This window comes from Corvus cornix, chromosome 18 (assembly GCF_000738735.6).
Source record: "Corvus cornix cornix isolate S_Up_H32 chromosome 18, ASM73873v5, whole genome shotgun sequence".
NCBI classification, from domain to species: domain Eukaryota; kingdom Metazoa; phylum Chordata; class Aves; order Passeriformes; family Corvidae; genus Corvus; species Corvus cornix.
This window is the reverse complement of record NC_046347.1, coordinates 7,412,079-7,669,285: the sequence shown is the minus strand read 5'-3', so window position 1 is coordinate 7,669,285 and position 257,207 is coordinate 7,412,079. Positions and strand designations below refer to the sequence as shown.

The 257,207-nt window shown below is 40.7% G+C and overlaps 4 protein-coding genes and 1 long non-coding RNA gene across 9 annotated transcripts; 1 reads left to right on the top strand and 4 right to left on the bottom strand.

The window, feature by feature from the left end:
• Positions 1–15,177: 15,177 nt before the first annotated feature.
• On the bottom strand, positions 15,178–45,583 carry LOC109145702. 2 transcript variants are annotated; one of them, XR_005603367.1, is made up of 3 exons: positions 45,441–45,583; positions 16,940–17,078; positions 15,178–15,774 (listed from the first exon to the last, which is right to left on the bottom strand). It is a non-coding gene; the product is annotated as an uncharacterized LOC109145702 (long non-coding RNA). The 2 variants fall into 2 exon arrangements; XR_002047347.1 differs by lacking the exon at positions 45,441–45,583 and adding an exon at positions 21,036–21,223.
• NOG (noggin) lies at positions 28,162–30,021 on the bottom strand. Its single transcript, XM_010407431.3, has one exon. It carries the CDS (start codon positions 29,455–29,457, stop codon positions 28,786–28,788), a length of 672 nt encoding a protein of 223 aa, XP_010405733.1. The 5' UTR covers positions 29,458–30,021; the 3' UTR covers positions 28,162–28,785.
• Positions 45,584–48,460: 2,877 nt separating the features above from the next.
• Positions 48,461–178,423, bottom strand: ANKFN1 (ankyrin repeat and fibronectin type III domain containing 1). 2 transcript variants are annotated; one of them, XM_039562486.1, is made up of 19 exons: positions 178,157–178,423; positions 119,296–119,430; positions 114,433–114,634; positions 107,156–107,366; positions 102,542–102,736; positions 100,927–101,040; positions 87,003–87,100; positions 86,277–86,367; positions 82,888–82,995; positions 76,978–77,077; positions 75,698–75,830; positions 74,946–75,062; positions 71,488–71,703; positions 69,252–69,418; positions 67,676–67,826; positions 65,717–65,885; positions 62,156–62,322; positions 58,718–58,937; positions 48,461–56,554 (listed from the first exon to the last, which is right to left on the bottom strand). In XM_039562486.1, exons 3-19 carry the CDS (start codon positions 114,616–114,618, stop codon positions 55,758–55,760), a joined length of 3,240 nt encoding a protein of 1,079 aa, XP_039418420.1. In that variant the 5' UTR covers positions 114,619–114,634; positions 119,296–119,430; positions 178,157–178,423; the 3' UTR covers positions 48,461–55,757. The 2 variants fall into 2 exon arrangements, with proteins under 2 accessions (XP_039418420.1, XP_039418419.1); XM_039562485.1 differs by lacking the exons at positions 119,296–119,430; positions 178,157–178,423 and adding an exon at positions 115,653–115,814.
• A 33,826-nt stretch (positions 178,424–212,249) lies between these two features.
• On the bottom strand, positions 212,250–223,781 carry LOC104694268 (phosphatidylcholine transfer protein). Of its 2 annotated transcripts, none has more exons than XM_039562403.1 (6): positions 223,542–223,781; positions 220,251–220,368; positions 216,580–216,659; positions 216,074–216,245; positions 215,360–215,427; positions 212,250–214,831 (listed from the first exon to the last, which is right to left on the bottom strand). In XM_039562403.1, the coding sequence occupies exons 1-6, from the start codon at positions 223,758–223,760 to the stop codon at positions 214,766–214,768; spliced, it is 723 nt and encodes a 240-aa protein (XP_039418337.1). In that variant the 5' UTR covers positions 223,761–223,781; the 3' UTR covers positions 212,250–214,765. The 2 variants fall into 2 exon arrangements, with proteins under 2 accessions (XP_039418337.1, XP_039418338.1); XM_039562404.1 differs by having other exon boundaries at positions 220,251–220,365; positions 223,542–223,770.
• Positions 223,782–232,031: 8,250 nt separating this feature from the next.
• TMEM100 (transmembrane protein 100) lies at positions 232,032–243,642 on the top strand. Of its 2 annotated transcripts, XM_039562429.1 has the most exons (3): positions 232,034–232,223; positions 234,890–235,060; positions 238,242–243,642. In XM_039562429.1, exon 3 carries the CDS (start codon positions 238,304–238,306, stop codon positions 238,706–238,708), a length of 405 nt encoding a protein of 134 aa, XP_039418363.1. In that variant the 5' UTR covers positions 232,034–232,223; positions 234,890–235,060; positions 238,242–238,303; the 3' UTR covers positions 238,709–243,642. The 2 variants fall into 2 exon arrangements, with proteins under 2 accessions (XP_039418364.1, XP_039418363.1); XM_039562430.1 differs by lacking the exon at positions 234,890–235,060 and having other exon boundaries at positions 232,032–232,223.
• The last annotated feature ends 13,565 nt before the right edge of the window (positions 243,643–257,207 follow it).

Sequence of the window (257,207 nt, the reverse complement as noted above, 5' to 3'; positions counted from 1 at the left end):
CCTTTCTCTAGACTGAGAGCTGTTGTCTCCCATTTGCCATAGATAGAGCCTTGAGAGATGCAGTCAGGCCTGAAAAATACTACAGTGTCAACATTAGGCTGATACATGGGAATAAACCTCTGCTGATAAATGGATAGCACTAAACATAGTTCTTCATTCACTCATTGCGGGTTTCTGCTATAACTGGCACTCAGCTGTACCTAAATTAACCTAACCAAGCTCCTTAGCCTGGGTTTGAAGCATGTCTGACAAGGGCTTTAGAAAAAAAATAAATTAAGCATCTTACACCGAAAGTTTCAGGAATCCTTATTCCTCAAAAGTGCCTCTGCTAAAGGCTGTCTTGTACTACTCACGTTCACCATCCAGACTCTGGGATCAGCATTCACGTTACTCAATCCAGCACCAATCCCAGCTCAGATCCATGCTCATCATGTAGGGAATATTGTACCTTTAGGCACAGCCTCCAACAGGGGGTTGAGTGTTAATCACACTGTCTTGAAGATAAAACCCAGGGTGTTCACCCCAGGCACACAGACACACCTCTGAGTCACTACAGTCATTACTTTCTCTCAGGGGTAGAAAGTTACTGCTGATTTACACCAGCAGCAAATTACAACATCTTCCTGCTATGCTGACCTTGCTGTTTTGGCTACTGACTCTTAAAATAGAACCAACATTCCTTCCTCGCTCTACCTACTGGAATAAGGAAGTCACTTGATGAGTGAATCCTCTTCATCCCATCACACCCAGATCTGAAGCTGAAGGGTAAATTTTCTGAGTAGCCCAATTCATGGCAATGGAATTATCTGTTGAGTGATGCAATACCCAGTCAGAGGCAGGATGGCAAAACGCAGTTTATAGCTTCAGATCATGGAATGAGATGACAGGAAAAGCACTTTAGTGTTGCCAGATAGAATGAAGGCCTATCATAGAAATAGACCTAGAAAAAGTTGGGTAAAAAAACCCCATTAAATCCTTTGGTTTGCAGCTCACATTGGCTATAGGAAGAACTATCAATCATTACATCAATTGAAAGTAAGTTTCTGGCTGTCATTCTCTCCTGAAACAGCTGAAATCCAGAGTAGCTCAAAATGACAGGAATCCTCACTAGATCTGAGATCAGACCTCCATCAGGTACCAGTCTCTTAGTACCCAGAGTTTAGTCTTATTTAGCCAGGACTGAGAGCAAAAAGACATCTTCTATGTCACAGAATATCACCACTTTAGCAGATGCCACTGAATCTATTTCCTTCAAAGTAATGAAGTAAGATTGTTTATGTGAATGTTTTCAAAGAGCTGAACCTGCAAGGTCCTGCTCACAGTTCAGGAAATGGCAGAATATAAATCTGTCCAAATTAGCCAAGCTCCTACAAAATTCAATACTGCAATGCAGCGACAGCAGCAACATCTTGTTCTTTTAGTGTAATGACTGTTGATGCTGGGACTTAGGAGGATTATGTCGATCTAGGAAAAAGTGGGGAATATTAATATACAAAATTGTTAAATGTCAAATCAAATCCTTTAATAACCTGTGTGTCTGGCTGAGGATGGGAGTGCTTTCAAAACTAGCTACAAATATTCAAGAAATCCATTTGGCAAGTTCAAACAAATAGCCTGAATCAATTACACACGCAGTATTCTTTAGGGGGCACATTTTCAGCATAGTCTGTAGAGAATTAAGCTCTCTGCTCCCATTATTGTTAATGGGATTGGCACACCCAATTCCTCATACACATGGTTGTGAGTTTAAAGCCAACAGATAAAATAAGACTTTGAAAGAATAAGAACATTTATATATTGTCTAGTCTTTCCTGTATAGTGTAACATCTGTGTTTGCTAAGAAATCTCAGTTCATACAAGTAGGGCTCCTTGGCCTTACACATACTCAAAGCTGAAACTGGGATGGAAGAGTGCAGAAACCCTTCTTGACAGCTATGTGAGAGCTTCAGACAGAAGTCCAGGTTAGGAAATAAGAACTGTACTTTGTAGGAATTGCTAAATAATAGCAGTTACTCTCAAGCCTTTCCTGAAACACAAAAATAACTCCATCTGAATTCTCATGCCCAAAAATCAGAGAAGAAGCTGAAGAGGTAACAATTCCAGACTAATAATTAGTGTTCAGCTGCTGTATAAGCTTTAAATCTCTGAATCAGAGGGACTAGAAGCCAGTCAAGTCATGTTCCAAGTAACTGTCCCAGTTACCACCTTCCTCTCTATTTTGAAAAGGGTGGATGTAACAGTTCCTTTCACTCTTTGTTTTTCTCTGATTTTGATCCAAATTTCTTCCTAAATATCAGAATGTTGAATTAAAATTAAAAATCTGCTTTGATAAACTGGTGTTTTTCCATGGAAAAATAATAGGACAGTTGCAGTTAGTGCTTGTCACTGCCTATTTTCCAAAGCACCAGTGTCACACACTGCATCAGGAACCCCTGAAATCTTTCCACTGACTGTAGCTCACTCTGTTGTGTGCCCCTTTCTATGGGCTAAAAACACCTTAAGTGTAGCTAGATATCCTTATCACAGCAATGCTTGGGCAAAATTAAGACTTGAACTTTCGAAATTTAGTTTTAAAATGAGCAGATTTGGAATGCTCTCATCTGCCCCACTGCAATTACTGGTAAGAAGATGGATTAAATTCTCCCGACCAGAATCTGGTGAAGTTCAGCAACATAGTCACCAACAAAGTTACCACAACTCTCTAATACTTCCAGTTGCTGTGTGCTGGACAGCTGCAGTTCTTTGCACTAATAGCCATGTATTTGTCTAGAGTTTTTCTCTGTAGGTGCACAATTGCTCAAGGGATAAAGAGGAATTGTCTGTATCTAGAGGCTGGAGCCAGTTAACTTCAAAGTTAAGTGCTCTACATGCAAAGGACTCCAGAAGTGCTCTGTGAACTTGGTGAAAGAGCCCTTCAAATTCCAACAACAAAGTTTTGCTCCTGATATTCTGGCTAGCTCTCCTATGCTGAGTTTCCATAATTCAGCCTCTGAATTACATCCGTGTAGTCCAGTGGACAGGGCACTAAGAGAATGCAGGAAAACGTAAGTGCTGTTTCTGGCTTTAGAGTTTACTTGCTCTGTGCTGCTGTATTCCTTACTCCCTCCTCTTTCTTCCTTAGGTGTGGTCTTCAGCAAAAATTCTCATTTTTTTGTAGCCAGGTGGGTGACATTGCTCCTGATTTTCCCTGGCGTTAACTAGCAGCAGGCTGGGCCTTGACAAAAAATGCTGTATGTAGACAGGGGTTACTGAAACAGCAATGACTCCCTTCTGATGCATGAATTATCATATTGAACACATCTTCTGGAGCTCATAATGATGGAAGGGAAGGGTAAAACAAGGATATCTTGGATATGGATCCAGAAGCACATCCAGAAATTACTTAAATTGCATGAACCCTTGTACTTTGGTTCTGACTCAGAATGTTTAAGAATAGGGTGTAAAACTAAGGACTGGTTCCACAGCTGGCGTAAATTGGCATAAATCCATTTACTTTAATCTGAAATGTGCTTCTTAAAGGTCACAATACCTGGGGAGTGTAAATAATTAGGTCTGCGGGTCAACAAAACCTGCCGGCTTGAATTAGGTGTTGGGCCACTTGAGTTTAAGCCAAACATTGACTATTCATTGGAAAATGCTCTTCACAGTTACTGAGACATCAATGCAGGTAAATATTTTCTCTGCAAAGTCCAATCTGATGGTCACTCCTTACACTTTCCCAAGGAGCAAGTGTTAAATTCTTTTGTGAAGATCCTTCTTTGTTTACCAGGTTTTAGATTGGAGTGAAAGCCAGGAGGAGGAGGAGCGATGGAAAGTTCTTTATGGAGCGCTGCAGCAAGTGTACCTACAATTCAGTGCAGACAGCATGATTTTAACCAGGAAAAAACCCATTATATGATCAATAAAGCTTTTTTTTTTTTACTTAATCATACTTTTACATAATATATTCAACTGGCATTTAATTTGCCTACTGGAACATTCTTCATAAGCAATTTCCATAATGACAGCCTTGCAGAACATGGTGTGAATAAATTAAAGACAATGTGTAATAAAGTTTCATCATCATGAGATAGATTATTTCAAGCACTATATGAAAGTCATTTATATAAGATCCTAGAAATAAAAATCCTGTTTGGTATCCTGGGTTTATAAGGCTAAATTTTTGAAAAGGGAAAGAAAATGTGGGTGCAATGTACACACATTTATTTATTTATAAAATATGCACTTATGGTAGCCACTTTGCTACTTACTGTAGATACCTACTTGGCCTAACATTAACTGTTTGTGGTCAGGAAGACATTGCTGTATTTTCCACATCTAAGTAGCCACTTCCCTATGATATAGCCTAAAATCTGTGCTGAAAATAATGCAGGAAGCACATCCCAGAGTGTACCAGGGGTCCAATGGAGTCTTTCAATCCAAGAGCCTCTGTTCAGTTTTAGGAGTGTAGGTGCAGTCCATACTTCAAATTCCATCATCACCCTGCAGAAGCTGATTCCATGAGCAACCTCCAGCTGTACCAGCATTGATTCTGGTGTCCAGGGAATACCTATCAATTATTCCAATGTTATTGGATCAACTGCTGTTTTCTAAAAACTTCTCAGCAACCATTCCTGGTCTCACCACACCGAATTAACCAGCATTACTTTAAATCTCTGCTGACTCTCATTAGTCTTACATTAGACTTTTCATTAGACTCTTCTGGACTGCCAGAACTCTCTCTGGGAGAAAAATTCAAACCACAAATAGCATTATCAGATGAGTTGTGTGAGGCTTGGCTAATTCTGGTCAAGCAGCACAGGCATTATTTACACACTGCAGTTAATTACTCTTCATATAACTGTATCATCATTTCATTCTGTCCAGAGCCCTTCTTGCCTCCTGATGGTAATTCATATCTATTACAACATTAAAAAGTGTTTGAAGAAATTATTTAGCAGACGCAGAATTATAATGGATTTTTCAGAAAACAAATCAACTCTTATGACAGTTTGTAAATATTTATTGGCCTCTATTTGCCTTCTTGTCCTAAGAAAAGCGTCCAAACTGCATAACCACAGTAGTGAGAGATATCTATTTTAAGTATAAAACTTGACAATTATTATTCTAATGTCTTCATGCAAATCCCAAAGCCAAGTCTTTATAAATGCTAAGTATTAAGTGGGCTGGGAACACTGTTAATAGAAAGTACGCAGTGAAGACAGGGCCTATTCTATAAAAATGTAACAGGCATGTAAAGAGAATATGATAAAGACTGTCAGAGTTAAAGTGTATTTGAAAGAAATGTTTAAAGCATTGGACTAAACTCTTGCTACTGGAAACGTACATTTAACTAACAGTGCTACTTGAGATTGTATCAGCTGAGGGATGATGTCTAAAAATAGGAAAAGAAAGACTGGAACAGCTGTCACAGGGAATTCTGCTTTCTAGAAGTGCTCTTTTGTGACAATCATTGTAAAGGTGAGATTCCTTTCCAGAGGAATAAAAGGGCTTCTGTGAGACAGCAAGTATCAAAGAAGAAGTGATGCTCAAGACTATGTTCTCAAAAATCCTGCTGAGTAAAGCTCAGACCTGTACCTTTCAGAGCTGGTATAACTTCACATTTTCAGTATCAACAAGATTTGTGAAGAGTTGTGAAAGAATTGTATTATAGCCATGAAAATCTATGTGCATTTCAGGACTGGGAAGGATTTTCTGGTAAACCCACTGGGCATTACAAGCTTTTGGAAATGGAGCTATTCCTACAGTTACTTCAGGTCATGTTGCCATAGATGCCTAGTACTTGCTTGAGTTCCTCGGAATGCACAAAAAATATGGGATTTGCAAGGAATAGTGGGTAAGGATTAAGAAGGGAATCTTGTTTATTAACTGCCTAAATCATGCCTTAATATAGACAGATTAATGATATGCTGATTTCTAGTTTGTTAGGCCTTTATCTCAAGCCTTTGTCATTCTTACCTCCCCTGTCTTACTGTTTCGGCTGGTTTTAGACCTTCACAGGAAAGAAATTACTTCAGCATGTGCTTGACTTCAAGAAGATGACTCTCCTCTTAAAGACAGTAAGTATTTACATCCTTGAAATTATTCAGGTCCTGAAGTTTTAGCCCCTCTCCAAGGCACAGGAATGTTGGTCTCCTCTGTGCTTCCATGGGAGTCAAGCACAAAGCTCCTAGCTGGGTTCTCCTGTTGTTACCCGTGTCTGCACCACGGATGTCAGCGGCAGAAACTACAGGACCATGCCAGCCACTGATACTCCAGAGGAAAATTCTTCCTTGGTGGCATGTGATGAAAAAGCCATGCCATGTGCCCCAACTATCACACAACTGGCCAGCCCCACTCTCCACGGTATAAGTGGTCCAGACCAAGATGCTCTGGCAGAGCCATGAAGGGAAGTTTGCACAATGCCTACCCCACTAAGTCTGACCTGAGCCACTATTATTAATCATTCGCTTTCATGAGCAGTAAATTCATCTGACACAGATCTGTGCCGTAAATCAAATCTCTCCTGATGGGAGAGAGTTTTTAAAGTCCTTGCCAGGAGTTAGTTCAAGAGACAAACGGAGACTTTCAGCCTTCACTGCTGCTGCTAGATAGCTGTTTATTAAGTCTTATCAGAGAAACAGAGTCACTAGCGTGACCCAGGCATAACACAGAGCAGAGAATGCAGGAGAAAAGTCTAATTATCAAGATTCACACAGCCTTTTAAAGATAATTTAACCAATGGTTACTAAAAATGTGTATTATTTTCACTTTCCTACCAATTATTCAGTAACATGGCCAGGAACTGCAGAATTTTTTGTCCAATCATCCCAAATTACTTTTACTGCAGAATATGGAGTAGTAGTAGTAGAAGAAGGTTTGGAGAACAACAACAATCCTCCATTTTGATGTTTTTTGCTCTTACCTATTTACTACAAAGAGAAGCCTAAAACCTCTAAATTTTTCACCCTGTGACAATCTTACATAGTAGTCTATCACCTAATTCACACCATTTTATTTTCTAGTTCTTTTCTGATCGTTGGCAATTTTTTCCAAGGTTGGAGGTCAAAACAGTGTTGTTCAAAGGGGTAAAACCCCTTCGAAACAGGCAGAGAAATATTCTCGGCACTCTGGGTTCCTACATTCATCCATAAAATTTAATTAGAAAGAAATCTGTAAATGCATTTTAAAAATACGGCATAAAATAGAAATGCCCATTAAAGGAGTGACATAAACACCCACTCGGTGCTTTACTGGGGAGCCACAGAGGAGGGTTTCTTTCTTGTTGTTGTTGTTCTGTAGTAAATTTTAAAATACAATAAAAAAATAAGCATCAGGAAGCATTGTCTTGAAGGGGTGCATTATACACCTTCCGAATGAGATCTCTGTCAGCTCAGTACCCAAAATTGCACATGCTGTTAGCAGATAAAACAGTAGCACAACATAACTTTGTATCACTGGAGACCTCCCATATATTTGCCTAGAAGGGAATACTCTGCGTTGACCAAGGCTTTTTCCTTCTGTGCTAAATGATAAGTACATTTCTAGAAGAATTCAGCCCCAAATATTAAGCATTCCTGCCAGTCTTTCCAAAAGCAGAGGGAGCAGTTGTTTATCTATAAATACTGCTGCACTCAGCAGAGGTGAGCTCTGCAAGAGTCACTCTGCATTGGTGACAACCCTCTGCAGATCACTGCTGGCAGGAAGGGAATAATTTGGGATTGTGTCAGAGTGCTGTAACGGAGTGCTGCTGTGACAAGGATGAAGCATGTCAAGAGACCTTTTTGGCCAACTTGCTGCCCACCCCCAAATCACTGAACTTTGTATTGCTTGTTTGTACTGCTCAAGGCGTTTGCAAAATAAACTTTTTCATAGATGATTTATATGCAGAGATGCTAAAAACAAACTGACCTTTCTCACCCATCAAATAGACCAAGCTTGTTCTTGTATCTGATTGCCTACTTAAACCATTTGAGATTGCTCTTTGTAACACATAGGTCTGCTTTTGTGTGTGTCCCCTTGTAGGAGTCCTGGCAAGGAAAAGAGTGAGGGGATGTTAGTCCGTTTACCAGATGGAACTGCTGAGAAAAATCACTACTTATTTTTTCTGAAAAACAATGTTACATAAGCACTTCTGTAACTTTTTCTGTTTCATAAGTAACCTGGCAAGCTGAGTAATTCACATTCTGGGTATCATTCTAAAGAAATATTTCTAATAATCCTCTCTGTGTACAAAGCAGTATTGCCTCATCCTGCTTTGGCATTTCATCTACAAGTTACTATTTTCAGAAAGGCTATTTCCCAATTCAAATAAAAACAACAATCTCACACTTATATAGTGCCTTTCATCCCAGAAGATTCCAAAGAGCTCTGCAGAATTACAACAAAACACACATGTTGGACACAGGGTGGCTTCATTCATCACGGAAATGCAGCCAGTCCTGAGGTGAAGCGTGTTCAGCAGCGGCAGCAGTAGCCCGGAGCTACACTGTAGAGCAACTTCCAATAGGGAGCATGCAGAGCCTCATTCTCTTCTTCCCTATCCTATTGCAGTTACTGGGAATTCTGTGCTGTTATTTGTGATTTACGCATGACGTTAAGCATTCTAGGCTGTAGCTCAATAGGGAACAGAAGGAAAACTCAGCCACCTGCTCCCTTTGCCATCTCAAGAGCCAGGGATGTGACTGTGTTAAAAGACTGTAAGAGGTGGAAAAGGGGGAGAACAGCAGTGACTCAGCAGGCTCCCCAAAAAAAGGATGGAATGTAGGTATCAGTGCCATGAAAGTCCCATACAAAATAAAATTTCACCCAGCCTGCATCCTCTTTTCCAAACAAAAAGGCCAGAACTGGGAAAGGTCTACTGAGCCCAGAGCCAATACAACAACTGTACAGCTGCATCTTCAGCTGGATCAGAAATCTCTGGGATAGTCCTTGAAAGCTCCTTGTTATGGGAGCAGCGTGGGAGTGTTTGTGAGGCAGCCACCCTTGATGGTCACCACAGGTTTAGTGCAGCCTGCTGAGATTTCCCCTCAGCACCTGCAGAGCCAGCTGGAGCACCAGGAATACCTGCTCTGGAACAGCCTTTTGTAACGTGGAGGTGAAGGTCCATTTTCTCTCCTGCCCTGCACGCACGCATACACACACACACACACACACACACACACACATTTACCAACTTGATATGAAATATTTTGTGAAGTTTTTTTTCCCAGGCTGTTTTTCTGCTGCCTCCAAGTGTCACAGCATAATTCAGTCAGGCTGTACCAGGATCCAGAGCTGGCCATATTATAATCTCATTTAAAGATACGAAGCGATAATTAGTGAACTCTGAATAACCATTCTGTATTATGATGTCTAATACTTGTCTTGGCTAATGCAAATACAGGGGAAAGGGTATAATCTTATTTATATGTATCAATGTACTGAATATATGTCTTTACAAAACCCCTGCAGTACTTTTGCCTAAACAATTTAATCTGTGGCACCGAAGTTGCACATTAACTCCTTACACTAACTTGTGCCTTGATTTAAAAAAAACCCGAAGGGAAGGGAAGCAAAGCACCAACCTTGTTAACCCTCTTACAAGGCTAATACTTCATTGAAAATCCCCTTGGTTGTAATGGATTTTTCTTTTTATACATACTTTATACAGCACTGTATTAAAGTGGCTTTTTATAAACACAACACATGAGGTTAATAGCTGTAGCCTGGGTTAGGGGTTTTTTGTACCCTAAATCTCTACCAAGACTGTTATATAAATGCTACTATTCTAAAAATAACCCCCCAAATAATCAGGGAAATGTTACATTATTACTCCCCATATCAGGCTACTAATGATGGCAAATCAGGGCAGGCTATTCATGGGTGAAATAAAACTGTTACAAAAAGAATCCATCCTCACCTGCTCAGAACTACCTACCTGAGTACAGGAAATCTTTGAAGGGCATCCTAAAATACAGGCTGGTTGCATCGACAGGTCTTAAAGGTTATACATTTACAAAAATGGACTGACTAAATGGAATATCTGCTATTTTACAATAATGCCTGCACTATACTGTCTCCAAGAAAGGAAGCAAAGAGAGATTGGTATGTTTCTTGCAGATTTTTAGGCCAGAAGATTTTTAAAAATCTCATCTACTTTAAACCACAGTCCAAATGACTGAAAAGGCACTAGCAGTTTTTGCAGAAGCGTCAAGGATATTTTACTGTTTCTGATGTAGAACTCCTGGTGTACCCTTCAAAAGAAGCTGCTTACCCTCCCCCACCCCATTTTATGGACATTTGCTTGGGCACTGTTTCGTCAGGTACTTAGAGTAATTGTGATGGGAAAAAAGGTGTAATTTAGAGCTATAAAATCAAACATCATAAACTAGTGCACCTTGATCTGCATTTCATCACTTAAAATGAGTGTGTTTGCCCCAGGCTTTGACCTTCAGGAAGTGCAAAGGAGCAGCCAGAGGCTCCTTTTCTCTCCTGTGTGATCGCCGTTGATCCAGAGGATCCTTCCCATGGTGGAACAGCTGCTCTGGGCCAGGATGCTTTGCTGTCCTCTGACCTGGCACTGCTTTGCAATGCAGGGACTGACAGCAGGGTCTGTGCAACTCCTGTTTTTACTGTGAAAATATTGCACTGCATTGCATCCTACAGGGCAAAGCCAAAGGGTTTCTATGCTCTTGGTACAGCTTTTCTGAGGTGTGTACCCAGACCAGGATTTACCCAGAAAATTTACAGCTCACTGTGCTGGTTTTGTTTGGGTCACACATTAGATTTTACTGGCTTTCAGCAAAGTTTTGCATGAATACATAGGAACACATATTGTAACATGTACCCCAAACTGTTGGGTATAAATTGTGTCCTAGTTGCTTTTTAATAAATGAAGGATATGATTTCAATCCTTACATATGATGTAGTCTTCAGCACTTCTGGACTGGCACCTCACTCAGAGTACTTGTGAATAAAGACTATTGCAGTACACAAATTCGTCTGAGTTTTGGAGACTCTGAAGAGTTCTGGTTTGTCTTGTTGATATCTGTCACAAGCAGCTTCATAATCTCTCTTCAGCATGGTGAAGTGGATATTTTCACTTCAGAGTGCGATGTGGTTCAATGGGAAGAGCATCTATTCTGGCCTTTCCTTGCTCTGTAACCTCTGACTGACAACAGGCTTTGGTATCTTAGTGAACCCTCTGCAAATGTCTAGGATTATGTCTGCTTTATAATAGTAACATGATCAGGAATTTCAAAACCTCCATTCAACTTCCGCCCAAGATTTTCAGAGCTTTTCCCTACTACTTGATTTTGCAACTTTACCACTCAACACGCTACGACTATTTAGAACACTGCATTCCACGGAAATAATTTAATTGTATCAGTTAGTGATCAATAGGCTCTGTGTTCAGTCCCACCAAAGACTCAAATTCCCATTTGACTGGGCACTTTATGAAAACACAGTACGAGGCCTGACCATTTCAGACGAAAGGAGAGTTGCCCAAGGAAGCTTGTGGCAGAGATGAAAATTTAACTGAGCTCTCCCCAAAGCCCAGGATCCTATTTCTGATGGAAAACCATGTCCCTTCCCATCAGTGCCACGTCTGATAGCACAGGCCCATCTGCAGTGGGATCTGAGTGTCAGCTCCTAACTGCTCTGGGAACTGATAGACCACAGCTGGTGATTTCCTCATTTTATGAGAAATAAGAAATATTTTCAGTGCTTGTGGATCTTTCCACAGGCTGAGATATTCTATCTAGACAGCTTTTATTCTAGTAGAAAATACTCTAGGCATTTTCTTAATAATTTTAGCATTGCTCACTCATTTTTCTTTTTTCTCTCTTCAATTCCTCTCTGTCATGAGAATAAAAAAGAAAAATTCCATTTGAAATGGAACATTTTCCTTAATCCTATAAAGAAAGAGTATAATTGATTCAACTATAAAATTTATAGGCATGGAATCAATGCTTATTATAGTCAAAACATGCCAGGTCACTTCTTTGTGGCTGGTTTAAAGCTGTTCCGTTAAGTATAATGTTAAATGAAAGTGCTTTAGTCTAAACATGAAAAGGTTAGATTGTGTTACATCTGCACAGCTCTGTGTGCCTGTTAGGATCTGATTTCAGGGTTTCACGCAGAAGACCTTCCATTGTTTCCTTTGTACCTTCTCTCTGGGGTAAAACTAATTTTTGACAGTCACAGTAGTAGCTGCTATAACGTAGATATTAATTTAATCTGGAGCTGCATCAGTCTTTAAATAGTTAAGACTTTGCCTCTATGTTTTTGGGGTCTGGAAAACACTGAGAAATTGAATATGAATGGGGCTTAATCACAGCATTGATGGTGAATCTTTTCAGTCTCTTAATTTTTCTGTTCTCAGACATCTACCTTCAGGGCTAATTGAAAAGAAGCAAGTGCTATGCAGGCACAGTCACTCCGACAGCTCTACTCTTCTGGCTATTAAACATTTCTACACACTTTGCAATTAAGCTACTAAACTTTTCAGCAGATGTTTTTTTCTAAGCAGCAAAGTGTTTCTAACTTTTCTGTTGGCGCAGAACAATGCCATCACAGAGATCTAATGCTGGAACGTTTAGGGAGTGTATTTATTAGGGCTGGATCCAGTCAAACTGACTGGAGAACCTCAGATTGAGCAGATTTCCCATTTTTTTACTACTTTGTGATTTCATCTTCTTGGTGTGCCTGGTGTTGATGCAGTATTTCTGAGACAAGACAGTGCTGAGGCTGTGATTGCTCGGGGTGGCTGTCCCCCAATGCAGCAGCATCTTTCAGTTGCAATTCCTGGGCCAAAGTTTGCCTTTGGCTGAACAGGTGTAATTCCTGTTGAACCAAGCAGGAATTCCAGTTTTAAATAAAAACAGCTCTTGGCCCATTATCCACTTACACGCACTGTGCCCAGGGGCCAAGATACACAGCATTGACAAGTGATTGGGGGCTCCTCAAGAGCTTGAAGCTTTACTACACAGGGCTTAAACAAAGCAGTGTTTCAGACAGCAGGGAGCACATGCCAGTTTCATTTGTCTGAATTTCGTCACTCAGAATAAAGGCCTTTAAAATCACCAGTCACTTTCCAAAAATCCAACCCCCCCCCCCCAGTGATAAATTCTGACAGTGTAAAAGACTAAATAAATACATACAGCAGCTGCCAGGATCCTGGATGTCAGTTTTCAAGGCATATATTGCCCCAGACTAGCCTGTAAATAATTTTTATTTTTATTCATGACTTTAAAACCACATCACTAGTGGGCTGGACTTGTGGTTCTTCATTTGCATAGTATATGTTTTGACCTAAACTGAGTTAAATGCAGAGGGAGAAGAAATGAGTGTCAAATTTCATCAACAAAATAAAGCAGCTCATGTGAAATCAACATCTAGTGATGGAAAAATATGCAACTGAACTGAGCCCTTCACTAGCTATTTAACCAAAACAAGGTCTCTGTAATGACAAACACTCCCATCTTCAACTGCATCACAGACACTAACAGAAAAACTTGGCATCTCTCATTGTATGGGAATATGAGGCAGAACTGGTGAGGACTTTTTCCTGCCATCCCCTGGCCAACTGTACATTCCATCTGACTGAGGATTACTGATAATTTTTGGCACCTTTGTGGCTACAGAGAACTCTTCTGTACAGTATTTATTTATCCAGGACTTCAGGAATTTATTTTTAACAGAACTTTTAAAAATGCTGTAAACACAAAATACGGTAATTGTATTAACAAAAGGATTCCTACACCACAAGTTTACTTTTCTCCCCCTAAGCACACTTTGGAGCCAAGCTCCTCAGCTGGTGTAAGTTGGTAGAGCTGCTGTCACTTTGGTGGACACCTTCCAAATTTAAAATAGCTGAAGATCTTTCCCAGTAAAGCAAAATGCTTATAAAAATCTGAATAAAAGGGAGTATTTAGGTATATATTGTTTCCTTAGCAGTACTACCAGGAGCCTTCAGCAGCCATGTCTCTGCAGCTACAAACGGGACTTCATTTGCCAAGAGACACAGACCCCGTCAGAGAGCACCAACACACTAAGGAGAGAAAAGAGGTCAAGGATATTATTCCCATTTTACAGAAGAAAAAGTGAGACAGAAAAGCATTAAGTGACTATTTTCTACCAAACTAGACATAACTGACTCCAGCAGAGCCCTGGGTCACCTCTATCAGGGCATGTGGACATACCCAAAGAGACTGTCAGAAATCTCTGACAAAGCTGAGAACTGGCCTTCTCTGTCCCCATCCAGAGCACAGCTTGCTATTCCCAAAATGTCCTGGAAAACCTCAGAACTAGATTAGAAACTATTACTTTCACCACAAAAAATTCAATGACAACTTTTTGGTTTTCAGTGACAGAAAGCTGAAATGTTTTAGTTTTGAACAAAGTTCTTCCCCTCTGCTTTTGGGCACTGAAAGCCAAAGAATTTTTACAAGCAAACCTGACTTTTTCCTGGTTTTAAAAATAATTTTCTACCCAATCAAAGCCTCGCATTTTTTTCAGAACCTGAACTTGAACATTTTGAGATGCATTAGCCAAAGGAAAAAATAACCCAATTTTTTGACAAGACCGACTTTCCATTAAAAATCACAGTACAAGGGGGAATTTTCTACATTTTCTTCCTCTTCTTCTTCCTTATCTTTCACAGACTCCTGAGCTGCTTTTGCTGTTATTATAATGCCTGTGTGAAAATTCTGACCGTGCTTTAGAGCAAATAAGGCACTAAATAGGCTGAGAACTGTGCTCTGCCTCTCTGAATGCTCCACTGGAACCCAGGACACAAACTGCTAACTTAGTAATCTAACTCATGTACCTGGCACAACTAAAGCTGGGCAGTAGCTGGCTTTGGATTAAACCTTCTGTGCTTGGTTTTCTGGCTAAGTCAGCATTACCTTGCCTTGAATTAAGAGTACCTGCACAGGCCCTGGCCAAAGCCAGGCACAGTATCTCACTGAGCTCCAGCTCATGCCTCAGGGCTGAGCAGCACTGAGGATAGCTCACAAGAAGCTGGGGAGCTCTGAAGGAGGGACAGCATTATTTGACAAAAAAAAAGGGAAAGAGAAAATTTCTGCTTTAAAAGATTTAATTATTTTTAAATGTAAAATAAAATATCCATAAAGTAATGCAAAGAAGTTAAACATTCCCTTCGAGGGAAATTTTCTCTTTTTAAAATTATCCCTTTTTCTAATAAACTAGTAATTTACGTAATCCATCTAAAACCACTAACACTCTTTCTTCTATTTTTAAGTAACACTGGAGAGCTTTCCCAAGGCTTATTTTATTTTTATGAGAAGGATTAGAAATCGTGATGGTCCAGATCCTTCCACACTTCTATCTGCTGACAAGCACCACACTCCTGCCATAACCCCAGTGAGAGCAGCTGGGGATGTGTCGTGTGGAATTTGCAGCACTCCACTGGCGTCAGTGGAGCAATGCCAGGCTGACAGATTCACTGCTCTGAATGCAACACCATCTGATTTGGAGCTTGTTGAACAAGTCATAAATCAAGTGACCTTTATGTTTCTAGACAAACATTTCAAGGAAAACAAGGATAAAGGGTCTCTATATGGAGCTACTTGTTCTATCTAGCCTCTTATCCAGCTTAGTATTTTTGTTGCTTCACAACGAGCATATTGTGACTTGCCTGGGCTGCACAGGAGGATGCTTTATCCTTTCAGAGTAACTCCAGGCTGTATCCCTGTTTTTCACCAAGAAGAGGACCACGGGAAGAAACTGCAGCTGAGCCACCATCCTTCCTTGGGCTCGCTCTGCTGGGGATGCTGCTCCAGCCCAGACCTAAAACATGCAGAAATAATATCTTACTCTTAAGTAAGTCATGGTGCTTTAGTTTTGGATCCAGTTTCATGCTAGGCATGGCACAGTACCTCAGATGGCACTGCAGACACAGCCTGAGGGGATACACATTCCCCTCACCACTCAAAGGAGCATGGGGTGAAGTCTACGCAAAGAAAATCCTGCCTGCTCTCTCATACCTCCCCTCTACCTGCTATTTCTCTCTCAAATAATTCAGATGCTTTAGCCCTTCCAGACAAAAACTGGAGCTTTAAATTAAAATGTCATCTGTTAGTAAAGAAACTAAGCTATGTTTTTCATTCCTGAGAAAGGACTCACTTATGCTTATAAGTTGCTAGTGATTAAGCAACTGGTATATTTTCACACTCATTAAAAGAAACATGGTGTGTTCGCCTTTCTAAGAAAAGGCATCTTGTTTGTAATACTGTAATGCATTGGGAACACCTTCTAATTGGCTTCTAGTGCCTCTTGCCAAAATTCAGACACAAGTTTGTTTATTTACACAAGGAAAAAAATAAAACATTGTATAATTAGTCGAGTAATGGACTCCTAAATTCAGAAACTCAGAGGTATGCAAAACTGACAAACTTTTTAAGATTCCATTTTGGTTTATGAAATATCTCAATAGGTAGCTCAGACTGCATCATGGCTATTGTAGCAATGTGCTGCTCAATGTGGTGTTTGTGTCGAGATGGAAAACTTTGACATGTTTGATTTTTATGCAAGTCAATTAACCTGTTTTTTAAAACTGTAACGGCATGCTTTGCAAATAAGATTACTTACTATAAATTATGAGAACATAGGGCTCCATTCAGACAAAAATGTTACACACCCCTTACACATGCATAAGTCTGCAGAATATAGTTCTGCACCCTGACAACTTATTCAGCTAGGGGTAGGAGCTTATTTTGGTCTATTCCATGGGGGCTTTCCTAAAAAGATATGAACAAAAGGGGATAGAGACTTAATTAGAATGTCTCTCTACACCCCACCTTCCTTTGCACCACCCAGGCAATTCCAACAGGCCAAAACCTCACCTTATGTGGTGAGGGAAGAATTCCTTTTTTCAGTTAAGTCAGCCCAGAGCAGAATTAGCAATGGTATGTCCCCCTAACCACAGTACAGACAGACATTTGGCCATTCCCACCTGCAAGTTCTGCTCTCAGCACTCACACTCAGGCACGCTCTACTGACTCCAGGCCTGTCCATCTGTTAACACAACGTTCATTGTGCTTGGCTGCAGCTCAGGTGGGACCCTCACTCCGGGACTTCAGGGTGAAGCTCTCCTGGAAAAAATGACACTGAACACGAGAAATGACACACCACCAGCACAAAGGAAGATGGCATTGCAGTCAGTACAAATCATTTTCCTTTCATGCAACAGACATTTGGTCAAGACTTCTTGCTTCTAAAAGGCAGATCCTTCGATGGGTGCATGAGAAATGCAGGATGTCTGTTTGGCACTCAAAATGCAACCTAAAGAACTGCAGAGATGTATGTGGGGCTTGGACAGTGCCAATAGACACACAAATCCAGAGACAAGTATGAGTCAGAGAAAGAAAAACTGTGGGATTTTGTCCAGGTCCTTTCTACTTTTACACATGCAGAGAAACTTTACCTAAGCAAACCATCCCATTGATTACATATGTGAGCAAGAATTGCTCGCATGAAGAAAGGTCACTGGATCTTGTCCCTGCTTTATGCACATTGTGATATAAAGACAATTCTTACTAAGTCCACGACTTGTTAGGTTAAGGCACAAGGGACCACAACAGAGCATTTTGTCTTCCTTGCCAGCTTCTGTCTATGTAATGAAGTCATTCTTATTTGACATTAGATTGTTGGTTCTGATCTGAAGTCTGCAGCAGAGATAGTCTGTATTGCAGATTACTCATTTCTTGACATGTATTTTACTTAGACAGAAAGGTTAAAACAGGGAGAGATGACTGAGAAGATTAAGGGACAAACTGCTTTCCTTGTCCCTTGGACAATCTCTTCCACAGACTATTTGCTACCCAGAACTAACTTTCAGCTTGGAGCAGCAAACTCATACTTGTGGAAATAGTTACAGACGTGCAGAGAAACGTGTACCCTGGCACATTCATATAAGGCATTTCAGGCACAAGACCCTCCAGAGTAAGATTTCACTGTGTTCAGAATAAGGGAAGATGTCAGTGTGACCAGAACTCAGCCACACCATTTACCAGAAATGACCTGCCACGTGTGGAAAGACACCTCCCATTCCTCAGGAGAACCAGTGTGGCTTCGTGTCCCCTAGCAGCCTCACAATGCCAGGTCAACTGTTGTTCCTGGCAAGACGCTGCTGTGGAGAGCCTGCAACAGAATCAGGGACTCATCACTACCAGTATGGGTTGCTATGGACACCACTGACGAAAAGCAAAATCATTTCAGAAGGAAATAAAAGACTCTTTTCCACCAATTGTGACAGACACTCCAATAGGTTAGTGATCCTGGTGGAATGCTAATCAACAGCACATAGAAAGACTTGGAAGTTATGCAACTTTTAATATTCCTAGTGAATAGGAGTGTGGAAGAGAATTCACGTAATACTGGCCCTGCACACAGAATGTACACCAACACTTAGTACTGAAACACTGGCATCACACATTAATGCTACAGATAAGTCAGACAATACTTCTGTCTTGCAAGTCTTTCCTCTCAAGATCTCAGCTCCAAGCCATAGGCATCTGAAGAGTCCATCTACACATTCCCACTGAGCCAAATATTTAAATGGAGATGGATTCCTTCCTGGCATAAAACCACCCAGCTAACCCGACATCAGCACAGCTATGCTGATTTACTGCAGCCATGGATCTGGCATCAGATTTGAGCTCTGAGACAATCTAATTTTTCCATTCCTCACAGCTCCGGTGAATAATTTAAATATATGCTCTGAGCTCACCAAAAATAATACATTTTCAAAATTTTTGGTGAGCTGAAAGTAAGAAATACTGGCTCAGAATCACACAAAATGCTCTGTTTAATCTTACAGAGTATAATTTTGATTGAAATGGGATTTCAGTTTATGCAGGCTAAAAAGGAATGGATTTTTGTGACAGAATTGAATGAGGACTTCTAAAATGAAAAAAACCACTATGTTAAAAAATCAACATGTATTACCCTGAAAAGATCAGAACAAAACATTTTATTTAAAAAAAAATAGTTTATTGTTTTCAATGCTCCAAGTGGCCACATTTTTCAGCTGATGGGAATCTATAAAATGTTACACTGCCACTGAGTCACCATTTTTGCCCCAGAAAAACTGCTAAAATATTTTCCTCAGCTGTACCAGTAGATAAATTTACTGACCTTAGTAAGACAATTTGCACAGGTAGGGCCAGGAGCATTTACTGTTTTAACAGAACCTAAACTATTCTGAGCAATTTACAGCAGAAACACTCATATGAATCCAAAATACTAAGAAGAGGGACAAGGGTTACAGAATAAACTATAGAATTGCTCAGTAAGGCTGGAAGGCATACTTTGAAATAAATAACGTATTTGACTCACACATTTCAAGTGGCATTGCAGAAATGATGCTCAAGAGCATCTGAGGAAGGAAGAGATTTGGGGATGATTTGTAATAGGGCTATTTAATACTCACAGTAGAGCTACTCATGATTCAGATCTATCATTCAGTGCTACAGCAATTTTTTTAATCATATTTTGTTTCCAGTTGAAATTAGGGGGGTTGGACCATGCTGTCTGTATGGTGGACTGTATTAATCTATATGCTCTCCCAGTTATGAATATTAAAGTCCATATTGCTACATTTTTACAGAAAGCAAAAGAAAGTCCACAAAGCTAAACTCGCAAGACAAAATGTGCATTTTCACAGAATACCTACCATTTAGTAAAAAAATATTTTAATTGCAATATTAGGACAACTTTCAGGGAAAATAGAACAGGCAAAGAGAAACTTCAGTGGCAAGTAATTGCTGTACCAAATACAGAAAGAATCTAGGCAATAAGAAATAGAAAAAGAGATCTCTGAAAATACTTCATATTTTTAAAAGCAGATGAAGATCTTTGATTAGCATGAAATAACGGTATTGAAGTCAATATGTTATCCATGACATATGCAGGGGCTATGTAGAGCTGAAATGAAGGAGGGAGGGGACTCAACCCCTCCTTCAGCATGTGACAACATCACCCATGCTGGTGGAAAGCAGGAGGAGGGAAAAAAGTGAAGAGAGGGTAATGCTGCCTTAGCTCTTCCTCCCCTATCCTCCCTTTGCCCCTACAAATCCACCCTGGCAGAAGGTATGGCTTAGAATCCAATTATTTTGCTTTAGGATTTCTCTTGTCTATGAGAAACTCTAAGTCCCCCTCTTTTTCTCATTACTTTAGAGTGAGAAGATTTGGAAATGGGGTTTTATGCAGCTCCTAGAAACATTATTTACCTAAATGCCCCATTTTTAGAAATGTGCATCTATTAGCTCTTTTGAAAAAAAAAAAACCCAAAAACAAAGCCCCCCAAAAATTCACCATATCAGATAGAATCTTGTATGTAGCAGTAAAGCTACATCTGCTATTTTCCACTGCTATTGTGGTGTATTATCGTGGTCTCCTACTGAGAGCAGTGAATTTCTGCATCCAAAAACTCAAACCATAGGTATTTCCCCCCATAGATGTCTTCTTACTGAACAAGATGCCTAATCTCAGGCACCCAGGATTGAAAATGTTAACCTTAAAGTCTGTTGGCATCTCTCAGAAGCTTAGGAGTAAGAGGAACCTAGTCTGGCTGTCTGAAAAATTTCATTCAGATTGCTTTAAATATTTTGCGGATGATTACAGTCTGAACATTTGACTACATGCCACTTCATTAGACTTTCTCATTTTTTTGTTCGTACCATAGATGGGAAATTAAAAGTGATCTCTGATATTTGATTTCCCATAAGATATGAGAGATTTTCAGGGCAGTGTCTGGAAAAAAATTAGGATAATAAGGTGTATAAATCTCTGCTTCATTTGAAACAACGCATAAAAGCCAACCCCACATTAATTTTTTTGCTGAAAGAACTTCAATAAGTTTTAAAGTAAGTGTTTCATTTACTGCCACATGCCACACATACATGGCAAACAGTTTATACAAACCACAACACTCAGCTGTTCCTGGTTAGGTAGAACAGCCCTCCCCTGCACACCCAAGCTCCTCCCGGTTCCCTCGGGACTCCGGTACAGGGTGCTGACGGTTGCAGCTGGTCCAAGAGAGAACTTACGGACACGTGGGGTGAGCAGTCAGTCCTTCTGAGGATGTGCTCATGAAGCCTTGGTTGAGTTGTGCTTAAGGTTTTGCGGGCTCAAAGCAGAATGCTCTGCACTTTTGAAGACAGCTTAAGTGGTGGTCCAGCCTTAATGCCTTCTTCATGTAGTGCTCAGGGAGCTTTATTAGACTTCCCAGCTCACTAGAAACTCCACTGTGCACACACACAACGGTGCTGGCTTTGCGTGGCCACGTTTGGGCGGGGGTGGGGCTACAGGGTTGCCTTCAGTGAGAAGAGCCCACGGAGCCAACTCCAGCCGGCTCCAAGGTGGACCAAGGCCGAGCCCATCAGCCGTGATAGGAGACCCTATGGTATTTACAAATGGAAACAAAAAATCCAGCTACTTCAGCCAGAGAGAGGAGTGAGAATATTGGAGGGAAACAACTCTGCAGACACCCAGGTCAGCGCAGAAGGAGAGGGAGGAGGTGCTCCAGGCACCTCCAGGAGCAGAGATTCCCCTGCAGCCCCTGGTGAAGACCATGGTGAGGAAGGCTGTCCCTATGGGAAGCTCGTGCTGGAGCTGGCAGGACCTTCGACCCCATGGAAAGAGGAGCCCACACTGGAGCAGGGAGGAGTGTGAGGAATTCTCTCCCTCAGGAGGAGGAACAGCAGAGATGACGTGTGATGAACTGACCCCAGCCCCCATTTCTGATCCCCTGTGCTGCTGGTGGGGAGGAAGCAGAGAAAATCAGGAGAGCATTTAAGCCTGGAAAGAAGGGAGGGGTGGAGGGGAGGTGTTTTAAGATTTGGTTTTACTTCTCAGTACCCTGATTTGATTGGTTATAAATAAATTTCCCCAAGCTCAGTCTGTTTTGCCTGTTATGGTAATTGGTGAGTGATTTCTCCCTGCCTTTATTTTGACCCAAGAACCTCTTGTTGTATTTCCTCCCCCCATCCAGCTGAGAAGTGATAGAACAGCTTTGGTGGGCAACTGGAGTCTGCCAGTATCAACCCACCAACCACAGACTCAGTAAAGTGCTGGGTGAAAAGGGGCTCTTAACACCCTCATGCAGCCAGGAGCAGATACAATGAGAGAGAGGAGAGATACCTGGGTATTTCTAAGGCCACCACTGAGACTTAATTTAGGCATTGATTCTAACTGAGGCTTATTACAAGAGCTTCAAGGTTAAGGTCAATGACCTCATTTATTGTGTAAGTATTGCCTACAAAACAAAATTTTATCCACTTATTCCAAAAGGACATTATGAATTTGGAAGTCCACTTCATTTTAAAAGATAATATTTCAGCTCGTCTCACTGGGTTCTAAAATCTCCATACTAATTTATGCATGTTTACAATAATATCTATGCAATATTACTCAACATTCTGTTGCTGTGTGAAAGCAATGAAATGCCCTTGGAGGAACAAATCCACACAAAAGGCAAAATAAACCTGGCTAGCTAGATATGCCAGGTCTAAATATCCAAAGCAAACTAGGAGAGGGAGTGAGGGAAAATTATTTTCTGTCCATTTTTCACTCCCAGACAATATTATGAAGTGCTTGGAATACCAGAAGGTTCATTTTAAAACAGAGGAGTGATGTTTACACTGGCCCTTATATAAATATGTATTAGTTTTATGTATGTATTTTTCCTAATACTTCAAGTTAAACTCAGCTTATTTATTGCTGAGAAAGGTGCTGGATTTTTTTATTGCACAGGTACAACACAGCAGCCTGGCAAGGATATTCTGAATTTGTTCAGAGAAATGTGTGCTCAGAGCTGTGTGATTGGGAATCCTATGGAAGGGGAACCTCTAACCTGAGCCCTGGAAACTTGCACTGCTGTAAATTAGGTATTTGCACTGGTAGGTGTAAGATGCACTTATTATGAAATTACTTGCACCACTCAGTGCAGGAGGCACTTCAATTAATGCAGCAGTGGCTGGCCCTTCTGTTTGCTGCATCTTCCTCTGGACCACGGTTTTGCAGCCAAGCCAGGTAGTAAGCTGCCAGGTGTAGGCCAAAAATAAAGATATTATTATGCCAGGAGGAAAATACTATTAGGGTTGTGTCAATACAAGGGGTTATACTGGTTATTTTCTCCTATATTAGTCCCTCCCCTACAAAACAAAAAATACCCAACAACAATATACTCTTCACAATCACAAACTGCTAAGCTACTAACCACAAACACAGATCAAACATCCTCATTCCTGTTTCATTCTGCACTTTGGATTGAGAAGCCCTGCAAGCATGACAGTTCTGGTGGTGGCTTTGTGATCTGGATCCTGCTTGGTAGGATCCATGCAGAGACCAACAACTCATTCTACAGAGCCCACTCTGCAGGCATCAGATGACTGTGGCTTTCAGTTACTACCTCTGGATCAGAGCCAGAAGCCTAATGGTGAAAAGCTCTTTATACCATTACCAATCCCTCGAGCCACCCAGTCCTCCTCCATTGCATACAGGTTTTTAGTGTTGTGCCTTAAGATCTGTTCTGGTTCTGAGTAACGTTCTTTGTGATGGGAGCCTTGCCGCTCCCCCCCTCATGAGGGAAAAAAAACAAGGAGGGAGTGTGAAACCTATTTTCAAACTCTGTTACGATTATCTGATGCAGTGACTACTCTGGGATTCTCCACAGGAGAGACCTGAGTGCTGGGCAGTGTCTATCTTAGGTGAAGAGCAGACTCCAGACTAGTCAGTGCCAGCATCTGTGTGCCTTCAGTTGGTGCTGCTGCCTTCAGCTGGGTGGTAGCTCTCAGGAGCACCCACAGAGCCAGAGGCCCCCAAAGGGATGGCTCCAAAGCTTTCCAGGACATCCACAGGCTGACAGGGACTCAGTGCACACACATGTTGGTCTGGCCTTGAGTGCTGACTCAGAACGATGCTCGATGGCAGCATGAATATACCCCTGGAGAGGGCAGAACTACAACCAGTGAGCTCCCAGAGCTGGTTTCCATCTAAGCCATCCACCAGAAGAATCAGACGCTAAATTGTGGCATTTCTGCACTCCTGTCCCACAGTTCAGCAGGGAAAAGTGACTCCCTGTGATGTTACATCCATGCAGGTTTCTCTGCAGTAGCTTTTCTCCCAGACTCTTCAAAAGCACATCACACAGAGCAGCTGCTTTCCCCACAAGCTGCAGGGGACTTAGCAGTTAATACACTGGTACCCAGGCTTCACGAAGAGGGCTGTAAGCTGCTGATCCTGCAATAACACCTCCAAGGATTTAGAGTCTTTAATGTTGATTGCTGAATATTTCTGTTCCCGTCTGAACCATTCCAACAGTTGTTTCAAGTGAATTCCCTTCCTTTTAATCACTGGAGCTTCTTGCTTGGTCTGGGAGCAGGGAAGAGGGAATGAAAGGGTCTCTTCAAATTTCCTGGAGCTGCTCTCTCAAAAGAGAGCATTGACACAGATTCTGCAGCTCCCACGTGCAGCAGGGCTCCCACAGGACCTGCAGGCACAGAGAGACTGCAGGATCCTTGTGGGCACTCCAGGAAGTGTGGCTGTTCTCCTTCCTGCTGGATGAGAGTATTGTATCTATTCCTAGCATGGATCTACCAGGTGGCAACTTCCCCCTGCCAGCATACCTTTGGTTTGGCTCACCTTGAAAGCTCTGATGTTGCATTATATGATGATGTCATTATATTTATTTCAACTTTCAATGAAGATTCCTGGCAAATCTCCGAGCTGGAATATCTTCTCTTTAATGTGTCCAAGATCCAGCCAATGTGGTGCAGATTACATTTATATAACACAGCACAGTGAGGTGAACTGCTGGGAATTTTTTTCAAGGTGTTGATGTTACTAACTTATTTCTCTATTAAAACTATGGAAGAGGAAAAACTTGTCCAGTATTTATCCAAATACTACCACTCTAATTTCTAGCTGTGGTTATTTTGGTAATGACTCCATCGTGCCCTCATGCAATCTCAAGAACTCATCTTTGTGGTGGTATTTTGAAAATGATAAAAGGAATCAAATACATTTTTCAATTAAGTACATATGCGACAACACAACATTTTAATGTGTAATGTTTCCTAGCTGGTTCATTTTCTTCACACTATCTGAACTAATTTTGAATGAATTTTGGCTTATTACAAACGTTTGGACAAGTTACTCTAGTTTACTTTTTTCTGCTTTTATTGACTGTGTTCCTCTTAGCACTTTCAAATTAGCCTCCATCATCACAACTTTGGTTAAAAGCCACGTATTTTTCCTGATAATCAGAAGTATAAAGCATTTGAGAATAATACATAGAATACTGCTCTGCACTGACAAAAACAATGGCTTGGATGCTAAATGCAATATCATTGAGGAACCTTCCTTTAACACTGGGCCTTAACTTCACTAGATTTTGAATAAACACGTGGTGTGAGAGAAAAAATTATTCTGATAAAGACTGACTACAGTGACAAAGAAGATGAAGTTCTGTGCTCCTCACTGCAGCACACAGGTTAGATGACTCAGCTGAGCCTATGGCAGACACAGAAATGAATTGAAATTCCCATATTATGATGCTTTAAGACACTAAAATTGCAAAAGAAGAAACTGCAGAGTAACTAAAAGCAAACTTTAAACTTTTCCCTTATTTTTTCCCCACAGTGGTCTTTGTGCAGTCTTATGATGGCACTACAAAGATCAGCAAAGAAAAACTGGCTGTGTTATGAATTGATTTCTATTTAAAAGAGCTATAATTCAATTTTGCTATAAAAACGTATTACAAAATCTAATATTAAATAGATTTGCATAGAAACATTCATCAGAAAGATATTTGTTTGGCTTGAAACACTTCCACTACAAGCCAAACATTTCAACACTAGGGCAGGAGGACCAGAAAGTGGACCTGACCAGAAACAACAGTGAAAACTACTAGTTTGTTTTTGCTCTACCAGCTGAAAACTTAGCTATTTGTTTAAAAAAAAATCATGGGCCTTATGGATGGTGAAATTTGATTTTTTAAAACCCAAAATATTCTTGTAAATTTATTAACAGGGTGTTATTGGTTGAGAAAACATGTATGTACACATGTCTCTCTGATGACAATAACCCTTTGATTAAAATTACGATGGATATGGTGATGGATATTTAGACTACATTAACAGCACACTTCTTTTATACTCACATAACCATCACCAATACACACTCAGCTCTGCACACATAAAAATTTTTAAACCTTGAAGCCAGCAGTCAGAGGTGGTTTCCAGATGAAGTCTCTGTTTGCCCCATTGCTGGGATCACAGACAGATAAATCACTGAGTGAGCCCCCCTCGCTAAGTAGTGGGAATATTACTTTAGTAAAGTTTGCTAATGGGGCAAAGGACCTTGTATTGTAATCCAGTGACATTTTCAACCTTCGGAGAACTTTTGTTGACATTCCCGAGTCCCTGGCTGCCATCCCAGCATGAAATAGTTTCTGTTCACATAATTCTCGTGTTTACCAGTCATGAAAAACTCTTGCTTTTTTTTTTAAATAAACTTTTTTTTTTTTTGCAAGTGAAACTCTGTCTAAAAAAATATTGGCCCCAGGCATACAAGGTTTTGCATAAATTCATATGTGATGAATAGCTGATTTTAATGTTATTTGGGTATTTGTCAGAACCTAACAAATATACATGGTAATGGTGGTTCATAAACTTAAACATCTCAATATACCCTTTCTTCTGGAAATAAATTACGTTTGTTTGCCCTGCCTGGAGTCCTAAGGTAGCCGACATTAGGAATATTTTAAATGTGATCATCCATCCAGCATGTCTTTCAGGCGCCACGAAGATTAAATGAAAGAATCATAAGATGAAGGTCTTTAACTTTTAATCCTTTTACAATGAACCCTTAGATAGACATGGGGGCAGGGTGCCTTCTATGTGAGTAATAATGCCTCTGTTCCTCTTCACTAGGTTAATGAATACCCTAAATGTCCCAAGATCTGATTTTCTCCCCCCCTCCCAAAACTATTGAAAGTAGAGCAAAGAGACGGGCGGTAAAACGCACTGAGACACTGAGCGAGGGAATGAATATGCATTCGGAGATACCAAACTAAGCGTTAGAGAAAGCAGGGCTGGCTTGTCTCAATGAAAGACCCACGGGTTTAAAATGATTAGCATAGATTCCCTCCGAGTTTTGGAGGAGACATTTAAAAAAAGTATTTTTTGACACCCGAGATAAATAAGGAGAAGGCTTCCTGCACTGTCAGGGACCCTTTGAAGAACACGTGGAGGGTTTGTTTTCGCAGTTGGTATCTATGAGATACGAACCGTCGGCTCTCCCGGCACGTAAAAGTCAAACACGTCGCTAATTGGGCCGGGTCCCGACGGAGCCGCGGGACAGTTGCGTAGCCCCGCGGGCCGGGCCGGGCCGGGCCGGGTCGGGTCGTTCCGCAGCACCGCGGGGAGCAGGGACAGGGGAGAAGAGAGCGGAGAGCGGGGGGCGGGCGGGGACGGCCCCGGGGGGCGGGCTAGGAGCGGGCGGCGGCGGGGCTCGGGCAGCTCGCGGCAGCACGGGCGGCACAGCCCGGTGCCCCCCCGGCTGCAGAGCTCGGCGTTCGCCGGCTGCAGGGCACGGTCCTCCCCGGGCTGCCTGGAGAGAGCAGGCTCGGGGGAGGGGGTTCAGTCTCCGAGCCCCGCAGCCCCGGGCAGCCCGTCAGGGAGGGCGGGCGGGAGCCCAAAGAGTTAACCGGGCCGGGCCCGGCGGTGTGCGGGGCTGCCACAGGATCAGGCTAATAACGTGTCTGCGCTGAAACCCCTCAAAGCCCAGGGGTCAAGTTTCAGCAGTGTCCCACCACAATGGTAGGTGTGAAAGACACGTGTCCCGTTGTAAATGAAATGTCAAGCGGTTAAAAGAAAAATCCCCAAGCAGCTGCCACCGAGCTCACCGGGGCTGCGCGGTCGCGGCTCCGCGAGGAACAGCGCAGCGCGGCGCGGAGGGAACCCCCGCCGGCCGCCCTCCATCCTGCGGGGCCGGAGCCCGCGGCACTCCGACGGTGTAGGTGCCGCAGAGCCCCTCTAACAGAGTCGTGAGCAGGTTTCCACCTCCCCCTGCCACCACGAAACGTCCTGCTGAGCGTGGAGAACGAGGAGGAGACAGAAGAAAGCCCCCCCGACGGCGGCCAAACCAAAAAGCAAACAGAATCCAAACGGCTCGTGTTTTAGTGGTTGACTTTTAATTCTGCACTGCACTTTTTACTACAAGGATATAAAGAATAAATAGCAGATACTCTTCATTTACATAGGATTAAGTCATTCAAACTGTTCTCTCTATTTACAATAACATTGTGCTCTAGGCGTTTATTCATTTTTATTTTAAATCTAAAGTCCGTAAGGAAAAAAAAACCCCTCACACACACGCTTTCCGAATAATGGAAAATAGCTTTAAACGTTTTCTTATCAAAAAGTTTGGTTTGTATTTTTTAAACCTTTTATTAAAAAAACCCCACCCAACAGAAAAACCTACTTCGCCAAAGCGAAGCAACTTCTCTCTGGAATATAAATACCAAAAAAAAAAAAAAAAAAAAAAAAAAAAAAAGATACATTAGCAACGATCAGGGTAATAGTCTTGAAAATACAGTAGACGCTGATTATTTCACGTATAATACTGACCTTTTAATAGTGTATTAAACCGGTGCCATATATACACACAATATACATTCTCCTACACGTTACAGTGCATTACAACGTTAACCAGAAAGCAAATGTCTTTTATTTCTGTTGCAGCAAAGGTCCACGTGAGTCCGCTGGAGAAGGGGCGCGAAGGGAAGTGCCAGCCCTAGCAGGAGCATTTACACTCCGAAATGATGGGGTACTGGATGGGTATCCATGTGCATCTCTGCCCGCCCCGGCGCTGGCACCTCCACCTCAGGATCGTTAAATGCACGGACTTGGCAGGTTTGCAAACCATGCCTTCGGGGACTGAACAAGACCTTTTACTGTAGCAGCTGCCCACTTTGACATACCGGGGCCAAAAGCGGCTGCCGAGATCGTTCCACGTGTATAGAACCGGGCAGAAGGTCTGGGACCAAAGCCACATCTGCAGCTTCCTGCGCAGCTTCTTGCTTAGCCTATGCTTCTTGCCCGGCTGCAGCCCGTCGTAGAACTCCAGCCCTTTGATTTCGCTGGGCATCGCTCCCGAGGGTCTCTGCCTGAGCAGCAAGTCCAGCTCAGCTAGATCGTCCACTCCGAGCCGGTCCTCGGGCAGGGAAACAGCCATGAAGTTGGCGTCGAAGTGTCCGCCCATGAGGTTCCTTAGCAAGGTCTCGTTAAGATCCTTCTCTTTGGGGTCAAAGATAGGGTCCGGGTGCTCGATTAGATCCACCAAGGGCAAGTTGTCGCTGGGAGCCGGTCGGATGTGCAGATAGTGCTGGCAGGCGCCCTGCTCTAGCCGGAGACCCAGCAGAACCACCAAGGCGTATATAGTCACAAGGCACTGGGAATGATCCATCCTTGGGAGACCGGTGGGGGGGGGGGGGGGAAGGGGGGCTGGATTCACCAAACAGCAGGGGAAGAAGGTGCAAGCAAATACATCAGAAAACTTGTACGGGGATATCCAAAATAGCTCGTCTTTGAGGGGGATCACCTCCACTCGCCGCACCACCAGCAAAGACAGCCCCCTGATAAGCCCGGAGAACAAGCCCCCTGCAAACACGCTGTCTTGCAGGCTTCTCTATAAAATTTCTCCTGGTGGAGCCGCTCCAAAATTCTGCTGCTGTTGCTTTTTCTCGCCCTTCCCGGGAACGGGAGATGCCTCTTTTTGTTGCGAGTTCTGCTTGCTGCTGCCGCTCCTCGTTGTCTGCCCGTGCGTGTGGAAGAAGTTGCTGCCGATTCTTCCTCCCCGCTTCTCTCCGCCGTTTGCAAAGCAGCCTCCTCAGCAGCAACAGCAGCCACGCACGTTGGCACCAGTTTGTCTGCTTTGCAAGGACCCAAAGCCTTTAAATTTCCTGCACTTTCAGCTTCATCTCCATGGAAACCACAGACTCTCTCCTAACCCACCCCACCCCCCTTAAAAAAACCCCACACACACAACACAACCCCCACTCCCACAAAAGTCCAGGAGAGCGCGGCTTCCCCCTTCCCACCGGCAGGCACCCTCTGCTGGGGAAGGCTGAGGCGGGAGCCGCCGCCTCCCCCCGCCCTCCGCACGCCGCCGCTCACGGGAGCCGCCGCGCCCCGGGAGATGCTGCCCTGCCCGGGGCAGCCGTCGGCAGCTTCGCCCGGTCGGGCGCCCGTTCCTCGGGCCGCCGCCGCCGGCTCCGGGCTCGGCCTCGCCCCGCCGCTCTCCCCGTGGGCGCGGAGCGCGGCCTCTCCCGCCCGCCCGGCGTAGGAGCGCGGCCCGGCCGCCTGCGGAGGGTGGCGGCTTTCCCGGCGCTCCGCGGGCTGCCCGCGCCGTCCCGCCCCGGCCTGCGCTGCGCGGCCGCCGGGGGCCGCCTGCCCAGGCGCGCACATGGGCGCGGCGCGCGTTGCCCGCCCGCGGGGCCGCTGCGGACTCTTTGCCTGCGGCCCCGGCGCCGCCGGGCGGCTTCCCGGGCGGAGCGAGCCCTCTGCTGGTGGCGCCGGGCCGGGGACTGCCCGCGGGCGGGCGGGGGGCACCGGGACAGCGCGGAGCGGCGGGATGCCCTCGGCGCCGGAGAAACTCGGGAAGAGCCTCCCGCACCGCGCGGGCGAGCGCGGGCAGCGGCAGCGGCGGGCAGAGCCCTGGGGTGCTACGGATGGAAGGAGGTGGCTCCCGCGGACTCCGCGCGCACCTCGGGGCCTACGGCCGGGTGGGACCCCGCGTACGGACCTGCGGTCCCCCGAGAGGAGCCCGGGAGCTCGGCTCTCATGGCGGGTGCTCCGGGAGACTGCCCGGCCCCGCTGCCCTCCGAAGCACTTGCTTGGTGATTTTCTATGGAGTTCGCTAAGACTTCTCAGTCAGAAACGCAATTTCCAGTTACACCCTCAATCCATACAGGAAAGATGGAAAGTGCCTCAATGGCAAATACATAAAACAATTTGATACTAAATGCCACTTCCATGGCAGAATTGCTGTCTCGCAAAGAGCACTTACATGGTGTGGCAGGCAGCACGGCTGTAAGGGTCTATTATGGTTTGAATAAAATTTCCTGATGTGCTTGATTCCCATTCCTGCAGGCTATTTAGGCACTTAGGAGCCTAAGTTTAATGGGACTGAAGCTAAGCCATTTCACCTAAATTATTTATGCATTTGTTTAAATCTTAACCTTCAAATTTAGGTTCATTATGAAAGTAAGACATAGATCATATTACCAAGATTGGGTGTTTTTTTATAAAAATTACATTTTTTCAACTATTTTCACTCCCAATTTTCAATTTAAAACAACTCTTAACTTTGCTTTATTCCAGAACATATAGGGCATTTTATAAATAACACATAACTGAAAAAAATTACATGAAAAAGATGGCAAAATGACCTAAGGTCAACACTGTGGAAGAGCCTCACAGTGACACTTGCTGCTACAATGTCAGTCAAAGATCTGCTGGAGTTTTATTACAATTTTTTTCCATCTGCAAGTTGAGGTGTCTACCTTCACCCAGAACGTGATAAACTTCCATTGCTGAAATTTGGTACAAAAGTTGTCCCTGGATGTGAGAAGCCACACCTCAGAAACAGAACAGAACCAAAAATTCAGAAGTTACATCTAATGGCTTGTACTTACTTTTTAATAATAAATTCAGTTTTACCCAGCTGGTATTTGAAACCAATTCTTTAACTACCCGTCTCTTAAATCTAAAAAGCAAAGCTGATAAGGCCTATGTTCCATCTATTCCATGCCAGATGTTCAAGATTCCACATTCAAAACTGTGACCCTAAGCAAGGACTGGAAGACAAAACCTTTTCCTTCTCAACTGAGTTACCTCTACGACTAAATGTTTCTGGAATGAGGCTCTTTAAGCCTCTCTGTCCCTCGTTAAGCCCCAGATCTGCTCTGAGCAGAGCAAGCTGGGGCTCAGTAATTCCTCAAGTGCGGGTGTCTGCCTCACCCCAGGTGCACTGGGCTCCTGGAGAGGCCATGAAAGCTCGAGGGATGTAGAAGTGACAGAAGTCACTTGTGGCTGAAGAATTTCTTGGTGGAATGGCTGACAGCAGGACTGGGGAAGAGCTGCCAGTAACTCTGCCAGAGGCCTCTAAGTCAGAAGGAAAAGAAATGGGTGTATTCCAAGGCTTGCTGAAAACAGCAGTAAATGAAACCTGGAGGTAAAGGGCATGATCTAAGGTCTGTGTATGATGCCAGCCCTTCCTGGGATAGGGAGAGAGGCCAGCAGCTCATAGAGGTCTTAGCTGGTCGTTCTGTTGGGAGTGGTGCATGAAGCAGAGTAGAACAACTCCCTTTGCCTCAGCTGTCTTGGTTCTGAAGTGCTGTCAGTAGTAAAAATGTGTTTTTTCAGTAGACAAAGCAAATACAACTTTCAAGGCACACAGGAAGCCAATGTGGGCAAGAGTAAGATGCCACTTCTTTGGGGTCACATTGCTGATGAGGAGAGAAGAGGAATGCAGCCTGCATGGCTCTGGAGGCACAGCTCTGAAAACACATTATGTGAGCAGCTGACTTCAGTCCACAGCAGCAAGGATGGACAGAAACAATTCAGAATAGATCAGTTTCCTGTTAAATCTACTAACAGAAAATAGCCTGACCTACTTCACCCAACCCAGGGCTCAGGGACATCCCTCTGAATTCAGCCCATGGTGTCAAATTAGCCTGGTCTGCAAGCAATGATCTCAGGCATGATGCATGCACCACTCTAAAACACGGAGGGAATCTCAAAGAAAGTAATAAAACACTACAGAACTGGGATGAGGAAGAACTAAGCCAGGTGTGCTTGGGAAAGCTGTGCCTTCCTTAGGAGTGGAGGCTTCCTTACAACTATTCTTGCTTCCCTTACGCTTAAAGATTATTTAAATCATGCTCTCATTGCCTTTTGCTTATAGTTTTAAAAAATTCAGTGGCATTAAATGACTGCTAAGGAAAGGAAGGGAAAACCAACAACATAACCAAATGAGTCCTCTGCTCAACTGTCATGCAAATTTCTCATATGGCTTTGGGCAGGACATTTCATAGCTCGGCCTTTCCTTATCTGTAGAGCAGGAATGCTAATCCTTTTCTCTTTCATGGAGGTGTTGGAGAGTTTGATTCGATGCTACCAGTATCAATGTAACAATGCAGAGGGAAGAGACTCCTGTTTTACTAAAATTGTAGAGGAAACCTGTGTTTGAAAGAGCAGACAACTGAATTAAAATCACTTCAATTTTAGTCTTAGGTCCTAGCAAGCTGCTAGACCAATGTCCTCCTCCTTTATACACCTGTATAAATTTTGTAAGGAACTCCTTTTCTATTCTTTTTTTAAAACTGTGAATCCCTAAAGAAATTCTAAAGGAGATGAACAGCTTGCAGCCATTTTACATAGTCCAAATATATCAGATGACAAATCTACATTATGAGCTATCAAGGGCCATGTATGACCTTCCCAGGAATCCATGTACCACTGGTAGAAAATCACCATTCTACTACTTTGAAACTACATTCTTTAGTATGGAAAGATTCAGGGAGATCTTTGAAATGTCTCTGTCTCAAGGTACCTCATCCATTTCCCTGCCCCTTTCCTGATACACAGAATAAAGACTGTCCTAAGGATGATGACGTTAGCAGGTGATCAGCTGCTCTGAAGGAAAATAGTTTTGAATCAAAAACTTTGGAAGGTAAAACATATTTTGAGAGAGCAAAGTTCTACCTTGAAATCCCAACAGAATGGAGACAGGGAAGGATACATTTGGCCAAGAACCTGTATCTGCAGTGATAAATAATATATAAATAATATATTTTGAAAACAAGCTCTGGGATGAATGTTTTATAGTGGAGTAAATCCTAAGATGGCTAATGCATTAAAGCGATGAAGATAAAAACAACAACAAAAAAGGAGACCCCACAAATAAAAAAAGTTATTTCTTAGTCTTTTAAGTACAGCTATACATAGATGTATCCATCGCCTTAAAACAAATGTCCCTAAAAAATTGCTGTTTTTTTCTCATTACATCCTTGTGTACTGTGCCTCCTTGATTCTCAACTCACTTGCTTCTGCATTTTTCCTGAGGTATAGACCTTTGTCTTTAGACCAGAGCTTGTGCATTCATCTGCTGATAAACTGTTTATCTTAGCTTTTATGAGGGCGCCTTGCTGCAAGCCAGCCAGAGACAGGATCCTGGGTGTTTGTCTTTTTTTTAAAAGAGGGTCCGGGAAGTGACGGGTATTTATACCTCCCTTGGCTCTATATATCATGGGAGGTGGAACTCCACTGTCTCTGTTTCTTGCTTTTTCTCTCAGCAGTGTCTTCTGCCGTAAATCTGAATCTCTCAGAACAGAGTTTTCTTGGCTACAACTCCACTCGGAGGAATTAAGTTTTATTTATTTATTTGTGCAAAAGGCTTGCAACAGAGGAAACCCAAAGTTCTTCTAAATCCTCCCCCTCCTCTACCTCACCTAAGGATCCTACTTTCTGTGCCAAATCCTAACATCTCAGCAGTCAAGAGAAGAGACCAGCGTCTCACAGTGTGCAGACCAATTCATTACTGAGAGGGAGGCCAGTGGGAGAATTGGAAATGATGAAACAGAAACCAAGGTAATTTTTATGTTAAAAAATGACACTTATATTTACAAGGAATGGCTCCTGATGGGAATCTGAATTTCCACACAGGTGACATTGTTTATCCAAACAAACTCCCTGTGGCAGCATATATTACATATATACACACAGGGCAAGTAGGAATGTATTTATTCTTTTTAGCCAGACTGGTCATTAAGATAAACATCTATTGAAATAAGCCAGGTTTTTACTAATTTTTTTTATAGAATACTAAAGACAACTGAGGGACAAAGATTCAATGAAGCGAAAAATACAGCAACCCCCCCCTCAATCAAGCCCTGTGTGCATGGGAGTGATTCATTGATGCCAGCTACTGAATAACCCTGATACATAACATTTCTCACCTCTGATATTTAAAAAGACCCCCTTGCCCTTTTAGCACCAATGGAGCCCTTCAAATGTTTTATTGCTAATTGTCTAATGCTACGTGATGAATGACTGCTTGACTGAAAATGACAACCCCTTTTCTCTCAACTACTTCATTTTCCTGGCTCCAGTGGGGGTGAAGAGGAAAAAATAAATCCGATTACATCATATTTAGCCTGTTGGTTATGAATGAAGGAAAACTGAAACTTGCTTTAAAAGTACTTCTATCAACTCAGTCCTGAGCTCCCGGGTCCCCTGCATTCAGTAAATGTCGCCTCAGATTCTGGTGTAAAATGTTCCAAGAGACTCATGGGTTTTGTGGAAGTACAAAGTCCAAGGGGCAGGGTCTAATCCTGATCAGAGAGCTGGGGGAACAGGATCCCAAATGAATCTGACTCAGAAATCCTGGACTAAATGTAGAATGGCTGCACTTTCTGCTCACAAAAAGTATCTTGGCTACAGTGTAATAAAAGAGCAGAATTTAGCCTGTTACATAAAACAACTCCTGACTAGGGCTTTCCCTTGAGAATTAGTGCAGCAGCAGAAGGTCCCACAAATTCAGAACCACTGCCTTATGAGAAATTCTTTAAATTTGCTCCGGCTAGAAAATGCACAAGGATGAAGGAGCTTTAGTAACTAGAAAAAGATTAAACTGCATGTCATTCCCGAGCATTTTGTATTATCACTCCTTTCCAGCTTCTTATGCTTTATCCCTTCAGGGAATCTGATCTCTTCAAAAAGAAGTAGATCACAATGATCAGCCAGAGTTGTGTGCATAGCATTATCTCTGCAGCCACTACAAAATGTCCCAAGATACAAACTCACAGTGGCTGGGCTGGCTGTGAAAAGCTCTATGTTCAATAGGATACTTTTCAAAGAAACTTGTACCTTTAGTGGCACACGGAATGATTTCCCCTTTCTCTCACAAATGACGAAACAGGCACACTCATGGGGGTATGGGATTAATTCAGTTACAGAAACAGACACAAAGGAGACTGATTCCAAACCTGCTCATGTTCAGTAGGAATCTCTGGGATGTGTTTGTTTGGCTTGGGAGTTTCAAGTCTTTGCGTCTGAAGGCAAAGGGACCCAGGCGAGTAAAATAATGAATCTAGGCTTCCCAGACACAGATCTGACATTTGCTCTCTCCCTCTGACTCAGGCTTTGACTGGGTTCAGGGATTAATTAGGCCATGCAAACGAGTTAGGTTCTCTCTTCTGGCAACCTGGTCACGTAGGGAACCCCCACCCCTCCCCTTCCCCACACTCTCCTTGCCCATAATGAAGCATGACTGTAGTAAAACAAGTCTTTTGATGGTGCCTCTTCTCATCACTTTCAAGACAAACAATGTCTCAGAAGCCCCCCAGCTGCTTTTATTTTTCTTATATCTACAGTTACATCTTGGATGTGTTTACTCATCCTCATTAAATATATTGTTCCCCCCACACCCCTTTTTTAAAAATATCCTTCCTTCATTGCAGTTTACACAAAACATCAATTACACAATAGAGTTAAAAGCTTTTGGGTATTGAGCAACATCCCACAACACCACAGTCTCTAAAAAAGAATTGACATGGGGTATAGGAGGATACAGCAGGAATATGACAAAAAGCCCCACAGCACACAGAGAAGTCACAAATTACTGCTTTGCTCACAGCACAGCTTTGCTTATGTACAATCAAGTTCCTCTGATAAGCGTGAATAAAGACTTTGTGTTTTTCTTTCAAATAGAAAATATTAACAAGTGACTGTTATCCTCCTCTTTTGAACACAGAAACTTGGAAAGACTAGGATGCTACAGGAAGAAAAAACAACCCATCACAGGACTAACAACCAGTTAGGCTTTCCCACATAGACATTGGTCAGGATGATTTTCTTTCAAGCAACACTGAAATAATAACACTTCAGCTGAGTATCTTTGCTGCCTAGCATGTGTCCTGAAGCCACATCACTCTCTGAAGTACTTGTTCTCATAATAAACACATCAGCAGTTCAATAACATGCCAGACACAATGGCATATATTTTGACTATTTGTTCTCTTTACGTGTGTGTCTATGCATGTGCAACTGCTCCCATGCAGGAACAGCCTTCCCATTTCTCCCATTCTTGACAGAGTAGTGTTCCAAAGACACATGATCCTGTTCTGATTGACAAAAAGATCAAAATCAAACAAAAAAGAGCATTGCATTGACCAGTCTGGAAGTGCCACAAGAGTTCTCTTTACTTTGAACATGAAGGCTAACTTTGGTCAGCAAAATGAGCATTTCAACTCAAATACGAGGTTTTGAAACAGGCTGAGATAAGGGATTCAAAGAAGAGAGATGCCTTTGTAGCAGAAAAAGAAGCAAAAGGAAGAATGCTGCATTTAAAGCGTCTCATGGCAGGGATGTCTTTTTATGCCGCTTTCACTTAAGATCTCCCCACTTTTCTGATCAAAAAAGAAGGTAGGAATAACCTTGCTCTGCAGACCATAACCTAAACTACTCTCCCTAGGGAGACAGATATTGGAGTTCGCCTGTCATCGTTCTTGTGTGAGATCCCTTGAATAAATAAATAAATAAATAAATAGCAGCCTTCCCTGATGAGCCGAAGAGGGCCCTGGTGTGCCTAGGCTTAGGTCCTGCCTGGTGCTTACTGCTGCAGGACCTGAAGGGAGCAGGGAGGGGGGCGAGGTGGGGGCAATCACCCTCCAACACCGGGAACTGTTTGTAAATTACCCTAAGCTTCCCTTAGTCATTATTCCATTAACTGCCTCTTGGTAGATCTGTCAGTAACTAAGCTGGGACTTATTTGTAGAGAATCAGAGGCTATTTGCTGTACTAAGTGAGCCATGAGAGCAAAAGGGTTTGGGATTTATTTGTAATTACAGTCGGGATTTTTTTCTTCTCCTTCTTGCCTGGACCCCACTGGTACTTTCATTCACATTCCCTAAGCTGAAGCTGGCGCCAGGATCACAGGCTGGCCCTGTGTTTATGTCATTGAGACTAGGACAATATTTCAGTGTGGAGCCAGACCGCAGGGATCCACTCTATAAAACCCTCACTAAAAATAGACAGCCGCCCTGCCCCCAGGCTCGCGGACCGCCGGCTCCCTGTGTGGAGCACAGCCCTAGGCCGGACCCGGCTCAGCCCTGCCGGCCCCCGGCTCTGTCAGCCCCCGGCCCACCCTGCCCTTCCCCTGGCCGTAGTCCCTCTGAGCAGCTCCTGGAGCCGGCGGAGCCGTTCGGGCTACAGCCGGCAGCATCCTGAGGGATCCTCTGCTCCCTGACTGCTCCTTGAGAGTGGATGTGGTACCTCAAGGCGCTCGGCCTCCCCCTGCCCCGAGCCCTGCTCTGCAGCAATCCCTGACCAGCCCTGCAACACCTCTGCTCAGGCTGCAGCACCGAGCCATGAGTTACCCTAAAATCCCACCGGCTGTAACTGGGAGAATAAGAGATACCTGAAAATATCAGTGCTTAGGACCCTCCCCTTCCCTCCACAGCTTGTACAGAGAGACCCCAGTAGGACAAAACTGGGTCAAAGACTTCACCTCTGTCTGATAAATCTTTCCTGCAGCAAATTAAAACACGGGCTGAACGTTTCCATCTCCTAGCTGTCAGTTTTATTCAGAAGCATGACAGGGAAAATAATTCAGCCTTTTCAATGCTAGTGGCGCATGATCTCTCAGCTTGGAAGGATAAATGTAAATAGTAAAATGTTTATTGATTAGTTCAACAGCTATACCAGATAAGATACAAGGCATTTAATGCAGAGATTTTAAAGGTAAGAGCCTGAACCTGCAGCTTAGATCCTGACATTGGAAGGGGTTTAATTCAAGAAGCCTGTGAAGTGACAGAAAAACCTCACATGCATTTTAATGGGCAACAGAGCCTTCCAAAAGACAGCAACAAAGAGCAATCTAGCCTCTTGATTCCCTGAGATCCCTGTTTGCTTAGCTGATGAAAAAGCAGCAGATGGGAGCGTGCATGATTGCACACACAGGTATCCTGAGCAGGGATGCTGCCAATAAATGTCCAAGAGGAGCAAACCCCTCAGAACAGGTTCCTGTCACTGAATCATTGTCCTGGCATAGGTCCGGTTTATCAAGTCAGTAGGACCCTGATGTGCTCAACCAGTGGCAAACCTACTGAGGTAGGTCTCTGAAGAGATAGATTTGGCTGGCTAGAGGACTCACCCTCTCTCCCAAGGCCCAGGACAGCCTGACTATTCTCCACCTGGGCTGCATGGCACATTTTTGACAGAGGTGCAGCCAGTCACCACCTGAACAGAGATGGTTGCACAAATCCATGATAGAACTGAAAACTGAGCTCTGAAATCCCAGTCAGTGCTTTAAAATCCTGCAGTGCCACATGCAACATGCTGCTCATAATGAAGGTTGACTTTGATTGGCTTAAATTAAATCATTCACTAGCCATTTTGTACAAGGAGATAAGACTATTATAATATGGACTGAGAATGTTGGAAAAGGCTGCTTTGAAAATTTTCAAAACATCGAGAACATGTTTACAGTAGTATACAAGGACAGCTGTAATGTTGCAAAGAGATTTATTATCAGAGCCATCAGTAAGATAATCCAACAGACTTCATACAAACCAGTCTGTTTTCTGTACCATGCTATGGGTACTCAGTGTTTGCTCAGTGATTATTCTGTTGAGTTCAGCTCCTTTCGGTCCTTCTGCCACTGTGCTCTTTCAATGAAATGTATCAGGTGAATGTCAGTGCAGTGTCACCAGGATCCCTCTGCAGTGGCTGTTGGGCATGTGTTTAACAGCAGGTCAGGGTGTGAATTTTTGATCATCTCTACAGATACCACAGACAAAACTTGAGAAGATAAAAGCAAGTAAAGTAGCAAATCAGCTTGCCCAAGGTCACAAACCAGCAAAACCAAGAAGAGGACCAGTTCCTGTCTTTTGTAGAGTATCATGTTGGTAGAGATAGACCACAGGACCTCATGGATTTTATAGCATGTTCTGATTTCATTACAGTGGAAGTAACTCTTCAATAACTGTTGCCTTTGTAATGCTTCTCACTGTTTTATCTCTGCTTTGCAAATACCCACCCTGGGGATAGAGGACCTTCAACTACCTTTAGTCAAAAGTGTGATATACAAAGCAATGAAGCTGAACTGTCTCAGTGTGGAGGAAACACATTTTTGATACTGGACCATGTTCTATCATGTGCCATTATTGTCTGAGAAGCAGCCCTGAATTGTTCTCACACTTCATGCTACAGCTTTTCATTATTTGAGCAAGTGCTATTTGTTCCCCACACTTCTTTCTCCAGTCAGTGTGTGGACTTCCTTTTTCACTTCCGCGCTGGTGCTGGCGCACCTGACAATGGATATACAGTGAAAGGAAACTGTAGCAGAAACAGGATTCTGTGATCTGTTACAGTAATTAGATTATCTGACCCAAGCAGAAGATTGCAGGAAGATAAAGGCAGCACTTGCAGGAAGTGAACATCATCACAGAAAAATGAATTCTCTCCCTGGGTTCTGCCATGAATCCCAGTGCAGTAGCATGAAAGCAACTGAAAACTCCACAGGTGGCCACTTAATGTCTATGTGTCATTTTCAACAACACTTAAGTTATGCAGCCTCACTTGGGCTCCATTCATAGCAGGTTGTGCATTCACAACAGCTGCAATGCAGACCAACTGGAACTGGGCTTTGAACACATGAAGTCCCAGTATGAAATACCAGCTCTTAGGTGGTTTAAAAAAGCACAGCCACAATTAGGGTATACTTGATAACTTTGACCAGAGACCATCTGTGTCTTGGTTCTCCAGCCGATAAAACGACATCACACCCATGATGATCACAGGAGTATAAAACAAAGATATAATTTGAAAGATTTATTATTTATTTTATCGTAGTACCTAAAAGCTTGGACGTGGACCAGCCATGTTTGGTGTTGTACAAATGTATAAGAAAAAGGCATCCTTGCTCCCTCAAAAATTTATAGCATAAGTTAAACCTTTGAGGTAACAGATGGCAGGACAGAAGACAGAGAATGAAACAGAACCATCTTCTGGTTTGCCTCAGCACACCTGTACCTCAGCACCCTATGCTCAATTTTTTTCTTTTTCCAGATAAAACAGAAAAAAAGTCTTTAAAAAGAAGGCTTAAAAGCATCACATTCTGTGATATGACCCAGGAGAAACTTCTGCACAGCCTCTGCACAAGGCTACACAGACTGTGCTCCCTACATTTTGATGAACACAGTCTCTTTCAGAAAGCTAATGCTGTGAACTGTCAGAGAATTAAAAAGTTTTAAATAATGCTGAGAGCTAGAGGAGTTGTCTCCATACAGAAATGGTACATAGTAAGAGGTAAAGAAAGCCTGTCTACACATTTTATAGAAAGACACAGTGATTTGAGTTTTCCACATAACCCCAAACAAAGTCTCTATTATAGTTATTTGTTTACTCTTTGTCTGCTGCCTGGCCACCCTAGTCAGATGTCAGAGCCCACTATCTCTCTGGCCCTAAGCACAGGGATTGCTCCCATTGCAGTCACTTTATTATGTGATGGCTTTCCCAGCTAATTTGAAAGGCAATCATTTATCTTTATCTTAAAAGAAAGGTTGTTCTGAATCTGCAGATCTCTGCAAAGGGTACAAGAAGACCAGGGAACTTAGAAATCATCTGGATTTTGTACATATTTTCAGTATTGCAGGTATCTGTTGTGGGAGCAATCTGTGGATTCCCTTGGAAAGTTTATGGGAATGTATTCTTTCAAATCATTACCCAGCCTTTCTCCCTGCCCTCTACTATTCCAGGACAGGAGTACATATACAGTTCTCTCTTTTCCTTGGCATCTGGACAACTCTTCTACTGTCAGTGCCCTGTAGTCCTCAGCTGGCATAAGAATTCCAAAATAAATTGGAGCGTGTTGTAATCAGGAGAAAAATACAGTGTCCTTGTGGTGTTGATGTTTTTGCAGCTCAGCTTCTCAATGGCTACCACAAGTTGAGCTGCATATTTCTTTACAAAAATATGCCTGCACTGATAATTTGGCAGGCCACTCTTTGAATAGACATTTAGCTACTTAACTGCTCACTGTTGCCAACAATGTTCAGTTGATGAACCAGGGAAGAAGGGGCACTTTGACAAGCAGCACATGATGGCAGCAGGAGGGGGGGCTTTATGGCCAGCAGACCTTTACTGCAGATCTGCTGGTCAAGAGGCTTTTAAGAGGTTCTGTAAAACCCAAAAACTAATATACGAGTAACATATTATAGCAGAACGTCTTTAAAGAGGCAAAGACACCGACTAAATATCTCCTAAGTTTAAGCATATTTCAAGAAACCACATAGACGAAATAAGCCTCAGCACATAATTTATAAATCTGCCCACAGGCAACTGAAGAAGAGCATGAGCCAATACTCAAACCCAGCACGGAAGTACTTAAAGGTGTGTTGCTGTGTACAGTCACACAGCCCGAGGAAACGCATTACCCAGAGAACTCAAAGGGCAAGGATGGGATTTTTAAAGAGCTCCCTGATGGCTCAGCTCTGCCAACTTTCACTCCTGCCAAGCTGCATCCAAAAAGGCAGGTCTAACCTTTGCTCATCTCCCAGAACCAACACTCTTACTGGAGCCACTTGACTTCCAGTGTCTGTCACATCTTCCAAATAGTGAAGTTCTGTCCCAATTTTCAATAGAACCAGATGCAAAAAGTCCCAATTTATTTATTCTGTAGCCTCAGTGTTCCTACATGTATTTTTGCCTGCCCCCATCAATTCACACCAAAACAACCTTCACAGTGTGTTAATTTGCACTTTCAATCTGTGCCTTCTTGCCAGCCTTGAGGGCACAGGGTAGAAGTAGAGCTATGTATTTGTCAGGCTGGAAGATTTAAGACAGTATCACACTTCCAATAGTTTTCCAATGACCTTTTCAGAAGTCTCAGTGGATTGACCAATCAAAAATGGGAAAAGTTAGCATGCAGAGCTGGAGGAGATGCTCCCTCACCTGGGTGGGCACTGCACAGACAGCAAGGTCACCATCTGGGCAACTGTCCCTGCTGAGCGATGACAACCTGACTGAGCAGAGAACCCCCTCGTGCCCCAAACTGGGGTAGGAGCAGAAAGGTATTGGTGCACTACTCCAGGATCTCTGCACCCTCCAGAGGGTTCTTGCAGATCGGGACAGGGACACAACACCACAGAGGAAGAGCTGCAGCCCGACTAAACCATTTTTTCCACAGCTGTCGATTTTTATTACAAAAGGGCAGTGACTGTGTGTTATGAAAGTCCACAGAATACCAAGCTAATAATGAATTGCAAAGCATCACATGGAAGCTAAAACTATGCCTCACTTTGGTGGTTGCTAACACGCAGGGTATTCAGACTGGGTGACAATGTAGACCAAAATGATTCCTGTATGGATTAAAGCACAGGAGATATTAACTGTCACACCAGCAGCACTGGCTAAATTGTGCTGAAAACATGTACCCAAATGTACAGCAGGATGGGGACACTTAGTTCTTTCCACATGAATTTCACATTGAAGAGTGCAAATGACAAATCAGTCTTCAGCAGGTTTCTCCAAAAGTTAACTGTACTCCCTATTTCACTCCAAAGTGCTCCAGTACCCTGACAGTGGGTTTCAGACAGGAATTTCTTGTCCGTGTTAGGACATCTCTATGATCCAAACCCTCCTTCTCATGAACTGAGCAAGATGTGAACTAATAGCTCTTAGTCACTTTTTGGTTAAGTGAACTAGAAAGAGTTACCTATCTTGCTCTAAGGTATAGTTTCCAACCCTTGAATCATTCTTATGAATCCCTACGGATCCTTTCCGAAGTCTAACTTCCAGAACAGGATGAACTTTACTACTTGCATTAATATGCATTAATAGGGATCTGTATGTGGTAAATCTAGTAATTTGGCAAAGAATTAAAGTTAAAGTAATTGGTTAAACCACAAATGGTGGAGACATCTAGCAAGAAAAATACCAGGAAAAGACATTAGTTTCACACTTCAAATGAGATTTTTAACATGAAAGCTGAAAACTAGATTATTGTCTACTTGGACTGTAATCAGGTGGCTGAGGCTCATGACAGCTGCACTCTCTCATGAAATGAATCTTCAGTTTGTTTTTAAAATTAATTGCCAAAACTAAAATATCTTTCCTGCAGCATTGGTTGAACTGGTTTTTCTGTAAACTGATTTAGCAAATATTGTAGAGCAGGTTGAAAGTGAAATAAAAAGCTGTCACAGAAACAATGGGTCTCCCATCAGCTTGCACATCCCAACAGCACGGATCTTATTTACTCCATACTTGCTCCAAAGTGAAAGCTATCATCACATGGTAAAGGATATTCTATCTATAAATGGTAAATATGGCACCTTAAATGTAATTTTATGAAATTTTTTTAACAATGCAATACTGGATGCTGGGTGCAGTCTCTGCAGGATGCAGAACACCGGTACATGAGATAATTTCCTTTTGAGTTTCCCCCTTTTTCTGATATTATGGGAGTTTACAGATTGATTTTAAGGATAAAAAGCCTAGCTGAGGGAATTTGCTTCCAAAAGCTTGTTGCAATAAGCCTTTTATTTTACCAACATTGTTACTCAAGTCCTCCCTTGACAGATGCAGATACAAGAACTGTGGCCTTTGAGTAAGTCCAGAACTGTATGTATTGATGCCAATATAAATTTGAACAAGCAGTACAGTTTCAGCAGTATCGTCCTTTGAAAACCTTGGGACCCAAAGCCAGCACAAAGCTCAATCAGAAATCGTTACCATCTGAGCTTACGCAGCTCCATCTCTTTTCAAGTACCATGGATTAATGTTGGGGGAAAGTCAATAGTGCTAAATTCACCCTTAATGTTAAACCCATGGATTGCCATGGCATTAAGGGCCAGGGATGAGCTTGGCCTGCTGTGGCTATGGCCATCTAATTCAACGAACATTTATGTTCTAAAAAAACCTGCCCCATTTGCAAGTCCTAAGTAATATGGTGAATATGGAACAACTTATCAGCAACAGCAGGGGAGATTTAAAATATGCATCTCGAGTATGGAGTCACTCAGGAACCTGTGGTGATGCAATCACTCAAACGGAGCAATCTTTGAGTTTAGCTTTACCAAGAATCCCTGTGCTAGCCATCTTCCCGAGTCCGGGTGACACATAGCTGCCAAAATGCCTCATCCACCAGGAACAACGCCTGCAATTTTTCTCACATCAGTTGTTTCGTAGTCACTTAGAGTGGTGTTTTCGGACTGCTTTTTATCGGAAAGCCTTTTTCAGCCCAAGGCAGCACACAGAGTCCTGTACCGTGAGTTGAAGGCTGGTGGTGATGGCTGCAAGTTCTGGGGGGTTCAGGCCTGTGTTTGACGCTGTGTGTGGAGCCCAAGGCTGCTGTCCCACCCCACCGGTGCCATGGCCATCACTCACCTCAGAGTCTCGAGCGCCAACACCTGCGACGTGGAGGCCGCCGATGGCGAACGAGAGGCCGCGATCCCCGCGGGATGAACCTCAGCACGGCTGGGGTAGGGACCTGCCGGGCCTCGGGCCGGGCTGCGGGAAGCACCGGTGGGGGTTTGGATCCCATTCGCGTTTGGGGTTTTTGGGGGATTCCCCCTTCACGCGCTCCCCTGAGGGCGGCACCTCTCCCGCGGGGACGCCACTGCCCAGCGCTGGCCAGGAGGGGGCGCGGCGGCGCCTGCGGGACGCCATGTTGGGCGGGCGTGAGGGGACGCGGCGGGGACGGGCCGGCGGCACCGGGGACAGTCGGGCCGTGACCCTCGAGCTGTCCCCACACCGGGCATGGCTCAGGCAGCGACCCCCGGGCTGTCCCCACACCAGTCACACAGCACACCGCGGTACCGGCCATGGCACAGGCAGTGACACCACGCCAATCACAGAGCACACCCCGTCCTGCTCCCACCCCCGCCACGGAGCACACCCCGGGCTGTCCCCACACCGGGCACGGCACAGGCAGTGACCCCCGCGTTGTCCCACGCCAGTCACAGAGCACGCCCCGCGCTGTGCCACACCGGACACAGGCGGGACATCGGCGCAGCGAAGGGCAGGCTCAGCCCGTGTCCGGTACCGAGCCCCACCGAGCCTCCTCAGGACAAAGCTTTGCCCCCTGCCGCAGGCTCGGTCACCGCAGCGGCATCAGAGGCTCCGGGCTGCTGAGGTGTAAATCTCGTGTAAAGCTGTGCAGCTCTAGAGCTGACCCGGCGGGCGTCAGTGAAGTTAATAAGGACACACTGACTTAGGCTGGTAAAATACATTTCTCTTTCAATGAAAAGTAAGTGTCGCATGGGGTGTCACGTTGGCACAGAGGGTGATGTGGTGATTTATGATAAGCCAGGATGGACTGGTGTCTTGCACTCCGGGCAAACCAGGAGTAAGTCAGGAGGACAGCGCTGCTGTACTTTGCTGCCCGTGTTGGAGGAGAGGTCTGCAGTGCTGAGCATCAGGGCTGGGCGTCACCCTGCCAGGGTCTTTGTAAAATTCCCTTCTGTGGGTATCTAGGAGAGGGTAAGACATGCTGGGCTTTGCAGTTACGTACGGGCTTTGGCCCACGGCACAGCCAGGTCTCTCGTCACTGCCTATGGGGCTGAGCTGTGGAGTCAATAGGACAGGACTGTGGATCTGAAGCCAAGCTGCAGAGCCAGCTGCAGGGCACAGACTCAGGCTAGGACCACAAACACACGTGAAGTGCTGGCTTGCATCCTCCCAAATTAAAGCTCAAAAAGCGTGCGGGGATGCATCCAGGTCTCTAAGACAGGACGAGCAGTCGGCGTCGCTCCTGTGGCTGCTTTACAACGTACCTGAAACAGCCCCTGCAGCTGAGTCTGGATTTACGCTCGGTGCATCTTACATCTGGAGACAAGAAGCGTGCTGCTCGTGTGCTGGAGCCGGGCCAGGGTTAAGCCCCAGTAGTCGGAGCTGGATCCCTGGTAGCACTCGTGATGGGAGGTCAGGCGCAATGAAAAGAGCCCTAGTAGTTTGAGAAGGAGCACACCAGCACCTCTCCTGATGGGAGGTCAGGCACAGTGAGCAGGAGGGCCCCCCTCGTGCTGGCAGCTCCGTTCCAGTGTTTGGCTGGGCTCCAGAAGATTAAAATAGAGCCTTAGACTGTCCCCTCGGCAGCACTGCCAGCCACAGCCCTGACAATCCTGGGGTTGTACTCAAACGTGAGTCCCTCGGGAGCGTGGGCTTTACCCTAACAGCTGAGGCACTGAGTAGGCTGGAGCAGGCAGGATTGTTGCTCTTGTGACTCAGACTCGAGGAAGAGAGGGATCAGGATGGAGCCAGGAGAGAGCAGGGGATCAGGACCAAAGTACAAGGCACAGAAGGGGGAAAGAAGCAAGTATGCCCCAGAAGAAAGCTTGAAAAAAAATCCTTGTTCTGCTGTGGCTGGGTTCAAAGCACGTGTAGCCATGCGAATCGGGCATTCCACTGTTCCAGCTCGATTTCTGAATTAGCTCCTTTCTGTGACCATTTCAGGAAAAGAGAAGATAAGTGAAAAAACAAAGCAAAACAACATTTTCCTTTCTCGAACATCTTAAAAAGCACTATGGGAAAAGACAAAGGCCATGCAGGTTCCTGTGAAGAACCTCCACATAGGTGGAAAAATCTTCTGTAGTCCAGAAATGATCACAGCTGAGGGGAACAGGAGCCATCATTCCTGTGTGATGAAGGGCTTCAATGAAATGCCCAATTTTCAGAAGTGTGGGGCACTCCCAAGTACCACTAAAATCAGCAGCAGTGGCAGATGTTGGTGTTTCTTACAGAGGGTGTTTCAACTCTTACTGAATTATTTATCACCACTTAAGGCATCCATACTTGAAATATTTTACTTCAGGATTTTCTGAAAGTGATAACAAACAGTGCCAGACAAAACATTTTGGCATTGCCTTTTTCCCCCCCGAGAAATAAAATTTGGTTGAAAATATCACATTGATTCAGTAAAAAAAAAGCAGACATTTCCAAATTCAGTGATTTTGATATTTCAAGAAAAAGCATGTATATTTACTGGTATAAAAGGCTGTTTGTCTTTAAATTTCTTTAATATTAGTTTATAAGGCTTAAAAGTTGCTGCTCCATTTATTATTTCTGTAACTGAGTGTGTGTGTGAGCAGAGAGTGGATGATTCTACCTGATTGTTTTTGGTATAATAAAGATGAACTGGACAGTCAGAATAAAAAGATGTTATTCTCACAGGCAAGAAAAAGAAGTCCTACTGATTAATTAGGACCAATTAATTAATATTTATTAATTTAAAACTTTAAGAAAATAGAAACATTTTAATAGCCTTTTCTAAAATATATATATTTGTTTGAAGAGAGAGATTGAAAAAAGCAGTCTGGGGAGGAGAAGAGCAGCCTGGGAAAGAGAAAAGTGAAGCTTATTAATAAAGATTTTTTTGTGTGTTTTCAAAACAAACAAAAAACCCCAAATCAATCCCAAAGCTTTTATTTAAAGACAGAATGAAAAAATAAGTTAATAGTTTGCTCAGAGAGATAAGATTTTATATAGCTCAATACACTGGAGTGGAACAGTGAAATGGGTATCTTTTGCTGTCAGAAGAGCGAGTCAGAAACATGCCTAGAAAAGTTTGTAACTTCTTCCCAGTTGGCTTAAAAGCATTTCAGTAAAACAGCAGAGAACACAGAGGCAAGTACAGAACAGCACTGTCCTTCATGGCAGACGTGTTGGAAGTGTCTGGGAGAATTGCACTGCTCACTCACTGATCTTCTGAGAGAAAGAAGAAATCTCAGCTCAGGGCAAGCAAAACATACAAACAACCAGGCTCCAAAAATGCATGGTACATGCAAAATGCACCAGAAGAACTGAAATACATGCACACAAAAATCCTGCTTTGTCCTGCAGTGTTTTCCCCAGTTAATTTCTTAGGTCACTGTACATGACTAATTATTTGCATTTGGGTTTCTTTTCTTTTACTAAGGTAGTAAATGCGCTACCAATCTTAATGTTTTGAAATTAAAAATCAAGGTAGTGGAAATGACTGACATGTTTTATCTTACATTTTGAGAATTATTTTGCTCTGCTGCTTAACTCCACTTTGGCTGTGTTTTGGTTAAAATATTTTCCATGGGTGAAAATATCCAATATTATTCCAGAGACATGCTGTTAATTTTGAAGTTTGCATTGGATTGGGATGTCACAGCTGAAATACACATCATGGTCACCAGGAACATTGCCACATGTACCTGTGCAGAAGCTATGGATGATGATGCTGGGAGGATGCTAACCAGGAAATTGTGTCCCTGCTCTGCCACAAGCTGTCTGTGTGACCTTGGCTATGTCACTTACTCCAGTTATGGCATCATCTGATTGTTAAAACACATTTAGCAACCTGTCTGGCTGTGAAAGCAGGTGAACTGTGACCCAGAGCAGAACCCTTCCAGTTTCACCTCAGCATTCAAAATAGAGTTGTTCTTATTTCTCTTTCTTACATACAGTAACACAGTTCCACACTGCATTAGAAGTGTCTTGCTTTGCTTTTTTTGTGTGCAAGAATATGTAAAAAAAAATCAGTTTAGGTTGTCTTTTATGGGAGGGTATTTTCACCCACAAACCTGGAAGCCATGCCTATTTCATTCAGGTTTCTGAATTAAAATAAAGATTTAGGAACCAGATTTGAAAGCTTGGCCTTAGAAAAAGTCACTTTCCAATAAACATAAAGGATTTCAGGGAAAAACACAAACTACATTCAGATTTCCAGGCATTGTAAAGTTCACATAGGGGGATACCTGATGATGGTCTAACAGAGTATTTTTCAAGAAATACTGTTCAAAGATTATGCACAAGTGAATGTTGTATTTAGGATCATGTGAGTGTACACAACAGCGTTCCTTTGTTAATGCGGGAGAAGACTTGAAGTGCGTAATTTTAGCAGATCACAGGAGTCGTAAGAATGCAAGAGCAATTCAAGTCTTCTAAACCTTGAGAGAGCTGAGTTTCTATGCTATTAGATCAAACAAAAAAATCTATGTTAAGAACATTTTATGACAATGATTCACTCAAATAAATGTAAGATTTCTTTTACCAACTGATCTTTTTTTTTCTAAAATAATATTTAATATCTGAAGTTATAAAAAATATTTGTAGTCCTGAAAATTATTTTTATTGTCTATTTTATGTACTATACATGCCTCTTTCAGGAATTATTAAAGAAGCATGAGTCATACGGCACTCATTTACTCTTGGCTCGTGGCCATCCTCAATATATATTTTGCTTTTTTCAAGCCATTCACAGGTACATATGCATGAAAATATTGTTGTGTCAAGTCCCAAGCTCACAGTTAGCACAGCATACATTGTTCATCGAGATATTTACAAAATTCTAGAGCACATAAAATTGTGCATTATTTTGTACCAAAGTTTAAACTTTAACGTACGCTCGGTTGCATATATAGAAACAAGTTACAATAAAAATCTGAACAAAGACAACCAATAAACAGCCGAATTGCTATGTACAAACAAGGCAGGAAGCAATTAAACACTGCCTCACACATTTCACTTAAATTACTTTTTCTTCCAGGGGAAAAAACAAACAACCCCTCTTCCCCTCCTCCAAGTCCCCAATAACCCTATTAAGTCTTCCTTTTTATCAGCAAAATGACTGGAACGCCCATTGCATTCAGAAGTGGATTCATTTGCATAACATGGGAGAGAAGTTTGGCCCCTATTATAAGGAGCAATAATGAATTATGCAGTGTGGGCTTCCCCCAGTACAACTGGTGCCACAACAGCGTGGTGGGCTCACTCTCTGAGCTCAGCTCCAGTGGTCCCTGTGACCTCCAGGGGAATATTTTATGAGAAAAAGCCCCTTTTGTCTTCCTAACACACATCATTTTTACACCAGCATAAATATGTTGTTTTCATGATGACTCCACTGGTCTGGGTCTCAGGTGACATGGAACTGTGAGTCAGGCTGTGCTGGTATGTACATGGTTTGTACCTGACCCAGCTTCAGTGGAACTACTCTTCATTTACACTGGTGCAAAAGAACCTGGGGTGAGGTCCAAGGACAACAGGACTGGGCCCAAACGGACCTTTACATAAAGAAAACCACAAAAAGTCTGTGCATTCAGCTTCAAATCTGCTTAATAAATTACTACAGTTCACAGTAATAAGGTAGATCAGTGCCACACCAGCTTCTCCAGTGTCAGATCGGTTTCACATAGCTTTTCCAAGAAAGGTAATTAAAATAACAGTAAACATAAAAAGTCTGTTCCTAGTTTTTTGACAAGCTACATAGGCGGTTTTCTGTAGCCTAGTGACAGCCAAGCTCAGTAACACATTCTCCTGTTTTGGGATGACTGGTGTAAAGGCTGAATCTTGCCCAGGATGCTGTGGTGTGAAAAGACGGAGGAAGGCATTCCAGCCTGGCTCGTATTCACCCCAAAACCCAGACTGAGAACCAGCTGCTGGATCAGAGCTCACAGACACCAGCACTGAGGAGAGGTGATCTCTGAGCTGGTGGGATCTCTACAGCATCCAGCAATCATGGATGGGCTGCTCCAGAGCCTGATCAGATGAAGACAACTCCTCCTGGCTTTTCAGAGCTATCTGATCCAAAGGGAGGGCTCTGGGGGCTGATCCAGGGAGGGTGGGTGGCCTGCTGGTCAGTCCCTGCTGCCAGCTCCAGCATGCCAGGGTCCACCTCAGGGAATGCTCCCCTGCCTTTCTGCAAAGAATATATGGGGCCAAGAGCTCCCCTTTCTCACTTCTGGGCATGATTCAGCCTTATAAATTCTACTTCATGCAATCAAAAGATAAATTATACTTACAAATAAAGCATTCTAGTTACTTTATGTTTTTCTGTCATGGAAAAATCAGAGACCCAAACTGATGAAATCTCCATTGTCTGAAAATTCAGGGCCTGTTTACTAAAAATACTTTTTGCTGATGGCAAAGTTCAACACCTTAGAGAAATTCAGAGTAAGTTTCCAAGCTGTGTACCCTATTTTCAAGTACACTATACCCTTGTTGTTTGTAAGGCTGTATTGAAATTTTACAAAACAGTCATGAGCCGCGCATTTAAACACCTTAAAAGAGTTGACCAGCAACTTAATGCATTTCTTTATACCCTAGAGAATTTAAAGATGCACTGTCTCTTTCCAAAACACATAAATTTTCAGGATAAAATATTCCATGTCCCATCTCCCCCTTTAATGTCTGTATTTAAAAGAAGTGTTTTATGGATTTCTTTGTCTTACTATGTAGAAAATCCAATTGTTAATTAGTCTCAAAAACCAAGTAAAAAATACAAGGATGGGAAATAAATGCTTGAGCTACAGGTGTCTTGAGACAAACTGTCCATGTACAAACTTGTCTTCCTGTGGATGCAAGGAATTTTGAGTGTAAAACTTGCAGTTTACCTATATCTCACTTCCTACCAACAGAAACAAGAAAGTTTGAGACCACTAAAGAGGGGGATATGCTCCACATTGAGTTTTTGCTTTCTGTGGGGTCATAATATTAGAACACTATATTCTTCTCTAGCCAGTCCAAGTCACTGCTAGAAATAGGAGGGACTGGGTTCAACCCAGGAGAAGATATACTCCCTGGAAAATGCAGGACAAAAGTTCTGGTGCAAGATGGATGAGTAAGAGAGACCCAGAAGTTGCAAAGCCCAAGTACCCTTTAGAGAGGAGAGCTTCAGCTGATACAAAGTGGGCACAGGCTCCTTTGAATGAACTGTCTGCTGGCCACTGAAACTGGTGTGGTGCAGGCTCTGAACCGTGGCACTGCCCATCTCTGTGCAAGAATCCTTGGAGGGTCACTCAAGCTCAGCCTGGAGAAAGGGTTCCCAGTAATTAAAGATCTTGATTCTTAATTTAAATTTGATTCTGGACTGTGAGCATATACTCAGCTCTGCTCAGAAGAGTCACTGGTGGAGTCCTCTATGGAGTGGGGCTAACAGTGCTGTGCTGTGCATTTTCCAGGATTCTTTTCAGTTGCTGAAGTTGCTTGTGAAATGTGTGTGTGATGTTCCTAAGAGAACTGCAGAATAATTGTGATTTGTATTATGGCAGTACTTGGAAGGCGCTGCTTTCTACTATTTATTTATCTCTGGGTGTTCATTGCTGTTCTTTTAAGGAGACTCAAAATAGGTGGGGATAGCAATTTTGAACAAGAACATGTATTTTTACCAAAAGATAAGTCAGTGCTTTGTAACCAGAAGTATTTAAGCCCATAACTATCAATTAGTACTTTGACTATTAAAGTTTGTGGAAGAACCTCAATTTAGAGGCAGTAGATCAAGGAAACACATCCCATTGGCATCACCTAAACACTACTTCCACAGCAATATTAAAATCAAGACAGAGTAGATTTTGGCTGGTATTTGCACTTCCAGAGTCAAATTTCATCTCAGCACAGAAGATTATGTTGAAGTCAAGCCCTTCCTACGAGTAAAGAATCCAGTCCTTTATTAGCTACATGACTGCTTCTGGAAAAGTCCAGCAGCAGGAGCAGATAAGAGATTTTTACAGCCTTATCTCACCAGTAGTGTATGCCTCTCTGCTGGAGATTTTGCTCCTTCTTGCCCTCATTGTTCCCGATGAGCCAAAGCAAAGTGACGTGGATTTCATTTAGGAACATCTTGTTTCATCTCATCACTTTCTGCAAAAACATATGGCCTCAGTGTATGGTTATTTTATTCTTTAATAGTTTTATGGCAGTTTTCCTTAGAGGCGAAACAGATTAGGGGAGCCCGGGCGAGGTGCTTGACACTGAAAAACTGTGTCATTTATTTTGGTTCTGCACAGAAGCATTACATTGCTTGTCTCTCCCTAGTGAAAAGCCATCTGCTAATAAACAGAATCTAAAGTAACCAGCTGTGAGTGCCCTCAGTGACAGTCAGACATCTCTGCTTGGCTCTGTGGTGAGTCAGGCTTTCCCCATCCCCAGTTCCATACAATGTGTGCCCCTCTAGCTGCAAATGGGCACTGACACTGCTGCTCCCCCTGCATCTTCTCACCCACAGGAATTTTTGCTGTGGGTCTCATCCAAACCCTGTGGGAGTGAATGGAAATCTTTCCATCCTCACTTTGGATCAGGTAATGAATGAGTATTTTTGGTGCAAAAAGTTAACTTCCCGCTCCCGAAAAGAGAAATTACAAATGTAAATCCCTTATAGAAAGTTTTTGCCCTTCCTATCACTGCAAAGACTCTTCGTGGCTTCCACATACTGACCAAGCATAAAATAGTGAATAACATTTATTTTTGAATTTATGGATTGAGTTCACAGGGATTTTAATAGCACTGGGGTTATGGAAGTGCTATTTTAATAAGGACCACAGATCATGGGCCCAAATCCTTACCTTTACCTCAAGGACTTGTAAACTCAACTGTTTAACTCAAATCTCTTTATTGGGGGCCTTAGAATGTATCCACCTGGAGGCTGGAAAACCAAAAGGTAGAAGGCTACACAAACACGGAGTGAGGGAATTTAACCAGCAGGAATGTGGCCTATAAAATTAAACTTCAAGAACTCTTTAAGAAAATTAAAGCTTGTGCAACAGCTGGGGTTTCTCTACACATTAGTTCATTTCTTAGTGACTCCAGTGTTATGGTTCTTATTAATATAGATTTCATTTTTGAGATTATCTTCTGTAGTGCTCCAAGGCTTATTGTGGCTGCAAAGGACAAAATCCTGACTCACTGTGATTTGCCTTTACACAATACAGCAAGATGCCAACCTCCTTATCATATTAGTATTTATTTGGGGCCCAAAGAAAAAAATCTTAGATTCAAACTGCACCCCAAACTTTCCTAATCTGAATTGCCAGAATATACCAGCTTCAGACATGGTGATCAAATACCCCTGGAATTTATGGTGAATATTCAGGAACAAAAAAAGGGGTGTTTCTTTCCAATGGGTGTGTGAGAGTGATGCCAACACACAGCAAAATGTGCTCGTGTGTGGTGGGGAGAAGAAAAGAAAAACTTTGCTTCAATCTCACATAGACCCTGCATATTATTCCACTAGAACCTGGCCTCATTCTGCCTGCTCTTTACCTCAAAGGTTCATCTCCTAAGCTTTTAAAATAACTTGCTACTTAAATAATTTGAAATCTAACCTCCTGAAAAAAACCCAATTGTGATAATTGTGTCAGGCTCTGACAGCATTCAGAGATGGTGTTGACTGCATTTTCTAGATACTGGAAGAATTTTCACTTCTTTAAGTGGCTAGAAACTCTGGGTTATCTGTGTTACTAGACCAGTTAGTGTTTCAGCTATATCCAACCTAAATCCATTCAAGAAAAGCTGAAAAGTAGAAAAAATTGCAGGAGATGGTGAAAAACAAGTTAATAGAAGTTTAGGACACAGTCCTAACATAAGGACACCAAGGATGTTACAGCTTCTGCTAACTTGCAGGCAGAACCACTCATGCTTAAAATTTTACATGCTCAGAGAAACACAGAAATGAAGAGACCTGCAAAACCTGATTACTCAATTGCAGATTGTTATGTGGTGACTGTTATGACTGTACCTGCAAACCTGCAGATGCCAGTAATAATAATTCTCACATCATGACAGATGATACCTTTGTGAGACCAGAAATCTGGTGATGAAGTCCAAAGATTAGGATTCTTTAGAGTGGCATGAGTTTCCATTTCAGGAGCTGGATTTTTACCAGTGGTTTTGAAAGTATGGCCCTTATGATCACAATGCTCATATCTCATGTGGGGTGATGGGAAGCAGTGGAAGATTCTGGGGTTAAAGGGTGCTGCTGAAAACTTCTGGGACAGCAGAACCCAACTGCTCATCTGGACTTGTGATCTGTTGCATAGCACTGTGCACATCCGTGTTTTCTACAGACTCCATGCTCATTGCCCAGGACTTGCCCTCTTCATCCACAAATGTTGTTTCATAAGGCTCCACATGTGTCCTATGGGCATCCTGCCTTGGTTCCTCATACTTGCCTTTCCCTTCCTCTGGAAGGCTGGATGCATGAGGTACGAAAGTGCTCCGAGACCCCTCGATGGGAATCTTCACCTGCTCACCGGAGGTAGGTTCTTGAGACAAATCTGGAGATCTCATGAGATGCTGGGTGTAGACACCTTCCGACAGAGAGCCCGACTGAGTCTCGCTGTGCACACGCAGCCAGCGGTGCTGCCGGCTGAAGTAGTTGTAATGTTGGTGTTTGCCCAACTTTTTTTTCCCTAAAAAGCCCAGTGGCTGCTTGGAACTGGAGGACTTGTCCGTGCTTTTCGGTGTAAGCCCTGACATTGTCAGACTGCTCATCTGCTCTGTGCAACGTTCAGCACTGGTGTCCAAGGTACCACACTCTGTCAAGCCTTCTCTCAGTGCCAGGCAGGGCTTCATGTCATGGACTTGGAGGACATTGGGTGCGCTGCCACTCAGGCCACTGCCAGCCTGCTGGGAGATGTCCTGGGACGAGGAGTAAATCAGGTCTAACTCCCTTGGGCTCAATGCATCGCTGGAGTCGTAGTCGCTGTCAGTTGGGAGGAACACCTCGGAGCAGCCTTCTTCATCTGAGCAGGGCTGGGAGTCTGCAAGGAAAACTGGTTAACACTAACAAGAAAAGTTCAGCAGAGAAACGGCTTAACTGTCGTTTATGTGTTTTTTGTCTTAATTTTAAATTTACAGTGCTGGAAATGTATGTGTGTTTCCTCTGTGGAATTGCCCTGGGCTGAGGTGACGGCAAAGGCAGTCAGGGAGGATTTATCAGGAAGGAGTTACAGATGTGTTAGACAGGTGGTGGCAGAATTGGGAAAACCAGAAAGAATTAATTTATTATGTTAAGGACAGGAAAAAAATTGAATTTGAATTGGGAATAAATTCTGAGATGATCTGTTTTCTTTTATCTTGCTTTCACTAAATTTCATAGACATGGAGATTTGTGAGAGAAAAAATCTCTAATCCAGTTTCTGTTTTTATTAAAGATGTTGGTTGACTTATTCTAGATTTATATCTCTGTAATGGTGAGCAGGGTGCGATTATAAGTGTGGTATGAGGCTCAAGGCACAACATGGAGATTGATAAATAAAAAACTGCCCTTTTGGCCATCAGGTGCATTATGAGTGTTCAAATCCAAAACAGATACATGTAATTCAAATGCAAATTTTTGGACCAAATCCTACACTGGCACTGAAATCACTGCTGTCTTTTGGCTTCACCAGGATCAATAATATAATAAATGGTGGCATGTGTGATAGAATAGATTGATGCTCCATTGCCCTGGATAGTTTATCTTAGATTCCAGGAATTAAACATAGATTTTATACAGTGCTAACTGTTCACTTGGAGCTCATGTAAATTGTCATAGAGCCCAGCACAAACGAATCCAGGGTGTGCAGGACAAGATAATGCTGCAGTTTGCACTGTGCCAGAGCTAAGGATTATTCTGCACTCATGATCTGTAATACAGGGGAAACATAGCTGAGGGAGGGGTGCTGAGAAAGAACACTACTGTATAATGAGGTGGAGCAAAGCACCAGCCTTTTCTGGTTTCTTTTCTTTTAACCTCATGAAATCTAATCAGAAGAGATTTATTAATTTTCCTTAAATGTATAAAACGGCCAAATTGAAAAAAACCCGAATAATTATTACTGTAATGGTCATGGCAGTTGTTTAATGCAGCATCTGTTGCTTTTGTTTCTACTGTTTCATTTACTTGTTGCTTAAAGACAGTTCAGCAGGATGGTTTATTTTTTCCTCCAAAGTCCTTATTCTGTTAGCAAGATGGGTGTTGCTGTTTAATTTGCTCCATCTTTATTTGCTGTGATCCATTTCTTTAATCAGTTTAATTTTCTGGCTATGCAGAGAAGCAGTAATGATCCCAGTGAGGTGGGTGCTTATTTGTGTAATTTGTGTAACTCAAAATGCTTGTCTAAAACACTGGGAATCCTGAGAGGTATGTGAAAACAGCTGTTAAACTGGACTATTGGCACTAAAATTTGCTCTATCAAAACAAAGCAAGAGGGGCATAAGAAATAATTGCTGCAAAGCAGAGAAACACTCAAAGCCTGGAAAGAAAATGGCTGTAATACCAGAGAAACAGAAGGTGGCAAATGGAAACTATGGAAAAATCTAAGTTAGATTCTGTCAAATTAATGAAAACTATGGGGAGAAATAATAGATACACGATTGATGAGAATGGATAAATAACTTTTGCTTAGCAACTCATGTCTCATCAGTCTAATAAAACTCTGAACATGTGCACAATTAATACACAGCCGTTGTCAGAGCTCTGAAGAGCTTTTGATAATGTTCTTTACCACAGGCTCTGCAGCTGTAATTGGGATGAAGAGAAAGCTTCCTCCATATAAAATATCAGATTGTTGGTGTAGGCAACAAATGAAGCCGTCAGTTTTCACTGTGGATGGATTTTACTGGAATTCTGGACATCATGGAGAAGCCAGTGATAGCATTTGTCCCTTCCAACCTGTTCATTAAGTGATCTGAAACAGCGAGGTGACAAAGTTGGCTGATGATGAACAGTTATTTTGAGTATCTGAAAGTAAAATATGATTATAAAGATTGTAGAAGGATCTCAGGATACTGAGTGGCAAATGACTGGTAAAATGATTGTTAAGATACATTGGCAGGTATGGGAAAAAATTGACTCCTTTTATAAAAAGACATACAAGAGCTGTTATAATTAAAAGTGAGTTCAAAGAGTGTGCTTGGTGAACAAAGAAAAGTTCTCTTACCATTCACAGCTTTTCTCCTCTGGATTCTAGGCTCAGGGGAAGGGGGAGGTGAAGGAAGACAATCTAGATGTGAAGAGGTGGAGCTCATTTTCTTTTGACAGTGTTCTTCTGAAAGATCCACAAGCTTCTTTATGGGCAGGCCTGCTGCTGGCTGCTTGTATCTTGCATACTGCAGTGCTTCTGTGATCCATCTCATGTCCCTCCAGATCTCATCAATTTGCTGTGGGGGAAAAAATAGGGACAAAATATGGTTAAGTCTGAGTATTAATTCTACCTAAGTGTGTACTTTTTTCAAGAGCCCAAGTAAGTCTGTAGTCCCTGCCAAGAGAGAGCAGCAGGATCCCCTGAAAGAACATTCAGATTGAGGTGGTCTGAACCGATTTTGGTTAAGAGGTACCTCAATTAAGAATGTGTAGTTAGGAGGGGTGAATCCAGACCTGAAGTCTGACATGGAAAGAAAATGAAAATTGTATTTTGAATGAGTAAAAACTTGATCAGTTTGTAGCACACCTGGAAGGTGGTTTGATACTGTACTGGAATAAAAGTGAGACTTCTGAAGCATCTTTGCAAACCCAAGTCAAAGCAATTGCTCAGGTAAGACCTAGTTTTTAACAAAGAACATACACGTGTTGATACATAAATGGAGGGCAGAAGCACAGCTATGAGCCAAACTGCAGTTTCTCCCTAACCATTTTAGTCTGCGTACATTTTAAAACTATAAATCTACACAACAGCAGTTCTAACACATGCCTGTTGATGGCAATAAGAGACAAGTGCCTAAATCAATAGCAGGATGTAGCTTTAAGTATCTCTGCAGAGAGGAAAGATGCTGTTTAATGTGGGTCTGAAGAGTCTTTTGATAATGGAACACTTCCAACATCTTTTAACATCATCTTCAAGCCCCTCAAGATCTTTGATGGCTGAGCAAATGTAGCAACCATCAAATGACAGTAGCTGTGAGTAAATACCCTCCTGCTGCAGTATCCTTTCTAGAACTTCCCTCATACTTTTCCTACAGGAGGTTCTGAATTTCAAGTGAGCCTTCCTATTAATATTGCAGTGTTTGAGGGAAGCTGCTTTGCAGTCACACAAGCTACATTCTGTAAGAATGGAGTGAGAGTTCTGGGTCAGTAATGGAGAGGCAAAAGTGAGGGGTACTCTGTGCAGTGACAATTGTCAAATAGGGGAGTGACAGAGGGATCAGAGAGTGACAGAGGGATCAGAGAGCCTGCAGACTGGTATTCGAAGATAACTTCTCTTAGCTGGAGATACTTCACAAAATGCACATCCAAAGTGTGAAATTTACTCCCAAGGGATACTGTAGATGCCAGCTTTGCTGGGGTAGCTCCTGATAAGTCGTGTTGGAGACAGTATAGCTGGATAGCTGGATCTTGGTTTTGACCTAGTATGGCCATTTTTATGTAAAGGTGAAATCCTGACTCCAGTGATGTCAGTGCAAGCCTTGCCACTGAGTTAATTTGAGCTAAGAATATATATCAATAAGAATAACAAATAGTTCAGAGATTAATTCGTAATCCTGCATAATTTCAAGACTTCTGTATAGCTCCATGAAACGAATTCCAGTTAGTAAACATCTCACCTATTTGATTTTAGAGATTTTATACACCTTTTCTGTGATCCTTCCTCTCAACCCCAAACAACAACCATCCTGCATGCAGTTTATTAAAATGCAAATCCTGTTGGTTTTCCCCCTGATGCTGTTCTGCAGGACATTGTAATGAACTGTGGTTCTTTCACAATTTAGGAACATTTGAAGCACTAAATGATATCAATTACAGCTTAACTTCAGTTTTAGTTTCAGTGTCTACAGATTTCTTTCCTTTCTCTGTAACCTTCTGGTAAAGACTCCAAGTACCTTATATTTTGGTTAGTTGGGGTTTTTTCTTCTTCCCTTTTTTTTTAAATCATTTTTTATTTTCAGTTGCCCTCTGACTCCTTTTCAGAACTGCATTTATATAGACTCCCTTGCTCTTTACAATGTTTGGTTTGTGTAGTGACTTCAACACTGTCTTAGATCTGGGATCACACAAATGCTCTTGCGGTTTCGTGGTCACCACTGAAGATTGCGGTATGTGGTGGGCTGAGATATTTTTGCCAATAGGTGGAATACAGATGTTTTTCATTTAAGAGGAAACCTGACAAGCCTAATACACTGTCACAATAATTCAGCACAAAACACTGAAGTTTAAAATGTTCTCCCATATTTTCCCAGTATAGATATGTGACTCAAGCACTTTGGAGAAGAGGAACACAGAACTGTCTATACAGTACCTGCATATGAATATACAAATGCTTGGGTTTGATGTGAAGGATAAAATTTCTCCAAATTCTCCTGCACACTGCAAGAAAGCTAGATTTTCTGAGTGTGAGAATGGGAGGGGATTGAGAGTGAAAGTACAATGGATCTTCCCTCTCTGCCCTGCTACAGGTTGCCAAAAAGTTCTGGACAAGGCAAAGGGGGTCTGAATGCAGAACAAAGGGAAATAGAAATACTGTCCTCTTGTTCATAACTATAGACGGTCAAGCATCTTGTCAAAGGGACAAATGGTTGTCTTGGCCCCTATTCCAACAGAAGATAGCTTGAATATTAAGAATTGAGAGCCGCAAATTTGCACCTCTCTTGTAGAAAGACGGGTCAACCATACCCATAGATATACTCTGCAAAAGTCATGAGCTTTATCTATAAATAACCAATTACCAAAATGGTTTACAAAAGGACAGGCTTTGCTATGGTGCACAATGAGATGTAGTTCAAAGAGCCCTGAGTTGAGTAGGTAAAGTCTTGATTTGGGAACAGTACAGGAAAATCAGGATGAAAGACAGAGAATAAGCAAATTAGACAAGTATGGTAACAGTGGTGATCCTCCTGCACTGGGGGACTGAAGCAGTGCCACTGCATGGTGCTGGCCATGTTCACAGCTGCTTTTGGGGTCAGCTTGACATATGAAATGCAGAGCTGTGTTCTTGAGTGTGATATTGTTGGTGGAGATTGTCTCCACAATCTAGTCTGAATTTTCATTTAAATTTTTTAAAGTGCCACATTATCACAGTGAAAAATGTCCCCAGTTCATACAGACAAAGAAAAACTCTTATACAAATGAATGCCCAGACATGGTGCTAGCTTACCTCAGGTTAGATGGGAGGGAGTTTTACAAGCAGACTGACACATTTCTTTATAACAGTCTAGTATAACTGTCATTTGATTTTACCCATAAAAATCCTTCTATAAAAGCAACAACTAAGGAAAGCATGTTCTGGGTTTGAATTTCATAAAAACAGAATTGCACTTTTGATACAACTGCTCTTTTTATGATGTCTGTGAATAATTCTCCATTTAGATTTCAAATTACAGCCCCATGCAATTTTTAAGAAAGCCACCTTAAAATCTCCTTGGAATAGTCAGAAACAGACTATTACCTGTATGTAGTTTATAACTTGCTGGTGTCTTTGTTTGGCTGCAGCGACTTCACTGTCTGAAATTGCTTCCCTCAGGGATTGCTGGGTTTTCAGAGAGTCCAGCTCTATGACAGCAGAAAGGCGGCAATATAGGCTTATAAATTTTTCCTTGTAACAGCAAAAATGAACTGTGAAAAGACCAAGTGCAAAGGAAAATTCTTACATACTGGTTATGAAATATGAAATCCTTAGCTTTCAGAACACAAATTTTATTAAATATAGTAACTAACTCTGGGTGGGTTACAGGCTTCAGTTCTCCTCTCATTTACCCTGGATTTATTCTCTAACTTCACTGATTTCAAAAGAGTAATTTCTAATTTTATATAAGTGAAGGGATAATCAGGTCCTTAGTATGCAGCTCCAGAGGCTGTCTTGCCCTTGATAGTTTTAATCAGAAAGGCTGTTTCTGAGGCTTTTCTAGCTTATCATTTCTTTGATCAAGAAAGTAGTAACATGACTGGAAAATGAAACTTTTTTTTTTTAAATTGAGTGTTTCAGAAAGAAAGGATCATTTCGAAGGCTGATAACTTTCTCTGGGGCTAAGCTGGTTTAAATCGGGAACTTCAACGTAAATAACTCAGCAGGAAAAGCCTTGCAGTGATATCACAGTTTGGGAGAAACAATTAAAACTGTTTTAGGTGTTACCACACATCATTCTCTGAACACTCCTGCAGAAGGGCAACACAGAAAGTTCAGATATGACCTCTTGTTTTGTGTAATTTGACTTTGGAATAGCACAGAACTATTCAGGCTGTACCAGAGGTAACAAGAGACAGAACGCTACAGTGCCATGGAACTTTGCAAATGTTAATTCACCTGGTGTGTTAAAGCTACATTATTCCAGAACCTGCTGCTGCGCAGGCAAAACTGAGCAGTTACCTCTCCAAATGGCAGTGCAGACATACTGAAACTTGCTGAGGGAGAACAAGTTTTCAGAAATACTTCCCCATTCATTGGTGCTGCAGTAAATGCAAACATACAGCATGATCTTGTTAGAGCAGTGAGTGCCAGTTGGATTTACTGCCGCTGCTCTTCTGGACTGGGGCATGGCATTTTTCAGGGTGTTCCAAGTGTAAAATGCACATATTATTCTCATTGCAAATATTAAAAAAAAAAGAAAACAGTCCCATGTCTACTTACCCCTTACAAACAACATGATTGAGAAGAATTTGTTGAACTAAGAGATCCACTCACAGAAACATTGTTAGTATTAACAATAAAGGCCTAATCTGAACATAGAAATCTCACAAAAAAAGAGTGAAAGAATGAATTCTACCTTCTGGTTTCAGCAATGCCTAGATATTGCAGGGATCCAGTGTGAATAGTGTGTGGTCTTACAGTACGTATGCCATATGTGGTGGACTCTTGAGTGAATTACAGCCGCGGTTTCGGCTCCAGTGCTGAAGTTTTGAGCCTTTGTGGTTTTAAGTCAGACCCTTTAATGTTACTTTAACAAATGTTACTTCAACATAGTCTTTTGTGGTTATGCAATTATATAGTTGGTAGCCACCAGTTAATGGGGAATGGAAGCTTCTAATATTTGAGATGTGAATCACAGTCACTTTATAGAACATCAGGGATACATATATAATAAGTCATATTGAAATGTCATCTGCCTTTGGCCAGAGGATTGCTTACTTAAAAAAATACTCAAAAGTGAAATTCAGCTCTCCATACTGTTTTCTCTACCATGAACTGCTTCCCCACTGCAGCAACATCCCTGAACAGAGAGGGCTGCACCTGGAATGCCTTTTGGGAGATGGCTCTGTTGCATGTTTACCAGTGCCACACCATCCCATGCAGGCTCTGTTGATTTGTCAGACCCATGCAGGCTGTGTCCCTGAAATGAGAGGCACTCCTGGCCCTGGCCTGTGTCCCACCTAATGAGAATCAAATAGTCTGCCCAACCTCTAGTGAGGAGATTAATTGCGTCAGAGATTAATATGATTCACGCATTAATTTGCATAGCAAGGCAGCAGGCCTCTCTCACCAGGAGAAATGATTCGATCCGCTCCATACTCAGAGGCCAATTGGTGGCTTCAGGGTGGCACATCAGAAGATAAAAGTCTGGCTTTAGGGCACTGCAGCCATGTGACCCAAAGCACTGTGCTAACTCTTCTCATTCAATTACATTAGCTTTCCTTTGAAGGGGTAACTTTTCCTTGGCAGACTACACCATGTATTGTGTGGCTGTTGCACTCATAATTGTATGGCAGCTCAGCTGGCATCTGTCCTCCCACGGCCAGCAGAAACCCCCAGAGCTGTCACAGGCAACACAGTGTGCTGTGGCTGATGTGGCATAAATACAGTGCTGTATTCCTGCCTGATCCAAATGAAATTTGTGTTGCTGGGTGATGATAGGTCATGGATGAGTTGTGACTGCAGATACACAGTCAAGGCAAGACACTCCATTAATATCTACTCTCTTACACAAGTGATTTGAACAGCACTTGGCACTGATTCACAGGAGATAGGAAGGTAATGGTGTCACATAAACACCTGAGAGGGACATCAATAGGGACAGAGTTGCCACTAGAGACCTTTCCTGCAGTGGCTCCTGGTGTACTGACTCGATCAGTTTTGGCACATATCTTTCTCTCTTCTCCAAGGCAGAGGAAAGAAAGATCCCCAATTTTACAGGCTAGAAGGAAACAGAGCAGACTGATGTGTAAGGCTCAGCAGCCCCCACACTTTAATATTCTTTCTAAAAAGAGCTATTAAGTCTTTATGAGCTGCTTTTATGTGGAACCTTTTCTTTTCTCTGTGGACCAAAGAAGAAGAAATAAGAAATAGAGGACCTTGAAGCTAAAGCATCTTATGCCTTCTGTGAAACAGCTGGAAAACTCTGTTTTGGGAAATTCTTACCCAGTCAGCAATGCAATGCAATGGAAGAAGAGAGCTGAATCTGCTACAGCGCAAGATGTGCTCCCCAAAGAAAGAGATTCAAGTCCAGTACTTTGGCATTTTTCATAACAGGTTTTTGCTGCACCATAGCAATGGAACAGTCTCCAGCATTTTTCCAGGTATCAAAGGGAACAAGATGTCTGTCATGTGGGAAAATCTATTCAGATCTTTCACAAAGCTGTGAAGGAGTCAGACCTTGAGTAGGACCATCTGCAATCAGGATCTGCAAAAATCCCTATTACAAAACCAGCAATTATCCTTGTGACAACTTAGATGTTTTTTGCATCTCCTGTCACACTCCAGACTTGCTGTGTCGTATGTGATTTCTCTTGGTTCTGTGTTTTAAAGAGCATCATCTTGCAAAGAAGCTTATAGACATAGAGTGGATAACTGTGGGCCTTGCTCTCTGCTTTGCATTTCAATAACGATGGCTACAGTATATGCTTTAACCGCCCTGCTCCCTCTGTAACTTGTACACCGTTATAGGGAGTGTTGTTGCCAAAGCCATCATGTGATTTATTGACTCTCCACTGGGACAAGGGGGAAAACAGATACAACTTTGTGATTTTATTATAAGGAGACTGGGTTAATATTTCTAGGTGAAGCAAGCTACTATACCGAGTTCAAACATCTGAAGAGGGAGGTTAAGAAATCCTGAGTGTGGGGTGTAAGGATTATTCTGTCCTGGGGCAGTGCAGACGTCGTCTGAGGCGGGGAGCAGGAGAAGAAAGGAGACATTGTGACCCAGTTCCAACACCTCCTGTGTGTACAGACGGAAGTGCTTAGCCTGTACAGGGACACGCGCGGGGGAAGGAATAGGAGAGAATTACAACATGGCACTTATATAAACAACACCCCAAATGATATAAAACATTAAAGAAAATTTGCACAACATCAAGCTCGGAATTTTTATAAAACGTAAATATTTGGGGCGGGGGGTGGTGGTGGCTAAATGTGGGTTCATGTCACTACATAAAATAAAGATTTAAAGCTGCAATGTTCCACATTAAAACAACACACACAGGCACAACCCCCCTGAAAACAACATTTATGTTTCTTATTAGGCAGAAAATGATCACATGCCATGTGCTTTTCAAGATTATGATTGCATAATTATGTGAAAACATGAAAATGGATTCAATTAAAAACCTTTAAGATTCAATTTAGGGTTGGTTAAGAGAAATATGCAGCTCTCCCTCAACACAGCACTGAAAAGGTTTAACAAGTGCTGCAGCAAGAGAAAATGGCCCAGGCAGGAGTGGCCTGAGGCTGCTCAGAGCTGCTGTGTGCAGCAAGCACTGCCTTCTGCCCTGGCTGTGTCCCAGTGCCACTGTCCCTGCTCCTGGTCACCACAAAAATAATAAAAATACATAAGTAAATCTGTGGAATTAAAAATTCAGTTCATTAACATAAAAGTTTGGTCCTGAGCCATCAGACCATTTGCATCTGTGTTTAACTGTAAGGTCATGTTGATGTCTATCTCTCAGGCACAACAGATGAGCTCAGATGCTTGGCTGAGCTGCAGCCTCAGGAACATATTGCACAGTGATTTCAATATTTTAGTCCTTAACTCTAAAAGAAAAAACACAGTTGCACAAAAGCTATAACCTCCAAGCAAATGCAGTAACATAGAGACCTGTACAGAGCCCTATTGAATTAGAGTAACTGACCACAAGGCAGCACACCATCTGTCTTAATTCTGGATTTACTTGAGTCTTACTTGGCTCTTCTCAGGCTAGAAGGTGCAGCACTGATGGATTCCTTTTTAAAAGCAAAGCTTAAACCTTTCAAAATCAAGAAATGTAGAACCAGATTAATTTATTTTAAGGCCACATCTTTCTAGCTGCACAAATAGACCTTGAGGTGAATATAAAGATGATTTACTTCTACTTTAAGACCTCTTTACCCTTGCAGACCAAAATAAAATGGAATTAATGTAAACAAGAGACAAACTTCTTAGCTTATTTTTTCATGGATCTCTCACATCATAGATTATTCTCCTTGACTTTATTTATTCACATATGCATTTCTTGTACCTAAATGTAAAGCCAGAAGCCAGACACCTCTCCTCACCCACAGCAATCTGGAGGTCTGGGACTGTATGTTTTAGAAGGGGTACATTCATCTGTGTGCAAAAGAACAGCAAAATGCTGTGTCATTACCAGGCCTTTCCTACATCCTCAATCAAAGCCTCCCAAAAGACAGTCACTTGCTGTGCTTGCCTGGAAAAATGCCTCTTTTTCTTTGTCAGCTTGGTAAAGGTGCTCAAAACTACTGCTTTCATGCAAAAGTGTTTATTTGCACCTGCCTGAAGTTGCACAAATAAGCTAAAAGATGCAAAAATAGCAGGTAGTTGAAATTTGTCTTCTAATCCTTGAATGTTCACATGTCCAGGACAAGAACTGTTTTACTGAAGATGTTCCCCATTAGAATAATGGAATACGAAACTTCTCTGCTTTGTTTTTCTTGCAACCTGGACATCAAATCCCTACTTATGAGCGACACAGTTTGTAGCTTTTCATTGTGTTCTTAAGAATGGGGTTTTAAAAAGGTGAGAAATCCCACAAAGGCAAATACCTGATGCAGAGGTAGATTGATCTGTTTGAGGAGAGCTTTCACTGCTGTCTGGAGCTCATACAAGAACAATTGAGTAGGGCAGTCTGAAGTCTGATCCATACTTTCCACAGATTCTGAGCCAGAAAGTGTTTGGATCCATTCCCACTCATCTCTGTATGTTGAGTCAAGTTAAAATTAGATATATAACAACAGTTCAGTGCCCAAGCAGGAATTTGGTGTATGTGCATTTGGGATCTGTTGATCGTTTAATCCTCATATACCAAAACAATCTAAACTTGTGCAACCTTGATTGAACTCTAACTTTGAAAAGTTTTCTTTTTCTAGCATGTGCACATCAGACTTCCTCTGGAAGTCCAACTACCTTTGAAATATTTCAGTAAGGCTTTTCACTTCAGTTTTTCTCTTTCACATTCTTCATTCCGTATCTACCACAGTATTTTAAAAAACATGCATTAGAAATTGCTACAATTAGCAGGAAGTTTGATCTCTGTGAAGGACTATCTTCTACTCACTGCAGCCAAAGAAATTCCTGCTTTCCTCCACACATCTCTATTTGAGACCTAATAAACATGAGAATCAGAGTTCTGGATCCAATCCCTAATTCACCCTGCCCAGTACTCAGTCTTGAACAGCAGCCAGCATCAAACATTAAAAAAAAGAATGTACAGGAAACCTCACTACAAGACAAGTAATAGTTGTGGTATAATCTGTTCCTAAATAAAGATCTGATCTTAAACTTCAAGAGTCAGGGATTGCTATAAACTCTGAAACCTTAGGCTTTATATTCCTTCCAACATAGTTGTTAGTATTCACTACTACATTCTGGATATCCTTGTTATCTATGTAGATATCCAGTTCCTTTTTCCTCATGCAAAATTCTCAGCTGGTTGATGAAATGATATGGGATTAAAAAGCTCCAGAGAAAGGTCAATAAAATGTGTTGCCCACTAGGCAAGGACCAGGCAGTACAAAGAGTGCCCTTGCCAATGGATAAGGGAAGCAGTGGACAAGGGGAAAATGGCTTTCCCAGAGCACAGGAGTTTGCTGTCTGGTTGCATTTATAAATACGGTTTCCAATTGCTATGTGTTTGCTATGGTTTAGGGTGACAAATCAAAGATAAGAGAATAAACAAGAGAATAAACAGAAAAATCCCCCACACCAACAGCCCATAGTCAGCGAAAATCCACAGAAAGTGTAGCACTGAATCCACTGAAGGCTGTGTTAGGGCTGCAGGCTATGATCTTCTGAACAGGTCATTACCCCTGTGCAGAGCTGGAATAATCATGGAATACCATCCTTAGAAACCAATGGGCCCCTATCCACGTGTTCTGGATAGGCCTTCAGACTGTTGGGAAAACTCAGGTGCACCTGTTTAGCTCAGCACAGATCTCTGGGATGGCACACACTGGAGCCAAACCCTTCTGCCACACACCAGAGCCAAACCTTGCTGCCACCTACAATTTTGCAACAGCAGAATTGCCTTGGCATTAACGCTTGATCAATTGTTTCAAACTTAAAACAACTGTTCTCTCTCTCGCTCTGTGTGTGTGTAACCATATCTATATATTCACTTACTCGGAGACGTTGCTGTTGTCTCGGATTTTGACGTGACACAGGACATTGGGCAGCTTCTGCAACACAAGCACTTTGATCTGATCCACAGAACTGCAGAGTTTTAGGTAACCCAGATACAAGCCGGGAGGGAGGCGCTGCTGACTTCGTTTGTGATAGGAAAGTATGTCCTGTTTTAAGGGAAACGGTCCTACATAAAAATCTCATATTTTTTCCACACAAGCAAAAGAGTTTGGGAGAAAAAAGCAACAAAAGTTTTTACAGCCCTCAAATTCAAAAATTTAAATTCAAAGAGCATTTAAGCACATGTTTAAGTATATGAATAATCTCTGGTAGTTTGGGTGCACTTCTCACTTAAAGCCATACACAGGATCTCTAAGGTCTCCATGTCATGCAGGAATTGGCTCTGACAACCTGAGGTTTCAATCTTCTGCAACTGTGGTGTTTAAACTGGCTTAAATAACCCCCACCTCTGCCTCCTGTCTGATCATTTCAGTGGTGAGCTGGGTCAGGGAACAGATTCCTCTGAAAAACAACTTGGGAAAAGGAGCAGTTGTTTTTCAGCTGAACAGTTCCCTGGTTCAGGTTTGGTTCGTGGCTACACAGAGGGAGCAGAGCAGCACTGGGGAAGAGCTGGGAGAGAGGGGCTGCAGGAGCCAGGACTGTCCCCAAGGAAATCCTAGCCTACATCTCTCCAAAACCTGCTCTGTATCACCTGCTGTCAACAGGAAGATCTCTGTCAGCACTGGGTTTGGTAGTTTGCAAAATTGAATTAGTGGCAGCATTTTCTGAACAAATATCTTTATCAACAAATAGAGCTTAGAAGAAATTAGTATTGATGGTGAATTTCCTGAAACCAGGAGACATTTTTAGAGCTATGTATAGCAGTCCTCCAAAACTACCTGAAAAATGGTGTCTGCTGCCATCCATCCTGAGAAATGTGTGCTTCTGCAGTGGGTGAGGATTAAGACACCTGGCCCTATGCCTTTACTCTTGGAACCATCAAATTATCTGCCAGTGCTATGCTTGGCTCTGACCAGTGCAATTAGACCCTCATTTTCACAAGCACTTCATGAACAAAATACCCACTCAGTGATTAAACAAGTAATAGAAGAAAGGGTGGGCATTAGATAGGAATGTGTAAACCATTAGGGGAACATTTTTTCCACTAGGATCTCTGTGGAAATCTGATCAGGCCTGTATTTTGCTTTTCCTAGTATAAAACTTTTGCCCAGATTGACAATTTTCTGCACCTTTAACACACTGTAATACATTAAATCTAGCATAGATCAGGTAAGTTTTATTGTCTTTTGGAAATTTTTTAACATTCCTAAAACCTGGTAACATATATTTTGATTGCCTGTCACTTCCTGGTATGAAAAGCAGAGTCTCTGCTGAAGAAAGTGCCTCTAATTCAAAAATTAACCACAGCAGCCATCATCTCATGGACGGTGCTAAAGAAGGGACTAAGACAATGACTTATCTTGTATTTTGGGTAACTGTGCAAGAGTTTTAGGGAGATTGGCTGCTGTTGTCTACAGAAAACATGTATTAATCTTAACATGAACTGTCTCTGTTTAATATGAGTTCAGAGATAATTCTTGAAGGGCTGAACCCCCACGTCTCTCAGTGATGGTAGCTGAGCTGAGTGTGCCAAGCAGCTTCTGAGATCAATCCTTACGTTGGCATTTTTCTAATTGCAGGTCTAGGAGCATGTGATGTAGAAATTAAAGGAGGGTTATGGTCAGTAAAGAATTCTTTAGCGACTATACCAGGCTCCAAGGAACCCTGAATCCCACAGAACAAGTTTATTAAGTAGAACAGTAAAGTTTAAAACCTAGATTTAGTTTTCAGGGTTGGATGGAAAAATCTTACGGAGTGTAGAAATTTTAAGTGTCTGTAGAGGTGCTTAAGAACATCCCAGAGAATTTTAAAGCTTTTTATATCCCTTGCTACAGAATTCCATAGCCTGGTTTCCCGAAATTGATAGAAACAGCTATTCTCTGCTAGGACTTTGAAGTAATTTCTTTAGAATCTCATGGATATTTTGCATATTAAGGATGTGATCCCAGACCCACTGGAAGTAATATAAGTCTTTACTCTCAATGAGAGCCTTGCCATTAATTTTATTGGGCACTGGACTAAGGCCTAAAATTCTATGAGACCCTTCCAAAAATCAGGACTCTGGCACAGGCTTTACAAAAGCAAATAACACACAGTAAGAGAGGCAAAGCACTACCTGGATTGTTATAAGCAAGATGTCTAATGCAGTTGGCTCCTCTGGAGTTGAAAGGGATTTCCTCTGGCTCTGTAGTTTGGATACCTGCATCCATTTGCCATTAAAAAATGAGTACAGACTCTCCACTTCTCTTACAGTAACTATCACCATATTGCCATGTCGATCCTTGATTGGCTCATAAAAAACTCTGCCTAAATTGTGAGTTCCCAGCAAATTCTAGAAAACAAATATAAAATGAAAGTTATTTATCACATATCAGGAGAGTGTTGTTTGATATGTAACGTGGTGCTCATTGACATCAGTCCCACTGACTTCACTAAAATTGAGACACACTGTGTTTCTCAAACCCTTGCCTTACAGTCATATCATTTAGTGGCAAAAGGAGAAGTTTTTCCTTAGGTTGTGTTTGTGGATTGACCTGTGGATCCTCTGATGCATTTGGTCCAGTAGTGTTTAGTCCAATGTTTAATGGAGAACATCAGAAAGACTATTATGACCCAATGCCTTTGTAAAAGACTTATTTACTGCAAAGAAATTCACTTATTTGGGCCAAACTTCCTAGTTTTGCCCAGTCATGTAAAGATGAAGGATGCAATTTTTGAAAGCACTCATTGTTGGTCTGCTGGTGATTCCTTTGATTTGGACTTACTTAAGAGCTGGGTCCTTATCTGAACCTTCCTAGAACTAAATGTCAGAGATCATATAAAATTCTTCTTCTTTCCCTGAATCATTCATAACAGATACTTTAAATGTTTTCTTGCTATGTTCATTAACTATAATCTCCATTCTCTGTTCCCCATTTTAAAAGTAGTCAGACTGTTTTCAGCAACAAAAGCAAGAGACCCTCATGTTTGTGCTGTATGCAAATAGTTCTGGAGCTAAACTGTGGAGTGTGTTTGTGAAGAAGCACAGGATCTGAAGAGACACGGACCCTTTTACTTCAAATACCAAGAATGTGCTAGACAAAACAGCCAGAAACTAACAAAACTACCGGGGAAAAGCTCTCCAGGAAAATATGTGAGGATTAAAGAAAAGTAATTTTACAAGACTCCACATAAAATACATATTTTGGTTAAAATCCCTTTCCTCACACGGTAAGGCATCTGCTTATAGGTGCAAACACACTCAATCCAGTGACCAGCCACTGAAGAGATTCCCAGATGTCTTAAAGAAAAATGCCTAACATTTAAAATATGCTCATTACTTTGTGATTTTTCAAGACATCTACAGTAAGCTGGATAGGGAGAAGGGTAGTTTAAAATGAAAACTCGAATTCACAATGGAGCACATTGTATCTTTAGGGAAGTGCTGTACATTAACTTAATGATGTAAACTGACAGATTATTCTGAAATTAATTATCTGTACTTAGCAGGCAATATTTACTTATCAACTTTAATATTATAAAAATGTTTATAAAATCTTAGTATTCAGCACAGTGACTGGGTTTGGGTAGCATAACTTGTCTGTTTTAGCTTTGTACATCCCCTTCCAGTTCAGATTGTTGGTGTCTACATAGCACCTCTCCTCTGCCTTTTTTAACTGTTCTGCCTTTTGGGGTTTGTCTCCTTCTCTGTCTAACTCTGGGTGTCTTGAGTGTACATTTTGTGCTAATCCCTGTGTCTCCAGCTGGGGCATATCCTGGCAGTTGTCCTTAGCCATCTAATTGTCATATTATCATTGCAGCATGTGAATGTGCCCAGACGAAAACAAACAGTTCTTTACTGTCACTATGTTGTGAATGACATTCCAGCACAGGGAATGGGGGACCTACTAATATCAATATGGGATCGATTCATACCCTAAAAAAAGTTTTGTGTCTGCTTAGCTTGTTGCCCCATCACTTGTGCTTTGTTTGCTTTAGTTGTCTAGGGTGACAACAGGCAAAGTTGCAGTCCCTGTTGTCTCTGAATCTACTGATCTAGTCCCTGAGCAGCTGCGTTATCACTGATCTTTTCCATCCTGTCCAAAATTCCTGTGGAGTCAGTCTATTAACTGCCTCAATAAAAAGTATTCAACCATATAAACTTTACTGAGATCCTTCCACTGGCGGATCCCATTAGGCCACACACCATTAGAGGCTGGCAGTTGGGTGACAATCCCTGTGGTCTTCAGGGACCAAGCAAACAGAACAGACATTTAGAGCAATAAATCTGGCAAAACTTCAGCAGAGAAATACACCACATGGGCACATTTGCTGTGTCTGTTTTTCAAGCTCTGCATTTTGCATCTCTGGTAGCAAAGAAAACCACAATGCACTGGGAATGTTGGGTATCTCCCAGTGCAGTATCTGTTAAGGGGATCTGCACAGGGTGGATGGACCTGAGTTAACCAAAGGAATATGTGCTACCTGAGCTGAGCCAACTGCACCAGGGGAATATGCAGCAGATATAATTAAAACTTTCTCTAGTGACAGCTTAAAGGACTGACAAGCAGCTGCTGCTTAACACAGGTGGTCCTCCAATAAATGTGCAGCAGGCTGGCATTGATATATTTTGGGACACTTTGGGGAAATCAGTCCAGACAGGTGGTTGCCCAGGAAGGCTGCTCTCCTGCACAGCATGCTCTGCCAAAAGGTGTGAAACAAACCTCACATGCACGTTGTAAATAATGGCCCCACAGCGTGTGGCTCTCGCAGCTGCTGCAAACCAGGTTATTGTGCTGACACGACCTGTGGGATGACATGTGGCCAACACAGTGCCCAGCAATTAGGATCTTCAGTAATGCCATGAGTGTACCACAGATTTTCTGGGAAGCTTTGGTGACCTCAACAAAAGGTAGAAGAAGTGAGGCCTGGATATACTTTTTAGGTAACAACAATGCACACAGCTTTTTGAAAATGTATTTTCCCACAAAAGTAACTATTTTAATGAATGTGTCTGCCTGCCATCTAGAGATTTCTTGTTGTTGTGAAACCCAGCTTCAAAGCTTTACAATAAAGGTAGAAATGTTCTGCTGGAGAAAGTGTAATTTCTATTTGCATAACAAGTAGTGAATTGAGACACAGAAGGATTTAAGTGACCTGTTCAGTACCACTCAGGTTGCATCTGTAGCAGAGGCTGGAATAGAACAGAGTTTAAATGCTTCATTAATAGATTAATACTTAATAATGAATAAGCCTGTAAGAGGCTTTTGAGCAGCAAATATTAGGATTATAACTCTTGAATTCCCAATCTGCAAACTCACAGGCTTCTCTGTAGTCAATATTTACTGATTCATATCTGTTTGTTTCTTTGTCTGTTTCTTTTGTTCTTTCTTTCTATTGTTTCTTTCCTTTGTTATTCCTACTCTTTACTTTTAACGTAACTCCTTCCCTCCTGGCAGGAGAGGCTCAGTGCTTCATTTCACTGGAGATGATAATGCTGCTCCAAAGAACAGTCCAAGGGACAGCAGGCAGCTCTGTCCCTTGGAGACTGGAAAGCCACTGAGCTAAGAGCCAGAAATATGCCATGGGACCCACCTGTAGCTGTGCTGCTGCTGAAAGCATCTTCTGCCTGGCCTGGAGTGCTGTGGATGAGGACACGGACACAGCCATGTTCTGCCTCAGCCACCTGATGTCATCCCACATGCAAGACAACTGCAAAAACAGATCCACTTCAACCAGTTCTTGTTCTCAGCATTTGCAAAAGCAGAAATGATATTAAAATGCATTTTGGACTTGGAAAAATCAGTAGATATTGCACATTTTGTGTTTCTGCAGATGGCAATCAGCTGCCTGGATAAACATGACGCAGATACTGACTCAGACACAGAAGGTGTTCTGTAAACATCATGAACCTGTTTCAGTTGATTTTGGACTATTGTGTGCAAAACTGATTTACTGTTCTTTGTGGTATAAAAAAGTAATGTGAAGACAACTTCAGTGATGGCACAACCACAATACCAAAGTTAAAACCCCTGGTTATTTCTTTAGGCTCTTGCTCTAAATGTCCCTAAAACCTTTATGTACCCACATAAAAGTCACTCATATAGGATCATACATTAAGAGTTAATTGTGTCACTATCAGTGGCCCAGTCAGGATTTAATCCACATGAATGGTTTGTAGAAATTGCATTTAACATGATAAATTTAAATGATAAATTAAGTGATAAAGCACTTAATCATTCAGCTTTTTAATGACATAATTTCATACATTCAGAGTGATGAGCAAAACCTAAGCATTGCTAGCAACAAATTCGCAGAAGCAATAGATGAAATTAGACTCCCTTTACCTTTGTGAACCACAGGAAATCCTGCATAACTGAACTACTGTGAGAGTCATCGATTTCCACAATTGGGATTTGATCTTCATTGGTAACTAGCAAATTGTCTTTGTAAAAAAGTATAACAGATAAGTAGAGTCCCCTAAAGAGAGAAGGAAATACTATCAAACACCTTTCATGTCTATTCACATCCATGCCAAATTTAGTCAAAGAATCATAGATGTTAAGTTCTGAGGAGACAAAGTAAATCATCTTGTCTAAAGTTCTGTGTAACATAGGTGCAACTTCAGTCAGTGAGTTCTGAAAAATATATGGGAAGTTTATCACTTTAGATGATGTGAGACTACATGAATCTAAGAGATTATGGATCTGTGCAAGTCATGGACATCAGTTTTAGTGAGAATTTTGCCAGAGTACACAGTACACAATGGAGGCTTTATGCCTTTTAGAAATCAGAAATTTTACTAAAACTTATCATTAACGTGCTTAGTTCTGCCCTCCTTTACTTCAGAGCAAATCTGAGGTAACTCGATTGAAATCAGGTGGATTATTATGGATTTACATTGGTATAATTGAGTGTAATCTGGCCAACGTATCTGCAAACCTATTTATAGAGATCATTCCTTTCAATATTTACCCCCGCAATTAGTTACATATGTTAAGTAGTTACTGCAGGGAATTTAAAGACTCTGGAGAGCTCTTCTGAAAGAATTAAACTCTTACCAAAATACAAAGAAGAAAAAGCAAACTGAACACTCCTGGCAATGAAAGAAGAAATAATCCAGAATAAGCAACTTCCATTTGCTAAAACAAATTGTCAGGGCTGAGGGTTGGGTTACAGTGGGCTGCAAACCCAGCTGAGGATGTCAGAGAGTTCTCTGTGTGGGGCTTGTTGCCAGTGGACTATTCAAATGTTATCTGAGCTCTGTGCTTTATATTATGAATGAATAAATGTTGTAGTTTCATTAATGAGCAGCAACAGAGGTGGTGCTTTCAAACAGCTCAGTAGATGCACTTTGGGTTTGCGCAGAATATTTCACTCTGTTACAATTTGAATCCATTTCCGAAAGTAACATGGAAAAAATTCTATTGATTTCAGTAGGAGCTGGAGCATTATTTTACTGTCAGCTGCACCATCTTACACATCTGTGATTTTATCAGTTCATTCTGACCAATTGCTGTCTCATCAGTAGTGACATATTCACACATATTGCTAAGGTGCTTTTCTCTAATACAGAACAACAACTACTGAAATTCAGAATGTCTTGAACATAGAAGGAATGACAAACCTTTTCAGAGTCTTCACAAACTTGTTTGATGAATGGAAAAGGTGCTTCAGGCTTCTGGAAACTGATTGCTTGCGACCAGCATTTTGTAATTTAGAACTTTCTGAAATGGCAAAAAGAAGCAAACCAAAACCAGCTCTTAAATTTCAGTTAGTGTGTCATAAAAAACCCTGTGTTTCTTGAACCACAGTACTAAATTTCAGTCAGTGCCCATTACATTCCTTTCAAAAGACAACATTTAGAAAGATGCTCAAATGCAACCCTTTGATGGTGTTTTCATTAACTTAGTGATACATAGCAGCAGACAATTTCCTTACTTGCTGCAAACTCAGACAAGATAAAGCTGTTTTGCTCCAAGGCAAGCTTGAACCAGCACTACACACTCTTAATGCTCAGAATGGATGGGAATTTTGCAAGTGGTCTCAAAAGCCCAAGAAGGGATTTGAATCATCAGCCAACATTTGAAGGTGTTGTAAGTTCTAAATTTCTTACCACATGTAGCTTCAGCTTCTAAGAAGTGAATAATTGGTGCCCTGGCTGTCACTGACATCCCAGCATCACCAGTGTAACCTAAGGAAAAGCTTTAAGGAGACAAGATTGACCCTCATCTTTCTCTGTGTCACATTAAATGCATTTGATTTTGCTTGGAATTTTTTTCTCCATCACAACAAATTCCACTCATGTATTGCCTTAGAGCTTTCACAATTACCTTTGCTCCATAGTAACCTGGAGTCCAAGGAAGAGGTGTTAAACTCTTTTGTTCACTTCATGTCAAAGCTGAGACCTGCTGTGTGCCTGCCAGCATCTCTGGGCCAGCTCTTCAATAGAAGAATTTTATAAATTCAAATATTGTCCCAATGTTCTAAGAAAATATTGTTAAATTTTTATACGTTGCATTCTCTTTCACATTGATGAATTTGACTTAATATCTTTCTTTCTCTCATGCATGGTCTTGTGAGCCAAGGAAATATCTTCACATGGGAATTGAAAGCCATGAGTTCTGTGTAACAGCTGTGAACACCTGTGTGCCTGTGAGCAGGTTTGGAGGGGACACCAAGAGATGGCAATCAGGGACATGCAGGACTTTATAATGTACTGGCAGTTGTTGTTCACATCTGGATTTGAAAGCAATGGGCACTTAACACTGTTTGGGTTTGGTTTTGTTTTTTGTAATGTCTGTCCTGTTTCATGCTGTTGTAAGAGAAACAGCAGAAATACTTAGTTTGAAAAATAGAGTTAATTCTTCAGGTATTTCCTGTGATACAAAAAGAAAGACAAAATGAAAATGTAACTGCACAAGTGCATCTCAGTTTTCCAGGATGTGACTATTTATTTGGGTGAAGCATGGATCCCCATCCAGACTGAAGTGTAAAACATTTTGAGGGACACCCTTCTCCAGTAGGAAAAAAACATGACTCATGAAGAGCCTCTTACTGAAAGCTGCTGATCGTCTGCTTAGGTGTTCTCAGAGTATTTCCCACTTACCTCTGGTGCAGAATAGGAGGAGCCTGTCTGTGTCTCCCTAGTGAGTTCTAATGCTGAACATTTGAAGAACATCTAAATTTGCTGTTGTCAAAACCCCATCTGTGGAAGTGCTCGGCATATCTTTAAATGCTGAATAAATTTGCACCACGATTGGCACATTGAAAGCCCCAGCAAGCAGACACATTGTTAGCAATAATTACTGCTCTGTGGAACAGTGAGTACAAAGAGAGCAAGGTTCTTTTGGGGGTAAATCATACAGTTCAGATGTATGAGACTTATTAGATCATCAAATCCATTGTCTTTCCAGTGCAAACTTGTTCTCCATGGCATATTCTCCAATGCACTCTTCAGCTTAAACAGACTCATCCAAATCCATGATTCCTCCTTTGCTTTCTTTTCCTTCTAAAAATATTCATTTGTATTTCTATCCGTATCTCCTCAGATAACTGTTATTTTACTGTGAACCTTTTTCAGTGTATTGTAGTAATGTCAACCAAATGCTACATGAAAACTCCTGACTTACTGTTTCCTTTTTCCAAGGTGAAGACCAATTTAGGAATATAAACTTCATTCTAATTATTTTCTTCTGTATTTCCTCCATCTATGCAGAGGGAATGGAGGAGGAAATTGCTGAAGGCAAAGCAACATAATTCTGTATAAAACACCCAGAGACTGCAGCATTAAAATAAGAGGGCACATTACAAGTGAAATGTATGTTATTGGTCTATTCAGTGGTTTGGGTTTAGTCCACAGATTTGCAGAACCCAACAGCAAAAGAAGTAATGTAAAACTAGATGGAGATTGTGAACTCCCCTACATTGCTATTTGCTTTTGGTTTACAGTATTGTGTATCTAGAAGCCAGAAAACATGGAGCTGAAATTAGAGGATAATTTGGATCTGCAGGAAATGGAACTTTGTCTGTTACTTAATTAACTAATAAATAACATAGAGGAACTTTCATGGAAAAGCACCAGTAGCAACACAGTGAGTTTATATTAACAAATGATAACTGAGCTGTGAGCTCTTTTAATAGAAGCCTGGGAGTGAACCCATAGCAGCCAAGATAGGAGAATTTCCAGTGTTTAGATTTAGATTAGAAGCATTCAAACCTGGACTGAAATAGGCAATTAAATAGAAAGGTGTATTTATGACACTGTCAACCTTTCTCTTCAAAGGTAGAGGGTTTATAAATATTTCTTTGCAGTTTTTTACATAAATACAACCCATACTTAAAAGCAACCTCTTGGAAGAACAAGAACCAAGTTTCCCCCTCAAGCTCGTGTGCATCTGGGGTCTCTTCTTAAATTCCCAACCTGAACTTCTCAGTCTATAGCTTGGTTCTCAAGTCTACTTTTGTATTGTATTCTCACAAAGAATTATAAGTTAAACATCTTAAATGCCCTATGGAATCAGTGATCCCTCTCTTTGCTAAATGCAATTAAAACTATATGCTCTGCTTGTGAATCAAACTAAAATGAGAAGAACATTTTTATTTCACCTCTGACTTGTCTGGTAAAATACATTTCAACTGAATTTCAGAAGGAAAATATCTGGTAAGAATTCTACTGAAGAGTTGGGTTCATTTCTTAATGAAGCATCACACAATTACTTAATCCACTCTGAATTGTTTAGAAAGAGAGATCTACAAGAAAAAATACTTAAAAATATGTATTTGAAGTGTTGCCAGGACACGCAATTGTAGTAACTCAGTTATGATAGTCTGTAGCATGGTATTATGAAGACAAATGGATGACTATTATTTGTAATCATCAGGGTTTTCCAGAAGATTAAATATATGAAAGCAAAGCTTCCTAAGTAATTCCCAGCGAGATTTCATCATATCGCAGAGCAGGTTCAAAAGCAACAGCTGATCTAATTCCAAAAGCTCTTAAACTCACTGTACATTCCAGTGTATTCTTCCTGGTATTTTTGTAAGCTTGTTTTCTCCAGCCCCTGCAATGCAAAGCACAGGGCGAAAGGCAGAGTCTGAATGAACAGACTTGGGCAAAGGATCTGCCTGGAATGTGGGCAATGTCCCCTCCCAGATCCTGCAGGAGTGCACAGCCTTGCTCCTCCAGCCCCTCTCAGTTCTGAGGCTTTTGCCTGCTTTGTTCAGGTAATCTCAGACCTTTTAGATTGATTACCCTCAGTTTTTTCACCTTCCTTTCACTTGTCCTGCACTCTGCTTGAGCCAGCCTGAGCAGCTTGAGTGGGACATCCCATATAAGAGCCACTGTGGGAACGGTCAAGGTGCCTGGACACCAGGTTTGATCCCAGCTCTGTTCTCACTGAGCTCTAATTCGTGCAGAGCCTGATTCTGCTCTCACAGCTCATCAGTGGTTGTAGGCAGATTCAAGGATCTTCCTCAAACAATGTTTAGCTGTTTACTCTACAACAAATGGAACAAACAGAGGTCACAAGATTGGCATTAACCAGTGTGGTAAAGGGAATCATGGCAAAGAACAGAAAAATCCCTGGGCGGGTCCTCAGTCTGTGTGTAACAGCAGGGCCATGCTGATTTCCATCCCGTCAGTCAATCATGCTAATTTACATTAATTAAGAATAGAGATCAAGCCTCTGTATTACATGAAGTGAAAGCTGTTACTTAAGGTTTTCATATACAGCAGCTTATCTCAGATCCTTGATCAAGCTCCTCAGATTCCACTGAGGTTGATAAATATCAGAATAAAATTTCTGAGCCAAAGTGATGTCATAATTCTTACTTTTCCTGCAAATTTTGTTTTGATTCCTTACCAAATTAGTGAAATAAAAGGCATTGACATCATCATATATTTAAGGCAAGTTCCAAAAGTTCTCCTGTGATGATGCCATCCTGATTTATCCAAAATATACTACTGTGTAATGCTAGCATTACAAGCAATTATGAGATTTTTATTTGGTTGGAGGCGAGGGTGTTGCTCAGGCTGACTCCACAGCCTGATGTGATACTGCCCCATGTGAGGTCCCACAGCCTTTCAGGCATAGAAGAAAATGTTCTGAGCTAAACACATTTTCTGTATTGTTGTTACTTATTATTCAAGGAAAAGGTGTTAGGAAATCAACAATGGAGTTGTCTGTGCTCAGTTTTGAGACTGGGGTTAATTTAAGGAGAAGTGGAATTTTATAAGAACCAGGCACTGGTGTCAGATTCTCAAAAGGAGGGGTTTTCTGCATGATGTTTATAACTACTTCTGTTCTGGACTGCTATGTCAGTAAAACAATTTATACTAAGAATATTTTCAGATGTTCCATCACTTCCTGTTGACTGGGAAGGTGGCCTGAAAGACCTGAGATAGGCACTAACTCCAGAAAGAAAAAACTGTACCACAAAAAAAGCGTTCTTTAATAGCATGAAAAGCCATGTAAGAGATAGAATACATCATCTGTATTTTCAGTATCAAGACCACCTGCAAGTGATAATGTTTGCATGAATTTTAATTAGAGAAACAACATTTTCTTGCAATATCTCCTTTCCCTTTCCAAGCACCATAGAGGAATAGTTTAAGTTGCTATGGTTACAATGAGTTGTGGCAGACCGTGGATCATTGTGATGGTGACAAATATGCACGTAAGGAACAAAGGCTGCATCTTTTCATTTCAGCCAGATGATTTTAGCTCTAAGTATTTCTATGATTTTAAATCAATTGATGCAACTTGACATAGCAGTCAAACTAGGTGAAGAAAAATGAAAACTACATGATAGTTTAACTTTTCAGTTTAAAATAAGTCCCTTTGCAATGAAGCATTATTCCAGTTAGAAGTTTATTTTAAGAAAATAAATAGTACTTTTCAACAACCCATATAGAACAGGAGTTTTTATATATGCTCCAAAAAGAATGCCAAGCTGTTGCCTTGGCTCTTGAGCTATTAAAGGCACAGTCTGTTTCTCATGAATGAAGATTGGCTGAGATTTGAACTCTCTCCCAGTTTTGATCCAGTCTGTTTTGAAATGTAGCAATCTTATCTTCCCACTGCATTGTGCAAGTATTTTTCATTATGGATTGGCATGACATCCACTTAGTGTCTTCCATTTGGAGGCAGCCAATCCCCTCTTTTGATCCAAACCAGTTGTTAACTGTCTAAAGTATTTCTTTATATGAAAAATTAAAAAAAAATCCTTGAAACATTTTAGTGGAATCCTGTGTGAAACTAATTTGCAGGGAAAAACAAATCAATAGGTGTGTAGGGTATGGAGGGAGAAAGACTGTGCCTGTCTGTGTGCACATTGTAGCTTTCAGATGTTTTCATCCAACTAATTTCAAGGGTTAAGAGCAAGATAGTGTGCTAAAGTGATTCCAGATGGGCCAATATTAATATCTTTCTTTTCCTGATGAATGAGAAGGTATGACCTAGTTAGAAAACTGCTAAAATTACAGGCGCCACAGAGGCTTCAGCTGGTGCCCTACCACATAGATATTTATCCTTACCTCTGCAATTATAGTGCTGATGAGCTGCTCGAACCTGCTGAAGGAGGCGTTCCAGGGCCTCAGTGTGTCCCCTGTGCCGAGGCTCTCTTCCACTGCAGTCTTTCCAGTCTATTGAACAAAGGAAATAACAGAAATGAAACACAAAGGTGCAGGAGAGGGTCTAAAAATATTTTCTTGCCTCTGGTACTTCTCGGCTCTAGAGGAGTTTTACATCTCGGCAGGCAGGAGCCGTTTTTAAGTCTAAGTCTGTTGTTACTTGTACATTGAGTTTTCTTTGCCTTGTGCCAACTGGGTAATTAATCATCATGATTATTAACAAAGCTGACAACCAGCTCTGAGAAGCTCCTGTAGTGACTGACTTGACAATGGCTGTTTCTCTTCATGAATGGGCTCTGGTGCTGCAGTCAGGGCTGCTCTCAGCCTGTCCTGACACTCAGCCCCTCACCAAGATCCCACAATGCTCCTTCTGCCACTCCTTCCAACACCAGGAGGCTCCACAACTCGCCTGCAGTTCTGCAAAGCAGAAAATGAACATCTTCCTACACCCAGAGCTTGCCCTATAGCCACAGAAACCTACTTGGAGTAAAATCACTTCTGGAGATCTGCTCCCAGCAGAGGCCTGAACAACTCTGGCAGTTCCTGCCCTGGAGTCCACGGGCTGCTCAGCACTGCACTCCTGAGGCAAAAACCTGCTGTGTCTGTCCCACACATCTTCAGCCTCCAAAAGGCTTTGTTTTCACTCGCTGCTAATGACAATCTCAGCCTTCATTTTAGAAAAACAAACTCATCACAAATAGGAAGAAGAAACTGTGTGTATCAGAAAGGAGCTCTTTAATTCCAGACTTGGCTATTTTCATACTTTGATTATAATGAGAAAAGCGCATTGCGCCCGTTTCCTGGCCCAAAGGAATGGTGGATCAAGGTATTAAGAGATCTGTCTGCACAGGAGACATGCTCCCATCTTGCTGGCACGGAGGCCGTGTATGTACTCACAGCCACCAGCAGTTTGCTCACTCACTAAATATACAGATCCAGTTTCTAGTGCAAGTTTGGAGACAAGCATTCCTTCCAATGGGCTCACTACGCCAGGGATATAAATACCTGTTTATTTACATTTAGTGTAGCTGCCAGAGTAAGCCCCATGAAAGGCTGGAAAGAGAAGACATTTGGTATCCTGATAGCGTGTGGTCAGTGTGACAGCTGCAGAGGGGCTGTCCGGTGTGCTTTGCTCTAATGCAGACATCAGGGCCAGCTGCATTTACTGCTCTGTGTGGGGAAAATGTCCTTAGATCTCCTGTGAGCAGCCAGGAGGGACCAACTGGAACTCACCAAAGTGCTTTGGTGTTTTCAGGTAGAGTTTCAAACAACCTCGTGATTTCTCTATCCCAGTGTTTCCAAACATTTTGAACCTCCAGATTGCTGACTACCTTAAAAATGACAGAGAAACCAGACCAGCTTCCCTCATTGTCCATCACTCACCTGCTAATGAATAAACCTAGAAATGTTTCTGTCTGCTGGGATTTCACAGAGCAGTTGCACAACGTTGGCCACCACTTTCCAGGCTGCTGCTGTGTGCGGGGGAAACAGGAGGACGCTGGCAAGCGCTCACTGTCATCATACACAGACACATCTCCAAGGGTGTCACCAGCCTTTGATGCTCTGGGATTGGACTGTATCAGCATCAGGCCCTGAATCTTTCCTTTCCCTTGCATATTCTTCTGGCTGCTGTTACAGACAACTGTAGAGCATTAATGTATTCTCATTTAAGTTTTAGCTTAGGGCCATATTTTGTTTTACAACACTGGTGTAATGTCAGCTTGCTGCCTCCCTGCCAAGCACAAATCTGCTAGTTTTCCAAAGCAGTGGTGAAGGCAGTCATGTGAATAAGGGAGTTCTGCCTCCAGTAACTGCAATGGTAAATAACATCTTGTCTCTCTAATGTGAGTATTATTTAATGAAAAGGTTTGCATTTAGGCTCTGCTGGTCTTACTGTAAAGCTTAAGCACATGACCCTAGACCCAGCAATTCCAGAACTTTCTGTACTCTAACACCCTGAGACAAGGGGAATGAACAGAATTCTCTCCAAAGCTTTTGTGCTGATCCACTGAAATCTGCAGGAAGATTTCCCTCACACCCCAAAACTTTGGAACTGGCACATAATGTCAGATGTTAGGAGGTTAGTAGCAGGGGGCTATAAAAAGGGAAGAGAATGCAATATGCTCAAAGCAAAATTCACATCATACAAAGCTGCAGTCTTAAATACCACCTGTCTTGCCAGGAGTGCTCCTTCTTTGGGGATTTTTGGCTGAATAACTAGCAGCTACTGTGAAAGAATCTTTCCCCCAGCTGATGTAAATTTTGGATTTGTGAGGCCAAGTTCTGTGTAGTTACACCTGGCTATAGTCAAGGTAATTGCACATCACCAAGTTACTCAGTTATCCACAGTATCTTTTTCCCATGATTGTAGCCCATTTTTGTTCTATAGCAGAATATTTCTTTAGCCTAGTTCTGGTATTGTTCTGGAGAAAACACAAGAAAAAAATTGAAGCAAAATGGGACAATGGTAATGCAAGAGCCTTATTTATCCAACCCTCTCCATTATGACTACTGAGAGTAGGTACAGCTTGTTATATTTTCTCACATTAGCATGAAAGGTTATTAAATTGCTACATTAGCCTAATAAAAACTAGTGTTAATGCAATAAAAAGAAGAGTCCCACTTTACTGTGTTAATCAATACAAGGGGAGCTGCAATACACTGAGCCACTTTGGCAGGCAACACTAAGTCTGGAAAAGCAATTAACAATACAATGTGATTGTAATAGATTAAAAATTACAAATGACAGATCATAGCCCTAATGGAGTCTGAGAAAACCTGTCAGAGGTTGGAAAAGGAAGAAAGGCTTTTGGACATTTCTGGAACATTTATAGGCTACATCCTACCACCATGTGTGTCCACACTGGAGTATTTTATGTACAGAATGCTATAAGAATGGTCCAGTGAATGGGATCTGTAGTGCTACAAGGTAAAGCATAAAATGACATGAGATGCATGTAAGTGTTTTGCTTCTAGCAGCTCAGAATCAGGTTTTGATCCATTCATGTACCGAAAAAGGAAGTTCCATATATCAGAACTCTCCTAAGAGAAATGAAGATTAAAATATTTCTCATTTTTTTAAGTGTTAATGGCTAGACAACAATGTTCTGTCAAAGGACTGGAGAAGAATAAAAGCTGAGACATAAATACACATATATTGTAATTTTGCTTTTTTTGGGGGCATTGGAAGGAGTTGAGTTTTATTATTAATTTCACTCCTAGATGACGTGACAATTACTTCATGAACTCCAACATCACTAAGCAAACTGGGAGGGCAGACAAACCCAACCTACTTGAAGGAGAAGCATATTCAGGAGTAGAATTGCGTGGAGGTCCCCATCCTCTCATGTTGTATGCTGAGACACGGACATAATACCTCTGGCCCTGCAAATGGAAACAACTGGAGTCAAAACTATCACTGGATTCAAAATCTTGGCTGTAACAACTGCAAAGCAGTCCCTCACAAAGATTTTTTTCAGTGAGAAACTTAAATAGCTTTAATAATTTAAATGCACCATGATAGATTGAAACATACTACAAAGATTTAAGGACAAAGTTTGAGACCCAGTTCTGTTTGGTATAAAAGAGATATACAAAGAGATATAAATAAATAAGAGATATAAACAAAAATGAGAATGATCGATATCCACATGTACATTCCTGGAAGAAGGAGAATAGACAGAGTTGTTAATTGAGGGATGGGTCATCAGAGTCAGGTCTAGATTTCTCAAGAGCCTATGATCTGCACTGATTATCCCATGATCCAGAAAACAGCAGTTTTTGCTCCAGTCTTTCCCAATTTCCCCTGAGAATGGTAACTCAAAAAATGGTTCATGCTGTCTATTCCTTTGTGACTTTTGGATTATGGCTACCAGACACATCACGCTCAATCACTGGAACATGCTGCTACAAGACAGGCTCTGCAGTGATTTCCAAGGGGCGCTGATGCAAATTCTCGTGTCTTTGTATCACTGCGGGGACTAGGCCATCAAGGTCTAAATGAGTCCTCTGGCACTCACCGTCCTGAGACCTGTGATGGAGCACCTCAAAGAGTGAAGATTATCCATAATTATTTCACCAGCCAAAGGAGAAAAGTCTTCTGCAGAGCTCCATTCCACTAGGGAACAAATAGCATGAGAAAATCAAGTCAAGTACCAGTCCAAGCAAAGAAGTCAAAGGCCTTGAATCACTCACAGGTTAACTTTTCTCCTAGCAGTTTCCCAGTCCATGTGGATAATAAAAGTCACATTTAACAGTAATGTTTCGCAAATACACAGTAATTAAATTATATCTCTGTGTATGGGAGACAAAACCAAAATATTGTTCAAAAGCTTTTCAGGAAAGAATGCTTAAAAATAGACTGCAATACAAATTCCTTTGAGTCACCATTGCCCTCATTTAAACAATTTCCTTTTAAAGAAAGAGAAGTAGTGGAAAAGAGAAGGTGAAGGAATTGGACCTGTTAATGCCATTTGGCAGTTTATACATCCTAACCAACGAAAAGCAGTGGTTTGCATTGGATCTGCATAGGTGGGCATGGGCAGAGTCCTTTTGGCTCCTCAGGCCCACAAAACTTTCATCACCTACCCTTGGCTAATTTGGATAGAAATATTCTCTTTGGACCAGGCACTCACTGGAGCCTCATGGTTGGTTTCAGTGGGTTCTGGCTCTCCCGGCCAGGCCTGCTGTTGCTGTGGTCATGGCAATTACAGAGCTCCACCAGGACCTGTTAAGCTGAATCCACTTTTGGATGGATTTAAGTGCTGCTGGGCTGACAGACATGTCAGCCCAGCACTCCCATCTTTCCTTCAGCCCAAATTGTGATGGGCACCTTCACCAAAGTGCTCAATGTCACTCCCATTCCTGTTGAGCACAGGGGTTATGTAATCAGCAGTCCTGCTGTCCATATTCCTCCTCAGTACTTGCAAAAATTATTGTGCACATAAAATAGTATTGAGCAGACCATGAAAAACTACTGGATGATTTAAAAAAAGGAGTATATGCAAGTGAGGAACAGATGGCTGCAGGTAGGAAACTAGCCTTTTTTCTTAAATTATTCCTTATTAATGGAGGGTGCCATCCTGGTTAATCCTGGAGTCCTGCCTCTGGGATTTAGTGACTTGTACCTTCAGATTCAAACTTCCAGGAAAATCTATAAAACCATAGTGAAATTAATCTATTGAATTATTCTACAGTAGAAACTGGGAAATCTCATCAATTTCCTGGATTTACACCAAAGACTTCAATATAAAGCTTTCCTTTATTTCCTAAAAACCATTCACAGAATAGTTTTTAGACACTTTGTTTGTATATTCATTAGTATTGGAGTTGATAATTTAGAAGAGATCAGAGGATATAGGTATCCTAATTTCAGCATGTAGAATTTGCATCTTCTGGCAGTGTCATACTGGTATTTTCACATTAAAAGAAAACGGCTTCAGAGAATTTCTTTCTCAGCATGTACAACATTTAACTGACAACATATTTTTCTAAAACAGCATGATACCAAGTATCAATACCATAACTCATTTTCCCCTTCTCCCCTAATCGCTCCTTTTCTATGATTGCATTTTGTGAATGCACAGCATGTTCTGCAACATTTTTGTGTTTGCTCCAATGAAAAGAAGATTGGTTTTTTATATTCTCGTTGAATTTTTTCACGGTGTATTTTTCTAGTTTTCCATGGGTTTTAAATACCTAATTACTGCCACCTTTAGTGGAAGCTATCTCTACACATTAGTAGGAAAATGTAGAGACTGTTGCAGTACCATATTGTAGGGTTTTGTTGACAGTTTAATTATGGGAATACTTAAAAGTAACATTGAACTTGATGGCCTGTCAGAGTGTCCATTGTAAACCATGATTTTCAAGGTTTCTAGCTCCACTTGTGTTAAATCACTGCAGACACTGTACACGTGCTGAACACTTAGATGTGTTTTCTGTTTTCCAGAAGGAGAAACCAGGAGAAACCCTGTTCAAACTGCTGAACACGTTGTTGACAGGCTTGCAGCCATTTTAGACACCATTTTTCTTTTCAAGGATTCATGTCAAGCTAGAAAGTGTCCCTCAGGACAGATTCTGCCAGCAAATCCTGCCTTCTTTGGAATCCCCAGGCATGCCTGAGTGTCCTGGTCCAAGAGAGGGGAAGTGGTTGGGTCGCACTTCAGGCAGCACAAAGCAAAAGCCAAGGGTGAGAGAAGTAGCTCTAAGCTGCTTTTGAGCTTCCCAAATTTTTAACTGTTCTATGGACTGGAGGCTGCCCAGACATAAACTGGTACTTCAAGAGGCATATTTAAATTTGGGTAGCTTACACAAATAAACATTGCAGCCCCGTCCTTGATGTGGATCCCCTTCCACTTGCATTTGGCATTTAGGGGAGCACTCCCAATATTTAGAGATGCTGGCACACTGTCTGAAGAGGAGTTAATGCCTTAATCTGAGCAGGATTGCAATCCTACCTGTCTGCAAGCCTGTGGCCAGCAGGAACACCACAATACTGGTGGTTGTGACATAGCAACAGCATGGCAGCTTGTTCTCAGAAATAATCAAAGGCTGCTGAGTTCAGAGAGAGATGCTGAGTTTCTAAGGGGAGAACAGGCTGACATGGCCCTCAAAGCCATCTCAGGAGCAGCAGGGAAGTTTGTGAGGTTTTGTGATAGTAAAAGGGCTTTGCTCTGATCTTCCAGGGCAAACTGCTGCCCCAGCTCATGTCAGTGAACTCCTGTGTGCTGGGTGACACTGGGATGTCCCAGCCCCTTGAGGGACAGCAACTCCCTTGGGAGAGTGACCGAGTGCTCATCCTGTCACGAGGTGCCGAGGGTGCACCCCTGGGTGCCCCCTGGTCCCCCCACCATCCCATCCTTCGCTGGCTGCCAGGCTTAGGCTCAACTGTGCTTCTCCTTATGCAGCCACCAATGACAGCATTTTGCTTTTTTTTGGCTTAGCCGGTGGTGGCTGAGCCCCATGGAATTGAAAACACAGAATATGATATTAGCCTGTGGTTTAGGTTATGGTTATCATGGTTGAGAATCCCCCTATTAAAGGATATTTATCTAACAAGATGGTGTATCCAAAGTTACTCAAAACTTAATTTTCAAATATATTTATTTAAAAACCTCACTTTTGGAAAAAAACCCGTCCCCCAGTTTCAATAAAAATTTCCATAACTGAAAAATAAATATTTTTTCAACAGCTGTGTTGGAATAGTGCCTTCTTTTTCCCCTCATTTCAAAGTATATCTGTCATAAAGAAACTCATAACAAGTTTTGGAATTTTCTTGCTTACTTATAATTTTAAAAAACGTTTTTTCTCCCATGATTTTACCAACTCAAGTGAGAAGAAGATGACATGATACAGCTTTAAATATATGCAAATCAATGGAAATAATTTATCACTTAGGTTTATATCTCCTGCTCTGCATTTCCAGATTTCAGCTCTCTACTGTAATGGTCATCTAAAAATAATACATAATATTCTGCTATACTGATTAATTGGGTTAGAAATCTCCTAGGAGGATGTGGATACCAGTTTTCCTCTTTTATAGATGTGAAAATGAAGTAAGGAGAGGTAGAGCACCTTGTTCAGTCAACAGGCCCCAAAACAAGGGGCAAAATCCATGTATTAGGCTGGTGTTGCTCCCACTGCCTGGTTTGTGGGATATCTGCAGCTCTTCCTGGTACCAATACAAAGCTACTCACCCACGGTGTTTCCCTGGTGATCAGCCTGGACCTAAAAATTATGTAATTTGTGCATGAGCAACCCATCATGAAGATCTAGCTAAATCTTTGCCTCCATTGTGAGAGAGACAGTGCTGGAAGAGAGCAGACAGAAATTACCAATCATTTGTGTCATGCTGAAGTTCTTGGGACTTTAAGAAAGAACAAAAGGCTGCCTCACCTCAGCACCTAAATGCTGAATTATAAACATGCTCAAGTATAGAAAGCTGAAGATGAAGAGGGTCCTTTATAAGAGCCCAGGAACAGGAGCTGGTCTTGTAGACTGAACCAACTGTGCTGTAAAGGACCTGAAAGCTGTTGGGTGAATTAAGGATGGAGCATGTTCCAGTCCTGTTCTGAACACCCCAAAGGGCTGCTTTGTTGTGAACGCTGAATGTCTTTGCTGTTGCGGCTTTCCATCTGACACTTCATGTTATGTCAGAGCAGGGCTTTTTTGTGTGTTTAATATATTGGTGACTATGTGTTTTAATGAAGGTGCCCTGTATTCCAGAGCTAGCAAATGCACGATGTGTTGCTGCGGTCGCCAAGATAAGTAGTAATTTTTAAATAAACAGCAGTATAAACAGTTACATAAAACTCATGTAAATTGCTGGCACATAATTTTAGACTGGCTTAAGTTATGTAACTTACTTGTGGCCAAGTTGGTTTTTTTTTTTTATTTTTAAATACTCAATTCACGCGCTTTAAAATAAAGGGAGAAGTTTATTTTCACCTGTTTCTTTTCCACTCACAACCTTTCTGTTATACTGAGCATGCCTTTAACAGCTTATCAGAGAGATGGACAGACAGATAAAAGTCAAAGGGAAGGCACAAAACACCTCCTGACCCTATTATAGATTCATTCAGGAAAGCACCTTCTCCTGAATCAAGTAAATAGCCTGAGCCACAGTAGAATTTGTCTCTTCTCTTGACATTTGGTTTTGCTTGCATTTAAATTACTCTCTGAATTGCTGAGTAGATTAATTACACCGAGGGACAGGAGTTCTGTTTCTGCTCGTTGGGGTCTGCAGAGTAGTATATGGAGCTGGAATTCTGGATTTCATTCCTGCATGTGCTACTGACTTGCTGAGTGACCTTGGGCAGTGCATTCTGCCACTCTGGCTTTTAAGGCAGGCTTGACCAGCAAAGGTTCTGTCTCATTCCCTTCCTCCCATATCCAGGGCCTGGGCTGATGGTGGTCTTATCTTGTGTTTCCAAGGGCCTCCAAACAAATAATTGTGTTATTTATTAGCTTCCTTTGAATTATAAAACTGACAGAGAGAACATCCAGAAACCACTTCATGCCATTCTTTTCTGCTTACTGATCTTGATGAAAAAATTTTACTGATTTGCTCTCATAATGCCTTAGCAGCTGATTTAAGGACATTAAACACTGCCATTCATATGAATAAAATCAGGATGAAAGACCCTAAACAAGTATTTATAAAACAAGTGAAGAGACCCAAACAGTAGTGAAAAGCTGGAATCTGTTGGTGTAGAGCGTCACCAGCTCTGGTGGACAACACAGTTTGCAGTATTTGGTCAGCTCCTCCTTGCTGTCTTCAACTGTTCTTTCCAGCCTGATTTAAGAAAGGAACCCAATTTTTTCAGATTTTCAGTTCAGGCTGTGTTCATGCCTCTCTCATGTTTGGATATCATCCAAGAAATGATAGGAGAAAGACAAGTTATACCAGCTGTAGGGACTACTGATAGCATAATGCTTCCATTAGGAGAAAAACAAATGTTTGCCACTGAGCAGTTTGTACAAACACAGAAGTTAGAACACAGTCATGGCCTGGGACTTGGATTTCTAGGTACAACTTAAATTAAAACCTGAACTCCAAATACTAATGTTCATTATTTTGGATCTTATCTATAATTTCAGTTTTTTCTGTAAACTTATCCGAGGCTCTTTGTACTGGGTTAGTAGAAGCATCAATAAAGCTGACGAGGAATGAAAAAAGATGCAAACATAGAGCTCTGTGCCCGCCTGAGGCAAACAAAGTACTGCTGTGGTGTGGTGGGAAGGAGCTGCAGGGGGGCTTAAGGGCCTCTCAACAGAACAAGACGGAACAGTGCAAGACAGAGTACCAAGAAAAGCATCTCTAGACTACTGCTAGAGAGCACATCTTCATTTGAAACTTCCATGGCTATAAATCTTCATGATACTTATTTCAGAGGTTTTTTTTTTTAATAATCAAATACTTTATTTGCAGTAAATCTTCTTCCCAACTGCTCTGGGCTCCTTTGCATTTTTCGCCTGCTAATAATAACCAATGATGTTAAATAACCTTTCTTGTGGCCCTGTTTCTGCATGTTCCTTTGACCCAGGCCAGAATACTCTATTTTATGTCTTGACATTTATGGGAACCATTATGACAGCAGGCTGGGTGCCAAAGACACATCTTTGCTTGATCATGGTTTCACTAGTTCATTTTAAAGCAAATCTGCATTATATAAATGATTTATAAGATACTATTTTTATTGAATTTTAATAAAATTCTCACCAAGAGAATATAAAAAAAAATTGATCTTTTTTTCTCAAGTATTTGGTTAGCATTTTCTAATCGCAGCAATTCTTTATCTGTTTGCAATAAGGCCAGCTATTCCAGTACAAGAAGGAAATTTTTTCCTCTCTGTTAGTGAAAATGACATTTCTTACTAACACTTTATAAATAACTAAGAAAATGTGCCATGTGGGTGCACATTCAGCCTTCCAATGTGGGCCAGTGGTTAGAAAGCTACAATGGATTATAATAACAGCCAAGATTTGTTTCTCAGCCCTGAAATGACAAAACATATCCCACTCTGGACGTGGAAAGAAAAGTAGGAGAGAGCGTGTGTTAGAACTCTGAGAGGGGATTGGAGAATAAATGGGGTTCTTATGCAAAGGCTTCACATCCTAGAAAAGCTTGGCTTGGATTCTGCAAGTTTCCCCTCCCAGTGGGCCTGTTTGACTCCTGTAATCTGTGCAGTGAGAGCCGGGGGGAAGCTCCTGCATGCAAGGACCGATCGTTTGTGCAAAGCATGCACGGGGCAGGCTCAGCTTCATCCGAAAACATGACATTAAAGTCTAATTAATAATGAGCAGCTGGGAAAATGCAAACAAAAAAGTAATCTATCTCAATGTAGGAGGCAAACCAGAGCAGTGCCCAGCATGGGGAACAAAGGAAGGAAATACACAGACACTAATTCAAGTAATCTGTTTAATGGGATTCCGCTCCTTGTCCTCTAGTTCTCCTGTGATATAAAGAGGGACTTTGCTGCATCAATGTTGATTAACCATATTTAAGGCTTTTATTTCTTTATAAACTAATCCCTACAGTAGCTTAAAGAGCTTTCACCTTCCCTAGAAATGCAGACAGGTGTTGCAGGCAAAACAGCCTTGATTTGGGGATCTTAATTTAATTTATTGCCAATTAACACAAATTTCTAATAATTCGTTCAGAGTGAGAAGAAAGTAAATATAATTAAAAAACCATTTAAGTGAACACCTTTTCGCCATCTTTCCCAGACTGAACTTAATCCAAACACTTATCCTCCCCCTTTCCTACTGTCAGCTTCCCTTCTCTCCACCATGGCTTTCACTCAGTGATGGGTTTTCCATCACACTGAGGCATAGCCAGGCCAGGTGTGAGCAGCACCCGACCTCTCCTGAACTCCTCCCACTCCTTCAGTGGCCCCTGGCTAATGGAAACTGCCATCCATGCCCAGCACTGTGCTCAGGAGTGAGCCAACTGGGTGCTCAGGTGTGAACTGACTGAACTCAGACGTGGGTTAAGAGGGGGCTCATGGGTGAGTCAGCTGGGTGTTCATTAGTAAATTAACTGGGTGCTCATGCACAAACTGATGGGGTGTTCATGCCTGAACTAACTGGGCACTCATGCATGGAAGCAGGAAACACTGCAGTTTATGCTCAATACACGAGGTAGGAGCTTGCAGCAGATGCCAAGGCCTGATTCCAAATTTACAGACACGTATCAGTTCTGGGGGTCAGATCTGATTACTAGAACAGGATCAGGCTTTGGTCAGGGAGGCAAACTAACACCTAGACCTTTGATACTTGTAAATGATCCAGGAAAGTCCATGATGGGCCAGAGATGAAGGTGTGAGCAGGGAAACTTTGACATAAACCCTTTGAAGACATTCTGGTTTTAAGTCTTCAGTGAGTCTTCATTCCCAAATCCATTCATCAAAATATCTGCCAAATCAGGAACCTCCTTGAAGACAGAAGCTGAAGGTCTTGAGTCCCAGTCCTGACACTGACTATAAGGAATTCACCCTTCTATGCCATACCTATGAACTGGAAGCTGTAACAGTCGCATGCAAACAATTAAAAGAAGAAACTTATTAATTTTGGTAAGTAAAAGCTAATGTAAAAGGCAAAACAGTGTCTAAAATTCAACAACATCATGATACGAGCCTTTTTTGTTAGAAACCAAGGCAGACAAAAGTAGAGCCTGTATGTCTGGGTTTTCTCAGAGCTATTCATCCTGAGCTGCTGTTCAAAATCCTTATAAACCACAAAGCGGGAGGAAAGAATGATTCAGCTGATTAACCGGTGTTTGATTAGCTACATTAGTTAATTACACCATCACTTAGTACGTGATTCATGTTCAAAGCTGATTTTAAATCCATAGCAAACTTAAATAATAGAAATTCTTAAATTTTATATTAAGTCCAGCACATACTACAGACATTGACAGGAGCTAGAAATAGAAAGGTTTGTTTTAACTTTTATACATTTCTGTACTGGCTAGGCATAAAAATAGAAGTCAAATTGCACAGTCCTGTTAGCTACCAAAATGTAACGTGCAAATAAAGTGCCCAGGAGACCTAATAAAATGCCATAAATGAACTACTGTAAGAAATATCAGACCACACCTATTCAGCAGGATAAATTCAAATGTCTTACAAAGAAATGTATTCTCTTTTCTTTTCATGGAGCAAGAACTGTTTTGAGAAAAGATAGAACGAGTTTCAAAATATATAAAGAAACTCTGAATAATAAGTGGAAAAGGTTTCAAGACCAAGTGCAGAATGCTGCTCAGTTCCACTATGGACTGGACCAGAATCAAGCAGTGACACAGCACCTACTTTAGAAAGACAGAGGTATTGTTATTAAAGCACTACATTTCCATAAGATTCACTTCAACAAGCATTCATTTTCACAACCAGGGTTCTTCTAGAAGTCAAAGACAGCACAGGCTTGCTGCTTTCTACTCAGACACTGCTATGTGAGCAGATAGTCGCCACCGAAGTGGAGAAAGATAGAGATATAAATATATATATATTTAGGTCCTTGAGGATCACTGCAGGGAGCCTGCTGTGGAACAAATCCAAACTTGGTCAAACATGGAAGGTCAACTTTTGATAGACAAATAAAATATAATTAAAAAATGTGGTATCTGCTGTTTGTATGTGCTCATGGGGACAAGCAGAAGCCCACACAAAATGATGAGATTATTTGGTTGTGAAAGTATTACCCCCAAGAATAAAACAGGCAGAATCACACAAAATTTATAGATTGTTCCTGTAAAATCTTTGAGGTTTTTTGCACTGGAATCTTCAATGTAAATTTTCCATCGACCTGGTGAGAAGCCAGCTGACAAGCCAGCTGAGAATCCCAGATCCAGGTTTCCTTTGAGCTCCAGGGCAGGTCTCAAACAGGCCTAGCCTGGCAGGCTCCTCATTCCTGAGCACAGGTGCTGACCCTGAGCGCAAAGGCAGCTCCATCCATCCCTTAGATGAGACTCACAATGACAACAGCAAATTGTCTGGTCTGTTCTGGGCTAGAACTGACCCATTTCACATGGCTATGTGACAGCAACATCCTGTGGCTAGCGCATATCCATCCAGGACTGCAACAGTGACTTAGAGACAGTTTAAACTATTCTCATTCAAAAAAAATTCTGAAGTGGACCACAAATTGCTTTGGAAGAAAGGAGGAAGGGAACAACCTTTTCTCAAAATTTAAGCAAAACGTAACTCCTTCTTTCCTGATATAAGCCAACCTGTTTAGTTTTGTTTTGTTTTGTGTTTTAAAGAGCTACACCAACTGAAAATAAAAATCTTTTCTCCATCCAAAAGAAATCTGAGAAGGCAGCTGGGAAGTTCTGACAAACATGAAATACTCTGCTAAAATACCAAATTAAACAAAAAGGTAACCAGGGCTGAAGTGGCCTAGACAGCTCAGCACCACTATCTGGAAAATAACTTGGCATCCACAGCTACAACCAAACAGAGAAGATTAGCTTTGTTTGCTACATCAAACATGTCTTTCTTCCTCTCTCTTCAAACATAAATAGTTCCAGGCTCTAAAATAAATTAGCTCAACTGGGGTTATACAAGCTGTTTCATTTTTTTTTCTTCAAAAGGGAGTATAGATGTTTGTTTAAAAATTGTAAATAAAATATAAACAGAGATTTTTCATTGCATGGTGATCCTTTCCAGTAGGTAATGATCAGCACTATGTCCATTTTTCTTCCTTATCCTATACTTTGGGATCACAGCGTTGTTATGACTACTTCTGTTGGGAAATGGATGAAAAAAATCATGCAGTAAGAGGAGGTTTATCTGTACTTATTCACTGTAAAAGCAAAATAATAATCAGGTTTAAAATCCACAGAAAATAAATATGACAAAATTACTTAAACCTTACTTATAATTTTTTCATTGAAAAAACCTGCTTTCTTTATGTGTATGTGTTGGATGAAACATGTGAACCCTAGAAGGGCTGATTAATGAAAGAAAACAGTTCTTAAAAAGCCCAGCAAGCACTTGCTGCTTGTCTCTAGGGGGATGTTCCCGGGAGCTGAGTGCTGTCTGTCTGGACTATGCTGCTGTGGGGTATTTTTCATCGAGATGGTTGCAGAGGTGCAGCTCTGGGATAACAAAACATCCTGCAGTACCAGTGTGGTGGTGTAAACAGAAAGCTCTCCCTGGCTTCCAACTGGGGCAAGTTGTTTTGTATGTCAACGTGGAACGCTTTGATTGTGTTTTCAAAGATGTAAAACTAAAGCAGGTCCTAAGTACTTCCATGGTGGGATGTGAAGTTTGGCTCTAGGGCACAATTAACCAAGGGCAGGGTTTTTTTTTTTCTCAATATTACAGTGATGTTTCACATCCTTCCTAAAACTGGCTGGGATGAGGTGTCTCTGGCTTTGAGTCTTTCTCTAGCATGGAGCAGATTATTACTTTTATTATTGATTTATGTCATGCCTGTCTGCTTCCAGCCTCAAAACACTTTACTAAGTTACAATGTACTTAGGAATCATTTCACATCAGCCACCACCACGCTGCAGCCTTCTCCAGAGGGAAACTGAAGGGAGCCATTAGGATGGTGCCTGCAACATTAAACAACAATCCGGAGAGGAAGTAAAGAATACTCTGGCTCCTTAAAGCAATGGCTGAACAGAATGCAGTCACTGAGCTGCCATCCAGCTGGGACACCAAAGTCAATACCCATTCACCGTGTGTGGTTAAAATTAAATCTCCTAATGAAGTGAGATGGTTTTAGTGGTTAGAGAGTGAGTGCAAAGTATTATTCTCCTGTATGATTATTTGTAAGTTATACAGCTAACAAGGGAAAAGGTCACACAGGAAAACAGCAGACAGTTAGATAATGCTCCAAGCCCAGTTTCTAAAAGACATTTGGGCAAATAAAGCTTTGGAAAAAATATATTAAAAAAGAAAAAAGAAAAAGAAGAAGAAAAAAGAAAGATGACACAGGAAAAATGGAATTGGCAGTTTTTCACTGTTTTTAGGGAACTAAACTAAACTGAACAGAATTGATGTCAGTTTTTATCCCCTATAGTTCAGGTCTAGAGAAAAGAACATTATTAGTTTTTGTTAATGAGCAGGTATTCCCTAAACATTGCTGCAAATGCTCCTGAATTTTAATTTGCTTAGAAAAAGAAACGGTAAAATATTGAGGGGGGAAAAACCCCACCCTAACAGCCTTTTTTTTTGTTGTTCCTGAATTAGCAAAATGCTTCGATGGTTTTCTGGACAGGAGGTTTATATATCTGACTAAAAAGATCTTCACACTTTGTTATCAAGCTCTCTTTTCAGGGCTAGTAATTGCTAGCTGGTTCTAATCATTCTTGCAAGTGATCATTCGAAAGGTTCATTTTATGACCCCTCAAAGTAGCACAAAGAATCTCACTCTATAATGTAATAAACAATTCTACAAACAATGCTTAATTAATTCCCGAAAGTCACCAAAAGGAGCTATTAATGATCTTTCTTTTTATCTAACTGTAAATATGCAAGTCTCCTGGGACAAAGGATTTAAAAAGAACATTCTGGCAAGAGTAATAGTCAACTTGATAAAGCATAAAAGATCACCTGTGAGGGTAATTCAGAATACAGGGCAGTGCTACCTTGTCTGATCAGAAAGTTAGGTCAGGTTGGATTAAATTTCTCTGAATTCTGTGTTTACCGAAAACAGGACACCACTGACATGGTACAAACCAGGCTCAACCCAAATGAGCCTGGTTAGCCAAGAGAAAAGTACTACGACCTTTACAAAATTATTTTTAAAAATTAGCTCTGTTTGGGAATTTGCTTTCCTGTGAAAATACCAAGAATCATTATAAATAGAGGGTGAACAATGTTTCAAGGTTATTTAAAATACAAATATTACAAAGAACAGTCTGATATTTTCTAGAGAACTTTGGTGTTTTAGGAGCCCAAGTATTATTTTCACAAGTAAATCAGGCAGTGGGAAGCTCTTAAATGAAATTTAGTTTCCTGGCAACATAACCCATTGCCAAAAATTAGATTTAGGCTTCTAAAGGGCTTTGATGTTTTTGAAAATCACGCTTCCTGCAGCACTGCACAGCTGACTAGGTGTAATACAGTAATTTGCCTTCTACTGAGGCTATCAGGGCATTATCACTTTGATGGCCTCAGTGGTGTCTGTGAGGTTGGGGGTTTTTTTTCATAGAAAGTAAAAAATTATTTTGCTGGGCACAGCCAGTGATGAGTGGAATCTGTGACCAGAAGCAGGAGGAGGAAAGAAAGAGAGAATCTGCCTTTTCCAAAATAAGCTCCTGTAGCGCTTTGGGAGCTTGTGCTGATGCCAGTGGAGCCTGTGCACTGGTATGTCCCACCTTTGGAAGGGATCCATGAGCTGTTGGACCCTCGATGGACGGGGTCTTTCTGAATCTCTCCTGTTGAAACCATCCCTGGAACACCCACCCGTGGAAATATGAAACAGACTCCCTACCACACAGCCAGGATGATTCTGGCTGTGAGTATGGAAATTTTAGATTTAGGCACCTCTGAAAGGAGTTTTCAATGATTAATACAAAGAAACAAACACAGCAGGAAGCATTAAGAGAGAAACTGGGAGAAATAACTAAGAGGACTTTCAGGCTCCCACACCTTGACTCCCCTGGTCAGGGCCAAGGAGGCTTCAGGTCCCCCAGTCCCTTGACCTGTGGGAGGGTTCATGCTCCCACTGGCAGCTGGAGGCTGTGGATTACTGTGCTTAACACTGAAGAACTTACTGTCCCAAACATTGTAGAAAACCAGAAAGTCCCTTTAAACAGGAAATTTTAAAAATTCTCATTTTTGTTCTAATCTTCAATAAAACTTGCTTTTTTTCTTAATGTTGGAATTTCCTGTGGAACTGAAATTTGGTTTTAAAACCATCTCTATTCAACAGGGCTATTCAGATGGAAGCATTTTCTTATTCATTCCACTTTGCAACTAACTGGTGCCACCCCGAATGTATCACTCTTCCAAGAATGATGTGGCAGCCCTGGAATAGCAAATTAATTGGGCTGTATGATGCCTCTGCCAGAAGTTTCAGCTTCCAGAGGCATTCCTTTAAGGAATGCTGGTGTGGGTTTGGCTTTTACAAGGATACACATGGTTTCAGGAGCCCACAGGCACCAAAAGTTAGTTTGTGTTTTGTAACTGCTCATCTCAACCCAGTCATTGAGCTGATGTCTTAACCACAGTGAGTCAAGCAAACTTCTTCAAAGCACTCATGGAGAAAGCTTTTGGTTAATTTATTTTTATTTTTTTTTAATAAAAAATTTGTCCTTGGGTAATCTTTCAAGAAAATTCCACTTCTGTGGCTGTTTACGGGGAAAATAATTACATTTAAACACTACTTGCATCATAACATAATCTCTTGTAGATAAATACCTTTGCCACTTAGCCCTCAAATTTTTGTACATTGTTAAGGGGAATGAAAGATGTCTAAATCCAGTACCTTTATACTTGGTCACCACAGCTGAGTTGACACTGAGGGGTTCTTGGAAGGTGACAGTGAGTGATGCACTGCTTGTTACCATGAGACAGACATTGGTTGGCGCCTCGGGGGCTCCTGGGAGAGAAGAGAAAACATCAGCTCTTCAGCACAACAAATCCTATTCAAACAATGTTTCTGACTCTTCAAAGAACCCACTGAAAATCACCCTGCAATTGTGAGCTTTGGGTTGTAGGTGTTTGTGTTTTCTGCCTTTTGAGCATTTTAATTAGTGCCCCTGCTAACAATATCCTGCAGACACCATTTGTTTCTATCAGGGTTTTTGGCTCCTTTTTGGTTAAAAATATCTTCCTGCATATATGTAACCCCATAAAAGAGATTAATGCTAATTATGTCAATGAAAAGCCCCTATAAATCTCTTGGGGTGGATAGGAGGAGAGAGAAAGGACAAAACCACAAAGAGCTAATGAAACCTTTATTGTTTCACTAACAAACTCAAACTTATCGAAAACCAGAAAACATTTTTACATTATTGTGATTCAAAAATTGCAAATTCCACAATTGTTTTGGTGTAATAGTTCCAAAATACAGTTGTCAATTGGGGCCTAACATTTTTGTTTAAAAAAAGAAAAGGAAAAAAAAAGCTTAATTTGCAGAATATCAATCAGGCTCAATTCAGAAATCAAACACAAAATGTCATGACTTACTGCTGGGATTGATTTAAAAAATCAGTATATTAACTTTCACTACTTCTGTATTTCCTTATTTAGTATCTTAAGAGAAGGAGCACTACATCTGTCTTGAAGAAATAACTTTTGCCTACAAAAAATCGAGAAAATTATTTGTAAGTACATTTATATAAAGATGGTTGTACAAATGTGAATGTCAATGATTGTATTTCATCATGTAGGATACAGCTAAAAATCCATGTGTCTAGAAACAATTCAGACCTGTTTACTCCTTCATTTGGGCCAAAATAATTTAATTTGGGTACAGACTCACTTGTACCACTGTTTAAGGTGACTCAATTTGTGGCTGTGGTGATGAAATGGATACCAAGATTAAGATTAGTGCTTACCAAAAATAAGTTTAAATTTTCACAATAGGTATGTGTAAAATGAAATGTCACTACTTGATCAAACATTTAGAACAATCCCATTCCAAAATAATAAGATTTTTTTGAAAAATAATCAAATTTCAAGAGAGAAAAGACCAATGTCCCCATCCCTCTTCCTGCCTATTCATATGCTGTTTTATGGCATCCTGTTTTAAATTCTGAACATGTTAAATGAGATCCAGGAGTAAATGTGAAAGGAGATAATCAGGGCAGAATCACTGCATCCTGAATGAAGAGTTTGGATGCTGGATGTCTTATTAATTTTGTGCAGCCTAAGGAGCCATGTGCTTGCTGCTCTCAGATATTTGGTCCTTTATTGTTCTAACGTCCATTTCCTTCTCCCTCTTGGAAAGGCCATTTCACCACTGTGCATCCATTTCCCCACCCCAACCTTCTCCTGCTCCACAGCGGTGCCGTGAGGATCAGCCAGTGAGAGCATCTTTGGGAAGGGTTCTCAGCTGCAGATTCCTGCCTGGAATGTGGCTCTTTCCCTGTACTCACGGGCATGCTCGTAGCCGTCCTTCATGCGCTGGTAGAGCCTGGCCCTCCACTCCCAGCCCTTGAGCTGCTTTTCCTTCTCGGCGCTCTCTGTGCCCAGCCCTTCACTCACCACTTGTGCGGATAATTCCGTCACTCTCTGCTGGGCCTCCTGCACCAGCTTGCTCAGGTGCACAGACCTGCTCTCCACGTTCACAACTGCCAGGAAAAGGGGGAAATAGGAAGTGCTTGGCAAAATTTCAGCCTTGCTCAAAACACATGTAAGGTCAAACCCTCGCACACTCTGCCTTTCAGTCATTATCCTGTTGTCAAGTGGGTTACAGCAATGCCACTTAAAGATCTGGCCACTTAAATGACATGAACAACATGAATAAATTTACCACATTTTTTCCTCTGTTATTTCTCATATGCTTAAAAATGTCATAATTAGACTGAAATTGCATATCTGTTTTAAGTTGGAATATAAAAACTAAGCTAAAAATAATAAACTCTCTCTCTAACCTCTGCTTTGGTATAATATCATAAACTTACATTAAAAAAAAAGATTGTACTGGTTACAAACACACACAATATATAAACTTCTACAAACAAGGAGAGATCCAACTGGCAAAATTAAGAATTTTTTGTGCCTAAGGTCCATGGCTGGTAGAGAATGGATCTCTTTCCAGCTTTTTGTGCCACAGTTTTATCTGTGTGAGACTTAATCAGTCCTCTGACAGGCAGTGAGCAGCTTGGCACATGGAGATTTTTTCCTCCTGTGCTCAGAATAATTTTAATTTGATGTTTAGCAGTTCAGATTTTCTGTGTGAACTACTGTGGGCTACATCAAGGTGAAAATAAAGATCACATAGGTTACAAACTAAAATAGGTTTGATTTTAGCCCAAATCCACAAGCTCTAAGTAGTCCACAAGACTACCCTAAAAAAGTCCCTTGATTATAAAATGAAATGTGGTGAATCAAGTCCTATTTTCAGAGTTGCTCTTAGCCTAAAATTGTTCAACCTGCAGTTTAGAAAGTAGGACTTGTAAAGATGTTTAATTTGAAAAGAAATGCAAGCACTGATTCTGGTCTTCAATATGCAGGAAGTCGTACAAGAGAAGGAACTCTGAAAACACAGAAAATAAGCTTGGTGTCTGGAATTTTTGCAGAATAGCTCTGAGATAGCCTTAATTTAAAGGGTCTCTTTCTACCAAAATCTGTGCCCTGGCACATGTAGTTTTTCTTAGCAATAGTGGGGAATTGCTAAGTAGGGACAGGCAGGCTCTTGATTGCCCCAAGTCTTTTACAGGAACAGCAAGAATCTTACACAGACTGAACCCATCATTCACTTGCACAAGTCAGGAGCAGCAGACATTCCTGAAAACATCAAACTGTACCATATAAAATACCAAGACTCTGACAGGTTTTTGATACCAAAACACCACAGGAGTGAATATGTATGTGGATATGAATATGTTATTTCTAAACTGGGATCATATGGGACAAATTAGACTGGAAAGGACCTTCACTAGACCAATCCTCTTCCAAATAGGCTCAGCAAAGAGGTCAGACCAAGTTACTGAAGGCATTATCCAGTCTGGTCTTGAAAACTTCCCAGGATGAATGGAGATTATTCCACTTCTTCACTGTCCTTACAGTGAAAAAGGTGTTTGTTTTATCCAGCCGGAACCTCTCATTTTAACTTTTGCCTCTGTCTCTCACAACACTATAACAGCCAGAGTTTAGCAGAGTCTAAGAATAACCCTACTGATGTGAAAAGTGCCCTGGGATCTTTACAGCCACAGGAAAGTAAAGAATTACTCAACACCTCTGACATCCAAAGGGTTGTTTTTGAAGAATGTTTGTCTCTAAGACTTTGCTTTCAGAAGTTGGCTTGAAGCCATCCTTCTTAAGTTTGATCATTCTTCATATGGACATCAGGGACATATGGCCAAGCTCCCTGGAATCTGCTGGTATCCTCAGAACTGTTGTTTACTGGGAGGCCAGAGGTGATAGGGTTTCCTGGATCCATGCCTACAATAAACATGCAACACATCTGATAGCACAACAGGACTGAGGAAGGAGATTTTATGTGCCAGAGCTTCAGGTGGTTAAGAACTGGCATTGGTTCAAGTTCTCACTAAGGATCTGGCTCTATCTGTTTAATCAAGGTTCAGATCCACATTTGTTGGGTCTTGGAAACGTGTCCAATCAGCCAGTGGGAATTTTAATCTTATTTTTATTTGGGTTCACATGAACAAGCCAAACCATGAGTATATGATGAATAATAGTAACTGAAAAGATAGTAACTTCGTCTTCTCCCCAACTAAATTAATATTTTAAATGCTGTACTCTCTGATCTTAGCTACTTTGTTTTTAAAAGATGTTGGGTTCCCGTTGAGATTTATACAATCTGAGCTCCACGTGGAGATGAAGATCATAGTTTTACTTTCTATTGCTTTATCTGCTGCTGTTCCAGGCAGAAATCCAGGTGATACAGATGGAAGCTATCTGTCCTCCAGATCTTCTTTTCTACAGAGTTAGGTTAGGGGCTATAATGAGATTTCAGCTGGATCACTACAGCTAAAATATACAGTGGAAGAGCAAAGGTTTTCTGTGAAGGAAGCTTTTTGTGTACACCTGGAATGAGGAATTCCTCTATTTCACCTTCTCCCAGCTCTGTGCATCTGTCTTGTACACTTCTAATCACATTAAGAGTTGCTGTGTCCGGTCCCAAAACTGGGTGAGTCAGGATTTTACCCTCCCATTCAGCCTGGGGAAGTCGTGCTCAATTGCCCACCATAGAGAAATGAAAATGTTCCTGCTGGGTGCTGGATCATGTTCTTGCAGCCCTGAGATGATACAAACAGGATTTAATTTGAACAGGGTTGGTTGAGTACAGAAAGCAGAGCAGAAAGTCTGGAGAAAATAGAAAGTGACTGCCATCAGTTCCACAAGACTGGAGCCACATACAAGGATGCTGTGAACCTTTGTTTTGAGGGGTGAAAATAACTTTTTGCATTTCGCTCTCAAATAGCCACTGCAAACCCTTCAGGTAAAACACCCAAACAAAATGATCATTTGCTTTTTACTGAGAATGCTTCATCCATTATTTCAATCAGAAAAACTAAAAATCAAGATAAGTGAAGTGGAAATTTGGTGGGTATATTTTGAAATGGAAATGAGGTGGTTATATATTCATATTCCCTGTATTCATAGGCATGTTTGCATTAATTACAGGAAATGAATACTAATTTATGATTGCCCCTGCTCGCCATCAGACTGCATTTATTTACAGATGAGGTCAATGAAAAATTAGTTTAGTCTTTTTTACTGCTGTTTAGAACACTCAAGACTGTGTTTTCCTCTAGATTTGTCATGGTTAATGAATGTTGCTTCAGCAGTCAATCATGTACTCTAAATGCTGTCACACTTTTTTTTTAAAGCCTCAGTCATGAACCATGACAGAAAAATAAACAAATAAATATAAAACTAAAAAACTCTTTTCACTGAGCAGCTACACTATGCAAAAATCTCCAGGGAAGGTTAAAGGAGGCCAGAATAAATGATAATATAAGTGCTGTGGATATAGAAAAGCAATAAAGGTGTACCAACACTGAGGGTCTGGCAAAAAAACTCAACATGCACATGCACACACACTCTCCAGTGAAAAAACTGGCGATGTTAGTAGCCTCAAGGTGCAATTTCCTGGAGCACTGAGATTGACATGCCAGCACTAAATGTTGTTAATTTAACTAACTTCAAATTAATGGCAGAGTCTGCAGTGGCCGAACCCCTCAAACACAGTCTCATTATAGCCTTGCTGGGAATGTCCTAAATATAGGCATTGACAGTTTAAAACAAATTCTCTTACATCGGGGTATTTTTAGACCCACGTAAGGCGTCAGAGTTTGTGTCATGGTATATGGTTGATTAATTGGGTTGGTAAATAACCCTCCAACCCACAAATTGGGCATAAAAAGACCCATGAAGGAATACAACGAAGTTTTATAACTACAATATGTAGTTATAAGCAATATTGGTATTCCAGTAAAGTGAGAAGGTCTGTTTTGTGTTTAGGTTTTTTCTGGTTCTGTAGAACTTTGAAATTCTCATTTAAGTGGGATTTTAGGCCATTTGAAGACCAGGAGTGAGGGGTCTGTGGGTAATGGAAGTGATAGATTTCAATACAATTGGCCTCCTGAAGGCAGCATAGCCAAAATAAAAAGGATAATCAAAGTAAAGCAAAGTCTAGACAACCCATCATCCTATCATTTTTGATGACAAACTCTACATTTCAGACCATGATCTTTCAATCATTCAGTTCCTGTTTCCATATTTTTAAAGATTTTTTTCTCAAAATTGCTATTAACCGAGCTGCCCCAGTGTTAATCACATTAGAAGCTCAACTTGATTCATTAGTTGGTGTATCTGAGATAGAGAACAAAAAAGATCTACTGAACACATATTCAATGAGCAGATATTGCTGCAAATATCCTCCAGCACTCTTGTTGTTATAATCATGCTTATGATAAAACCAGGCAATTTTTGTGTGTCATGTAATTGGTTTTCCCTGACAACAGCAGAATTGATCTCATACAAACAATTCTCTAAGTCAATTTGTGTTCTTTACTTACAGTGTGGGCTTTCCTTTGCCCCAACGTGTAGAAGGGTCCTGGCAATGGGGATGTTGTTTGTCAAAATGGCAATATCCAAAGGAGTGAGTCCCTCACTGTTTGGTGTGTTCAGGTCCAGTGCCTCCAGTGTGTATTGATAAAGAAGAATCTGAACAGCAGCCAGGTCCTGCTGCTCTACGGCCTCAAACATAGCTTCATTGCACTGGAAGTTCTGTGTGGCAATAAAAACAGAAATTCAGTGAAACTTTTCCTATGTAAGTGCTTTAAAAATAGAGAAAAATTGTTTTGTGACATTGCTATAAAATATTGCTCCTCCAGCCCCAACTTAGGCTCAGCTTGAAGCATGGCAAATGTTTGCAGCAGAATTGAGCTTGATCTACCCCTGGACTGGAGTGCTTGAAATTGCCTCAGGTCTGTGGGAAGATTCAAGTGAGATTCAAACCCATTATGTTTGCAGCATGAAACTGGATGATACACTACAATTTTTGGCAGAGTCTTGGACTACTGACTTTTTCAAACTCAAATTTCAAGTAGAAAACTACAGTCAGGTGATGAAAATCCAAATCAAACGAGCTCTTCTGCATGTAAACCTTCCCAGTTCCAGTGTGAGCCAGTGTGTTCATTCTACCACCTCAGTTATTTCCAGGTGCCCTTATTATTGCATTTAAGTTGTAACCAGAAAAAAATTTGAAATTTATAGGGCTTAAAAACAGAAGTAGAAATGGGACTGAAGAAATGGACTGTCCAGTGTGCATGTCTGAGCAGCAGACAGCACAAGCAAAAAAACTCAAGAACTTTCATGGTGCCAACTCTCAGGCAGGAAGAACCACTGAACCTTTTCCTTACCAGTGTCAAGGAGATAAAAGAATGGCACAATACAAAGGCCCCTACTGTTTCTTAATTGAGCTGGGGAGAAGCAGGTGCAGTAGACTAGCAGGGCCTGCAGGTTTCTTTTATGAGAACATCCTTCTGCAGCCTGCAGTAGTGACAAGTTATTTGCCAAGATTCTTTAAATTCTCTCCCAGTGTCCCATTGCCATACTTACCTGATAGGGTTTTTCCCTCTTTGGAATGAATTAGCAAGAGGCCCAGCAAGGCAAGGAGGGCTCAGAGCACAGATTCAGATACACAGTGTAAACCAGCTCCCTGTGTCCCAATACCACATGGAGGGAGCACTGAGAAAATTGTTATCACAGAATGCATTCTTTATTCTATGAAATAAATATTGAATTGAAACCATCTTCTACTGTGATTAAAAGTTAGCTCTTCAACCACACTAAAATGTCATTTTCTTTTTAAAATTGATATAGTTCTATTTGGCATATCTGTGTCCAAGTTTGCTGCCAGTGAAACAACACTGAACTGCTGGAACATCTTTTTTCTCCTCATAAAACACATGGACTAAGGGTTTTCAAGCAGTTTCTGGGAACTACAGTCCACAGCTCCACCTTGGAATTTGATCAGTTCTACAGGGGCCTTTTTTCAGTGTGCTTGAAGTTAAAAGTGTCTTCAGAAAATTTCAGGCCTGACAGGGATCTTCTGGTCTACTCTTTGCATGTGAAATATTGGTAGCACACTAAGAAATTGCAAAAGTGATGTTACCTAAAAGTTTTAGCATGGGACCCACCTGTGCTGAATATTGGGGATCAGTGGAACAGGAGGAAAAATGTACATAAGATGCCCTTTACCCCAAATTGCCAATATAAAGAAATGAGATACTTATGTTAACATGACAATCTAAGGATGAGACGAGCTATGCAGCAATAAAGCAAATCTGGGACAGTAGTGCTGACTTGGGGATCTACCTTCTAGACACTGGGGTACAGAACAGCTCATGCTGGAGAAATATTTTTTCTGTAGGTTTCCATGCAGAATAAAAGATGGTACTTAAACATCAGTGCTGATCATGGGGCTCTGTCACTTCTTCTCTAGATGGTAAAGATTCAGGTTTAATTTTATAATCAAATACTTAGGCCACACTCCAGGGTTGGTATAAGATAAAAATCTCAGAAAAAGGGACAGTTGAATGGCAAGCAGCTCTATTTTTCATTCTTTATCAACCCCTCTGTTCAAGATAAAAATTGTTTTTAAGGACATACACTGTCATTAGTGAGAGCACATGTACAGAAAATTTTAGAAAAGAAGACAGCACATATTTCTCTTGTTATAAGATAAAACTTAAAAAATGTCAGAAATTTTTACTGCAATGAAGCAATATTTTTTATCATTCCAGTAGCTCCACACATCTGCTGTCCTGCTTATGTAACACTCTTATAATCTTGATATCAGAGATCTTACTCTTGTTCTGGTGTTTTGCCCACACCCTGAAGGGATGAAGTGCTCTTGCTAGAAATTAAAAGAATTTTAAGCAATTATAATTACAAAATATTTTAATTAATGGTATGATTCTGATACTTCTGTATGTCTTCAGCTCCCACTCAATGGTTATATTGATTTAACAGCTGTATGTCACTGTATTGTGTACTCAAAATTAACATACAGAGAGCACTGATGTTTGAAGTACAGATGAAAAAGAAAGCTGTGATCTTCACTCTATGAAAATCCATTATTATCAATGCAGAATTGTGAACTGATAGACCTTTTGTCATAGAAATTATTAGAAATGTAAAATCAGAAAATCACAGAATGGTTTGGGCTGGAAGGGACCTTTAAAGATCAGCTTGTGCCAACAACCTGCCATGGACAGAGACACCTTCCATTAGAAATACATTCACCAATTCTTCTATATCGGCATTCTAAAAAGAATTAATTTAATCGCTGGTAATGTCCATTTCAAATTATTTTTCTACTGTTATTGGAACTTTCTCTACAGTGTTGTTTATGGGAATACAGGATAATTATCAGAATCATCTGCATTTTGATCCAGTCAGAAAACAAGCAAAAGCATATTGCTCTTGTAACTGATCACAGCTATGAAAATCTACTTACTAGGCAGTGAATTAGTCAAGAGTGTATTACAAAGGGAATTGGTTGAAGGAAGCTGAATGACTGCATTGGTCTGCATTTCTTTTAGTTAAGTTTATTTTTGGAAACATTCTGGGAGCAGAACAAAAAGGTAAAGCTGATGATATTACTGCGTGAAAGGCTTGCTGCTCACTCAGGACAGGAAAGTAGTTATTTCTCTCTTCACATATTCCCTTCTGTGGCACTGGGTACACACATGGTTTTTCCTTTTTTAAAAACCAGAATAAGTAATTCTCTTTTAATTGGCTTTACGTATGTGCACAAAAGTTAAATGACTTAGCATTTGTAGAGTGTTACCCTAACTTCTCAGTATCATTATTTGGCTTTAATTCCAATTTTGTATGAAGCTCAGGGAAGCTTGTACTACATCTCAGAAGTTTCTTCCATTATATAAATCAAAAATTCACTATTACATGATAATAAAAGAGAGATGGCTAACTTCACTAGTATAGCTGAAATGAACCCAAGCTATGGCTGACAAAAGCATTTGGTCCTTTTTAAATATATACACACACCCCCCTCCCCCCCAACAGATTTTACCTACCTGTCAGATTGCTGTAGAATTATTTTAAGAACTTTGATTTAAACCGGGTTTTTTTGATTCAGTTATCACCATTTAGACCTGCCTGTGTGCCTTCAAAAATGCATCTTTGGACTTTTTCTTGCCAAATGAAATACCTGAAGTGTTTGTGAAATTTTGGCCCTAAGTAAGTTGTTGAGCAGAATCTAAGCACATGTTTAAGTTAATTTGTTGTAAATACTCTTGCCAACTGACCTGTTGGCAAGAATGTTTCACCAAAAGGGAAAAAATAAAAGCAAATTTCTATTTCTTCATTTCATTAGAAATCTGATTGAAAAAGCTGCACTGATTTAAATGAGAAACAGAGAATGAATATTATAAGCTACTTCATCCAATCCAAACAATTACGAGACCAAATTGCAAATATCAGGTTTTCCAAATGAGCAATTCAGACTGAATTCAGGCTGAAATACATTGGCAAGTCTTGTAACTTCAAAGAGTGTAAAATCATGGGAACTGATGTGGCCTTTCTAATTGGGCATGTGTGCATCCCTCATCCATAGCAGAGCACATCAAACTGCTAGACAGTCAAAAAACATCCTGGAGAGGCAGCAAAGTATCTATTACATCTTCACTCATGCTAGTGAACTGCCCCATTTGGAAGTCTGCATCCACCCCAGCTCTCCAAGTCCAGAAAAACATTCTACACTTCTGACCAGCTTTTCCCCAACTATTTGCTTTCACACAGAAAACAGAAATATATTTGAAAATTATACAGTTTTCTGCAAAAAGCTTATCACGTTCCATATAGAAGATCCTCTACTATTGCAGCATTTTTCAGACATCTGCAGCCCAGGGATAAGAAATCCAAACAGGTATAAGAAGTAATATCTTTAGACCCGAGTGCTCAATTTTAGTCCAGCTGGTGTTGTCACAAATACCAACAAAAGCCTTCTGATTTCTGCCATCATTTACCGTTACTAGATAACTTTCTTCTACTCTGAAAGGACAAAAGCATTAAATTCAAAGAGAAACTGAATCAAGTTTAAAAGTGATTGGGTGAAGTTTAGTAGCAGTTTTTACATTGCTTTTTCCTTGACTCAGTCCTGCAGCCTCTAATCATTAGCTGGACAGCTATGCTATGTGATTAATTTATTTAGGTGTTACTGTGATGCACAAATGTATATACTGAAAAGAACTACAGTATTGCTTTGCAGTAAGTAATAACCACGTTCCAGTAAGTGATTCAGTGCCAGAGTCTTTAGAAATGCGATCTTATGCAGCTTAATTAAAATGAAGTGCCCCTTTCAAGGTATTTGCTCTAATTCTGACTGAAAAAGTCCACTATGTGCTACTGGAGTTGGAAAAAGTGGTAAAGCAGTTTCTGCAAAGACTTGTTTTGATAAATATGAGTTCAAGAATAAAGCTATTTTGGGACATTGCTATGTCTGCAGCAAGACAACAATTTACTGAATGGAAAGTGTTGCACACCAAGAGAGAGTGGAAAGAAAACTCTTCACTTGCCAAAGCTGAAAGAAAACAAATTCTAACAAATGCTGTTCACTTGTCTGGAGACATGATTTTACTCCTTGACTTTGCTCAGTGGCACAGAAACTCAATGATTAGAAAATACATGAGCTAGCATCTTGACCTGGAATATTTCCACCCCTTCAGTAATGGTTTCCTTGCTGTTTATTTCTGGGGAAAACGGGGAAAACAACAAGCAGAATGGATAGAATGGGATCCAAAGCCTCTTGAGTTTAGTGAGAGTCTATTCATTGCTGGCTGTGGACACCAGCTCAGACCCCAGACTGGTGATACCTACAGGTTCCTCTGCTGGGTGTTTGTCAGTGACAAAATCTGACACTCCCATGACACCGTAGGGGGCCGGGGGAACAAAGTTAGCACAGGAATGTCTGCATCCCGTTAAATCCACATCCACTCAACATAAAATGAAGGCTCCTAATGATGATGACTGATGGAATAGGCACTCCCACTGCCTGACAGATCCAGAGTGAAAAGGGACAGAACTCAGGTTGTAAGTTACTGGTTCAGGGTAAGCAGAGGACTTGGCCCTCAGCAGCAGTGCCCTGCTCCTCAATCCTTTGGCTCAGCTCATTGGCAATTTCTCTTCTTATTAGTTAAGCATGACAGAAGAGCCCGTGTTTGAAGGAATATGTAATCTGAAATGTGTATTTAGATAAACCCTGGTCAGAAGATATGCTCACAGCCTGGCTTTCATTCAGCCTACATGTCAGTCTGCTCTGACATGTCCCCAGCACTAGTTCATCCTCCTCCAAGCTTGCAATTGAAAAAAAAAAAAAAAAGGCAAGAAAAGATAGTGGCTAAAAAATAAATCTAAATAATCTTTCCCCATAGTTCATACTTTGAGACCTCAATTCAAATCATCACTACAAACTGAAAAGCATCTGGAAACCCATGGCCTCAAAAGCACAGCCATTGGCTACCATGCAAAGGTTGTTTTCCAGCTCTCAAGCCCTGTTTGAATTTCAGGCTTCTCTTGTGTAGCAAGAATCTATTGGCTCTGGAAGAGCTGAGAGGAAGCAGCCATGGTCCCCCGCTTTTGTCGTGGTCTTTTTCCATAGGAGAGAGACAACAGTCTCCACGGGTCATGCAAGGGTCCTCTGATTTCAGGAAAGCACGATCCTAGGGGACAGCATCAGCTAATTGAATTAAAAATAATTTCAAATTCTTGCACTGATTCATATAATATGTCTCTTACATAATGAAATTTTTGAGTGTTAAAGGAGTCTAGAGTATCCTTTTTCCTTCTGACAAAATGTAACATTTTTGTTATCTGGCCCAGCCATACTCTGAGTTTAGTCCTGCATTGCACTAAGCATCTGATCTAGTGCAGCAGAGTACTGGTTGCAAGAGGCATCTCCTGGTGCTTTCACAGACACTGTCATTAGTCTCTGCTCTTCAGAAGTGGAGACGAACTCTTCAAAACAATTCAGAGGAGACACTGAAGAACGTGTCTGTTCTTCCTACTTATGGAAAAGTGGAATTCATTTTGTTTTGGCGATATCAACAAGCAGGTTCACCTTCCTCCAGCAAATATAAAAGATTCTTTTGTACACAGAACTTACATTGGGCTATTATTTCCAGGACAGAGTCCATTCTCCAAATTGTATGCACTGGGGGTTGTGTAACTTCACCAGCACTGGCAGCAGCAGGAGCCCTTGTGAGGATTAATTCCAGCAGGTGTTTCTATATTTTACTGTGCTGGTACCAGAGTGCTCAGCTGGGATTTGGCTGGGGTACCCAGGCTAGACTGCCTCACATGTGATCTCTTTCTTCCATGGTCTTATCTACTGGCCATCACCACAGTCCGGGAAAAGCCTTGCATTTATTTATCTGTCATGCCTGAAAGTTCCATTTGTTCTGTTATTTGGAAAAATGGGAACTTCTACTAAAGCCATCTTCACTTTCCTCAAAATACTTTTTATTCTTTTCTTGTAAGAGAAACACTTGCATCTGTATATTTAATTCACATTTTGTCATGTAAGTGACAAGTTACAACCTTACTCCTAAAATAAAGCATCATCACGTGATTAGGTAGCCTGTCTCTACCCTTCAAGGAGGTCAAACTCTATTTTCACAAAGGATCATAAATGGTAAGGCTGAGAAGCACATACAGCACTGGGCAGGGAACAAAGTGAGATGATGAGAATTGTACAGATTATAAACCTGCTGATTAAGGAGATTAATAGGAAAGTAAATTGGCAGCTTGATAGGGATCAGGTAATTACCATGGAGGCCTTGCGGAGGCTGAGGCGGTCGGAGCGAGCTCTGAAATAGGCTTCATCAAAGGACGTGTGGCTGCCCTTCAGCTTCTCCGACAGGTTCCGGTAGAGCCTCTTGGCAGCGCTGGGGGATGATGGCATGCTGTGCTTTTTGTTCTGCAGGAGACTTAGGTTATGCATTTGCTGGGTCATTTTCAGCCAGGGGTTTCTAGAAGGAAAACAGCAGCCATTTAGTGAGGTTTTGCTACACCACCATCACTGATCAGAAGTGTGTCACTGAAACACACCATGCGAGGCTGCTGTGGCCAAAATCACTGTCACACATGGCTTCTGGACACATGGACACACGTTTTGGGCTTTTTCAATGGCAAATTGCTCTTTATGGAATTAGAGCCATGGATATCTATGAAGACAGAGAATTAAAGATGGAAAAATAAAACAGACCACCCCAGAATTATTTGCTAATTTGTATAAGGAGGAAGGGTTTCAATTGATAAGGGAAGCAACTTTTTGACAGAGTGAGTTCTGGTAATACAGGTGTCGGAAAAAATGACACCCAAAAGTAAATGTTGCTGTGGACAGTTTCATACTGAGTGGCTCCTTCCTCAGGTAGTGGGCAGGCACTGGTTTTGTCTATATATTGTATCACCTTATCCTGCTCTGTGTTTGCCCTGTCCATTTAGAGTACAAACCCTTCCAAGCGGGACTGCTGCCTCTCTCTGACTGCTTCACCTAATTGGATTTACATATTATGTCATAATTAAACAATACTTTCTATGCTCTATCATCACAGCAATTTTTCTGTATTAGGAAAAATTGAATTAATATTTAACTCTGGAATTACGTTATGTGGGAATAATTTTGCCCTTCTGAAGGGAAGATAAGAATCAGATTTGACCCAACTGCAGGCATAGGAAGCTATCCTCATGGATTTCTAAGTGAAAAGGTGACAAAAATGCACCATTTCTTCACACTTCCTTTTTCCCTGACAAGAATGTGTACACATCTCTAAGGCAGAATGTCTCTCTAGGAGACTTCACAGTTGTAACAGTAAACCTGGCTAGCCTTTCAGACTATCTTTTCTGGAAATAATCTTTAGGTTTTTTTGTACTATGATACAAATTCTTTCTGTTCTCATGGTCTCAGCCTTCTTTTAAGCAAATTGGATGGCAGGACCAGATTTTAATGACTATTTCCAGTAAAAGCATTCTTTACAAAACACTCACCCTGCTGTTGAGGCTGGTTTTGGCAGGTATTTGTCCTTAAGATTAAAGACGCCACCCAGGTCTACTAAGCTTTCTACATCTTCCATTCTCAATGCACACTGTGGCGAGCAGACATCCTGAGCATAAAAGTATCTTATTACAAATAATTTCACATATTCTCCATGCTCCTGGGTTATTGAAGAGAGACCAAGTCTCTGAATGAAGAGAGAGAGAGTCAACACAATTGTCATATGTGATGAAAAGGCTGTTACATTAGAACAACAGTGTGTGCAATCAGAAGGGAATTATGTGAGCTGCATCACTGAAATGAATGTGCAAGTGTGGAGATGATCAGCAGCTCTCTGGGACTCAGGAGGCAGCAACACTGCAAAGATTTTTGATTGATTTTCTCTGAGTTTATAGAGTAAACTGATTATCCACCTTCCACTTTTCTATGTTACTAGTATTTTAAAGAAACTCAGCAATTTTCCAAATTTAATAATAATTTCTCAGTTACTTAGAGTAACACTTCCAGTTTCTGCTAGTACATAGTGCTACAGATTGTCCCACATAAATTTTTCCTCTTACCTCTGTTCTCAAGAGTTTCTTCTTTTCATCAATAAAGTATGGGTCAAAACACAGACCCAAATAGTAAGTAAAACTAGGCCAGTAAGTGCTATAGGCATGTTGGTAGAGGAAGTTTCAATTTCTCAAAATAACTTGATTCCAAGACTACAAGTTTCGAATACCAAATACCACACAGTTAACAGTGAACTCAGGACAGAAAGAACAGTTTGCATTTGCCACACGAACCTAACCACCCTCAAGATGAGGGCAAAGAAGAATAGACCCAACCAATTCTTAATTCGAAGGCAACTCAGCACACTCACTGTGTCTGCTTTGGGATTATGGCTTTTTATTTGAAAAGCAACAGGCTCAGCACATCTGAGTGGCACAGGAGAGGTTACAAGCTTCATGAAGCCAATGTGGGAATTTACTGAGGAGCTGTGTAGATACTTGATAAGTTTACATTAAAAAAATTAGGAACATCTACTTAGTAGGACTTCTACCTATTGTGGTATTATTAAACAAAACAAGAATGCCTGGTATTAAAGATAACAAAGCTTATGCCTCTGTCAGTGTTCTCTAGGCTGATAAAGTCCTCCCTCTGTCTCACTAGACCAAACTACCTGCTTGCTGACTTTAATACTCTCAAGGATTTAAATAATTACCAAAAAAAGGTATTTTGCCAGCCTGACTCCCCAAAAGCCCTATCTATTCTCCAGCCTTCACTAATGCATGAAGTGTATTTGTCTCCATCTCCTTAAACTCAGTTGCCCCGATGTTTGTCACAGAATCTCTTCAAAGTCATCAAGTTCAAGCTTTTCTTGAGAAGCAGAGAAGTTTCAAGAATCCCAAATTTTTACAGAGAACAACTTGACAGCAGCATTTTCTTTTATAAGAAAATACTAACCAGAGCAAGTAAAGGAGAAGCACCTGTCAGTTTTTGGACAGTTTTCCAGGAAATCTGAGTCTTTGGGAGAAGTGTTCTAGTGACACCTCTCCCAATCCAGATTCAAAACTCAGGTAGTTGGCAGGGCTGTTTTCTCTGTTCCAATGTGTACACTGTAAAAAGAAACTGGAGTCTCTAAGTATGTTACAGCATTCTAGAATGCTGGTGTAGGCTTTGAACCAAAGCAAATTTATGCATCACTGGGGTGCTAATCTGTGTCACCAACCCAGAAAAGTCTCAGAGCAGTTAAGTAACAAGTCTGTTTCCCATGGCATGGGTTAAAGTTCTCATGGACTGTGACTAAACATAGTTTGACTCCAGATATTACAGTTCCTTGGAGTTGCTGGAGCCCTTCCCACCCTGATCTGGTCAATGAACCACCTAAACAATGACTTCCAAGGATGGTAACTGCAGTGTGCTCTTGTCAACATGGACACTTTGTCAGTAAAGAGCCAGAGCAGATCCCACCCAAGTCTGACACTGATGGAAGAAGAGAACAGAATCTTTTATAATGCCATCAATGTTTCTACAAAGTCAAGAGCAGGTGAATCTATAGAGAAGCTAAGTAAACACTCTTGAAAGTGCAGCTATTCAACAATAAAACAGATGGCATCTTTGCTATCCACACAGAATTGGTGAATCACAAATGACTTGAAACATAGACATGTTCCCTGTTTGCTCACCATCAATATCCCAAACAAGCTCAGGGAATTAATGTGGAACAATAAAGCAATAGCTGGAATGACATGATGCAAACGAGCTGCATTTTTTCACCAGTGTACTGAAACAGTAAGGTGTAAAATGCTACTGCAGATGATCATACTTAACATCCTTCCTAGTCACACACAAGGTATGAAATGAAAAAAAAAGAAAAAAAAGGCAAGTTGCGTATTCTGGAAAACTTTCTGGAAATGGGATCTTATTAGGCTGAAGAAATTACTCACAGTAGAGCAATGGGAATGAGATTGGGCAAAATCATGGGTAAAAATCATAATACGAAATAAGAAAAAGAGTTCGATTCACATGATTCTGTGATGGAAAGCACAGGGGTTTTTGGATGTTGACACTTTTTTCATTTCCTGAAAGAAGTTTTAGGCTCCTTCTAAAAGTTATTATTTTGATTTCTTCTACAACCATATCCTTGCCTCAACAATCAGGTGAAGACCTGAAATGTGCATTGTCTTGATTGAAACAACAAATCCCCCAGCTGAAATGCACTTAGCCTAAGGATATATCATTGTCAGAACTAAAATTGTTACAGCACATTGAAGACTAATAATTTAGAAAAAGGAGATGTGCAGAACAGACCCATTTGAGATTTTCACCTATGGAAGCCTCTGCACAAAGCTGACATTGGTCAGGATGACATAAGAACATCTCCGTATGGTTTGGAGTAGCCCTGTGTGATCTAACTTGCATCCCCACAGCAAGGTGAGCACTGCAATAGGCAGCACAGTACCAGGTTTTACTGAGAAGGGCAGGACTAGACAAAATAACAACAGCAGCTCCCCTTACAACCAGTGATAATTAGCAGCAGTTTGTATTTCCAAGAATTAAAGAATGCAATCTTGCAGCAGATCTCTGGGGAAACAGTTACTGCCCTACCCTGGAAATACCCCTCAAACCAGTCTGTGTGACTGTCACTGTGCTACAGCATGAACCAAACCAGGGACCAAGGTCTCCCAAAACACATTTCATGCTGCACATCCTGCAGCTTCATCTTTGTGATCAGATGTCTACTTGCACCTAAGCACTGCAGTAACCATTTTATTCCCCATCACCAGGGTCCTTTAAAAGCCAAATTCAAATACAAATGAATATAAAATAGTTACCTTTATAAAAGCTTAATGTTTTTTCCTTTCTAACTGTCAAATCTTGACCTAATATTCATGTCTCTTAAAAACATATTGCAGAGAAAGAAAAATAAATACCTAAATTATAGAACACTCTCTGTTGTCTGTGGCACATATATGCTACACTCTATAGACAGGTGCACTGGTAGGGCACAGCATAGCTGTAAAAGCATTCTCTTAGGATTTTAGGAAAACACAACAGCAGAGAAACCACTCAACGCTCTATGTTTATGAATCAATCTTACACTTGAAACTAATAATTAAGAATATATGCATTAAAGTGTTAAATTTGACTTACCAGCTTAGGATATCCAAGGCAAAACGTGAACAAGTTGCTGGTAATTGTCCACTGTCTTCCTTCAGTGAATCACATTAGCTTTGCTGTCTCTGCTGGCTCAGCCTCTGGGCAGAATGAGTAAATCTCTTCCTTACACTGCATGAATGATCAGATATGAAAAAGCCTATTACTAGTAATTACTGAAGTCCAAGATTGCTGCTAAAGCCTCAGAGCCAAACAGTATTTAAAGCAAGTAGTGTTGTATCACAGGTAGAATGTTTGGTTCCTCAACTCTGCCCCAGTTACCTGTGCAGCTGTAGGAGTGACTAACATGTGAAGCCTCCATGTGAGAGATGCCACGACTTCTTTGTGCTTTTAGCTGTTGTAGCCTTTAAAATTGATCAGCAGCACAGTGTGCAAATAGAAAAAATAATTACAGCCAGAGTAAACAAAACTGTGATTGTAATTAATTTGCCATGAAGTATGAGCAAAAAGAAATTAATGCAGCCATCCTCAAGCAGCTGGTTTTATGCTAAAACAGTAAAAGGAGGGGGGGGGAAATTCACAGTGCAGTAGTGCTTGTTGCATGTGATGTATTGTTTCTTCTTTCTCCAAGCAAGCTACCACTACAGCTGTCTGCAATCATAGCAACAAAAGCAGCAACCATAGCTGTGGGACATCTGCAACATCATTGGAAAGCTCCCAGCCTGAACAGGTTAAGCCTCAAAAAGATTATTAAATGGATAACAAAAACACACTCTACGGATGTTTCAGCTAAAGCAGATCCTGTAATGTCTGCATTTGGAGCTTCCAAAATAGTAGAACAGTGATATTTCAAAATCTTTATTTTTTTTTACTGTTGGGCAAAAAAAAAAAGCAAATGCTGGAACACACAGAAACCCACAAAAATGTTACAAAGTCAAATATGAAATATTTGAAATACCCATACACAGAATTCTAAAAACAGTGAAGGTGAGAATCAAAGATAAACAACAATCTAGAAAATTGTTATCTTTCTAGACAGTCCACTGGGTTAAATTCATGCAAATTCAATGCTCCAGTGCAACATCTGATAATAGAAAAGAACCAAAACACACCAGTTCCTGGGTCTGTCATAGCCAGTGACCATTAATATCTACAGAAAAAGTATTTTTGATTGCTTTTAAGGAGATACCAGAGCTACTCTTACAATCTGCTGAAATTTTTTCCCTGGATTTTTTCAGACATGATGCTTGATTTTTGGAAAATGTTGGAAACATCCCAAAATCTGTTGATCAGCCTGATTCTCCCACACTTCAAATCTCAGCTAAGGATGCTGTGCCTCATACCCAAGTGCATCCGTTTGCTCAAGTAGCTGAAGCTAAAATGTAGTCCTGGGCCTGATGTTTGTATGTCATGGAACATGAAGTTAATCTGTATTTTTTAAATCAATCTGGATATGGATCAACCCATTCTTTGGGGGGTTTTCCACAGGCACACATGCATGCCTATACACATGTGTGTAAACATGCACACAGATGTATTTCCAGGGCATAATGAGAATATCAAATGCAAATAGTTACATGCTTTGCTGCAGCAGAGAATTGCAAAGTGCTATTACGATATCCTATGCACGACATTCCTTCTCCTGTTCCATGAAAATCACAGGCCATCTGTATACAGGATTCCCTCTTTTGTTCAGCTCCTTCCAAGGATCATTAGCAGAGAGCTGACTGAGGTCACTGCTCCTTGCCAACAGAAGGAAATTGGAAATCTTTCGAAAACCACCAAATACCTCTTTACCACTGAGATACTATCTGGAAATAAGCATGCTGAAAATCTGAAATGTCTAAGTCAGTTAAAAATAAATGTAAGCCTAAGAATTCCATTTTCAGTGGTGTGTTAAATAGGGATGATCCTTCTGAGTCAAAATCCCCAATTAAGGTTTTTTTGGTCTGTACAGACCTCATCTAAGGAACTCACTTGTAAAGGAATTCTCAATTTCCAGCTGTTTTCAAGAGGAAAATCTAAAGTGAGTTTGCAGAAATTAGTCTATTCTTAAACATTTTCTAGCAATTTCTCATTGTGGTTCAATACCTCTTCTCTCTTCCTCTTTCTCCCTTCAGCTTGGTGGAAAGCAGCCCTTTTACAATTGCCTTTTCAAATATTTAAATGCTTAGGCCTTTTGCTACCCAAACGGTATTTAGTAGATAGTAAAAGTCAGGAATTTTTCTTGCCCAAGCCTAGTTCTGTGAAATACAATTAGTTTTTTTGTATCAAGTAAATACATTTATAATCTTCTTGACCTATTCATTAACTTGCTCAAAAGCCTGAAGACACAAAACAATGCTCAGTAAGGTAAAAGAAGTAATCATACATTTAGCAAATGATAAAAAATGAAATTATTAAAAATTATTACAGAATGTTTGTAAATAAGCGTGAGAGGCACCTACACCCACTTCTGGAAATGAAGAAGACTAAAAGACCTACAGAAACAACCCCCTGGGTTTATGATAAAATACGTGGAAGCAGATCCTTTAGTCTGGTCTCCTGCAGAAACCTGCCCATCCTCAGCCTTTGATGCTTCCATTAGAGGACAGAGAAGTCATCCAGTTATTATTGCACTTGCATTCCACTCTTCAGAGTTGCACAGAGTATTTTGCTGGCTGTACTTACACTGTTGACTTAACCTATTGCGACAGGTTTTCCTTCCATGATTGATGAGTCTGAAAGTTCCCTACATGCAGCACACAACGAGAGCTGATCCCACAAGCTTCTATTGTTCTTACTGCTGCTAAAGCTGCACATTTTTGTGAAGATGTACATTTAGTGGTACATTTTGTTTAAAGAGGCCACCCAAATTGGCGGTTTCATTGACAGTCACCCAAACCTTCACCCTGTGCTGTTCTCAGCTTTGCACTCCACAGGTGTTTTTAGCTTTATGTTGGCCATTAACTACATTTAGCGAATTCTGTTTGTTCCTCCCGGACACTGGGACATTTAATGATGAGGGAGGGAGGCGAGGGATGAGGAGTGCTGTGTAAGGTCTCGGGCTTTCGCGTCCTCCATCCATCGATAGGTGGCAGCGTCCACCCAGTTCTCCAACATCCTGGAATGGTCCCTGGAGCGGCGGCCACACAGGGACCGCCTTGTCCCCAGGACGCGAGGTCCTTGCAGACGGCGTTCCAGTAGGTAGCACGTCCTCCATCCCCAAAAACCAGCGTTCCCGTGTTTTATATTGCATGCGCCGTGCTTGTGAACAACATTTGGTTTTTCCCACTAGAATCAGGGTGGGAAGTTTGGAGCGAAGAAACTCACATGGAGCCCGACTTTACTTGCAAATAAGTCAATAGCAAAGCTGTTGCCATCATAAGAGACAAAGCTGTATTTTACACTGTTCATAATCACACTAAAAGAACAAATATTGCTCAAATATCAGCTCTCCGTCTGCTGTCAGAGCAACGGAGCTGGGCAGATTGGATACCTGGGAATGGGATCTCCACCCCCCTCCCAAAGTAACGTGGTCAGGCTAACTCTGGCATCTGTGTGCAGTCTCATTTTTAAAATCCATTACTAGAAACGTAGTTAAAGAGATTCTTCTCCTTGAAACAAAATAATGGTGTGGGGTTTTTTTCATACAGTCAAAAGTATTCAGTGGGAAAGGTAAAATAAAAACAAAACTACTCCCCCAAACAACCGTATAAAAGCATATCTTTCTTTGTCCCCACACTCATTCTTTCTTGCACATTTTTATACATATAAGGTACTGTAGTAAATTCCAACTCTGGTTTTGGCAATTCCTGCCTCTCTGGCTCCTTGTTTACCTATCATCTTTCACACATACCCCCTTGCCAATTTGTTAATTTTCTGTCCTATTCCCTGGTTTCTTGTGTTTCTTCAAGGACATTGATCTGAGTCTTACTGTTTCACTAGTTACTTTAGCCAATGTACTTGATCCAAATCCACAGCAAATAACCTATTATCCACAGAGACACAGAAGTATTCAGTATGCTTATAAAAAAGACAATTATTTCCCAGTTCATCAGTCACAGACGTGATCAAACTTGAAAAATTCTGAAATTGTGAGTGAAGAAAAAATAATTGCATTTGGACTAAGTTTAGCAAAGAATTTTCCCAAGTGTTCTGAAATATTTGAGGCACCCGTGGTGTAAGTGAGCAAATGGAACTGGGCTTGGCAGCCCTGGCTCCCCCAGGCTTCCTCTGTAGCCACGGCTCCCAACCCACGGTTCTGTCAGCCCAGCCTGGAATCCGGCACACCCAGGCTCTGCTGCAGGGCTGAAGTTGGCAGATGCACCAGTGCCTGGGGCTTACAGACTCCCACTTCCCGAGGACGGATGCAGGGGGGAATTCTCCATCTTTGTGGCAGCTATGGACTTGGGGCTTGTATTTCACAATATAATTTTAGATGAACTAGCAGAAACTCAGAACTGTTTGGTCAGAATTCCTTAAAGATGGCATGTCTTTCATACAGTCACAGTGGCTTTTTTAACCCTGATAGTCTTTTTACTTGGAAAATTCCTGAGAATAATAATACCTGGCTGCAGTGGAATAGGATCAGGCCTGGGCTGCCAGAGCCACAAAACTACTGAGTCATTTGGGATCTTTTGGAGTGTTAGTTAGGGTAAACAGAAATAAAATAATATAACAAGGCCATCAGATCCTCAAAGCCCTTCCTGTTTGAATCAAGGAATCAAAGAGCAGCTGCTGTTACCTATCAAGAGGCGTGCTTGATGGGAATGCTGCTCTACTGCAAAACCAATGCTGAGCAGAGCTCTTTGCTGATGGTTCCTGCAGTTGTTCCCCAGATTAGGAAAAATCCCTAAATCTGTGCAAACACATCCTGCTTCAGGAAGCCTATAAAAGTACATAAGGCCATTGGACATGTCTGAAGATATTGCTGTTCCTCAGAAACAAATCACCCAGCTGAACGTCATGGGAATAATGAAGTTGTCAGCGACAACAGGCGGCTGTGATGTTTTGTCAGCCTCCTGTTGATTATGTTATCTAGTCAGACACTCCAGACAGAGATAATTTATGCCATGTATTGTTTAGCCATGACTACTCCCAGCTGCACTGCATTTAATTCAAGTTACAGCAGAACATTTTACAAACAGAAATTAACAGGCTTTTCATAGCTGGCAATTTCTAGATTAGGAAAGAATAAAGAAAAAACCAGAATGTAGTGGAGTTGAGCATGGAACAAAGCTGAACAGAGGCAGACACACACCATCCCAGAGAAGCACCTTCTTTTTTAAGCTAAAGACATTTTTAGACTTGTGACACAGTCTTTAAAAAGAACAAAAAGACCATATAGATATATAGATAGGTGTCATTGCAACTTTTGTATGGTTGCAGTAAGTAGCAGTGTACTTATTAATATAAGGCCTATTTCCAAGATTGATCACCCTTTTCTTCAAAACCTGCTGTATAAGAGCATCTATTATAAAGTACTACATGAGTGTCATTATTTTTCATACTGAATACAGGAACAACTTAGGTAACAGAAGAACAACTTCCTGCTGTTCTGTGATCCCCAAGCACTGTTTATTTCACTATAAATGCACAGTATTTCAGATACTCCTTAAAGAGAAGACTGTTTGCCCTGATAAAAGCAGAAGTCTGTTTATGGGCAATGATTTTAACATATTAAAAACAGACATTTAAAAAGAAACACATACACAAAACCAACAGCAACAACAAATCCCCCACCAAACAAACCACAAAAAACCCCAGAGTAAGGTACCATTTCAGGAAAACTTTGCTGCTGAGGACAAAGAGTGGGAAGAGAGGGGCTATTTTCAAAGGGTAACATTTACCTGGGGAGAATAATTTGTTCAGATCCTGATGGAGACAGATTGTTCTAGACAAGAACAATTCAAACTAAGAGCTCATTTGTCTGCATTATCGGAGGAAGAGCCACAAAGAGATCTGTCTCCCAGCTTTTGTGAATAGCCCTATAGGTTATCTTTGCAATAGGGAAGCATCCCCCTGCCTGGCTGTGAGCATTTTCCACGGGCTGGAATTCATACTGCAGTCATTTGGTCTTTTGTGGCTGTTCATTTACATTTGAGTTTAAATGAAAATAACTCTGAGGAATTCCAAACCAATGTCTCACAAGGAGCAATGCAAAGTCCTAAACAGAATAGAAGTGATTGCTGTGAAGTAATTCTAGATTTGCCAGTGGCACTCTTTTTCACAATGGGTTCAAATGAACATTTAAACATTCATTTTTTGCTGAGCAGTTATGATAGCTTCAAATAATGAAGATCCAAGGTTTACTGCAGAGGCAGTGCACATGGACATAACAGTTTTTATTGAAACCTTTTTATAATTTAGACAGACAAGGACATATGATTGTTTATCTTTTACAAGGGGTGTGGGGCACAGCAAAATCAGTGCCAAAATTCAAAATGTGGGTTTGTTCTTTCCTCAAGTACAACATTTCAATAAAAGTGAAATTAAAAGGCAGGAAGTGCAACCAACTATTTCTGTTTAGAACATAGCAGATCTGTAAAATACTTTGCCAAAAATCATTCCTTTTATATTGTAGTGGAGGCTTTTAAAAACTGGAGTGGTGAGAATAGCAGTTCATGAAAATATCTTCTCATCACTTTTCTTAAGCTCTAAACCTGATGAATCTGTTTCCTTCCAGTTAGTCATGTCAGCCTCTCACTGAGCAATAAACATCAGTTCTTGGCCTTGCTGTGTGGCCATGAGTCCCATCCCCACCACACAAACAATATCAGAATACAAAGTGATAATTGCTCCCTAATGAGCACACACTTTTTGGATGGATTTAGTTCACAGCCTCTTTTCCCATTTCTCTCTCTTCATCACATCCAAACTAATGCATCAACCAACTCCAAAGGTGAGAAATTAATCTTAAATAAACTCCTACTTTTCATGGCTGGTTGCAGCATGCCTTACTCTGTTTTCCAACAGGTCAAAGAGAATCTGATTCAGACTATAAAATGGTTGGTTTTATCTCCCATATTCAAACTCTGACTTAGCAAAGTCCTTGGAAAACAGCCTTCAGGCCAATTCTTCAGGAGGGGTTGTGGTATAGGCTGAATCCTGACGTGTTAGCAAAAGTCTGTGAACTTCCATCCTGTTCATAGCCCCTCTGGGACATGCTTTACTCCTTCTCACCCACCCTCAAATCAGAAAGAACAATGCTGGTTAATCTTGGGGGAGGAGGTGCTTAGAGCACACAACAGGATTCTGGCAAGTGCCCAGATCCACTGTGGGTGGGAAAACCAAGGCCAGAGCTGGTTTAGTCTCAGGACCTTTTGTTCTTTAAATCATGGTAAAGCACTTGTTAGTCCTAGAATAGAGACATTGGCTGGGAAAACCTTTGAGATATCATGCTCACTTGCCCTAAAAGTTTCCTGTATCAAGAATGTTTGGTTATCAGATGTTCACTTATGCTTCTGTTACATGCAGCAAATTGAAAATACTAAAAATTAACTTCAAAAACTATAAAACCCCAACTCCCCAACAGCTTATTATCAATAACTACTACCTATATTTTATAAATTAGGTACTTCAAAAGTGTTTGTACATCACCATCCAGTTATTACATTCATTAGTGTTGTCACAGCTGACAGATGTGAAATATAATTTGCTGCTGTGTTAAAAGACTGAATATGGATTTGGAAATGAGGACTTGTGGTCCAATGAAACAACACTCTCTGCAGCCAGAACTGCTGATCTGATTTCATCTGAATTGTGTTAATAAATATTTGCAAAACCAGGCAGCTTAGGTGGCTTAATTAAGAAAACACTTGCTTTTCACCTTTAGTAATTAATTTCCTTCAGGGTCAGCATTTGGTGGTCTTACAGCTATTGCCCAAACTTCTACACACTTTGGGATGATTAATGATCTCTGTTCTGGAAAATTATGAGGTGCTATAAGGAAAAATTAACAGAATTCACACAATGTGAAACCTCTCCCTGAGTACCTTTTCTCTGCACTTTTTTCTTAAAAGGGGCATGGTCTGTATGAATGTGTGTCATAGAAAACTTGTAATGAGTACCCCACAAACCTGCACGGAATTCTCTCACGTGGTAATGCAGCCAGTCAGTCTCTGCTATAGGCAACATTGAGCCCAAGTGAAATCTTACAGATATTCTTACAGATAGTGCTGGCAGAGAATTACCCCTCAAATAGCACTGGTCAATGTGATACCTGAGCCTTGGGACCGAAAGAAATGTTCAGGGTTTTACTTCAGATGCTCTTGGTTTCAGCATCAACCATCCTCCCAAAAACACCCCCTCACACATACACACTAAGCACAAACACAAAAGTGTGCATATTTTTCACACCAATTTTAATATCTGTTTTGTGACTTCTTAAAAACAGGAAAATAATATGCTTTAGGTCATATTCTGCAGCATTTCACTCTATACAGGTCTTTTGAATGATTGCAACTGAGAATATATTTTGCCTCTTTGCAGACACCATTCTGGGAGAAGTCATTCTGAGCCTCTCTCCACTTTTCCAAACAGGCACAATTGCAACAGATTCCATACAACATCCAGTGTTCCTACTCAGCTGGAAATAAAGCCATGGATTTGCAAGGAGGTGGACAATAGTTTATTATATACAATCATCTAACAGAAAGTCTTGCGCTCCATTTTGGAATTGGAAGCACCTGATCTGTTCTCTTGCCTGTACTTTCTAATAAAACTGTGTAGTTTGGTTTTAATTAGGGGCCAAAATTAGTAAGAAGTTGAAAATTAGCCACTATCAGTATGCAGGGTGAATTTGTTGTCTGTCTTCATCTTTTATCTAAATTGGCTGAAAAACAGAAGGTTAATTTGGTTATTCCAGCTGCACTTGAGAAGAAGCAGAGTTAAACATGAGTCATTGGGTTTGTTCTAAGAATTGCTGGTGCAGATGGCTCTGTTGCCTGCTGCTCAATACAAATAAGGTGACTTTTCTTGAAAGAAATATTGAACTACAGAGAGGGAGAAAAAAAGCCAAGCTGGTATGAACAACTTCAACTTCGAATCATAGATAAAGAGGAACCATGAAAAAAATATAAGAAACAGACATTTTAAAATTTTAACAAAGCAGCTTTCAGTGACAGAGTAATCCTTTTTACAATATTCTGCCAGAAGACTAAGATACATTTCCACACTGACTTCAGTACAGAGATGGGTGTTTTCTACTGGAATTACTGCTCTAAGTACAAACACTCAAAATTTCCGTGGATTGCAAATAGACGGAACAGGAAAATGAAAGTAGGGAGAGTGTAGGGAGAGTTTATCTAATGGTTACTCAGTATACTTGTGAGAGAGCTGGAACTGGACATTAATATTGTTCCAGTGCCTATTTATCCCTCATGATATGGCTTAACAGAAATGTTGGAATTTTGTCCAATTTTGGCTCATTTGACTTTTATTTTACACCCTCCCCCCTTCAAGAAGTTACCATGGAACTGAATTTTCAAATTATTGACATGCTACATTGATACTTTTGTTTGAAAAGCCCACAGATTAGATTACATGACGTTAGAACAGAATAAAGCTGGTGGCCAGTGAATGATTCCATCATTTTTCTTTAAATGAGTCTATGTTGAAAGCCAGCTTAACACTAAGAAATGAATCTGTACTTCAGCAAAAGCTAGAGTATTAGTATTTTAGTATCATAGGAAAGTTTGATTACTGAGCCCATTGTTATATCACAGTTTCACAGTTTAAATACAACTGTGAGACTGTGATATCATTTTTTTATAATACAGTTCTTCAGATTTTCTGAAGAACACCCAGACACTCAAAAAAAATTGTTCAAAGAGGTGCAGTCCTTAAAGAATGATTTTTTAGAAGCATGAGAAATTCAAGACTAACTACCAGCCTCTCCTGAAAATAGGCATCTAAAACTGAATGCTCTGATATATCAGCACACAAGCTGTGCTGGGAGAATACGAAATGGGGAGACACACAAAAAGACAAGTGAAGCAGTTGTGTTTTCTAACACCAGAAGAAGCACAGATTCAAGCTTAATAGTACCAGTCCACCACCACAAAGATTGCAGAGAATTCTCTCTATTTATACCAGAATTTAGCTTTTAAATATAAGTAGTAGAAAAACCTGATTTATAGAATTCCAAATAATTTTAATATGAGTTTAAAGAAATACTGTTGAAACCAGAAATTTTGGTCAGAATTTTTTCACAAACAATGAATGACAGAATGGCATTTTAATATGCAGCATTTTGTTCAGTAGGCTTTTGAGAATATTATAGAGAATACAACTGGTACTTTCGGCCAGAATCATTTATAGAGCCCTCATGAAAAATAAGGAGTTTAGGCTTAAAAGTACAATGAATCTTCTCTAATTTTACGTGAAATTCCACAGCTCCATGTAACATGATCTTCATTCCATAATGGGGACTTCAATTTTGTTAGCAAATAGTAACAACCCTTCTAAATTACTGCCCTTTTCCTATCTCCTACAGATCTGGTGGCTCAGATCCTAGGTTTGGTTAGGGACTATCTCCCAGTGGGTTACAGAGATGAAACCTCACTGCACATGAGAAACACCTACATTCATCTCCTTCTTCAACCCTAGATTCACCTATCCAAAACAAAATCACAACACAAACACCAGCCCTAACAAACCTTGGCAGTACCAAGCTACTGCTTTTCTGTGTTGTCAGTCAGCTGTCAATATGTAAAAGAAAACTATTTCTAAGTTCAGACAGTATTTCCAACTGTGCACATGGTGCTCACAGTAGATGACAGTGCAAGAATTAAATGTCACTTACATAACAGAAATACGTTGGAAACATGAAGTGGGAAATAAAGGAGTGATCACAATTATACAAGAAAATCCAATAGGATTGCAGTGGCAAACTTTGAATTTGCAGTGAAAATTGTCTTCCTGCAAGATATGTTTTTTTCAGTGCATGCTGCAAAGCAGAGTCAGTTCCTTTTAATTTACTTCATCTATCTGCCTAGACAAAACAGCAGCTGAACTGTATTTTCAAGCAAACAATTATATAAAACTAGGTGTCTTCCCAGAATTTTTCCTCTCCTTGAAAAGCAATGCAGAAAATTAAGGAATTACTGTACTAAGAATTAATACATCCATATGTGTCTATTTTAAAAAAAGCAACTGAGAGTTAGAATACATTAAAAAAGGAAATATTAGATACCCACAAGCAGTTTTCAGACATTATTAGAGAGCAGTTTCTGAAGTATAACTACCAGGGAAATAATTTTCTGTAAATAGCACTTTTGAGAAAACTGATTGCAGATGATTTCCAAATTAAAATAAAGGTGAAATTCACTGTAGCAATTGCTTCAAATTATACAAACCAACTAATTATGAAGTAGTCTCTTTCAATATGAAATAATTAATACAGATGATTAGCATACACAGATGGGTGAGAAAATTAAGCTTATGAGTGAAATATGAAAGTAATGAAAATCTGAAAGTAATTACAATGGAATTTTCCCCCATTTTCTCACTATAAAGAGTATGTTATATAAGTTCTATATAAACTCATTTTCACCTCTGTCTCTGAGAAGACAAGCAGAACACTGCTATACAATATCAACTATTTCAAATAACACCAGATTTTACACTTTTGTTAATCCAGGAACAACTGGACAAGGAAATATAAAACCCCAAACTGTTTCTTTACAATTGACAGGTTATGATTAAAAAAGGTCAAAAAAGGACATTTGCATTATCTGTCTTGTTCTGAAAATAGTACTGTATTAAGAACAAATGATACAAAAATATAATCAAAAAACTTCCAGAAATGAGAAATGAATACAATCAGTCAAGGATCAGAAATTCCCATCCAAAGCTACTGAGCACTAACTACAAAAGGCCAGGCAATTTTGATTGGTTTAACTCTTTTGCTGGACAGCACAGAAGATGTGGAAGATTTTCTTAGCCACAGGCTGAACATTCTGCAACTTTTTGCTACTATCCACCATTCAACCGTCTTTGCTCTTTATTGGCACCTTGTATGAAATCTGAACAGCCAAGCAGAAAGTCTCTTTAACCTTCACTGATACCATCACAGCAGCTGTCAGAGAATCCAAATGTGGAGCATCCACCTATCACTTGTTTGGAAATAGATTATTTAAAAAAAAAAATCCTGAAACACATTTTCTTTAAAAATTTCAAAGGCTTAGCAATAGTGATTTCATAAGGGAAATCACTCTTGCATCCACAACTTCTTCTAAGATAAAGCTCAAGGCAGGAAGAGATGGTGAAAACTGAATCAGTACCAAAAGACAGACAAAGGATAGATTATACAGAAACCAAAATAGATGGTAGTTTAAGTTCAGTGATTAAAAAATTCCTTGTCTTACAAGTAGCCAGTCTTCGATAAATAATTCTCATCAGTTAAAACAGATACAATTTCAGTCAGTAGAAGAAAGCAAGGTGCTGTTTTAGTAAATCATTTTGGAAGTCCCTATAGATGCATATCTTGATCATTCAATGAGAAAACTTCAAAACAAATGGTGCAGGATGTGTTAAGACATCTTTAGAATGGATTTGTGACAGGATCTGGGAAAGGAAAACATACAGGGGACTTCTAAGAGCAACTTCTGAACATAGTTCTTCAATTACAGCAGCAGTTCAGAAACAGCTGAAAAAATAGGACACCTCTGTTAGGTGTACTCTGTGCCAGAGAAAATAGGAATCTTCTTTTCCAAAAGCTAAATGAAGCACAACTACACGGACTCTGCGTTACAATGAAGGCAACACTCTAATTTATTGGATCTTGAAAATATAAACAAACAATCTAGGATCTCTCCTTGATTGTGGGTATATATGTATTTAACTCAAACTTTTCGTCTTTCTGGAAAGCCTCCACACTCTCAGTCATTTAGATGAAGTATTATACAGGGAAGTATAAACAATACCAACTTATAGAAGAGTTGGATAAAGAGCTGTCCAGGAGATTTTAAGTAACAAAAAGGTAATTTATAATAAGAAATCTGTGTAACTGTTCAACTTGCAGCTTTCTGCTGCATTTCAGCAGCTGTTTATTACAATCTGAAGATGCTTCAATTATCACCTCTGTGCTGTCTGGTTATAACGCCATAGAAGAGAAGACTATACTCTTTCTTGAAAGTTGCATCAAGTTTCCTAAAGCAAATATTTAGATAACTGTTAGATTGTGTCACTCTCTCAGAAAACCAGGATCTTGATTTTCTCACTGTTTTGATGGTCATCCTTGTGACAATATTCCTGTGAAATACAGTCCTTCAGAGAGGGATTTGGGATAGACTGCTCTGGGAGCTCTTCCTTTTATTTATGCTTTCTACTGAAAGATCAGAAGCGTGGTGCATTCAGCAGGAGCTGTCAGTGCCTTCAACTCGTGCAAGCTATTATTCACAAAGCTGGCTGTCACCCAGAAAGACACTGCACTGTCAATTTGCAAGCAGGTTAAAGCAAAACAATTTAGAGATAACTTATACCCAGAAATTTATTGCTGTGATGAAATTGCTTTCTCTCATTTGGAACTATAAAAAAGCATTTTTCAAAATTATAGGAAAACATTAAAAAGTCTTCTTTCACACTACCACTGACCATAAAAGTAGGAATTTGGAGGACTTGTGAAATAGTGGAATGATAGCTTGGATCAAGCTTCAAAGTGCTGGTTAATATCTCATTAACTTTGCTAGTGAAGGAATCAACCCTTTTTGATTGATGTCTTAATTATATCCTAAATAAACCATAACGTAGTAATTTCATAAGCACTGGTACATTTCCCTTCCCTCACAGCAGCAAAGAAAAACTGTTCTCTTACACATGTTCCTTACTCTGTAAATTAAAAGGGAAAAGATATTTGCTTGATAAAGGTAAGAGACACATCCATGATAAAATATACAAAATTATCAGCAGAAACATGTTCCACATAAATGGTGTCCTAAAGTAACCTTCTGTGAAGCTTGAATAACTGGGTGACATAGAACTGCTTCAAAGATGAGGTAACTGAACATATTTTTGATATGTTTTGATATGTTTGATAAAAAGTTTTTAGTGCAATTCCAAGCAAGTCTGCTAGATTATTAAACAGTGGATTTAATAGTTAACAGACACTCCTTTAAGTTTCTAATGTAGCTGAAATAACTTCCATCCTATAAAAAAAATTAATAGAATGAATCCTGCTTTAATCTACATTTTCAGGCTATTATTAAAGTTGTGCTTTTAATACTTCTTCTAGCTGCCTTCAGCCTGTAATGGCAAATAGTCCTATAGGCCCAGTACCACCAAATAGTGTGACGCTTTGCATACATTGAGGCTCACTGATTTCTCAGGCTAAATTATATTAAAGCACCTACACAGTCATTAAACCTCACGTTCCTTCCCCGGAGCCACTTCAGTAGTGACTGCAGGAAGAAACTGTTCTTTGATGACCTCCCTAGTGAATGAATAATTTTAGACTTTCCTTTATGATTACTCTTGTTTTGCCCACCCACTTACAGCATCAACTATAATAAGGCTATTTATGGTAACTACTACTAGATAAATTAAATCCACATTTGTGATTCACGTACACAAACGCGGCGCTCCACTCAACAGAGCAAAAACCTTTGTGCCTCGGGAGGGCACTGACTGATGTGTGACTGAGAAATGCAGTTCTGCCATTTTAATATGTCCCTCTACAACCTATTTTTGGGATTTTTGAGCCCCACAGCACATGGCATTAAGCAGCAGCAGCATCCACACAGCTGCTCTTTGGTATCAAGATCAATGAACCTGTCAAAATAATCAAAGATGCCCCCTTGGTTATGCAAAATACTGAGATTTATAAGCATGGATGTGACACCAGGATTCACAGTGCTGTCCTGGAGCCTGGTACAACTCCAGCCACATTCGTAGTAGCAGTCTTTTCACTGAATTTCATACCAGAATACATCTCCATTCGTTCAGGCCTCAAGAAGGCAGTCACTTCATTTAACACTGCTGGTGCTACTGGATTTATAAGGATGTGTTTTAAAAATATTGGGAAAAACTAGTTTGAGGTTACAAGTGGTACCTCAGAAAGTTCTTCTCTGAGTTGACAAACAATTGTTCAAAACAAGGGTAGTATTTCTGTCAGACTGGACTGACTCTGGTGTTGCAGTTAGATCACTAACCTGGTAAGAAGGAAGCTCAGTCCCTCCCCTCCACGCCACTCTGCAGCCTGTGAGTTTCTAGTTACTCCTTGATCTGCCTTTTTCAGAGAAGAAATGCAAGTATGGATTGGAAAATTACAAAAGCAATTTTCAATGGTCAAAGTTTCCAGTTCTCACAACCCTTAGTCAGAAATTCATCCCTAAGCCTCAGAAAATTAATGAAGTGTTGATGTAATTGTGTTTTGAGAAAATCTTCAATTTTTATAAAGATCTTTCAGTGAAAACAGTACAGTAAGAATACATAATTAACTCCTATTTAGTGTGATGTGAATGCACCATAATGACCACCTCCGCTTTGTGCATGAAACCAGATGAAAGAAACTCCATATAGGAAATAGAGAAGCTTGGAACATTCTGCAGTGTGCACAGTGGTTTGAAACAGAAAAAAAAAATGCTGCTGAAATCTTTACAGTATTAAGATGCGAATAATGAAGATAAACATATACTATGTGGTGAGTAATAAGCACAAAGCTTTAATATTTCTTCATGAGAAATCCTATGGAAGGTGAATAAACCCTTAGAGACCATTGTAGGAAGCCATATCATACCATTTGAGAAAGCTTTCTTTTATCCCAATAGCTGGCAATAAAGTATATGCATTTACAACAGATTTCTTTTTTTCCTTTTAATCTGCAGCTAACTGCAGTTTTAAAGCCTCTCATTTGTTTAACTACCAGGCTGAACAAGGAAAGTTGGCATTTAGAAAAAGAAAATAAATCAAAATCCAGTTAAATTTGGCACCTTCCTTGTTCGTTCTTCCCCAACAGTCCTGACTTATGAGTGGTTATTCTCCCTTCTCTTCAGATCCTTCTCTAAGCTCTCTCACCAGGATTTCAAAGTTAAATGATCAAATGTACAAGAGAGGCACCTAATTTCTCACAGGCACTTCTGAAAGCTCCTGACTAGGTCTACAGTGAACAATTTTCTTTCTCTCCCCCTGCCCCCACCTTTTTTTTTCTGGCCTTTGATCTTTAGAAAGCACAAATGCCATTACAGTGAATACAGTCATAGCCCACAGAGTCAATCCCTACTATTTACCTCTCCCCTCCCTGAGCCAGCCTCCAGCCCGGCCAGGCTGGTTCGGTTGGGCTCAGAGACAGCAGCAGGTATCATCAGCACTGTGACGAATGAGAATGCGTGTCAGGGGAGACTGTTCAAACAAACAGTTGGATGCTTGGGGACACAGACAGAAGACCTAAGATTTAGCTCTTTTTTTCTTTCTTTTCTTTTCATTTCTCCCTCTACCTTCAAAACAGAAGATTAAGTTTGCTGTGAACATGAGCTGATGAAAAGAATTCAAATAGTGCTTTGAATAGTGCCACTGGGAGCGTCACAGGAGAATTACAAATTGCTGCTGGAGACACCAGTCTCCCTTTACAGAAAGTTAACATAAAAGTACACATATCTTCTTTCTATAAGGTACTAACTTGTAAATTAACCTTTAATGGAGTATAAATGATGTCCTGAAAGAACTGCTTATGCAGCTATATTTATGATCTAGAAAATTGCAAATATTTACAAGATTATAGGTGTTAATGGTCTGTCAAAAATGTTTGTATATTGTACATACATTAAACCTCAGTTTAAGACCACCCTGCTATAAAGACCACCCCATTTCTTGTCCCATATAGAATTTCGCTTTGATTCCATATATTCCATTCCTAATTACGAGGCTAGGCCCCAGCATGCACCCAAACCATTTCAGACAGGGAACTGCTCCTCTATAGGATCCACTATGAAGGAGAACATGTTTTAGTCTCCGTTCCCAGATTCCCTGTGCAGCTCCCCAGCAGCCAGGGTTATCTTTGTCATTCACCCTCAGTAAGAGACTGAAGAACGGCTCCTGACGCTCTCCAAGGGCAAAGCAGAGCTGGAGGGGGAGCCACACAGACTCAGGAGGACTGAGCAGTGTTTCACTGCCCTACGAGGAACAACTCCACCTCCCAGCATTCCTGCCTCAGTTTCCCCGCTGGGTACGCGCCAGTCGCGTTTTAGCGAAACGCCCTCAGCGCCACGGTGTCCTCCGCTACGGAACGGGTCTGCTGCTCCACACGGGCCAGCGAGAGGGGAAACAGCTAAAGCACAGCCAGCTGGCTGCTCTCTGCTCCGGGGTTTGTGCCGCTGTCCCCACAGCAGGTGGGCCCAGCCCTGCCTTTCATCCGGCGGGGAGAGCAGCGCCGTTCCCGTTCCCGGCCCTGCCGCCGCTCCCGCAGCCCTCCCGGCGCTCCGCCGCTGGCTCTTTTATCTCCCCACCTGCGTGCAGCTCGTTAATCACATCTGGGGCCGCACACCCAGCGCCTTCATACAATGCTCTCTCGCTCCGCCGCAGCACAACTGCACCTTTTCATTTTCTACATTCAGGTCTCACGTCTGAGTTCTTTTTTTTCTTTTTTTCTTTTTCTTTTTTTCTTTTTCTTTTTCTTTTTCTTTTCATTCCTTCCTTCCTTCTTTCCTTTCTCTCTTTCTTTCTCTCTTTCTTTCCCTCTTTCCCTCTCCTTCCTTCTCTCTTTCTTTCTTTCCTTCTTTCCTTCCTTCTCTCTCTCTCTCTTTCTTTTTCTCACTATTGAAACTATAATTTTCCTTAAAACAATTTGTATTTGAGGTTTTCTACGAGTGCTACAGTGAAATAAAAAGAAAACATCCCCTCTTTGAGTTAATTCTATATTTGTCTCTGACTCAATTTTTGCTTTGTAAATAATTATTAATTTATCTTTTCTGGGCATAAGTTATAGCAACAATAATTTCAATACAAGCCAAAATGTATTTGCTACTCAAAGTGAGAGAATAACTTGTTCTCTGATCTATTACAGTTTCTTTTCTGAGCAATTGAGTAATTTTCTGTGTTAGAAATTTGATCCAAACTGCTGAATTGAAGTTTCTTTTTCTGAAAACATTGCAAAATAAAAAAACAGTTGGACCTTGTCAGTTGTGATAATGAAATTTCAGAAAGGTCAAAGTTTGAATTTTGAAAGAGGAAAGACCTTTTTTTGAAATATGCATAACTCAAAATGTTACAATTTCTAATACTTATTTTACAAACATCATTGAATTCACGCATAAATACAGCTGGGGAAAAATAAATACTTTGGGAACAAGTACTTGGGGCTCTGCCCAGCTTTTATTGCAACAGATTATTTTCTTTTGTAATTTATCATTTGCTGTACATTATCTTGCTCGATGACTGAAAAAAACCCAACTTTCTTCTTTAGGATAAAAAGTCAAAGGAAAACTTGAAAAGGCTCTGTCCTCCCTGACCTCATGCACATTTTTATTGATATCAAATTGCTCATATTTTTTTGCCTTGCCATTTTCATTTTTATACCTGCTGGGTCAGATCTTCAAATGATGTAAACTGGCATCGGCCTAATGGTTTCCATGAAAGTATCAGAGCTGAAGATCTGGCATTAATTATTGAGGATTGTCTGTTATCCAGTGAAATAATGTAAAAGCAGTTCCTCTCTGAGGTTGAAAGAGAGCATTCTGTAAGTTAAGTACAGAGATACAGCTTAAGAGAGGTGATTTTAGGGAAAATTAACTTCTGAGATTTTACACAGCTCTTCAAATGATCTAATTATTTTATGCCATACTCTGTGTCATGAGAATAACCAAAGTGAAGCTTTTCACAAATATGAAACATTTGATTTTCTCAAAAATACAAGATTTGTTTGGATAGCTCAATGAAATGATGCCATTTGGAATCTCATGTTGTTTAACACAGAATGAGCTGGCTTACATCAGCTTGGCTGCTAACAATTGGCGGAGCAAAAAACAAAGATTATATATAAGTTTTGGTTTTCAAGCACTGGTTTTTTTGGCAGGCATAACCAGACACATTACCAGGTTTCCAAATATTCCTCTCATTTTGAGTGCTTAGTTTTAATGAGTCTTCTTGCAGTCTTCTTCTAAGATTATTCAATCAAAAGAGCTTTTTATACAAGTACCTAGAAAAACTTCAGGATTTTAGTTTTATTAGGTTGTCTCTTGGTGTGGGGGATATCAGAAAGGAGAGATCCAAAGGCCAAGATCTCCCTCAGATAAATAAGAGGTTTTGTTACAGGCAAACACTGCACGTCACATTTTCTGTGCTTCCAAAGGGTATTTCCCAGTAAACCAAAGCATTATAAACTGTGTATTTATAACTTTACTGTAGAACAAACAAAACCACCACACCATGATAAGTCTGGGTCAACCAACATTGAAAGCACTACCATCAGCTTCCAAGGATGAACACAACGACCTGAGATGCCTCCTAATTTTCTCTGACCATCAGGGCACTGAACTGGAAATGTATACATTTCCATTAATATAATTTGGTTTTTTGCTGCCAATACTCCCACTGGAAGAGCCTTTTCCACCAGCAGATGGTCACGTCATGATTTACCTTATGTAAATCTACCATTTGGTGGTAGTTTATATTATGTTAATTTTTTTTCCAGTACATTTGTTTGGACATGTATATCTAACTTAGGTGTCTTCCCTCTTGTTTCTTATACACAGAGTGATTGTGGACTTTGAATGAATTAGTTGATTTCAACAGAAGTGAAATGTCTTTGGGTCCTTCAAGTTTTTCCTCTGTAAAAGGAGAGAAAACCTCCTTCCTTTCCTCTCCTTTCCTCTCTATGTTCACTTTCAGACTGTAAATTCCTCCTGACAAGAATTCTGTTAATCAGTAGTGGGCTGGTTTAGTGCCCACTACAATGGGTATCTGGTCACAGTGGGGTGGGTACTGCTATGCTACAGGAAAAAAGTAAATATTACTGATGGTAAAAATACAGCTCATCGACTAAAGGTGCATGAAAAGAATTTTGTCCTGTAGGACATCAAAGTTCTTAAAAATTCATATGTCAAGTATTTCCATCTGAACTAAATTAGTTTTGTAGAACTAAGATTTCATGGCAAATAAAAATAGTATATCATCTTAATAAAAGCATCATGTGCAAAGGGAAAATAAAAGCAAGAAAGATATAATTTTATAGTACTTGCACAGTTCTTCTTACTCTGTGCTGAAATTCAAAACTACCAAAGAAGCAGCCATCAACAGCCACATAATCAATCTCCTGCAAAGCTGGTGCTGGTCTCCAACTTATTTGATACAAAGGACAGTGGAAACAATAGGAAAGTTTTCAGGAGTGTAGTAAATAACTCTAATGCTTTGAATTGCAAAGGGTAAGCAGCCTACCAAAAGTATTTATCAAAGTCATATTGGGGGAAGAAACATCACCAAACAGAACAGTGCAAGCCAGATGCTTGGAGATTAAATGGGGTCAAAAATGCAACCCTAATTTTCATAACATCCTCATAAAAATTCACAGGAAACTGCTTTCTGAACCTGTTTTGGAAGAGATTTTTTTGAAAGTTAAAGGGGAGTTACAGATTGAGATTCTACAGAATGAGGTCAGAGGAAGAGAAAAATAATCTGTTCATGAAATAAAAATAAGAACATAAAAATCAATACAGAGCAATGGCTAAAAGTAGCTGACAGTTATGTCTAGACTTGCAAGATCAGACTTACTTCTTTCAATTTGCACTCGTGTTGAAGGTTCAGATCAGTCAGATCTTTAACCCCTTCAATGAGGGAACCAACCCACTTGACTTTTGTAGACTCCCCAGACTTGTCCCTAAATATTAATATAAAATAAAGTTAAAAAAATAAAAGGCTTCACTAATACTTTCAGCTCCTTTCAACCCTAGTGTTTCTCCCCTTTATATACACGCACTGTGCTTCTGCCTCATCCTTCAGTTCTTTAATCTAAACCCAGGTGTAAAGAGTAGGAGCAATGCACACACTCTACAACACTTCATTTTTTTATGTATATAAACCCAAACTTAAAGGTCATTGAATATAATGGAAGATGACCTAGACTGGCAAAAGACACAACATCATTTTCATGAAATAATTGAGATGGAATCGCTCCCATGCGGAAAGACCAAGATACCAGAATTCTCAAAGAAAAAAAAAAGTTCATGTTATTCAATATCTCTAAAAGTAATGAATTATTTTTTAGAAATTAAAGGAAACAGATTTTTAAGTCCTCATGATGCCCTTTAGCTGCCATTCAAAAAGCCAGTTGACATTTTCTCTCACTGCTGACAGCTCCTGTGCCAGCAACACTAGGACAATGCTCAGAGCAATGACAGGCATTTAATTTTCAGGCTTTGGTGTTGCAAAACAATGCAGTAAAGAGAAATTAAAACTTAACAAATTGATTGACAATTTTCTTTTAGACTCTGCCCTTTCATTTCTACCATACCAATTTACCTCCTGCTGACTTGCAAAAGAAACACGGGGTAATTAATTTGCCTTAGTGGACAGTGAAGGAATACAGAATGCAAATATGAGAGCCATAGCTTTGGTGTATTTTGGCTGACACTTAGGCTGTATTTATTATCTGACAACGATTTGCAGGAAAGTGTAATTTCTAAAGCAAATTAATTTTCATAAGAGCAGACAAAGAAGTTTTAAAAAGTAAAAACCAGGCACGTCTGAACATACTGGCCACATTCTTTTACTAAACAGAGAATTTAGTGAGGTGATATGTTTATAGGACATGCAGTGTAAATAAACCAAGGAGTGACTACACAATGCAATTTATTTCCATTAACAATTAAATAATCTACCATACTTAAAAAGGTCATCTTTCTTCTTCTACGAAAATTCAGGAACGTATTTTCTTCTGTATTTCAGCAGAAAAATAATCCTTAAATAGTACTGCAAGTGAAGTACAAGTTGCAGCTCTCTCTGAAGTACTCAAAGTGTCCGCAGAGCAGGGTTGTGTTTGGTATTACTGCAGCCTGAGTCCATCCTCAGGGCTGCCCCAGAGCAAACCTGATCTATGTGTCCCACATTAGCACTTGTGCACACCCTCAGCCCTCAGCACAGGCTGCTGGTGCTGTCCATCCCTGACCTGATCTCCTGCTCTGAGGAGCAATGCTGGATGAATACACATGCTTGTATTTAGTCTGAGCACATGCACATAAAGGCTGGAGAATCAGGAACACTTTCTGTGACAGCAGAGTTGGTTTGAGGTGTTCCTTCCTTCCCTCATCTCTAATCCATCCATACACTAACAGCGCAGTGCTCTGTTTCTACAGCTACTGTTTCTGGTTACAAGTGCTTCAGTTAAATGTGAGACACAGCCTTTGGGGCTCCTACAGTAAATCCAGATTGCAATACTTACAGATGTGCTGTGCAACACCTGTGCTGTCAGCTCAACACCTTGGAAACATCGTGTCAGACCTGCTGGCTGGGGGATCATGGCTGCACATGTGAGGAATGGAGGAAATCTGTGCTTCCAGGAAAAAATAGACAGAGCTTGTGGAGTGGGTCAGATCTTTCCTGAAGGATGTGACTTACTGAGTGCACCTGGAATTGAAAGCACATGTGGTTGGGCAGGTCTGCCCAAATCTTCCCGAGAGTGCCAGCTCTACTGCAGGCAGACAACAACTGTAGTGAGTGCACTCAAATGTTTCTTGTAAGAACTGTCTCACTACAACTGCCAATGGATGCGGTTGCTGGTGCTCCAGTTGGACTCTTGTGGTACCTGGATAAATGTTTGAATATGTCAGAATCTTGGAAGCTAGAGTTTTCATCCAGAAAGGAAAATCTGGAGGTGTGGTATCATGTATTTCTTCGCAGTAAATGTCAGTGTGAAGAATTGTTTCCCAATAGAAATTCCAGAGTCAATGTCTATAGTATTCCATAGTCAATGACTATAATATTAAAGCATGTTGTGACCCCAGTACAACAGCTAGACATTCCCATACTGGAATTGTGAGTTAATGTCCATGTGTACAACATGGACAATGTTTCTTGCAGCTGTGGGGTATTTCATTTCTGTCCCTGTATCCTTTGCTACTCCCACACTGCAGCACAAAGGAAGCAATCAGCAATCTCACTGAGTGCTTGATTCAGAATGATAGAATTAACTTTTTTTTTTTTTTTACAAAATTACATACTGTAAGATGAAAAGGGTGTACCAGGGAAAGAGTCCATAGAGGTTATGACTTAAGCTTAAAAGCTGGTACAAGTTAATTATTCATCTTGAAGCTAAAACAGCTTGAAAAAAGGTTTCCTTTGACAGTCATCCCTATATCTAAACACTTGGCTGCAGAAACCTAAGAAATTTACAGTCCTTCCCACACACTACTTTTGTCTGGAAGCAACTAGAAATGCGACTTTGTACCTATCATATGTACAGAGGAAACAAAGAGATGATAAACTCACTATTTGTGCCAAATTCATTTTGCCTGATGTACTATTTTGGTGTTAAAATACAATTGGAATTATGGTCTCTGCAGATAAAATTAGAAACCTGATACTACACTTACAAAACAATGTGCCAAACCTGCCCATTCAACTCATCTACTGAAAATTTTGGTGGTGCTCATTGTCATATGTCACAGGGGGTCAAATTTCCAGCAGTGCTTAAGAAACAAGCGAGCACAGAGGTGGAGCAGCAGTGTGGAATACTGGATAACACACTGGGCTTGGGAGTGAGGAGACTCCATTTCCATTCTTGTTATATGACTGTGACCAAGTTGCTTCCTGTTTCTCTGACCCCTTCCACCCTCATCCATCTTCTGCCTGCACAGCAAGCCTGCTTTCTTATGGGCAAAACCTAATCAAATAGGGTCTGTAGGTGATCCTGTAACACCAATAATATCTGTACAATGCTTCTTGCCTATGTTTATTCAGACATTTTACCTCCATGATATTCTATGATTGATTCAAGAGATGGCAGTACATTACTGTCAGACTCACAGAAAACATTATTATAATCCTAATTCCCAGTGGCAAAATAGTCTTACAAATATGCGAACCATTAATGATGCTAAAGACTTTTTGTTTCCTTTATAGTCTGTAAATCTACTACATATCAGATACTAATGCATTTTCAAGCATCAATTAGTATATTTTATCTTACTTATTGAAGTGTGTGAAAAAATTGGTCTTTGGCAATGTACGTCACTACCATATCTGCCTACTATTGTTTACCCATTTTTTAAACCCACAATTTCATCTATTGTTCTTCTATTTCACATAGGGGTTGATTTTTATGGAAAAGGCCATCAGGAATTACTGGTACTTGATACTTTCATTTTCTCAAACATTTATAACTTTTATCAACAATGCAAAGAGGGAACAGAAGTTCTGTTCGAAGTTAATAAAGACTGCTCTAAGGATTGTATCACAGCTTCCTAACAACGTGAACAGCAAGACAAATGGTTAAAGAAAATTGGAGCTTTGTCACCATTATCTGAAGACCAGAATTACAATTTTTATTACACATATAGTTAACTATCAGCTGTCACACAGTCTCTTTTGAGCCACGTGCCAGATCTGATCAAAACTCCCTGGTTAAAGTTCATGTCATCAGCAGAGTTAAATGCAGTGTGCTAAACCCTAAAATGTGTTCAGCATTCTGGCCCTAACCCGGGAGAATATTAAGCACACGATTTTCTTTAACACCTCAAAAGTCTCAGTATTCCACTGAAAATGAGACCACTTAAATACTTGAAAATTAAGTGGAAGCTCAGATAGGCTGCTGGATTGGGACCAACACTCCTTGTAGATCTAACCACTAATTCACATCCTTGTTTTTGGTTCCATTTCAATCACCCAGCCCTGTGCTGTGCTTGGAACAACAACTTACAGGGAACTGCAGAAGCCATTTATTTTCTAATAATAAACATGAGAATAAAAGGATACAAACCTAAACCTAAACTAATGAAAAATCTACTCTGGGTGATATGGTGAGTAGTTTCTATATTTTAAACACCCTAAAATACACAAAGTCACTGCAGTTAATAATCATCAAACATCTATCTTTAAGATACCAAAAGTACTGCTAAACAACAGTGAAAGGAAGTAGCTTTTTCAAACAGAAAAGATGTGTGCACTGCCATGTCAGTGACCAGGGGTCCTGGGCAGAGCTCTGTGGGCAGATCTCCTCACTCCAAGTCTCACATCCCCACAACAGCAAAGTCACTGTGTATGTGCAAGTGAGTTGATCTGCACATGTGCCATATCTTTTCTCCAGAGCTTTAAAAGTTCAGGAATCCTGAAAAACAATAGTTCAAACTCTCTTTATTCTGCTCCAATAGGCTCCCAAGTAAAAATAATGCTTTGTCATAGTTTTGTGTGCTGCCCATAGTGTGTTTTGGTTTTTGCTTGATAAATACATCCTATCTCTCACTAATGTCATACCTGAAATTAAAAATAAAAATTACAAAATATAGTTAATCCTAAAATTTACCACTTACAACTCCATTCAAGCAAATTTCATGACTGGAAGACTCACAGAAAATTCTCTTTTTAAAACACAGTCTCTTTAGAATGTAAGACTATTTTACTTGTTTGGATTTAAGAAGTAGAAAATAAAGCTCAGCACAGCCATTTAATGGGAACAATCTTAAGGCTTGTCCACACAGGAAGTTAAGCTAAATTAGCTGAAAGGTGTGAATTTAAAGTGCATTAAGGTAAAGTGAACTACAGTCACTTTATTTCTGAATGAGAACATTCACACCAAGCTTTAATGCACTTTAACTAATATACTTTAAAATCATATCTTTAGTTAATTTGTCTTAACTTCCTGTGCAAACAACTCCTCTCTAGCACTTACTGAGAGCCACAATATAGATTGATGTGGTTATATTTATAAATATGCCTATTAACCTTGAGACTCTGAGTCAACAAAATTTGGGATGTTAAATAAAAATAAGAAATATGTCCTTGCATGAACTTCCTAGTGCTTTGAGAGTGCAATCAGTCCTAGTGTTTCTAGTGCAAACATGTCATTAATTTAGCCCTAACTTGTATAAAAGTATATTAACTATTCAGAGCCAAATTAAAAAAAAACTCAGACACTTGCATATTGTCACTGACTATAGTAGGAATTTATTTCTGAAACAAATGAAAGGTAAATAAATAGAGAAAAAAATTAGGTTTCATTTAAATACAGCACATGTATTGAGATTCACCAAGACAGGCTAAATATAAAGGACTTTTATCTGAATTAACTTAAAAAAAAAGGCTCTGAAATTCTACCTCTTCTGAGGAGTGTCTGGAAGTCTTGGTTATAAAGGATACCTCAAATTATCTAGAGAACACAAAACAAGATTTTGCCTCAGATAACCTGTGAAATCAATACTGTGTTTTTCCTACCACTGCCTGACTTAAAAGAACCTTTTCAGAAGCAGTTCTTGTAGAAAGAGAACAGGAATGTACTGAACACCCCACGTTTACTTACAGGGTGACTCAGTGCTCTGACAGAGCAGGGGACAATGGTCTGGCACAGCCAGCAGTGTGGGGACTGTTGTGCCCTACAGACCAACACACTGAGCTCAGCGACCAGGAGTAAAAACAGGAAAAGAAAAGATGCCCTTTGCCAGAGCAGGAAAATAATCTGTTTTTCCAACCAAGCTGGGAGGCTGACATTGTGTCCCCCAGTACACAACCAGCCCTGGGTGCAGCCCCACACAATCTCAGGGTTGCACAGGAGACTCTGATTCCCCCTTGGATCACCTCTAAGTCCTTTCTCTCTTCAAAAGCTAGTGAATAGCACAGTTGAAAAGTAAAATAAAATAGTGCAGAGACCTTTTATTTTTTTTTAACTGATGACAGAGAGAATGGGATAGTGGACCATGAAAAACATCCTCTTTGAAAAGAGGACTGCTAGAATAACAGAACTGATGGTTTTTCAGGCATAAACATTTTAATCTGCTGCTCAGCATACAGCATCTTTTTTTAGTTTATCAATTCACAAGTTTTACATGATTCAAGCAGATGTTCGGATTGACAAGGCTACAACAGTATATAGATAGTAATGTATCCATCAGGTGATAAATAAATATTTCCATCAGCCTTCGTAAATATTTTGAAATGTTTTGTATTCCCAGAAAAGTTCTTTTAGTTAATCAAACTCCATCTGTTAAAAGCTTGCGTAAGTGCAGTGATAATTTTCTCTGACAATTTTGCACAATAACGCAAACTCAGAGTACTTCATTAACACAAGTGGCAAAGCTGAAGCCATCCACAGCTCAACATGATGTAAGGGACTGTCCTTGCTCAGGTGTCCTAGTGCTCTGAATATCTGACAACTTTTTTTGAGTGCAGACTTTTGCTTTGACAACACACAGCCCTGAATCTCCATTGGAGTTGCAAACGTCTTTTAGTCCCTCATGTTTTCTGATTTCCCCTCCTGGGCAGCCCATGACCTATTTCTGAGTACTCAGGCTAATGCAGCCTTTGGGCAGGCTTCCCATAGCTCAATATTCTGCATTTTGTGCTGCTGTAGCTTTTAAATCATGCTTCATTTTCGTGATGAAAGCCAGTCACAAACCTAAACTCTCCTGTATAAACTAGAAAGGCTCACCATTAGGTTAAGAGTCCCAGGCAGAGGCAAAAAGCATGTGTGTGGCAAAACTGAGCTACTTGTCCCATAGACTCTGTTTATGTAGTATCTTACTCTTGTCACACCTCACTTGGTACTTTCCCTTCACTGCCAAGAGGTTCTCTTTGGAGCCCTTAATTCTGGTATATGTCATGGAATAAATCCAGAAGAAGCAGTAGTTGTTGCTTTTGCCAACACTACACCAAATGTAGGATCCCTTCAGGATCCTCTTGGTGCTTTCCATGAGCAGTGGCACCATGAGCCGAGCAAACCACACAGCTCAAGGCTGTCAAGTGACAATGTTTGGTCATTTTCTGTTCATGCAGAAACATTAAGTGTCCTAAATTTTGGGATCCCATCACCTTTCTTCCAATTTCCCCCAAATTAAACCATTAGTATGGGGACATACCTTAATCTATAAAAAGCTGTGCATCAGTCTTGATCATCCCAGATAGCACATCAGAGAAATACAAAAAACCCCATTTAAACAGCAAAAACACTAAGAGCAAATGCACCTGAGCCAGGCAGACGTGTCTAATTCACACCATCAAGCACTTTATGAGCTAAAACTTTAACTTCAGTGATTACGCCTGAGGCATTTAAATGGTTTTAAATTATAAGTCTAGCAGAAGTATTTTTCTAATAATAAGCCATTAATTCTGGCAGTTTCAGACTGTCTGAATCTAGGTGTATAAACTGTAGCTGCATCAATCAGTGCTGTGTGTCTGGCTATTTCAGGCATTCCTTGTTAGTATGAAGAAAGAACAGTTTGTCCCCCAAGCACAACAGCAGCTGAGATTCCTGTTGATTGATAACTAAATGTGCCGTAGTGAAAATATATTCGGATAGAGTTGGAGAGGGAGGCACAGCGAAGACGTAATGGGGGCGGAGGAAGGAGGGATGAAATTGGCCACAACAGGAAATTCCTTCTCATGAGTCTTCCAACTAGCTGACAAGATGGATTTCATTCCTGCAGGTAACAGTGCCTTTATATTTAATCTTCTACAACATCTGTAACCATGCAAATTCTTCACTGCTCTATATGCAAGCTCAATTACTGAAAAGCTGTTCTTGCTGTTCAGGACATTTCTCCACTGTACATTAGTCCTGTTTCATATACAGAATCCACTGATGTCAACAAAACTGGCTTGTAGAGAAAGCATAAATATAAAGAGATTTTATTCTGCCAGTCGAAAAATCCTGTATTGGGAAGATGGTAATTTCTGAAACCTAAAGTGGTTTATGGAGAAGCTGGTACTGTTTATTTCAATGATTTTGCAGCTCAAAATTGGAAGAAGTTTACAGATGTCACCATAATTAAGTTGAAGAACATTACTTTAAAAGCTTTACAATTCTAACCAGGAAAGGAGTATTTTCTGCCAGTATCAGTGTTCTATACTGTGACAAGTGAACCTCAACTCATTTTCCAGTTTGGTGAAAATTTCAGGTTTTGGGTTCTCAGTTAGTTTTTGGATTTTTAGTTTTTGGGTTCTTTCTGATCTTTGACAGCCCGAAAACAAGTTAGAAGTTTCAGAGCAACAGATTTCTACCATTTGCAAACTGTGAAAATCTAAGCTGTAAAACATTGACAAAATTTGGCTCAGATCCTGATTTCATAGATCAAGTAGGTAAGCATCACAACAGCAGCCAGTAACACAACACTGGAATCTCCTATTGCATTAGTCTCTTATTGTAGAATTCTTTCAATCAGTATGGAAAAACCTTTTTTCTCCCATGCAGTAAAATACTAAATTATGCACTTATTTTGAATAGATGCAGTCTCTTTAATGACATAAAAATTTAAAGTGCAACAAATACTTACATGAGAGGCAGAAAAACCTGTAATCAAAATGCTGATGCAATCAATCCTGTAATCAAGATGCTAATAGCTCTGTTGCAAGATGTACTGAGGAAGGGACAATTACCCTACCTTCATTTTAGGTATCTACACGGTAAAAAATGCTTCCTTTATTGTCAAAGTAGTGAGCAGCCATCTCCAAGTAACAGACTGGCTAAAGTTTGATGTCACCTGTGTCCAAGAAGGTGAGTCTGGACACCCCATTTTGCCACTTAAGCTAGGCGGTGCAAATACCTTCTGTAGTGAAAGTCAACTACAATCCAAAGGACTAAACCATGAAATCACATGTGTATCTGAAAACAAATTTGGAACAATCTTAAAACACATTTTATGAAATGAAGATTTCTTGAAAATGGTTGAATACTTGAGAAGCATTTTAAAAAGATGCTTGAAAGCACAAGCCTTTCTTTTTGAATAGAAATTCACACAGCCATTTCAGAAAAATTAATTAATCTGCTTATTTTTAGGAACAAGCTGAAATGTCTTAGTCAGCTCACACTTGGAAAGGGAAGAGCTTTAAATACAGAGAGGTGACATCAGGGATGTGATTTCTAAATGTTTTTTGTGGTAATAGCCAGGTCCAGAGTTCAACTTTTCAAGGGAGAAAACTGGGAAAATAGCTATATTGAGGTAGTTTTCACTCTGAAAGAGAAAAGACACACTCCTTTATCAAGACAATGTATTTACAGATGACAGTCAAGCTTTCGTTCTTATTCCTGTTTATTATGACTTTGTCTCATTTTTCTTTAAAGTTTTTCAGAATTGTTTCCTCTAATCAGTTGTGAAAAGTGCAAAACAAAATCCTGTGGCAGAGGCTTATGGTCTTTAGAAATCAGCCTCCTAGAGTGACTTCTAAATTAAGAAAATACATTTTTTGTTTTGTCTTTTTCTTGGTGACTTCCATGTAAACTCAGAAGATACCATTCCCCATCCCATTAAGCCACATCATTCTTGGACAAAGAACCACAACATTCATTTGTACAGAAGAACCTGTCTGAAACAAACTAGGAATCAAAATCAGATTTATTTTTATTTCCTTATGAGTTTGTTGTGTGACCTAATGAAGGGGCACTACCCCATTCCAAATTAGCTTCCCCTCTTCAACAAGAAGAGCTGCAAAGAGATTTCCAAGGAGATGGGGCTGGGGATGGCTACAGGGAGGCTCAGGCTGGCACACTATAAGGCTATTAGTGGGAGCAACAGTGTGGTAGCAATTATGAACCACGAATTAGCGTCACCTGAGGATACTGAACCCGCCTGTGAACTGTTTCCCTGCTCCAGTTAAAGTCGTGTCCCTATGGGATTCCTTTGGAAAACAATTTAGGAAAAGATCAGACTGCAACAGTTAAAATGAAGACATGCTCAGGTGCCTGGCTTATGTGAGCCATTTCTTGTCTTTTTATTTCTGTTTATAATGATGCACTGAACTGTCACAGAAAAGATGGTCCGACTCCTACACCAACAGCAGTTGGTGGGGGACAAGTGCTTCGGCTTCAGTGCACTAAAACAGAATTACATGCAAAAATCTCCACCTATTTCATTTCCATAGTGGTTAGCAAATAATTTATTTTTGCCACTTTTTCCTAATATGTTTGACCAAATATAAGCCCTCCCCACAAACTATCCACTAGGAGAAAGTAGGCAAAAATCATATTTCATTTTTGAACCTCCTGTGCAAATCAGTCAGATGCAAACAGGGGTGGTCTGTCTGCCACCAGTGATTGTCTTACAGAACATGAAAACAAACAACATTTCTGACAGTCTATTTTTACATTTCTACCCATACAAGTTTGGTCATGGCTTCTCTAAGGACGCATAGATGTCCTCAACTGAACTTGTAAGAGATCCTGATATCCCCTTTTACGGATCATGTTTCCTTTATGTTCAGCCAGATGGAAACCGGGTTTTTTCCAGTTTTGCAGTCTGGATTGCAAGCTGAGGTTCTGTTGGCTTCTCTCTGTTCCCTTATTTCCGTTTCATTTTCTGTTGCATTTGTCTATCCAGGAAATTACTGCAAATTACTCCATAACACAAATTTACAGCACACCAATTCGTTTGCAGAAATTCCCTGTGTTAATCTGCTCACCATGCCCCAAATCTTTAGAAAGTGGAATAAACTCCCTGGTACTAACTGAATGTTCAAAGTGACCACATAGAGTTGCTGCATTCTCTAGCACACAGAATCTGACACCTTAGCTTCCTTTGCAGAATTTTTCTATTAGCTATTAGCTATTAACTATCTTAGGTGACATTTCAAAAATACCTTCAGACAGTTATATTATGTGTCTGCTGGTGCCTGGTTTTGCATGTTAATAATCCAGTTCATCCTGTACAAATCTCTGAGTCCAACCTTTAAATCAAGAAATGAAGTGACTCCCAAGAAAAACAGATTTCTAAAAGCCACTATTTTAAAATACTCCTTGTTCAGAAGAACAAGCTCTTATTTTATGAAATGCCTACTGATCTCTCAACACTCAGAGCTGTCTCACACACAGGGAATGTTGCCCCATGTTTGGGGGAAGCCATTATCAGTGGCCATAGTAAGAACTATGAGTAAGAACTTTCGGAAGCTCTCCATTCCTGTTTCAGGTTTAACCAAAGAACAGGAAACCATTAACGATGAATTTCACCTTTAGAATCACGTACAAACTACTCATATTTCATTATGGGAAGGAAATAATTTATCTAATTTACTCTACTCTTCTAACCCTGAGTCTATATTTTTTTTATTGTCTACAAGAATTTCCCTGGTCTTGCCAGACAGACAAGCATAGAAGAAGATTCTGGCAAATCTTTGAACAAAACCAAGGAACATCTCTCTCCAGTTTCCCACATTTACCAAACATGGTGCACATTCTGTGTTGTAGCATTGAACTATTAAAAATTGGCAATGCAAATTGAATAAAAATCATAGGATCATAGAATGGCTTGGGTTTGAAGGGACCTTAAAGCTCCTCTCATTCCATCCCCCTGCCATGGGCAGGAACACCTTTTTCTAGCCCAGATTGTTCAGAGCTCCATCCAAATTGGAACTTTACAAATGAAAAACTTACTATTTTTTTTTTCCCAACTCTACAAGACAGAGAATTATGGGCAGAAACCAGAATTTCTAGAAAGGAGAAAAATTCTGGATTTGAACAGAATTACTCTTATGCTTGCAGTACAGAAATATGAAGGCAATGATAGAGAATGTGTTGAATGCAAAGACTGAATTATGGTCTGTGGAGATCCCTAATGTAATAGATTTTGGATGGGGGAAGGAATATACATTAGAGAGTAGTTTGGGGTTTTTTTGAAGATAAAACAATTTAGTAATACATGGACACATGGCTTGCATTTTTGTTCTGTTTGTTACCATAGTGGTATTGCATTTCAGTTTGGGGGAAATAAAGGTTAATAACTCCAGTTCAAAAGACTATTGTTGGCAAGCTTAAGGACACAAACCAATTATTCTGTCCCCAGTACAGCAGACAGCATGGCACATTTCTACCGTAATTGGAAGTTGGTCAGCTCTAAACCATCTCATTAAAGCAATTATTCTAAGCTTTAATTGTTTATTTTTATTACTACAGTATCAAGACGCCCATGCTGAAAACTGGGTCTATATCCTCTACAAACAGTTAGCAAGACAGAATACTGTCCCTTTCAAGCTTTCAATATAAATAAGACACAGAGGAACCAGCCAGGTGAAGAGATGAAAGTTGTCTGTGGGTTTAGTTGCCAGTGGTGGAGACATGATCAGCAGCTTACCCTGCTTAGTCCCATTCCTGTGTCTCGGCACTTGGGTGTCTTGGGTTTTCTATGTAATTTTGATCTTTAACAACAACAACAACAACAACAACAAAAGTAAAATGAAGTATGAGCTACAATTTCAGCTCCATTACTGGGTACTGAAAATTTCAGGATTCTGATGCTAAAGACCACGGCGTTTTTAGCATGACAGAAAGAATTATTATCAGTTTTATAAATGTGGTATGTAATTAAATAAGCTAATTCTCTAAAATATCCCTTGAAAGTTCAACTCAAAGCTCATTGAAATCAGCTAAAAACTTCCATTAAGTTCAGAGACTTTTGCATTATGTTCCCCTTCTGTCCCCCCAAAAAACCCTTTATAACATTAATTTGAAATTCCAAGATAAATCTAAAAACCCTCTTTAAGAAATGTAGAGGTCTAGCTAACATGAAATAAATAATCCAGCCACTTTTAGGGAAGTCTATCAGTGTTGAAGCCTGGGCCTGTAAGGCAAACTTTGTGAGCGGGATAGAAGTCCCAATGAAGTTGGTTGGGCACTTTAAAAGAACTCTGGTACACTACAAATTTTATTGCTCACATGCACAAACTCATCAGTGTCTTGAAGGTAGTCGTCTTTCTAGCTCATTGATTTAAAGCAAGAAAGCAAATCAGCACGCTTATATGTATAAAGAGCTGATTTTGGTGAGGCAGGACCCATGAGTATGTGTTTGCAAGAGAAAGGTCTGAGACACACGGTTTACAGAGAGTTTACACAGTTTACAACTGAACACACTCTATGTCGACAGCTGAAATATGAAGTCTAAAGCATCACCTTTTTCAATAGCAATATTAAGCTCAGCAAAACTTCTCAAAGGAAGAAAAGGTCCCCTGCAACAATGACCACAGTTATTCTCAATGTGCAGTTTCTGTCTAGCACTAAAGCAGTGCATTACTATCATCTTTCTGCTTTCTACAGATTCCTGCAGGGCAGTTAGTTTTTAAATAATTAAAAAATTCACTATTAATCAGCCTAATGGAAAGCATGTCAGAAACTGGACAGAGGTTCATAACAACATAGCAGAGACAGAGAACTAATTAATATCTGTAAATAGTGTTCAGCTGCATGTTATGAAGTTTGTATAAAACCACATACATTTATCCCTCACTTGGCCATCTCACCTGGAAAGGCACCCTGGACTCTGTGACTGGACAACCAGGAAGACTAGAGGGTAACAGGCTAAAATATTTTACTTTTCCCATTACCATCCTCCTATAGCATCTCTCCTGTCTCTGTCCTAATGCTTTCTTTGTCTCTTGAATGATGAATCTAAATCTGATCCTAACTGGCACTATAATCAGGCTATGAAGGCTGACAGAGTTCAGTGTAAATAACACCACTTTCACAGCTTAGCTGTGGCATACTGTGGGTTTAAATTATGAGCCCTATGAACACGACAGCAGATATCAGCTTTTGCCATTCTGTTTCATTCGCTTAAATAGAAAATAGCAAGCAGTTAGTGTTTGACAGGGACAGTAATGAAATGGGATGGGAGTTTTCCAGAGCAATGGTTATCCCTAAACTGCAGACAAGTAGTGACAAAATGAAAGAAATTTCAACTCTTCACACCATTCTTTCCCTCCATCCTGTTTTTCTCTTCCATTACTCAGAATCTGGTATGCTCTCTGAAACTTCTTCTTCTCCTCAGCTTATGGAATTTAAAAATGCCTGTAATGTGTCACGACGTAAAAATACATGCCTCTCTACAAGACATCAAGTCTTGCAATTCTCAGCTTCTTATTATGTGAATGAAATTGAGTTATTTTTCATGTACTGCTGCAAGAAACCATTCTGTAGTTAATATGACCTGTAGTAGTTCAATTAAATTTGGTAGTGCTGAAACTTATCACAGCTGAGGCTCAATCCTGACAACCTGTAAACACTCAGCCATTTGCTGTCCTAAGTGCTCAAAAGAGATACAGATAATTGTTACAGTGGGGATTCTGTAACACAATGCATCAGACAATGAGGCCCGTGGAAAAGAAATATATATGGACTGATTCTTGATAGATGTTTCAGAGATGTTTATTTCTCCAGCCGCATGGCCGGGATCTGCCGAGGAACTGAGGCAATCACGGGACCCGAGGGTCCTTGCCCACACAGGGGATCACAAACCAACCAATGGGGAATGAGGCTGACCAGGGGCAGGGAAACCCCGTGTCTCCCGCCCAGGGCCCCTCTCCCAGGACCCCACAGCAGGGGGGAGGAGCCCCAACACTTCACCCGTTTAATTTTAACAAAAGAGATTTCAAACTTAACATTGAGAACAACTGGATAAACATAACAAGAACAGTTTTAAAACAATACAAGCCACCCTCCTGAGTCTTTAAATGTCCAAACAGATTCTGTGGAACATCTTAGGGCTGACAGAAGGGAGACAGAACTCTCCGGCCATGCTTTGTGGGGAAACGGAGGCAGGAGAGGGTTTAATTTCTTCCCTCCCCCTTTTCATCCCCCCCTTGGCATCGGAGAGGAATTGTAGGGAAAGGGAATTGTATAGGGAAGCCATGGGGTGAAAAACAGATTAGGAATAAACTGGGGATGGGGTAAACTTAGGAAAGGGTTCATATTGGGTATAGGGTAAAAGGGGAAAGTAGGCTGTGGGTAGGGAAGTTGCTGGGATGGATATTGTTTATAATTTTGTGCATAACGGCTGCCTTTGACGGGAATACCTCCAGGCCCAGTAACATTCCCTGCTTGTAAACCCTTCTTTCCTTGCACTATATCAAATTGTACAACTTCGCCATCTCCTACACTTTGCAGGTAATTTTTAGGGTTATTCCTTTTAATGGCAGTTCTATGGATGAATAAATCTTCCCCTGTATCATCTCATGTTATAAATCCATAGTTGTTTTTTACATTGTACCATTTCGCAGTTCCTGTAATTTTCATTGCTATAACTTCTCCTATCACGTGCTTGCGTGTTCGTCGTGGCTGCTGGTCCCGCGTGGCCGCCGCCTCGCCGACTCCGACGTCTCGCCAGGTCCCCGCGTTGCGGCTGCTCCGCGCTCTCCGAGCGGCGCTGCTCCGGCACGTGTCTGGGCTCTGCGTGGCCCCGCGCTGCCATCACCGCCGGCCCCGTGCCCTGTGAGTGGTTCCGCTCCACAAACTCCACGCTGCTTTGAGTGTGACCCCGTTCCGGCTCGGCGCTGCGCGGCTTCTCGTGTCACTGTGGAAACCGCCGCTTCTCCCTCCACAGGGCTCTCCGAGCCGTGTGCTCAGAGCAGCCTGCCACGCCGATGCCCGGTTCCTGGCTGCTCGTGGCCCACGGCACCCGCGGCGCCTGCGGCATCGCTCCCTCACTCGCGGTCGCGTGGCCGGGGACCCCGAGACAGGGATGGGGTCCGCGATAAGGCGCGTGCTCCCGAGGGGGTTGGGCACATCCAGTGCAGGAACCTCCGCTGGCATGGCTGCAGTCACGCGCTCCTGGGATGGCGGCCGTGCGGTCTCGGCCACAGGATTATGGCCATCCTCTGCTCTAGGGGTAATGGGACCATACAAATGCTCCTGAAGAGCTTCAGTGATTACAATTGATCCATGGAGAGCTTCTGTCGCTAGTACATGTTTTGTTTGATCCCTTATCTCATCCCAGATCTCGTACCAAAAACACCCGAGACCAGTTCCAGGAGGATCAATATCAAAAAGTAAGTCTTGAGAAATATATAAGAAATTTTTGAAAAGCCAGTTAAAAAATGTTCTAGATCTCCCGGAACAAATACTTTTTTGTTTTGTTGTTCAAGGATTCCTTTTACTTCTAGATACATTTCTTTCTGTGGTGCAGAGAGCCACATTTCCCACAATTCTTCCATAGTCCAGAGAAAATATCCAAACCGAGGTGAGAAGAGAGGCATCTAGAGTGGTTTTTACTCACAAATTTTCTGTCCTTAGGGATTGGGGATCGTTCTACCCACATTCTCCGCCATTTTTTACAGTGGGGATTCTGTAACACGATGTATTGAACAAGGAGGCCCATGGGAAAGAAATATATATGGACCGATTCTTGATGGATGTTTCAGAGATGTTTATTTCTCCAGCCGCATGGCCGGGATCTGCCGAGGAACTGAGGCAATCACGGGACCCGAGGGTCCTTGCCCGCACAGGGGATCACAAACCAACCAATGGGGAATGAGGCTGACCAGGGGCAGGGAAACCCCGTGTCTCCCGCCCGGGGCCCCTCTCCCAGGGCTCCATGGCAGGGGGGAGGAGCCCCAACAGATAATGACATAGAATGTAATTTATATAAGAACATACCATTATTACAGCATTTGCTTTCAATCCCAAATTGACCACCAAGTTCAGGCAGCATACGTCTAAGTCAATACAACATTGTGCCAGAAAACAGAAGAACACTTTAAATAAACAACATAGAGACATTCAGCTGCCCAGTGATGCCACAGGGTTTCTTTATACACAGTACAGCAATGAAAAGCAATCAGGAGGCATTAGACAATGGAGGCTGCTTCTAAAATAATCAACATTAACTAATTAGATGTGGCATATTTTATACTATGTCAGCCCATTCAGTTTCCTAAAGCCCCTAACAACCATCATCTGCTTGAAATTCCAACTCAAAGTAAAGTGCTATGTTGATTATTTTTAAGTAATAGCTTTCTGGCTCTGTATTAAATAAAAATTGAATGGTTACTTTCTCTTGTGAGCCAAAAGGTATTGTCACACAGAACAGAATCCAATAAAAATGGCCAGTTCTTTTCCATATTCTTTTGCAAGGATTATAGATCAAATTTTCCATATATAAAATGCCTAATGATATATACATATATATATTTAAGAGGTACAAATGGCTAAATGGGAATTCTAACTCAACACAGACTTCCAAACAAATTTGATAAACTTCATTATAAAAATTTTTGAAATATGGTCATAATTTTAAATATTCTTACATAAACTTCCCCAAGCACTGTAATCATACATTCAGTGAAATATTTCAGACTTCTTTGCTTTTCAAACATGCACTGGCTGCATATGTCAACTTCCACAACATGTTACTTTAGTCATTAAAATGTTGGACTTGAAATTTCTATTTCAAGTGACAATCTGACTGATCTAAAACTTTGTTTGGCTACAAAAAACAGTGTTTCAGTCTGAGTATTTACTCTTCTTTTCCAAAAGAATTTGTTCCTCCCCTGGTGATGCATGATGGCTATTGTATACTCTTGTACTGCCCAAAAGAGAGGCTATAGAATCCAGCCTATACAAGCAGAGATTTATGAAGTGGCAAATATTTGCTTGAGACAATTGCTGACCTCAAAGGAACATCTTCAGGAGCCCAGGCCTGCTGAGTGCTGCCATATGAGTCACAAAAGGATTAGCTTGGAACAAAAGCTGCAGCAACTTTGCATTTAGAAGAAACTCAGAGTCAGGTACATTTTCTCAGCTTGACTCCATGTGAAATTTAAATCTGAAGATCATTAATTTCAATATTGTCAGGATACAAAAGGAAAACGAGACATTAGCCTTAAAAGATTTAGAAAGGAGTGCTTTAGGATCCCTCTGTAGATTTCCATCTTCCCTAGCTCCTCCTCTACTATAAGGCAGGATACAAATGTTGACCTTGGAGCTGTTCTGTGTGCATTTCTGGCATGTTTCTGGGGAAAGCAAGTTTAGACATCAACTTCAAGCTCATCTTGAACTCCTCTAAAATGCACTCCAAACTCTCAAGGTTTACTAGTACAGAACAAACCCAATCTGAATCACACATGAGATGATCCTTAACACTGGCTTCAATATGACACAAGCGGAGGCTACGAAATCAGTGATGGACTTTCTTCTGGTAAAAAAAAAGGAAAACTGACTTGCCATAGGAAGAGAACAAAACAAATCCCATGGCTAAAGAATTAATAGAAGCAGGGCATAAGGAAATAATACTGGTTGTCTGTAGGGCTGTCCATTAAAACTCTCTTGATAACATTCAAGAGGAGATATCAAACATTAATCTAAGTCTTCTCATTCATGTTTATGAATTAGAAAAGACTTTAAGATGAGTTTTGTTTATCCAAACTCCTTGCTGAACACTTTCAGATGTCCCACCTACTCTTGCACTTTAGAAAATATATGTGTGCTATTCATTGCCATTACATTTTCAGCACATTGCATTGTTAGTTTTGCATCTTAATTGCTGGGGAATATGTATTTTTCAGTGAAATAAATCTTTGGGCTCTAAAATTTTCTAGTTGTTTATTCAGTACAGTTTATACCACGTCAAATAAGCCTACACATCAATTTAACATAATGGGATCATAGAAAATTTTGTCATAGATCAGTTAGCGATGGCAACACTAGGAATGAAGATGTGAAAGCACTGGATTTAGTGCACCTTAGAAACCAGAATGTTCTTATGGGTCTTTGAAGAGACTGCCCTCTCATCAGCCTCGAACAAGCTAAGATCATTGCTGCAGGGTTTTTACAGATGCTGTTACCTCTGCCAGTAAGAGCACACTGCTCTTACCTAGTGCTACAGCAAGAACTATGCATGGCTCAGCAATACAACATGACCAAATGGGGGGGAGGGGGGAAGGTGGTAATGAAACACTTGGGGTGACTTGTCCTTTGTCAAACCTTCCATCTATTTAAGCAAGTAGCTGGGCCATTAGTCCCATGGGCTAATTAGCATTTGATCCACATGCATCTCTCTAGCCACAATACAAAGTCTGCAAATTAGACAATACCCAGAGTCGGGACTTATGTGACCCAAGTATTAAGACTGTAGCTACAGCCACAGACTGTGTATGGTCACCAGTCCTGGCTTCTTAAATCCCTTAAGGCTCTCTGAGAAAGCAAGACCAGTTCCAGGATGGGAAACACCTGTGTAAGAACCATTCACAATTCCTAGGTTTTCTGACTCTTTCTGGAAAAGATACCGAAAAGCTTTTACAGAAGAGGATGCCCACTGCCCACCTTGATGCAGTAGTGATGTATTTTAGTGAAGGATCAGATGAGTGACAACAGGTTGCAAGGGGCAGTACCACCCCAGACCATTTCCAGGACTAAAAATCCATGAGCCATACGCAACCTAACATATGATCTGCTATGTATCCAGAGGTATCTTAGAGGAGTTAACTTGCTGATCTTTTAATGAGTAAATCAGACTGAACAATTATGTTATAAGCCTTGTTTTTTACTTGGTGTTGAAAAATCATATAGTATATAAAAATGCTGAGATCCAGATATTTGATCTGTGTCTTCTTGCTAAAACCACGAAACTTCGCCAACTCCTTGGCTGCCAGCCACATAAATCACCTTCTCATAACTCTTCCTATAGGTCAGTCATCATACATTTCTTTAATCTTTAAGGCCAACATGCACTTTTTCTCCTGTTTCAGCTGTCTGTATTGATGTCCTGTATGCAAAGCATCAAGAAACTGAAAAAGGTGTTGCTATCAATCTGTTCTCCTTATTCTACATTAGATCTTTGCTTCCTTTTCTAAGATGTAACACTTCTGTAGATCATTAGAATTCTTGTTATCTACTTAGTTTCTGGAAAAAGTGATCCCTTGGTGTTACTTCCTTGTCTTCAGATTTCTGGGTAGGCTTCATTTATGTGTGCAGTGCACTTCAAATGCTGGGATAAAAGCTACAGTGTAACTGCTGCTAATAAAAGGACAAACTTAATAAATGTAAAGTTACTAAAAGTACTCTCAGTGGTTTATTCATACAAAATCTCTAACTGCAGGCCTGGCAAAAGGTCTGACATTTTTGTTCATCTGAATGAAAATTGCAAATAAACTCTACATGAAAATGTTGAACAAGGAGAAACTGCACAACTAGATATCAAATGGGAATGAGGAAAGTAATTAAGAAGATCATTATGCAATGACTTTAAAACTTTGCTAAATGCCCTCCCCCCACCCTAAACCCAGGATTTTCTTTGCATATTGAAAAATGTACATGCCGCATTGTAATTAGGAACTCAAACACTTTACACTAAATATACAGTATTTTAATCCTGTACCTTAGCTAGTATCACTGATTCAGGCAGTAATATTGTTTGAAGTAGGGTATAAAAGGATGGAAATATAATCCCAGACAGAAAAAGGAAACAATTAACTTCAGTGACTCATTATTGCCTTCTTCTTTATTCAGACACAAAACCTAATATTATTCATAGAGGTGCAAACATGGCAATTTTTCTTCATTTAAATTGGAGCTGAGAGACAAATTGTCAGTCCCCACGCACAAGGGAGTATTGTGACTGTTGTCACCTGTGATCCCCCAGAGAGAGCTCAGAGGTTCTGGGTGCTGTACAAGCACAGAGCAAGAGATCTGTAGGTTTGTGTTGAGTGAGGAATAGGAAGACCAATGACTGTTCCTTGTTGACATTGCTGTAGGGAGCCGGTGCGTGACACTTCTGCAGCTGCTCTGCGCATACAGTTACCAGCGACTGTTTTTTCCTGCAGTAATCAAATCACATCTGAAATACAAGAACTAAGTTGCCTGTCATCGTGAATGCATTCACTGCGACACTCTGAGACCCTGTGGGTGTGGAATCAAAGGGAGCCTGCATCCAAATAATCAGCATGCTGCATGATTTGTCAAAATATGAACTTGAATGCCTGAATTTTAATTGTGACCAGAGGAACTTTCTACATCAAATTAGGAAAAACTGAGAGACAAATTCATCCCTCATGCAAGTCCACCACAAAATAAACTATCTTAACACTGGAATAATTCAGATGTCTCTTTTTAGGTAAAATTACTACAAACTTAGGGAGTTTATGCATTAAGCTTTTCCAACTGAGATTGACAAGAGCTCTAGTAATACATAACACTTTAGGGACAGCAGAACAAGTACTGACATCAATACATACAAAGCTTAAATTTCATTATTTTATAGTATGCTGGATTTCACTGAATCACAGCTACTACTTTATCCATGATGTAGCTATTTTGAGGGAAATAAACATGTCTATTTCTGTTACTTATACACCAGCATACACAAATTCTTATACATAGGCACATATATGTAAAAACACTACATGTACACATCTCCTCTTCCGTACTACAAAGAAAAGCAACTAGATCTATCTACAGAAAAGTTAATTCAGATAAATCCGCAGTGAAAGATCACTACTTTATCTCAGGTTCTGTACACCTTATCATCAACTTCAAAAGCAAATACAGTCCATTTCTACAGTACTTTACACTCCTTCCGAGATCCTCATGACATATAATCTCTTTTTAATGGATGAGGAAGGAAAACAGAGAGGTGAGGTGAGATGTTCAGGACTATAAAGGAAGTCAGTAGCATGCTAAGGACTAGAACCCAGTTGTACTAATGTTTCCAGCCCCTGAAATGCTAAACGCAGACACACAATCCCACCGGCAAATCAGGCAAGCATCACACTAGTGCCCCTGCTTCAAGCATACATGCCTACTGGGAAGTGCTGGACACTTCTGGTTGCCAGCCAGTAAACTTTCCCCCTCCTCAGCATGAACTCTGACTGTGTGCCAGTTCACTTACCCATGATTATCATTTTTTCTGTCTGATGAGTGTAGAACAATTGCCCCTCGAACACGGGTTAGCCAGAGCTGGAAGAGCTGCTTGCCTCCAGCCCAGCTGTCGGAGTCTCCATGCAAGATGCTGTGCAAATGTTGAGTTGAAAGAAAACACGAGTAGGGGGAAAAGAGAGCTCTCTGAGAACCTCCACATGGTTCCTGTTGCTAAGGGAACCACTCCCTTTGTCTGCATAGGTTAAGAATGGCTGCTTCATTTGGAGTCTGTCTCTTAAGTACTGAAAACAGCACAACAATTTCAGAGAGAAAATAGAAAGCCCAGAATATATTGCAACCAAAGAAGTACTGAACCACCTAGGAATTCTTACATTAAAAGCATCTATTAATAGTTGATTTGGGTGACTCCAAGGACACTGTAGAACTCTGTGCCATCTGATGGGACAATACACCACTGCACACAGTTTAATTTAGTTATTGTAATCAGCCTTTGGGGATGAGGATAGCTGATTACAAAGAGATAGATCAAGAAATCAGGTCCAGTTTACTACAACAAATGGAGAGGGATCAATAGTAACAAAATAAGCATTTAAGAGGTATTCAGGATGGACTATAAAAGAGAGGTGCCTTTACTTACATAGGCTCCTACAAAAATTTGAGCCCAAATCCTTAACTCTGATTTCTGTAGCTGCTCTTCCCTGCTGCCTCTCTGGCCCCAGCCCCAGCACTGGACGTGTTTCTGAACCCCTGAATATTTGAGAATCTACCTTCTGTACAGGCCCACTGGGCTCAGTCCAGTTCAGCATATGGAGTTAGGAATTCCTGTTTCTTATCTTACCAGCCCTGGTATTAAGGAATACAGTAGGATATGTACTTTGGTATAAAGGTGATTTCACTGTGAGTCTGAGGTCTTAAAACATGAAGAGCTAATAGAAATTGTCAGGAAGGTTGGTACACTGGGAACAGAAACACCCTAAGTCTAACCTCAAACATTTTGTTTGCATTAAGAAAATCAGCCTCTTTCTGACAATGTACAGCACAACAATGCATTGCACAACACAACCATATCCTGCTCGCTCTCAGCTAACGCCAAAGCCAGCACCCCAAAATACTGTCAGTGCAATTTTTTTCTGTGAATTTACCTGTTTCAATACTGTAATATTATGGGGTAGAAATAGTCAAAGACTTAGATCCAGATACAAATTTTCAAGCATAGACTTGTTTAAGGCTCTTAACATATCCAGAGAACAACCAGAGAAATGAATTACATTATGTTTGGATAAATAAGACAAAACTTCAAAATCTTAGATGATGGACTTCTGTATGGAAAGCAGAATTTCCTCATTCCACCAGAGAGCAGCTGTGAGTGCCTGGAACACTGGAGGGGGTTCAGTTCAGTCTTACAGTAAAGAGCTGAGCTTCACTTAATGCAAGGTAGCTGCTGAGGAAAATCAGTGCCAGTGTTCTGTTTTACAGGGAGATGAGCTTTTTTCCCCTCAGTCAGATTAGAGTATAATCTTAGAGAACACCAGAGATGCTCTTAGAGAACACTAGTCAGATAAGAGTAAGAAGATGTCTTCGCTTGCATACCACAGTCCAGCACTGATTCTTCGACATAAAGACCTGAAGAATGCAGTTGTCACTTTTTTGCACATATTGAATTGTATTTGCAGCATATGAGTTGCAGCACTCTCCCATCTTCCTCTCACCTTTATGAGTCAAATAAAGCAGTCAGGATTGCTTTGTAGAGAGGCCTTTCTGCTCTCCTTTGCAAAAAGATTAGAAGATTAGAGAGTGCAACCGAGACTCCAATTTAGGGACATTAAAAAGCAACTGTTAAAAGGTTTCCATTGCATCATTTTTATCAAGGAACACTTAATTGGAAACCAATTAAAAAGTCTGTGATTGTATGTATTATTTTCCTTCCAGAGGATTAATTTGAGTTGCTCAATCCTGCTGTGTACATGTACACACAAACACACTCATCCCATTCTCTCCTGCTCGTGGATGGACTGATGTCAAAGTGAATGTAAGGAAAAGATCTTGGGATTCTCTGCAGCCTCAGCAAGGGAGAAAATGGGTTTTAGGATTGAACTAAAGTTTCTGCCAATAAATAGTTTACCCACTTTCTCCTGATGCTTGCAACTCATGGAACCTTCTTCAGTGTAATTACAATGACAAGGGCAAACCCATGCACGTTTAGAGCATTCAAATTCCCATCATAGTAAAATTCTTCAATGTCACAAATCAATATTTAGTGAGTCTAACAGTGCACTTTATCTGAGCCTTTTACAAGTTTTTGGGTACATAATATTATCATTAATACAGGAACATTCTGCTGATTATTCTCATTTTGCCACTTCATAATAAAAAGACATGGGGAGCAACTTCAGATCACATTTGTGAAAGAGTCAGAGACAGCATCAATGCAGCCTCCTGCATTATTACACAATGTTATGCCCCCAAAAAACCAAAATAAAACAAAACACCAATGGTTTTTCCCTTTTTTTAACAAAGATAGGTATTTTCTCTGTGTAACAGAGATTTTAGCATCCTGTACAGGACATTTATTGTTTTCCCATTATTACTAAAGCAATACATTTTTGTCAGACTGGCAGTGAGGCTCAGATTTGATGATGACAATATGAATTTACAAGAAGTGAAACTCTACTCAGGGAACTTTCTTCAGTGAAATCTTGAACTTTATCTATAACTATAAATCCCAGCTTCTCAACTGAAAAGTAAACTGCAGTAAGTACTAATGTCCTAAAGAGCCAGACTTTGTTATGCTCATCCAAGGTATTAAGAATAGTCAGAAAAGAAATTCATTAGTGGCTACTTGAATCAACTGCTTTTTGTCCCAAATGTGAACACATTCCCCCAGTCAGAAATTGCCTACACAGTGTGATTGAAACTTATTTATTTACTTACATATAATAAGCAACTGAGCAGCTTGCAGTGCATGAAGTGAGGCTATGGAAAAGTACATTACAGTGCTTCTGCTTCAGGGCCCTCTCAGTCAGAATTTCAGTATATGTGCCTATTTTCTGTTTATCATTCAGGCAAAAACATTGAAACTCTCTATCCCCTCAGTCCACTTAGTGAGCAAGAAAAGATTGCCTGCCTTGTATAAGGTGGCTTAGGAGGAATTTTTAAAACAAATATTTACAAAGCTCTAAAAATATTATCTTGTTTTGTTAAGGCTAAGTGTGTAAGCACCATACCTGTTTTAAATATAGCTCTTGTTATGCAGTGAAAGAGAGAAGGCAGATGGAGCTGTTGATAGCCTCAGTGACAATAGTGCAACACGCAGTTGCACAGGAACCAGTATTCACCTTATAAGGAGAATTTTTCATATTCCCCAATTTTTTTTTCAGTTGCAAGTTGGAATTAAAATACCAACATGAGAAATTTCCATAGGAGGGTCATATTTAAAAGACCCTCTATGTTAAAAAAAACCCCTTTACTTTGAATGAACTGACATGGATTTAAATGACCTGTGAGAGTATGTGTACGGTTGTATGTGCATGTATAAGGTTTCTTGTCCACTTTTGAGAGCCCAGACTCCCATCCCTCATGGCAGTCTGCCAAACAGGCCAGGAACGTGAAGAAACTTGACTTTCTGGCACTGTTCCACCTGAGATGCCGGGGAGCTGAGAGCTGGGAAAAGCGGGTGAGCTGGCAGCAAACCAAGAACATTTCCATCAAAAATTTCATTGGAATAGACATTTTCATGCAACGTGTTAGGTTTTGGTGAACTGGCATTAGCTGAGGGAAAAATGTTCCACTGGAAAATTTCCAGTTTGTCCTAGTGCTAAGATCTTGATGCTTGGACCTCATATTTTTCATTCAATTGAAAAATACATTTTTATTTCTCGGTGTCATACACAGAGATAGAATGTAGTTTACTGTACTACTGATTGTCTAAAATTATTTCTCTGGATACTGTAAAAAGAAGCTTTATTTTGCCATCTGCAGTGAATGGTGCTGTCTCATGACTCCATGTTTTTTGCCATCTCCCCACCCCTCTTTATTTCATCTAAATGGATCACAAGAAGGAATGTCAGCATAAGAGGGACTCAGTGGTGAGAGCACCACTTTGTACTCAGAGACAGATTTAAATAACTATGTCTTGAACAAGATTTCTGTCTTACTTTCTGTATTAGTTCAGTTGGGAGAACAGTACATCCCCACCTTTAAGTGTTATTGAAATTCATAAATGTAGATTATAACAATAAACTTGTAACAGTTCTGAGAAATGTATAAAATATAGTAGCTTCAACTACTAAACTGCAGAAATCTCTTGAAAATAAAGTATTTAACAGTATATTGAGTACAGATGGCACAAAGTTGTGGCAGAAAATGGAGGTAGAGAAGGCTACAGCACTGGATGAACAGTCAACTCTATATTGAATGCAAATACAACACACCCATGCACACTTCAAACATTTGATTTCACAGATTCTTTAACACAAAAATGTGCATGCAATATATATAATTTAGCTCATCTTATTCAAGCTGCACATGTGACAGTTCTGAGCTTATTGGAAAACTCGAACCAAGTTCAGCTTTGTCACTGATGGGATACCACAAAGCTGGGCCAATTCCATGTGCTCAGCTTTTGAACCTGCCTCTCAGAACACTTACTAATATTACTCCCCATTCAGGAAGTGATCTCACTGGAAAATCTGAGCAGAGCATAGGACAGAAGTTCCAGACTCAAAAAGCTACGGAATGTTCCTTCCCCCCCTCACTTCATCGTCTTTTAAATGAATTTAGTCCTTGTGAAAATAATTGGATCGACAGCCCTAAGGACCAGGGCTGTTGTGGACTCACAAGGACACATTTCCACTGTCCTCCTTTCACATCAATGGACGTTCACTCTGAGCTGCAAGTCTAACTTCTCATCTTGGCCACCATAGGACTTCACCCAAAACTAGTGCAGACATAAGCACAGAATTCTTCAGCCTGAGGATAAATAACATAATCATAAAGACAGTTTATTAATGCAATAATTCATCCCCTAAGCTTTTGAGTTCTCATAGCAGAAAAGAAACCGAACACCCAATTCTCAACTGAACTCTAATACTAATTCTAATTCTAATCTAATACTAGTCTAATTTTTAATACTAGTACCGTAATAGTATCCTTTGGTCACTAGCTCTCTCAATTTTGAATATGGGCACCAAATTTGAGCTAAAACCAGCATTAAATATATGCCTATAGGATTTCTGTCTTGCTTTTTCCTACTGGTAACAAAATAAATATTAACTCAGTAACAAAATGTCACCCAAGCTTGAAGTCTATACAGTAGACTATATCCCAATCCTAGACGTAATACAGCATGCCTTAAGGAAGCCTATGGGTATTGCAGTAGCTTCATGTGGAACAGTTAATTCAGCTTCATGTCTCCATTTGACTTCCCAGAATTTCTTATTCTGTTCAGAAGAGTAATTCACCTCATTTTCAAAAGTATGAAAATTCTCCATCTCCATTTCAAGTTGCTGTCAATATTTCCAGGCTGTGTAACCACTCTCCTCAAGTAAAATTGGCAAAACTGGCCCAAATAATGAATTAATTTTTCAGCAGAAGAAAATAGAAAGTATTCAAAGCCGGCTGAAATTGATGTGAAAATATCTAAGAAAGTATGTGCACAGAATTAGCAAAGCACAAGTCAGACCTGTGGATACATGTTGGTCAATATCTCAAAACAGCCAAACAACTTCAGCTGGTGTTCACTGCCTCTATTTGACAATGATGCACATTTTACACTTCCCCTCACAAGAGCCGACTTCAGATTCATCTCTACTGTTTATTTCTGTTCTTTAGAAAATAGAGATTCAGAAAGTTCTGCCACCCACTTGCAGCAAATTTAAATTTCTAAACAGGAGTGAAGTTCAGTGATAGCACTGTGAGTGAAGCTGCTGAAGTGTAATTATTTTCTTTACAAAGAGCAAGTCTCTCATACTATGTGTAAGTTTACACATAGATGCAGACACACATATATTCAGACTAAATTTACTGTACTATGCCTGATTTTTCTTCATGGTAACTATTTTCTGTGACATCACTGAAAGCATTTCCAATGTGTATATTTGCTCTGACACCTCTAGATAACATCATCGTGTTCTCTCATGCCCTTAAGTGAGATTGACTCACTTCCATCTCTTCTGTTGCTGTGACAAAGTAAACAGTAGCTACAAAGCTGTCGATGAATTAGATTTCTTTTTCTGTCTGCATTTAATCCTTTTATCTATATAGCTGAAATAGCTTGTTCTATCATCCAAGTCATATTCATATTTTACAACAACTCTTGTCTGATTTTTTGCAGAAATTATACCTGGCTTTTGTGTTATTTTCACCTTTATTAAGGCAGAAAAAGAGCAAAATAAACCAAACTGACTACATTTAATGCAAAAACTATGACAAATTCTTCAGAAGCGAGAGTTTCAGAGAAGCAGGCCTTCTGGGGGTGCTCCCGTCATTGAGCACATACAGGTAATACTCCTTTCTGTGTCTCATAAAGTAAAATTAACTCCTAAAATTGAACTTCACCCACTCCAATCAAAATGCCACTCAACTGCTGATTGAAAGATCCTTCATTCAAATCAGGGTGAGTGCCTTTAATGGCTACCCAAAAGGCTGTCAAATTAAATAAGAAACAAAATGCAAATAAATTAGCATTCCTAGCTACTGATACGCTATAAATATTTATGAGGAAAAAAAGATGCTGTAATTTCAAATGATACCACAGGCCTATTTTGTACAAACAGTTAAAACAGTTATACATGCAATACTGTACTTTGCAATTTTTTTCCATTTCACATCACCATAATCACCTAATAAATATTTAAATGGACCCATTTGCTGTAACTATAAAAGAACCGTGTAAACTTGTTGTCATCTAGACACATAAGCCGCAGTGGAGTCAATGAATTTCAACAGTCACTTAATATTGCCAGCCACAAGCTACCTTAAACCTGCCAGCAACTGTCTGCCAGGAAGCTACTGTAGCACCACGGCTACCTCCTCCAACCCAGGACACGAGATTCATTATGAATGCTAGCATTGCTACTCTAATTAGGCCTGGGAGAGGTTTAACAACCATGCTACAGTCTTGCTGCTGACAAATATAAAAATAAAGCCTTGTTCAAATTAGCAATGTGAAGTGAGAAGGCCTAGAAGCAGCAACTGTCTGACCAGTAGTGAAACAGTTCTAATCTATAGTGAGGTTATTTTGCTTCATAAACTGCTAGTATGTTACCTGCAGGAGGTCTCCCTGTAAAATGAATTATAGTAAGCTATATGTGATAATTAACCGTGCATTAGCAAATATCTTGAAACAGGGGGGCTCTGTTTTCTCTGTATTTTGACTAATAAAAGCATGAATTTGTTCAACAAATGATCATTTAGGTTGTGGAATGCTAAGCATATTGGAAGAACACAGTAAGCAATAGAATATTGTAGGTGGACTAACAGTTTCCTTACAAAAACAGGCTGTTTAATAGGCTGGCTCCATACTACGGTATTCACAGTACTAAAAACCACAGTGTTGGGAAGACAAATACAATATACATTTAAAATAATATAAACCTTGTACTCATATTTACTTTAAAAATGCCATGGATGTGACAATAAAAAAAAAATCCATAAGCAAACGTTTATTTCAGAAAGAGAAAATCCCCAATGACTCTTTCCAGAATGTAAACAGATAGTGAGGCAATTGATATGGTCATCTTCTCTAGAGGGGAGAAAAATGTGGCTGGGTTTAAAATAGTCTACATCATATGAATGTGAAGCAAGGTAAAAAAAAAAAAAATTATGTATGCTGCTTAACACAATAAAAATAAAGTGGTGCTATAATTTATTTTAGCTTCAAATACATCTTATGAAAATACATTTAACCATAACGCTGTATGGAACTGTGACTGTACCAGCCTCCCTCTTTGCTGTGAATCAGAGGTCAGACCTACTGAAGCAGACACAGGTTGACAGTCTGGGCCTCTTTATTCATACTGTATGGACTGGAGCCCAAGACTCTAAACATCACAAACTGAAATTCATTTAACTACAGGTAATCTATCAGCTTTAGCCAGGCTCCATGTAGTAATGACTCACTATAGGATTTGGGTGTACCATGGGTGGATACTCAGCCCCAGTGTCATGGGGATGAACCACAGGTAAAAAGAGAAGTTATTGAACATTTCATAAATATCAGCTTCAGAAGTCTCTCAAAATGTTGAATATCTTTAAAGCATCAGAAGTGTTCTCTAAATGCAAGATAAAGCCAAGCTCAGAAAGTACCTCGGAGCTGTATGTGTCCGTTTTCTTCCACCAGCACAGTTCTCACCTGCCCTGTAACAAACAGCACACTCGAGTGACAGATGCCCCTGCAGCATGCTGGGCCTCTTTCAGCAGAGGCCTGAAATAACTGCCTGATTTCTGAGGCAGAGAGCTATCAGTGAGATACCAGAGTTCTGAACATGTGGCAGACATTCAGTCTGAGAGCATGACAGGATACTCAGAAGGTTGGTCTCTGGAGAAAACTGCGAGGCTGGGACTGCAGCATCCTGTGCCACACAGTCAAGAGCAAGAATGTTCCTCACCAGCTTCCTGCAGCCTTCCTTTGGAACATCCATTTGGTTCAACCAAGGGATATTGGCTTGGTGTTGGTTTTCTAATATCTGTTTAAACTATTTTGGGGGGCTAGTAGATCTATATATATCATATACATTAAATATTTTCTTTTTGTGGAACTAAATGACTGCTGCAATCAAATTACAAAAGATGGGTCAACAACACATTGCTGAGGAAGAAGCATATAGAAAGAAAATAGGCATTCTTCTTACAGAAAATACTCTATATAGTTAAAAAGTTACTACAAATTAATGGCAAGCACATGGCTACAGATTATTTCTTCTACTTCACTACAGAAAGATAAGAAATTATTAAAAAAAAATTCCATTTCTCCAAGCTAGCACAGAGTTTTTGTCTCAAGTTCGTAAGCGCCAATCATCTGGTGAAGGAGGATGAGTTTGAGATTCTGTTTTTCCCTAAATCTCCAGCATAGGCATGTTTGACATATGTCCATAAGGAATTTAATATATTACTTTTTAATGTTTCTCCCTCTCAACACCCTGATTTTTCACTCTAAGTAAGGGCATCAGATAATTTTATCCATCACAATTTGAAAGTGACCACATGTATCCATACTGTTGCAGTTAATAAAGTTTGAAAATCCAGTGTCTCTTTTAAAATTTGCTTTTCAAAAAGAAAACCAAACCCTTAAATGTTGTTTTCACCATTGCACTAACCTTCAGTTTTCTAAGGTAAATGAGAACTTGGAAAGTAGTGTGCTGTATTTTCCCAGTTGAATTATATTTATAGCTTCCAGGCAGAGGGTAAGATTGCCCCCTTTTGGAATTTTTCAGAGTAACAGTCCAAATAAAGAACTGGGTGCAAAGCATTCCTAATCCCTACTCAAGATACGCATCTCATCAGGGATTATTTCTGCTTCACACTGTTGTGTTCTCATGTTACTGTGTATGTGGCTTCACATTCCTTATTAAAGCAACAGGCATGAAAGAATTCAACTGCTCTTGCCAGCAGCCACAAAGGCACAAAATCTAAAGTCAGATAAAGGTAAACATATGGAACATTCTGAGGAATGCAGTAGTACAGATGGAACATATAGCTGAATTCTTCCCTTCTCTGCTCTGTAGGAAAAACTTTAGAGACAGTAATTTGTACTAAAGTGTCCCATAAAGTAGCATTCTCTGATAAAATTCACAGAGAGCGTAGCATTCTAAATAAGAAATGGAACAACAGAAGTGCTGAAATCAAACAGGACCACTCTTTTGATCCCAGATTTATTTAGTATCAAACCCACCCTTGGTGTACTGATCTGGTGGTTGGGCTTTTTTTTAGATTTGTCAGCTTTAACACCTAAATGGTGGTCGTTAATCAATATATTAGTCCTTTAAAGAGTTGTTTATGACCACAGGCAGAACATGCTCAATAACCAGGAATCTGAATGGATATCTGTATTTTCATTAAAATCTTATTTTTATTATTACAGTGCCATAATGCCAAATGTATCAATAATTTTTTACTGAAAAGAATGCAATTTAGTCCTTTTAAGTAGTTAATAATTAGTATTATTTGCAAATGAACATCATTAGTCTGTTACTTGACCTGTATCTTCTTCTAGTTTTAGAAAGCTAATCTCTTTGTAATGCACAATTAATTAACATTTTTGTTTCAAAAATTATTTCCCAGGGATGATACCTTTAAAGCCCTTTCAGTTACCAAATTCCATTCATTCTCATATGAACCTGGTGGTTTAAAATCGGTAGAGTTTAAGCTAGAGAAATGTATTAGTATGGCTTCAGCTAGAAGTGTTTCAACAGCCAACTCTCCAAACATGGAGAGATCTCCAGATGGAGACAGATTGATTGACATAAACCAGCAACAAAATAGAAATCAGAGACTATTAGTGGGAGCTACACTGATGTATCTCATCATAGCTGAAACAAGACGTCTGCTCAAGCAAAGTAAGAAGGGCAGGCAGTCAGTGCACCACATCAGACACAGAGGAAAATAGAATATTTAAGCTGTGCAATTCTCTGAAGAACTCATTGCCAAACTCCTTAGGCAGTATTCAATAACTCCATCCCATTCATCTGTTCCAGTCAGAGACACTAAGGAATACAATGTTTAGTTTTCCATCCTATTACATTCAAATTATATCACCAAAGGCTATTGTCTTCCAATAACTCAAGTATAGTTCAGTCAACTAAACCAAGATTAGACTAATTCAAAGGAAACAGCATACTTGAGTGTCACTACTGATTTTATACCCTACAGGACAATACTATAGAGCAATGTTCATGTGGATGCTAAAAAAACATCACCATGCCAATAAACTTCAATGCAAGTGCCTCAGGAATAGGTCGTGTCACTCATATTTCAGTTTAAAAAATTTTAAAAATTTCTCCTGTGGTTAATATTTTAGTATTCTTAATCTCTGAGATGCCAAACCTATAAGAGTGATGAAAGCGATCCTTATTCCTTACATATGCTTTGTCTGCCTCACGGTGAGTAGATTATCACAATAAAGAAGATTAGGTATTGCAAACTTTTATGTCTCCATAAAAAAGCTGAAGTCCCAGGTTTACTGAGTGGAACTCAGAGCAAAAACCACCATTACATATAAAGCACCAAGTGTAACAAGATGAACCGCAACGTAACTTTCCAGACTGTTTGCCCAAGCTGTTTAATGCCCTGTGTACTTCTGCTGAGGGAAAGTGAGAACTTAAGTTGAATTATGTCCTTGCTGCTTTCAAAATACTTTAAACAGTTATTCAAACTGCAGCCAGTGTGTCATGCATTCCAACACAGAATATAAGGATCTATGTATTTAGTGTCACTAAGACTTTTACCTAGAGTTTTCCTTTTGGTGCTATGAAATTAATCATAAGGAAGGAATGCACATTCTGATCATGTTAATTAGCTCACTGAATATGACTTCTAAAGACATCACTTAATGAGTCCTCAAGGATGCTGAAAACGATTTTATTAAGAGAAATTCTTGGTTTCCTTTACTGACACATTCATTGGACCTAAAAAAGGCTGTCATTAAGTAGTCTGTAGCTGTCTTGATATCTATATATGGACAATGAAACCACTGCAGAAGACACACTCTAGATTTAATAACCACATTTATAGCCACTGAAAAATACAAGGATAATGATAGAAGTAGAATAGCCATTTATGCTTTCAGAAAATATAAATTTGAACTTTTGAAGGCATAAATTTTACATATAAAGACATGAATCAGTGCTCTGGATCGCTGAGCTTAATTCTATGCTTTTATTTTACCTCTTTGCCCTTAATGAAGGACACCAAGAAGTGATGCCAACTGATACAGAGGTTTGCTCATGATTGCAAAAGTGCTTTAAAAAATTGTTGAATGCAATAACCTTTTTAACTGCTCCCTTAGGTTAAGAAAAAAAAGCCTCTGGGTTTTACCATAGCTCAGAAAATTTTACGATATTTTTTCATCTTTGACATATTTTGATTTAGATTCACCCCATTGTGCCACCAAGTCCCTTTTGCTGGACTGGGGCCTCAACATAGCCAAGGTCTTAATTCAGTTAGTCTACCTGGGTGGGAGGTTGGCCAAACATCCCCACCTACTGCTGCCATGAGGTCTTCTCTACTCATTCTTCAATAGAACATGAGAAACAGGTTCCACCTGATTATAGGTCCAAATAAACTGTGCTCTTCGCTTCTTTTCTGTGCAATAAGGAAGGGTGGAAGGCATTGCCCTGAAACAAATCCAGCTTCACTGCACAACCGTTGTCACAAGAACAGTAGTACTTGTAGGACAGGTAGGAATTCCATTTGTTTATTCATTTAGAAGGAAAAAAACCACTGCATCATTAGGAATCCATTCTGGAACCTGACTGAAGCATGCGAATGGGCTGATATAATGCCACAGAATCTGAGCATGTATAACAGAGAATGATTTGAAAACAAACTCTTTGTGAGTGTAGGAGAGAATGCTTATTATGTGCTTCCATAATCACATCTTTCATCCAAAATTAGAATATGTTGAGTAAATCCCAAAACAATTCACGACTTCTCTTGAGCAATTCCCACACTTCCCAATTGTTCTTCGGGCAGCTCAAAGGCCACGTAGCACAGAATCTGCTGTAGGCTGCAGAATGTTTTCATCTGACTTTCTGGTGAGTTTCCACTCTGTTTTTTCAAAGTTGAAAACAGAGGATCCACTACTGGGCTCGTGAATATATCCAAATGCTGGAGACTGGCTATAACAGATATCATAAAAGGATAGAAAGTTGTGTTTTAAGTAGAAAACTTTCTTGTGTCTGTTAAACATCAGCAGAGCTACCTTGCCTGTATTTTTTTCAGTATTCCCTGCATTTTTGCAATACCACTTAAAGAGGTCTAATAGTCTTTGCAACAAGTCATATAATCAGCTGGGCCATTTAAGCAGTACATTTGGGTAGCAAAGCAGAAATTCTGCATAAGTAGGGGGGGAACATAGTAGAACAACATTCCTGCTTAGGTTTTTTTATAAACTATAGGGAAGTTTTGCACTGATTCACAAATAATTTCCAGTTGATAAAATATTGTTCACCTAAAAAGAAAATAAACTAAAATGTAGCTCTAACTATTTGAAAAATAATAAATTTACAATCATTATTTTCTGGTTGCCCTTTTCCTCTTCTCACCCTTGTCCAGCCACACACCAAACCAGTGCTGGCTAATACTGAATCACACAAGCACTGGCTACCGAAACAGTCAGAAGCATAAGAATAGTTCTCCAAGTTTAGTGAAAGTCTGTCATTTATGTCAGAATCACACACAAACACATTTAGTAATATCATTATCCTGGCAATTCAAATGACCTCACAGACCTGAATCCTGTTTTCAAAAATAGTGCCTGGGAAATATAATACTTTTTATAATAAATGGATCTTTTCAAAGAGATTGAAACCCAGGCCTCCCTATTTCTTAGAGAGACAACATATTCCAGATGCATAATTTTTAATATTAAAATGGAGAAATTAATTAGCTGCATGGTTTCAAAATACCTGAACTCCCAATAAAAATATTCCACAAGGGCTTCTTGCTGCAGATATCTAATGTAATCTAATGTAATCTAATCTAATCTAATCTAATCTAATCTTTGCTTTCATGGAGGATCTGGATTTTTCTCTGCATTACATGATTGCTTCAGATTACAATAAACCTTAAAAAAAAGAACAAACCCCAAACCTATGAGGAAAACTAAATGAAAACTTGTTTGCTAGTTTTGATAGTTTCAGTTCTGTAACAAACAAAGCTTTAAAGTCTCTGAAGTGTTTCTACAAGGTATATTCAACTGCACGTGGAACATTGGAATTGGAGGTAAACACATCCCCAAACTTATCACCTACAGAAGGACTTTCCCTCCCTAACAGAGGTACTGAAAGGGCATTGACAAACATTGGAAAGAGCAAAGAGAGAGGGAAAGAATGGGTTTAAATTTTGGATAGAGCTTAGTTAATCTATTCAGTTGTGAGTTTAACCCTGTCTGACCATAATTATTGATACTTTCTTTTTTTGATAAATAGAGCCCACAAGAACAGTATTGCAATGATAATGAACAGTAAAACTTGCAATCAAAACATTAGCAATTCCCAATTCCTTCACCTTAGAGAGTAATGAGTTTTCTACATCAAGCATTACTGAGTTTATGATTAACACAAAATTAACACAGTTGCTGTGAAAAGTTTTTTATATGTATTCCACAGTTTCGCTGAATGTATTGATTTGTTCTCCAGGTATACACTGAAAACAGTTTAGAGCTCAACATGAATTTGGCATGGACTAAACTCTGCAAGATTTCCTAAATACAGCTAACAGAGAAAGTTTAATGCTATTTTGTATAGGAACTTTTTCAGTCATAAATTTGTGGGGAAATTTGTTGTCATTAAAACAAAAATCTGTCTTATTTTAGGGGGAGACCAAGTTTCTCCTAAAATCTAAAAAGAGCTGTAGGTTTTGGATTTCACAGTAAAAATACCAAAACTAATTTGATTTTAGGGGAAAGGATTTCTAATCAGCCCTAATAATAGGGAACATTCTCCGTCATCATTCAGTTTGGCTGAACAAGGAGTCCTCAATTTATTCTATAAATGCAGAAAATACTTGTAAGAACCTATATTTACAACATTTAATAGCATCATACACTAACTCTACACTAGGAAAGCTGCAGGAACAATAAAGGCAAGAAGTGCAAGAGAGGGCCTGTTGAGATTAGCAGTAAAGGCTCAGTGTAATTGGACATGCCATCACATCGAAAACGAAGGAAACAGGTATGAATTCCTCGGTGAATTACTGGCTACCCTTCTGTCATTGCTTGTATTGAGCTCAGTACAAAGTTTTAGGTAAGTTCTGTGGAAACTTTCCTTATCATCAGCTTAAAATCTTCAAAAAGAAGATTTAAAAAGAAGAAACCAGTACTACTTCATCCTGTATGTGGAAAGAGTACAGACAAGAATGTCATGCTATTTCCAAGACAGTCAATTGTAACATGCATGTGCAGGCCAAGTTTCTTCCATCAGAGGAGCAGTCGCCATGAGACTATTTAGTTACATGAATCACTATTTATCTAGAGCCTTTGACAACATACAGTCAAATCAAATTCTTTCAGAGAAGACAGACACATGTAAACTTATATCCCTCTTTTTCACTTCCAAAAGGCATCTTAATCAGTTTATGAAACATGAAAAAAATCTAGCCTGTTGCAGTGCCATATAAATGTTCTAAAAACCTGAAGTGCTGTTGCTATAGAAGGTACATGAGCTTTGAATCTGTTGCTAATGAACAGTGCTTGGAAAACATCTTGAGAAATAATTGCAGGTTAATAACCAGCTTTCAGAAAATCCAAGCGATCCTCTTTTATTCCATGTGTCATAGCAGTCTGAGTGCGATACTACAATGCAACCTAATCCTAATTAGCTTCCTTAATCTCCCATTGGCTGGAGTTGATTTGTTCTATTCAAAACAGGTCCCCTAAAGTTTTTGATAACTCCCAAAACTACTTATTCTTTAGTTATGACAAACACCCCCCCCCACCCCCCCCCCCAACCTTTTGCAGGGAATCAAAGGAAATAAGAACTTTTCCTTAAAACCCCCCTGGTTTGTCTTGGACTGTCAAAAACTCTAAGCATACTCATTCCAGGTTGTCAGTTTTTAATACGGGGTTTGCTCATGTGTGAATGCAGGTAAGCTAACACCCTCCCATAAAATGACTCTTGAAGAAAACAGTAGAAATATAAACAGTTGCATAAAGAAATTATGAACACCCAGTTTTAATATGATGATTACTTGTTTATAAGTACAGCCCATTAAAGGGTATTGGCCACACACCATAGTATCACTATATACTTGGTTTAAAATAGTAGCATTTACTTGGAAGGCATAACAAAAGTGTTTTCTCCCCAATAAATATTTCAATTTCCATTCTTCTTATAAAATATTCTACATATTTAGAGAACAGCAAAGAAATAATCTGCTCATGCATCACATTAAATGAAATGCAATCTTCATTCTTCAAAGATGAAAAGTAGTGTCTAGAAATGCATGTAGTAATCTGCTCATCAGATAAGTGAACTGTCTAAGAAATTATTTGAGAATACTTACATACAGTGACTCCAGTTTGCTTTGCCCCTTTTCACTTCTGCTGTTATTCAAGCCTCAGCTGAAACAAACCGTCTTTGACAGTTTGCGTTTCCTCAGAGCTGCTCTGTCTGTCTGCAATTCCTGAGATGAACACTCTTCCAGTAATTTATATCCCTATCAGAGTTCTCCTGCTCCCCGAGCAGAGGCAGCACGGCTGCTCTGTCATCTCCCAGTTATTGAGCTTCTGCAGCGAAGAAACAATAGAGGGGAAACTGACAACTGATAGTGTCCATCTACTGAAGGAAAAGCAACCTGAGACCAGAAAGTAACACATTAGATGGTAAGGGTACACTGAAGTGTGTCATCTGTCCTCCGGTGGCATTTTGACCCCCAGAAAAACTGTAAAATACTGATCATAAGCTTGGGAGGGAACAACAACACTGGAAAAGGATTTTAATGCAATCATTCTCATGAATATCATGATATTCAAAAAATAGATGTTCCTTTAAAGTGAAATTATGTCTTAATAAAAGGAAAAATTCTCTATTTCTCTTTTCCAGGAGAGCAGCAAAGGCTGAAATGCTCCTGACAGATACTATGTTCCCTTCAATAAGTTAAATTACTCTGTTAATATTAGCACCATCATGTTGACAATTATGTTGCATGAGGATTAGAAGCAGTGTAACTATTTAAATAATAAAATTTCTGTTTTGAAGGAATAGCAGTAAATAATTCTGATATTCTGATGAAGGGCCATCTTTTTAACACAGTCTCTTAAATTTATTCTAGTGTATGAGATACCTTAATTACAATAACTTCTGTGAGGAAACAAGTGAACAGATGAATTGTAACATGAATCTTCAAGGCAAGCTCTCTATCAAAAGAGGCCTCCTCCTCAAAATTAATTTATATAAATCAATAATCATTCCCACAAGCCTACTTATTTATACAGTGGTAAATTTCATTCTATGTAAAGGAATTCACAGAAATTTTATCAGATAGTGCTACGGTTAAGAAAACATTCAATTTGGATGGAGAGTTCAGATTAGAATTTAAATCTCCATTGGAACATAATTAATGCACTAACATCTCTTAATAACCACAAAAACTGCTAGAAGAGGCAGTTCCATTACTACTTTTTTAGAGTTCAGTAGAACTAATTTTTATAGACAGGACTAAACATTTTTAACACTTACTTTACAGCCTCCTCTGGGATGGTATATACTGCTGCCAGCTCAGCACCACTTCCTGACACTTTAGAGAAAAAAGAAAGAAATGTTAAACACAGTGGCAGAAGAAAAGTTTCAGTGACTTGATTAATTTTTCTGCATTGGAATCTGACTGAGATAACACAACTTTTATAAGAGGGTATTACCTTTTTGAATTTAAATCTATGAGATGGGATTTCTGCCCCTCACTCTCCTTGTAGAATACACAGTATCAGAATCTTGACATTTGGATCATTTGTATTATTGGAGAGAAATAATAACTTAAAGACAGAAAACACATAAGGATATAAATCCAACAATGTCAGTAAATTCTCAAGATAAGATTCCTATCTAATAGTCCTCAAACACAGTGCTCAAGTGCCGGAAGTCCTTTAGGACATAAAGTGAAGATATTAAGCAGCTAGAATCACTTAATACCATGACCTCATTCATATGGCAGTGTTGGAGAGCAAGGAGACAAAATAATTACAGCCACAAGGGTTTAAGTGTGACCTTCTATGGACAAGTCTCGCCAGTGAGAGGCTGTTTTCATCCCCCAGATACTTAATAAACTAAAGGAGAAGGGAGGAGAAAAGAACCTGGTGGAAATATCATTGTATCCCTTGTTTGAATGAAAGATCTTCCTTCTAGTGCACTCTAAAGAGAACCTACTTTCCTGTAAATCTTTGTTTCTTCTGCTTCATGCAAAGAACTGATAGAAGACAAACCATTTCACAACTTAGGTAAAGAAAATCCTCCCACAGCTGAGCTATTTACAACTATTAATAGAGCAGATCTTGGCACACTGGAGATGCAGCATGTATAGCTGGAAGAAGCAATGGAACATGGTGTGTCTTCTATTTCAGGGAGAAGGCAAAAAGCAAAGAGAACACTGAAGTAGTTGCCACTTGGAGACCCTTTTAGAATGCAAAATGAAACAAGGTGTTAAGGCACACTCCAAACTGTGCTCAAGGCTCAGGGCAAAGGGCTTGGTCAGTGGACCTCACAGGAATTACAGTACAATGTGCAATAAAGGAAGCCTTGAGAGCCCCAGCTGAAGCCTTTTCCAAATTTTTTGTCAAAAATTCCCAAACTGTTCCCATCACCAAGGGCAAGCCATACTGATGTCATCATACAAGGGAAGGGTCAATAAATATTTTCACATTTAGAATAAAATTATTTATTTAGAAGTTCACAAGGTTCTTGAGACCTTCAGCCAAAGAAGTTGAAAAATTATATTCTGATTCATTTTAACAATAGCCCACAGATAAAACTTGCAGAAATGTCAGGTCTAACTTTCAGGAGTGATTCAGGCAGATTAGGCTTATAAATCACTTAGATGCGTCTAAAATTTGTGCTTGAGAGGAAGCAAATTTAAGGAAAGAATATATAAGTTTTTCTTAAACAAGCACTATGTATTGTAACTAGGCTAGAAAATAACAGAGATGTGAATATTGCTTGTTGAAAAATTAGAAGGGATGGCTATGGCAGGATTTCCTATGACTTTATGCAATCATCAGAAGCAAAAGAATGAGGCAATTTCTAAAGCAGCTGCTGTTTATAATGTTCCCCTTCAGATCTCCACTTCTAAATCCCAGTCCATACTGCAGCAGAGACCCTCTGCTGACACAAGAAAATTCTTTAGTCACTATTTTCCTTCCCAGTCTTTCAGCTGACCTAAGCAGCTCCTAACACTTGCCAGGCTAAGATGACTCAGCGCTACAGTTAGATAACATTTTTTTCATTTCTTCTTGAAGTTCAAATAATAAACAGTCTTTCACTCCTTTCAAGATCTAACGTCAGCAGACAACTTTCAGCTCCCTGCTTCTCTGAAGCACCAATTCTTCAGCTTTACTAAGGCTCAGACAAGAATGAGTCAGACATTGACATCCAAAGAAAGTAATGTCCTCCTGCATCTGTCACAATGCAGGAAAACTCGGACAGAAATTCCAGGCTCCCATGCCTTTGTCATCCAACTGTATTCCTAAACAAAGTTGAGTTTTCCCTTTTCTGGCTCCTCCTGGAAGTCTACCAGCTGCAGCAGGCAATCCAGAACTGCTTTGCTGGGTATCAGACCAGACTCATTTACTGTTTTCATTAACCCTGGAGGCACAGTTTCTCAGGGCTCATTCAAAACCTCATATTCTCAAAATACAGTTATCAGAATTAGGGAGACACTAAACATACTGAGATAAGACCAAAATGGACATTCTCAATTTTCTGAGTCATTGTATATGTCCAAATGAAGGAAAATAAGTTCTGCCAGAGTTTTTGGTGGGTTATATTATATTATATTATATTATATATTCTATTATACAATTATATATATTGTATTATATATAATCTTTGGGACCTGATCAACACCCACAGAGAATCTTCCACAAGTTCAAAGTGGAATTACTGAAATGTGTATGAAGCAAATTTATATTATCAATTTCAACAGTCCCACATAAGCCTAGTTTGTGCAAAGGTGAATACCACCCACCTGCAGCATCACCTTATTCAGGAGCGTATTACCAACATTATGAAATCCCAAATCAATCCAACTGGGATATTTTCCCTGTCAATAAGAGCAATAATGGTTTTTGTTTAGAATATCTAATCTTTCCACTTCATGAGCAGCATGATTCTACTTCAGAGATGGGGGAATCAAGTCACAGGAAAGGTACTGGCTACATGAAAGTACCCAGTAGCTCAGTGGCTTAAGGCTGGATTAGCACCCGAATATTTGAATTTACCACCCAGATCCTCACTAACCAGCCTCTCCAGAGAGCTGACAGCCTCCCACTGCCCCATGCCAGTTACAACTTCATCTCCAGTGGGGAAGCTCGACCCCAGCAGCCAATAACTGTGTGTACCTTCTGCAGGCACTTACTGACTGCTGGGGCACCTGAGAAGAGCAGGCTATTTGGGGCCGGTATTCACAGCTCCAACTGAGCAGACTCTGGTGAGTACACCTGACAACACTGGCTCAGAGCAAGGCTGACACAGACACAGAGCACAAACAGGAAGAAATAGAGAGAGAATGGGTGTTATTGATCTAGGATTGTATTTTTCTATGCTAATAAACACAGTGTCTGCTCATTCCTGTAGGTGTGTGGAAATCTCTTTTCACAATGTCACATTCCTGAAGAGCACAGCTGGCATTATACAGATAATGTACTTTATATACAACATGCATTACCTTGTCATTTTGTAAATTAGACTGTGGCAGACTTAAGATAGGGAAAAGGTAATCCCATGGAATCCCTTCTCTTCTGATGCTGGTTTAGCCACCATCATTCCTGTCAAGCCAGACTAATTGCTTTGTTTTTGTGGGCTTCTAGGGAATAACATACTTACAAATTTGGAAAAAATAACAACATTGACTGTGCTGACTTTTGATCAATCACCACCTCGCCGGGAACGTCAGACCTATTAAGTGTCCCTTCTTTGCCAAAAATTAATGAACCAAAAATAAGTACCAGAGTTTGGAACCATCTCTGACTCAGCTGTAAATGCCACAGTCACATCGGAGGGTGAGGAAAGAGGAAAAAGGAGTGAAAGAAGAAAGCAAGGGTTAGCAATAATTGCAGCATGTTTTCTTTTTCTTCACTATTAAATATGAGCAAATACTAGAACTCATAGTGGCCAAAGTGAAGACAGGTCATTTTAGATTTTATTGATCAAACATTCAAAGAGATTAAAATTTAAAAATGAACAATAAGTAGCTCTTCTTGTGCATTATTTCACATACACATGGAGTTGAACAGAAAAAATCAGCCAAAAGAACCAGCTTTTAACAAAACCAAATTCCCACCCCAAACTTCTGAAACATTATAAATTAAGTCATAGTTTTCCTTCAAGTTTTTGATTTTTTAGATCCTCATGAAATTCCATGAGACTGTCCCAAAGTCTTTGATAAACTACTTTCTGCTGAAAGAGTATTAAACAGACTTTCTGTATTACGTTTAAAAGAAATATTCCAACGTCTGAAAATACCACCAAGAAACTTTAAAGTAATCCAAAGAGGTATGATTTTTTAATTGTCCAGATCTTATCAAATTTTAGCAGTAACATATCTGTTGGTTTTGTTTTGTTTTTTTTTTTTAATTCAGTACTATTGCAACCTCTTTTCCTTTTATTTCCCAAGATCTTTTGGCAACAATAAACTTACTTGATTTCCTTTTACAAAATGGTCAGATTGTCTCAAGACAATTAAAAGGAACCATGCTGTTTGAAGTAACACTGCCATTTTCCTGCTAATGAGCCCTTGTAGTCCTGAGGTTATGGTAGGAGCAAAAGAACTTTAGTACAAACAATGACAGTCAGTCCCACAACATTTGAATGTGCCATGTCAGAAGAAAATTGCAAGAGGAAATTGCATCCATTAAGATTATATTCTTGAATCATTTGAAGGTTAATACTTTCAAAATATATAAAAGGTCAAAAACACTGCAGGTCTGCATTTCTCAGGTAAAAGGCTCAGACCATGAGCCATTCAGCCAGAATGGTTTAGGGTTCAATCAAAGGCTCAGAACATAAATTTGCAAGAGCCAAGAAAATAATTAGGATTTATTTAATGTTTTATTTAAGAAGAAATTAAATCTGAAAAATTTCAGAATGCCAATTTTGCACCCACTTTCCACACGCAGTGTCTTACCTTTTTCTATTTGAAATTACCATTAGATTTCCACGTTTCTTTATAAATCTAAAAACTTAACAAATTTCAAAATACATTCTAGTGTGTTTTCTTTCAATATTGAAATTAGGAGGTGGACTGGCTAACACCTGTCCCACACCATGGCTAATTCTTTCACAAACTGTGTGAAATAATATTTCTATTATTATATTCCTATAATGGTATAATATTTCTATTTTTATATTATTATGTTGTGTACAAGTATAAATAGGCAAAGCTACATTTATTCCAAGCCTCTGAGGGGTCACATCCCAGCTGCAGTGAGAACTGAGGCTCTGGGATTCAAGGCCATGGGTGCCAAAGAGCCACCACACCCCAGGCCACGGGACCAGAGCATTAAATTTGAAATGCCACCTCAACTATGAAACCTTTGCCTCTTCTCCATGTTACATCATACAGTTGTTTCAGAGAGGTATTGAAATAAATATTTACACAATCAAAATAGCCCCATACACAAACATCCTCCTGTGTGGGACTGCATAGAGGGTTTTCTGACTGCATACATTTTGGTCTCACTATCTTGGCCACTACACCACCAGCATTATCTGGAACTGAATTTTTAAATGTGGCCATCACATGGCTGAAGTTCAAAACTGCATCTTAAAATTTAAGTGGAGATTTTTGTGGAGGCTGGAGGAGTGTCTGTGCAGTCCCAGCTCACCCAGGACCCCACACATTTTCCAACATCCACAGCCCCCCAGCCCAGCCCTGCCCTGGATCCCACCCCACAGCTGCCCTCCAGCCCTGGGGAGGATCTGGGGGGAAGGAGTGCAGTAAAGAAGAAAGAAGTCTGAAATCTGACTCTATCACCATTAACTCCTCAAAAGACTCACTGCTGTCCCAAACAAATCCACTGGGCCGCTAAGGCCCTGCTATTTAGTGTCCAGGAGAGCACGCTGTATTCCATGAACTTACAGCTCTGTCCCTGGTTTCTGAGCTTTCTCACCTTCAGAATGACATTTTATTTTTGGCAATACATCCCCTTTCTACATCCTCCCTGCCTTTGCTTTACCCTGTCACCTAGAGGAGACACTAAGTTGTACAAATATTTCAGAAACTTACTGGGAATGTGGCCTGCCAGAAGCATTCCTCTCCCTGCACTCCAGCACATGCCTCACATGACAGTAGTTTTGTCACCTTGTGTGAGGCAGTTTTCCTTCAGATGACAGTAGTTTTCCCTCAGTGACAGCAATTTTCCCTCGTTTGACAGTAGTTTTCACTCAGGTGACACCACAGGATTTTTCCCTCGGGTGACAACAGTTTTCCCTCAGGTGACAGTTCTCCTTCAGGTGACAGCATTTTTTCCATCAGGTGACAATAGTTTTCCCTGAAGTGACAGGACAGGAGCCTTCCCTCAGGTGACAGCAGTCTTCCCTCAGGTGACAGCAGTTTTCCCTCAGGGCCCGGTATGATGGCCACAGGGCTGGCAGCGCCTCAGGGCTGTGCTGAGGCGAGCTGGGACCACAAACTCCATTCTTTGTGCAGGTAGGTTTGATTATAAATCTGCTTTGTGCCCTTCAGCTTTTGATCTCAAGAGGAGGGCTATCTCCTTGCCATCTCACTGATCTGCAGGCCCTTGCTTAGAAAATTCCTCAGGGTTTTCATGGTCTGGTCACAGGGCCAAGGTTTCTTCTGGGACCAGGGTGACATTTTACTGCCATGTTGTCTATTTTGGTGTCATTTTCCCCCTCTGTTCAGAGCAAAATGTGCTCACAGAAGGAAGAATCCCTCAGGAAGGGACAGAGGAGGGGGATTATTTATGTGATATTCTGTGTGTATTAGCAGGTTAAGGGAAAGAACCCTTCTTTGCTTGGCAGTTATTTTCTTTCGGTTTTTACATTTTGTGCTTTTATTGAGAGATGAGCAAATTTCACCCTTTTTTCTGAGTTTTTTGGAGTTTGGAAGGGGTTAAGGGAGGCACTGCATGCACAGTGTATCCACATCTTGGGCATTGGCTTTTTCCAGGTGGCAAATAAAAAGTGATTTAGCATAAACAGTTATAAGGGGAGAGGATGAGGCTGCAATGTGAGACATGCATTCATTATCAAAGATTTCTTTTGCTAACTGTTACTTTGCAGATTGACCTGCCAACATTACATGTAAAATGTTGGAGAAGAAGGAAATTATCCCATTCAGTTTCTGCCATTGCTTTTATCTTGATTCCCTGGGGCTTTATGGGGGCAAATTGTAGTCAAGGCAAGAAGAGGAGGATGCTATCTGACTTCAGGCAGTGAAACTGAGGTAGATATTTTTAGTTAATTTACTAAATACTGTGATCAGTGGTAGTTTATAACTCAGGTATCAGCCTCTGGATCCCTGCCCAGTGTTGTTTTGCTTTCACTCTTACTTATAAACACATCTACATCCAGATAAAAGCGTCTTTGTAAATTTTATTTATTTGGAGGTTTCTACATGTGATGGAAAAACTTTAAATGGTAGATGCAGAACAGGCTTTGGATCTAGACAAATTTTGTACTCACCAAAACAAATATGAGCCAAATTTAGAAGTAGTGCCATATGACATGCTCTTGGGGAGTGAGAGGCTGGCTGTAGGCCCAGATCTGACAAAGATCTTTTGCACAGTTTTATCTTTATACTCTGTGAATAGTCCCACTGATCATCCTGTCAACCTGAAGTACTAAAACATCATCAGCTTGGCCTTTAAGTTTCAAAAAATTGATTTTTAAACGAAAGAACTTTTTAAAAAGGTATTTTTTACTTTGCTTTCTGTTTATTGAGCCTTAAGGAAACATCTGTGTCGTGTTTTCCAGTCTTTTTCTTTGCAAGGACAGAAAATTTTTTTTTTTTTCCCTAAAATGAATCTGGAGGTTCTCATGTAGATTTACGACTTTCAGAGATGAGATTTTAGGCAGATGTCATGTGTTGTAGGATTCTTGGTAGGAAATGAGAGAGTCGGCAACACAGAAAACACAGCACTTGTTTAAAGTTTGCAGAATGCCTGGATCATAATTTCTTTGGGGCAAGAGTGTTAATTGTATTGTAGCTAAGTGATGCACGTGCAGTTGTGTATAAGAGTGCGTAGCTCACTCTTCTGATGCCGTATGTCTGCTTTGGTCTGTTCATTGCACCTCATGCAGCTGGTCCAAGGAAAGTACCAGTGGATTAAAGATAATTGCAGGCCAATGACTAATGCTTTTATTCTGTGGAAATCACGGGGGAAGTGCATAAGAAGGTGTCAAAGAGTCTGATTTAACTTCAGAGCAGGTGTCTTTTGGAGAAAGTCAGCATACCCACAGAAGCAAGCAAAAAATTACTGTGGAAATGCTCCAGATAACAACCAGAAAATTAAATTTTGTGTAAATGGGAACAAAAAAAAAATAGCGTGTAGCTGGAAACAACAGAGAAGTAAGCACTCAAAGGGTATTATTGATGTGTTTTAATTAAAAATTAAAGTAGCTTAGGGGCTGACCCAAAATGTTGGCAGTGAAATCAAACCAAATCCAAGAACATCTGTTTTACACATAGCACTCAGCAGCCCTAGCTGCCATCAGCCAATGCTGCTACAAGGTTCTACAAAGATACAATTACACAGCCTCTGTCCCAAACAATCTTGATTTGGTGTAACAGACAGAGGACAAGTTTTACACATGGAGGAAAAAAGCATAGAAAAGCTGGTTATTCCTCTGTGAAACAAAAAATATTTATGAGAGGACCTGAATACAGACCTCATGTCTGAAGAGAATATTATGTCTTCAAGAGCATTTCTTGACACTCTGTGACAATCCACACTCTTACTTTTATTGTATAATGGAATATTTTTATTGCTGTTTAACTGAGGGGATCAGTTAAATACATATTTACCATATAGTTTTTTCACAATTTGTTTCTGCCACGTTTTTCTATGTCTACATGTCCACTGTGATTATTATTAGATGCTATGATTACTGTAGATGCCATAAAACATGAATTATTACTGGGAGAAGCAATGCTGTAGCTGCCCAGGTTGATGCACATTTATACATGGGCAGCAAATGTTGTATGCAGTTTGAGTGGTATAAATTACAGTTCCTGGCTAGGCTATTAAAATCTATTTTCACAGCAAGCATGTGGACAAAGGGAAATGAAAGCAGCTTTGCTGGACCTGCAGGACACAGATAAATGCTGAAGCAGAACTCAGCCAAAAATCCTCATGTCTGTGGTCAGATAGCAGAAATTCTCTAGCAGAAAAAGTTAATAAACTGTCAAAAACATACTGTGGCAGTGTCTATGACTTTTCAGACTGCAGAAAATGTGTTTTCCCTTGCAAGATACTCTCTTTAGACAACCTTCCTCTAAGCTTAATTATGTACAGATTGTAATTACTGTTTTCCCCAGAGTAATCCTTCTTTAAATACATCCCTCTTTTGGGGGAGACTGTGGGCAAAAGTGTTGCACCATCTCTGGGTGCTCTGTGTTGGTACAGCCCTGGCACTGGACAGACTGGAAAGGCCTTGGCACAAAAGTGATCTGCATACTTTTTTCTTCCAAAGATCCTGATTAGTTAAAACCTACACAGGAAAAGGTAACCTCCCCAAAATTCCTTAGGAAGTTTTCTTGTGTCTAAACTACTCTGGAAAAAACTTACAGAATGAAAAATACCTGTGGACTGCAAGGCTCGTTTCAAAGCCCATCAAACACAAGGACTTCCTTCAACTTCAAGACTACGTTGGATTATTGAAGTCATCATAAATGACCTAAGAATTGCGTGGGAAAGGCACTTGCTGTGTTAGGCATAAGACTCAGCATTCTAAAAACTTGATCTAAAAGTAGATTTTTGGCTTCATCAGATCACTTGTGAGAGACCCATGCCAGGTTCTTTACAACCACTGAAGAGAAAGTCTAAACCATGTCTTGAAATGCAAATCATGGTCTCTTTCAGTATAGTCTGCTCTAAGTAGAAACAAATGGTTTCTGGAACAGCATATTTAGTTTAATTGCTACTTCACTCAACAAAACCCTGATAAAATCCATAATAAGAGAATCAACACTCCATAAGCTTTTTAATTGTTGCAATATATAGGGATTCCCATTTGTCTTGATGACAAATTTATAAGAAGCCTTCTACTACATATGGGTTGGGGCTTAATTTCAGCATTTTATGGCCAATCCTGAAAATCCTAAACAATGCCCCATATTGTAGTCCCTTTATCAAAACAACTGGAATACGATCCTCTTGTAATTTTATATGATATTATTCTTGAGGAATAGTTTTCTAATGGTACTGTGCTGGTGGCAATTGATTCTGTTGTTCAACATTCTGGCACCTGCATACTTCTTGTAGGTACACACATGCACACTTTTAATTGGAGCCTGGCTACCTGCCAGATTAATTTACTAAGGAACATGATAAGGGGATATTACTCCAATATTATGATCTTGTCAAATATTGTAATTGACCCTTTGCAGGTTTTTTTCTGTACTGTAAAGAACTGTGTTTTTCATTAAGATCTATCTTAAATATAAATCACCAAAACAAATAATTTCTTAGCCTGCAGTATCTAGAAGCACCAAGAGCACAGCGAACATTTTGTGAAGTAAAACTTCTTTAGAAGTTTGATTTTTTTTTAAATTACTTTACTTAGATAGTAAAAATTATGGCATTTACTATCAAGCAGATGTTTCATATATTTTTTTGACTTTGAAGAAAGCACTTAATACAGAAAAAGTTACACTTGCAGTAAGTATATTAACATTTTTCTCATCCAAAATTGAGGCTGAGCATGAAAATAATCAAAAACATATTTTAAAGAAAACGAAAGATATTTTTATTTAATATTATTTTAATATTTTTAATTTAAACTTCATCTCCTTATAACTCACTTTATATAGTTACCTAAGAAGTCCAAACAGCATTTTTTCAGATGTTATTTTCACGTATTTGATGACTTCTCTGCGTAAAATTATTAGTAAATAATTTAAGGCTTATTTTTAATGTGAAAAATCAGAGGAATCTTGTAGGACTTGATAGACAATTTCAGCAATATTACCATGCTGCCCTCTGCAGTACACTGACAAAGCACTGCATGGTAAAAGTTTTGTAGGCATCTGCTGTTCTTCTTTGCATCCAAGAAAATTACCACTGGAAAAAAGGAAGCCTTGGCTAAGCTCCTTGAAAAGCAGGATGAATATGTAGTGTTTCACTTCACTTAGTCCAGAATTTTCTGGGCATGTTTTCCCAAGGTATGTATTACTATGTAGGATTTAATCCCTGGCTAGACCCGAAAGCCTTTGATGAAAATAGAAGTGATTATTGTAAGATCACCTCAGTGCTTGTATTCAAGTTCTTTAGTGAAGATTTTAATTTTTTGCTTTAGAATCACCAGATTGAGGTTTCTCAGCAAAACTGACTTTTGTCATCTGGAGGTGCAAGACCAGTGTCAGACTCCCATTGAATCCAACTGTTGTGGCTCCTATGGAAAATAAGTCTCAGAAGTCCTGGGACTCTACTAGGAGAAAGTAGTAGGTATCAAAGACAACAACAAAACATGTTTTCCCTCACAAACTCAAAAAACCCCGAGACATTTGGAAGACCTATCCATCTGTTGTTTCCTAAATTAATTCATCTTTCTCCAAGATGTGTCTCATGGAAAAAAGAAAAATTCCCTTTTATTCTTCCCTCCTCTCTCTCCCTTCCACAAATTGCCTTAAAACCATATCAGAATGAAAACAAAGGTCAGGCATTTATGTTATCTCTAAGTTCTGGGGAAAAAAAACCAAACCAAAACACCAAAAAAGTGGAGTTTAGGCCCAGTTTGAATTACTTTATTATCTTTTTAGGAGTCTCTTCCTCAATATAGATATTTGGTATAAAGATTCTCAGTTGCAGATTGTCGATAGCTGGAATTGGGGTTCAAAGACAGCACAGGTCCACAAACAGAAAGTACAACAAACCCCTCCTTTATCCTGCTTCTCCAACACAGAGAGATGTTAAAGTGTATATCATTCATGTTTATTTTTGGGTCCTTTCTCTGCTTCCACAACTGGAAAAAATGCACAAGTTAAAAGGAAAGATTGTTATCTTCAAAAGTGGTTTTAGGGACTTTATAACACTTGAGAGCAGCTAATTAAACTGTTAGAAGTTATTAAATATTTTAAGTACTTTTCCACTGCTAGTCAACAGGACTTAGATGCATTATTTCTTTAAGTCCCTTTTTAATGTAAAAAGGTGCCTTTCTTTAGGTGCCTAAAGACTTGCGAGAATATACTTTTCTCAAGTCTAGACTTTCAGGTCAGGCAGAAAGAAAATGTAAGCTAAGTGACAGGAATTGCAGCATCTTCAGACTGACAAGTCATGAAAAATTAAGATCCTGACAGGAGACAGCAACATTCACTATGGTGAGAACATTGAACTGCCTTTCAGTATAAGCAAGGAAAACACCATCTATGGGAAAAGCTACCTGTGAAAATGCAGGGACTCTGCAAGGAGATCAGAAAAGTCCTCAAGATGATGACACTGATGGAGACATCAAGGCATTAAGCTGATAGGGCATGAAGAGAGAGAGGAACTGGCTGTCTCTAATTACCATGGAAAACCCGGACAAAGGGGCATTCCCAGACATTGAAGAAGTCAGATATGAATTGTCACTGGAGGTGTGGGGGCAGAGAATTATGACTAGATACACAATTGTTTTTCTCAAAAGATATCATAACCTCTTACAAACATTAATTAAATTGTTAATTACTTCACAGTCTTATTGCATAAGCAACAGTGTAACTACAGGTGACTCAAATGTGGAATCAGAAGTGTCCTGAATGCTGTAGCTGTTCAGGTTTGCACCAGATATTCACTGTTTGAATTTTACTTGGATAGCAGCTCAGCTGATAAGTGAGTGATGATCAGTCTTTTGATGACTGGATGTTGATGGAAAAGGAAAGGAAGTAAGCCCAGGTGTCCTGCTGTTTAAATCCTAAGTAGACAGTACTTCCTAGTTTATTCTGAAGTTTGACCTAGTAAAAACTCCGACATTTAGAAGGCTTAAGATTCTAACTCCCTCTGGCAATTTTAGAAATACCACCTTCCATTAATAATCTCCAATGAGAGAAGGTTTAATATTACTAAATATTTGTTTGATGAATTTGTTCCCCATACAAGTGAGGACTTCTTTGTGTACATATGACCTGTATGGTGAAAAAACCCCACATGATTAGTATGTCAACCTTTTGGGGCTTTTTTGAGAAAAGATCACATCAGCAAATAAATCCACATTATCCTAGTAAATATTTTTAAAGAGGATCCAAAACCAGATCAGAGCACAAAAGTAGCTTTACTAACAGCTTCTACTGAGATTAAATATATATAAATATATGTATATATCTCCCAAGACAAAATACACAACTTCATATAATCTGCTAAAGAGAAAAGTAAATATTTTGCAACCACAAATGAAGTCAAAGCATAACATTGTGGTGAGACTTAAGAGGAGTTAACAGACCAAAATGTCTCATTATTTCACAAATTATAGCAGCATGAAAAAACACTCCTTTAGTTTCAGGATATTTAGCTCGGTTTCATGAATTAAAAATATGTGATTAAAACAAAGCAGTGTTTCAAGCCCAGCTCCAGACTCTGGCTGGGCTCAGTGTGATCGGTGCAGCATGAGTGACACCGAGCCCACACTGCAGGTATGAGAAATGGGCTTCTGCCACAGAAATGGGCTGGCACTTGGACAGAGCTTGGTGCACAACATTTTCTTATGCCCACACCGAGGGCTTTCTCAGGCAAGGTGATACAGTGAATGCTTTAGGTTCCTTTTGCTAATGCTATGGATTAAAGCATTAAGGGTAAAAATGCAACTGGTGGCCTTGACCTGGTTTGTAGTGGATGCCGGGAGCCAAGTTCTGCCCTCAGTTACACCCTGTAGCTCCCCTGAAGTCCGTGGCGGTGCCAAGTGTAACTGAGGGAAGAATTCAGCTGTTCAAGTATGTCCATGGTTACCAAGCCAACTGGCAGCAATTGCCAGGGAATAATAGGAGTGTTGAGGGCAAGAACTGAGGAGCCTTCGTGGGGCAGTCTGGAGATCTGCACAGTGCTTGTCTACAGACTGTCTGGCCTCCTGAAGTCAAAGCTATTAGTTTTTCCTACTTGCTCTAATGTACTGCAGACAAAATGGGCCTTTCACTGGTGCATGCTAATAAATGAAATGCTCACCAGCTGGGGCTCCTGCACATCTCCGTGCATTGTAGCAGCAGCCTTTTGTTTGTGCCAGACCTCATCTTGAAGTTTCATGGGGCAGGGAGCAGATTTGAAATAATTTCAGATTCTAACACAGTAAATCATTATTGTTATTAATGAAGTAGAGCTGAGTAGCTTCCAGGCTATTTATGACACAGAAAAACACATCTTTTTGCAGCATAGTTAGTAGTTATTTAGTGCTTCATATTACTGAAATTGGGAGTAGGCTTTCTGGCTCATACACTGATTCCATCTGAGGGAACAAAAGATTTCTTTTCATTTCCCAGATGAGGAATCAAGATCTGGAATATCTGTCTGTACTCATATTGGAAGAAAAGATCCTAAACTCTGGTATCCTTAGTTGTAGTGCCTTTGGATATCAGGGATACAGCCCTGACCAGCTTGTACAGCATGAGTTGTGTGTGGCCTTGGTGAAGTCCTACAGGTGTACATTTTCAGTGTAGAAAAACTTCTTGACACTGAATAGCCTTGACTTCTGGTATTAAAATGGAAAAAAAACCATATTAATCTTTCTATGGGACAAGTAGATTCTTTGAACTCCTGCTCATACAGCTGTAAACTATTTGAAAAGTGTAAACTTCACCAGAACAGATTAAAATCCCCTGGCAGCCATTTCTGTTCAGCTTTACAATAAAGATATAATGAAAAATCAGTTGGACTGTTCTGATTGACAGTAATTTTGTTTTGAAAAGATCTTTAGACAGGCAAATTATTTAAAAGAATTGGACAGAATCTCTAACCTGGAAAAGGTTAAAATTAATTAATCAGACTTTCAGTTGAAATAAATCTTTCTTGGTCTATTTAAAATAGTAGAAGTGTTTCAATTTGTACCAGTTCACTCTTTCCCATCCCTTGCATTACAAACACATTGTCATTTGAAAAGGTCTTCAATACAGTAAAATTAACAGGCAAATATAGAAATAAATACACATCGAGACACTGTTGTTTTGTGAGTTCTATAACTAAGAAATCCATACTCAGTGTAATAATTTCTTTAATGCTAAGCATGTAGATCCTTCCATTTCCTCTGGGGCAAATTGAAATTAACTGTTCCCTGCAAGAAGAGATTTCTTCCACCTCCAACAGTTTATTGCAGTGTCTGCAGTTTCTGACAATTACTGCAGTTTTACAGAAAGAATTTGCACTTGCATGGTATTGTGCAATCTAAAAGACATCAAAGGGACACTTCACATGCAATATACAAAGACCAAACTCATACTTCCAGTAATTTCTGGAAGAAAATGTACAAGCATTTTTCTACAAGGAACTATAGACTTCAGTATTTAGAATTTAAAGGAAGAAATTACTAAGTACTTCAAATCTGAAGGGGATGGGAAGTAGGAAGAACGTCAACTGCTTAAGCAAGGATTTGCCCATTTGATTCATAATTAAATTTTGCTTATCTAAAGCATGCACTTTCCAATGATCCAGAACTACAAATGGTTCAAAAGGGAAAGACTGAGACATGCAATGTCTCACACTTGGCCTCAGTGTTTTCTAGGCAGCTGTTGGACAGCACAGTGAAAGACAACACCCAATATTGTGGTAGTCAGCAGCTGACCTGAAGGCCTCACAATAATAATTAATCCCATTTTATAACTTCCTGTTTTATAACTGAAATAACTAAGACATAATTTCAGTTATGTAAGTACCTTGATCAGTAGGTTATGTAATTGACCAGTGTGGACTGTTGGAGAGCAGGCCCAGGCCGTTGGGGACGCAAGCAGCTCTTGGCTGGTTGGCTGGGTGGCAGCTGGTTCAGCTGATAGGGATCGACCTCACAGACCTTCAGCTCTATATAAGTAAAGGAGGACTCAATAAAAGGGGCTCTTGTGCATGAACCCAGTGTGTCTTGTCGCTTGTCTGTCTCCGAAACTGTGACAGCCCAAAGGTGGGAGGGCAGAGACATAAAGTACTCAGCTGTAAAATGAGCCCATTCTAATTATGCTAAAAGATCCTGTGTCTTCAAATGGACGAATGTCATTTGTTGAATCACTCCTCCTTGAAGAAACTGCTTTCCAATTTTATTTCCTCTGGAGGAAGATCCATCTTCAATCACTTATTTCTATTTTCATTGAAAAAGAAAATTATCTTTCAAGAAAAAAGAAGAAGAGTAGAAATTAAAACTGCCTTTACAATTCTTTTTTTTTTTTTTTCAAGAAGAAGGGATTGAAGGAAAATACTTTATTTAAAAGAAAGGAAACAGTTCATTCCTCCGTCATTGTCCTGTTAAAAATGGAGAAGGGCAGTCAAAATGAGAATTGCCCTTTTTTAGAGCTGAGTTAAAGCATGTGTCAGAGACTGAAAATAATTCATGCCTCAAACACTGATATAAAGTTTTGCTCATTATAAAGAAGCTACAACCAAAGAAGCTTCCCTGAAGACTGGGACTTTGGACAGAAAGTCAAACTGCTGATTAGATAAAGGGAAACCCATTGTTCAATCATCTCAGGCTGAGGGAAAGGAATGCATCCACGAAAGGCCAAAGCCACCAGCTGCACTGAGAATCATCCCCGGCTGAGTTTGGGGTGGGGGGAGAACACGGCTCACAGAAACCAGGTTTACACAGACTCCACCCTGCAAATGATGAGGGAGGAGGAGGTTTCAGTGCTTGGCGTAACCTCTGGCCAGAGGCAGTGAACACCCATCCTCCGTTACACAAACCGGCCCAGCTGTGGAACCCCCAACCCCACATCCATGGGACTTTCACATGAGAGGCAGCTGAGGGGGTGTCATGATCCATCAAAGACCTCCCAAAGTGCTAGGCCATGCACCACAGGACTGCACGTGAGGCAACAAATCCCGAGTCTGCTGCAAGAGACTGCCCCCCTCCCCCAGGGGGACATGCTTGGGCATTGTGACCTGGCCTGAGGATGTATTAACCCATGGGATTCTATACTTTTTGGGGGACCTTCACCACTGAGAAGACCAGCTGGAGAGGATCATCAGGGTGCCAGTGGGACCCATGGAGCAGTGATACCCTTTTTGTCCTGTCTCTTCCCCTCTCTGTCCCCCCATCCCTTTCCCTATTTCTCCCTTCCTCTCTTTTCTCTGTCTCTCTCAGATTTACTACCAAATAAAACCCATGCTATTGACTGGCATATGGTCTTGTTTGCACCCTTATTCGGGCAGAGGTATTTCTAAGAACCTTAACAATCGGATCTTAACAGCATGATACTCTCCACATTACTGCATGAGGAGGACCAGTCTCAGATGGCTGACATTGTCAGAATTACATGGGAATCAGAGCAGATAGTGATGATTTATAACAGCCTTAGGATTGTCTCGAATGCCATAATGTTGGGGATTTAGCCTGTTTGGTTTTATTGTTTTGTTTTGTGGGGATTTAGCTGTTTCAGTACTCATCAGGATTATAATTTAGAATCTCAGTGCTGTACAGTCCAGTTTCATGACTCACAGCATCTGTTACTGCATAGTGGCCAAGGGTCCATAGCAATTATTAAAATTGACCAGGGGTCGAGAGAGGGACAATTCCCTTTTTGTCTGGTGCTGAATGCCACAGAGAAATGAAATAACATAAAGTCCAAGTCACTCACAAAGGTGGGGTGGGAGGTTATGTAGAAGCAATATTCATAGGTGTAAAAAAGCCAAACAAACCTCTACTTTATACCCAGCACATATTCAAAGAACAACTGAACAGCTTTTCTGTGACCACTGAGTATGTCATCATTTCATCCTCACTTTGTAGACTTGGCTGAGAAACAACTTGAAAGCGAATACACCCACACTTCCACTGTAACAGAAGCTGCATCCATATGATCTGTGCACAGAAAACACTTTGCCCATAGCTCTTATGCCTCCTGACAACCCTTAGAAGCCTCTGTATTCATAAAATGGACGTGGGACAATGTGAGGCTGGAGACATAAAACATTTTGTGGGATATGGTGCACCAGTTCACCTTCGGCAGTCTCTCTGGGGAGGAGAATACCAGAGGTCCAGAGAAGAGTCAGCATGATCTGAAGAACAGTTTGGAAGATAGACAAGAACATAATCTATCAATATAGCCCTCTAAGCATGTGTCCTAAATTTTAATGGTATGTGATTGTATCTTTCTTTTTAACCTGAATTTTAAATCACATAATCATCATCCTAAAGTGTCTTAGGATTTCGTAAACAGACATTATTAGATATGGTTTTAAGGGCTGATTTAAAAGAGCCTTTTCCATTAATGAAAGCATGAACATGGGTTATTTTAATGGAAAAAAGAAGTGTTATTTTCCTTAGAATCACTGATGAGAAATTTAGAAGAATAAACACTCCAGAGAATGGAAACTCAGATTATAATCATGCAAATATAATAGAACTCCTGAAGTATAGTGTGGTACACTAACCCTGGTACAGCACAGCTATGGCAATGAGCCCGTTCTGCAAGTACAATAAAGCAGAAGCAGCAATCAGCTTCTCATGCAGTGTCCTTCCTGGCAGATATAGCTCAGGAAATATTTTAAATATTTAGACTGCTCACAAGTGTTCTTATCTGCCTGGAGAGAAATTCATTATACCATATATAACATATACATACATTCTGGGATGTGGAGGATTCACTTGAAAGTACACCATTTATTCCAGTATTTAGCTGATTAGGAGGGAAAAGACAGAACATTCTTGACAAATGTTAGAAATTTTCTGATTGTTGGATTTACTTACAGTGATGGCGAGTTTACTGAGTTGCTGCAGGAATTTTTTCTACAAAGGACACCTTGATATGCTTCATTCATCTGGAACATCTGAAATGAATCACAAGGAACGGATGGAATTTTCAAGAGAAAAAGAGAATAATAAAACGCCCACCATAAAAACTAATTCTCTATAAATAATCTCAATCAGGAAAACCTTTACCCCTGAGACAACCCAAGGCTGCTTTTCTAGTAGCTCTTTCCCTTGTGACAAGAACAAACTTTCCCATGCCACAAATCATTCCTGTCCATCATTTTGATATAATCTGAATGAAAGTCATCCTACTGTCACAATGTGCCCTGGTTTTTCCAGGCTCAGATTGGGAAGTATTTGCATATTTGGTTGGTAAGACTTACTGAGCTTACAATCAACAATTATGATCTTTCTGGCCGGTTTTTACACCTCAGATCAGCAATTTTATTTTTGTAGTTAAGCCCTTGCTTAATTGATTTCTCGAGCTGAATCCATTTCTGGTGATGTTCTTCTGGATCAGCTTCTGCAGTTACCATTGCGTTGCCATGTTCATATGACATCAATCACTGTAGAAGAAAGTTCTTGGTCTTTCCAAAGAGAACGTAGGAAAAAGTCTGATGGATTAGTAGAGCAGTGCTGCAGGAATTGAATATTTGTTTTCTATTTTCTTGATGGAATGGCCTTAACTTTGTGAATTAGTCTGAGTCAATCTTTTCTAGAAACTGATTTTAACTAAGTCTGATTTGTGAAGGGGGCTGTTTCCTACATGCTTCAGCAGCCTCCCTTCTTGGATCACACCTCTCATTACAGTCACAGCACAAAAACAGCTTCAGATCCATCATTAACCGCTCCCAGGATTGCTACTTCTGTCACTCAGTTTCCTATTCCATTACTATGGTTGCAACAATAGGAAAATGTTTGACTTGAAAGCAATATTCTTGTACTAATGCCTATCAAGCCTGTTTTGATTGCAGCTTAGAAAAAACAAATAGTTTCTCTTCAGTGGGAAATAACTGCATTTGCTAATGTTTTGGCCTTATGTACATTGCAAAGAAAAGAACCAGCTAATGGCTAGGTTTTTAGGTGCTCTTTTCAGTCTTTGGTAGCCTGAGGGAAGATGAATTCTTTGCCAAGCCAGATTTGTATGCCTGGTTTGAGTTATTGACTGAGTGGGTCTGCACTGCACAAGGAATTCCAGTAATAAAAAGCTCATTCCCGGCCTATGTTATTGGTCATCCATCTCGAGCAGATGCTGGGAGACAGGATCTGACACTGATGCTGGAAAATGTTGTATCAGAAGAGCCTGAATGACAATTTGAATATACACAGAGATGGGAGAGGGACCAGAAAGGGGAGGGAGCAGCCAAGCTTGCAGACCTTTGCTCAGGAAGATCATTCATAGGTACATCACTGCTGAATCCTATGATGATAACACAGAGGTAAGCGATTAGTTCCTGCAATTATTGTAGCAGTGAGGATGACTTGCAGGCTGAATGGTAAATCCAAGGATTGATGCTGAGCTCTTCTCACACACAATAGTGCAAAATGACAGCATTCCACTGGTTCTGTTGTTTTATAAAGGTCATAAAATGTTGGCCCAATGCAGGGCAAAAGGAAATGAAGATTTGATCTGTAATCTGCTTCTTATAACACCAGAGGGCTGTTGCAGATCTCACCAGCACTCCTGTTTGGTATTTTTATTAAATTCAAGAAACAAATGTTACAAATTTGACTTGGATTTTACCATTTTTAGCATTTGCTATAGGGTGAAGTTGGGCTGAAGTGTACTTGGCTAGATGTTATTGTAGGGTTCTTGCATGTTGCAAGGTAGAAGTGCCTAAAAATAGAAAAAGATTTGCTTTGAACTATGACAATGGGTTGCTTTCCTCTGTGCTCTCCTAGAAATAACTCTGAAGTATTATTCCTACTCTAGTTTCAAGCTATGTAATTCAATTAACTGGGAAAAAATGACAAAAATAATTACTTCTTGTGGTGTACTTTCACCAAACAGAGAAATGATGACAGCTACTTAAATTATATAAAACCGATTATACTAAGAGATTTTCACAAATGTCTTATGAAAATATGAGTGACTGCATTTGGCAGCAGCTAGTGTGACATTTCATCCTTTGTCAATAAAAGAAAGCAATTTTACACTACCACCTTTTGGTATGATACAGAATTTATCAAACTACTTCATCTAAGTGGGACAAACCACAAAGTAACTATTCAGTTGTTTCAGTAAAAACAAAAGCATACATAAGAACTCATAGGTTTGATCCAAAATAAAGAGATGAGAGAAAATGTCATTTTTTTCATTTTTACTTTGAGCCATGTTTGAAAAAAAAAACCCAGAAAAACTTTGAATCCTTAAAATCTTTCAATTTCAATTTAAACTTACAATTTTGCCTTCAGGGCTTAGTCAGATGACTACTAAAGTAAAAAGAGAACACTTAAAGATTTCAGTGGATGTTGAATGAACCTCACACTGCTTACATTCAGTTTATTCCCTTGCTATAGAATATACTTTAAAAAAGAACACTAGAGCTGAGACCATTTTCTCAATACTGTCCAAACTGAGTGAATAATTATCCTAACCTTTCCAGTTCCTGAGCAGCATCTCTATTTGGAGAAAAAGTAATGGGTTTTGAATGAGAGAAATGCAGAAAAGACTTTTTCATGAGTCTTCTCCTGCAGGTATTTTAACTCTACACTGTTCATGCCAGTTATGAGCCATACTTGAAGTTTTCTTTACACATTTTGAAGTACTGGCCCAACGTTTTGGATCAAGTTTTGAACTATTTAGTCATGAATATTTTTTTAAATTTCAACTTTCCTCCTACTGCAGCAGTAACAATTACATCCCTTAATAAACATGAGATACTCAGTGCTGACAGCCAAAGTTATTTTAGTCACATCCTACCTAACTGTACTCAGAGTCCATGCAGTTCCAATGTGTTTTTCCTTTGGCAACCTATTTTTGTGGTTCAGAATCATTTCCCACCAAGTGTTTTATCAGCATCCAGAAGCTGGTCTCATAAAGCAAAACTTTAATTATAATTCCTTTCATTATGAATCGAGGGACTAAATATTGACCAAGAAATTGCCTTACTCTTGAATGTTAACAAATTTTTCCCATATGATTTCAGGAAAACCTTGATGGGAAACCATCTGTAAACCACCTGAGAGTTCTGGGGGTTTTACTTCATAGAGGGAAAGACAACCTTACCCTGCCTGGCGATTACTGGCTCATTGAACAACCTCTCTCCTCTGATGTTGTCTCTGAAGAGAACAGTCTTCACTTTTTTAGCATAGCTTCTTTCATGCCTCTTGCCTGATTTTGGAATTTTTCATTGGTGCAATCTTACTTTTCTCCATGTAAACAGCAAACAGATCACACGGCCTAACCAAAAGCCATCATGTCACTCCACAGAATCCTAAAATACATAGAGCAGCAGATAGGAAATGTACTCTTTTAATCTAATGCTTCCATGTGTCGTAACACAACACTGTGCTCGAGTCGTACGGCCGATGCTGGGTCTGGCGCACAGCACTAGAGGGCAGTACCATCTTGCACTTGCAGGGAAACCATCCCCTCACGGACACTACTGATCCGGTCTGGGAATATAAACTAAGTGCAAAATACCACCACATTTCTTCTCTGAGTTTGTTTCGGTCACCAGTCTGAAGCTGATCTGAGATGCCCACACACCCCATTTCTCAGCGCCCTCCCCAGCAAGGGCCAGCTAATTAAGCTCTTTTTGTGTCTGCCAAGAAAACTGTAGATATTGTTAGTTCAGACACCAGCAAAATCAAAGAGCTTTATCCCTATCACATTTAGACAAATCTGCCATCATGAAATTGCAATGAATTTTCGATAAATATGAATGATGTCAAGGACAGTGTCATACATGAAATCCCTATTTGTGCTTGGTCTTTGCATATTAAGTGCTTTAAGTAATTAATTTTGAGTTAATTATTTTTAAATTGAATGTTACAATTAACTCATCAGCCCAGGTACAAAAATCCAGTTCCATTATCAGTGTTTCCATTTGTTTAAAGTTTATTAATAGAGTTGCACTCTTCCCAGTTAAAATTTTCCCAGTTAAAAATCACAAACTTGCCCCTTTTCAAGCTTCAAACCACTGGTACACCATAAGAGTTACCTTTCCTGTGTTTACTGTATACTTTTACAAGTGTTTTGAGGTGTGTTGGATGTATTTTAATACTTTTTGTAGGTGTTTCACTTGCATTTTGATTCCAAGGCCAAAACACCCACCCAGTCTTAATAGCCAGCAGCTGTTTTTAGCTACAGAGCCATTACTCTGCAGGCAAGTTCCATGGCAACCTGAATACCTGAATTTTAATGAAGGTATTGTGTTCCCTTATCTCTAACTGATACCACCCCCCCCCTTGACAACGATGAGCCATTGGTGGACGGAGATGATCCATCAAAGGGAAAGCACCAATCGCCTTGGACCGAAGGGGCGGGCTGTGGGCGGGCTGTGGGCGGACTGGGGGCGGAGCAAAAACTATAAAAAGGACGAAGCTGAGAGGCGGGCTCTCTCTTCTCTTCTCTTTTCCCCTCTTGCTCTCTCCAGACTAGCTGTGGGAGACATCGGTGCTGGGGCATTCAAAGCCTTACCCCTTTTAAGGGGCTTTTAGTAATTTTTTAAAGTCAACCCAGCACTGCAAGTTCTTTTTCTCTACCTGAGGTCTAGTGCTGTCTCAGCCAGAAGATCTCATATCCCTGCGCTCCTGGGGCATACCATCTACCGAGCCATAGGATCCCAAATTTTTATATTTTTCTGATTTCTGTAATTTTTCAATTTTTCTGTTTTCAATAAATTAATCTTTTTAAGAGTTGTCTCATTTCTCACAACAGTGTACAAAAGCGTGGTTTCAGTTGGTCCTACATGGAGGGTTTTCAATGGGTGTGAACTGACATAACTGTACAAGAAACTCTGTTCTTACTGTCCAAAGCAGATGTGGAACAGTCTGTGAACTGTTAAACACTTGACTGGTTTCACTGCAGAAGCTCCTGCTGGTAACGTGCTGATATCGAGATGACAGATGGAAGATGGAGCTATGATTTCAGGAATATCCAAGCCATTTTATCAAAGAGAAACTTTTGCTTTCCCCGAAACACTTCTTGATCGTGGACTGAGCAGACTTCTTTGCTGAGGCAAAGTTTTGACTAATAAAGGTTTGTGTGAGTGAATTTGGATGGTCTTGAGTGAGGTTTAACCCAAAGGAGCATTGTAGAGTTGACCATATGCTGTTTATTTCATGAGAAAGTCAAAGCGTCTTGCAGAGTTTTGTAGCGGCTGATCCAGAAAACTTAAACTCACTTCTTGTTCTGCCTTTGGCTGAGTGAAGCACCTTCTCTCATATTCTGTCTTTAATGTGTAAATAATACACGTGTTTATGAAAGCACATCAAGATAAACTAATGAAAGTAAGTTTTCATTGCAATTACTACTGACTACTCACTAATTTCCTCTCATTTCATTTCAGCCATAATGAGGATTCTATCCCATTCTTTGCACTTCATTACCCCACACTCCTTTAAGCAGAACCAATATTTTATCAACAGAACCAGTAAGTCCCTACAATTTTACATTAGTTCCTTTTTTTCCTCTAACTTTTCACAGATAGGGTCCTTACACTGTAAATCTTTTCAGAGGCAAACCTTTATATGCTGTTGCCATGAGCTCTGTGGTGACATACAATGTTATGTTCATATATATTTGAGAGAGGGAAAGACCCTGTTCTCCTCAAATAAAAGCATTAATGCCAAAATCCATCTCTTGAGCCAAGTTATTGATAGATGAGAAAAGGCTTCAGTGTGAGATATTGGTGGTATTATATCTTGGTAAGTCTCAGTGAGAAACAGCAAACTGTTAGAAACTTCTGCGAATGATATTTTGGATAATGTTTGCTCCCTGAAATCATCAACCTTCTGCACAGCAATTAGACCCATATGAAAGATGCTATAAAGAGAAGCACACAAACATTAAAAAGTTAACCTTTACAGGGACATAGTAAAGTGTAATAGAATTGAGTGAACTATCCCATTAAGCCCTGCTGAATCTAAAGTCTGGATTTCTAACCCTAAATGGGATTAGCAAAATTTCCAAGCTTTTAATCCATCTAGTGCTCTTCTTTTTAAAATCTGCCTATGAAAGTACAGACACTTTGAAAGAATTATGTCCTTAAATGTCCACAGCCTAAGCACGTTTGGTTTGGGCCTTAATTTTAATAAAACATGTTTAATTTTAAAAATTTACATTCCAGTGAATTATATGCAAGTTGAATGTATTTTAAAATCAGCCTTTAAAAAAGACAGCAGAGGGCAACCAATTGCAGATACAATATTGGGGATTTTGCACTTTCTTAATTTGTGTTAGAATGGGTCTCTCTGAAACTGCCTAATTTTGAATTTGAGGAGGAGCAGAAGGAATATTTTACATCTATCTAGGCAGTTTTGACTAATAATCTAAAAGATGTTACCAGGTAGAAGTTTAAAAGACAAAATGGCATTTCATCCATTCTGTTTTTATTAGAAGTAAACAAAAGCATAAAACCCAGTGCTTCCCTGTTCACATGGTGACCAGGAAAAATTCAGAAGGTAGAAAAAATTAATTTCTTTTGTCACACTGGAAGTGAACAGGATCTGAAAAAAGCCTGGGTAGGTGAAAGGCAAAGCAAAGCTCCCACTGTCTTAATGCAGGACTTCACCCTGTGCAGGCAGTTGCAGACTGTAATTAATATATCTAAGAACAAGGCTGGCAGTTCATCATTTTGCTGAGTTTCATTATTTGGGGGAGACTTAAAACTCCCAGCTGCCAGATCTCAGAATGTACTTGGTTTTCAAGCATTTTTGCAGTCCTTACAGATAAGGAGCCAGCAAACAAATATTCAAAGATGCCTATAATCATATGGAATGTGTTTTGTGTGTGCACATATGTGTTGGAATAAGGAGGAAATTAATGAGATTTTAAAGGTATTGCATTGAGGTTTCTGATTCAATGAGACAGTAAAACTGCAGGGTAAAAATTCTGTACAATATTTGCACCAGAATTTACCTCTGTGTATGATTCTCACATAAACCTGAGTGAGGTCCTTCCTAGGAACTGATACTCCCAACAGATTCTGCCTCAGTGTTTTCTTCAGTAATGGCCAGATCCTACATTTTTTCATATACAAAAGTATTAGAGATGTACTTTAGTCTCTGAATAGCATGAATTAGGAAAACAATTTTTTTTTATAGCTAAATAAAATTTGTTTTTTCAGTTTTTTTCTGGTGTTTTTCCAAAGCTACATGAAACATCAGGAAAGTATCAGGAAAAAGGAAACCAAATGCTGATGTGACTTCTCAGATAAAAAAAAAAATATATATATACTGTGTCTATATTGCTCCTGTTGTCCTGGCACAGATCAGTGAGCGCTGTGTGCCCGGTGGTGCCCTTGTTTGTCACACGGTACCTGTGGCCCTTCGCAAATACTTTGATATTCCTTCCTGGCTCTCCTGTGTTTGGGTACCCCGTTTCCTGTAGTCTTTCCTCACTACTAAGCTCTATTTACTGCCCTTTTCCAGGTGCTGCTTTGCCCCCAGTCACTTCCCATGCATACCTTTCTGTGCCGAGATATTTTTGCTTTCCTTCCCCTCTGCCACATTCCAGAGTCAGTGATCCTGCTGCCAGCTGACTCACCAGGCTGCGGATGCAAGGTCATGCTGTAAGACAACAAGGCTGCCAGTTTGGAACATCACCCACTGGATCAGGACACAGCAGTTTTGTTTGTCAGCATCCTCAAATTATCAGTATCTGCTGTCTGAAGTCCATTAAGTAACAATCATATTCCCTGTGCAGACATGGTTGGCTCTCTGGGTAACTACTGAAGCCAAAGTTAGGATAATAATAAATATATTTATTTATATCCTGCAATGCCCCTTTGTGCGGAAGGTATCTTTTCAGCTTTATACCGGCTAGCGCTTGTATTTCAATGCCTTAGAAAGCCTCGAGCAGCCTTGAGAGGTAGCAACGGTGATCTAGCACTTTAGTAGCTCTAAAATCGGTACCTGAATCAGCTGCAGAGCAAATACCATCAGCAGAAGCAAAGAGGGAGAAATATAGCTCCCTGCTCGCTCAATTCCCTGCAGTTAGAAGCTTTCAAATGAGACAGACGACCAGAGATGTTTACAGGAAAGTAGCTGAGCTGAGAGAGAGCGTTTGCCTCCCCTCGACCATCTTTATTAGGAGAAGGGGAAAGGGGAGGACTGGGGGCGGACCCGGGGTGAGCGGCCAATCAGACACTGCTGAAGAGTCTGAGTTATATTTGGCTTTGCCCGCGCTTGGAACAAAGGAGCTCAGAGCACATGTCTTTGGGAGGGGGGAGGGGAAGCTCAGAACAGGCAGCAACACCTTTGGTTCCCAAACTGTGGTGCTCCAACTCATTCAGAGTTTACTCCCTTATGAGACAGCATCATCAACACTTTGAAGAGATAGATATTTTTGTACTTGGACTGTGCTGCCCTGTACAGCCACTCTTCAACACAGGTAGAATCAACCTGCGGAAAAGAGGCAGGAGACAGTGTTGAAACTCTTAAGCAGTGTGAGAGGGGATGAGTACCAGGTGCTGCCACACAGCTGTGAGAGGAGGAGGGGATTATTTGCTTCTGCAGGTTTAATCCTTTGCCTCTGTTTTATCCACAGTATTAACTGCTTTGCAACAGTGGAAAATGCTGATAGTCATTGAAAAATGTTAAATTATTTCACAAAAGCAAAACCACTGTTTTCCTCATTTTTCAATGACAATTGGAGGATTGTCCCCATTTTCTCCCCAAACCTGAAGACTTGTTTTCCTTGCTGTTATACCTTTCTGAGCATGTTTCTCTAGCTCCACTTTAATTTTAGTAATTAATAATTGAAAAGTGGAAGGAAAATGAGGTGGGGAAAGCTTAAATCTTTTGTATTTGCATTTGAAACAAATTCAATAACTAATTTTTTAATGTATGTTTTAAAACCAAGTGAAAAATTAGAACTCATTTATTCAGGTACTCTACCATATTACAGATTCCCCCAATACTTGAAAAAAGTAATTGCTGTTTGTGGTCAATGTAGGTGAGGTAGATAAAACCACAATTTTGCTTGATAAATAGCAACTAACAGAGAGGAATCCAAAGTGAAAGGATCAATATTTGTCCCTTTAACCCACCCAAAAACCTGACATCAGAATAGGCTTCTACAGCACTTGCGATTTCCTCTGATATCCCCAGTAAAGCAGAGGAACTGTGTGGCTATATCACTACCAAAAATAGATCCCACTGTCCCAGCCCGCTGGGATTTCATTCCTTTGATCTCTGCTGGGAAACCACTGAAGGTGTTTTACAGAAACTGCCATTCTGAAGAGTTAAAAAGGAACCTTTTTTATTTTCCTCCTTGTTTGCAGCTGTAAGCAATGAACTTACTCCCAAACAAAATAATGTTTGAGTTGGAGCCTCTTTGCAAGGCAAGGGTGGAGCAATGCAGATTATTATATTTCTTTTTACCTTGGAAAATATCGGGAGAAACAGGAAACAGCAAAAGTCGAAGCTATCTTATCTAGAATGCTCTAAAAATTTGATGTTTCCATTGGTGCCACTGTGCTAAACCAACACAGTTTTGCAGCTTCACAAGTCAGAAGACAGTCCCATTTTCTGGGACTCTGGCAAACACTTGCGTTCCTTCTTTAGTTGGTCCAGCAAACCAAAACATGCAATTTGCATATTTCAAAACATGTCTCTGCTAAATGAAAAAGGACTAATGCATCTGAAAAACTCCCCTGTTGTTTAAAGATTTTATTCTAAAATATACTGAATATACTTTACTACGTAACTTTAAACAAAAACCATATTCTGTTCTCAGAATGCTGCTTGCCCTGCTTAACACTGACCAACATAATTGTTCATATTTGCTACTGTCTTTTCAGTCCAGTTTTTATTCTTCCCCCTCATTTTTCTTAATTTCAACAGTTACAAATTCCAAAAGATGTAGTTCCTATTCCCACATAAATACAGATCCACAGATCCACATACATGTTTTGGGAAGGCAACCAAGAACCCATGCAAAAAACTTTTATAATACATTAAACTACACAAGCAGCAACAGACATAAAAATAATAGATGGGCAGAAGATGATCCTTGAGAGTGATGTTTGTGCTCACCCTCTGGAGCAGGAAGCATAGCCAGGTTGGTAGCTCACTGGGCTACGATGTCAGAAGGTCAGATCACACACTAGGATTTGGGCTCATCCCAAATGTTGACACAGTATTGAAGGGGGAAGGGAAAGGGAAAGACATGTGACAGTAAAGGACATTGTATTCAGCAGTAAATGTTAATTGGAAATATCCATCATTGGGCTGGGGAGAGGAAAGTCCACTATGGATTCTTTTTCTTTTTCTTCTTTTGCTAAGTATCTAACTGGGCTGGTAATAAGCATCAGGTCTGGTGAAGAAGAGTCTACTTACTAACAGTTAATATCCTTTCATATGAATTTAATTTTAATTAAATGTGGTTGAACATATATTCCCATCTGACAAAAAGAGAGTCACACCATGTATAAGGCTAAAATTTGCGAGTGCTATTTGGCTCAGCATGCTGTCTTTAAAAAGACTGCCATGATAAGGTAAAACTAGAGGATCATCATGGAATGCTTAGATATTCTAAATCTGCATTTCATCTTCTCTTTTGATTAGATCTCAACCTGGCCCAGTTGGCCCTTTCCCAACTTTTAACCTTTCAGATATGACCTGCAGCTGCTGGATGCAACAGGAAATGAACAGTAACAACTGGCACCAGTAACATTTCTGGGAGTGTGCAGCTCAGCCTCAGTTTGTCTGCTATTGCTGTCCTTTTCCCAGCTTAGTCACCATGCTTCCACTCAATAATCTTATTGCTTATGTAGTGTAATGTAATGCTTATCATGGTATTAAGTTTCACTAACAAAAATTCAGAAAGTCTGCTTCCATTTAATTTAAATTTCCCAGATTTCTCACCACTCTCATACCAATAATTTTAGTTAAAATAAGAAACTAAAACAATAAAGCAGCCTACAGCAAGCATCCTTTCAAAAAAGTCTATGTACCTGTTTCTAATACAGATCTTGATTGTAGGTTTTTCATACACTTGTGCATCTCATTGTATCTCAGTTGAAGTTAGTCTGTTAAATAACAGCATTTGGAATGAAAATAATGCTGCCTTCTCAGAAGGATTCACACTGTAATCTCCTGGATTTATTAATACGAAAATTCTTGTAATAATTCAGCTTGGAAGGGACACATGGGATCATCTCATCACCCAGTCAAACCCACAGCCCAGAGCAGAACCAAACTTGAAACTGGCTCTAATTTCAAGATCAGATAAATTGCCCAGGGCCTTGTCCGCCTCAGCTTTGAGTATCTCCAAAAACAGAGATTTCAGAATCTCTCAAAGCAACTTGTTTCATTGTTGATTATCATCACTGAGAAAAAAAACCTCCTTTATTTTGGCATAAAACATTCTGATATCTACTGGCCATAAAAAAAAAAAAAAAAAAAAAGAAGATGAAGAGAAAAATACTAGTTCTCTACTCAAGTCATATTTTCACAACAAACTTACTGGCAAAGATATTGAGCATACAGAATTACGAGTCTGACAGAGGGGATGGGTTAAGCACAAAATTGTGAAACATTCTTTATGCAAGGGAAGGACTTATATTATGTGATGCCTATAATTGCTTTTGGTGACCTGGCAGGTACTTCTAGGCTTGTCTTTGCTGAAAAACCTTAAAAGGCCCTCAGATTAATTCTTTATTCTTATTCTCTAACTTGTTTCAAATGGATGCAAAAGTTGTTTTTCTAAATGCCTGTCTGTCATTGTAGTGAATTATTCAAGCTCATTATTCAGTGATAATGCTCTCAGTTTCATGGTTCCTAGAAGCACACCTTAAATGTTATCAAGGGTCAGTTTATTCCCATGTTACAAGAAAAAAAATTAGTGGAAGGCAACGTACTCTTTCACATACCCACCTCACACTCCAAGACCATAGGTCTTTCTAGTGTCACAGTAATTTCCTGCTGAAGGCATGTTCCTACTCTTCCTTTTAATTTGAATAATTGAACAGCATCATGAGCCTTTCACAGGGTAAATGGGTTGGCCAGGCAATTTTGGCTTCTTGTGAGATCCACTCAAATGTACAAATCGATTATATGGCTTCCATGCTGAGAAAACACATTAACTTTAAAATGCACAGCAGCAGCCTGGTCTCAATAAAAATAATATTTAAAATCCACTCCTAAACTATAACTCCAAGTTGCAGCTGAATATGAAATATCCATTTCCAGGCAATTACACACAATTTCTATCATGCTTTGGAAGACATGTATATGCACCAGAAACAGTAAAAGCCAAACCCCCTGTGGCTCTAAGTGACCAAAACAGGGGAAGACTTAAAACCTTCCAAGATACGCTCAGGCAGAAATGCAGTGAGCCTTGTGACTCACAGTAGGCCTCTGCTCACAGTATGTACAGCACAGAGGGAACCCTTGGCCTTACGTGTTGCAGAGTAACTGCTTCAATCCCAAACTTGGAATTCTAGGGATAAAATGATTAATTCTCACGGGTTTCTTCCACAAATGAGGAATAATAAGACAATTAGGCTCGAAGCAAAACCTGATTCTTCCAGTCCATCACAGAATCTCTTTTGCTTCCAGTGCTGAAACAGGCCTTAGAAAAATACTAAAATTTGTATGAAATCTAGAGAGCACAGATAAAGGCAAACTCACCTAAATCCTAGTATTACAGGTACTTCTGCTTACACTGCAGGAACAGCTTTCAGTTTAACCTGTTTCACAGCCGAGATGCAGGAAATTTTTCACAAACTGAAATTAATATGTATGTTCAAGGTCTTTCAACATGATTATTATGGCAGGTTCCACCAAAACACCTTTTCACAGGATGCGGTCCTTACTTTGGAAATGAAGGTTTCCAGCGGAGAGCTGTTCCCATTCAAAATGTTCTGTCTCACAGCAGGACTCCAGGATACATTTAAAATTCAGATTCCAAATGAGAATAATTGTTTATGGTCAAGTTTACAAAGAACAGGCAATACTGAGCTAACAGAAGGATGACATTCTCTTTATGTGTGCACATGTAATCCTAATTAATATGTTCCTTGGCAGTTGCAGAGGAGAATTAGTAGGATGCTTTAACACCAGTCTTATTTACCTTATTGATCAGGATTTCTCCTAAGTCTGCAGTTCTAAAGCAGAGTGGTATGAAAAAAACCCAGCAAAACCAATCTTGCTATAGAGATTTGTTCTTTTTTATTGCTCCTCAAAATGCATTTCTCTTTCATACAATCCAACTGGATTTATAACAACTTTCCTCCTGCCATAAGCCTTCTTTTCTATTTTTGTATGGAAGTTCTCAGCGTCTTTTAACTTAGATGAGTGAAAAGAAAGTTTTTTGTCTGAAAGTGTAGTAGTTTCCTCTGATTAGAGAACTACAGTGAGACAGCAAATTTGGTTATGAATTATCCTCTCTGTAGAAAAAGCCAAATCTGTGCTCAGGGAGAAATCACTCTCAGCTAAGTGAAATTTAAGTATCATTAGATCCCTTTTGAAAATGTTGTTTGTATACAGAAAACTGACATAATGGGAAGCAAAATTGTTGGTGGGAAGACACATCACCTATTAGCATGGACTAGCATCTGAAATCTATCCCCCTGTCTTCTCACTTTTTCTGTTCCACTAAATTATAAAAACAGACAATGACCTGCTTGAGAAGTGAAGCATCAACCAGATATTTCCTGAGCAAAGACAACTTACATTTCCCTTTGCACATCATCTTCTAAGAGGCAGCACCAGTGACTGCAAATCTGACATCATTCTCTATGTTGACTTTGGGTTACTGACAATCTTTCCTTTACTTTACCTTCCAACTCAAATACATTAGTTTTACAGAGAGATCACATGGAAAGAATGGAGTTGAATGGCTGGAACACATTGTGGAAGAATGGTTTATATTCATTTTGTTACAGCATCATTCCTTATGGAAACAGGGGATGGAGAACCAGTCATTCAAAAAAATTCCACCACTTCTGGGAAGAACATGCCAGAACACATTTCAGTAAGAGCTGCTAAATTTAAAACACAAGTTCTATATGCAGATAGATCCAAAGCTTATTATGATTTATGGAAACTCTGATATTACACTTTGGAGCAGATGCCTGTTTGTTGACTGAAACTACAGCATTTTTATAGTTCTATTTGGCTGTTGGGATACCTACCAAATTGTTAATTGGGGTGGGATAGAGAAGATGAGAGACTCAGTCATCACGTAACAGAAATGTTCATTCTTTTTTTATTCAAACAACCCTTTGCTTACAACAGATCACTAAAAGAACAAACTCTGCACTCCAGTTTTAGGCAAGCTGGTGAAACAAAACCAACTTTGAGGTGCTACATTAAGAAACAGCATGGGAAGGGGCTTTCATGTTTTATAACCCCGTGCACCAGAACTCATAACGCATGATGACTTAACAACTTTCACCGCAGGTAAATTCCTGCTCAAGCTGTCCAGAAAGACTCACAGGATACATGTATAATTTATGGAAGATCAATATTTAATCAGTCATTAATAATGCTCTAAAATGATTTAAGAATGACTTTACATCCAAAGACTGAAAATACCAACTCTTTCTAGTCAAAATCTTCCATTCAGACACAAAGCCGCTTGAACTTTTCTTCCCTATTAATACAAGATGGGTGTAGTAACCCAGACTTAAACTGAAGTGTCACTGCATATTTGTTACTTTAAAAGCCCATGGGGAACTAAAGAAAAGATCTGATGCTGCTTTCATCTCACATCATTGCTTAGTTCCTTGTAAACAGTGGAAAAGCTGGTTTTAGTATCTGCTGTTTAATCAAACGTGTTTTAATTTAGAAAGTTGTGTACAGCACTAGAAGCTGCCTGTGCAATGGTTTCAATATGGATATGTGAGCAAAGGCCATGTATTCTACACACTCAGTGCGGGGTCTGCAGGAAATCAAATTTTCAGCTGGATTGACAATGGAGCCATTCAGCCTCCTGAACTCTCAGCCTCAGTGTCTCAGCACACTGCACACACATGTATACTCTGTCTTGGTGACAAGTAACTATATGGTTATAAAATACTTTCAGTCTTTCTCCTGCTTTCATTTCCTTAAAGAAGAAACAAAATTACAGATTGTCTGGAGAAAAATAATGAAAAAATTACCTCTTTTGTCCACCATTCATCTCTGTGCACATACTCAGCTCACTAGGTACATATTGCTTGTAAACATTTCAACTCAAATTTTAAGGTAGGTTTACAATTACAGGTAAGTTTTGCACTATTGTGGCACAGAGGCCAGTTTTGTTCAGAAAGAACTGGAAATTAGTCCGCATCATTGTTCCAGGAAGATTCATCCTCAGCTAGTCCCCTTTTAAAATGTTGTTATATTGTGTTATATAACACTGTAATATTCAATCCAGTGACAGTCTCCAAGTCAAAGATATTGAAAAATGACTAAACTGCTAGCAGAACACATGAAATCCTGCTTAGTTCTAATCCAACTTATTCTTTCAAAATCCTTTAAAAGTAAGGCAGCTCACAGTATCAGCCTGTCATTTGTGACCTGCCCAGCATGGCACTCTTAAACCTAGGAGACAGAACAAGAACACTACATGGATAAAATAATGATTTATTGGAAGCAAATATTCACACAAGGTATAAAGGCAATCATTTCAATTGTTTCCTTTTTAACAAAACAAAGGTACTCCACTACCAGATTTATCCAGAAACAGGATTAGATTTAGGAACAATGTAGAATATTTTAAATCCCTGAGAATGATATCCTCTCATTCTTTTATGGGGCACTCCCTGCCCCACCCCCTGCAAAGGTGCTGGAAATTTAATTTCCTGCTCAATTAAGCTTTTAGTGGGTCACCATCCATTCTTTATATCAGCATGAAATTCAGAAATGCAAGCAAGCCCAAGTTCCACATCAAGCTCATCCACATTCAGTGGCAGGCACCCAGTTTAAAATTACTTCCAGTTTCAAGCTGGTATCCAAGCTGCTTTATAGATAAGGCTACTGACTCTGAAGATAAAACTTGTTCCCCTAAAATCAGTCAAGCAAGAAGTCACCTCCTCCTTTTTCATCTATCTGGACACAGCTAAGGGTTTTTACTTTTCATACAGAAGTATAGAGCTGTGAATGCAAGGCTTTAGGCTTGATCTTTTTACATCTGGATTTAAGGAAGTTCAGCATCACAGACTTCCAGCTCCTACTGCACATTTCTAGCAATTTATCTCAGCCCCCTGCATTTTTTAGGTTTATATCAGGCAGAGAGTTTAAGAATGACAAACGTGGGTAGCAAAAGCGTTTCCTCCCATGCAATGCAAGTTCCATTACTGAGATTCAGGAGGAAGCCACCCTGCAAAGGCAGATCCAGGCATAACACATGCAGACAATTTGCAGTCTAAGTTCAGACATTTTTTCTAGTAAGACTATTGTCTGTTTTGCAAGGATGTAACATATCCATCACAGAACTCCTCTAGCTGGACACCTGACAACCAGCATAAGCAAAGCATGGGGAACAAGGCTAAACTTGAGTACTTTCAAAAGCTGCAGCTGATGTTGCTGTTACCTTGTCAGTGGCCAGCTCTTCAGCTGGAGATGGAAAAAACAATTAATAGAACTAAAGGCATAACTCAACTAAGATAAAATTCTTTCTAATATTAGAGGTAGATTTTATCCAGTGTAATATATAACAGCCATTCCTGTAAGAGCAGAGATCTAGGAATTAAACAATTAAGATCAATTTCAACACCTATGTGCTCCTAGAATAATTAAGGCAAGCTTTTTGTATATCCTTCAAGAAAGCAGGCACACCACTCTGTAAAGAGAAAAGCAGAAAAGTCATTTTTGCGTAATGGAATCAATAAAAACTATAAGCAAGATGAGAATTCCCATTATATAGATCAAGGCCTTCAAACAGATACAGTTCTTAGATCTAATATCCCATTGTCTTAAGATACAACTCCAAGATCTGGTACATAGCATCAAACCATTCCTTGAATACCTTGGGAACAAACTGCATTGTTGAAGTTTGCTTGTCTTGAGGCTATTCATATATGCTCTGAAACACAGATTATCTGGGGTTTGTTGTAAAAATTTACCTGCAAGGTTGGCAAACCAAAGGAATTTGACAGGAATGAAAATAAATCAATTAATTACAACTATTGTCATGAGAGCATACAATAGTGAGACTGTAAATATGGGACTGTGTAAAAGCTAGGAAGGCTGATATATCTGTTTCAGAAAAAATTAATTCTGCCCAACACGTAGAAGGTGGGTATGAATGCAGTGAATTCGTTGTTTGAAACAGATCAGCCAAAAATCATTGTCTGTAACCTTTACTTACCTTGGCAGCCCAGTTGACCAGCCAGGATGGAATCATGCCACCAGGATTATCAAAATAGTACATATAGACTAGAGAGGAGAGAGAAGTTACCAGTTACCTGAGACTTAGCTCTAACACACTGTGACAGAAGCTGATGGTGTGCATGACTGACACACCAACTACAACATTTCTACTCTAAATTACGCACAAAAAAGTTGACTTGTCCTGAAGTGAAATGTGAAGTAAATAAAGACATTCCCAATTAACGGGAAGCTGACACAGCCACAACAGTAATTTAGATTACTGCAAACCATTTTTGGCACCCTGTCTTACAACATAACACTGTCTTTAAAAGACTAATCTCAAACAGGAGTCAAGCTCTAGACAAACCCTTTAATCTATACATCTGTAAAACACAGTACTTGAATCCTTGCTGAGTTAAGAAAATTGCAGCAGACTCTCCCCAGCTGAACTGTCTGGCAGGAAAAGAAGTATAGACTGGGGGTGGGATGGGAGGGCAGAAGGAAGTGGTCAGTAGACTATTCTTGACTACCCAGCCCAACTGCTAAATGAAAAGATTCTTCACAGTAGTGCACTGCACTGAACATTTCCAAAAGTTTCATACATTTTAAAGTACCCCTTGGCTTAAAATTTCCAGTCCCCCTCTTTGTGTGTTTTGCTAATACATACATTCCCTGGCTACATGACTTGTCACACATTTTCTTGACCTCTTACCTTTAGATCCAGCCTTGCCATCACTTTCAATTACCAGGCTTTGTTTATAGCTTTTAACTCTGATAATACCAGGCTTTTCAGGGCACTGAGGAACAGCCACACTTTTTGCTAACACAACCCAGATCTTCCTCCCATCCACATCCATCTCCCGACATTCCCGAATATAGACATACTGTACTGCAAGTTGAGGAGGCACGTCAAAACAATGTCACTTTGAGGGATGAGGAGTTGACAAGTGAATTCCATCACAAACAGTAGCTCCTTCAAGTTATTTCTCATGGCCCTACAGGATTCAATCCTGCAGAGCAGTAATTCAGCTATGTGAGCTCTAGCTCTGTGTGAGAAGAGACACCCACACTCCTCTTCATGCCATATATATTCATGTAACACGAGGACTGCAAGACCTTAGATCAAGTGCAGCAGAGCAATGGAATCAGATCATTGTTGGGATTCCTGGATGACCAAGTGGCAAAAACTGCCAGAGGAGCAAAAGCTTAAAAGGATACATCTCTGTTTGAGAGAGGAAAAGGGTACTTCACTTCCCAGTAGATTACTTTTTCACCATCATATGTTTCCTCATACAGTTCTACGGTTGAAAGAAGATGACTGTTAGATATTTTTAATTTCTACTGCAACAGAACTATAGATGGCATCAAGAGCTGCTAAGATTTCTTACATGAACACATTTTACATGCAACCCTGATGTCAAAATTAATATGTATGTAAAATTTTAGCAGTAAGAGACATTAAGAAGTTCTGTACCAGGATTGTTCAGGAATCAAATACACAAAAATACGTGACCTCTTTTTCTGTGGCTATTGGATTAATTGGTGGAAAAAAAAACCCCAAGGAAAAAGCTCCAGAACATAAAAGCAGAAAAATTCTGGGGGAAGCAGAGTCAAATTCCTTTTCCAACAGTTTGCTCATTCAAAGCCTTTCCATCTCAAAGCTTTTTCCTCACCTGTGCATGTTCTGTACAATTCTAAGTCACAAGTGCAGTGTGCTTTTTCACCACCATGTCATTACCCCTGCAAATGATACTGAGTTAACATGGAACTAGGATGAGTGCAGCTTTCTAAAAACCTGAAGACATCTTACACGAGGGATTAATAAATTTTGGAAAAGCTGTAAGAAATTTCACAGCAGTATATACATGCAACAGCAAACGAAAATCTTGAGCAGTTCATTACACCATCTTCAGTCTGCCTGGAAACTCAAATCAGAAGACAGCAGAACATGAAAAAAGTAACCTAGGAATAGTGCCTAAAACACAGCAGTGACTCAGTCAGATAGCAGTGTGGCATGAAGGAGAAGAATCAAAATCAAGTTCAAATCAAACCACATTTGATTTTTGAATAGTTTGAAAACCTATCTACATTACAGCTTCTTTTCTTCTTTCATAGAGGCAGCAACTGCCACTATGAGGGCAATGGACCTGACAAGCCATGGGGCTGAGCCAGGGTGAACTCCTGTTGGCTCAGGGCCTGGAGTAAAGAGTAGTTTGATCCAGAAAGGTGGTGCACCTGAACAGTCAGAGTGGTCTTTTCTTCCTTTAGGGCAGACTTGTGCTTGAGGTGCTCTATATACTCCAGAGGCAGGTTTTTGAAAGCGAGGCCAGAATCAATTAACAATCTCATTGATAAGCCAAGAACAGTGCCCCAGATGGGAGATTCTTTCCCTGCGTAATATGTTCCAAACCAGGCTTCTGTCAGTATGCCTGCAGATCAGCTGTCACCCACAGAAACAGCTTCTCCTCTTCTCCAGCTGGAGCAGTACTGGATGCACCTGGTGTAATAACCCACAACACTTACACTTTCCACCAGAGGTCACTGGAGCATTGGATTATTCACTTTACTTTCACTTCTAACCACAGAGTTTTCCTTTTTCAAAGGCACCATGATAGTTTTAAAGACCCCAATACAACTGTTATTAGCTATCCCATTTACCTGTGTATCTTTGCAAACACAGGAAAAACACACAATAGGTAAACACATCCCACCTTCATTCACTTCAAAGCAGAATACAGTGCATTTTAATCAATAATCTGACTTCATTTAGCATTACTACAAGAGATTACAAGTCCATTCTATCCATAATAGGCACAGCAGCACTTGCTGCTTCAACAGTCAGTTATTACTGTTAAATTGTTGGGAAGTCTAATCTCAATCAGGAAGGTGTTGCAATCAGGAGTAGCAAGTTTCACTATTGCTCAGGCCCAACCATTTTGCATCATGCCACAGAAGCATGTGGTACTTCAGTCACTACTCTACAGTTTAGTCACAACTTCCCTGCTGAATTGGCAGCTGCAGCACAAACCAGGCCTCAGGATGCCCACATCTCGTGGATATTCAGAAGCATTCAGGAGCAGTTGCCCTTTTGACTAAAAAGGCAGCTACTTCTGCTCCAGTCAGGTTTTTATTTCAACGTCAGCCAGCAGTTCAGCACAGAACTCTCCTCTGGACTGCCACTTGCATGGCTGTAAGAGTACCAAGAAGTACAAACAATAACACCAAGAGCAAGAAGGCTGTCAATGTAAGTTTTCTGGGGTTTCTTCCTAAATGTGAAAGAAAAAGCCCAGGCTTAACTGGAGTTACATTTAAAATGTTGGCTAGTACTATTTCATCATATGTACAGTCCTAAAAAATGGGTGGCCTTGTGTCAATTTTTAAGCTGGAAGGAAAGCATTACGTTGTATTTATGCCCTTTAAGAGTTAATTTCTGTGAAATGCTGGACTTAAAGCACCAGCACAAGTATAAATTAACAGAAGAACAAACCATGGTCAGCAAGGATATAAATGTCAGCTCTGCAACATTATCTAGTTTGTAGTTTAAGGGTGTAGCTTCCCCCAACGGCTTCCTTTCTTTTCTCTATGAAGGAATTAAAAAAAAAAAAAGAAGTGTTTATTTAAGAAGGACTCATTTCTCCTAAATGTACTTAAAGACTACTGAAGTAACTCAGCAGAATATTTTTACATCCAATACAATAATGCTGAGTCCCACTCTGGCTCTTTGTTTCATTAATGGCAAAACGGCTTTTGCTACAAGAAAGCTACTGACTGTTTTGACAATTAACACTTAATGAAGACACTACTCCTTAAATTTGACCAAGTACTGAAATGAGTTAAATCTGTGGTCCCCTGTACCAATACAGCCACAGGCATTATCAGCAATCATTCACCGAGGAGCTGTCCTAAACCTAACAAGCACAACATTTAACAAGTCTTTGGTTTTTAACACTGCTCTTTGTTCAGCAAAACACTTTGACCACTTTTCAGTTTTACTGGCCTGAACTGACTTCAATCACAGGCTTAAAAAGGAAAGGCTCTCCATCTCTAAAATAAATGGATTACTGTATGTCTACATCAGCTGAATCTTTACCTTGTTACTGCTGACTTAAGATGTTTTAACATCATATGGATATTCCGGTTCAACACCGTTTTTCAAAGACAACATTAAATAAACTTAACTAAATTAGTTATTGCTTTCTCTGTAAAAGCCTGAAGTTACCAAGTATTCTCTCGATACACCCATTCCTGACTGTAAAAGGCACCAAGAACAACCAATGTTTTTAGGAAAAGATATTCCATCATGCATCAAACTGGTGGAAACCTGAGTAAAAATTTTCACAATGAGAACAATCAGCCTTTGTAATAATCTCCCCAGGGAGAAAAACTGGACACTTTTAAGACTCAGCTGAACAGGGTGCTGGGCCATCTTGTCTTGACTGGGCTCTTGCGAATGAAGTTTGGACCAGATGATCCCAGAGGTCCCTTCCAACCTGCTATTATTCTACGATGCACTGCTCCACTGCCATATGCAAAGATGCACAAAAGGTACCACCTCCATTTCTCCCCAAGACATCTACTAAAATTTAACCTAAGCATTACAACTAAAAGTTACAAGGTTATGCTCCAGCATAACCAGTGATGTCAATCATATGCTTTAACCAACATGGAAGGAATTCATTCCAGAGGAAAAATAAATGCTGTTGAGACATTAGTTGCTCCATATCAGCGTTTACTTGTATATTTGCAGAGTGCAACCTTATCCCAAAAGATATTTAAGCCTGACCCGAAGTCTTTGGAGGCAGTAACTTCAAAATACCTTTGAGGAAAGTTTTAGGGGGAACAATCAAAGTGGACTCGAGCTTGCTTTTACACTGCCTAGATGAGCTTACCTTTAACATACTGATCCCACTCTTTTCTGAAATCCAAGTCCATGTAGACATCTGCACACAATTTTGGAGGACAGTCAGCAAGACCACCAAAGATTTTATATTCATAAAGTCCTGACTGCTGTGGAAACAGAGTGAGGAGAGGAAAAGTCACACAGGAAAGGGAAGTACTCTGCATCAGGGAGAACAGCTGAAGGAAGTTAGGTGGGGCACAAACTACAAATATGCTCAAGAGCTGTGAAAGCAAGTGTTCAAAAAACAATGCAAGATTCGGTCTTTAACCTCTCGACTTTTTGATCTATACATGAAAGTTTAAATCCAGCCGGGCTGACCTGCCCTGCACAATGGTTGTTTCTTCCCTTACACCAGTACCCTTTTACTTCATCAGGAGTTCCAGAGGGAGCATGTTTCTTCACAAACACAGTACCCTTTTCATCTCCAGTGGTCAGTGTGGACTAAATCCTGCCCACACCGAGGTTTACCAGAAGCATTAAATTCTTGTAGCAAGTTATTTATGCTTATACATCAGGCTGGGATACAAGAATGCATTACAATGTCCATGCTTCTATACAATGCACTCTTAAATCTGCCTTAAATATTTATCAGCTACTTTCTTTCAGAAAGCTGTACGCACTGAAGGGGTGGGGTGCAGGATATCTCCTGTTTTAATGTTACTTTCAACATATGGTAACTCCATCTGTGCCTATAGAGCAATGTTTGTACCATTCTTAGTACCAGTTCAGGACTAAAGTAAAACAATGAGAGTATGTCAAATATACAGTGTAGAAATCAAATTAAAGCATTCCCAAGGAAACAAGAGAAGGATTATACAACATTCTGTTAGTGAATAAACGAATTTTCCTCTTTTGCTCGCCTTCACAAACCAACTCTAGAAGATGAAGATTTGAAGTGCCAGAAAATAATAACGCGAGCAAGAAGCTTAAGCTACTCATCTTCACTGTGGCTTCACTGAAGCACCAATCACCAGCTTCAAACTTGAACTATTCAGCACCTGTGTAACCCCATGAACTCACCATCTTTGTAAGAGGCATCAACATTTTAATTCTCACAAGAAAAAGAAAGTTTTAACAAGAAAGTTAAAACAAAAGTGAAATGTTTCAGTTTTCTGAGGCCTGTTTCCAGAGAGTCAATCAGCTTGGCTGGAGTACTGTGCTGGCCGGTGAACATACATTACAAGGGACAGAGAGTTTTCAGGAAGACAAGTCCCTACCGCAAGAACCACTTCATGTTAGGGTGGCCAAAAAGGCTTCTCCCAGGATGCTTGTTCTGTTGTGTTAATCTATCCCAGTTTGGATTCCCCAGTTGGCTGTTGGCCTCTACCCCTCATCACTCCCCCAGAGCTCCCCATTGGTCCCCGTTCCCTGGTCCTGCCTTTTCCCCACCCCCGGATAAAACTGTGAGCTTCGGGATCACGTTGGTATTTGCCCGTGTAACCTTTGGCAGTGTAGCAGCAATAAATGCTCCTGGCGGAACGCACACAAACGCCCTTTTCGACTCTTTGCTACCGACTGCAGCACGGAACCCACCCGTGCGCCTGTGGGGGCACGCGGGACCCCACGGAGCCGGGCAGGGACGGTGTTAGAGTACAGCACTGAGCAGGAAGGCCCAGATCTACTTCTCCAGCCTGCAGAGAAGGTGGAAAGACAAGGCAAAAAGAGAAGACAACAGGAAAATAATTGCTGCTTTCAGCTTCCTGGACTACTGTTGCTACAGTGGAGCTGCAGTTCAATAAGTGCTAAAAACTTAATTTTTCCAGTAACAACTTAAAACTAAGACCCTCCTTCTAGACATCGTTCATCTTCTCTTGTAGCAATCTGAAGCAACTGAAAGAGAAAACAGGAAATTTATTTCCCAGTAGAATCAGAAAATTGGACTTGAAAAGGTCCCTTGCATCCTGTGTAGTCTGTCCATCCAGCCTAAACTAAGGGCATCGTATACTACATTTAAAAAAAAGACAGACACCTATAAATGTTTTTGTTTGTTTGTTTGTTTCAAATAGTCCACTTGGCTCTACAGTATAAAAGCATGAGAGGATAAGGAGGAGAAGCCTGAGCTACTTTCCATCTCACCAGCTGCCATTCATACAACAGCAGCACAGCCACTGCAGTAAGCCAGGGTTTCCCTGGTCCCATTTGCCTGGCTAAATCCAGCCTCCAGCTTCCCAAAGTTCCTTTGCCTTCATTCACTGCATGATGCGTTTACAGGTCTGGGTTGAGCGTTGATCCTAAAGCCTCTACTTCATCCACTCCAGAAGGAACACCCCCAGCACCCTGTGCTCCATCAACACACTGCATGGATATCCTGCATGGATACCTGGCAGGCACCCCAGCCTCGCCTGTGCTCTGTGCACTCATTGATAAGCTCGTCTTGCCACTGCCAGTTACCACATTCACACTGTAAACAGGAGCTGTTTATCACTGAAAAAAATCCCAAGGTCTATGAAGTGATGGCTTTTTAAAGAGGCTTTCCCTACCCCACTGTGCCTTTAGCACAGCCCTGTACACTTGCTTGTTTTTTCTAACATTACCATGTCTGAAATGATTTCTCAGAATACAAATACAAAACTGTCATGCAAAGAACAGCATGAAGTCCAGTAAGTAGTTGAGAGGAAACTGTGATCACTCAGTTAAAGAAATAGGATATTTATATATATATATTTATATATGGATTTAGAAGTCAGTATTGAATCATAAATCTGAGTCAGAATGAAAACACTGTCAATCACAAGTCAGTTCCTAAACTACTGAAGTTCTTTAAAGAAGTTAGTCCCCTCAAAAGGGGAGAAAACTTCATTCCAACCCTTTATGAACTACCTCCTCATTTTAGAGGGCGAACGGTGGAAAATCAGTGTGAAGGGAGTTCTGGAGAGAGGCAGGAGGGAGGGAGGACTCCTGGAGACCACGGTGCCGTGACACGGGCGGGGCTCGGGAGCAGATATTTAGGGACACGACCACAAACCCCTCAGAGGGGGTCGGGAGGGCGGCACATCGAACACCCCGTTAGGCCGACAGCCCCTTTTCCCGGGAATTCCCCCATCCAGCTGCTCACAAGCTCGGTTCCCCGGCACGGTGCGCGGGCAGGGGTCACTACGGCCCAGCAGCTTTCCCATCAGCAGTTAATGGCATTATCCGGAAAGCTGCTTTCTGGGAGCCTGGAGAAACCGAGCCCAGGCCTGTGCGGGGAACCGGCGGCTGCGGGCAGGGTCGTGCTGGCCCCGCATCCCCGTCACCACCCCCCCGGCCGCCCCGGGCCGCGGTGCCGGTGCCCGCCCACCTCGTGGTACAGCCGGTAGATCCGCACGCCCATGGTCTCCACCAGGAGCTGCCAGGGCCCCGCCGCGGCCGGCGCCGGCTGGTCCAGCTCCCGGCAGGCGGCCCGAAACTGCTCCTCCGAGAAGCCCCGCGATGACGGCGCCTCCACCTCCGGCGGCCCTTGCATCCCCACCGCTCCCTCCACCTCCGGCGGCCCCGCCATCCCCGGCGGCCCCTCCATCCCCGGCGGCGGCCGGGCGGCCACAAGCCCCGGCCGAGCACAACCCCCGTCCGGGGCGCCCCGCCCCGCGGCCGCCCGGCCCCCGCCGCGCCCCGCCGAGCCTGCGGGCCCGGGGGAGGGGGCTCGGGGGCGGCACAGTGGGTTCACGGGGCATCCCTGCCCTGCAGGTGCGCTCCGTGCGCTCTCGGGTTAGGCGGGGTCTCAATGGTGGTGCCTTTAAATGTGTGTGACATTAACCTGGTACCAGAACGGGGACAGGTTCCGTGGGTGTGATGGTCAGGGCCTTCCCTCTGGGGTGCTCCCCAAGGACAGAGATTGAACACTATGGGGACATGTATTTTTGTGTATTTTTGTTTATCTTCACATTTTGAAAGGCAGTTTTCCTTATGGACTGTACATATTGAGAGTATTATATAAAAACCCCATAACTGCTATACAGCTGCTTGGCAGGTGAGCGTGACCCTGGCACACCCCACTGAGGCCCGGCCAGCCTGGCAAAGAGGGGGGGACAGCAGGCTCTGGCCCCTGGCAGACTGGGGTGCACTGGGGTGGACAGGATGGAAGGGGACAGAAAACTTCCACTGCGATGAGCTCCTGGGCAGGAGGAACCCACTGGCAGGGACACACTTTGCATCTTGCTCAGGCTCTGCAGTGACACCACCTATCACACACAGCCAAAGCATTAAGGCCTTCAAAATGTGACTAAGGCAAGTTTTCTCCTGGAAACTAAATCTGTTTTCATTACAGCTTTATTCTTCTAATTCCTGTGAGATTTTCCTGCTGAACCGTGTCTTCAGAATAAAACACAAGCAGCTCTAAGTGGTGGGATGTCATCAAACCTACTGTCTGGCAGCACCACCCAATGTATTTGGTGGTAACCTCTGTGCAAGGCTGGAATAATGTAGTATTTTCTTGCTTCCCTGCCAAGTGGCTGAGCTCTTTGACAGAGTTCACTTATGTCAGCTGTCCTTTCCAGTTGCAGTCAATTGGTTTGCAAGCAGAGCATGAGGATTTCTGGCTGACTGGTTCGGACATACAGGCTGACCATCATCCTTGCACAGTCCAGAAAACTTTTGGAGAGAGCATTTTGGAAGAAGACAAGATTGTATCTCACAAACTTTCTCCCAGTATGTAAATTTGATGCCAGAACTTGACCTCTACCATCTTTATAAAATAATGTCAGTAATGATAATAAATGTCTGCTCATACCTTACCTGCTCTCACCTCCCCACTGAGACTGCTAGGCAAACATTTCAGTTCTTTTATTTTTTGTAGTAATGTTATGTGTATCATTATTATTATTACTAATATTTATACAATAGGTATAAATATTTTGGCTTACTTTTGTACTTTCTGAATTAAAATGGCATGTTTTCAGTCAGCCCAGTTGGTTCTCCAAATATCACGGCAATGCATTTCTTATGGCTGATCCCTTATGAGTAAATTCTTGGCTAAGTAGCCGTGAGTGGAGCTGTGCTGCCCACCCAGCTGTGGAGCTGGTCTTTAAAATGGAGTATGAGGAATGGCCTGGAGGTGAGACTAATTTAGTTTTTCTTGCAGAAAAACTTGCAGAAAAAAGCTTGCAGAAAGCTTTTATCAGATTGCAGTCTCACTTTTAAGTCCCATTCATTCTCTGAAACAAGGCTCAGTGAAACTGAAAGAGCTTGTAGCTCCCTTTTGCAGAGGTGACTTTGACCCAGTATGAAAAAGGAGGAGTTGTGAGTCAACAACTGATCTTTAACATGCAACAAGGACATGTGCCTGTGAGATTATATGATCTCCTTGTTTGTGCAAAAGGACTGATGTGATCACAGCTCATTGTTGCCTACTGTTTTAGGGTAAATGTTTTGCATTATATGGTTGTCTACATGGCATCAGTAAGTTGGCTCCAGCTGCCTGGCCACTCCCTCTTTCCCTAGCACTTTCATGGAAAAAGAGATTTATCTCACAAGGCCACTCTAGGGACAAAAGCTTTCAAAAAAGGCATTACTATGTGACCTTTTTTCTTGGTAAATAAGGAGTGGTGATTACTAAGAAAGCACAAGCTGTTCTGAAAAGAGAGTTTATTTTCTGTTTTCTTGTATGTTTACGTAAGTGTTATTATTTATCACTTGTATGTCCATGTATTGCCCTTAGCTTAGGGATAGAAGCTGAAGTTTGAACCCAAGTCCTTTAAGACCTGCGCTGCTGGGTACTGGCTGTAGGCTGGGATGAGCTCAGGACTGATTTTCTACTGCTCTGCCCCAACACTGCAGGACAGCAACTGCTGCAGGACAGCAACTGCTCCAGGGCAGCTGGGTCTGGGAACACGAACCCAAAGGCAGCCTGGATACACCAAAATCTAGTCTCACACGTGGATCAGGGACCTAAATACCATCTGAATGAAAATAGTTTCAAAAGTGCCTGTACTTGATCTACATACTTACCGGATCTCAGGCTTCAGGTTAGTTACCCTGTAGTGTAGTAGTTAGGATACCTGGTTTTCAGCCAGGCTTTCTGGTATGGGAAGGTTTAGATTTTATCCCTGGTGGTGTTTAAAGAGAGTTTGGACTGGGCTCTGAGCACCTGGTCTAGAGGAAGCTGTCCCTGCCCATGGCAAGGGGTTGGAATGAGATGGGATGATCTTTAAGGATCCTTCCAACCCAAACCATTCTGTGATTTTATGATTCTATTTAGCTGCTGCTGCTCTGAGTGGGAAATGATACCTCAAGGCAACTTGCTGATCTGGGCTATCAGTGGCATTAATGTACCTAAATCTCCCACCTGTTTTTTAGAGTGGAAATAATCTGTATGAATTCCCCCCTAACACCTAACCTTTCTGTTACTGAAGTCAATGTTGAGTAATCCAATTAATTTTGTGGTGTAGAACAAAACCAGGAAACTGGACAACTCCTGCATCAGAAAATCATATGTGGCCAGAAGTGAAAACAGCAATGAATACTACATTGATGTTTACAGGCCCCAGGTGATTTTCAGTGTTTGTTTTAGATATGGGTGTCCATGTGTGGGAGAATGTTCCCGGCTATATTGTGTTTTCCTCTATCTGTCTCTGTGTGGCACTGGTGCTCTTTGAGAAATTCTTGAAGATGCACTAAAGATGTGGGATTTTGATGGATTCAACTGCTTTGCAGACATTTATATATTACTGTAATTCCATTTTACTCAGTGCATTCCAAAAACTTTGCAAAACTGCTGAATAGTCCTGCCCCACCATTTATACAATATATACATTTGTATTTCTAGTATACACAGCCAAAGCAATTATAAGCTTCTGCTGCTGTTGCTTTATTATTGACTACATAATGTAAAAGCCTTTCTCACAAATTGTTTCATGACTTTTGCAGTTTGCAAGAAGAAAATTCTTCATGCAGAAGGCTGAGAAGTAACAACAGCATCTCCCATCACAGCCATGCATGTGGAAGGCAGTCTGTATTCTCCTCTCTTGTATGAGTCAAAGGGAAATCTGTTTCTCAACATTTTTAGAATACACAGAAAATATAGCCTGTCTACTACATCAAAACCTTTATATATTTTATATATAAAATATATTTTTTATTCCTAAATATTTAGGCAGGGAGGGTGATTTTTGCAAAGAACTAGCACAAGACATGCATTGCTTGAACTGTCAAAAGATGTCGTAAGTGGCCATTAAATACTGGCTTATAATTGCCTTCCTCATAGAGTTGAATTTAACCCCAAACTATGATTGTTTCTTTATTGAGTACCTAGTTTCAACAGAGTTCCACCCAAATAGAAGAGAATTCAGAGAGTAACTGGAGTTCTGCTGTTTTTCTGCTTTCTGATAATATTTTTTACCTTTGGTAGATAGTTTATTATGCTGGACTCCTGGTGTCAGAACCCATCTCTTTCATTGGGCCATGTTTACTTTTGATTTACACCTTTTAGCCACAGTTTTTCTGGAAAGTAACACACTCCCAGTGCAAATAAACTGGAGATGCAGAGGTGCGACCTATTTACCTGGCCTTAAGGAAAGAGGAGTAATTTTAAACTTCACAGTAGGAAAGAAGGGATATCACCATTACCTGAATGACCTAAAATGACTCATTCAAAAGATAAGACAGCCTATTTAGATCTTGACTTGGTTTGGTATGGTTGTCACTACCACACCCTCTACTTTCTTAACTTGTTTACATGGATGTAGAAATATTTCTAAACATTTCCCTTAGCAGGTGATGCCAAAGAAGATGATAGATATGAAAAGCTCTTTTGTGAGAGCAGTAAGAACTGGTCTTACTGCAATAATATATTTTTTTCTTTTTTAACTACCCTTTAGGTCAGACACTTGACTTACTATAAATTTCACGGAAGTCATCTATTACATGGAAGAAAAGTTGTGTGTTTTAACCTTGTGCAGTATTTTAGATAGATCTTGTGTGTAAATTTAGTCCTAAGGATTGTAGTAAAGTAGGACTAAGAAGGACTCATCAGACAGGAAGTAGTTCAGCCAATGGCCTGTGTAATTTAGTTTAAAACTCATAATTTCTTTCTACTGTTGGAGAGTCAGTAACAACTGGATGAAATGCTCCATGTCTACTAGACAGACCGTTTGCAGGGGGAACAGTGTATATACCCTACCTGCTGAGAAGGGAAGGAAATGAAATGAAAATGTCTCTTGACACTATCCACTAGCTTGGCGAGACACTTTTTCAGCTTTTTGTCTGCATTTCCCTTCATGTCTTTGAGCCCTGTAAATTCCTTGGGTTACTCAGTGCAGGTGGAAAACCAAAAGAGATCATTCCTATTTTGAACTTAAATCTCAGCTGAATCTGCTGCATCCTACTGCAACAGTCTCTAACAAAAATCCTGGTTATGGTGAAATTACAGTGCCTGGAGTTTGCTCCCAGGCTTCCCCCAGCTTGGCCAGAAAGCTGCCACGGTGGCCACAGATTCAGAGGTTCTGTAACCAACTTATGCAAGGTTGAGGAATTGGCTTCTGGTGGTGTGATGCATCCCTCTGCTAATTAAAAGCACATGTCCACATAAGGAGTTCTTCAAATGGGAACTTCATGTAATTATGAAAGCAGTAGGAGATAAGAATAATTGTTTTCAGTTCCAGATATCCTGTCTTCTTCAGCACTGCAGGAAGATTAAGTGAAAGTCGAGGAGGGCAATAACAAAGTTCACATGCACAGCAGGATAACTGATGATGACCAAAGTACTAGTAGGGTCTAATGGAGTTCAAAGAAAATTCCTTTCCATATTCCCAGCCACCAAAGAGGTTTCTCACAGTCATTATAAGCACATCCATTCCATGAGCCTGATTACCCACAGAGTGGCTGGTTTGCACAGCAATCAACCAACTGGGCTGAACTCCCCTGTGCTGTGAACAGTGTTAATGAGAGGGGAGCTACAGCATTTCATGTGGAATCATTTGCTTCTCTGGCTTAACTGGCTTTGGACTCCTTTTGGACTCCATTCCTCATCACAAAACACATACACTGCATGGCATGGTAAGGACAATTTATAATATATTAAACATGCTGAAAGAGTGCTTTCTGAAAGTTTCACTAAATGCAGTAAACTGACGTGTTGTGTCCATGTGTGGGCTTAGGGATAAAATGAAAAGAAAACTCAGTGGAGGGTTAGGGACAAGGCAAGAAAAACTAATTGAATAGGGAGCCCACAATGGTTGTATTTTGCCAGATTAGTGAGTCACTGTTTGCTGTGCTGTTAAGGCCCAGGAGACTGTTAGAAACTCAAAGGAAGCCATAAAGTATTGCAAGTGTGTTTCAGTCCAGTCGGCAAGCAACAGCATTGCTCAATTTAGGAGTAAAACTGCTCTCTCAGTAGGCGCCATGGGTTCCAGAATCACACAGGCTTCTTGCTTATCAGCCCAGCTTTGGGGCTGCACTTCCCTCCAAGCAGCTGTGTTCAGGCCCCAGGAAGGAGATTTTGTCATTTAGGGCAGGTCCTAAAGGGGAGCTATGTATCACTGGAGCCTGGCAGTCCAAAACTGTGAACCTATAACCCCTCACTGCAGCTGTTGCTCAGCCCTGAAGTCTCCTCAGCTGTTTGCACTGAATTTCTACAGGTGCCAAACGTGCTGCCCCGGGTATGTCTGGTCCTTCTTTCCTTACATCCTTGGAGAGCCATGCTCAGAACACAGCAGAACCTTAAAAGGCAGAGGTAGTCAGTCATCCCTTTTTTTAAAAGGCCAGAGGGCTGGTGCCCAAGTTGAATTCAACTCTTCAGTGCCTGAGTGCTACAAACCCACCCTTCTAGGGGAGAGCGCACTGATCTCTCAGCACTAGAGGAGATGTCATTCCCATCACTTTTCATTGCAGCTTTTATGCTTCACAGCAAGAAATAAGAATTGCATGAGGTCTAGGAGACTGTGTGACTTTTTAGCCTATTGTTAGGGCATTTATTTGTACAGAAACATGAATTCTAAGCCCAGCTTCAGTTCTTGTTTATGTGTATTAGAATAGTTCCTAAAAAAATCAGTTTCATGAGATATCTTATGTAAAACTTTCAGTATTTTATGTAGTACTTTCAGTAATGAAATTGGCATGGAAAAATAAGAATGTACTCGTGGAGCTGTCGATGGTGTAAGCCTGGGAGGGAGGTTCTCTGTCAGCTAGGAGGACCAAATACTAGACTGGAATGACTAGAGAGGAACTGATGGAATAGGAATGGGGTGAAATTTAGGTCACGCACATATGTGCTAACAGCAAGAATTTCTGATATAAAGTGAAAAATGAAACTGGTACTGGAGAAAAATCCAGACATCCTGAACAATCAGAAGAAAATTATGCAATGTTAGTATTTCTAGTAAGCCAGGAAAATACTTGCACTTCCATGCAGGAAGTTGGTAAGACATCTGAAAAAATGATTGAAAATAAGCCTGAAAGAGTTTAATTTCTCCCTCTTAGGGCATTAGAGGGTTAACTGCCAAAAGAAAGAATAGCCTGCTTCAGCCAAAGGCTTACTTGTCCACAGATAATTGTCTATGAATCCATGCAGCTAGAAACAAGGTTCCTAGATATCAACAGAATAAGGCTTGTAGTATCCAACAGAAGGAGTAGGAAACCTGGTTTTTTTGAAGTGGAACTTGTCAAGTCGAATAAAGATATTATTGGCACAGCTGCCTGCATTGGGAAGGACCAGACAATGGTCCAAGAGATCCTGCCTCATGAAGTTCCCCTCAGATCCAGTTTGTTTGTCATTTCTGCTCAAATGCTGATGTATTTGAAGGAAGCACCAGAAAGTGGGAAAACGAACTGACAGTTTCTTGCATAAAGCTGTGGAGCTTTTCCAGAACCTGGTTGATTTGTCTGGAGGAGATGAACCCTTGGTAGGGTCTCCATCACGGGGCAGTTCTTAACAATACACAGGATGAAATCCTGGCCCCTGTGAAGTTGATGGAAGTTTGGCCATTAATTTCTTGGAGGCCAGGATTTCACCCTGGAAACGGAATCAAAAGTACATGATGCTTTCAGAGACAGAGTGGCTGATTAAATACATCTGGTGCACTGCTCTTTTACCAATCATTGATAAAACAGTGTCTTTTAAATATAAACTTTAGGTGAGCTTAACTGCAAAATTCAAACATGTCCTTTTACAAGACTTAAAAGCATAATTTGTTTGCTTTTTGTCTGAAATAACAGAAATCATGGTAAAAAAATAACACAGCCCCACACCCATCCACTTCAAACCCCTGTAATATTTGATGTGATGCAGAAATGAGCAATTAAAGCTTAGAAAAGCCAGTTAAAATATTTCTAAACCACACATAAAACTTTATCTTCTAAGAATGGCATCCGAAGCTATATTCCTCCTCCTTTAATTTATGAGCAGTTGAGCTAGGGGTTCATCTGGATTTCGGCATGGACTGTGCTTTCAAGTGACCCAGCACGGCCACGTCTGACACCCCAGCGGGCTCAGGACAGGCAGTGACCCTCATCCGCACTGCTGCAGCCGGGATGTGGCCGAACACTCGACACGGGGCTGGGTGCGCAGGAGGGCAGAGGGGCTGCAGGAGGGCAGGAGGGCAGAAGAGGGGCTGCAGGAGGGCAGAAGAGGGGCTGCAGGAGGGCAGAAGAGGGGCTGCAGGAGGGCAGAGGGGCTGCAGGGCGCTGCCCCGGCCCCGTGTGTGTGACCCGCTGCAGGCTGGGCGCGATGCAGAGCCTCCCCTCGGGCACGCCTCCGCCGTGCGCATCCCTGTGCAGGGGTGTGAGCAGTGCGGGGCAGAGGGAGGAGGCCCGGCCCCGTGCCCGGCCCAGCCCGGCGCTGCCGGACACCCTTCCCGGCCCCCCGCGCCCAGCGGGACCGTCCCGCTGCCGCCCCGCCCGCCGCTGCTCCCGCCGCTGAATTTGCTCCGGTCCCTTAATTGTTTCTCTCTCACGGAGAACTTTGTTTACAGTCCCTTGTGCGGCGAGCTGCATCCCCTCTTATGCTGGCTGCGGGCTGGTGGCCGCCGCAGTCCCGCCGGGCGGCCGAGAGGTAAGGCACGGCTCGGCTTCGCTAGGCACGGCTCGCTATGGCACACTAGCCCATGCTATGGCACGCTAGCCCAGCCCATGGCATGGGACTGGCACGGCTCAGCTCGCTGGCCGGCCCGGACCCGCACGCCCCGCGGCCGCGCCCCCGCTGGCCCCCGGTGCCCGCGGGGCTCCGGCTCCCGGTGCGCAGCTCCCCGGGGCGGCCGGGGGTGCTCGGGCACGCCAGGGACCCGCTGCTCTCTCCGCTCCGGCACAGGGCTCCCCCGGTTACAGCAGTCGCGGGGGCTCGGCAGTCGGACCCGCTGCCCGGGCGCAGGTCGGGGTGTCCCGCGGAGCGCTGCCTCTCCGGTACTGCAGGGCTGTACGTGCACAGGGCTTTCCTCGCCTCTCTGCTCTCTTGCAGAGGTGCTCGGGGACTGGCGTGACGCGGAGGGTTTTACCCCAGGTGTGCGTGTGGCGTGTAGCAGGCGCGTTTGAAAGCTTTCTGGTTGGCACGTAACAGAGTTGGTTTGTGGAGGGGATGGGGTGGCTCCCATCCTACCCCCCGGCTGTGTCGGGAAAACGAAAAGGTGCGAGACTTTAAATCTGTTCGTGATTTTACATAAAAACTTGGTGAGAGAAACTTACTGCATCCTGAGGCAGCTGGTGTGGAGGTGGTGTGTGCTTCTCCTGCCTCTGTAGCTCAGGGCATGGTCCTGGCGTCTTGTAAGTACAAATTCTGGTTGTGTATTTCCAGGAGTGTTCACCTGGGGCAGAGCTGCGGGATTGTGTTGAGGATTACTGTAGCCGGTTGAATTCTGAATGAAATCAGGCTCTCCTCTCGGGACAGAAGGACTCCTTAGGCTATTTTCCATACTCACTTTAATGCATAGCCATAGTGTGAAGTGTGAGCATTATGATTTATTGGGATTTTACATAAGCAAAAAAGGGTGTCTGAAGCATTGTGCAAGACAGAGAGAATCTGGCTCAGAGCCTGAAGGCGGAAAACTCAAATGTTTCTCACCGGTTCTGAGTAAAATGTGAAAAAGGGGAAAGGGTTGTAGTGGCTCTTTGCCTTTGCACAGAGATATTCTGTATGTGGGAAGCCTCCTGAGAGAGCACAACATTGAAATGATTCAGAGTTAAAACACTGGAAGCTTCATGTAGAGATTTCATGTGTTTCTGCTTCTCAGTTTTGTGATGAGGGAGGGAAGGAGACAGGAAGAAATTTCATCTCCAAAAAGTTGTTTTGTCAGGTTTTTTGATAAAGACTTTCATTTAAAGAAAAATACCTAAACTGAGTGTAGTCAAGGATAAATACAAATAAATAACTGACAGAGCAATTAATCTTTTCCAAGCAAGATGCTGGCAGAGTGGCTTAGGGGGCACAATTGTGCTGGGAAGAGCTTTTCGAGCAAATGTAACCTTGCTGTAACCCAAGTGGAAGTTGACTCCAAGCACATTTCAGAGGTCAGCGTTTGTTTTAATGAAATCTAGATTATTCATCTGAAGTGAGGATTTTTTCCTGCATTTCCCTCCAAACTTTTCAAAAAGTTAAGCTAATTGCTAGGTCATGTGGAAAAGAATATAGTCAAGGAGATAAAAAAGTAGACTTCCTTATTATTAACTAACTTCAATAATCAGCTAAATATACTTTGGCTATGTCCCAGGCTTATTCCAAGGATCTTCTGGAGAACAGCAGCAGTTTATACCTGTAAATGTTTGTGTTTGTGAAATGTTAGTAAGGTCTAAATAACTTAAAACCAGAAAAACCCTCCAAGTTTATCATTATACAAACTTACTCTCGTGCATTTACTCTAATCCCCACTTCAGACTCCTGCTTCTGTGTTGAAATGATCTTCCATGATCATGCTCTTCTAGAATGGGAATGTCAAGTAAGATTAGCAACATAAATCTCTGCTGCTTCATGAGTTTTACCCAGCTGCCTGGTGATTTCACAGCTGTTTCTGCAGTTGATAACAATTTCCATCCCTCTGCTTTCTGCAGAGTCGTCACTGCCCTGCTGCAGAGTCCATCTTGTCCCTCTTGGAGTTACAAATCTTGTTTTTAAAAATCCAGTAACAGAAATGAACAACAGTAAATATAATGGACTTACGTTTACTACAGAGAGTTCTTGGACTCTGTTAGTCTGCTTTTTTTATTCTGAGAAGAGTTTTTGGGATTATATTACTTAGATTTTTTTATAGTGGAATAGTTTTTAAAGGTTTTTCTAGTGTAAGTGTATTGTCACAGTCAGTTCACAGCTAGGAAATCTGAGGAACAGGGAGATTGAGTGATTTGCTCAAAGAAATTGGACACATAGAAGAGACAAACCCCATATATTCTGAGTCATTATTCCCATAGGTGAAGTGAGTAATAGAAATTAAGTTAAATGAGACTTTTATCTACAGAAATTCTAGTGCATTGCTTTTTCCTGCCTGGCTCTTTCTGGGGGACTTGACTGGGTTATGATACTCACTACTGGGACATCACATCCTCAAAGGAAAATGTTACACAGGGCCAGAAATGGGTGGCTGGTTCCAAGAAAAGAAGCCACTAGGAGAGCCAGAGGGAGAAATCTTCTGCTTTGGTTAGGTTAGGAGCAGGAGTCAGCACACAGCAGGAGCTTTTCCACGCATTACTTTTATTCTTAAGAAGCTGGTAAATATCCAACAACTTTCCTTGTAGGAAACTTCCATGCTAGAATACTGTCACCTCCAGTTCATCATTCAGCAACATCTGACACTTCAAAGCCTTGAGCAGCTCTTTCTGCCTTGAATTGTCACACAAGACATCTTCAGCACTCTTCCTCTGCTTTCTGAGCCAAGGATCTGTTACCATGGATTTCTCACGGATCTGGTAGGTGCGCATGCTGATGAATTTCATGTCTTTTTGATAAATCTCAACTTACACTTATTAGTGGCTAAGAATTTCCTCTCCCCTTTATCCAGGGTTAGCCACAGATTGCCACAGAAGCACATTCTTCCTCCAACTCAAAGTAGCTCCTTAAGATAGTACTTGTGGTATGATTAGTGAGAGGATGCTGGCGTTGCTGGGTATCTTTGCCTGAATTTCTTACCCTGAAACTCGAACCAAATCACCTGTTGGCCTAAGTCAGAAGTGACTTTGCTGGCAATGAGGATCCAGTGCCCTTTTTTCTAGGGACGAATACCTTTGCTCACACTTCAAATAGGTTCTGTTGTTTATTTAATTTCGTAGTATTTCAATAGAGGGCTGTGTATTTGTTTTATATGAATGCCTGCCTTCTTGCATCCTATTCCAGACAAAAACTATTCTCCTCAGAAATCAACAGGTATTTTGCCATTTACTTAATTATTAGAGATTAGAATATTTTTTTTAATTCCTGTTAGATTTGACTGTGTAAATACATCTTCTTTCTTCATAGATCTCTGTCCAAGAGGTCTAGGAGATTTTAATGCTCAATGAAGATGTATATGAAGCAGAGGGACAAGGACTTTAGAGACAGGAGTAAATACATTTTGATTGAAGGTTAGAATTTTTCAGAATAATAATGCTTGTTATGGGCTTTTTCAAGTTACTGGGAAGTTTCCCTATTTCAGTGACTGTTAGAGTAGTTGGATTTTTGAATAGTTGTTACAGTGTATTTGAGCCAATACACCTTTTATATTCAAAATAGTTAAATTTTTTCTCCCTCAAACAAATAATAAAATGTTATAGTAATTGAATATGGCTAATGGTAAGATTGAAAAAAAGGTGACATTTGGGGACCACATTCTTATGTTGTGCTGAACTTCTGTAATGTTTTATGGATAAGTAATGCAGCAACATAAGGGCACCAGTTTGTCTCACTGCTATGTCAGTCGTTATTGAAAATGCAGAACTTGGGCTCAGATCCACATAGGAAGAGATCAGTGGCACTTGAGAGCAAACCCATGGCTTTCCTGGGCTCTTTCTGATTTAAAAGACATTTAATCATGCATTATGATTCAAAGAACAAAGCTACTGAACCTAGGAGAATTCAGGATATCTAAGGTGTCAGCCCAGATATATTTGCTTTGTCTGATAAGCATTGAAGAAATCCCTTTCCTGCCCTTGGAGATACCGAGTACTCTCACAGAAACAGGCAGAATCATTGAATGGTTATGGTTGGAAGGGATGTCTGGAGGTCATTTGGTCCAACCCCCCTATTGCTCAGCAGGGTCACCTAGACAGTGCTGCCCAGGACTGTGCAGATGGCTTTTGAGTATCTCCAAGGGTTAGAGACTCCAAAACCTCACTGTGTTCCAGTGCTCAGTTATGCTCACAGTACAAAAGCTTTTCCTGATGATCAGTGGGTTTCAGTGTGTGCCTGTTGCCTCTTGTGCTGTCACTGCATGTGCTTGGGTGTGTTGTGTGTGCTCAGCAGGGACAGGCTCCTCTGGCAAGGCTGAGCCCAGAGGCAGCTCTGCACAGCAGATACAACAGGGAGCTGAGCACTTTTCCCTAGAGCAGTAGAACTAAAGCTTTGGCAAACCAGACATGAGCTTTCCTTCTCTCTTGAGGGTTCAAGGAGACTTTGTATACAAACTCTCTGACTACATCCAGCATTTAGCCTGTTTGTGCCTGTGTTTTTTTTAAACAGAGTGAAATCCTCTTTCTTGTAACCCAGGGTCAGTTATAGGAGGTGCTGAGGTATAAAACCAAGGGCTCTCCACAATGAACGAATATATCTTAGCAACAAGGGTGGAGTGGTGGGAAAGGAAAAGGAGAATACAAGTATCTGGCAATTAACTTCCTAGTCACAGATGTGAAGGTGATAAAAGTGATAAAAGCATTACTGCATTGCCAGCACTCTTCTTTGTTCTCTGAGCTGTATATCATGCTGCTCATGAAAGCAAAAGCAGGACAGCCCACACCAGAGGGTGGTGGAGGAGTCCTGGGAGCTACTCACAGCAGTAAAACCAGTGGTTCCCCAGTGTCCCAGTGTCACCGTCTCTGGAGCGTGTGCTGGGGTGCACCGAGCTGGGTCCAGGACAGCACATCTGTGGCAGCCTCAGTGTTGGCAGAGCTCACTACAGGCCCCAGAGTGACCCCACATCACCAGAGCCCCAGAGGTAAGGCTGAGGTCTGTCATGGCAGCCTGGAATGGTGGAGAGCCGTGGGCTCCTCTTGCTCTGATCAGGTGGACTCTGATTATTCCCTGGGCTCCCCAGAGCCAAAAGGTATTAGTGTCCTGTGCAGATGCAGTCAAACTGTGCATGCTGTCAGGACTGAGAGTGTGTTTATAGTATGAAGACAGGAGGAAAACAACCTGCTGTATCTGAGATGAGTGAATATGATGGTAAATCTCCCTCCCATACAGTAACAGGGTAATTTCATGGATTTACAAGAGACCTATTGCTTTTGCATGAAGCCAGTGTAAATGGCAAGCTGTCAGTCTGGCACTGATGTTGCTGTAACAGGAGGTTCACCAACCTTGAGCTGAGCTGAGTGCGGGAAACTGTTTGCATCCCCACTCCCCCCACGTCTCCACCTTGTCATGACAATTTGAATTTTTTCCCTAAGTAGCACTTGCACTGGGAAAGGGCTCACTGTTCATCCTAGTTTTTGCTGGCTAGTACCTTGACCATGTTATTGTGATGTGCAGTGGAGCAAATCTGTGTAATGTATTGTGTGTAGGTGTATAAAGAAACAGTTTGGGAAAAGTTTGTGAGAAAAAATCAAAATAGTGTGTGAACTTTACCTTTTTGTGAGAAAATGTAATGCCATTGAAGTCTAAATTACATCCAGAAATACTGACTTCAGGATGTAACTTAATGTAGGATTTGGCCCACAACACTTGAATGTTGGTGTTTGTCTTGGTCTGTGACTCTGTTCTTTCTAGCACTTACATACATACTACTGTAAGGATTGATTCAGATCCTTCACAGTCAGTCGTGTCACTGTTGATCTTGTGCATAAATCCTTGTGGGGTCTGAATGTCTGGTTGCTTGTGATCCGAAGGGGATACTTCTGTGTCCCCATTTGTCTTATAAATAATTGGTAATTACTGGTTGAACTCGTGCTCTTTTCTCCACAGTGCAGCATGTGCTCAGCAGAGCCTGCTCTAGCCTAAGAACGGACTGAGTCAAGACAATCAAGATGACAAACGAACCTATCAAAGAGATCCTGGGCACCCCAAAGCATCCTGATTCTGTACCCACAGAGAAGAGTAACAACAATGACTGTGTGATTACCACTATCCCTCTGGTCAGCGAGTGCCAGCTGACAGCAGCCACGGGGGGAGCAGAGCTCTCGTGCTACCGCTGCACCATTCCCTTCGGCGTGGTCATCCTGATAGCTGGCATTGTGGTGACTGCCGTGGCATACAGCTTCAACTCTCATGGATCCATCATCTCTGTTTTTGGGCTGGTCCTCTTGTCCTCAGGACTCGTTCTGCTGGCTTCCAGCGCAGTGTGCTGGAAGATCAGGGAGCAGAACAAGAAAGCAAAGAGGCGGGAGAGCCAGACAGCACTCGTGGCAAACCAGCGAACCTTGTTTGGTTAAAGACAACCAAGAGAAGGCTGGACAGAAGGCAGAACCTTTGTAAGTCAACTTGGCTATTTATCAGTGGGAGAGATTGCAGGTTCTAATTTAACTGTGGAAATGAACTGAAATGAAAATGGAATGGATTAAGAAATATTCATAACAACTCTGCAAGTGCTCTTAATATTTTTCTTCCTGCATACTTGGTAGTGATTCTTTCCAAGACAGAGGAAAACCCATTTTTCTTTCACAGAAAACTGTGTCATCATAACTGCAACCATCCTGACCGTGTTCTCCAACATGCTGATCATGTTGGAAAGGGAGCTTGTGAGAACTGAGAAAATAATTTGAACTGACTTGAAATGCCAGAGATCTCCTTAAAACACTGACATTTGACCAAGGGAGAAGTCATAGCATTTGAAGTGACTACGAGCTTATGGCCAGAGTATCTGGGACTTAAACTGTAGCTCCAAAAAAAAAAAAAAAAGGCAATAAGAACACACTGCAAATTGCTCAATAAGCTGATTCTAATATTTTATGTAACTTCCCCTCCCAATACCTGTGGTACTTTCCCCTTTTTTTAAACCAACTAATATTAATTTTGTTTTATTATTGAGTAGAAATCAGTAGAAATGTGTAAGTGTATTGTCTAACCTAAATAACGAGGTATGATCATAGCTTAAAACATGAGACTTTTTTGCAAATTAAAGTGGTCAGGTTTAGCACTTTCGGTTATTTTGCTATAAAACTAAAAAATAAATTTCATTAAAATAATATCCAGTGCTGCTAGACCTTTAGAAAATATTTCTTTATTGCTATCAAGATAGCTTGTATCTTCAACTCTGACTGCTCTATATTTCTATTTTTGTAGAACAACCCCTGTGACAATAACTGTGAACACATGTACTGCTGATCTCCTACAAAAACCTCTGCAGCCTATGGACTTTGGTTTGATAGTCCAACCCTCTGCAGCTTGATTAACAGCTCTGTTGTTGAAAAATTACAGCAGACAGTTCTGCAGACACTCACTGTCACAGTCAGTTCTGAGACACAACTTTTAATAATAACTTGTGGAAGCAAAGCTCTGTGTAGTGTTTGTTGATTGAGCTTTGGGATTACAAATCTTCATGAAAAGCAGGTGCCAGGTGTCCCCTGTGTATGGCTGAGGTGTTGATTCTGTAACTCTTGTGTTCTAGAGGTCTTCCAGCTTTTCTCAGTTAATGGATTATTGAGGGGCTTGTCTCAAATTGAAGCAAACCAGAACATGATTTCTCCTTCTTGAAGGAAAAGTGGTGCTGAGCTGAGTCACAGATTTCCACATGAGAAGGCAGAGGGGCTGCATGGAGCCCTTTTCTATTTTTTCACTCTTTTATTTTTCCCCTTACTTTCTGCAGAATCAATAGTGCTGGGTGTGACTTTTGCTTTCCACTACCAAGGTGAGACAGGCCTGTGCTTTCTCTTTGCCCCCAGAGCCTCTGGCAGCCAGGACAGCTTTGGTGATGCTGCTGCAGAGCCCACCTGCCAGAGAGGTGCTGCAGGGGGTTCCTTCTGCAGCTCATCCTGGATCCCTACGCTTCTCCTGCTGAAACCACCAAGGAATTCTGGCTTAGGTGCTACCATTTCCTCTGCCCTCCATGGTTTAAGCTTGTTACATCCATAACTTATCCCTGGATTTGCAAAGTGCACTCATGTTTTAAATAGAGTGAGCTATATGTGCAGCAGGGGATGTTTGGGGTCAGTATTTGCGTTGCCACACTCCGTGGTTACCAGACGCTATAATAAAATCACTTGCATCAGAGGAAAGCTGACAACACATTTTAGCACTTCCATAGCCCTCACTTAATCACGGCAGGAAGCTTTCCTGCTGCTAGGAGAACATGTTGCGTCACCAGAACATCTGACACCGGTGTCTAGTGTCAATCACTTTGCTTAAGGTCATAAAAAATATTAGGGTGTCCCCTTACGATGTACAGGTTTTGCATGAGTGACAATTCATGGGAAATACATAGCATGATAAATAATGGAACAGGTGGACTAAAGTGGTGTCTTTCCTGTTTAAAATGAGAAAAGTGATTGACATCAGCAAAGCTAGATAAGCTAAATAGAGCTGTTCATCTTTTTCCCTCCCTGGGAACACAATAGTTTTTCTGACTCCTTCTTCCCCCTCCCCATTTCTTTTTTTCCTCAGTAGAATTTTGGGGGCTGCTAAGGAGAGAACTGCAGGGCTGTAGAGATGCAGTGATTTCCACTACCTGTGTAGCAGTTTGGCTCCGTGATTCCTTGGTTAACCCCAGAGCAGGAGCAGCCCATTGCCCTCTCCAGAAGTCTTTCCCACACATGGGTCGTCCTTTGGCCATCACTGTGATACAGCTGAGCTTGCTGTGGAAGGAAGGTAGAAGTACAAGGTGATGCTCAGCTCCAAGTCAAAAAAGAAAAGCCAAACTCAGTGGAATGGAGACAAGGGGGGTTCTGGAGCAGTCTTTTTTCAGGAAGGGTAAATAACAGTGAGTAAGAGTTGCTCTGCTACTGCTAGAGCTGGTTTCCCTTTCCTTTGCTCTGCTTTCTTTGACATCTGCAGTGCATAGGCAAGGACACAGCAGAGTTCCTGGACCACTGTCTGCCTTGGTAATTGTGAGGCACCTGGGCCTTACCCAGCCTGTGAGCAGTGACAGACACATTGCAGTGACCCCTGGCACAGCAAAGCTTCAGACACACCATCATCTCCTGCAGTACCAAACTGACCAGCTGGGAGGCCTCTGGGTGATAGCGGGCTGCTGAGCTCAGCAGCATCGTCTGTATCCTCTAGAGATGAGGTACATGGCACAAGCATCTTCATACCAAGAAGCAAATGAAAGGCTGTGCAGGAATTCAGGCTTATTTGTCTTTATTCAGAGGAGCAAACCAGTACCTTTGTGGAAGAATCCCAGCACCTGATCCTGGTGTCCTGCAGGAGCAAAGCAGAGGTTGTGAGCAGTTCAGGCAGAGATTTTTATGCTGTTGAAGATATTTTCAAAGGTTTCATCACTAAGTGTTCACATGGCCTTAGAAACTGATTGCTCCCCCATGATTTGTTTGCATTGATTTTGGGCCAGTCTAAAGCAGTAGTAGCATCTTTTCTGACTGACCAGCGATGACATCCGACCCATGTCTCACAGCCTATGTTTTTTTCTTCTTGCAAATCTATATATTTCAGATTTTTTCATTATTATCCTCTCTCTCTGCACACCCAGGAACAACATATCCTTTTCAGCCCTTAAAGCCCAACCAAAATTTCTGCTTCAAATTTTGAACCCCAAGACCTAATCTGGATTGATTTGAGGTTTCATGCCTGGATGCTGGGTGCTGTAGTGCACCAAGTCTTTCATACAAAGCCATCTGGAACTCCACGATTGGTGTTTGGTGTTTCTCATGGGAATCTGAGAAGCAGAAGGATGCAACCCTGTGGAGATCAAAGTGACTTTCCAGTTCAGAAACACCTTTCCTTCTGGTGTGAAAAGGCTTTGAATGTGACAAATGGTGTTTCGGTTCTGGGAGAGGCTGGGTGGGAGCTGATGCAAATTTTATTCTCACAATTGCTTGTCTCTCCCTTCCTGAAAGCCCTGGCAGCACTGCACAAGCAAAACTGCCCTCACAAGGATAGAAAATTATCTAATAGAGGAATTGTGCTGGTGCTCCGGGCAAATGTTACAACGATCTTAAATAATAATTTCAAAACCTAAGCACAGGAAATTGTGTCTGTAACTACACCCTGTATTGCTATTGTACAAAAAGACAGTTATAGCCGGGGATAGTATTTTAAAATAATACTCAGTTTGGTATGACAATGCTTAGATTTTGTTCAAGCCAAAACACCCAATTTACAATTCCCCAGTCATTTCACGTGTTGTGTTTTGTACATGACTCTGGCTTTAATATCATAATTTTCCAGGTTAAAAAAAAAAAAAAGAACAAGAGAGAAAGAGAGAAAGGTTAGTTTCATGGACTTGTGTCAAGAATTAAGTTTCTCTGCCATGGACACTTGGGAGAGGTCCTGTTACCAAACACTGAATGTACAGTATTACTGCAGCTCCACAGAACAGGAACCAGCTCGGAGTGTGGAACGAAGAGAGACCTGAGAGTCTCATCAGCATCCGGAAGAGTCAGGCCTGGAACAAGCCCTCTGGAGTATCCCGTATTCCTGCCTCAGATCTGCTTATCCAGAGTCAAATCCAGGGTTACTGCTCCTTTGATAGCTGAGATAGAAGTTGCAGGTTTCACCTAATTTGTTTTTACAACTAATAATAATAATAATAGCAGAACAATATTGGCAGCCATCATTTTGCATACATATTACCAGTAGCTCTGAGCACTGACAGACTTAATTTTGCTTTTATATTTACAATACCTTTGATGCCTGTAGGTTGTATGATATTTTAGCTATATCAATATAAATATTTTCCAGTCATGAAGGGCTTTTATATATTGAAGTACATTACATATCAAGAATGGCGCTGTATGATGTGAAAAATACAGATTCTGCAGAAATCTATGTGTGGACTAAATCTTACAGGCTAAACCATGTGGGAGAACAATGGTCTTAACTGCAAAATCAACTTGAATTTTTGGCTTTTATTCAGGTTGTTGATGTCACTATTAACATGACACAGGACCTAATCCTTCCTCTTGTGAGCAGCCAGTTGGAGTCCCATTGTCCTGACTCTGTGCATCCTAAAATTTGCATTTGTAGTAAACATGGCAATTTTGAAAAACACTTCTTTTGGATTGATTGCTTTTCTTCTTAATTCTTCCATGCTTTCTATACTAGTAGAAAAATTATTAAACTTTAAAAACTTCAAAAGAGGAAGGAAAGAGAAAAACACACAACTGCAGATGTTGGACACTGCATAGAGAATGGAAGGATAGTAAATGTGCCTTGTTGATGGAGAATTTTAAAAATATATGTCTTGTTTCTGATACATCCTGGACTTATCCTGTAGTTTCATTCTTACAAAATACCTGAAGTCCCCAGGTTAACATCAGTCTTAGATACTCACCTCATATTTATTTTCTGTTTCCCAGGAACCGTTTAGCTCAGAAAAAGGCAGATTCTTTTACCATCTTTTGCAGCCTGACTGACATCAAATGGCCACATGGGATTTGCAGAGGCAGTGTCCCCGTGGTTTTTTAAGTTGAAAGGCATTCAGCCACAGTCTGCTCCTGAAGGGGTAGGCACTGTGCAGAGGTAAAGATTTCTGTGCTGCAGCAAGAGATGTCAGTGAATAATTTGTGACAAAAAGGTAAGTAACAGCAGAGCAGCCCTTCACCGCCTCTTCTCAGCCACGTTCCCTTTCCATCTGAAGGCCCGAGTTTGTGAATAGAGTTAACAGCTTTCCTGGAAAACTGGCCCATGACATTATTTCCTTGTGAACTCCATCCACCTGTCATGTTAGGGCTTGGTGCAACGCCAGGGCTGGCAGGAAATAATAGGCAGCAGGATGCTGGTGTGTGTCGATGGCCCTGACCCTCCCATTCCTGAACATGAATAAGCCTCGAGCTCACCGGGCGTCAGAGCCGCGCGGCTCCTGGGCCCTGGGACGCGCATGGGTGGGAGGCACAGCCACTAAAATAACATCCAGCCAGCAGAGCTGTGGCCCAGAGTGCTGTGGGAAGGGATGGTGTCACATTCTCACTGCCTGCCTGCTCTTTGTTCTCTCCCCTGCACCCTCGCTGTGCTGCAGAGAGAAAACTGCTGCTTCACACAGTAAAAAAGGATAAAGTAGGCCTCCATGTGAATTAGCTGAGATTTCCCTGAACAGACTTATTTCCCTGGAATCCATGGGGTATGGTTACGGATGACCATCTCTGTTGCCACTTCTGCTTTGCGTCTATCTTAGATAAAGAAAATATCATTCTTTGCCTACCAGCTGATGGTGCTTCAAAGAACAACCTCTGCTGTCACATAAGCAAAGGGCTTTTCACTCTGGATTGCAAAATGAACTTGTAAAGAAACATCCTGATCTCTTAACCATTTCTCTATGAACAGTTTTCTCAAGAAAGTCTAATGGCTGGGTCTGGAAGAAAATTGTTTCCTAATCTGGAGCAAAAGTGGTACAGCAGAAGTTTAATGAAATGCAGACTTAAAGCAAAGCATCCTGTCGCCCCTTTCCCTTTTTTCCTCGAAGGCAAGAATGCTGATGTGAATAATGTAATTCATATGAAAGATCATAAAGATGGTCAAGTTATTGCTGATGTTATAGCTCTTGCAAGATGAGTGACTAAATGTGTATAAGAAAAACCCCTACAACTCAGGGAACAAGCTGTTCTTCCCTTGGCAAAACCTTTTAGTTCCTCCATCACAGCAGCTGGGCCATGAAAGGTGCTGTAGCCTCAACTGCCACCAGCTCCAAGTATTGTGAAAGATATGAACCATCAGTGTTGGGCACAGCATTCACATCACAGGCACTGCTTTGCTCGTGTTCTGCCCCTCTGTGTGCTGACATCAGTGGAGCTAAGGTGGCTTTTCTGCACAGCCACCTCTTCCTCACTGTAGCCTGGGCTGCTCCATCATGCCAGACAGGACTAGAGCGACTTAGCTACAGACACAGAAAAATGCAGTTGGTCTAAAGTGACCAGAAGTGAAAGCATGAAGCCTGGAGCTCAGGATGGGACAGAAAAATCAGGGAGAATCCCTGTGCCCATGTGTGTTTTGCTCACACTGATGCTAAAGCAGAGGTAAGTACTGCAGAGGAGGACTGAAGCATGTTGGCAACCAGCCTGGGGAAACTTCTCTTCCCTGGCTAGGTGAAGAGCTTTGTTTTCCTCTGCATAAAGCAGAGGACAGCCAGCAGCTCTGGGCTCCGCACTGAGCGTTGCCAGACACCCCGGAGCATCGGCTGAATCACAGCGTGGAGTTGCTGATGCTCTTCTGGCAGTGGCTTTGTGGGACCGCAGAGGAACTGGCCATTAGATCATTTCCCACAGGCCACCAACCAGGGACTCAATCAGATGGTATCAACTTTCACTCTGGTCTTTGGTCAGAATGGTCAATAAAAGCCATTCCCCTGGTGGTGGTAAAACCAGTTGTGCTTTTGTGGAAGAATAACTACTCAACAGCTTTTGAAATACAACAGGCTCCTTCCAGTCAGAGCTACAAAATTTAAAAGTGACCCCAGAACTGGCCATTACTGAACAACAGAACTGCACAGGAACTGGCAGCCAGGCATTCCTCTCCCTGGAAAATGACATTTTACAACTGCCCTGGCTCGCAGCCGTTCTCTAAAACTTTGCTGTGTTTTTACAGGACCCATATCTCTTAATCCACTCACTTTTGGTGTATTTTCTATTTGTGTTCCCAGCCACTGCTGAGCCCACCTTTGTTACAGGCCCTGCAGCTCTGAGCATCCCCTGTCTCCCAGAGTGATGGTTACAAGGCTGTCCAGGGCAGAACTGTCTCCCCAAGCCCTTGTACGGCACCGAGGTCCCGAGAGCCGAGCAGGGACACAAATTTGGGATATTTTTGAGCGCCATCTACTGGAGTTTTATCTGTTTTCTAATTGCACACTCTTTGTGTTTATATTCGCACATCGATTCAATAATTCAATACTCTGTGTTCACCTCTAGGAAGGATTTAAAATTGCGAAGAATGACAAAGGAAGACTTCAGCACCCTGGTGCTCCCACAATTGAGAGCATCCCTCAGCCTCACAACAAGCTCTTAGTCATGCTCCCATGGTTCTGATAGTCCTTCATTTCCCAGGGTGACAGATTTCCAAATGCTACAGTTACAGCTGGTCAGAAGCTCCCAAGGGAATAGTCTTCCACTGAAAGACTATCATCTTATTAAGTCAAAGCATTTCACAGAAATGTAAATTTTATTGCTTATTCATTTTTACAGGAAGTTGTAATCATTGGATTAGCACATTTAATTTTCAACTGCATTGTTTTTAAAAAATCAGAAAGAGCAAGATAACACGAAATATTTTCATCTTACTGAAATGAAATATGCACAAGTATGAAAGTTCTGTACCTAAATCCATACACATATAAACTCCTGAGGCTGAGATTTGCATCCTGATTTGGGAAGGTAACAAAATGAGAACAACCTTGGAGTTTTTCATGGAATGAAATTCCAGACTGTGAAGAGCTCTGATCCCTGAACTTTATTTCTCTACTGTATTTTGTTTTGAGAGAAAATAGCCTGACGTGGGAAATTCTTTCTCTCCATGTCTGTCCCACTGCTGATACCTTGCTAAACCCTAATTCTGCCGACGTACTCAGTTCAGCAAGACTGTTGGCAGTTCCAGTTTCCTGTAGCAGAGGCAAACCTTTTGTACTTTCTCCCTTTGGGCAGTTTTCTTTTTTTCCCAGTAATAGAAGTGTGCGAGGCCTTTCCAGCTGGGAAATGCACGTTGCAGGCGGCAGAGCCAAGTGTACAAAGAGAAAGGAGGCTCGGTACAAGTTACGACACCGACATCTGGCAGATAGATTTGACGTCTCTGTCACCTCCTCTGCTGGACAATGCTTTTGTCCCCAGAGTGAAGTCTTTGTTATACACTGGAACTCTGAAAATGTGACTGGCATCAGCTCTGCAGAACACTTGGAGAGTTCTCATCTGCGCAGATCTGTCTTTGAAAGAAGTAAATGCTCCACCAGTCTCCCCAGCTTCATGCCCTCGATGAACATCAGGCTTTGGGGGCCCAGCCTCTGTTGCAGAAAGCTGCAGTGTGGTCACAGGGCAGCAGACATCCAGTTGAGGAATGATTTGGAGAGACTGAAGCAGAGAAGTGCTTGGGGGAGGAGCTGCAGTCACAGCTTGCTCTCCAAATAACTTGTGAAAAGTGGCTGGTTTTGCCCAGGAGTTAGAGGGCTGCTCTTCAGACTCCAGCACTGTTAGCCCCTGATGCTGGCACACCACCTGTGGGGGATGGCTGCTATTTCCATCTCCTTCAGCCACTCTTTTAAGCTGCTTTGGGATGAGCTCTGTAGAGAGGGATCATTTCGTCGCAGGGACAAGTCTGAGCAGGAGCCAGGTGAAGGACACCCTGCAAAGTGACTTCACTTTCTTTCCAGCTGAAAAGTCGCAGTGGGAGGGTTGTTCTGTGGCTATGACAGTGCTTGGGGATTTGTATTTAGTTTCTAGATCTTAGAGTCTTCATGGGGTGTGTGGAACACAGCCAAGATGGTGATTTTTGGTCTGCCTTGCTGAACAGTCTGCTCATTGAGGTGGGCAGAGCCCTTTTGCATCCCCTGCACATCACAGACAGAAGGAGAAACAGTGTAAATTATATTAAATAGTCCAATTAGATTTTTCTTTTTTTCCAGCAAAGCTTAAATCCACCTTGAAACAAAGTTTTCCCTTTGGGCTAGTGCAGCAGTTCAGCTGAACGTAAGAGATGCTATTGAAGCAATTTTTGGCGTGGAAGACATTAAGTACCGTGAAGTCAGGACCAAAAGCTTGCAGTTCAGCAACACGCATAGCATGAAATTACATTCCTGAACATGTGAATTATGTCATGGTCAGGGCCTACGGCCATCTGACAACTGCCTTGGGAAGTTTTATATTAAAGTCCCGTCAAGCATTACAAGTGTCCTAAAGTGATGATGGAATGAGTGATTAGAGAGGGGCCTAGCAGAGCTGGCAGCTGCTAATGGAAGGCATTGAAGTGGAGAGAGACACTCCAGGCTCCCCACAGAGGGAGGACATGTGCTAAAACATCAGCTCATTTATAGGGTTTATAAGTTTATTTGTAAATGAACATGTACAGCCACAGAGTGGCCTACTCCCCTGTGATCACTGAGCAACCTCGATGTGAGAAAGGGAAAAAATAAAAAGCTGTGTTGTTTTTTTGAAGGGAAATCGTGATAGTGGGCCCAAGAAGAGAACTCAGCTTCCATCTCTGAGTTCGCTCTTTCTCATGGAGAATGTGGAGAAGTCTTTATGTTTTAATAGCGTCTCTTAAATACTGGTATATTTCCATCATATTTTTTGATTTATGAAGTATAAATAGGAAAATTTCTCATGCATGGGCTGTGTTTATATAACACAGTCTTACCATATGATGTTGGAACATTTTGGTAGTGTTTGCCAAATTCAAGTTTGTGGCTCAAGTTTCTGGATAATTTAAAAATTTCCAAGATGGGCTTATTAGTTACACTTTCCATGAGACACTTTTTCCTAATTGATTAAATTAATTCTGATTTAGTTTTGTCAAAGTTATTTTTACAGACATTATTTGTTTTGTTGTTTGTTTTTCACATCTGTTCAATTAAACATATTATCCTTGTGCATATAAACAATCATCCTGTTACACCTTACTCTTGACTAAAGTAGATGATCCGTAAATATTAATTCTCCAAATTTAGAAATGTGCTCTGAACAACACCTTTAAAATTATATAATATAAAGAAACTACAGCACTTACTTTATTCTTAATGCACCAAATGATATCTTTGTCTCACTGGTGATAAGAATCCAACCTTCAGATTTCCATAAACCCAAGATTGTACCCACAGTTATTTAAGTGTTGACAACTACTTTTTAATTCTAAAGGGAGTTTCATCTTCATAACAACTTTATGGAACTGAGAAAAGAAATTTATACCTATTCTCAAAATCAAATTGAATCTGTCACTGGATGTTTCCATGCTTTTTATAGGTTATACTCAAAGTACCTAAGGAAAGAAGGTTCATTTGCCGCAAGTGTGAAACTGCACTAGAGTGTATTAAACCTACTCTGTGTCAAGGAATTCAAGTTTCAGGGTTTTTTCCTTCTGGTGAAAGTCATTTGGTTTGGGGCCATCAATTAAGCCATCAAGAAATCCAGCAGAGCCACAGTCTGATTACAATCTAATCACATTGCAGTAGAACTGCACAGTAATCACAGTTGTCATTGCCACGCAAAAGGTTGCTGTGAGCTGTCAATCTTCCTATCACCAACAGGAAACTCAACTTCCGTGCTGTTTACTGGCCTCTCTTAGGAACACTTGGGCCTAAATCCTAAACAAACTTCCTCAATAATTGCCAGCAGAATAGCACAGCATGGAGACTTTGTCACTAGAGGTCCATTATTCTTTAAATTGCTCTTTCACAGAGCCAGCCCCAGCGTCTTCAACACTCCTTTTGTTTGTTCCCATGCCAGGGGTTCTTGGTAGTATCACAATGAGCTGCAAAAGCAGCCTTTCCAAAAACTAGTATTTGAGTGCATCCAAAGAACAGCAGTTAAGCTCAGTATCAAATCCCCTTATTCCCTGGCCTACATATTTGATTTGGAAACCATTGAATACATTTGTTCTGATAAAAGCCACAGAACAGGCTGCATTTTGGGACTTTCTGCTGTTGTGGATTAAGCAAAGAATCCAGAGGTGGGTAAGGCTGCTGGGATGCTGATGCTCTGCTGGACCAAACTTGAGCTGATGCAAGGGGCTCCTGAACCAAACCCGGTACAAATCCTTGCACCTCTGCCCTTCAGTGACAGCTGAAGCGGCCAAGTGGAAAGGGGCAATGAGGTGTCTTTCCAACCACTGTGTTTCACAGCTCTCGCTCTCTCTGGCGTATTTTTGCTGCACGCCAGGGAGGGGATTTGCATGCAATGAGAATATTTTTTCTAACATAAACCAAAATACAGTCTTATTTCAAGGAAGGTTTGGAGGACAGCCATATACATTTTGAAATCCCTGGACTAGAATTAAGCCATTAAAGCAGATTTTGCAAGATGTGGGGCTTTTTACAACAAAGGGAGGGAACGGATCTCTTGTTCCTTTTGGGCCCTAAGAGTAATAGTTCATTACTCTCTTTCCAAAACAAAAGTGGAACAAATTGATTTCTTAAAGTTGCTTATTCAGGAACATTCCAATACAACCCCACCTTATGCTTTGGCTTCTGTAATAGCTTTTCCCTGAGCTCCTGACAGCAGGGTTCTGCCTTTTGCTGAGTTAACAACGAGTTCTCCAGAGTATTGATTCTGAAGGCAATAAGGAAGCTAAAAAGGGACCTGGATACAAGACACAGTGTGCTTGAGACCTCAGCCAGTGTGCTGGGTATTTGTCAGTCTTCGATTTCACGTTGAAGACTATGGAAGCAGCACTCCGAATGCCCGTTGTGCCCATTGTAAAGGTCCTTCTACAATTCCCCATGAGAAAAATTCTCTTGGGCTTTTATTTACATGCCTGTGTGTAAATGTGTACCTGTGTGTGTATATACATATATAAAATTCTTAACCTTTAACATTCTTCCTTTAAGAAATCATATAATCTTTAAAAATAATTTGTAATAAGAAGCATTACTTTCTTTGCACTTTAGAACTAGCAATTGATTAACTGAGTTGTTTTCAGCTGCCAGTGTCCTTAACTGGTTTCTAATGAACTCAGATGCATTAAAAATGTAATTTCAAGTCAGCCTGAACTCTCAGTAAGCTGAAGGCTCTTGCTGATCCCAGTGGGATATGCAGGTTTGTAAGACTCTGATATCTTTTATTTCTTGTTGTCTGAAAGAGCTGTTCAATGAACTGAAAAAAATACGTGTTTCATTACAAATTAAGAAGGAAAGTCACTAAAATGAAGGCGGGTTCTGTGGGTGGGCTGGTGTCTGTATCAAGTTTGCATGTTAATAGATCTGGAAGAATGTCATGGAGTATCTTGTTGCCTGGCCTAAGCGATTATTGGTTTTGTTGGTATTTATTGAGCCTCTTGGTGCACTAGGAGCTTGGCTTCTAATTCAATTATCTACTGAAGCACAGAAAAGCTGATTAGAAAATATGCTTTACCTACAATGTGATGTTTTCTTTTATAAAGATAAGCATACAGGGTAATTATCTTTGATGCTAAGTAATTTTTCCTATGGGATCCCTTATTTGCATAACAGTTTGCATAACATTTAGTTTTGCTGTTTAGTATCAGAAGGCCCAAATTATTCTGGCTTTCCCAGGGAATTGGTACCTGTAATGCACCCTGCTCTGGGCTGATGAAGCCAATGTGAGGCTTCTAAAATCTCCAAATTATTCTTTATCTTTTAAGAGTTCTGGCAGGATTACATCCTCCACAGCCATACCTATACGTGGGAAAGAGAAATGTAACCAATTCCCCTGCTGACCTTTATCTTATTGTGTTTATTTAAAACAGGAAAAGCATGCCCATTGGCTCAGCTAATACCTTAAGTAACTAAAAGACACCCTGCTATTCCCAACTCCTGACTACTTCCTTGTTTGTTTCCCTCCTGGCTAGCAGCAGCTTGCATGTATATTGCTGTATGTATGCAAATTTTCAACTCCAGACAGAGCTTACCCAAGAAAACAAAACAGTCTGTAGCTCTTCCAAATTCCTGTCTGAGACTCCTCACCTGGGCTCTGTTAGATAATTTTATTTACCTCACTGAGTTATTATCTTTTGTTAAGACACTCTCTTGCTGCCTTTAATTTTAAGCTAATAGAAAACGTGTTTTATGTGTGGGTTTGTTTTCTTTTTAGTGTACATATATAATCACTTTTGGACCTTTCCAGCATTATATGCAGAACTGCAATGTAAACCCAGATTTATTAACCAAGTTGTGACCTTGAGCAGTGCTCTCAGCATAAGGAAACTGGAAAGCAAAGGCAGCTAGTGGAGATGTCGAGGGAAAACGATGTTTTAGGTCTGTCCATTTGAAGTGAAGGCCTTTAGTGCCTTAACTGCTTACACCAACATACCTCTCACTTTCAAAGGTACTTTAAAGTACATACATGGCCTTTAAGGATTTAAAAATTTTTAAAAAGATTTTTTTGCTAAAGCCCCTTAGGAACCTGGTGCTGTTTTGAGCATCTGGATCCTCAAGCCCTTCTGTGAAATCTGCAATTTGCCTGAGGGAGCTGGGTGAAGTGGAAAAATGAGCTGAGCCTGGAACAGCTGAACATCCTGCTGTATGTCTGGAGTTTATTTCGAAATGCTTAAGTCAGATGCTCTTTTATCAATTCCTGGCACACCAGGAGTAAATATGGTCACCTACAGGAACTGAACTGACAAGATTCATAGGGCAATAGATGTGGGAGCAACTGGCACAACTTCTCAAATCAGAAAAGCTGGGACAGATCCTGGGTGCAGGGTCAGGGAGCAGCATTCCCTGTGCTTCATTAGCTGCCTTTGGTGCTTGTCCATTTGGCTCTTGTGAAGATCCAGCTGCTTTCCAGGGGTGAGTAACTGACTGGTGAGATGAAATGGCAGAGCCACTGCAGCAGCATGTGCAGATGGTTATTATTTCAAATGGAAATGTTTGGGGTTTATTTGTCAAGTGTGTTCCTGAGCAGACAAAAGGACAGCTCTCCATCGTTGTTTGTAGTGAGGCTTGAGCACTGTTTACCAAAGAAGGGAGGTCTGAGGAGGGACTTGGTTATCTTACAAAGCAGGGCAGGAGGGATGACTGGAGTGTTTGTTTTTGCCTTGGCTGATGGTTGTGGGGACTATTCTGTGACTCCACAGGCTGCTGTTGTACATGTGCTTGTCTGTCCCAGTGTGTGGGGACAAATGTTGCCTCCAGGATGCTTTGCCTCCTCTTATAAGGATGGTACCTGCAGGGAGTGGCTGGGGAAGGGCAGATGCCAAGGAAAAGCAAAGTTTTTCTAAAGAAGGTGAACCCAGCCCTTTGTCCCTCCCCGTTGCTGCAGCCTGGCATCTCCTCTCTCGCTGCCCTCTTACAGGACTTGCCAACCACCCCTTTAACAACCAGAGGCTGCCAAAGTGTTGACCATCAGCAACCCCTGAGCCTTCTGAGCTGCTGGTTTGCATGGCAGGGCCCAGGGTGTGTTTTAGCATGTCCCAGAGTCTGGAGCTCTCCTGAAAATGGTAGCAAACAATATGTGTGGCTTGCCAGGCAAACATGTGGTGGAACTGTCACTATGAAACGTAGTTTTGGGAAAGGAACTTACTTGCCAGAGTGACTGGAAGTGAGTCAGTAGATCAGCCCAGATGTAAGGCCAGTGGGAAGAAGAATCCTTCCAGTCCTGGGTAAAATCTCAGTGCAATTCCTGTTAGAAATACCAGAAACTTGCAAAGGCACTTACAGAGATACAGTCCCTGTGCTCTAAGGAAAGGCTGGGAAAAAGTGATTGTGGAGTTAAAAAATCATCTACCACTTTTATTACATGAAGGAAACATGGCAGACGATTAAAGGAAGAGCTTTATTTGCTGTTGAAGATGCTAGATTCCATGTGGCAGACAACATCCAAAAATATGAAGTCACTTCCAAAAAACACAGCTGTTCTGTGGGAGCTATGATTTCCATATGCCTGGGCTGTCCGAGGACATCTTGGTGACAGTCTCGGGACAGGAATGTCGTCATGAGCACTGCTGAACTTTAGAGAGGACTGGATTGTTTTCCTGGTAGCGCCTAGTGACGCTATTTTGTAATGCTAGCCTTTCGGAAAAAAGATATTCCCTGAATTAGCACATTACGAGCTCATTTAATGAATGTTCTGCCTCTCAGATGAGCGATTAAACTGACTGGGCTATTGCTCTAAAACTTTTATAGGATTGATTCTCTTGTAAGTTACTTTCTATCTTAGGCCTTAGGAAAATTGAAGAAGTTACTGGATGAAGCCCTGGGAATGGTGTTGTGCTCAGCTTAGAGGGATGTGTTACCCTCCCAAGGGATCATGGCTGTAGGAGTAACAGTCTGCCTCTACTTCAGAGCTACTGAAAGTCATTAGGGTTTGGTACTGGCTTTACCTTCCCCTCCCTGTGTGTTTTTGTAGCTGCACAGTGGAATCTCACTCTGAGGTAGAAGGCAGTGTCCTCTTCCACTCGCATGCTAAGTTCTGTAATCATAACATTTATGTTTTCTATCATTTGAAACAGGCCTGGTATTCAGGTTTCACTGTAGGGAAAAAAAAAAAAAAAGGATTTTTTTCCCCTTTAATTTTTGCAGTAGAAGAGCAGTAGGGTTTTTTGTTTAGAAACTTGGGTTAAAACAAATTTGTCAGCCACTGCTCTGAATGATTGATTGATGGCTCACAGATCCAGCTGCCTGTGAGGTCTGAGCAAACCCCAAAAGAGCCTAAGCACACTCTGTGTGTGGGAGAGGAGCCTCTGCTGCTGTGCAATCACTTATGTCAGCGGACACTGGATATTCCAGCCCTGGGCAAATAAATATACCCAAAATGAGTAACCTAGTAAAAGTTTTGGGGATAAAGGTGGTGAACCTGTTGGAATGGAACACACACTGCAGTGCTTGGGGGAGGAGGACTGGTGTGGGCTCTCTGGTGTCAGTAACGTGTTGGGGTTGAGAGGTGTTTGAAGAGAAAAGAATGACCACAGTGTTCTGGTGGGGATGGAGTCAGCCCAATTAAGTATGGTTTGCTAAACTGCTGACAAGTCTGAATAAACGAAGTTTGCGTGGACAGGTCTGAAGCTTACAAGAAGTCATTGACTTTATGGTTCAGCAGAAGAAATATCTGAGCTAGGGGTACTTGAAAGGTAGAAATCTGGATGCTCCCAGCCCGGGGGAACTCTCTGGGTGTTACTTAAGCAGCTTTCCCTGCCTGCAGTGTCCATCAGGTCACAGCCCACACTGGGGTGTCTGGGCACTGTGAACTTCCCCTGGAGTTATGTGGGCAGGCAGGTGACACAGAACATAACACTGCTCAGTACACTTACATCACCCAGCCACTCATGAGTGATTTTGATAAAGTCACTTCTGAGGGCAGTGCTTCAGAGAAGGCTTTTTAGAGGCACTGTGGGATGCTCTTTGATTTGCACCTACTTACCAAATATAAATGGTTTAAGTGTTTCCAAGCCATTAACAGCAGTTTTAAGCATTCCATTAGCAGACCAGGTCAGTTTTCTGACTGTGTTTTATTTGTCTTCATCGTCCCTTGTTCAGGTCCAGTGTTTGTTAGCAAGGCCTCCAAGCTGCAGGGTTTATAACAATATTCATGTTTTTCCCTCCATGTAAACAATAGAGAACTTGAGCAAAAGCCCATCCAAGATCCTGGGAATTTCCTACAGAGTTCAAAGGACTTTGGAGCTAGCTTATAAATAATCAAACTGTTTCAATTAGAAAAGTTATTTTATGAATGTAATCTGTGCAGGGCTAGGAACAACTTGCTGCACACAAATCCCTGAGACACTTCTGTTTTCTTGACTCCTCATTAAGCGGCTAGAGAACTTTCCAGCATGGGATTAGCTGCTCAGAGAACAGCTTGTATCTAAATATTTTTATTTTTTAATTGTGGATTTTCCCCATCAGATCTAGAAACTGTAATGATTCAGAAACGTGTGGACAGGGACGGGCTGGCTGCTTGTGCTCTGCAGCCCCAGAGTGCTGCGTGTTCAGTAGCAAGCCTTGGCTCACAAACTTCCCCAGCAGGAAGCTTATAATGAAAGAGTTATTGAGCAAGAAACAGAAAGATTTAAGCTAAAGTCACTCCCAACTGAACAGCTGTCTTTGTTTTTAATTTGTGCTATCAAGAAGGGATGGGGGTACTGGGGAGGAAGTTTTCTGTCCTCCATGCCGAGGCCATCCCTGACATTCAGGTGCTTAATCACAGCCTTTTACTGCTCCCTTCTAACACTTCCCCATCTGCAGCATCTCTGTTCTGGAAAGTAGAGAAGTGCTTTAAAATTGTGATTAATTGTGAATTTAATTGCCATCCCCTCCCCAAAGGAAACTAAGCACAGCCAAAGCAGAGAGAGAAAATGACTGGCCCTGGGAAGGCTGGATATTGGAGCTCAGTGTTGGGAGGCAGATCTGGAGCCCAGAACACAGAACTCCTCCTCACTTTCTTTCCTGATGAGAGTATATTTCTTGGAGGCAGAATGTGTGTATCAGGATGGAAAGGAAGGGTGGAAATCTGGTCCTGGAATTGTACTTGCCAGCTCTTACCATGAATTAATTGCATTTGGCTTGCCCAGCAAGTATTCATTGCATTGAGAGAATACAAACAGAATTTTGCAAGACTGAGCTATCCCAGCTCCAGCTGGGATACTTCCTACCCAGCACTCCAGCAAAAATCTGTGCTCTACCCTTTTTTTTTTTTTTTTTTTTTTGGAAGCACTAATGATTTTGCACTTGATAGATGCCTGGTGCCACTGTATCCATCCCTGACTCCTGACTTCTCTCTGTCTGCAGCATGCCTGATGCTGGCTGGTTAACTCCTTCTGCCCCAGATGTGGCTGCATGTCATTCCAGATCTGCCAGTGGCATAAAGTTCATTAAAAGAAGCGTGGAGCTCTTCAACATGAAAGCCCTCTGTCGGTGTTATGTGGATCATTAATGTGGCATCTCATACCAAGTGCTGCTGCACTTCTCATATTCACAGCATTGCCATGAATTCCTGCCTTGCAGAAAGGTCAGCATTTCCCCAGAAAAAGTATTCCCACTGCTTGGCTGGGCAAAGGCTCAAAATCTCCAGGCAGTGTGGGAGCTACTGCCCAAACCAGCTGCCTGCCCTCCCCAGGGTAGGAAGGGCATCCTGGCTCTTCTGCCCCTGGCAGACGATGACACTTCAAAGAAGAAAATAAATTATTTCTATCTTGCATCAAAGCTACTGTTCCTGGGTGATAACTGTGTCTTCTCCCCTC

What these genes read in the sequence shown, in the direction of transcription:
- TMEM100 (XM_039562430.1), top strand. Translation starts at nt 238,304, where the DNA reads ATGACAAACGAACCTATCAAAGAGATCCTGGGCACCCCAAAGCATCCT.
- NOG (XM_010407431.3), bottom strand. Translation starts at nt 29,457, where the DNA reads ATGGATCATTCCCAGTGCCTTGTGACTATATACGCCTTGGTGGTTCTG.
- ANKFN1 (XM_039562485.1), bottom strand. Translation starts at nt 115,738, where the DNA reads ATGGAAGATGTAGAAAGCTTAGTAGACCTGGGTGGCGTCTTTAATCTT. An exon ending in TCAATCTACCTCTGCATCAG is followed by an intron (nt 65,886 to 67,675) that starts GTATTTGCCTTT and finishes GTCCCTGTACAG; the next exon opens with GCTAAGCACTTCCGTCTGTA. An exon ending in TCTTCAGATGTTTGAACTCG is followed by an intron (nt 62,323 to 65,716) that starts GTATAGTAGCTT and finishes GTCTTTTCACAG; the next exon opens with TTCATTTTTGCTGTTACAAG.
- LOC104694268 (XM_039562403.1), bottom strand. Translation starts at nt 223,760, where the DNA reads ATGGAGGGGCCGCCGGGGATGGCGGGGCCGCCGGAGGTGGAGGGAGCG. An exon ending in TTCCTCTCTCAAACAGAGAT is followed by an intron (nt 216,246 to 216,579) that starts GTATCCTTTTAA and finishes CTTGCAGTACAG; the next exon opens with TATGTCTATATTCGGGAATG. An exon ending in TGGTCAACTGGGCTGCCAAG is followed by an intron (nt 214,832 to 215,359) that starts GTAAGTAAAGGT and finishes TTCTCTTTACAG; the next exon opens with AGTGGTGTGCCTGCTTTCTT.